Genomic DNA, 288,358 nt, shown 5'->3' with positions numbered 1-288,358 from the left:
TGGCAAGGATAATAGCGGACGATATTGCCACTCCTATTTGCCATATCTAGATAGTGTGAGCCCTCATGCCTGGAGGGAAGCAAATGTCTTTCCACTACCCAAGAATAGTAAATACCCCTTTACTGGCTCAAATAACCGACTAATCAGCCTGTTTTATTTTGGAGAAAATGGTGTTTGACCAAATACAAAGCTATTTTACTGTAAACAAATTGAAAACAGACTTTCAGCACGCTTATAGGGAAGGGCACTCAACATGCTCGGCAAGAAACTGATAATAATACAATTTTGGAGCCGTTATGTTAGATTTTAGTGCAGCTTTTGATACCATTGATCAGAACCTATTGCTGAAGAAACACAGTTGAAGTCGAAGGTTTACACACATTTAGGTTGGAGTCATTAAAATACATTGTTCAACCACTCCACAAATTTCTTGTGAACAAACTATAGTTTTGACATGTCGGTTAGAACATCTAGTTTGTGCAGGACACAAGTAATTTTTCCAACAACTGTTTACAGACAGATTATTTAACTTAAAGTTCACTGTATCACAATTCCAGTGGGTCAGAAGTTTACATACATTAAGTTGACTGTGCCTTTAAACAGCTTGGAAAATTCCAGAAAAGTATCTCATGGCTTTAGAAGCTTCTGATAGGCTAATTGACATAATTTGAGTCAATTGGAGGTGTACCTGTGGATGTAATTCAACGTCTACCTTCAAACTCAAAAGAAATCAGCCAAGATCTCAGAAAAAAAATGTAAACTCTACATGTCTGGTTCATGCTTGGGAGCAATTTCCAAGTGCCTGAAGGTACCACATTCATCTGTACAAACAATAGTACGCAAGTATAAACACCATTGGACCACGCGGCCATCATTACGCTCAGGAAGGAGACGCGTTCTGTCTCCTAGAGATGAATGTACTTTGGTGCAAAAAGTGCAAATCAATCCCAGAACAACAGCAAAGGACCTTGTGAAGATGCTCGAGGAAACAGGTACAAAGTATGTATATCCACAGTAAATAACATAACCTGAAAGGCCGCTCAAAAACCGCCATAGAAAAGCCAGACTACGGTTTGCAACTGCACATGGGGACAAAGATTGTACTTTTTGGAGAAATGTCCTCTGGTCTGATGAAACAAAAATAGAACTGTTTGGCCATAATGACCATCGTTATGTTTGGAGGAAAAATGGGGAGTCTTGCAAGCCGGTGAACACCATCCCAACTGTGAAGCATGGGGGTGGCAGCATCAAAACATGTATTTATAAAGCCCTTCTTACATCAGCTTATGTCACAGTGCTGTACAGAAACCCAGCCTAAAACCCCAAACAGCAAGAAATGCAGGTGTAGAAGCACGGTGGCTAGGAAAAACTCCCTAGAAAGGCCAAAAGCTAGGAAGAAACATAGAGAGGAACTAGGCTATGAGGTGTGGCCAGTCCTCTTCTGGCTGTGCCAGGTGGAGATTATAACAGAACATGGCCAACGCAACCAAATACTAATTGAGTGTATGTAAACTTTTGACCCACTGGGAATGTGATGAAATAAATAAAAGCTGAAAGAAATCATTCTCTCTACTATTATTCTGACATTTCACATTCTTAAAATATAACAACCTACTCCAGCCAATTGTGCACCACCCTATGGGACACCCAATCACAGCCGGATGTGATGCAGCCTGGATTTGAACCAGGTACTGCAGTGACGCCTCTTGCACCACTCAGGAGCCCGTTAAATGTCAGGTATTGTGAAAAGCTGAGTTAAAATTTATTTGGCTAAGGTGTATGTAAATGTCCGACTTCAACTGTCGGTGTTATCGATTTACATCCTCTGCCTTATCATGGATTCAGAGTTACCTATCAAATAGAACACAGAGGGTTTTCTTTAATAGAAGCCGCTCTAATGCATATTCAGTTGAGTGTGTTGTACCGCAGGGCAGCCGGCTTGGGACATTATTGTTTTCTGTTTTTACTAATGACCTTCCACTGACCTTGAATTAAGCCTGTGTGCCTATGTATGCTGACGACTCAACCGTATACACGTCAGCTATTATGGTCAAATAATTAACTGACACCCTTAACATAGAGCTCCAGTCAGTTTTAGAATGGGTAACTAGCAATAGGTTGGTGCTACGTATCTCAAAAAACAAAAGCATAATATTTGGGACAAATCACTTACTCAACCCTAAACCTCATCTAGATCTGTTACTGAATAATGTGGCGATTGAGCAAGTTGAGGAGATTAAACGGTAGGGTCTAACCCTATATAGCAAGCTGTCATGGCCAAAACACATGGGAAGAGGTCTGTCCATGATAAGGCGTTGCTCTGTTTTCTTGATCTAACTCAGCCAGGCAGGTCCTACAGTCCCTAGTTTTGTCGCACCTGGACTACTGCCCGGTTGTGTGGTCTTGTGCCGCAAAGAAAGACACAAGAAAATTGCAGTTGGTCCAGAACAGAGCTGCACGTTTTGCATTTAGATGTACACAGAGGTCAAATGTCAATGGTATGCAAGTCAATCTCTCCTGGCTCAAAGTGGAGGTGAGATTGACCGTATCACTATTGGTCTTTGTGCGAGGTGCTGATGTGTTAAAGGTACCGAACTGTCTGTTCAAGCAGTTGGCACACAATTCGGACCCTCATCGGTGCCACACAAAACATGCAGCCAGAGGTCTCTTCACAGTCCCCAGGTCCAGAAAAGAGTCTGGGAAACTCACAGTATTAAATAGAGCCATGACTACATGAAACTTTGCCACTCCAGGTAACTCAAGCTAGTGATAAAACCAGATCAAAAATGACACCTTGGGGACTGTGAAGAGACACAGACATTTTAATATTGTCACGTTCTGACCTTTATTTCCTTTGTTTTGTATTTATTTAGTATGGTCAGGGCGTGAGTTGGGTGGGCAGTCTATGTTTGTTTTTCTAGGTTTTGGGTATTTCTATGTTTCGGCCTAGTATGGTTCTCAATCAGAGGCAGGTGTCATTAGTTGTCTCTGATTGAGAATCATACTTAGGTAGCCTTGGTTTCACTGTGTGTTTGTGGGTGATTGTTCCTGTCTCTGTGTTTGCACCAGATAGGACTGTTTTAGGTTTTCGCACGTTTGTTGTTTTGTTCGTTTCTTCATGTACAGTTTCTTTATTAAAGCACAACACTGCGTTTTGGTCCGCCTCTACTTCACCCTAAGAGAACCGTTACAAATATATCTTATATTGCATTTAGCATTGTATTATGTATTTTATAGTGTTATGTATAGTATACATTATGTATTTTATAGTGTTATGTATAGTATACATTATGTATTTTATAGTGTTATGTATAGTATGTATTATGTATTTTATAGTGTTATGTATAGTATACATTATGTATTTTATAGTGTTATGTATAGTATGCATTATGTATTTTATAGTGTTATGTATAGTATGTATTATGTATTTTATAGTGTTATGTATAGTATGTATTATGTATTTTATAGTGTTATGTATAGTATGCATTATGTATTTTATAGTGTTATGTATAGTATGCATTATGTATTTTATAGTGTTATGTATAGTATGTATTATGTATTTTATAGTGTTATGTATAGTATGCATTATGTATTTTATAGTGTTATGTATAGTATACATTATGTATTTTATAGTGTTATGTATAGTATACATTATGTATTTTATAGTGTTATGTATAGTATGCATTATGTATTTTATAGTGTTATGTATAGTATGTATTATGTATTTTATAGTGTTATGTATAGTATGCATTATGTATTTTATAGTGTTATGTATAGTATACATTATGTATTTTATAGTGTTATGTATAGTATACATTATGTATTTTATAGTGTTATGTATAGTATACATTATGTATTTTATAGTGTTATGTATAGTATACATTATGTATTTTATAGTGTTATGTATAGTATGCATTATGTATTTTATAGTGTTATGTATAGTATACATTATGTATTTTATAGTGTTATGTATAGTATACATTATGTATTTTATAGTGTTATGTATAGTATACATTATGTATTTTATAGTGTTATGTATAGTATGTATTATGTATTTTATAGTGTTATGTATAGTATGCATTATGTATTTTATAGTGTTATGTATAGTATGCATTATGTATTTTATAGTGTTATGTATAGTATACATTATGTATTTTATAGTGTTATGTATAGTATGCATTATGTATTTTATAGTGTTATGTATAGTATGCATTATGTATTTTATAGTGTTATGTATAGTATACATTATGTATTTTATAGTGTTATGTATAGTATACATTATGTATTTTATAGTGTTATGTATAGTATGCATTATGTATTTTATAGTGTTATGTATAGTATACATTATGTATTTTATAGTGTTATGTATAGTATGCATTATGTATTTTATAGTGTTATGTATAGTATACATTATGTATTTTATAGTGTTATGTATAGTATACATTATGTATTTTATAGTGTTATGTATAGTATACATTATGTATTTTATAGTGTTATGTATAGTATACATTATGTATTTTATAGTGTTATGTATAGTATGCATTATGTATTTTATAGTGTTATGTATAGTATGTATTATGTATTTTATAGTGTTATGTATAGTATGTATTATGTATTTTATAGTGTTATGTATAGTATACATTATGTATTTTATAGTGTTATGTATAGTATGCATTATGTATTTTATAGTGTTATGTATAGTATGCATTATGTATTTTATAGTGTTATGTATAGTATGTATTATGTATTTTATAGTGTTATGTATAGTATGCATTATGTATTTTATAGTGTTATGTATAGTATACATTATGTATTTTATAGTGTTATGTATAGTATGCATTATGTATTTTATAGTGTTATGTATAGTATACATTATGTATTTTATAGTGTTATGTATAGTATACATTATGTATTTTATAGTGTTATGTATAGTATGCATTATGTATTTTATAGTGTTATGTATAGTATGCATTATGTATTTTATAGTGTTATGTATAGTATGTATTATGTATTTTATAGTGTTATGTATAGTATACATTATGTATTTTATAGTGTTATGTATAGTATGCATTATGTATTTTATAGTGTTATGTATAGTATACATTATGTATTTTATAGTGTTATGTATAGTATGCATTATGTATTTTATAGTGTTATGTATAGTATGCATTATGTATTTTATAGTGTTATGTATAGTATGCATTATGTATTTTATAGTGTTATGTATAGTATGTATTATGTATTTTATAGTGTTATGTATAGTATGCATTATGTATTTTATAGTGTTATGTATAGTATACATTATGTATTTTATAGTGTTATGTATAGTATGCATTATGTATTTTATAGTGTTATGTATAGTATGCATTATGTATTTTATAGTGTTATGTATAGTATACATTATGTATTTTATAGTGTTATGTATAGTATACATTATGTATTTTATAGTGTTATGTATAGTATACATTATGTATTTTATAGTGTTATGTATAGTATGTATTATGTATTTTATAGTGTTATGTATAGTATGTATTATGTATTTTATAGTGTTATGTATAGTATGTATTATGTATTTTATAGTGTTATGTATAGTATGTATTATGTATTTTATAGTGTTATGTATAGTATGCATTATGTATTTTATAGTGTTATGTATAGTATGTATTATGTATTTTATAGTGTTATGTATAGTATGTATTATGTATTTTATAGTGTTATGTATAGTATGCATTATGTATTTTATAGTGTTATGTATAGTATGTATTATGTATTTTATAGTGTTATGTATAGTATGTATTATGTATTTTATAGTGTTATGTATAGTATACATTATGTATTTTATAGTGTTATGTATAGTATGTATTATGTATTTTATAGTGTTATGTATAGTATACATTATGTATTTTATAGTGTTATGTATAGTATGTATTATGTATTTTATAGTGTTATGTATAGTATGTATTATGTATTTTATAGTGTTATGTATAGTATACATTATGTATTTTATAGTGTTATGTATAGTATACATTATGTATTTTATAGTGTTATGTATAGTATACATTATGTATTTTATAGTGTTATGTATAGTATACATTATGTATTTTATAGTGTTATGTATAGTATACATTATGTATTTTATAGTGTTATGTATAGTATACATTATGTATTTTATAGTGTTATGTATAGTATGCATTATGTATTTTATTTGTGTTCTATTTCCTGTTTGGACCTCCGGCAGGAAGAGCAATGCAGCTTCTCATTGGAGATCCTAATAAAATACACAAATTCTAAATTCAAATGGTCATACTTTCAAACTGTCTGTTGATAAGCAACTGCTTGCCAAGGTTAGGGCTACATATATACTGACAAAATACTGGACTGACCACTAACAATGGGAATACATGTCCACAAAGGAGGCGGAGAGGTGGCGGGATCAGAGGGGAACCTTCTAGCCAATGAGAGAGCAGATACGCATGTGAACAACAGGCACAACTCTGATCTGAAATTGTTTTTCTGGAAGATGCCGGGTTGCCACGGCGTCCTCTTACATCAGTACATTCACAACAACCTAAACAGTACAAAACGCATATTTGATCAAATAATCCTCACATAGCAAATTAGCCTCCCTTTGCCTCTTCCTCTCTGGATAAATCCTGCTTTAGAGGTGAAGGATGCTGTTTTGGCCATCACAATGGACAAACACGAGTAACTCATTTCAAGTACCAGGTTTAGAATGCAAACGGTGCCAACAACGGACAAACGTTGGCCGAGGTGATTTTCACTAAACAGCTCATCTGTTGTAACTATCGCTCCTGCACATTTTTGTTGTTGTTGAGTTGATACACACAAAGCTTAGACCCCTCTTTATTTGTATCTCTTGATGTGGTTTAAAACCACGCCATATTCGTTGTTTTAATCTCTAGGGGCCTGACTTATATAACACCAAATATGAAAAAAAGAAAGTGCTGACAGGAGACAAATGTACTTTTTTTTTTTTCATATTTGCTGTTAGCTAAGTCAGACCCCGAGAGTTTAATACCACTAATACGATGTTCATGAATGCAACACCCAACAACATCAACAAAATGGCTCATAATGCAAAATTGTATAAACATTTTTTTTGGAATGTGCTACTTCAACCAATCCCTGTATGTGAATCCTGAGCTACCTGGGAGATACCCACCACTCCCACTATCTGCAGCATCATCCCCCTGACCACTGATCCATGGTCCCTATTGATCCCCTGTGTGTCGCTGTGCGCCAGCAGCACTGAATATCACAGTTCTAACTTAATGATTTCTCTTTTGGTGCCTTCCTTCCTTTTTTCTCCTCTGCCAGAAAGCATCTTCGTCCCGGGGCACGCCGACCTCGCAGCTCCCCAGACAGAAGCTCCCCTCAACAGCCACCCCCCCCCCCCCCTCCCCGCTGTCCCCAGGGAAGACCGCCAGTAGCTCTCCATGTCAAAGTGAGTCGCTAGTCCTCTCCAGCTGAATCAAACCGGCAGCACCGTTTCCATTTTTAGGGGAGAACGAATGGAAGAGTTTGTTCAGTTCATAAGATTCTGCTGCGAGATTGTAGGGAAAAAGACAGGAGAGAAAAGGCGGGGGGAAACGAAATCTTACACAAGAAAGTGCATGCAAATACACTCCCCCAAACCAATGACCCCCCCCAGACAGACACACACATTCTCTAGTCTGCTGACCTGGGCCACAGATGGGGCTGCAAGTCATGAATGAAATACTTTGTTGAGCCATCATTATTTTGTGTCTCAGTAAAACACAGTATTGCCCTTTACACACAGTGTTTACTGCCCATGCATGTGTCACAAGCAGAGTTCTAAAATCCCACGTCAAACACCACAGAGGCATGCCAAAGTACAAAGGTTTTTTATTATAAATTCAGCTTTTACAACATTGACAATACACAGTATTCCTACGGCCCAATAAAATGGCTTGCATTTAGGGCTATAGACTAACTATGAGCGCCGGGGCAAATTAACACAACAGTTGATTCACTCAATGTTCTTTCGGTTTCTTCGGAGTGTTTGTTAGTCTCTACCCGAGCAGGGATTGTCTCTTCCTCCCGATCAGCGGTCGTTAATCGCCGGCTGGTTCGGTTGTCAATAGCAGTTCGGTGGCTGTCACCCTCTCCACACTGGCCCAGCTACGTGGTAGCTTTGGCAGCTGAGTCGGGCATGTCCCCAGTGACTATAGTCGCAGGGGATAAAAAACATACAATTCCTTTAGTAACACTATAGAGAGTGTTGGATGAATTGAGCTCTTGGTAGCATGGCTCAGTTGTCGGTGGCTGCTTGCTGGGCGGTCTCTCGCTGTGCGCCGGGCCCGCTGGGTTGTAGCATTGGGTGTGTAGCCTCTCACAGTTATATCGGGCGTGTCCCCGGTGTTAGCAGGCGAACAGCCGATCACTCTGAAGGTACATTCTGGTTCCTTCTAACACTAGTTCTGAGGGCGTGTTTAGAAAGGAGTTTGGAGAGGGAGGTGGTGATAGGGAATTGGCAACTGCTGTCTCAAATCAATGTAGTCCATTCCAATCTGGGGGATCACAGCACACCATGCAAGCAAACAAATAGTTCATGCAATTCAATTTCACACGTGAGGACGTCAGAAGTTAAGTAAAAGGCCATCGCTGTAAACAACACAGCACACGAGATTAAAAGTCACTCATGAATAGGCAGGATTAAATGCAAAGACCTCCTGATACTTAATATAAAATAAATGTGTCTCTAGTCAAGTAAGAGTCGGTGTCACTTGTGACACATGTTCTGTTGAAATGAGGCAGTAATAAGCAATACAAGCAATAAGTAGGGGATCAGTTTAGTCTCGAGTTATTTTTAAGAGACATGGCCCTGTTTCAGTTACTCTGCTCCCTTTCTGCCCCTACTAGGATAATTACATTCTCTTTGCTAGCTGTCTCATTTCCAGGAGAAAGTTTGTTTTACCAAACTTTCATCTCAAAGCCAGTTGGAACTCACTGGAGGTTCGTAGGCATTGTGTGCTGACAGAAACGGACAGGGATGAGCTTCCTCCACTGTTCTCTGTTCTCACCCCATCTCTGTCTAACAGGACATGAACAACCTTAACACTTAAAACTTCAACACAGTTGCAAGCTTCCCTGTGTAACTGCATAAGCCTGAAGCACACACACAATTATAATATATGTTCCTCTCTACCCTTGCATGCGATTTGAGTCACTTCCTCTTTCTCTCTCTCTACCATCAGACACAATAGAAAATGAATAGATGAATATTCTGCCTTTTCTGTTGACATGTATTCCTTATGTAGATATCCTGGGTAAACAACTTGAGGGATAGGAACAAGGAAAAATACACCCCATTTTATCAGTGCTAGCAGTGCAGGGGGAGGTAGTGAAAGAGAGTATGAGAGGGGTAAGAGGGCACACTGCTTTGTCCTTGTCGTGCAGCAAGGCTGGCATAGCTGCCAGGGCTTCCCAAAAAAAGAGTTCACAACAATACATAGCCCTTGTCTGACAGGACTACTCTAAAAAGATGTCTCTCCTTGTCTTTCATGATCTCTGAGTCGAGATCAGACTTTTCCAAAATGGCATATTCCCCGAGGCAGCTCCTTACTTGTCAGAGACATTAACTAGAAGCATGAGCTAAAGTTATTCATGCTTCGTTGAAGCCTGCCATTGGGTGCTTTTAGGTTCAGTGTAGGAGGTTGTGTGTGTGTGTGTGTGTGTGTGTGTGTGTGTGTGTGTGTGTGTGTGTGTGTGTGTGTGTGTGTGTGTGTGTGTGTGTGTGTGTGTGTGTGTGTGTGTGTGTGTGTGTGTGTATGTGCATGGGTGTGTATCTGCACGTGACTATGGAAAATTGCATTGTGGGATTTTCATGCTTCATTGCAGCAATACGTCCTGCCATTGTTTAACTCTGAAGCCTTTTAACAAACCCTGTTAGGCTTTAGATTGTTTGGGGATTTAGAGACCAACTGCACAAGCCTTTCCCTTCTGGGAAAAAGAGAATGAAAGTTTCTCCACTTTCAGGGACAGCTGGCTGCTGTGAACTGTCTAACTGTGTCAGGTGAGAGAACAGAGCAGGCCTGGATGACTACAGTATCTATGAGTTTTGTGGGAGGATTCCTGTGTAGTACCATGTGTGGGTCCCTGTACTCACTCTCTCTGTCTGTCTGTCTGTCTGTCTGTCTGTCTGTCTGTCTGTCTGTCTGTCTGTCTGTCTGTCTGTCTGTCTGTCTGTCTGTCCGTCCGTCCGTCCGTCCGTCCGTCCGTCCGTCCGTCCGTCCGTCCGTCCGTCCGTCCGTCCGTCCGTCCGTCCGTCCGTCCGTCCGTCCGTCCGTCTGTCTGTCTGTCTGTCTGTAAGAGGAGGTGATTAAATTACCAACAGGCTAAGATAGACAGATGGATAGCAATAAGCGATATTACTTACATATGAAAGAGAGCATGTTTACAGTATGTGCTGTAGCTTTGGTTTATTTCTCCAAAAAATCAGGTAGGTACATTTACCCTGCTGGGATAAGCTGGTCAGGGGAATCTGTAAGAGGACGGCAACACTTAGCTACAAGACACTATAGAACATAACTAAGTGGACTTTCATCCACATTTACTCTGAAAAATGATGATTGCAATCTAGCAAACTTTTGGAAGTCTCATCTAGTTCAACAAAACTATCGCATGTGCTTTGGATGAAGGTTTATGATTTTCACCTGAAGGATGAAGTTTTCCCTTATGATATACTCTTGCTAAATGTCTCTAGTTACTATTGGGGATATCCTGTTCATGCTATGTCCTGATTGGACAGTAGGGTGTCAATCAGCCTTAAAGGAGCAAATCAGATTTCAGAACAGCTATCATGTGAACAGGAAGTGACGTGTCTTCCACGATGACAAGTGCTGCTTGCTGTAATAGGGACATCAGATCTTATATTACAGGGGATACCTCATGGATAGCATGCTAGGAGTTCAAATGATCTGGAGAGAGTTGGTGAAAGGAGGACTTTGTCCGCTGAATTTTCCTAGGCAGCCATCGGAAAAGCGTCTTGCACAACTTTTTGCTTTTAACCTTGGACTTGGTCATGGTCTTAGTGATGGCATTTGTCAGCAAGGTGGGGTTGTGAGGCAGGGAGGGGAGAAATGTTGTAGCGTTGTTGTCAGCCTTCTGAGGATTCAGAACCGCCAAGAAACGTCTCTCTTGCTGCCTGAAGTCATACTCCACACTGCAGCGACAGAGAGATAGAGAGAGGGTGAAAACTGAGAAAAGCAAAAACAGGAGGAACGAGTCAAACCGATCTGACCATGCTTCTTGTGTCTCACCTGTAGACGATACAAGCGGTCTTCTGACAGGTGGAGCACTCCCTGAGGTCCTGCCCTGTCCTGTAGCATCGCCGACTGAAACAGCAGGAGAGCAGGAGATATTAAAGTTCCAGTGCAGTCAAAAACACGATTTCCCTGTGTTTTATATACATTTCCACACATGAGAATGGAGTAATACTATGACATTGTGAAATGTATGATAATGCCCTATTAGTGTAAGAGCTGTTTGAAAAGATTGTCCGAAATTACCATGCAGTAAATTAGTTAATAGACCAATAAGAAAGAGAGTTCCAAATCTCTATGCCAGTAAACGTTCATTTTCAGTTTTCACCTCCCCACTCCCAGACAGTCCTAGAATTATTTTTGCCTGAGAAACTAAACTTTGATAAGAATATATTTTTGTTTCTAATTGACCATTTTAATTGAAAACAGTCACATTAATGTACTTAATTGTCACCCAGAAATGATTTGATTTTGAGATGAAAACGGCTGCATTGGGCCTTTAATAAGAACAAAAGAGGCTTTAATTCCTTTTCTTTTCTTTCTAATATCATTCAGTTCTCTACTCACTCCTTCCCACCCCATCTATCTCCCTGTTCTCTTCCTCTACTCACTCCTTCCCACCCCATCTATCTCCCTGTTCTCTTTCTCTACTCACTCCTTCCCACCCCATCTATCTCCCTGTTCTCTTCCTCTACTCACTCCTTCCCACCCCATCTATCTCCCTTTCTCTTCCTCTACTCACTCCTTCCCGCCCCATATATCTCCCTTTATCTTCCTCTACTCACTCCTTCCCACCCCATCTATCTCCCTTTCTCTTCCTCTGCTCACTCCTTCCCACCCCATCTATCTCCCTTTCTCTTCCTCTACTCACTCCTTCCCACCCATCAATCTCCCCGTTCTCTTCCTCTACTCATTCCTTCCCACCCCATCTATCTCCCTTTCTCTTCCTCTACTCACTCCTTCCCACCCCATCTATCTCCCTTTCTCTTCCTCTCCTCACCCCTTCCCACCCCATCTATCTCCCTGTTCTCTTCCTCTACTCACTCCTTCCCACCCCATCTATCTCCCTTTATCTTCCTCTACTCACTTCTTCCCACCCCATCTATCTCCCTTTATCTTCCTCTACTCACTCCTTCCCACCCATCTATCTCCCTTTCTCTTCCTCTACTCACTCCTTCCCACCCCATCTATCTCCCTTTATCTTCCTCTACTCACTCCTTCCCACCCATCTATCTCCCTTTCTCTTCCTCTACTCACTCCTTCCCACCCCATCTATCTCCCTTTATCTTCCTCTACTCACTCCTTCCCACCCATCTATCTCCTTTTCTCTTCCTCTCCTCACCCCATCTATCTCCCTTTCTCTTCCTCTACTCACTCCTTCCCACCCCATCTATCTCCCTTTATCTTCCTCTACTCACTCCTTCCCACCCCATCTATCTCCCTTTATCTTCCTCTACTCACTCCTTCCCACCCCATCTATCTCCCTTTATCTTCCTCTACTCACTCCTTCCCACCCATCTATCTCCCTTTATCTTCCTCTACTCACTCCTTCCCACCCCATCTATCTCCCTTTCTCTTCCTCTACTCACTCCTTCCCACCCCATCTATCTCCTTTTCTCTTCCTCTCCTCACCCCATCTATCTCCCTTTCTCTTCCTCTACTCACTCCTTCCCACCCATCTATCCCCCTTTATCTTCCTCTACTCACTCCTTCCCACCCCATCTATCTCCCTTTATCTTCCTCTACTCACTCCTTCCCACCCCATCTATCTCCCTTTATCTTCCTCTACACACTCCTTCCCACCCCATCTATCTCCCTTTATCTTCCTCTACTCACTCCTTCCCACCCCATCTATGTCCCTGTTCTCTTTCTCTTCCTCTCCTCACCCCTTCCCACCCCATCTATCTCCCTTTCTCTTCCTCTACTCACTCCTTCCCACCCCATCTATCTCCCTTTATCTTCCTCTACTCACTCCTTCCCACCCCATCTATCTCCCTTTCTCTTCCTCTACTCACTCCTTCCCACCCCATCTATCTCCCTGTTCTCTTCCTCTACTCACTCCTTCCCACCCATCTATCTCCCTGTTCTCTTCCTCTACTCACTCCTTCCCACCCCATCTATCTCCCTGTTCTCTTTCTCTACTCACTCTTTCCCACCCCATCTATCTCCCTGTTCTCTTCCTCTAATCACTCCTTCCCACCCCATCTATCTCCCTTTCTTTTCCTCTACTCACTCCTTCCCACCCCATCTATCTCCCTTTCTCTTCCTCTACTCACTCGTTCCCACCCCATCTTTCTCCCTTTCTCTTCCTCTACTCACTCCTTCCCACCCCATCAATCTCCCTGTTCTCTTCCTCTACTCATTCCTTCCCACCCCATCTATCTCACTGTTCTCTTTCTCTAATCACTCCTTCCCACCCCATCTATCTCCCTGTTCTCTTCCTCTACTCACTCCTTCCCACCACATCTATCTCACTGTTCTCTTTCTCTACTCACTCCTTCCCACCCCATCTATCTCCCTTTCTTTTCCTCTACTCACTCGTTCCCACCCCATCTATCTCCCTTTATCTTCCTCTACTCACTCCTTCCCACCCCATCTATCTCCCTGTTCTCTTTCTCTTCCTCTCCTCACCCCTTCCCACCCCATCTATCTCCCTTTCTCTTTCTCTACTCACTCGTTCCCACCCCATCTATCTCCCTTTCTCTTTCTCTACTCACTCGTTCCCACCCCATCGTTCTCCCTTTCTCTTCCTCTACTCACTCCTTCCCACCCCATCAATCTCCCTGTTCTCTTCCTCTACTCACTCCTTCCCACCCCATCTATTTCCCTGTTCTCTTCCTCTACTCACTCCTTCCCACCCCATCTATCTCCCTGTTCTCTTCCTCTACTCACTCCTTCCCACCCCATCTATCTCCCTTTCTCTTCCTCTACACACTCCTTCCCACCCCATCTATCCCCCTGTTCTCTTTCTCTACTCACTCATTCCCACCCCATCTATATCCCTTTCTCTTCCTCTACTCACTCCTTCCTACCCCATCTATCTCCTTGTTCTCTTTCTCTTCCTCTACTCACTCCTTCCCACCCCATCTATCTCCCTTTCTCTTCCTCTTCCTCTACTCACTCATTCCCACCCCATCTATCTCCCTGTTCTCTTTCTCTTCCTCTACTCACTCCTTCCCACCCCATCTATCTCCCTTTCTCTTCCTCTACTCACTCCTTCCCACCCCATCTATCCCCCTGTTCTCTTTCTCTACTCACTCATTCCCACCCCATCTATCTCCCTTTCTCTTCCTCTACTCACTCATTCCTACCCCATCTATCTCCATGTTCTCTTTCTCTTCCTCTACTCACTCCTTCCCACCCCATCTATCTCCATGTTCTCTTTCTCTACTCACTCATTCCCACCCCATCTACTCTCTTCCCACCCCATCTATCTCCCTTTCTCTTCCTCTATCTCCCTTTCTCTTCCTCTACTCACTCGTTCCCACCCCATATTTCTCCCTGTTCTCTTTCTCTACACACTCGTTCCCACCCCATCTATCTCCCTTTCTCTTCCTCTACTCACTCCTTCCCACCCATCTATCTCCCTTTCTCTTCCTCTACGCACTCCTTCCCACCCATCTATCTCGCTGTTCTCTTCCTATACTCACTCCTTCCCACCCCATCTATCTCCCTGTTCTCTTTCTCTACTCACTCTTTCCCACCCCATCTATCTCCCTGTTCTCTTTCTCTACACACTCCTTCCCACCCCATCTATCTCCCTTTCTCTTCCTCTACTCACTCCTTCCCACCCATCTATCTCCCTTTCTCTTCCTCTACGCACTCCTTCCCACCCATCTATCTCCCTGTTCTCTTCCTATACTCACTCCTTCCCACCCCATCTATCTCCCTGTTCTCTTTCTCTACTCACTCTTTCCCACCCCATCTATCTCCCTGTTCTCTTCCTCTACTCACTCCTTCCCACCCATCTATCTCCCTTTCTCTTCCTCTACGCACTCCTTCCCACCCATCTATCTCCCTGTTCTCTTCCTATACTCACTCCTTCCCACCCCATCTATCTCCCTGTTCTCTTCCTCTAATCACTCCTTCCCACCCCATCTATCTCCCTTTATTTTCCTCTACTCACTCCTTCCCACCCCATCTATCTCCCTTTCTCTTCCTCTACTCACTCGTTCCCACCCCATCTATCTCCCTTTCTCTTCCTCTACTCACTCGTTCCCACCCCATCTTTCTCCCTTTCTCTTCCTCTACTCACTCCTTCCCACCCCATCAATCTCCCTGTTCTCTTCCTCTACTCACTCCTTCCCACCCCATCGATCTCCCTGTTCTCTTTCTCTACTCACTCCTTCCCACCCCATCTATCTCCCTGTTCTCTTCCTCTACTTACTCCTTCCCACCCCATCTATCTCCCTTTCTCTTCCTCTACTCACTCCTTCCCACCCCATCTTTCTCCCTGTTCTCTTCCTCTACTCACATCTTCCCACCCATCTATCTCCCTTTCTCTTCCTCTACTCACTCCGTCCCACCCCATCTATCTCCCTTTCTCTTCCTCTACTCACTCCTTCCCACCCATCAATCTCCCTTTCTCTTCCTCTATACACTCCTTCCCACCCCATCTATCTCCCTTTCTCTTCCTCTACTCACTCCTTCCCACCCCATCTATCTCCTTTTCTCTTCCTCTCCTCACCCCATCTATCTCCCTTTCTCTTCCTCTACTCACTCCTTCCCACCGATCTATCTCCCTTTCTCTTCCTCTACTCACTCCTTCCCACCCCATCTATCTCCCATTCTCTTCCTCTCCTCACTCCTTCCCACCCCATCTATCTCCCTGTTCTCTTTCTCTACTCACTCCTTCCCACCCCATTTATCTCCCTGTTCTCTTTCTCTACTCACTCCTTCCCACCCCATCTATCTCCCTTTCTCTTTCTCTTCCTCTACTCACTCATTCCCACCCCATCTATCTCCCTTTCTCTTCCTCTATTCACTCCTTCCCACCCCATCTATCTCCCTTTCTCTTTCTCTTCCTATACTCACTCCTTCCCACCCCATCTATCTCCCTTTCTCTTTCTCTTCCTCTACTCACTCATTCCCACCCCATCTATCTCCCTGTTCTCTTTCTCTACACACTCCTTCCCACCCCATCTATCTCCCTTTCTCTTCCTCTACTCACTCCTTCCCACCCATCTATCTCCCTGTTCTCTTCCTCTACTCACTCCTTCCCACCCCATCTATCTCCCTGTTCTCTTTCTCTACTCACTCTTTCCCACCCCATCTATCTCCCTTTCTCTTCCTCTACTCACTCCTTCCCACCCCATCTATCTCCATGTTCTCTTCCTCTACTCACTCGTTCCCACCCCATCTATCTCCCTTTCTCTTCCTTTACTCACTCCTTCCCACCCCATCTATCTCCCTTTCTCTTCCTCTACTCACTCCTTCCCACCCCATCTATCTCCCTGTTCTATTCCTCTACTCACTCCTTCCCACCCCATCTATCTCCCTGTTCTCTTTCTCTACTCACTCTTTCCCACCCCATCTATCTCCTTTTCTCTTCCTCTCCTCACCCCATCTATCTCCCTTTCTCTTCCTCTACTCACTCCTTCCCACCCATCTATCTCCCTTTCTCTTTCTCTTCCTCTACTCACTCCTTCCCACCCCATCTATCTCCCTTTCTCTTTCTCTTCCTCTACTCACTCATTCCCACCCCATCTATCTCCCTGTTCTCTTTCTCTACACACTCCTTCCCACCCCATCTATCTCCCTTTCTCTTCCTCTACTCACTCCTTCCCAGCCATCTATCTCCCTTTCTCTTCCTCTACTCACTCATTCCCACCCATCTATCTCCCTTTCTCTTCCTCTACTCACTCCTTCCCACCCATCTATCTCCCTTTCTCTTCCTCTACACACTCCTTCCCACCCCATCTATCTCCCTTTCTCTTCCTCTACTCACTCCTTCCCACCCCTTCTATCTCCTTTTCTCTTCCTCTCCTCTCCTCACCCCTTCCCACCCCATCTATCTCCCTTTCTCTTCCTCTACTCACTCCTTCCCACCCCATCTATCTCCCTTTCTCTTCCTCTACTCACTCCTTCCCACCCCATCTATCTCCCTGTTCTCTTTCTCTACTCACTCATTCCCACCCCATCTATCTCCCTTTCTTTTCCTCTATTCACTCATTCCCACCCATCTATCTCCCTTTCTCTTTCTCTTCCTCTACTCACTCATTCCCACCCCATCTATCTCCCTGTTCTCTTTCTCTACACACTCCTTCCCACCCCATCTATCTCCCTTTCTCTTCCTCTACTCACTCCTTCCCACCCATCTATCTCCCTGTTCTCTTCCTCTACTCACTCCTTCCCACCCCATCTATCTCCCTGTTCTCTTTCTCTACTCACTCTTTCCCACCCCATCTATCTCCCTTTCTCTTCCTCTACTCACTCCTTCCCACCCCATCTATCTCCATGTTCTCTTCCTCTACTCACTCGTTCCCACCCCATCTATCTCCCTTTCTCTTCCTTTACTCACTCCTTCCCACCCCATCTATCTCCCTTTCTCTTCCTCTACTCACTCCTTCCCACCCCATCTATCTCCCTGTTCTATTCCTCTACTCACTCCTTCCCACCCCATCTATCTCCCTGTTCTCTTTCTCTACTCACTCTTTCCCACCCCATCTATCTCCTTTTCTCTTCCTCTCCTCACCCCATCTATCTCCCTTTCTCTTCCTCTACTCACTCCTTCCCACCCATCTATCTCCCTTTCTCTTTCTCTTCCTCTACTCACTCCTCCCCACCCCATCTATCTCCCTTTCTCTTTCTCTTCCTCTACTCACTCATTCCCACCCCATCTATCTCCCTGTTCTCTTTCTCTACACACTCCTTCCCACCCCATCTATCTCCCTTTCTCTTCCTCTACTCACTCCTTCCCAGCCATCTATCTCCCTTTCTCTTCCTCTACTCACTCATTCCCACCCATCTATCTCCCTTTCTCTTCCTCTACTCACTCCTTCCCACCCATCTATCTCCCTTTCTCTTCCTCTACACACTCCTTCCCACCCCATCTATCTCCTTTCTCTTCCTCTACTCACTCCTTCCCACCCCTTCTATCTCCTTTTCTCTTCCTCTCCTCTCCTCACCCCTTCCCACCCCATCTATCTCCCTTTCTCTTCCTCTACTCACTCCTTCCCACCCCATCTATCTCCCTTTCTCTTCCTCTACTCACTCCTTCCCACCCCATCTATCTCCCTGTTCTCTTTCTCTACTCACTCATTCCCACCCCATCTATCTCCCTTTCTTTTCCTCTATTCACTCATTCCCACCCATCTATCTCCCTTTCTCTTTCTCTTCCTCTACTCACTCATTCCCACCCCATCTATCTCCCTGTTATCTTCCTCTACTCACTCCTTCCCACCCCATCTATCTCCCTTTCTCTTTCTCTTCCTCTACTCACTCATTCCCACCCCATCTATCTCCCTGTTCTCTTTCTCTACACACTCCTTCCCACCCCATCTATCTCCCTTTCTCTTCCTCTACTCACTCCTTCCCACCCATCTATCTCCCTTTCTCTTCCTCTACTCACTCATTCCCACCCATCTATCTCCCTTTCTCTTCCTCTACTCACTCCTTCCCACCCATCTATCTCCCTTTCTCTTCCTCTACACACTCCTTCCCACCCCATCTATCTCCCTTTCTCTTCCTCTACTCACTCCTTCCCACCCCTTCTATCTCCTTTTCTCTTCATCTCCTCTCCTCACCTCTTCCCACCCCATCTATCTCCCTTTCTCTTCCTCTACTCACTCCTTCCCACCCCATCTATCTCCCTGTTCTCTTCCTCTACTCACTCCTTCCCACCCCATCTATCTCCCTGTTCTCTTTCTCTACTCACTCCTTCCCACCCCATCTATCTCCATGTTCTCTTCCTCTACTCACTCGTTCCCACCCCATCTATCTCCCTTTCTCTTCCTTTACTCACTCCTTCCCACCCCATCTATCTCCCTTTCTCTTCCTCTACTCACTCCTTCCCACCCCATCTATCTCCCTGTTCTATTCCTCTACTCACTCCTTCCCACCCCATCTATCTCCCTGTTCTCTTTCTCTACTCACTCTTTCCCACCCCATCTATCTCCTTTTCTCTTCCTCTCCTCACCCCATCTATCTCCCTTTCTCTTCCTCTACTCACTCCTTCCCACCCATCTATCTCCCTTTCTCTTTCTCTTCCTCTACTCACTCCTTCCCACCCCATCTATCTCCCTTTCTCTTTCTCTTCCTCTACTCACTCATTCCCACCCCATCTATCTCCCTGTTCTCTTTCTCTACACACTCCTTCCCACCCCATCTATCTCCCTTTCTCTTCCTCTACTCACTCCTTCCCACACCATCTATCTCCCTGTTCTCTTTCTCTACTCACTCATTCCCACCCCATCTATCTCCCTTTCTTTTCCTCTATTCACTCATTCCCACCCATCTATCTCCCTTTCTCTTTCTCTTCCTCTACTCACTCATTCCCACCCCATCTATCTCCCTGTTATCTTCCTCTACTCACTCCTTCCCACCCCATCTATCTCCCTTTCTCTTTCTCTTCCTCTACTCACTCATTCCCACCCCATCTATCTCCCTGTTCTCTTTCTCTACACACTCCTTCCCACCCCATCTATCTCCCTTTCTCTTCCTCTACTCACTCCTTCCCACCCATTTATCTCCCTTTCTCTTCCTCTACTCACTCATTCCCACCCATCTATCTCCCTTTCTCTTCCTCTACTCACTCCTTCCCACCCATCTATCTCCCTTTCTCTTCCTCTACACACTCCTTCCCACCCCATCTATCTCCCTTTCTCTTCCTCTACTCACTCCTTCCCACCCCTTCTATCTCCTTTTCTCTTCATCTCCTCTCCTCACCTCTTCCCACCCCATCTATCTCCCTTTCTCTTCCTCTACTCACTCCTTCCCACCCCATCTATCTCCCTGTTCTCTTCCTCTACTCACTCCTTCCCACCCCATCTATCTCCCTGTTCTCTTTCTCTACTCACTCCTTCCCACCCCATCTATCTCCCTGTTCTCTTTCTCTACTCACTCCTTCCCACCCCATCTATCTCCCTTTCTCTTTCTCTTCCTCTACTCACTCCTTCCCACCCCATCTATCTCCCTGTTCTCTTTCTCTACTCACTCATTCCCACCCCATCTATCTCCCTTTCTTTTCCTCTATTCACTCATTCCCACCCATCTATCTCCCTTTCTCTTTCTCTTCCTCTACTCACTCATTCCCACCCCATCTATCTCCCTGTTATCTTCCTCTACTCACTCCTTCCCACCCCATCTATCCCCCTCTTCTCTTTCTCTACTCACTCATTCCCACCCCATCTATATCCCTTTCTCTTCCTCTACTCACTCCTTCCTACCCCATCTATCTCCCTGTTCTCTTTCTCTTCCTCTACTCACTCCTTCCCACCCCATCTATCTCCCTGTTCTCTTTCTCTACTCACTCATTCCCACCCCATCTATCTCCCTGTTCTCTTTCTCTACTCACTCATTCCCACCCCATCTATCTCCATTTCTCTTCCTCTACTCACTCCTTCCCACCCCATCTATCTCCCTTTCTCTTTCTCTTCCTCTACTCACTCCTTCCCACCCATCTATCTCCCTGTTCTCTTTCTCTACACACTCCTTCCCACCCCATCTATCTCCCTTTCTCTTCCTCTACTCACTCCTTCCCACCCATCTATCTCCCTTTCTCTTCCTCTACTCACTCCTTCCCACCCATCTATCTCCCTGTTCTCTTCCTCTACTCACTCCTTCCCACCCCATCTATCTCCTTTTCTCTTCATCTCCTCTCCTCACCTCTTCCCACCCCATCTATCTCCCTTTCTCTTCCTCTACTCACTCATTCCCACCCCATCTATCTCCCTGTTCTCTTCCTCTACTCACTCCTTCCCACCCCATCTATCTCCTTTTCTCTTCATCTCCTCTCCTCACCTCTTCCCACCCCATCTATCTCCCTTTCTCTTCCTCTACGCACTCATTCCCACCCCATCTATCTCCCTGTTCTCTTCCTCTACTCACTCCTTCCCACCCCATCTATCTCCCTTTATTTTCCTCTACTCACTCATTCCCACCCCATCTATCTCCCTTTCTCTTCCTCTACTCACTCGTTCCCACCCCATCTATCTCCCTTTCTCTTCCTCTACTCACTCGTTCCCACCCCATCTTTCTCCCTTTCTCTTCCTCTACTCACTCCTTCCCACCCCATCAATCTCCCTGTTCTCTTCCTCTACTCACTCCTTCCCACCCCATCGATCTCCCTGTTCTCTTTCTCTACTCACTCCTTCCCACCCCATCTATCTCCCTGTTCTCTTCCTCTACTTACTCCTTCCCACCCCATCTATCTCCCTTTCTCTTCCTCTACTCACTCCTTCCCACCCCATCTTTCTCCCTGTTCTCTTCCTCTACTCACATCTTCCCACCCATCTATCTCCCTTTCTCTTCCTCTACTCACTCCGTCCCACCCCATCTATCTCCCTTTCTCTTCCTCTACTCACTCCTTCCCAACCATCTATCTCCCTGTTCTCTTCCTCTACTCACTCCTTCCCACCCCATCTATCTCCCTGTTCTCTTCCTCTACTCACTCCTTCCCACCCCATCTATCTCCCTTTCTCTTCCTCTACTCACTCGTTCCCACCCCATCTTTCTCCCTTTCTCTTCCTCTACTCACTCCTTCCCACCCCATCAATCTCCCTTTCTTTTCCTATACTCACTCCTTCCCACCCCATCTATCTCCCTGTTCTCTTTCTCTACTCACTCCTTCCCACCCCATCTTTCTCCCTTTCTCTTCCTCTACTCACTCCTTCCAAACCCCATCAATCTCCCTGTTCTCTTCCTCTACTCACTCCTTCCCAACCCATCTATCTCCCTGTTCTCTTTCTCTACTCACTCCTTCCCACCCCATCTATCTCCCTGTTCTCTTCCTCTACTCACTCCTTCCCACCCCATCTATCTCCCTGTTCTCTTCCTCTACTCACTCCTTCCCACCCATCTATCTCCCTTTCTCTTCCTCTACTCACTCCTTCACTCCTTCCCACCCATCTATCTCCCTGTTCTCTTTCTCTACACACTCCTTCCCACCCCATCTATCTCCCTTTCTCTTCCTCTACTCACTCCTTCCCACCCATCTATCTCCCTTTCTCTTCCTCTACTCACTCCTTCCCAGCCATCTATCTCCCTTTCTCTTCCTCTACTCACTCATTCCCACCCATCTATCTCCCTTTCTCTTCCTCTACTCACTCCTTCCCACCCATCTATCTCCCTTTCTCTTCCTCTACACACTCCTTCCACCCCATCTATCTCCCTTTCTCTTCCTCTACTCACTCCTTCCCACCCCTTCTATCTCCTTTTCTCTTCCTCTCCTCTCCTCACCCCTTCCCACCCCATCTATCTCCCTTTCTCTTCCTCTACTCACTCCTTCCCACCCCATCTATCTCCCTTTCTCTTCCTCTACTCACTCCTTCCCACCCCTTCTATCTCCCTGTTCTCTTTCTCTACTCACTCATTCCCACCCCATCTATCTCCCTTTCTTTTCCTCTATTCACTCATTCCCACCCATCTATCTCCCTTTCTCTTTCTCTTCCTCTACTCACTCATTCCCACCCCATCTATCTCCCTGTTCTCTTTCTCTACACACTCCTTCCCACCCCATCTATCTCCCTTTCTCTTCCTCTACTCACTCCTTCCCACCCATCTATCTCCCTGTTCTCTTCCTCTACTCACTCCTTCCCACCCCATCTATCTCCTTGTTCTCTTTTTCTACTCACTCTTTCCCACCCCATCTATCTCCCTTTCTCTTCCTCTACTCACTCCTTCCCACCCCATCTATCTCCATGTTCTCTTCCTCTACTCACTCGTTCCCACCCCATCTATCTCCCTTTCTCTTCCTTTACTCACTCCTTCCCACCCCATCTATCTCCCTTTCTCTTCCTCTACTCACTCCTTCCCACCCCATCTATCTCCCTGTTCTATTCCTCTACTCACTCCTTCCCACCCCATCTATCTCCCTGTTCTCTTTCTCTACTCACTCTTTCCCACCCCATCTATCTCCTTTTCTCTTCCTCTCCTCACCCCATCTATCTCCCTTTCTCTTCCTCTACTCACTCCTTCCCACCCATCTATCTCCCTTTCTCTTTCTCTTCCTCTACTCACTCCTCCCCACCCCATCTATCTCCCTTTCTCTTTCTCTTCCTCTACTCACTCATTCCCACCCCATCTATCTCCCTGTTCTCTTTCTCTACACACTCCTTCCCACCCCATCTATCTCCCTTTCTCTTCCTCTACTCACTCCTTCCCAGCCATCTATCTCCCTTTCTCTTCCTCTACTCACTCATTCCCACCCATCTATCTCCCTTTCTCTTCCTCTACTCACTCCTTCCCACCCATCTATCTCCCTTTCTCTTCCTCTACACACTCCTTCCCACCCCATCTATCTCCCTTTCTCTTCCTCTACTCACTCCTTCCCACCCCTTCTATCTCCTTTTCTCTTCCTCTCCTCTCCTCACCCCTTCCCACCCCATCTATCTCCCTTTCTCTTCCTCTACTCACTCCTTCCCACCCCATCTATCTCCCTTTCTCTTCCTCTACTCACTCCTTCCCACCCCATCTATCTCCCTGTTCTCTTTCTCTACTCACTCATTCCCACCCCATCTATCTCCCTTTCTTTTCCTCTATTCACTCATTCCCACCCATCTATCTCCCTTTCTCTTTCTCTTCCTCTACTCACTCATTCCCACCCCATCTATCTCCCTTTTATCTTCCTCTACTCACTCCTTCCCACCCCATCTATCTCCCTTTCTCTTTCTCTTCCTCTACTCACTCATTCCCACCCCATCTATCTCCCTGTTCTCTTTCTCTACACACTCCTTCCCACCCCATCTATCTCCCTTTCTCTTCCTCTACTCACTCCTTCCCACCCATCTATCTCCCTTTCTCTTCCTCTACTCACTCATTCCCACCCATCTATCTCCCTTTCTCTTCCTCTACTCACTCCTTCCCACCCATCTATCTCCCTTTCTCTTCCTCTACACACTCCTTCCCACCCCATCTATCTCCCTTTCTCTTCCTCTACTCACTCCTTCCCACCCCTTCTATCTCCTTTTCTCTTCATCTCCTCTCCTCACCTCTTCCCACCCCATCTATCTCCCTTTCTCTTCCTCTACTCACTCCTTCCCACCCCATCTATCTCCCTGTGCTCTTCCTCTACTCACTCCTTCCCACCCCATCTATCTCCCTGTTCTATTTCTCTACTCACTCCTTCCCACCCCATCTATCTCCATGTTCTCTTCCTCTACTCACTCGTTCCCACCCCATCTATCTCCCTTTCTCTTCCTTTACTCACTCCTTCCCACCCCATCTATCTCCCTTTCTCTTCCTCTACTCACTCCTTCCCACCCCATCTATCTCCCTGTTCTATTCCTCTACTCACTCCTTCCCACCCCATCTATCTCCCTGTTCTCTTTCTCTACTCACTCTTTCCCACCCCATCTATCTCCTTTTCTCTTCCTCTCCTCACCCCATCTATCTCCCTTTCTCTTCCTCTACTCACTCCTTCCCACCCATCTATCTCCCTTTCTCTTTCTCTTCCTCTACTCACTCCTTCCCACCCCATCTATCTCCCTTTCTCTTTCTCTTCCTCTACTCACTCATTCCCACCCCATCTATCTCCCTGTTCTCTTTCTCTACACACTCCTTCCCACCCCATCTATCTCCCTTTCTCTTCCTCTACTCACTCCTTCCCACACCATCTATCTCCCTGTTCTCTTTCTCTACTCACTCATTCCCACCCCATCTATCTCCCTTTCTTTTCCTCTATTCACTCATTCCCACCCATCTATCTCCCTTTCTCTTTCTCTTCCTCTACTCACTCATTCCCACCCCATCTATCTCCCTGTTATCTTCCTCTACTCACTCCTTCCCACCCCATCTATCTCCCTTTCTCTTTCTCTTCCTCTACTCACTCATTCCCACCCCATCTATCTCCCTGTTCTCTTTCTCTACACACTCCTTCCCACCCCATCTATCTCCCTTTCTCTTCCTCTACTCACTCCTTCCCACCCATTTATCTCCCTTTCTCTTCCTCTACTCACTCATTCCCACCCATCTATCTCCCTTTCTCTTCCTCTACTCACTCCTTCCCACCCATCTATCTCCCTTTCTCTTCCTCTACACACTCCTTCCCACCCCATCTATCTCCCTTTCTCTTCCTCTACTCACTCCTTCCCACCCCTTCTATCTCCTTTTCTCTTCATCTCCTCTCCTCACCTCTTCCCACCCCATCTATCTCCCTTTCTCTTCCTCTACTCACTCCTTCCCACCCCATCTATCTCCCTGTTCTCTTCCTCTACTCACTCCTTCCCACCCCATCTATCTCCCTGTTCTCTTTCTCTACTCACTCCTTCCCACCCCATCTATCTCCCTGTTCTCTTTCTCTACTCACTCCTTCCCACCCCATCTATCTCCCTTTCTCTTTCTCTTCCTCTACTCACTCCTTCCCACCCCATCTATCTCCCTGTTCTCTTTCTCTACTCACTCATTCCCACCCCATCTATCTCCCTTTCTTTTCCTCTATTCACTCATTCCCACCCATCTATCTCCCTTTCTCTTTCTCTTCCTCTACTCACTCATTCCCACCCCATCTATCTCCCTGTTATCTTCCTCTACTCACTCCTTCCCACCCCATCTATCCCCCTCTTCTCTTTCTCTACTCACTCATTCCCACCCCATCTATATCCCTTTCTCTTCCTCTACTCACTCCTTCCTACCCCATCTATCTCCCTGTTCTCTTTCTCTTCCTCTACTCACTCCTTCCCACCCCATCTATCTCCCTGTTCTCTTTCTCTACTCACTCATTCCCACCCCATCTATCTCCCTGTTCTCTTTCTCTACTCACTCATTCCCACCCCATCTATCTCCATTTCTCTTCCTCTACTCACTCCTTCCCACCCCATCTATCTCCCTTTCTCTTTCTCTTCCTCTACTCACTCCTTCCCACCCATCTATCTCCCTGTTCTCTTTCTCTACACACTCCTTCCCACCCCATCTATCTCCCTTTCTCTTCCTCTACTCACTCCTTCCCACCCATCTATCTCCCTTTCTCTTCCTCTACTCACTCCTTCCCACCCATCTATCTCCCTGTTCTCTTCCTCTACTCACTCCTTCCCACCCCATCTATCTCCTTTTCTCTTCATCTCCTCTCCTCACCTCTTCCCACCCCATCTATCTCCCTTTCTCTTCCTCTACTCACTCATTCCCACCCCATCTATCTCCCTGTTCTCTTCCTCTACTCACTGCTTCCCACCCCATCTATCTCCTTTTCTCTTCATCTCCTCTCCTCACCTCTTCCCACCCCATCTATCTCCCTTTCTCTTCCTCTACTCACTCATTCCCACCCCATCTATCTCCCTGTTCTCTTCCTCTACTCACTCCTTCCCACCCCATCTATCTCCCTTTATTTTCCTCTACTCACTCATTCCCACCCCATCTATCTCCCTTTCTCTTCCTCTACTCACTCGTTCCCACCCCATCTATCTCCCTTTCTCTTCCTCTACTCACTCGTTCCCACCCCATCTTTCTCCCTTTCTCTTCCTCTACTCACTCCTTCCCACCCCATCAATCTCCCTGTTCTCTTCCTCTACTCACTCCTTCCCACCCCATCGATCTCCCTGTTCTCTTTCTCTACTCACTCCTTCCCACCCCATCTATCTCCCTTTCTCTTCCTCTACTCACTCCTTCCCACCCATCTATCTCCCTTTCTCTTCCTCTATACACTCCTTCCCACCCCATCTATCTCCATTTCTCTTCCTCTACTCACTCCTTCCCACCCCATCTATCTCCCTTTCTCTTTCTCTTCCTCTACTCACTCCTTCCCACCCATCTATCTCCCTGTTCTCTTTCTCTACACACTCCTTCCCACCCCATCTATCTCCCTTTCTCTTCCTCTACTCACTCCTTCCCACCCATCTATCTCCCTTTCTCTTCCTCTACTCACTCCTTCCCACCCATCTATCTCCCTGTTCTCTTCCTCTACTCACTCCTTCCCACCCCATCTATCTCCTTTTCTCTTCATCTCCTCTCCTCACCTCTTCCCACCCCATCTATATCCCTGTTCTCTTCCTCTACTCACTCCTTCCCACCCATCTATCTCCCTGTTCTCTTCCTCTACTCACTCAGTCCCACCCCATCTATCTCCCTTTCTCTTCCTCTACTCACTCCTTCCCACCCATCTATCTCCCTTTCTCTTCCTCTACTCACTCCTTCCCACCCCATCTATCTCCCTGTTCTCTTCCTCTACTCACTCCTTCCCACCCCATCTTTCTCCCTGTTCTCTTCCTCTACTCACATCTTCCCACCCATCTATCTCCCTTTCTCTTCCTCTACTCACTCCGTCCCACCCCATCTATCTCCCTTTCTCTTCCTCTACTCACTCCTTCCCACCCATCTATCTCCCTTTCTCTTCCTCTATACACTCCTTCCCACCCCATCTATCTCCATTTCTCTTCCTCTACTCACTCCTTCCCACCCCATCTATCTCCCTTTCTCTTCCTCTACTCACTCCGTCCCACCCCATCTATCTCCCTGTTCTCTTCCTCTACTCACTCCTTCCCACCCCATCTATCTCCCTTTCTCTTCCTCTACTCACTCCTTCCAAACCCCATCAATCTCCCTGTTCTCTTCCTCTACTCACTCCTTCCCAACCCATCTATCTCCCTGTTCTCTTTCTCTACTCACTCCTTCCCACCCCATCTATCTCCCTGTTCTCTTCCTCTACTCACTCCTTCCCACCCCATCTATCTCCCTGTTCTCTTCCTCTACTCACTCCTTCCCACCCATCTATCTCCCTTTCTCTTCCTCTACTCACTCCTTCCCACCCATCTATCTCCCTGTTCTCTTTCTCTACACACTCCTTCCCACCCCATCTATCTCCCTTTCTCTTCCTCTACTCACTCCTTCCCACCCATCTATCTCCCTTTCTCTTCCTCTACTCACTCCTTCCCAGCCATCTATCTCCCTTTCTCTTCCTCTACTCACTCATTCCCACCCATCTATCTCACTTTCTCTTCCTCTACTCACTCCTTCCCACCCATCTATCTCCCTTTCTCTTCCTCTACACACTCCTTCCACCCCATCTATCTCCCTTTCTCTTCCTCTACTCACTCCTTCCCACCCCTTCTATCTCCTTTTCTCTTCCTCTCCTCTCCTCACCCCTTCCCACCCCATCTATCTCCCTTTCTCTTCCTCTACTCACTCCTTCCCACCCCATCTATCTCCCTTTCTCTTCCTCTACTCACTCCTTCCCACCCCATCTATCTCCCTGTTCTCTTTCTCTACTCACTCATTCCCACCCCATCTATCTCCCTTTCTTTTCCTCTATTCACTCATTCCCACCCATCTATCTCCCTTTCTCTTTCTCTTCCTCTACTCACTCATTCCCACCCCATCTATCTCCCTGTTCTCTTTCTCTACACACTCCTTCCCACCCCATCTATCTCCCTTTCTCTTCCTCTACTCACTCCTTCCCACCCATCTATCTCCCTGTTCTCTTCCTCTACTCACTCCTTCCCACCCCATCTATCTCCTTGTTCTCTTTTTCTACTCACTCTTTCCCACCCCATCTATCTCCCTTTCTCTTCCTCTACTCACTCCTTCCAAACCCCATCAATCTCCCTGTTCTCTTCCTCTACTCACTCCTTCCCAACCCATCTATCTCCCTGTTCTCTTTCTCTACTCACTCCTTCCCACCCCATCTATCTCCCTGTTCTCTTCCTCTACTCACTCCTTCCCACCCCATCTATCTCCCTGTTCTCTTCCTCTACTCACTCCTTCCCACCCATCTATCTCCCTTTCTCTTCCTCTACTCACTCCTTCCCACCCATCTATCTCCCTGTTCTCTTTCTCTACACACTCCTTCCCACCCCATCTATCTCCCTTTCTCTTCCTCTACTCACTCCTTCCCACCCATCTATCTCCCTTTCTCTTCCTCTACTCACTCCTTCCCAGCCATCTATCTCCCTTTCTCTTCCTCTACTCACTCATTCCCACCCATCTATCTCACTTTCTCTTCCTCTACTCACTCCTTCCCACCCATCTATCTCCCTTTCTCTTCCTCTACACACTCCTTCCACCCCATCTATCTCCCTTTCTCTTCCTCTACTCACTCCTTCCCACCCCTTCTATCTCCTTTTCTCTTCCTCTCCTCTCCTCACCCCTTCCCACCCCATCTATCTCCCTTTCTCTTCCTCTACTCACTCCTTCCCACCCCATCTATCTCCCTTTCTCTTCCTCTACTCACTCCTTCCCACCCCATCTATCTCCCTGTTCTCTTTCTCTACTCACTCATTCCCACCCCATCTATCTCCCTTTCTTTTCCTCTATTCACTCATTCCCACCCATCTATCTCCCTTTCTCTTTCTCTTCCTCTACTCACTCATTCCCACCCCATCTATCTCCCTGTTCTCTTTCTCTACACACTCCTTCCCACCCCATCTATCTCCCTTTCTCTTCCTCTACTCACTCCTTCCCACCCATCTATCTCCCTGTTCTCTTCCTCTACTCACTCCTTCCCACCCCATCTATCTCCTTGTTCTCTTTTTCTACTCACTCTTTCCCACCCCATCTATCTCCCTTTCTCTTCCTCTACTCACTCCTTCCCACCCCATCTATCTCCATGTTCTCTTCCTCTACTCACTCGTTCCCACCCCATCTATCTCCCTTTCTCTTCCTTTACTCACTCCTTCCCACCCCATCTATCTCCCTTTCTCTTCCTCTACTCACTCCTTCCCACCCCATCTATCTCCCTGTTCTATTCCTCTACTCACTCCTTCCCACCCCATCTATCTCCCTGTTCTCTTTCTCTACTCACTCTTTCCCACCCCATCTATCTCCTTTTCTCTTCCTCTCCTCACCCCATCTATCTCCCTTTCTCTTCCTCTACTCACTCCTTCCCACCCATCTATCTCCCTTTCTCTTTCTCTTCCTCTACTCACTCCTCCCCACCCCATCTATCTCCCTTTCTCTTTCTCTTCCTCTACTCACTCATTCCCACCCCATCTATCTCCCTGTTCTCTTTCTCTACACACTCCTTCCCACCCCATCTATCTCCCTTTCTCTTCCTCTACTCACTCCTTCCCAGCCATCTATCTCCCTTTCTCTTCCTCTACTCACTCATTCCCACCCATCTATCTCCCTTTCTCTTCCTCTACTCACTCCTTCCCACCCATCTATCTCCCTTTCTCTTCCTCTACACACTCCTTCCCACCCCATCTATCTCCCTTTCTCTTCCTCTACTCACTCCTTCCCACCCCTTCTATCTCCTTTTCTCTTCCTCTCCTCTCCTCACCCCTTCCCACCCCATCTATCTCCCTTTCTCTTCCTCTACTCACTCCTTCCCACCCCATCTATCTCCCTTTCTCTTCCTCTACTCACTCCTTCCCACCCCATCTATCTCCCTGTTCTCTTTCTCTACTCACTCATTCCCACCCCATCTATCTCCCTTTCTTTTCCTCTATTCACTCATTCCCACCCATCTATCTCCCTTTTTCTTTCTCTTCCTCTACTCACTCATTCCCACCCCATCTATCTCCCTTTTATCTTCCTCTACTCACTCCTTCCCACCCCATCTATCTCCCTTTCTCTTTCTCTTCCTCTACTCACTCATTCCCACCCCATCTATCTCCCTGTTCTCTTTCTCTACACACTCCTTCCCACCCCATCTATCTCCCTTTCTCTTCCTCTACTCACTCCTTCCCACCCATCTATCTCCCTTTCTCTTCCTCTACTCACTCATTCCCACCCATCTATCTCCCTTTCTCTTCCTCTACTCACTCCTTCCCACCCATCTATCTCCCTTTCTCTTCCTCTACACACTCCTTCCCACCCCATCTATCTCCCTTTCTCTTCCTCTACTCACTCCTTCCCACCCCTTCTATCTCCTTTTCTCTTCATCTCCTCTCCTCACCCCTTCCCACCCCATCTATCTCCCTTTCTCTTCCTCTACTCACTCCTTCCCACCCCATCTATCTCCCTGTTCTCTTCCTCTACTCACTCCTTCCCACCCCATCTATCTCCCTGTTCTATTTCTCTACTCACTCCTTCCCACCCCATCTATCTCCATGTTCTCTTCCTCTACTCACTCGTTCCCACCCCATCTATCTCCCTTTCTCTTCCTTTACTCACTCCTTCCCACCCCATCTATCTCCCTTTCTCTTCCTCTACTCACTCCTTCCCACCCCATCTATCTCCCTGTTCTATTCCTCTACTCACTCCTTCCCACCCCATCTATCTCCCTGTTCTCTTTCTCTACTCACTCTTTCCCACCCCATCTATCTCCTTTTCTCTTCCTCTCCTCACCCCATCTATCTCCCTTTCTCTTCCTCTACTCACTCCTTCCCACCCATCTATCTCCCTTTCTCTTTCTCTTCCTCTACTCACTCCTTCCCACCCCATCTATCTCCCTTTCTCTTTCTCTTCCTCTACTCACTCATTCCCACCCCATCTATCTCCCTGTTCTCTTTCTCTACACACTCCTTCCCACCCCATCTATCTCCCTTTCTCTTCCTCTACTCACTCCTTCCCACACCATCTATCTCCCTGTTCTCTTTCTCTACTCACTCATTCCCACCCCATCTATCTCCCTTTCTTTTCCTCTATTCACTCATTCCCACCCATCTATCTCCCTTTCTCTTTCTCTTCCTCTACTCACTCATTCCCACCCCATCTATCTCCCTGTTATCTTCCTCTACTCACTCCTTCCCACCCCATCTATCTCCCTTTCTCTTTCTCTTCCTCTACTCACTCATTCCCACCCCATCTATCTCCCTGTTCTCTTTCTCTACACACTCCTTCCCACCCCATCTATCTCCCTTTCTCTTCCTCTACTCACTCCTTCCCACCCATTTATCTCCCTTTCTCTTCCTCTACTCACTCATTCCCACCCATCTATCTCCCTTTCTCTTCCTCTACTCACTCCTTCCCACCCATCTATCTCCCTTTCTCTTCCTCTACACACTCCTTCCCACCCCATCTATCTCCCTTTCTCTTCCTCTACTCACTCCTTCCCACCCCTTCTATCTCCTTTTCTCTTCATCTCCTCTCCTCACCTCTTCCCACCCCATCTATCTCCCTTTCTCTTCCTCTACTCACTCCTTCCCACCCCATCTATCTCCCTGTTCTCTTCCTCTACTCACTCCTTCCCACCCCATCTATCTCCCTGTTCTCTTTCTCTACTCACTCCTTCCCACCCCATCTATCTCCCTGTTCTCTTTCTCTACTCACTCCTTCCCACCCCATCTATCTCCCTTTCTCTTTCTCTTCCTCTACTCACTCCTTCCCACCCCATCTATCTCCCTGTTCTCTTTCTCTACTCACTCATTCCCACCCCATCTATCTCCCTTTCTTTTCCTCTATTCACTCATTCCCACCCATCTATCTCCCTTTCTCTTTCTCTTCCTCTACTCACTCATTCCCACCCCATCTATCTCCCTGTTATCTTCCTCTACTCACTCCTTCCCACCCCATCTATCCCCCTCTTCTCTTTCTCTACTCACTCATTCCCACCCCATCTATATCCCTTTCTCTTCCTCTACTCACTCCTTCCTACCCCATCTATCTCCCTGTTCTCTTTCTCTTCCTCTACTCACTCCTTCCCACCCCATCTATCTCCCTGTTCTCTTTCTCTACTCACTCATTCCCACCCCATCTATCTCCCTGTTCTCTTTCTCTACTCACTCATTCCCACCCCATCTATCTCCATTTCTCTTCCTCTACTCACTCCTTCCCACCCCATCTATCTCCCTTTCTCTTTCTCTTCCTCTACTCACTCCTTCCCACCCATCTATCTCCCTGTTCTCTTTCTCTACACACTCCTTCCCACCCCATCTATCTCCCTTTCTCTTCCTCTACTCACTCCTTCCCACCCATCTATCTCCCTTTCTCTTCCTCTACTCACTCCTTCCCACCCATCTATCTCCCTGTTCTCTTCCTCTACTCACTCCTTCCCACCCCATCTATCTCCTTTTCTCTTCATCTCCTCTCCTCACCTCTTCCCACCCCATCTATCTCCCTTTCTCTTCCTCTACTCACTCATTCCCACCCCATCTATCTCCCTGTTCTCTTCCTCTACTCACTCCTTCCCACCCCATCTATCTCCTTTTCTCTTCATCTCCTCTCCTCACCTCTTCCCACCCCATCTATCTCCCTTTCTCTTCCTCTACTCACTCATTCCCACCCCATCTATCTCCCTGTTCTCTTCCTCTACTCACTCCTTCCCACCCCATCTATCTCCCTTTATTTTCCTCTACTCACTCATTCCCACCCCATCTATCTCCCTTTCTCTTCCTCTACTCACTCGTTCCCACCCCATCTATCTCCCTTTCTCTTCCTCTACTCACTCGTTCCCACCCCATCTTTCTCCCTTTCTCTTCCTCTACTCACTCCTTCCCACCCCATCAATCTCCCTGTTCTCTTCCTCTACTCACTCCTTCCCACCCCATCGATCTCCCTGTTCTCTTTCTCTACTCACTCCTTCCCACCCCATCTATCTCCCTGTTCTCTTCCTCTACTTACTCCTTCCCACCCCATCTATCTCCCTTTCTCTTCCTCTACTCACTCCTTCCCACCCCATCTTTCTCCCTGTTCTCTTCCTCTACTCACATCTTCCCACCCATCTATCTCCCTTTCTCTTCCTCTACTCACTCCGTCCCACCCCATCTATCTCCCTTTCTCTTCCTCTAATCACTCCTTCCCACCCATCTATCTCCCTTTCTCTTCCTCTATACACTCCTTCCCACCCCATCTATCTCCATTTCTCTTCCTCTACTCACTCCTTCCCACCCCATCTATCTCCCTTTCTCTTTCTCTTCCTCTACTCACTCCTTCCCACCCATCTATCTCCCTGTTCTCTTTCTCTACACACTCCTTCCCACCCCATCTATCTCCCTTTCTCTTCCTCTACTCACTCCTTCCCACCCATCTATCTCCCTTTCTCTTCCTCTACTCACTCCTTCCCACCCATCTATCTCCCTGTTCTCTTCCTCTACTCACTCCTTCCCACCCCATCTATCTCCTTTTCTCTTCATCTCCTCTCCTCACCTCTTCCCACCCCATCTATATCCCTGTTCTCTTCCTCTACTCACTCCTTCCCACCCATCTATCTCCCTGTTCTCTTCCTCTACTCACTCAGTCCCACCCCATCTATCTCCCTTTCTCTTCCTCTACTCACTCCTTCCCACCCATCTATCTCCCTTTCTCTTCCTCTACTCACTCCTTCCCACCCCATCTATCTCCCTGTTCTCTTCCTCTACTCACTCCTTCCCACCCCATCTTTCTCCCTGTTCTCTTCCTCTACTCACATCTTCCCACCCATCTATCTCCCTTTCTCTTCCTCTACTCACTCCGTCCCACCCCATCTATCTCCCTTTCTCTTCCTCTACTCACTCCTTCCCACCCATCTATCTCCCTTTCTCTTCCTCTATACACTCCTTCCCACCCCATCTATCTCCATTTCTCTTCCTCTACTCACTCCTTCCCACCCCATCTATCTCCCTTTCTCTTCCTCTACTCACTCCTTCCCACCCCATCTATCTCCCTGTTCTCTTCCTCTACTCACTCCTTCCCACCCCATCTATCTCCCTTTCTCTTCCTCTACTCACTCCTTCCCACCCCATCTATCTCCCTGTTCTCTTCCTCTACTCACTCGTTCCCACCCCATCTATCTCCCTTTCTCTTCCTTTACTCACTCCTTCCCACACCATCTATCTCCCTTTATCTTCCTCTACTCACTCCTTCCCACCCCATCTATCTCCCTGTTCTCTTCCTCTACTCACTCCTTCCCACCCCATCTATCTCCCTGTTCTCTTTCTCTACTCACTCTTTCCCACCCCATCTATCTCCCTTTCTCTTCCTCTACTCACTCCTTCCCACCCCATCTATCTCCCTGTTCTCTTCCTCTACTCACTCCTTCCCACCCCATCTATCTCCCTGTTCTCTTCCTCTACTCACTCCTTCCCACCCCATCTATCTCCCTTTCTCTTCCTCTACTCACTCGTTCCCACCCCATCTTTCTCCCTTTCTCTTCCTCTACTCACTCCTTCCCACCCCATCAATCTCCCTTTCTTTTCCTATACTCACTCCTTCCCACCCCATCTATCTCCCTGTTCTCTTTCTCTACTCACTCCTTCCCACCCCATCTTTCTCCCTTTCTCTTCCTCTACTCACTCCTTCCAAACCCCATCAATCTCCCTGTTCTCTTCCTCTACTCACTCCTTCCCAACCCATCTATCTCCCTGTTCTCTTTCTCTACTCACTCCTTCCCACCCCATCTATCTCCCTGTTCTCTTCCTCTACTCACTCCTTCCCACCCCATCTATCTCCCTGTTCTCTTCCTCTACTCACTCCTTCCCACCCATCTATCTCCCTTTCTCTTCCTCTACTCACTCCTTCCCACCCATCTATCTCCCTGTTCTCTTTCTCTACACACTCCTTCCCACCCCATCTATCTCCCTTTCTCTTCCTCTACTCACTCCTTCCCACCCATCTATCTCCCTTTCTCTTCCTCTACTCACTCCTTCCCACCCATCTATCTCCCTTTCTCTTCCTCTACTCACTCCTTCCCACCCATCTATCTCCCTTCTCTTCCTCTACACTCTCCTTCCCACCCCATCTATCTCCCTTTCTCTTCCTCTACTCACTCCTTCCCACCCCATCTATCTCCTTTTCTCTTCCTCTCCTCACCCCATCTATCTCCCTTTCTCTTCCTCTACTCACTCCTTCCCACCCCTTCTATCTCCTTTTCTCTTCCTCTCCTCTCCTCACCCCTTCCCACCCCATCTATCTCCCTGTTCTCTTTCTCTACTCACTCCTTCCCACCCATCTATCTCCCTTTCTCTTCCTCTACTCACTCCTTCCCACCCATCTATCTCCCTGTTCTCTTTCTCTACTCACTCATTCCCACCCCATCTATCTCCCTGTTCTCTTTCTCTACTCACTCATTCCCACCCCATCTATCTCCATTTCTCTTCCTCTACTCACTCCTTCCCACCCCATCTATCTCCCTTTCTCTTTCTCTTCCTCTACTCACTCCTTCCCACCCATCAATCTCCCTGTTCTCTTTCTCTACACACTCCTTCCCACCCCATCTATCTCCCTTTCTCTTCCTCTACTCACTCCTTCCCACCCATCTATCTCCCTTTCTCTTCCTCTACTCACTCCTTCCCACCCATCTATCTCCCTGTTCTCTTCCTCTACTCACTCCTTCCCACCCCATCTATCTCCCTGTTCTCTTTCTCTACTCACTCTTTCCCACCCCATCTATCTCCCTTTCTCTTCCTCTACTCACTCCTTCCCACCCCATCTATCTCCCTTTCTCTTCCTTTACTCACTCCTTCCCACCCCATCTATCTCCCTTTATCTTCCTCTACTCACTCCTTCCCACCCCATCTATCTCCCTTTCTCTTCCTCTACTCACTCCTTCCCACCCCATCTATCTCCCTTTCTCTTCCTCTACTCACTCCTTCCCACCCCATCTATCTCCCTGTTCTCTTTCTCTACTCACTCATTCCCACCCCATCTATCTCCCTTTCTTTTCCTCTATTCACTCATTCCCACCCATCTATCTCCCTTTCTCTTTCTCTTCCTCTACTCACTCATTCCCACCCCATCTATCTCCCTGTTATCTTCCTCTACTCACTCCTTCCCACCCCATCTATCTCCCTTTCTCTTTCTCTTCCTCTACTCACTCATTCCCACCCCATCTATCTCCCTGTTCTCTTTCTCTACACACTCCTTCCCACCCCATCTATCTCCCTTTCTCTTCCTCTACTCACTCCTTCCCACCCATCTATCTCCCTTTCTCTTCCTCTACTCACTCATTCCCACCCATCTATCTCCCTTTCTCTTCCTCTACTCACTCCTTCCCACCCATCTATCTCACTTTCTCTTCCTCTACACACTCCTTCCCACCCCATCTATCTCCCTTTCTCTTCCTCTACTCACTCCTTCCCACCCCTTCTATCTCCTTTTCTCTTCATCTCCTCTCCTCACCTCTTCCCACCCCATCTTTCTCCCTTTCTCTTCCTCTACTCACTCCTTCCCACCCCATCAATCTCCCTTTCTTTTCCTATACTCACTCCTTCCCACCCCATCTATCTCCCTGTTCTCTTTCTCTACTCACTCCTTCCCACCCCATCTTTCTCCCTTTGTCTTCCTCTACTCACTCCTTCCAAACCCCATCAATCTCCCTGTTCTCTTCCTCTACTCACTCCTTCCCACCCCATCTATCTCCCTGTTCTCTTTCTCTACTCACTCCTTCCCACCCCATCTATCTCCCTGTTCTCTTCCTCTACTCACTCCTTCCCACCCCATCTATCTCCCTGTTCTCTTCCTCTACTCACTCCTTCCCACCCATCTATCTCCCTTTCTCTTCCTCTACTCACTCCTTCCCACCCATCGATCTCCCTGTTCTCTTTCTCTACACACTCCTTCCCACCCCATATATCTCCCTTTCTCTTCCTCTACTCACTCCTTCCCACCCATCTATCTCCCTTTCTCTTCCTCTACTCACTCCATCCCACCCATCTATCTCCCTGTTCTCTTCCTCTACTCACTCCTTCCCACCCATCTATCTCCCTTCTCTTCCTCTACACACTCCTTCCCACCCCATCTATCTCCCTTTCTCTTCCTCTACTCACTCCTTCCCACCCCATCTATCTCCTTTTCTCTTCCTCTCCTCACCCCATCTATCTCCCTTTCTCTTCCTCTACTCACTCCTTCCCACCCCTTCTATCTCCTTTTCTCTTCCTCTCCTCTCCTCACCCCTTCCCACCCCATCTATCTCCCTGTTCTCTTTCTCTACTCACTCCTTCCCACCCATCTATCTCCCTTTCTCTTCCTCTACTCACTCCTTCCCACCCATCTATCTCCCTGTTCTCTTTCTCTACACACTCCTTCCCACCCCATCTATCTCCCTTTCTCTTCCTCTACTCACTCCTTCCCACCCCATCTATCTCCCTTTCTCTTTCTCTACACACTCCTTCCCACCCCATCTATCTCCCTTTCTCTTCCTCTACTCACTCCTTCCCACCCCATCTATCTCCCTGTTCTCTTTCTCTACACACTCCTTCCCACCCCATCTATCTCCCTTTCTCTTCCTCTACTCACTCCTTCCCAGCCATCTATCTCCCTTTCTCTTCCTCTACTCACTCATTCCCACCCATCTATCTCCCTTTCTCTTCCTCTACTCACTCCTTCCCACCCATCTATCTCCCTTTCTCTTCCTCTACACACTCCTTCCCACCCCATCTATCTTCATTTCTCTTCCTCTACTCACTCCTTCCCACCCTTCTATCTCCCTTTCTCTTCCTCTACTCACTCCTTTCCACCCATCTATCTCCCTTTCTCTTCCTCTACACACTCCTTCCCACCCCATATATCTCCTTTTCTCTTCCTCTACTCACTCCTTCCCACCCCATCTATCTCCCTGTTCTCTTTCTCTACTCACTTCTTCCCACCCATCTATCTCCCTGTTCTCTTTCTCTACACACTTCTTCCCACCCCATCTATCTCCCTTTCTCTTACTCTATTCACTCCTTCCCACCTATCTATCTCCCTTTCTCTTCCTCTACTCACTCATTCCCACCCATCTATCTCCCTTTCTCTTCCTCTTCTCACTCCTTCCCACCCAATCTATGTCCTTTTCTCTTCCTCTCCTCACCCCTTCCCACCCAATCTATCTCCCTTTCTCTTCCTCTACTCACTCCTTCCCACCCCATCTATCTCCCTTTCTCTTCCTCTACTCACTCCTTCCCACCCCATCTATCTCCCTTTCTCTACCTCTACTCACTCCTTCCCACCCCATCTATCTCCCTTTCTCTTTCTCTTCCTCTACTCACTCCTTCCCACCCCATCTATCTCCCTTTCTCTTTCTCTACCTCTACTCACTCCTTCCCACCCCATCTATCTCCCTTTCTCTTTCTCTACCTCTACTCACTCCTTCCCACCCCATCTATCTCCCTTTCTCTTTCTCTTCCTCTACTCACTCCTTCCCACCCCATCTATCTCCCTTTCTCTTCCTCTACACACTCCTTCCCACCCCATCTATATCCCTGTTCTCTTTCTCTACTCACTCATTCCCACCCCATCTATCTCCCTTTCTCTTCCTCTACTCACTCCTTCCCACCCCATCTATCTCCCTTTCTCTTTCTCTTCCTCTACTCACTCCTTCCCACCCCATCTATCTCCCTGTTCTCTTCCTCCACTCACTCCTTCCCACCCCATCTATCTCCCTGTTCTCTTTCTCTACTCACTCCTTCCCACCCCATCTATCTCCCTTTCTCTTTTTCTTCCTCTACTCACTCCTTCCCACCCCATCTATCTCCCTGTTCTCTTTCTCTTCCTCTACTCACTCCTTCCCACCCCATCTATCTCCCTGTTCTCTTTCTCTTCCTCTACTCACTCCTTCCCACCCCATCTATCTCCCTTTCTCTTTTTCTTCCTCTACTCACTCCTTCCCACCCCATCTATCTCCCTGTTCTCTTTCTCTTCCTCTACTCACTCCTTCCCACCCCATCTATCTCCCTGTTCTCTTTCTCTACTCACTCCTTCCCACCCCATCTATCTCCCTTTCTCTTTTTCTTCCTCTACTCACTCCTTCCCACCCCATCTATCTCCCTGTTCTCTTTCTCTTCCTCTACTCACTCCTTCCCACCCCATCTATCTCCCTGTTCTCTTCCTCTACTCACTCCTTCCCACCCCATCTATCTCCCTGTTCTCTTTCTCTACTCACTCCTTCCCACCCCATCTATCTCCCTTTCTCTTTTTCTTCCTCTACTCACTCCTTCCCACCCCATCTATCTCCCTTTCTCTTTCTCTTCCTCTACTCACTCCTTCCCACCCCATCTATCTCCCTGTTCTCTTCCTCTACTCACTCCTTCCCACCCCATCTATCTCCCTGTTCTCTTTCTCTACTCACTCCTTCCCACCCCATCTATCTCCCTTTCTCTTTTTCTTCCTCTACTCACTCCTTCCCACCCCATCTATCTCCCTTTCTCTTTCTCTTCCTCTACTCACTCCTTCCCACCCCATCTATCTCCCTGTTCTCTTCCTCTACTCACTCCTTCCCACCCCATCTATCTCCCTGTTCTCTTTCTCTTCCTCTACTCACTCCTTCCCACCCCATCTATCTCCCTGTTCTCTTCCTCTACTCACTCCTTCCCACCCCATCTATCTCCCTGTTCTCTTTCTCTACTCACTCCTTCCCACCCCATCTATCTCCCTTTTTCTTTTTCTTCCTCTACTCACTCCTTCCCACCCCATCTATCTCCCTTTCTCTTTCTCTTCCTCTACTCACTCCTTCCCACCCCATCTATCTCCCTGTTCTCTTCCTCTACTCACTCCTTCCCACCCCATCTATCTCCCTGTTCTCTTTCTCTACTCACTCCTTCCCACCCCATCTATCTCCCTTTCTCTTTTTCTTCCTCTACTCACTCCTTCCCACCCCATCTATCTCCCTTTCTCTTTCTCTTCCTCTACTCACTCCTTCCCACCCCATCTATCTCCCTGTTCTCTTCCTCTACTCACTCCTTCCCACCCCATCTATCTCCCTTTCTCTTCCTCTACTCACTCCTTCCCACCCCATCTATCTCCCTTTCTCTTTCTCTTCCTCTACTCACTCCTTCCCACCCCATCTATCTCCCTGTTCTCTTTCTCTTCCTCTACTCACTCCTTCCCACCCATCTATCTCCCTTTCTCTTCCTCTACTCACTCATTCCCACCCATCTATCTCCCTTTCTCTTCCTCTACTCACTCCTTCCCACCCATCTATCTCCCTTTCTCTTCCTCTACTCACTCCTTCCCACCCCATCTATCTCCCTGTTCTCTTTCTCTTCCTCTACTCACTCCTTCCCACCCATCTATCTCCCTTTCTCTTCCTCTACTCACTCATTCCCACCCATCTATCTCCCTTTCTCTTCCTCTACTCACTCCTTCCCACCCATCTATCTCCCTTTCTCTTCCTCTACTCACTCCTTCCCACCCCATCTATCTCCCTTTCTCTTCCTCTACTCACTCCTTCCCACCCCATCTATCTCCCTGTTCTCTTTCTCTACTCACTCCTTCCCACCCCATCTATCTCCCTTTCTCTTTCTCTTCCTCTATTCACTCCTTCCCACCCCATCTATCTCCCTTTCTCTTTCTCTTCCTCTACTCACTCATTCCCACCCATCTATCTCCCTGTTCTCTTTCTCTACACACTCCTTCCCACCCCATCTATCTCCCTTTCTCTTCCTCTACTCACTCCTTCCCACCCATCTATCTCCCTTTCTCTTCGTCTATTCACTCCTTCCCACCCCATCTATTTCCCTTTCTCTTCGTCTATTCACTCCTTCCCACCCCATCTATCTCCCTTTATCTTCCTCTACTCACTTCTTCCCACCCCATCTATCTCCCTGTTCTCTTTCTCTACTCACTCATTCCCACCCCATCTATCTCTCTTTCTCTTCCTCGTCATTTCTCGTGATTGTGATCTTCGTCATTTCTCGTCTTCCTTCCTGTCTCTTACCCCTTGCTGAGAGCTTGGCTCATCTCCAGGTCTTGGATGATGTTGAGAAGGGTAGTGATCCTGTCCTGGTTTGCTGCCAGGTTGGCCTCTACAAACTGCAGCCTCCGTTGGAGAGGGGCTGGCCTGCTGCACTGTGGGGAAGGGGGCAGCAGCAGCGCTGCGTCAGCCGGGTGGGAGTGAGCCAGCCTGGAATCGTCTTGGGATGGCTGCGGGGTGGTGCTTGACGATAAAAATGGAAATACTGGATGGATCATCTGGTGTGTCTGATTGGGATGGGTGAGGGTGTAGGAGGCTAGGTGAGCCATGCGGGATGGAGGCAAAAGGCGGTAGCACTCGGGGTCTATGGGTGTGTGTGTGAGGAGATCAGTGATGGTGTATGGACAGGCCTGTCGTATGAGTCGGTGTGTGGGGCTTGTGTGTTCGTCTGGCGTTGATGTGGAACTGAAGTCTGTGTTTCTGTGGCTTGGTGTTTTGGTGATGGGCTTGACATGTGCAGAAGTGTTCGTATGGGTTGCAATGAGGACCTTAGGGTCTGCTCGTGTCTGTGGTGTGACGGAAGGTGGAGCGTCATTTGTGTTTGTCTGCCCGTCATGTCCGAATGTGGATGTGGTATTTGCATGTGTGTGGAATGCGCTGGAGGGAATGTGCTCTGTGTGGGAACGTATCTGAGGCTCAGACCCAAGTTTTAGGTTTGTGGCGAAGTGTCCCTGCTCTTCTCCTTCTTTGTTTGCATCCTTTTCAGCGGCGCATTCTGGGAGGTCAGTGACCTTTGATGCATTGGACATTCTAGTGTCCCTTTCCTCGTCTGTCTGTGACGCGATGACAGGGCTACAGTGTGTGTTTCTGGTGGAGACGGTCAGTAGCTTTGGATATACATTTGCGTGCATTATTGGTTCAACGACAAATCGCTTATGAGTGTTTGCGTGGTAGGCAGTGGTTTGTTCAGTGTGTGTCTTTGTGAATTTTATCTTATTATGTGATCTGTCTGATGGGTCAGGTGGTTTATTGTATTTCATCTGCGTCACGATCAATGGTCTCCAGTCAGTCAGGGATGTGGTTGAGGGATGACGCCGAGTAGATGTAGTTGTCTGTGACGCGTTCTCAACACTGGGGGGTGTTTTGGGGGATGTGCAAACTAAGTAAGGGGATGTAGGTGTGTGCGATGTGTTTGAATGGTTAGGGGTATGGGACAAAGGCTTTGGGCGTGTAGTGGTGCATATTGTGGTATAATAGTAGGTGGGTGTAGTTGTGTGTGATGTGGTATGTGATGTGTTATAAGGGTTAGCCTGAGTGGCGGTATATGGTGTGTTTGCTGACGTGGTAGTTGTGTGTGACGTGTTAGCATGGCTAGGGAGTATTCTATATGTCGCCGTAGTAGCTGTGTTTGGGAGTGTTGTTGTTGTCGGTGTGCATACAGGGGTAGGTGGTGCAGCTGTGAGTGCCTTTGGAGACTTAGGGGGTTTAGTGGGATAAGGGGGTGCGCTTCTATGTAATGTCGTAGCAGTGAAAGAAAGCATTGTTGTGTGTGGTGTGTTTTCAGGCTTAGGGGATGTAATAACCCAGGATGGGTTTACATGGTTCGGAGGAGAGGTTCTGTGTGGTGGGTTTACATGGTTTGGAGGAGAGGTTCTGTGTGGTGGGTTTACAGGGTAAGGGTGACTAGATGTGATTGAGGGTTTGGGTTGTGTGTTTGGATGTGTGAGTGTCTTCGGATGCTTACGGTGTGTGCGTGGCGTGTTTGGCCTTGTGGCCACGGCGATTTGGGGAGAAAGTGTGAGCGGTGTTGGTCGAGGAATCTTACTCAAGTGAGATGGGGTCTCAAGGAAGTTGGCATCTGTACGCCTGGGTTCAATAGTCGCCTTGGTGACTGTCGTCGTCGTTGTGTGTAAGATGCTTGTGAGGCTGGCTGCCTTGTCTGAGTGTTTTTGTGAAGGTGTGTCTGCGGTTTCTACTGGGTCTTGGATAGAGGTATGCAGGGGGTATGTGGGATGGGAGGCATAACCATTAGTCTGTTTCAGATCTCTGTTCTGCCATGCAGGCGCTGGGCTTTCAGGCAGATTGGGTTTCCTGTCTTTGTTGTTCTGAATAGTGGGATTACAGTGGGGGTGGGGGGGTAGAGAGTCTGTGTGTGTCCACTGGCTTTGTATCCGATCCCTGTCTGCAAGCCTCAGAGGAGAGAACGCAGAGTCTCTCTCTTTCTCAGTATGTGAAAGGGGAAGGTTGTTTCTGTCTGTGAGTGAAGGAGGTGCTTTCATGGCTGCTGTTCCTTCAGGGCATGCAGAGGAAGGGCTCTTATCTCCCAGACTGGCAGCTCCAGCTCCTGGGACCACAGTCTGTCTCCCTCCACAGTGGCTGCAGATCCGCTGGGGCATTTGGAGAGGTGGGGGAGCTCGTAGTCGTTTTGTATTCCCACAATATGAATATGCCACAGAATGCTCTTTAGGTTTTGATTGGTCCCCTTCTCTAGAGGACATGGTTGAGACAGGCTCCGCCTCATCACTGCCGTCAATACAAATCCCTCCTATAGCCTCAGAGTCAACTACACTGCCATTGGTGTAGCGCATGTCCCGCCTCCCTTTGAGCTTGCTATTCCCCATGCCCTCAGATAAGTGTGGGTTAGTCTTGATTGCCCGGGCATAGCAATAAGTCCCACTTTTCCGTTGGTTGAAGAACACATTCTTTGTGAGCTTACTGGAAATCCCTTCAAAAGTCACACCCTGTTTGATCTTGGAATCTAAACTCCTCTGTTTTGCAATAACCACTCCTTCTCTGACACTCTTAGTCTGTCTGATTCCTTCCTCTTCCTTTGACTCCTTTGGGATGTAGCCATTGGATTTGGGAGTAATCCTGCTGTCTGATTGGACAGGGAATGTGCCAATTAGTTGCGTGCCCTGCAGGATGGGAGGGGGTCTTACACCAGGCGAAGTCTGCACTCCGATGCTGCACTGGGGACCCCATGTCAGGGGCAGCACTTCCCCGGCCCTTTCCCCTCCTACTGTCCTCCAATCACGTACCCCCACCAGGGCGGGAACTCCTAGTACTGGCACGGCAGTGGTCAGGTCAGCCGCCCGTCTCCCCATCACCTGGTCAACTGTCTCAGAGGCCTGAAAACCCTGGAGAGCTGGTGTCCACCTTCACCATTACATCTATTGGGAAAGTCAATGTTAGTTTACTGTGAAGAGCACATTATGATCTCTAAGTTTCAAACGTTAAGTCTATAGTCACTTTGAATGTTTACTCTGTGAAAAGAATATGTACAGGGGAAGAACGATTGAATTCAAACAAAGTACACATAAAGGAAACTGCCAAAGCTGCCCACATGCAGCAGAAATAGAGGACAAGCAGAGGTCTAAAGCTTTGATAGCAGATTGGAGATAGTCATGAATAATGGATATTTTCAAGTCTACCACAGCTTAGAACAAAAAAAAATATTAATTGAGATTATACACCTACACTGACAATAGGAGACATTATTATGTGATATAATGTGTGAGAGGTTGTTTCAGTACTGTGAGCTGGACTGCAGTACCCGTATGAAACCAAGTTATCACACAGCAGGACATGGGGGTGCATGACAGTCAAGAAACAGTCAAGCTAATTGGAGTCCTTCCTATGACCCTTGTTTACTTTTAGCTCATTATATTCCGAGCATAACAGCACGGTCTGCCCAGGCTGTGTTTCCTTCAGAGCTCACACTTCAGACATCATCTAGTCACAGCATGACTCCAATGCTGACCTCCCTCTCTGTCTCCTCGGTTACCTGTGCCCGCACTGGGCAGCATCTTACACTGTCCTGTCCTCTCCTGCATTTAGCCCACCTTGGGCAGCGGATAATGTATGCATTTATGCTAACGACTTCATTAAAGCCTGACATGGGGAAATTAATCAGTGGCTGTGTGTGCATTTAACTGACACACTAAATGTCAGGGTACCCGTATGTGTATGTGTGTTTGTTTTACTGATGCATAGAACTACAATTCAGTGGCCAAAGCAAGGACAATAGTGTGTGTGTGTGTGTGTGTGTGGTGTGTGTGTGTGTGTGTGTGTGTGTGTGTGTGTGTGTGTGTGTGTGTGTGTGTGTGTGTGTGTGTGTGTGTGTGTGTGTGTGTGCATGCAAAAACATTTTTTCCCACAGTCCACCCCCACCCTTCATGCATTGCTGTCAGAATTTGAGGCAGATCATCTATTAATTTGAGCCTGCAGGCACCACTCTGTGGCTGTCACATTGTGGATGTCGCTTGGTTACAGTCCAACGGACTCCATCTGATGTCACTCCGGAACAGTCAGTGACGAATGCCTTAACTCCTCTTCAGACACAGCTGATAAAGCTGCCATGAATTCCCTAGCACAGGCAAGAGGGGTAAACTGTGTCATTTCATCGCCACTAGATTACTGATACCTAATTTATATCCAGGACAGAGCAGTACGAAACCTGTGCCATACCGTCACACTCAATCTTGACGGGGTCACTTAACATGTTCAGGTGACTTACCATTGTTAGCGTTTGTCAAGCCCTGGGTCTAGCTGTGGTTCCACTCACTTTGTCCTAGGTGTTCTTGGTGCAGTGGGGGTCCCCCTAGCCCCCTTACCACCTTGTCCCCCTCTGTGCTCCTCTGCTTCAAGTCTTTGAGGAGGGGGGCACTGAGAGACTCTCTTATAATAAGGTTGAATTCCTTCTCCCTTCAGTCCCTCGGTGGCACACATAAACTGACATGAATATGCACTATGCAGGCAAACAGTGGTGCAAAGCCATATTCTCTGGTGGTTAATATTCCAAAAGCTCTGAGTCACTGCTAATCTGGCTCCCTCAGACTAGGTATGTAGTCCAGCTCCGTCCTCAGTTTATTCCCTCTTTGCTTCTCTTGTTTTGGTCCCTCTCCTCCTTCCTGCGTCCCTGCTCACATCACAGCAACATGATGCACTGCCCTCCTCTCAGCAGCACTCTGTCCAACTCTCTTCCATTCTCTCTCTCTCTATCCTTCTTTCTCTCTCACTATTCCCTCTCTTATGCGCACACACACAGATCTAAGGCTGGGTGACGGGAATCAGAAATTCTGCTGGAGGGAGGGAGGGAGGGAGGGAGGGAGGGAGGGAGGGAGGGAGAGAGAGAGAGAGAGAGAGAGAGAGAGAGAGAGAGAGAGAGAGAGAGAGAGAGAGAGAGAGAGAGAGAGAGAGAGAGAGAGAGAGAGAGAGAGAGAGAGAGAGAGTGACTAAAATCACAAGGGAAGGGACTGGGTGAAAAGTACTATAAGACTTGAGAAACAAGACAAGGCAAACTGCTGCAGGGTATCCCACCAGCAGAGGATGCATGACAGTTTTCCCAGTGTCTCCCAACACATCATGTGGGTGATGAGGGTGTTTGACAGCAGTTTCTCTATACTAAACTTTTATGTTTAGTCAGAAGATTTTGTGATACAAGAAAGAAAAATATTTTGGGGGGCTAATTTAAACATAGGTTTTTCCTAATTTACTAGTGACAACATGTTATGCTTATGATTATATTCTGGAGGTAATACTGCCATAGACTGTGTGTGTGTGTGTGTGTGTGTGTGTGTGTGTGTGTGTGTGTGTGTGTGTGTGTGTGTGTGTGTGTGTGTGTGTGTGTGTGTGTGTGTGTGTGTGTGTGTGCGCGTGTGCGTGCGTGCGTGTGTGTGTGTGTGAGTGTGTCCATATAACCTTGCGTGTAACCCTAAGTAGCTATCAGGTAAAGCTACAATGAAATCCAATATTCATCTACGTAAAATTATGTTATGTTCTCCCTATGCAGGGAATCAGGATTATACTCTGTTTAGCTAAAAAGCTGTTTGAAATAACACAACATTTATTTTAACAGTGTATACAGTGTAACAGCATATTGTTTAACTCAGCTTGGTATTTTGTACTTTTTTATTACCCCTTATTCTGAGTTGTAGCTGCAGTCAGAGATTGTTTATGTTTTTATTGGGTATTGCTGCCATCTACTGTCTCAAAATATACCACTCCTCTGAACAACCCCACAAACTCATGCTTATGATAAGAAGTTATTTCCATATGTTTAAGTCTTAAATATCCATGAAACCCCAGACACTGGCCAATATAATATTGAATCACACACAAGTGTCACATTTTATATTTGTCAATCTTACATTTATTAGTGAAAGTAAATTGCAGTTGTTGATTCAAGGATTATCCTCATCACGTGTATGGTGTTCATTTCCCTTTGGGAAGAGAAGGAAGCCACTGAAGGTAGCATGGTTATTTGGGTCATCAGCAAGCCTCTCACTGGTTTTCATGCATACCCCATCACTCTCCTCCAGATGTGGTACAGCTGCAAACCTTCTACAACCAGCAGTATCAACTTCATCAACATACAATATTGACGTAACATTTTTATACAGCTGATCATCCACATAACAGTGCAACACTGTTACCGCAAAGGGTAAATCTGAAGCAGTAAGACCCCTCTCTGGTGTAGACTCTCTGGTGTAGACTCTCTGGTGTAGACTCTCTGGTGTAGACTCTCTGGTGTAGACCACTCTCTGGTGTAGACTCTCTGGTGTAGACTCTCTGGTGTAGACTCTCTGGTGTAAATCTGAAGCAGTAGACCCCTCTCTGGTGTAGACTCTCTGGTGTAGACTCTCTGGTGTAGACTCTCTGATGTAGACTCTCTGGTGTAGACTCTCTGGTGTAGACCCCTCTCTGGTTTAGACTCTCTGGTGTAGACTCTCTGGTGTAGACTCTCTGGTGTAAATCTGAAGCAGGTAGACCCCTCTCTGGTGTAGACTCTCTGGTGTAGACTCTCTGGTGTAGACTCTCTGGTGCAGACCCCTCTCTGGTGTAGACTCTCTGATGTAGACTCTCTGGTGTAGACCCCTCTCTGGTGTAGACTCTCCGATGTAGACCCTCTGGTGTAGACTCTCTGGTGTAGACTCTCTGGTGTAGACTCTCTGGTGTAGACTCTCTGGTGTAGACGCTCTGATGTAGACTGTTTGATGTAGACTCTCTGGTGTAGACTCTCTGGTGTAGACTCTCTGGTGTAGACCCATCTCTGGTATAGACTCTCTGGTGTAGACTCTCTGGTGTAGACTCTCTGGTGTAAATCTGAAGCAGTTACACCCGTCTCTGGTGTAGACTCTCTGGTGTAGACTCTCTGGTGTAGACTCTCTGGTGTAGACTCTCTGGTGTAGACTCTCTGATGTTGACCCTCTGGTGTAGACTCTCTGGTGTAGACTCTCTGGTGTAGACTCTCTGATGTAAACTCTCTGGTGTAGACTCTCTGGTGTAGACTCTCTGGTGTAGACTCTCTGGTGTAGACCCCTCTCTGTTGTAGACTCTCTGGTGTAGACCCCTCTCTGGTGTAGACTATCTGATGTAGACTCTCTGGTGTAGACTGTCTGATGTAGACTTTCTGATGTAGACTCTCTGGTGTAGACTCTCTGGTGTAGACTCTCTGATGTAGACTCTCTGGTGTTGACTCTCTGGTGTAGACTCTCTGGTGTAGACTCCCTGATGTAGACTCTCTGGAGTAGACTCTCTGGTGAAGACTCTCTGGTGTAGACTCTCTGATGTACACTCTCTGGTGTAGACTCTCTGGTGTAGACTCTCTGGTGTAGACTCTCTGATGTAGACCACTCTCTGGTGTAGACTCTCTGGTGTAGACTCTCTGGTGTAGACTCTCTGGTGTAAATCTGAAGCAGTAGACCCCTCTCTGGTGTAGACTCTCTGGTGTAGACTCTCTGGTGTAGACTCTCTGATGTAGACTCTCTGGTGTAGACTCTCTGGTGTAGACCCCTCTCTGGTTTAGACTCTCTAGTGTAGACTCTCTGGTGTAGACTCTCTGGTGTAAATCTGAAGCAGGTAGACCCCTCTCTGGTGTAGACTCTCTGGTGTAGACTCTCTGGTGTAGACTCTCTGGTGCAGACCCCTCTCTGGTGTAGACTCTCTGATGTAGACTCTCTGGTGTAGACTCTCTGGTGTAGACTCTCTGGTGTAGACTCTCTGGTGTAGACTCTCTGGTGTAGACCACTCTCTGGTGTAGACTCTCTGGTGTAGACTCTCTGGTGTAGACTCTCTGGTGTAAATCTGAAGCAGTAGACCCCTCTCTGGTGTAGACTCTCTGGTGTAGACTCTCTGGTGTAGACTCTCTGATGTAGACTCTCTGGTGTAGACTCTCTGGTGTAGACCCCTCTCTGGTTTAGACTCTCTGGTGTAGACTCTCTGGTGTAGACTCTCTGGTGTAAATCTGAAGCAGGTAGACCCCTCTCTGGTGTAGACTCTCTGGTGTAGACTCTCTGGTGTAGACTCTCTGGTGCAGACCCCTCTCTGGTGTAGACTCTCTGATGTAGACTCTCTGGTGTAGACCCCTCTCTGGTGTAGACTCTCCGATGTATACCCTCTGGTGTAGACTCTCTGGTGTAGACTCTCTGGTGTAGACTCTCTGGTGTAGACTCTCTGGTGTAGACGCTCTGATGTAGACTGTTTGATGTAGACTTTCTGGTGTAGACTCACTGGTGTAGACTCTCTGGTGTAGACCCATCTCTGGTATAGACTCTCTGGTGTAGACTCTCTGGTGTAGACTCTCTGGTGTAAATCTGAAGCAGTTACACCCGTCTCTGGTGTAGACTCTCTGGTGTAGACTCTCTGGTGTAGACTCTCTGGTGTAGACTCTCTGGTGTAGACTCTCTGATGTTGACCCTCTGGTGTAGACTCTCTGGTGTAGACTCTCTGGTGTAGACTCTCTGATGTAAACTCTCTGGTGTAGACTCTCTGGTGTAGACTCTCTGGTGTAGACTCTCTGGTGTAGACCCCTCTCTGTTGTAGACTCTCTGGTGTAGACCCCTCTCTGGTGTAGACTATCTGATGTAGACTCTCTGGTGTAGACTGTCTGATGTAGACTTTCTGATGTAGACTCTCTGGTGTAGACTCTCTGGTGTAGACTCTCTGATGTAGACTCTCTGGTGTTGACTCTCTGGTGTAGACTCTCTGGTGTAGACTCCCTGATGTAGACTCTCTGGAGTAGACTCTCTGGTGAAGACTCTCTGGTGTAGACTCTCTGATGTACACTCTCTGGTGTAGACTCTCTGGTGTAGACTCTCTGGTGTAGACTCTCTGATGTAGACTCTCTGGTGTAGACTCTCTGATGTAAACTCTCTAGTGTAGACTCTGTGGTGTAGACTCTCTGGTGTAGACTCTCTGGTGTAGACTCTCTGGTGTAGACTCTCTGATGTAGACTCTCTGGTGTAGACTCTGGTGTAGACTCTCTGATGTAGACTCTCTGATGTAGACTCTCTGGTGTAGACTCTCTGGTGTAGACTCTCTGGTGTAAATCTGAAGCAGTAGACCCCTCTCTGGTGTAGACTCTCTGGTGTAGACTCTCTGGTGTTGACTCTCTGATGTTGACCCTCTGGTGTAGACACTCTGGTGTAGACTCTCTGGTGTAGACTCTCTGATGTAAACTCTCTGGTGTAGACTCTCTGGTGTAGACTCTCTGGTGTAGACTCTCTGTTGTAGACCCCTCTTTGGTGTAGACTATCTGATGTAGACTCTCTGGTGTAGACTGTCTGATGTAGACTCTCTGATGTAGACTCTCTGGTGTAGACTCTCTGGTGTAGACACTCTGGTGTAGACTCTCTGGTGTAGACTCTCTGGTGTAGACCACTCTCTGGTGTAGACTCTCTGGTGTAGACTCTCTGGTGTAAATCTGAAGCAGTAGACCCTTCTCTGGTGTAGACTCTCTGGTGTAGACTCTCTGATGTAGACTCTCTGGTGTAGACTCTCTGGTGTAGACCCCTCTCTGGTTTAGACTCTCTGGTGTAGACTCTCTGGTGTAGACTCTCTGGTGTAAATCTGAAGCAGGTAGACCCCTCTCTGGTGTAGACTCTCTGGTGTAGACTCTCTGGTGTAGACTCTCTGGTGCAGACCCCTCTCTGGTGTAGACTCTCTGATGTAGACTCTCTGGTGTAGACCCCACTCTGGTGTAGACTCTCCGATGTAGACCCTCTGGTGTAGACTCTCTGGTGTAGACTCTCTGGTGTAGACTCTCTGGTGTAGACTCTCTGGTGTAGACTGTTTGATGTAGACTCTCTGGTGTAGACTCTCTGGTGTAGACTCTCTGGTGTAGACCCATCTCTGGTATAGACTCTCTGGTGTAGACTCTCTGGTGTAGACTCTCTGGTGTAAATCTGAAGCAGTTACACCCGTCTCTGGTGTAGACTCTCTGGTGTAGACTCTCTGGTGTAGACTCTCTGGTGTAGACTCTCTGGTGTAGACGCTCTGATGTAGACTGTTTGATGTAGACTCTCTGGTGTAGACTCTCTGGTGTAGACTCTCTGGTGTAGACCCATCTCTGGTATAGACTCTCTGGTGTAGACTCTCTGGTGTAGACTCTCTGGTGTAAATCTGAAGCAGTTACACCCGTCTCTGGTGTAGACTCTCTGGTGTAGACTCTCTGGTGTAGACTCTCTGGTGTAGACTATCTGATGTTGACCCTCTGGTGTAGACTCTCTGGTGTAGACTCTCTGATGTAAACTCTCTGGTGTAGACTCTCTGGTGTAGACTCTCTGGTGTAGACTCTCTGGTGTAGACCCCTCTCTGGTGTAGACTCTCTGGTGTAGACCCCTCTCTGGTGTAGACTATCTGATGTAGACTCTCTGGTGTAGACTGTCTGATGTAGACTCTCTGATGTAGACTCTCTGGTGTAGACTCTCTGGTGTAGACTCTCTGATGTAGACTCTCTGGTGTTGACTCTCTGGTGTAGACTCTCTGGTGTAGACTCCCTGATGTAGACTCTCTGGAGTAGACTCTCTGGTGAAGACTCTCTGGTGTAGACTCTCTGATGTACACTCTCTGGTGTAGACTCTCTGGTGTAGACTCTCTGGTGTAGAATCTCTGATGTAGACTCTCTGGTGTAGACTCTCTGATGTAGACTCTCTAGTGTAGACTCTGTGGTGTAGACTCTCTGGTGTAGACTCTCTGGTGTAGACTCTCTGGTGTAGACTCTCTGATGTAGACTCTCTGGTGTAGACTCTGGTGTAGACTCTCTGATGTAGACTCTCTGATGTAGACTCTCTGGTGTAGACCCTCTGGTGTAGACTCTCTGGTGTAAATCTGAAGCAGTAGACCCCTCTCTGGTGTAGACTCTCTGGTGTAGACTCTCTGGTGTTGACTCTCTGATGTTGACCCTCTGGTGTAGACACTCTGGTGTAGACTCTCTGGTGTAGACTCTCTGATGTAAACTCTCTGGTGTAGACTCTCTGGTGTAGACTCGCTGGTGTAGACTCTCTGTTGTAGACCCCTCTCTGGTGTAGACTATCTGATGTAGACTCTCTGGTGTAGACTGTCTGATGTAGACTCTCTGATGTAGACTCTCTGGTGTAGACTCTCTGGTGTAGACTCTCTGGTGTAGACTCTCTGGTCTTGACTCTCTGGTGTAGACTCTCTGGTGTAGACTCCCTGATGTAGACTCTCTGGACTAGACTCTCTGGTGTAGACTCTCTGATGTAGACTCTCTGATGTAGACTCTCTGGTGTAGACCCTCTGGTGTAGACTCTCTGGTGTAAATCTGAAGCAGTAGACCCCTCTCTGGTGTAGACTCTCTGGTGTAGACTCTCTGGTGTTGACTCTCTGGTGTAGACTCTCTGGTGTTGACTCTCTGATGTTGACCCTCTGGTGTAGACACTCTGGTGTAGACTCTCTGGTGTAGACCCTCTGATGTACACTCTCTGGTGTAGACTCTCTGGTGTAGACTCTCTGGTGTTGACTCTCTGGTGTAGACTCTCTGGTGTAGACTCCCTGATGTAGACTCTCTGGACTAGACTCTCTGGTGTAGACTCTCTGGTGTAGACTCTCTGATGTACACTCTCTGGTGTAGACTCTCTGGTGTAGACTCTCTGGTGTAGACTCTCTGATGTAGACTCTCTGGTGTAGACTCTCTGATGTAGACTCTCTAGTGTAGACTCTGTGGTGTAGACTCTCTGGTGTAGACTCTCTGGTGTAGACTCTCTGGTGTAGACTCTCTTATGTAGACTCTCTGGTGTAAATCTGAAGCAGTAGACCCCTCTCTGGTGTAGACTCTCTGGTGTAGACTCTCTGATGTAGACACTCTGGTGTAGACTCCCTGATGTAGACTCTCTGGTGTAAATCTGAAGCTGTAGACCCCTCTCTGGTGTAGACTCTCTGGTGTAGACTCTCTGGTGTAGACTCTCTGATGTAGACTCTCTGGTGTAGATTCTCTGGTGTAAATGTGAAGCAGTAGACACCTCTCTGGTGTAGACTCTCTGGTGTAGACTCTCTGGTGTATGCTCTCTGATGTAGACTCACTGGTGTAGACTCTCTGATGTAGACCCTCTGGTTTAGACTCTCTGGTGTAGACTCTCTGGTGTAGACTCTCTGATGTAGACTCTCTGGTGTAGACTCTCTGGTGTAGACTCTCTGATGTTTAATCTCTGGTGTAGACTCTCTGATGTAGACTCTCTGGTGTAGACTCTCTGGTGTAGACTCTCTGGTGTAGACTCTCTGATGTAGACTCTCTGGTGCAGACTCTCTGATGTAGACTCTATGGTGTAGACTTTCTGGTGTGGACTCTCTGAAGTAGACTCTCTGATGTAGACTCTCTGATGTAGACTCTCTGGTGTAGACTCTCTGATGTAGACTCTGATGTAGACTCTCTGTTGTAGACTCTCTGATGTAGACTCTCTGGTGTAGACTCTCTGGTGTAAATCTGAAGCAGTAGACCCCTCTCTGGTGTAGACTCTCTGGTGTAGACTCTCTGGTGTAGACTCTCTGGTGTAGACTCTCTGATGTAGACTCTCTGGTGTAGACTCTCTGATGTAGACTCTCTAGTGTAGACTCTCTGGTGTAGACTCTCTGATGTAGACTCTCTGGTGTAGACTCTCTGGTGTAGATTCTCTGGTGTAATTCTGAAGCAGTAGACACCTCTCTGGTGTAGACTCTCTGGTGTAGACTCTCTGGTGTAGACTCTCTGGTGTAGACGATCTGATGTATACTCTCTGGTGTAGACTCTCTATTGTAGACTATCTGATGTAGACTCTCTGGTGTAGACTCTCTGATGTAGACTCTCTGGTGTAGACTCTCTGGTGTAGACTCTCTGATGTAGACTCTCTGATGTAGACTCTCTGATGTAGACTCTCTGGTGTAGACTCTCTGATGTAGACTCTCTGATGTAGACTCTATGGTGTAGACTCTCTGATGTAGACTCTCTGGTGTAGACTCTCTGGTGTAAATCTGAAGCAGTAGACACCTCTCTGGTGTATACTCTCTGGTGTAGACTCTCTGGTGTAGACTCTCTGATGTAGACTCTCTGGTGTAGACTCTCTGGTGTAGACTCTCTGATGTAGACTCTCTGGTGTAGACTCTCTGGTGTAAATCTGAAGCAGTAGACCCCTCTCTGGTGTAGACTCTCTGGTGTAGACTCTCTGGTGTAGACTCTCTGATGTAGACTCTCTGGTGTAGACTCTCTGATGTAGACTCTCTGGTGTAGACTCTCTGGTGTAGACTCTCTGATGTATACTCTCTGGTGTAGACTCTCTGGTGTAGATTATCTGGTGTAATTCTGAAGCAGTAGACACCTCTCTGGTGTAGACTCTCTGGTGTAGACTCTCTGGTGTAGACTCTCTGGTGTAAACGATCTGATGTAGACTCTGGTGTAGACTCTCTGGTGTAGACTCTCTGATGTATACTCTCTGGTGTAGACTCTCTGATGTAGACTCTCTGATGTAGACTCTCTGGTGTAGACTCTCTGATGTAGACTCTCTGGTGTAGACTCTCTGGTGTAGACTCTCTGATGTAGACTCTCTGATGTAGACTCTCTGGTGTAGACTCTCTGATGTAGACTCTCTGATGTAGACTCTATGGTGTAGACTCTCTGATGTAGACTCTCTGGTGTAGACTCTCTGGTGTAAATCTGAAGCAGTAGACCCCTCTCTGGTGTATACTCTCTGGTGTAGACTCTCTGATGTAGACTCTCTGGTGTAGACTCTCTGATGTAGACTCTCTGGTGTAGACTCTCTGATGTAGACTCTCTGGTGTTGACTCTCTGGTGTAGACTCTCTGATGTAGACTCTCTGGTTTAGACTCTCTGGTGTAGACACTCTGGTGTAGACTCTCTGATGTAGACTCTCTGGTGTAGACTCTCTGGTGTAGACTCTCTGGTGTAGACTCTCTGATGTACACTCTCTGGTGTAGACTCTCTGGTGTAGACTCTCTGATGTAGACACTCTGGTGTAGACTCCCTGATGTAGACTCTCTGGTGTAGACTCTCTAGTGTAGACTCTGTGGTGTAGACTCTCTGATGTACACTCTCTGGTGTAGACTCTCTGGTGTAGACTCTCTGATGTAGATTCTCTGGTATAAATCTGAAGCAGTAGACCCCTATCTGGTGTAGACTCTCTGGTGTAGACTGTCTGGTGTAGACTCTCTGATGTAGACTCTCTGGTGTAGACTCTCTGATGTAGACTCTCTGGTGTAGACTGATATAGACTCTGTGGTGTAGACTCTCTGGTGTAGACTCTATGGTGTAGACTCTCTGGTGTAGACTCTCTGGTGTAAATCTGAAGCAGTAGACACCTCTCTGGTGTATACTCTCTGGTGTAGACTCTCTGGTGTAGACTCTCTGATGTAGACTCTCTGGTGTAGACTCTCTGGTGTAGACTCTCTGATGTAGACTCTCTGGTGTAGACTCTCTGGTGTAAATCTGAAGCAGTAGACCCCTCTCTGGTGTAGACTCTCTGGTGTAGACTCTCTGGTGTAGACTCTCTGATGTAGACTCTCTGGTGTAGACTCTCTGATGTAGACTCTCTGGTGTAGACTCTCTGGTGTAGACTCTCTGATGTATACTCTCTGGTGTAGACTCTCTGGTGTAGATTATCTGGTGTAATTCTGAAGCAGTAGACACCTCTCTGGTGTAGACTCTCTGGTGTAGACTCTCTGGTGTAGACTCTCTGGTGTAAACGATCTGATGTAGACTCTGGTGTAGACTCTCTGGTGTAGACTCTCTGATGTATACTCTCTGGTGTAGACTCTCTGATGTAGACTCTCTGATGTAGACTCTCTGGTGTAGACTCTCTGATGTAGACTCTCTGGTGTAGACTCTCTGGTGTAGACTCTCTGATGTAGACTCTCTGATGTAGACTCTCTGGTGTAGACTCTCTGATGTAGACTCTCTGATGTAGACTCTATGGTGTAGACTCTCTGATGTAGACTCTCTGGTGTAGACTCTCTGGTGTAAATCTGAAGCAGTAGACCCCTCTCTGGTGTATACTCTCTGGTGTAGACTCTCTGATGTAGACTCTCTGGTGTAGACTCTCTGATGTAGACTCTCTGGTGTAGACTCTCTGATGTAGACTCTCTGGTGTTGACTCTCTGGTGTAGACTCTCTGATGTAGACTCTCTGGTTTAGACTCTCTGGTGTAGACACTCTGGTGTAGACTCTCTGATGTAGACTCTCTGGTGTAGACTCTCTGGTGTAGACTCTCTGGTGTAGACTCTCTGATGTACACTCTCTGGTGTAGACTCTCTGGTGTAGACTCTCTGATGTAGACACTCTGGTGTAGACTCCCTGATGTAGACTCTCTGGTGTAGACTCTCTAGTGTAGACTCTGTGGTGTAGACTCTCTGATGTAGACTCTCTGATGTAGACTCTCTGGTGTAGACTCTCTGATGTAGACTCTGATGTAGACTCTCTGTTGTAGACTCTCTGATGTAGACTCTCTGGTGTAGACTCTCTGGTGTAAATCTGAAGCAGTAGACCCCTCTCTGGTGTAGACTCTCTGGTGTAGACTCTCTGGTGTAGACTCTCTGGTGTAGACTCTCTGATGTAGACTCTCTGGTGTAGACTCTCTGATGTAGACTCTCTAGTGTAGACTCTCTGGTGTAGACTCTCTGATGTAGACTCTCTGGTGTAGACTCTCTGGTGTAGATTCTCTGGTGTAATTCTGAAGCAGTAGACACCTCTCTGGTGTAGACTCTCTGGTGTAGACTCTCTGGTGTAGACTCTCTGGTGTAGACGATCTGATGTAGACTCTGGTGTAGACTCTCTGGTGTAGACTCTCTGATGTATACTCTCTGGTGTAGACTCTCTATTGTAGACTATCTGATGTAGACTCTCTGGTGTAGACTCTCTGATGTAGACTCTCTGGTGTAGACTCTCTGGTGTAGACTCTCTGATGTAGACTCTCTGATGTAGACTCTCTGATGTAGACTCTCTGGTGTAGACTCTCTGATGTAGACTCTCTGATGTAGACTCTATGGTGTAGACTCTCTGATGTAGACTCTCTGGTGTAGACTCTCTGGTGTAAATCTGAAGCAGTAGACACCTCTCTGGTGTATACTCTCTGGTGTAGACTCTCTGGTGTAGACTCTCTGATGTAGACTCTCTGGTGTAGACTCTCTGGTGTAGACTCTCTGATGTAGACTCTCTGGTGTAGACTCTCTGGTGTAAATCTGAAGCAGTAGACCCCTCTCTGGTGTAGACTCTCTGGTGTAGACTCTCTGGTGTAGACTCTCTGATGTAGACTCTCTGGTGTAGACTCTCTGATGTAGACTCTCTGGTGTAGACTCTCTGGTGTAGACTCTCTGATGTATACTCTCTGGTGTAGACTCTCTGGTGTAGATTATCTGGTGTAATTCTGAAGCAGTAGACACCTCTCTGGTGTAGACTCTCTGGTGTAGACTCTCTGGTGTAGACTCTCTGGTGTAAACGATCTGATGTAGACTCTGGTGTAGACTCTCTGGTGTAGACTCTCTGATGTATACTCTCTGGTGTAGACTCTCTGATGTAGACTCTCTGATGTAGACTCTCTGGTGTAGACTCTCTGATGTAGACTCTCTGGTGTAGACTCTCTGGTGTAGACTCTCTGATGTAGACTCTCTGATGTAGACTCTCTGGTGTAGACTCTCTGATGTAGACTCTCTGATGTAGACTCTATGGTGTAGACTCTCTGATGTAGACTCTCTGGTGTAGACTCTCTGGTGTAAATCTGAAGCAGTAGACCCCTCTCTGGTGTATACTCTCTGGTGTAGACTCTCTGATGTAGACTCTCTGGTGTAGACTCTCTGATGTAGACTCTCTGGTGTAGACTCTCTGATGTAGACTCTCTGGTGTTGACTCTCTGGTGTAGACTCTCTGATGTAGACTCTCTGGTTTAGACTCTCTGGTGTAGACACTCTGGTGTAGACTCTCTGATGTAGACTCTCTGGTGTAGACTCTCTGGTGTAGACTCTCTGGTGTAGACTCTCTGATGTACACTCTCTGGTGTAGACTCTCTGGTGTAGACTCTCTGATGTAGACACTCTGGTGTAGACTCCCTGATGTAGACTCTCTGGTGTAGACTCTCTAGTGTAGACTCTGTGGTGTAGACTCTCTGATGTACACTCTCTGGTGTAGACTCTCTGGTGTAGACTCTCTGATGTAGATTCTCTGGTATAAATCTGAAGCAGTAGACCCCTATCTGGTGTAGACTCTCTGGTGTAGACTGTCTGGTGTAGACTCTCTGATGTAGACTCTCTGGTGTAGACTCTCTGATGTAGACTCTCTGGTGTAGACTGATATAGACTCTGTGGTGTAGACTCTCTGGTGTAGACTCTCTGGTGTAGACTCTCTGGTGTAGACTCTCTGGTGTAAATCTGAAGCAGTAGACACCTCTCTGGTGTATACTCTCTGGTGTAGACTCTCTGGTGTAGACTCTCTGATGTAGACTCTCTGGTGTAGACTCTCTGGTGTAGACTCTCTGATGTAGACTCTCTGGTGTAGACTCTCTGGTGTAAATCTGAAGCAGTAGACCCCTCTCTGGTGTAGACTCTCTGGTGTAGACTCTCTGGTGTAGACTCTCTGATGTAGACTCTCTGGTGTAGACTCTCTGATGTAGACTCTCTGGTGTAGACTCTCTGGTGTAGACTCTCTGATGTATACTCTCTGGTGTAGACTCTCTGGTGTAGATTATCTGGTGTAATTCTGAAGCAGTAGACACCTCTCTGGTGTAGACTCTCTGGTGTAGACTCTCTGGTGTAGACTCTCTGGTGTAAACGATCTGATGTAGACTCTGGTGTAGACTCTCTGGTGTAGACTCTCTGATGTATACTCTCTGGTGTAGACTCTCTGATGTAGACTCTCTGATGTAGACTCTCTGGTGTAGACTCTCTGATGTAGACTCTCTGGTGTAGACTCTCTGGTGTAGACTCTCTGATGTAGACTCTCTGATGTAGACTCTCTGGTGTAGACTCTCTGATGTAGACTCTCTGATGTAGACTCTATGGTGTAGACTCTCTGATGTAGACTCTCTGGTGTAGACTCTCTGGTGTAAATCTGAAGCAGTAGACCCCTCTCTGGTGTATACTCTCTGGTGTAGACTCTCTGATGTAGACTCTCTGGTGTAGACTCTCTGATGTAGACTCTCTGGTGTAGACTCTCTGATGTAGACTCTCTGGTGTTGACTCTCTGGTGTAGACTCTCTGATGTAGACTCTCTGGTTTAGACTCTCTGGTGTAGACACTCTGGTGTAGACTCTCTGATGTAGACTCTCTGGTGTAGACTCTCTGGTGTAGACTCTCTGGTGTAGACTCTCTGATGTACACTCTCTGGTGTAGACTCTCTGGTGTAGACTCTCTGATGTAGACACTCTGGTGTAGACTCCCTGATGTAGACTCTCTGGTGTAGACTCTCTAGTGTAGACTCTGTGGTGTAGACTCTCTGATGTACACTCTCTGGTGTAGACTCTCTGGTGTAGACTCTCTGATGTAGATTCTCTGGTATAAATCTGAAGCAGTAGACCCCTATCTGGTGTAGACTCTCTGGTGTAGACTCTCTGATGTAGACTCTCTGGTGTAGACTCTCTGATGTAGACTCTCTGGTGTAGACTGATATAGACTCTGTGGTGTAGACTCTCTGGTGTAGACTCTCTGGTGTAGACTCTCTGGTGTAGACTCTCTGATGTAGACACTCTGGTGTAGACTGCCTGATGTAGACTCTCTGGTGTAGACTCTCTGATGTAGACTCTCTGGTGTAGACTCTCTGGTGTAGACTCTCTGGTGTAAATCTGAAGCAGTACACCCCTCTCTGGTGTAGACTCTCTGGTGTAGACTCTCTGGTGTAGACTATCTGATGTAGACTCTGTGTTGTAGACTCTCTGGTGTAGACTCTCTAGGGTAGACACTCTGGTTTAGACTCTCTGGTGTAGACCCCTCTCTGGTGGAGACTCTCTGGTGTAGACTCTCTGGTGTAGACTCTAAGGTGTAAATCTGAAGCATTAGACCCCTCTCTGGTGTAGACTCTCTGGTATAGACTCTCTGGTGTAGACTCTCTGATGTAGACACTCTGGTGTAGACTCCCTGGTGTAGACTCTCTGATGTAGATTCTCTGGTGTAGATTCTCCGGTGTAGACCCCTCTCTGGTGTAGACTCTCTGATGTAGACTCTCTGATGTAGACTTTCTGGTGTAGATTCTCTGGTGTAAATGTGAAGCAGTAGACACCTCTCTGGTGTAGACTCTCTGGTGTAGACTCTCTGGTGTATGCTCTCTGATGTAGACTCACTGGTGTAGACTCTCTGATGTAGACTCTCTGGTTTAGACTCTCTGGTGTAGACTCTCTGGTGTAGACTCTCTGATGTAGACTCTCTGGTGTAGACTCTCTGGTGTAGACTCTCTGATGTTTAATCTCTGGTGTAGACTCTCTGATGTAGACTCTCTGGTGTAGACTCTCTGGTGTAGACTCTCTGGTGTAGACTCTCTGATGTAGACTCTCTGGTGCAGACTCTCTGATGTAGACTCTCTGGTGTAGACTTTCTGGTGTGGACTCTCTGAAGTAGACTCTCTGATGTAGACTCTCTGATGTAGACTCTCTGGTGTAGACTCTCTGATGTAGACTCTCTGATGTAGACTCTCTGGTGTAGACTCTCTGATGTAGACTCTCTGGTGTAGACTCTCTGGTGTAAATCTGAAGCAGTAGACCCCTCTCTGGTGTAGACTCTCTGGTTTAGACTCTCTGGTGTAGACTCTCTGGTGTAGACTCTCTGATGTAGACTCTCTGGTGTAGACTCTCTGATGTAGACTCTCTAGTGTAGACTCTCTGGTGTAGACTCTCTGATGTAGACTCTCTGGTGTAGACTCTCTGGTGTAGATTCTCTGGTGTAATTCTGAAGCAGTAGACACCTCTCTGGTGTAGACTCTCTGGTGTAGACTCTCTGGTGTAGACTCTCTGGTGTAGACTCTCTGGTGTAGACTCTCTGGTGTAGACGATCTGATGTAGACTCTGGTGTAGACTCTCTGATGTATACTCTCTGGTGTAGACTCTCTGATGTAGACTCTCTGATGTAGACTCTCTGGTGTAGACTCTCTGATGTAGACTCTCTGGTGTAGACTCTCTGGTGTAGACTCTCTGATGTAGACTCTCTGATGTAGACTCTCTGATGTAGACTCTCTGGTGTAGACTCTCTGAGGTAGACTCTCTGATGTAGACTCTATGGTGTAGACTCTCTGATGTAGACTCTCTGGTGTAGACTCTCTGGTGTAAATCTGAAGCAGTAGACACCTCTCTGGTGTATACTCTCTGGTGTAGACTCTCTGGTGTAGACTCTCTGATGTAGACTCTCTGGTGTAGACTCTCTGGTGTAGACTCTCTGATGTAGACTATCTGGTGTAGACTCTCTGGTGTAAATCTGAAGCAGTAGAACCCTCTCTGGTGTAGACTCTCTGGTGTAGACTCTCTGGTGTAGACTCTCTGGTGTAGACTCTCTGATGTAGACTCTCTGGTGTAGACTCTCTGATGTAGACTCTCTGGTGTAGATTATCTGGTGTAATTCTGAAGCAGTAGACACCTCTCTGGTGTAGACTCTCTGGTGTAGACTCTCTGGTGTAGACTCTCTGGTGTAGACGATCTGATGTAGACTCTGGTGTAGACTCTCTGGTGTAGACTCTCTGATGTCTACTCTCTGGTGTAGACTCTCTGATGTAGACTCTCTGATGTAGACTCTCTGGTGTAGACTCTCTGATGTAGACTCTCTGGTGTAGACTCTCTTGTGTAGACTCTCTGATGTAGACTCTCTGACGTAGACTCTCTGGTGTAGACTCTCTGATGTAGACTCTCTGATGTAGACTCTATGGTGTAGACTCTCTGATGTAGACTCTCTGGTGTAGACTCTCTGGTGTAAATCTGAAGCAGTAGACACCTCTCTGGTGTATACTCTCTGGTGTAGACTCTCTGGTGTAGACTCTCTGATGTAGACTCTCTGGTGTAGACTCTCTGATGTAGACTCTCTGGTGTAGACTCTCTGGTGTAGACTCTCTGATGTAGACTCTCTGGTGTAGACTCTCTGGTGTAGATTCTCTGGTGTAAATCTGAAGCAGTAGACACCTCTCTGGTGTATACTCTCTGGTGTAGACTCTCTGGTGTAGACTCTCTGGTGTAGACTCTTTGGTGTAGACTCTCTGGTGTAGACTCTCTGGTGTAGACTCTCTGGTGTAAACTCTCTGATGTATACTCTCTGGTGTAGACTCTCTGATTTAGACTCTCTGGTGTAGACTCTGGTGTAGACTCTCTGGTGTAGACTCTCTGACGTAGACTCTCTGGTGTAGACTCTCTGGTGTAGACTCTCTGATGGAGACTCTCTGATGTAGACTCTCTGGTGTAGACTCTCTGATGTAGACTCTCTGGTGTAGACTCTCTGGTGTAAATCTGAAGCAGTAGACACCTCTCTGGTGTATACTCTCTGGTGTAGACTCTCTGGTGTAGACTCTCTGATGTAGACTCTCTGGTGTAGACTCTCTGATGTAGACTCTCTGGTGTAGACTCTCTGGTGTAGACTCTCTGATGTAGACTCTCTGGTGTAGACTCTCTGGTGTAGACTGATGTAGACTCTGTGGTGTAGACTCTCTGGTGTAGACTCTCTGGTGTAGACTCTCTGGTGTAGACTCTCTGATGTAGACACTCTGGTGTAGACTGCCTGATGTAGACTCTCTGGTGTAGACTCTCTGATGTAGACTCTCTGGTGTAGACTCTCTGGTGTAGACTCTCTGGTGTAAATCTGAAGCAGTACACCCCTCTCTGGTGTAGACTCTCTGGTGTAGACTCTCTGGTGTAGACTATCGGATGTAGACTCTGTGTTGTAGACTCTCTGGTGTAGACTCTCTGGGGTAGACACTCTGGTTTAGACTCTCTGGTGTAGACCCCTCTCTGGTGGAGACTCTCTGGTGTAGACTCTCTGGTGTAGACTCTAAGGTGTAAATCTGAAGCATTAGACCCCTCTCTGGTGTAGACTCTCTGGTATAGACTCTCTGGTGTAGACTCTCTGATGTAGACACTCTGGTGTAGACTCCCTGGTGTAGACTCTCTGATGTAGATTCTCTGGTGTAGATTCTCCGGTGTAGACCCCTCTCTGGTGTAGACTCATTGATGTAGACTCTCTGATGTAGACTTTCTGGTGTAGATTCTCTGGTGTAAATGTGAAGCAGTAGACACCTCTCTGGTGTAGACTATCTGGTGTAGACTCTCTGGTGTATGCTCTCTGATGTAGACTCACTGGTGTAGACTCTCTGATGTAGACTCTCTGGTTTAGACTCTCTGGTGTAGACTCTCTGGTGTAGACTCTCTGATGTAGACTCTCTGGTGTAGACTCTCTGGTGTAGACTCTCTGATGTTTAATCTCTGGTGTAGACTCTCTGATGTAGACTCTCTGGTGTAGACTCTCTGGTGTAGACTCTCTGGTGTAGACTCTCTGATGTAGACTCTCTGGTGCAGACTCTCTGATGTAGACTCTCTGGTGTAGACTTTCTGGTGTGGACTCTCTGAAGTAGACTCTCTGATGTAGAGTCTCTGATGTAGACTCTCTGGTGTAGACTCTCTGATGTAGACTCTCTGATGTAGACTCTCTGGTGTAGACTCTCTGATGTAGACTCTCTGGTGTAGACTCTCTGGTTTAAATCTGAAGCAGTAGACCCCTCTCTGGTGTAGACTCTCTGGTGTAGACTCTCTGGTGTAGACTCTCTGGTGTAGACTCTCTGATGTAGACTCTCTGGTGTAGACTCTCTGATGTAGACTCTCTAGTGTAGACTCTCTGGTGTAGACTCTCTGATGTAGACTCTCTGGTGTAGACTCTCTGGTGTAGATTCTCTGGTGTAATTCTGAAGCAGTAGACACCTCTCTGGTGTAGACTCTCTGGTGTAGACTCTCTGGTGTAGACTCTCTGGTGTAGACGATCTGATGTAGACTCTGGTGTAGACTCTCTGGTGTAGACTCTCTGATGTATACTCTCTGGTGTAGACTCTCTGATGTAGACTCTCTGATGTAGACTCTCTGGTGTAGACTCTCTGATGTAGACTCTCTGGTGTAGACTCTCTGGTGTAGACTCTCTGATGTAGACTCTCTGATGTAGACTCTCTGATGTAGACTCTCTGGTGTAGACTCTCTGATGTAGACTCTCTGATGTAGACTCTATGGTGTAGACTCTCTGATGTAGACTCTCTGGTGTAGACTCTCTGGTGTAAATCTGAAGCAGTAGACACCTCTCTGGTGTATACTCTCTGGTGTAGACTCTCTGGTGTAGACTCTCTGATGTAGACTCTCTGGTGTAGACTCTCTGGTGTAGACTCTCTGATGTAGACTATCTGGTGTAGACTCTCTGGTGTAAATCTGAAGCAGTAGAACCCTCTCTGGTGTAGACTCTCTGGTGTAGACTCTCTGGTGTAGACTCTCTGGTGTAGACTCTCTGATGTAGACTCTCTGGTGTAGACTCTCTGATGTAGACTCTCTGGTGTAGATTATCTGGTGTAATTCTGAAGCAGTAGACACCTCTCTGGTGTAGACTCTCTGGTGTAGACTCTCTGGTGTAGACTCTCTGGTGTAGACGATCTGATGTAGACTCTGGTGTAGACTCTCTGGTGTAGACTCTCTGATGTATACTCTCTGGTGTAGACTCTCTGATGTAGACTCTCTGATGTAGACTCTCTGGTGTAGACTCTCTGATGTAGACTCTCTGACGTAGACTCTCTGGTGTAGACTCTCTGATGTAGACTCTCTGATGTAGACTCTATGGTGTAGACTCTCTGATGTAGACTCTCTGGTGTAGACTCTCTGGTGTAAATCTGAAGCAGTAGACACCTCTCTGGTGTATACTCTCTGGTGTAGACTCTCTGGTGTAGACTCTCTGATGAAGACTCTCTGGTGTAGACTCTCTGATGTAGACTCTCTGGTGTAGACTCTCTGGTGTAGACTCTCTGATGTAGACTCTCTGGTGTAGACTCTCTGGTGTAGATTCTCTGGTGTAAATCTGAAGCAGTAGACACCTCTCTGGTGTATACTCTCTGGTGTAGACTCTCTGGTGTAGACTCTCTGGTGTAGACTCTTTGGTGTAGACTCTCTGGTGTAGACTCTCTGGTGTAGACTCTCTGGTGTAAACTCTCTGATGTATACTCTCTGGTGTAGACTCTCTGAGTTAGACTCTCTGGTGTAGACTCTCTGGTGTAGACTCTCTGGTGTAGACTCTCTGACGTAGACTCTCTGGTGTAGACTCTCTGGTGTAGACTCTCTGATGGAGACTCTCTGATGTAGACTCTCTGGTGTAGACTCTCTGATGTAGACTCTCTGGTGTAGACTCTCTGGTGTAAATCTGAAGCAGTAGACACCTCTCTGGTGTATACTCTCTGGTGTAGACTCTCTGGTGTAGACTCTCTGATGTAGACTCTCTGGTGTAGACTCTCTGATGTAGACTCTCTGGTGTAGACTCTCTGGTGTAGACTCTCTGATGTAGACTCTCTGGTGTAGACTCTCTGGTGTAGATTCTCTGGTGTAAATCTGAAGCAGTAGACACCTCTCTGGTGTATACTCTCTGGTATAGACTCTCTGGTGTAGACTCTCTGGTGTAGACTCTTTGGTGTAGACTCTCTGGTGTAGACTCTCTGGTGTAGACTCTCTGGTGTAAACTCTCTGATGTATACTCTCTGGTGTAGACTCTCTGATTTAGACTCTCTGGTGTAGACTCTCTGGTGTAGACTCTCTGGTGTAGACTCTCTGACGTAGACTCTCTGGTGTAGACTCTCTGGTGTAGACTCTCTGATGGAGACTCTCTGATGTAGACTCTCTGGTGTAGACTCTCTGATGTAGACTCTCTGGTGTAGACTCTCTGATGTAGACTCTCTGATGTAGACTCTCTGGTGTAGACTCGCTGATGTAGACTCTTTGGTGTAGACTCTCTGGTGTAAATCTGAAGCAGTATCCCCCTCTCTGGTATAGACTTTCTGGTGTAGACTCTCTGGTGTAGACTCTCTTATGTAGACTCTCTGGTGTAGACTCTCTGGTGTAAATCTGAAGCAGTAGACCCCTCTCTGGTGTAGACTCTCTGTTGTAGACTCTCTGGTGGAAATCTGAAGCAGTAGACCCCTCTCTGGTGTAGACTCTCTGGTGTAGACTGTCTGGTGTAGACTCTCTGGGTATAGACTCTCTGATGTAGACTCTCTGGTGTAGACTCTCTGATGTAGACTCTCTGGAGTAGACTCTCTGGTGTAGACTCTCTGATGTAGACTCTCTGGTGTAGACTCCCTGGTGTAGACTCTCTGATGTAGATTCTCTGGTGTAGACTCTCCGGTGTAGACCCCTCTCTGGTGTAGACTCTCTGATGTAGACTCTCTGATGTAGACTCTCTGGTGTAGACTCTCTGGTGTAGACCCCTCTCTGGTGTAGACTCTCTGATGTAGACTCTCTGGTGTAGACTCTCTGGTGTAGACTCTCTGGTGTAGACTCTCTGATGTAGACTCTCTGGTGTAGACTCTCTGGTGTAGACTCTCCGGAGTAGACTCTCTGGTGTAAATCTGAAGCAGTAGACCCCTCTCTGGTGTAGACTATCTGGTGTAGACTCTCTGGTGTAGACTCTCTGATGTTTAATCTCTGGTGTAGACTCTCTGATGTAGACTCTCTGGTGTAGACTCTCTGGTGTAGACTCTCTGGTGTAGACTCTCTGATGTAGACTCTCTGGTGCAGACTCTCTGATGTAGACTCTCTGGTGTAGACTCTCTGGTGTAGACTCTCTGGTGTAGACTCTCTGAAGTAGACTCTCTGATGTAGACTCTCTGGTGTAGACTCTCTGATGTAGACTCTCTGGTGTAGACTCTCTGATTTAGACTCTCTGATGTAGACTCGCTGGTGTAGACTCACTGATGTAGACTCTCTGGTGTAAATCTGAAGCAGTAGACCCCTCTCTGGTGTAGACTCTCTGGTGTAGACTCTCTGGTGTAGACTCTCTGGTGTAGACTCTCTGATGTAGACTCTCTGGTGTAGACTCTCTGATGTAGACTCTCTGGTGTAGACTCTCTGGTGTAGACTCTCTGATGTAGACTCTCTGGTGTAGACTCTCTGGTGTAGATTCTCTGGTGTAATTCTGAAGCAGTAGACACCTCTCTGGTGTAGACTCTCTGGTGTAGACTCTCTGGTGTAGACTCTCTGGTGTAGACGATCTGATGTAGACTCTGGTGTAGACTCTCTGGTGTAGACTCTCTGATGTATACTCTCTGGTGTAGACTCTCTGATGTAGACTCTCTGATGTAGACTCTCTGGTGTAGACTCTCTGATGTAGACTCTCTGGTGTAGACTCTCTGATGTAGACTCTCTGATGTAGACTCTCTGATGTAGACTCTCTGGTGTAGACTCTCTGATGTAGACTCTCTGATGTAGACTCTATGGTGTAGACTCTCTGATGTAGACTCTCTGGTGTAGACTCTCTGGTGTAAATCTGAAGCAGTAGACACCTCTCTGGTGTATACTCTCTGGTGTAGGCTCTCTGGTGTAGACTCTCTGATGTAGACTCTCTGGTGTAGACTCTCTGATGTAGACTCTCTGGTGTAGACTCTCTGGTGTAGACTCTCTGATGTAGACTCTCTGGTGTAGACTCTCTGGTGTAGATTCTCTGGTGTAAATCTGAAGCAGTAGACACCTCTCTGGTGTACACTCTCTGGTGTAGACTCTCTAGTGTATGCTCTCTGATGTAGACTCACTGGTGTAGACTCTCTGATGTAGACTCTCTGGTGTAGACTCTCTGGTGTAGACTCTTTGGTGTAGACTCTCTGGTGTAGACTCTCTGGTGTAGACTCTCTGGTGTAGACTCTCTGATGTATACTCTCTGGTGTAGACTCTCTGATTTAGACTCTCTGGTGTAGACTCTCTGGTGTAGACTCTCTGGTGTAGACTCTCTGACGTAGACTCTCTGGTGTAGACTCTCTGGTGTAGACTCTCTGATGGAGACTCTCTGATGTAGACTCTCTGGTGTAGACTCTCTGATGTAGACTCTCTGGTGTAGACTCTCTGATGTAGACTCTCTGATGTAGACTCTCTGGTGTAGACTCGCTGATGTAGACTCTTTGGTGTAGACTCTCTGGTGTAAATCTGAAGCAGTATCCCCCTCTCTGGTATAGACTCTCTGGTGTAGACTCTCTGGTGTAGACTCTCTTATGTAGACTCTCTGGTGTAGACTCTGGTGTAAATCTGAAGCAGTAGACCCCTCTCTGGTGTAGACTCTCTGTTGTAGACTCTCTGGTGGAAATCTGAAGCAGTAGACCCCTCTCTGGTGTAGACTCTCTGGTGTAGACTGTCTGGTGTAGACTCTCTGGGTATAGACTCTCTGATGTAGACTCTCTGGTGTAGACTCTCTGATGTAGACTCTCTGGAGTAGACTCTCTGGTGTAGACTCTCTGATGTAGACTCTCTGGTGTAGACTCCCTGGTGTAGACTCTCTGATGTAGATTCTCTGGTGTAGACTCTCCGGTGTAGACCCCTCTCTGGTGTAGACTCTCTGATGTAGACTCTCTGATGTAGACTCTCTGGTGTAGACTCTCTGGTGTAGACGATCTGATGTAGACTCTGGTGTAGACTCTCTGGTGTAGACTCTCTGATGTATACTCTCTGGTGTAGACTCTCTGATGTAGACTCTCTGATGTAGACTCTCTGGTGTAGACTCTCTGATGTAGACTCTCTGGTGTAGACTCTCTTGTGTAGACTCTCTGATGTAGACTCTCTGATGTAGACTCTCTGGTGTAGACTCTCTGGTGTAGACGATCTGATGTAGACTCTGGTGTAGACTCTCTGGTGTAGACTCTCTGATGTATACTCTCTGGTGTAGACTCTCTGATGTAGACTCTCTGGTGTAGACTCTCTGGTGTAGACTCTCTTATGTAGACTCTCTGGTGTAGACTCTCTGGTGTAAATCTGAAGCAGTAGACCCCTCTCTGGTGTAGACTCTCTGTTGTAGACTCTCTGGTGGAAATCTGAAGCAGTAGACCCCTCTCTGGTGTAGACTCTCTGGTGTAGACTGTCTGGTGTAGACTCTCTGGGTATAGACTCTCTGATGTAGACTCTCTGGTGTAGACTCTCTGATGTAGACTCTCTGGAGTAGACTCTCTGGTGTAGACTCTCTGATGTAGACTCTCTGGTGTAGACTCCCTGGTGTAGACTCTCTGATGTAGATTCTCTGGTGTAGACTCTCCGTTGTAGACCCCTCTCTGGTGTAGACTCTCTGATGTAGACTCTCTGATGTAGACTCTCTGGTGTAGACTCTCTGGTGTAGACCCCTCTCTGGTGTAGACTCTCTGATGTAGACTCTCTGGTGTAGACTCTCTGGTGTAGACTCTCTGGTGTAGACTCTCTGATGTAGACTCTCTGGTGTAGACTCTCTGGTGTAGACTCTCCGGAGTAGACTCTCTGGTGTAAATCTGAAGCAGTAGACCCCTCTCTGGTGTAGACTATCTGGTGTAGACTCTCTGGTGTAGACTCTCTGATGTTTAATCTCTGGTGTAGACTCTCTGATGTAGACTCTCTGGTGTAGACTCTCTGGTGTAGACTCTCTGGTGTAGACTCTCTGATGTAGACTCTCTGGTGCAGACTCTCTGATGTAGACTCTCTGGCGTAGACTCTCTGGTGTAGACTCTCTGGTGTAGACTCTCTGATGTATACTCTCTGGTGTAGACTCTCTGATTTAGACTCTCTGGTGTAGACTCTCTGGTGTAGACTCTCTGGTGTAGACTCTCTGACGTAGACTCTCTGGTGTAGACTCTCTGGTGTAGACTCTCTGATGGAGACTCTCTGATGTAGACTCTCTGGTGTAGACTCTCTGATGTAGACTCTCTGGTGTAGACTCTCTGATGTAGACTCTCTGATGTAGACTCTCTGGTGTAGACTCGCTGATGTAGACTCTTTGGTGTAGACTCTCTGGTGTAAATCTGAAGCAGTATCCCCCTCTCTGGTATAGACTCTCTGGTGTAGACTCTCTGGTGTAGACTCTCTTATGTAGACTCTCTGGTGTAGACTCTGGTGTAAATCTGAAGCAGTAGACCCCTCTCTGGTGTAGACTCTCTGTTGTAGACTCTCTGGTGGAAATCTGAAGCAGTAGACCCCTCTCTGGTGTAGACTCTCTGGTGTAGACTGTCTGGTGTAGACTCTCTGGGTATAGACTCTCTGATGTAGACTCTCTGGTGTAGACTCTCTGATGTAGACTCTCTGGAGTAGACTCTCTGGTGTAGACTCTCTGATGTAGACTCTCTGGTGTAGACTCCCTGGTGTAGACTCTCTGATGTAGATTCTCTGGTGTAGACTCTCCGGTGTAGACCCCTCTCTGGTGTAGACTCTCTGATGTAGACTCTCTGATGTAGACTCTCTGGTGTAGACTCTCTGGTGTAGACGATCTGATGTAGACTCTGGTGTAGACTCTCTGGTGTAGACTCTCTGATGTATACTCTCTGGTGTAGACTCTCTGATGTAGACTCTCTGATGTAGACTCTCTGGTGTAGACTCTCTGATGTAGACTCTCTGGTGTAGACTCTCTTGTGTAGACTCTCTGATGTAGACTCTCTGATGTAGACTCTCTGGTGTAGACTCTCTGGTGTAGACGATCTGATGTAGACTCTGGTGTAGACTCTCTGGTGTAGACTCTCTGATGTATACTCTCTGGTGTAGACTCTCTGATGTAGACTCTCTGGTGTAGACTCTCTGGTGTAGACTCTCTTATGTAGACTCTCTGGTGTAGACTCTCTGGTGTAAATCTGAAGCAGTAGACCCCTCTCTGGTGTAGACTCTCTGTTGTAGACTCTCTGGTGGAAATCTGAAGCAGTAGACCCCTCTCTGGTGTAGACTCTCTGGTGTAGACTGTCTGGTGTAGACTCTCTGGGTATAGACTCTCTGATGTAGACTCTCTGGTGTAGACTCTCTGATGTAGACTCTCTGGAGTAGACTCTCTGGTGTAGACTCTCTGATGTAGACTCTCTGGTGTAGACTCCCTGGTGTAGACTCTCTGATGTAGATTCTCTGGTGTAGACTCTCCGTTGTAGACCCCTCTCTGGTGTAGACTCTCTGATGTAGACTCTCTGATGTAGACTCTCTGGTGTAGACTCTCTGGTGTAGACCCCTCTCTGGTGTAGACTCTCTGATGTAGACTCTCTGGTGTAGACTCTCTGGTGTAGACTCTCTGGTGTAGACTCTCTGATGTAGACTCTCTGGTGTAGACTCTCTGGTGTAGACTCTCCGGAGTAGACTCTCTGGTGTAAATCTGAAGCAGTAGACCCCTCTCTGGTGTAGACTATCTGGTGTAGACTCTCTGGTGTAGACTCTCTGATGTTTAATCTCTGGTGTAGACTCTCTGATGTAGACTCTCTGGTGTAGACTCTCTGGTGTAGACTCTCTGGTGTAGACTCTCTGATGTAGACTCTCTGGTGCAGACTCTCTGATGTAGACTCTCTGGCGTAGACTCTCTGGTGTAGACTCTCTGGTGTAGACTCTCTGAAGTAGACTCTCTGATGTAGACTCTCTGGTGTAGACTCTCTGATGTAGACTCTCTGGTGTAGACTCTCTGATGTAGACTCTCTGATGTAGACTCTCTGGTGTAGACTCTCTGATGTAGACTCTCTGGTGTAAATCTGAAGCAGTAGACCCCTCTCTGGTGTAGACTCTCTGGTGTAGACTCTCTGGTGTAGACTCTCTGGTGTAGACTCTCTGATGTAGACTCTCTGGTGTAGACTCTCTGATGTAGACTCTCTGGTGTAGACTCTCTGGTGTAGACTCTCTGATGTAGACTCTCTGGTGTAGACTCTCTGGTGTAGATTCTCTGGTGTAATTCTGAAGCAGTAGACACCTCTCTGGTGTAGACTCTCTGGTGTAGACTCTCTGGTGTAGACTCTCTGGTGTAGACGATCTGATGTAGACTCTGGTGTAGACTCTCTGGTGTAGACTCTCTGATGTATACTCTCTGGTGTAGACTCTCTGATGTAGACTCTCTGGTGTAGACTCTCTGGTGTAGACTCTCTGATGTAGACTCTCTGGTGTAGACTCTCTGATGTAGACTCTCTGATGTAGACTCTCTGATGTAGACTCTCTGGTGTAGACTCTCTGATGTAGACTCTCTGATGTAGACTCTATGGTGTAGACTCTCTGATGTAGACTCTCTGGTGTAGACTCTCTGGTGTAAATCTGAAGCAGTAGACACCTCTCTGGTGTACACTCTCTGGTGTAGACTCTCTGGTGTAGACTCTCTGATGTAGACTCTCTGGTGTAGACTCTCTGATGTAGACTCTCTGGTGTAGACTCTCTGGTGTAGACTCTCTGATGTAGACTCTCTGGTGTAGACTCTCTGGTGTAGATTCTCTGGTGTAAATCTGAAGCAGTAGACACCTCTCTGGTGTACACTCTCTGGTGTAGACTCTCTAGTGTATGCTCTCTGATGTAGACTCACTGGTGTAGACTCTCTGATGTAGACTCTCTGGTGTAGACTCTCTGGTGTAGACTCTTTGGTGTAGACTCTCTGGTGTAGACTCTCTGGTGTAGACTCTCTGGTGTAGACTCTCTGATGTATACTCTCTGGTGTAGACTCTCTGATTTAGACTCTCTGGTGTAGACTCTCTGGTGTAGACTCTCTGGTGTAGACTCTCTGACGTAGACTCTCTGGTGTAGACTCTCTGGTGTAGACTCTCTGATGGAGACTCTCTGATGTAGACTCTCTGGTGTAGACTCTCTGATGTAGACTCTCTGGTGTAGACTCTCTGATGTAGACTCTCTGATGTAGACTCTCTGGTGTAGACTCGCTGATGTAGACTCTTTGGTGTAGACTCTCTGGTGTAAATCTGAAGCAGTATCCCCCTCTCTGGTATAGACTCTCTGGTGTAGACTCTCTGGTGTAGACTCTCTTATGTAGACTCTCTGGTGTAGACTCTGGTGTAAATCTGAAGCAGTAGACCCCTCTCTGGTGTAGACTCTCTGTTGTAGACTCTCTGGTGGAAATCTGAAGCAGTAGACCCCTCTCGGGTGTAGACTCTCTGGTGTAGACTGTCTGGTGTAGACTCTCTGGGTATAGACTCTCTGATGTAGACTCTCTGGTGTAGACTCTCTGATGTAGACTCTCTGGAGTAGACTCTCTGGTGTAGACTCTCTGATGTAGACTCTCTGGTGTAGACTCCCTGGTGTAGACTCTCTGATGTAGATTCTCTGGTGTAGACTCTCCGGTGTAGACCCCTCTCTGGTGTAGACTCTCTGATGTAGACTCTCTGATGTAGACTCTCTGGTGTAGACTCTCTGGTGTAGACGATCTGATGTAGACTCTGGTGTAGACTCTCTGGTGTAGACTCTCTGATGTATACTCTCTGGTGTAGACTCTCTGATGTAGACTCTCTGATGTAGACTCTCTGGTGTAGACTCTCTGATGTAGACTCTCTGGTGTAGACTCTCTTGTGTAGACTCTCTGATGTAGACTCTCTGACGTAGACTCTCTGGTGTAGACTCTCTGATGTAGACTCTCTGATGTAGACTCTATGGTGTAGACTCTCTGATGTAGACTCTCTGGTGTAGACTCTCTGGTGTAAATCTGAAGCAGTAGACACCTCTCTGGTGTATACTCTCTGGTGTAGACTCTCTGGTGTAGACTCTCTGATGTAGACTCTCTGGTGTAGACTCTCTGATGTAGACTCTCTGGTGTAGACTCTCTGGTGTAGACTCTCTGATGTAGACTCTCTGGTGTAGACTCTCTGGTGTAGATTCTCTGGTGTAAATCTGAAGCAGTAGACACCTCTCTGGTGTATACTCTCTGGTGTAGACTCTCTGGTGTAGACTCTCTGGTGTAGACTCTTTGGTGTAGACTCTCTGGTGTAGACTCTCTGGTGTAGACTCTCTGGTGTAAACTCTCTGATGTATACTCTCTGGTGTAGACTCTCTGATTTAGACTCTCTGGTGTAGACTCTCTGGTGTAGACTCTCTGGTGTAGACTCTCTGACGTAGACTCTCTGGTGTAGACTCTCTGGTGTAGACTCTCTGATGGAGACTCTCTGATGTAGACTCTCTGGTGTAGACTCTCTGATGTAGACTCTCTGGTGTAGACTCTCTGATGTAGACTCTCTGATGTAGACTCTCTGGTGTAGACTCGCTGATGTAGACTCTTTGGTGTAGACTCTCTGGTGTAAATCTGAAGCAGTATCCCCCTCTCTGGTATAGACTTTCTGGTGTAGACTCTCTGGTGTAGACTCTCTTATGTAGACTCTCTGGTGTAGACTCTCTGGTGTAAATCTGAAGCAGTAGACCCCTCTCTGGTGTAGACTCTCTGTTGTAGACTCTCTGGTGGAAATCTGAAGCAGTAGACCCCTCTCTGGTGTAGACTCTCTGGTGTAGACTGTCTGGTGTAGACTCTCTGGGTATAGACTCTCTGATGTAGACTCTCTGGTGTAGATTCTCTGATGTAGACTCTCTGGAGTAGACTCTCTGGTGTAGACTCTCTGATGTAGACTCTCTGGTGTAGACTCCCTGGTGTAGACTCTCTGATGTAGATTCTCTGGTGTAGACTCTCCGGTGTAGACCCCTCTCTGGTGTAGACTCTCTGATGTAGACTCTCTGATGTAGACTCTCTGGTGTAGACTCTCTGGTGTAGACCCCTCTCTGGTGTAGACTCTCTGATGTAGACTCTCTGGTGTAGACTCTCTGGTGTAGACTCTCTGGTGTAGACTCTCTGATGTAGACTCTCTGGTGTAGACTCTCTGATGTAGACTCTCCGGAGTAGACTCTCTGGTGTAAATCTGAAGCAGTAGACCCCTCTCTGGTGTAGACTATCTGGTGTAGACTCTCTGGTGTAGACTCTCTGATGTTTAATCTCTGGTGTAGACTCTCTGATGTAGACTCTCTGGTGTAGACTCTCTGGTGTAGACTCTCTGGTGTAGACTCTCTGATGTAGACTCTCTGGTGCAGACTCTCTGATGTAGACTCTCTGGTGTAGACTCTCTGGTGTAGACTCTCTGGTGTAGACTCTTTGAAGTAGACTCTCTGATGTAGACTCTCTGGTGTAGACTCTCTGATGTAGACTCTCTGGTGTAGACTCTCTGATGTAGACTCTCTGATGTAGACTCTCTGGTGTAGACTCTCTGATGTAGACTCTCTGGTGTAAATCTGAAGCAGTAGACCCCTCTCTGGTGTAGACTCTCTGGTGTAGACTCTCTGATGTAGACTCTCTGGTGTAGACTCTCTGATGTAGACTCTCTGGTGTAGACTCTCTGGTGTAGACTCTCTGATGTAGACTCTCTGGTGTAGACTCTCTGGTGTAGATTCTCTGGTGTAATTCTGAAGCAGTAGACACCTCTCTGGTGTAGACTCTCCGGTGTAGACTCTCTGATGTAGACTCTCTGGAGTAGACTCTCTGGTGTAGACTCTGTGATGTAGACTCTCTGGTGTAGACTCCCTGGTGTAGACTCTCTGATGTAGATTCTCTGGTGTAGACTCTCCGGTGTAGACCCCTCTCTGGTGTAGACTCTCTGATGTAGACTCTCTGATGTAGACTCTCTGGTGTAGATTCTCCGGTGTAGACCCCTCTCTGGTGTAGACTCTCTGATGTAGACTCTCTGGTGTAGATTCTCTGGTGTAAATGTGAAGCAGTAGACACCTCTCTGGTGTAGACTCTCTGGTGTAGACTCTCTGGTGTATGCTCTCTGATGTAGACTCACTGGTGTAGACTCTCTGATGTAGACTCTCTGGTTTAGACTCTCTGGTGTAGACTCTCTGGTGTAGACTCTCTGATGTAGACTCTCTGGTGTAGACTCTCTGGTGTAGACTCTCTGATGTTTAATCTCTGGTGTAGACTCTCTGATGTAGACTCTCTGGTGTAGACTCTCTGGTGTAGACTCTCTGGTGTAGACACTCTGATGTAGACTCTCTGGTGCAGACTCTCTGATGTAGACTCTCTGGTGTAGACTCTCTGGTGTAGACTTTCTGGTGTAGACTCTCTGAAGTAGACTCTCTGATGTAGACTCTCTGGTGTAGACTCTCTGATGTAGACTCTCTGGTGTAGACTCTCTGATGTAGACTCTCTGATGTAGACTCTCTGGTGTAGACTCTCTGATGTAGACTCTCTGGTGTATCCTCTCTGGTGTAAATCTGAAGCAGTAGACCCCTCTCTGGTGTAGACTCTATGGTGTAGACTCTCTGGTGTAGACTCTCTGGTGTAGACTCTCTGATGTAGACTCTCTGGTGTAGACTCTCTGATGTAGACTCTCTGGTGTAGACACTCTGGTGTAGACTCTCTGATGTAGACTCTCTGGTGTAGACTCTCTGGTGTAGATTCTCTGGTGTAATTCTGAAGCAGTAGACACCTCTCTGGTGTAGACTCTCTGGTGTAGACTCTCGGGTGTAGACTCTCTGGTGTAGACGATCTGATGTAGACTCTGGTGTAGACTCTCTGTTGTAGACTCTCTGATGTTTACTCTATGGTGTAGACTCTCTGATGTAGACTCTCTGATGTAGACTCTCTGGTGTAGACTCTCTGGTGTAGATTCTCTGGTGTAAATCTGAAGCAGTAGACACCTCTCTGGTGTAGACTCTCTGTTGTAGACCCTCTGGTGGAAATCTGAAGCAGTAGACCCCTCTCTGGTGTAGACTCTCTGGTGTAGACTGTCTGGTGTAGACTCTCTGGGTATAGACTCTCTGATGTAGACTCTCTGGTGTAGACTCTCTGATGTAGACTCTCTGGAGTAGACTCTCTGGTGTAGACTCTCTGATGTAGACTCTCTGGTGTAGACTCCCTGGTGTAGACTCTCTGATGTAGATTATCTGGTGTAGACTCTCCGGTGTAGACCCCTCTCTGGTGTAGACTCTGATGTAGACTCTCTGATGTAGACTCTCTGGTGTAAACTCTCTGGTGTAGACCCCTCTCTGGTGTAGACTCTCTGATGTAGACTCTCTGGTGTAGACTCTCTGGTGTAGACTCTCGGGTGTATACTCTCTGGTGTAGACGATCTGATGTAGACTCTGGTGTAGACTCTCTGTTGTAGAATCTCTGATGTTTACTCTATGGTGTAGACTCTCTGATGTAGACTCTCTGATGTAGACTCTCTGGTGTAGACTCTCTGATGTAGACTCTCTGGTGTAGACTCTCTGGTGTAGACTCTCTGATGTAGACTCTCTGATATAGACTCTCTGATGTAGACTCTCTGGTGTAGACTCTCTGATGTAGACTCTCTGATGTAGACTCTATGGTGTAGACTCTCTGATGTAGACTCTCTGGTGTAGACTCTCTGGTGTAAATCTGAAGCAGTAGACACCTCTCTGGTGTATACTCTCTAATGTAGACTCTCTGGTGTAGACTCTCTGATGTAGACTCTCTGGTGTAGACTCTCTGATGTAAACTCTCTGGTGTAGACTCTCTGGTGTAGACTCTCTGATGTAGACTCTCTGGTGTAGACTCTCTGGTGTAGATTCTCTGGTGTAAATCTGAAGCAGTAGACACCTCTCTGGTGTAGACTCTCTGGTGTAGACTCTCTGGTGTAGACTCTCTGGTGTAGACTCTCTGACGTAGACTCTCTGGTGTAGACTCTCTGGTGTAGACTCTCTGATGGAGACTCTCTGATGTAGACTCTCTGGTGTAGACTCTCTGATGTAGACTCTCTGGTGTAGACTCTCTGATGTAGACTCTCTGATGTAGACTCTCTGGTGTAGACTCGCTGATGTAGACTCTTTGGTGTAGACTCTCTGGTGTAAATCTGAAGCAGTATCCCCCTCTCTGGTATAGACTCTCTGGTGTAGACTCTATGGTGTAGACTCTCTTATGTAGACTCTCTGGTGTAGACTCTCTGGTGTAAATCTGAAGCAGTAGACCCCTCTCTGGTGTAGACTCTCTGTTGTAGACCCTCTAGTGGAAATCTGAAGCAGTAGACCCCTCTCTGGTGTAGACTCTCTGGTGTAGACTGTCTGGTGTAGACTCTCTGGGTATAGACTCTCTGATGTAGACTCTCTGGTGTAGACTCTCTGATGTAGACTCTCTGGAGTAGACTCTCTGGTGTAGACTCTCTGATGTAGACTCTCTGGTGTAGACTCCCTGGTGTAGACTCTCTGATGTAGATTATCTGGTGTAGACTCTCCGGTGTAGACCCCTCTCTGGTGTAGACTCTGATGTAGACTCTCTGATGTAGACTCTCTGGTGTAAACTCTCTGGTGTAGACCCCTCTCTGGTGTAGACTCTCTGATGTAGACTCTCTGGTGTAGACTCTCTGGTGTAGACTCTCTGGTGTAGACTCTCTGATGTAGACTCTCTGGTGTAGACTCGCTGGTGTAGACTCTCCGGAGTAGACTCTCTGGTGTAAATCTGAAGCAGTAGACCCCTCTCTGGTGTAGACTATCTGGTGGAGACGCTCTGGTGTAGACTCTCTGATGTAGACCCCTTTCTGGCGTAGACTCCCTGATGTAGACTCTCTGGTGTAGACTCTCTGGTGTAGACTCTCTGGTGTAGACTCTCTGGTGTAGACTCTCTGGTGTTAGATTCTCTGGTGTAAATGTGAAGCAGTAGACACCTCTCTGGTGTAGACTCTCTGATGTAGACTCTCTGGTGTAGACTCTCTGATGTAGACTCTCTGATGTAGACTCTCTGGTGTAGACTCGCTGATGTAGACTCTTTGGTGTAGACTCTCTGGTGTAAATCTGAAGCAGTATCCCCCTCTCTGGTATAGACTCTCTGGTGTAGACTCTCTGGTGTAGACTCTCTTATGTAGACTCTCTGGTGTAGACTCTCTGGTGTAAATCTGAAGCAGTAGACCCCTCTCTGGTGTAGACTCTCTGTTGTAGACTCTCTGGTGGAAATCTGAAGCAGTAGACCCCTCTCTGGTGTAGACTCTCTGGTGTAGACAGTCTGGTGTAGACTCTCTGGGTATAGACTATCTGATGTAGACTCTCTGGTGTAGACTCTCTGATGTAGACTCTCTGGAGTAGACTCTCTGGTGTAGACTCTCTGATGTAGACTCTCTGGTGTAGACTCCCTGGTGTAGACTCTCTGATGTAGATTCTCTGGTGTAGACTCTCCGGTGTAGACCCCTCTCTGGTGTAGACTCTCTGATGTAGACTCTCTGATGTAGACTCTCTGGTGTAGACTCTCTGGTGTAGACCCCTCTCTGGTGTAGACTCTCTGATGTAGACTCTCTGGTGTAGACTCTCTGGTGTAGACTCTCTGATGTAGACTCTCTGGAGTAGACTCTCTGGTGTAGACTCTCTGATGTAGACTCTCTGGTGTAGACTCCCTGGTGTAGACTCTCTGATGTAGATTCTCTGGTGTAGACTCTCCGGTGTAGACCCCTCTCTGGTGTAGACTCTCTGATGTAGACTCTCTGATGTAGACTCTCTGGTGTAGACTCTCTGGTGTATACCCCTCTCTGGTGTAGACTCTCTGATGTAGACTCTCTGGTGTAGACTCTCTGGTGTAGACTCTCTGGTGTAGACTCTCTGGTGTAGACTCTCTGATGTAGACTCTCTGGTGTAGACTCTCTGGTGTTAGATTCTCTGGTGTAAATGTGAAGCAGTAGACACCTCTCTGGTGTAGACTCTCTTGTGTAGACTCTCTGGTGTATGCTCTCTGATGTAGACTCACTGGTGTAGACTCTCTGATGTAGACTCTCTGGTTTAGACTCTCTGGTGTAGACTCTCTGGTGTAGACTCTCTGATGTAGACTCTCTGGTGTAGACTCTCTGGTGTAGACTCTCTGATGTTTACTCTCTGGTGTAGACTCTCTGGTGTAGACTCTCTGGTGTAGACTCTCTGGTGTTGACTTTCTGGTGTAGACTCTCTGAAGTAGACTCTCTGATGTAGAATCTCTGGTGTAGACTCTCTGATGTAGACTCTCTGGTGTAGACTCTCTGATGTAGACTCTCTGATGTAGACTCTCTGGTGTAGACTCTCTGATGTAGACTCTCTGGTGTAGACTCACTGGTGTAAATCTGAAGCAGTAGACCACTCTCTGGTGTAGACTCTCTGGTGTAGACTCTCTGGTGTAGACTCTCTGGTGTAGACTCTCTGATGTAGACTCTCTGGTGTAGACTCTCTTATGTAGACTCTCTGGTTTATACTCTCTGGTGTAGACTCTCTGATGTAGACTCTCTGGTGTAGACTCTCTGGTGTAGATTCTCTGGTGTAATTCTGAAGGAGTAGACAACTCTCTGGTGTAGACTCTCTGGTGTAGACTCTCTGATGTGTGCTCTCTGATGTAGACTCACTGGTGTAGACTCTCTGGTGTAGACTCTCTGGTGTAGACTCTCTGGTGTAGACTCTCTGTTGTAGACGATCTGATGTAGACTCTGGTGTAGACTCTCTGGTGTAGACTCTCTGATGTAGACTCTCTGATATAGACTCTCTGATGTAGACTCTCTGGTGTAGACTCTCTGATGTAGACTCTCTGGTGTAGCCTCTCTGGTGTAGACTCTCTGATGTAGACTCTCTGATGTTGACTCTCTGATGTAGACTCTCTGGTGTAGACTCTCTGATGTAGACTCTCTGATGTAGACTCTATGGTGTAGACTCTCTGATGTAGACTCTCTGGTGTAGACTCTTTGGTGTAAATCTGAAGCAGTAGACACCTCTCTGGTGTATACTCTCTGGTGTAGACTCTCTGGTGTAGACTCTCTGATGTAGACTCTCTGGTGTAGACTCTCTGATGTAGACTCTCTGGTGTAGACTCTCTGGTGTAGACTCTCTGATGTAGACTCTCTGGTGTAGACTCTCTGGTGTAGATTCTCTGGTGTAAATCTGAAGCAATGGACACCTCTCTGGTTTACACTCTCTGGTGTAGACTCTCTAGTGTATGCTCTCTGATGTAGACTCACTGGTGTAGACTCTCTGATGTAGACTCTCTGGTGTAGACTCTCTGGTGTAGACTCTTTGGTGTAGACTCTCTGGTGTAGACTCTCTGGTGTAGACTCTCTGGTGTAGACTCTCTGATGTATACTCTCTGGTGTAGACTCTCTGATTTAGACTCTCTGGTGTAGACTCTCTGGTGTAGACTCTCTGGTGTAGACTCTCTGACGTAGACTCTCTGGTGTAGACTCTCTGGTGTAGACTCTCTGATGGAGACTCTCTGATGTAGACTCTCTGGTGTAGACTCTCTGATGTAGACTCTCTGGTGTAGACTCTCTGGTGTAGACAATCTGATGTAGACTCTCTGATGTAGACTCTCTGGTGTAGACTCGCTGATGTAGACTCTTTGGTGTAGACTCTCTGGTGTAAATCTGAAGCAGAATACCCCTCTCTGGTATAGACTCTCTGGTGTAGACTCTCTGGTGTAGACTCTCTTATGTAGACTCTCTGGTGTAGACTCTCTGGTGTAAATCTGAAGCAGTAGACCCCTCTCTGGTGTAGACTCTCTGTTGTAGACTCTCTGGTGGAAATCTGAAGCAGTAGACCCCTCTCTGGTGTAGACTCTCTGGTGTAGACTGTCTGGTGTAGACTCTCTGGGTATAGACTCTCTGATGTAGACTCTCTGGTGTAGACTCTCTGATGTAGACTCTCTGGAGTAGACTCTCTGGTGTAGACTCTCTGATGTAGACTCTCTGGTGTATACCCCTCTCTGGTGTAGACTCTCTGATGTAGACCCCTCTCTGGTGTAGACTCTCTGATGTAGACCCCTCTCTGGTGTAGACTGTCTGGTGTAGACCCCTCTCTGGTGTAGAGTCTCTGATGTAGACTATCTGGTGTACACCCCTCTCTGGTGTAGACTCTCTGGTGTAGACTCTCTGGTGTAGACTCTCTGATGTAGACTCTCTGGTGTAGACCCCTCTCGGGTGTAGACTCTCTGGTGTAGACTCTCTGGTGTAGACTCTCTGGTGTAGACACCTCTCTGGTCTAGACTCTCTGGTGTATACTCTCTGGTGTAGACTCTCTGGTGTAGACTCTCTGGTGTAGACTCTCTGATGTAGACTCTCTAATGTAGACCTCTCTCTGGTGTAGACTCTCGTGTGTAGACTTCTCTCTGGTGTAGACTCTCTGGTGTAGACTCTCTGGTGTAGACCCCTCTCTGGTGTAGACTCTCTGATGTACACCCCTCTCTGGTGTAGACTCTCTGATGTAGACCCCTCTCTGGTGTAGACTCTCTGGTGTAGACCCCTCTCTGGTGTAGACTCTCTGTTGTAGACTCTCTGGTGTAGACTCTCTGATGTAGACTCTCTGGTGTAGACCCCTCTCTGGTGTAGACTCTCTGGTGTAAACTCTCTGGTGTAGACCCCTCTCTGGTGTAGACTCTCTGATGTAGACTCTCTGGTGTAGACCACTCTCTGGTGTAGACTCTGGTGTAAATCTGAAGCAGTAGACCCCTCTCTGGTGTAGACTCTCTGGTGTAGATTCTCTGATGTAGACTCTCTGGTGTAGACTCCTCTCTGGTGTAGACTCTCTGATGTAGACCGCTCTCTGGTGTAGACTATCTGGTGTAGACCCCTCTCTGGTGTAGACCCCTCTCTGGTGTAGATTCTCTGGTGTAAACTCTCTGATGTAGACTCTCTGGTGTAGACCCCTCTCTGGTTTAGACTCTCTGGTGTAGACCCCTCTCTGGTTTAGACTCTCTGATGTAGACTCTCTGGTGTAGGCCCCTCTCGGGTGTAGACTCTCTGGTGTAGACTCTCTGGTGTAGATGCTCTGATGTAGACTCTCTTGTGTAGACTCTCTGGTGAAGACTGTCTGATGTATACTCTCTGGTGTAGATTCTCTGGTGTAGACTCTCTGGTGTAGACTCTCTGGTGTAGATTATCTGATGTAGACTCTCTGGTGTAGACTCTCTGATGTAGACTCTCTGATGTAGACCCCTCTCTGGTGTAGACTCTCTGATGTAGACCCCTCTCTGGTGTAGACTCTCTGATGTAGACCCCTCTCCTGTGTAGACTCTCTGGTGTAGACTCTCTTATGTAGACTCTCTGATGTAGACTCTCTGGTGTAGACTCTCTGGTGTAGACTCTCTGGTGTAGATTCTCTGATGTAGACTCTCTGGTGTAGACCCCTCTCTGGTGTAGACTCTCTGATGTAGACCCCTCTCTGGTGTAGACTCTCTGATGTAGACCCCTCTCTGGTGTAGTCTCTCTGGTGTAGACCCCTCTCTGGTGTAGACTCTCTGGTGTAGACTCTCTGATGTAGACTCTTTGGTGTAGACCCCTCTCTGGTGTAGACTCTCTGATGTAGACTCTATGGTGTAGACTCTCTGATGTAGACTCTCTGGTGTAGACTCTCTGGTGTAGACTCTCTGGTGTAGACTCTCTGATGTAGACTCTCTGGTGTAGACTCTCTGGTGTAGACTCTCTGATGTAGACTCTCTGGTGTAGACTCTCTGATATATTCTCTCTGATGTAGACTCTCTGGTGTAGACCCATCTCTGGTGTAGACTCTATGATGTAGACCCTCTGGTGTAGACTATCTGTTGTAATTCTGAAGCAGTAGACCCCTCTCTGGTGTAGACTCTCTGGTGTAGACTCTCTGGTGTATACTCTCTGATGTAGAGTCTCTGGTGTAGACTTTCTGGGGTGAATCTGAAGCAGTAGACCCATCTCTGGTGTAGACTCTCTGGTGTAGACTCTCTGGTGTAGACTCTCTGATGTCAGAGAGCTGCACTGTTTCTTTTCAGGTAGTCCACTTCCTTCTCACTAACTGCCAACCTGGCCTCCATAGTGGACAGCTCCATGATTGTGCCGAAATGAATGACAATACTGTTTGAGTGAGGGGATTTCTAAAGGTCCAGCCGAAGTTAAATATGAATTAGCAGCCTCAAATGTTGACCCATTATTAGGCCTATCTGTATTCCTACTTCACCCTCACTTGCATTGACTCTGGTCTCCAGGGCAACAAATATTTTACTATTTTTAACAAATTCATGTGAGAATAAATGAAGCATTTTGACCATTTAAAGTTATCTTTGTATTTGACCTGCATTGCCATTCCTCAATTCTTCCACTTCTACCACTGTCTTTCAGTCTAGCCTCTGTATCTAAAACAACAATAAAGTAAAACATGCATTACTTATCCCTAAAATAGATCATATTGGCTACGATATAAATGTGATTTTGGCCATTCGTACATGTACAACATGCCTAGACTTGGTCTTTTCAACTCCTCCACCTGGCGTTTTGTGACAGCTATCTCCACTCTCTGATCCATCGCAATGTCTCTCAGTTCTTTCAGCTCAGTCCAGAGATCAAGTAGGTTGGTTGTCTGTTTGTCATTGGAGGCACCAGCTTCATTTCTCCCAGTCTGATCACTCTCTTCCTGCCTCTGTCCCTCTTCATTGACCCCCCAGCTGACTTCCTCATCATCTTCCTTCCCATTTGCCCCACACAGAGAAACAAGCAACACGAGAGATACTACTAAAACCCCCATCTTCTTTACACTGTACTACAATCTGCTGGTAGTGTCTGGGCCTTAACACCCTCTTGTTGACATTATGTAACATCAGCTCTCTGTAAAGGGATATAGTAAAAAAAAAAATAAAAAAAAAGTCAAACACAATGATTGATCATGGAGTACGTAATACTATCTTACAACAGTTCAACTTGAACAAAGTGTTGTGGGGGAGAATCAACCTGTGGAATATGTCAAGGTCTAGTGTTATTGTATTTTTGTCATATCGTGTCTATACCATGTGCAGTGTCTGGTTTAAGAGTAGCAACACCGTGGACTATTGAAAAATAAATCTTATGTGATTCAACAAAAACTATTTCCCATGGTTGTCACTGCTCTGTATCTGTTGATCTCATGCTTTCTCTCTGTGTACACCCTCTGTCAACCTGTTCCACAATTGTACACTAGATGGCAGTATTGCCCTATAAATCACCTGATTCTGTACAATATGAGTGAATGCAACATGATAGTTGTATATGAGTAAGAATATATAAATTGGATACATTTCCAATAATAAGTCTTGGAATTTATCTTTATGAAAATATTACAATCAATTACCAGTAATTTATGTGCCAATGTATTCCCATAAAAAGGTTGTATCTGTCCAATTGAGTAAAACAAAAACATAATGCGTCGTTATACACTGAGTGGACAATCATTAAGAACACCTGCTCTTTCCATGACAGACTTTCTGCACCGGTTTGAGTGTGTCAAGAACTGCCACGCTGCTGGGTTTTTCACGCTCAACAGTTTCCTGTGTGTAGCAAGAATAATCCACCACCCAAGGACATCCTGCCAACTTGACACAACTGTGGGATTCAACACTGGCCAGCATCCCTGTGAAATGCTTTCGACACCTTTTAGAGTTCATGCCCAGACTAATTGAGTCTGTTCTGAGGGCAAAAGGGGGTGCAACTGAATATTAGGAGGTGGTCTTAATGTTTTGGACACTCAGTGTATATACAGTAGTAACCCTATGGTCCATAATGGAACATATACTATACAGTGCCTTCGGAAAGTATTCAGACCACTTTTTCCTAAGTTTGTTGTGTTACAGCCTTATTCTAAAATGCATTTTTTTATACAAGTAAAAAACAGAAATACCTTCTTTACATAAGTATTCAGACACTTTGGTATGATAATCTAAATTGAGCTCAGGTGCATTCTATGTCCATTGATCATCTTTGAGACGTTTCTACAACTTGATTGGAGTCCACCTGTGGTAAATTCAATTGATTAGAAATTATTTGGGAAGGCACACTGTCTATAAAAGGTCCCACAGAGCAAAAATCAAGCCAAGAGGTTGAAGGAATAGAGCTCAGCTCTACTTATTTATTGAACACCTCTAGTCGTCTAGCTCTCAGCTCTAGAGTAGAGCTCAGAGACAGGACTGTGTCAAGGCACAGATCTTGGGGAGAGTACAAAAAAACATTTCTGCAGCATTGAAGGTCCCCAAGAACAGAGTGGCCTCCATCATTTTTAAATGTAAGAAGTTTGGAACCACCAAGACTCTTCCTAGAGCTGGCCACCCGGCCAAACTGAGCAATCTGGGGAGAAGGGTCTTGGTCATGGAGGTGACCAAGAACCCGATGGTCACTCTGACAGAGCTCTAGATTTCCTCTGTGGAGATGGAGAACCCTCCAGAAGGACAACCATCTCTGCAGCACTCCACCAATCAGGCCTTTATGGTAGAGTGGCCAGACGGAAGACACTCCTCAGCAGCGGTGGGAAAATTACCACAATGTCATACTTGAGTAAAAGTAAAGATACATTAATAGAAAATTACTCAAGTAAAAGTAAAAGTCACCCAGTAAAATACTACTTGAATAAAAGTAAATATACTGAAGTATCAAAAGTAATTGTAATTGCTAAAATATACTTAAGTATCGAAAGTAAAACGATAAATCATTTCAAATTCTTTATATTAAGCAAACCAGATTGCACCATTTTCTTGTTAAATTTTTTTTCCAGATAGCCAGTGGTACTCCAAAACTTAGACTTGATTTACAAATGAAGCATTTCTGTTTAGTGAGTCCGCTAGATCAGAGACAGTAGGGATGACCAGGGATGTTCTCTTGATAATTGTGTGAATTGGACCCTTTCATGTCCTGCTAAGCACTCAAAATGTAACAAGTACTTTGAGTGTCACGGAAAATGTATGGAGTAAAACGTACATTATTTTCTTTAGGAATATAATGAAGTAAAAGTAAAAGTTGTCAAAAACATGAATAGTACATACACCAAAAGTGTTTTTTACTTTAAGTACTTTACACCACTGCTCCTCAGTAGAAGGCACATTACATTCCGCTTGGAGTTTGCCAAAATGTACCTAAAGACAAGATTCTGTGGTCAGACAAAACTAAGACTGAACTCTTTGGCCTGAATGCCAAGCGTCATGTCTGGAGGAAACATGGCACCATCCCTACGGTGAAGCATGGTGGTGGCAGCATCATGCGGTGGGGATGTTTTTCAGTGTCGGGGACTGGGAGACTAGTCAGGATGGAGGTAAAGATAAACGGAGCAAAGTACAGAGAGATCCTTGATGAAAACCTGCTCCAGAGCGCTCAGGACCACAGACTGGGGCAAAGGTTCCCTTTCCAACAGGACAATGGCCCTAAGCACACAGCCAAGACAACGCAGCAGTGGCTTCGGGACGAGTCTCTGAATGTCCTTTAGTCGCCCAGCCAGAGCCCGGACTTGAACCCGATCGAACATCTCTGTAGAGACCAGAAAATAGTTGTGCAGCGCTGCTCCCCATCCAACCTGACAGAGCTTGAGAGCGTCATACCCAAGAAGACGAGGCTTGAGGCTGTAATTGCTGCCAAGGTGCTTCAACAAAGTACCGAGGGTCTAAATACTTATGTAAATGTCATATTTCAGTTATTTTTAATAAATGTGCAAATAAATGTCCTTGAGTGGCCAAGCTAGAACCCTGTGCAGCAACCCTGTGCAGCTGTGCAGCAACGCTCCCCATCCAACCTGACTGCAAGCCAGGCGTAATCGCCCAACATCAGTGCCTGACTTCACTAATGCTCTTGTGGCTAAATGGACAGCAGCGATGTTCCAATATTTAGTGGAAAGCCTTCCCAGAAGAGTGGAGGCTGTTTTAGCAGCAAAGGGCATATTAATGTCCATGATTTTGGAATTAAATGGTTGACGAGCAGGTGTCCCCAAACTTTTAGTCATGTAGTGTCGAGCCATATGTCATTGTTGATTTGTATGTGAGGTTGATGCTGCGGAATTGACAACTGCGAAGAGGGAGGGTATGGAGGGTTCAGTTTTAGAATGTGTGTCTGCATGTTTGTTTGTTTGTGTGTGTGTGTGTGTGTGTGTTTGTGTTGCAGATCCACAGCTAATTACCATAGCCTAGTCCCCATGGTAAGCCATGTGCGTGTTAATTGAAGTACATTGTTATGTTTTACTGAAGTACTTTCCGGTGTATGCTGCATTTACTTACTTTACCGCTTCCTGAAATCTCAGTGGGACTTATGGGGAGAGACTTCTCTCCAGAACATGGTTTTCACATTTATGTAGATGTATGGGTTTTAACCAGGCAGGGATTGAGTGAGAGGTCATCAATTAAACATGACCCCTTGGGGGTCCTGATGACTTCTGCATGGCTTCTCTCACTCCTGGGCTGTTGAAGTTAACTTGTCATGGCTGCAATCCCGTTAACGGGATAATTGTCATCAACAACCGCTGAGTTGCATAGCACTACTTTCAATGAATATTACTCAAAATATTTATATTTATGAAATCACAAGTGCCATATAGGAAAACACAGCTTAGCCTTTTGTAAATCCACCTGTCGTGTCAGATTTGGAAAATGCTTTACAGCGGAAGCAATCCAAGCGTTTGGGTAAGTTTATCGATCGCTCGACAAAACATTAAGTACACTTAGCATCAAGTAGCTTAGTCACGAAAATCCGAAAAGCAATCAAATTAATCGTTTACCTTTGATGATCTTCGGATGTTTTCACTCACGATACTCCCAGTTACACGATAAATGTTCCTTTTGTTCCATAAAGATTATTTTTATATCCAAAATACCTTGTTTGTTTGGCGCGTTATGTTCAGAAATCCACAGGAAAGAGCGGTCACGACAACGCAGACAAATTCCAAATAGTTTCCGTAATGTCCACAGAAACATGTCAAACATTTTTTATAATCAATCCTCAGGTTGTTTTTAAAATACTGTATATAATCGATAATATATCAACCGCAAATGTGTTTATCAGTAGGAGAGGGAAATGCAATGGCTGTCCAAACTCTGTTGCGCAAGCAAAACTCATGCGACCACTTGACGCAATGTTATCTTTCTGGCTCATTTTTCAAAATAAAAGCCTGAAACTATGTCTGAAGACTGTTGACACCTTGAGGAAGCGATAGGAAAGGGAATCTGGTTGATATCCCTTTAAATGGAGCAAAGGAAGGCTATGGAACATGGAGTTTTCAAAATAGAAGCCACTTCCTGGTTTGATTTTCCTCAGGGTTTCGCCTGCAATATCAGTTCTGTTATATTCACAGACAATATTTTGACAGTTTTGGAAACTTTAGAGTGTTTTCTATCCAATACTAATAGTAATATGCATATATTAGCAACTGAGACTGAGGAGCTGGCCGTTTACAATGGGCACCTTTTCATCCAAGCTACTCAATACTGCCCCTGCAGCCACAAGAAGTTAAGACTCTTTCCAAAAACCCTTCACCTCCTGGCCTCTTTGTATGAGTTCATGTAAGGCTTCCAGTGCAGTAAAGTCATAAACAAATGAATATTGTGATTCAATAAATCTTTATTGGCCATGAAGGGCAATTTGTCTGCAGCAGAAAAACATAAAAACAAACACAGGACCACGTGAACAACAAAAACGAGTACCAGGGAAATGGGAAGGTAAAAAAAGCAATGATTAAAAAAATAGGAGAAAATAGTACACTATGCCCATTATTAAACTATGTTTAATACAAGTAAAATACAAATGCAATCATTAACACTGCATCATTACTTTTTGCTTGTATGGAGACACACAAACACAAAAAAATGAAGTTAAGTGTATTCAGACAAGCTAACTCAAAGGAGAGTGCAATGTGACATGCAAACACTTACAACATCTTCCTATGTGCTGAGAGGCCCTGAGAGGACCCATGTGGTGGGAGAGGATCCTGCCATGCCATCTGTGTGTGTTGGAGTTTCTATTAATGATTCTGTTTAGTGTGAGCAGGACCGCTCTGTGCTTGGGCTTGTGCCAGACCTTTAGAATCTGCTTAACTCTTTCATTTGGGCCAGCTGCACTCATATTAATTTGTCCTATTGGCAGAAGCATTGCAGTGCAGCTAAATTGCCAGCTTCTCATCAAGAAGGCCTTGAAGCTACAGCCACTCTAACAACCTGCTTGTTTATTACAAAGCCCTTACAGCCGTGGCTTCCAGAAACATGTTTAATTCATGACAGGAAACTGGGGGGATGCTAATCAGAATCCAGGTGCTTCTCCACAGGTTACAGATTGACAGATAGAACCACAACATCCGCATGGTGAGTTGAGGACAAGTTCTCTATATAAACTCACTGTGGGGGTGTGTGTGTGCGTGCATGCGTGTGTGTGTGTGCATATGTGTGTATATGTGTATTTCATATGTGTAGTTTGTGTATGGGTGCTGTCTGATGATGCCTTGCATGCATGAGCAGAGGTGAACTGAACATCAGGCGTGGGAGAGGTGTTTTGTTGGTAGTGCCGAGGCGAACGGGGGGGACACAGAACACTCTCTACAGTACACATCTGAGTAGATGAGTGTTTGACTGGAGGCCCTGCTGCATCTTTTATCCACAGCCAGTAAAATATTCAGAGCTGTTAGTCTGGAGGGGGCCTGGGGCCATATGCACCTGTGAAGGCAGAAGAACAGGTTCCATAGAGAGTCATTATGAAGTCAGACACAGGGAAACTGTGGTAGCATCCGTGCACACACACACGCACACACACACATGTGGATGGTGTTCTAAGAGAGACTGTGTAGATACATAAAGATATCAGGCGAGCAACGGTTTAATGAACCAGTTTAAACCTTACATTTGCATAGCACTCCTTGTAGTCTCTTCAAAGTTAGGAATGACCCACCCTAGCTTTCTGGGTGTGTCAGAGGACTGCCCTGTAAGTAAAATGACGTCTGAGACGTCATTTTGAGAGATCTGAGAGACATGGTTGCTCTGGAAAAGAGTGTCTCTGCTAAACGACTAAAATGTAATGTCTCTTCGGTCAATGATTCCTTGGCCAAATTTGAACTGCTTTACATTCTCATGTAAACAAGCATTATATCACAATAATATTTGTTTCACACCTCTTAATGGGAAAGAGGAGTCAATTGAAGATTGCAGCAAAATCTGTATTATTGCTCCCATCTATCACATGCACTCAGTTTTTCAACAGCTTTCACACTGTCAGTAATGACATTCAAAGTAATCCAACATACAGAATAAACCAACAGACCACTTCAACTACAATAACATTCTGAGTAACAGTTACAGATGTATTTTTTCTTATTGCAGTAAAGACGTCCGTGACTGTGATATGTTGTTGTTTGTCTACCTTAGTTGAATGCACTGACTGTAAGTTACTCTGGATAAGAGCGTCTGCTGAATGACCAAAATGTAAATGTAAAACAAATACTTGCAAAGCATGCTGGGTATTATTCTAATGAGGTCCTCTGCCCCCCCAAAAAGTACACATTTGGTCGGTGGGGACCGGAACCAAATTTGAACCAATCATAGACGTCTAGTCTATGTTTCAAAAGTTTGAACATCACAGTACAGTACAGCACAGTTTAGTACAGCAGAGCACAGCAGTACAATACAGTACAGTACAACACGGTATGGTACGGTACAAGACAGTAGTGTTATTCAGTAGAGTACATTACATTATGGTACAGTACAGTAGAATGGAATTCATTCGAGTAGAGTACAATAGAGTACAGTAAAGTACAGTATAGTTGAATTCTGTGGAGTACAGTACAGTTTAGTTCAGTGGAGTACATTAGAGTAAAGTAGGGTACAATACAGCTTTTATTTACTTTACCGTAGTCTAGTGTGCTCTACTGGATTGTGCTGTACTCTACTTTACTATACTATACTTTTATTTACTACTGTGTACTCCAATGTACTTTACTCTGCTGTGCTCTACTGTACTGCGCTGCCCAAACGTGTGAAACACCAAATCTGAACCAATTATAGATGTTTGGGCTAAATCGAGGCCGGACTGGACTGGACCAAATCTCAGCGTCTATGCCTGGGCCAAATAAAGGCCGGTCTGGACCGGACGTCTGTGGATGCCTAGGATTGGTTAAGATTCAACGTCAGTGGACGTTGAAATCAAGGACTCTCCTGACTGCAAGAACAAGACGTCCTAAAGCCTGACGTCAAATGCTTAGTGGGTGGTTCATACTCCTCCAACCCAGCACATTTATGAAATCATGTAGTGGTTAACCAAGAAGTGTTTTTAATGGAGATGACTGGTGTTTAGAGTGTACTATAAACTGAACTAGCTCTGAGAATATTTTCCCAATGAAAGGTTTCCTAGTTCCACTGGTTTTGCTGCTCTGTCAGTTAGGAGAACCTGAGAGTTTTCTAAGTGAAGACGCATCCTCTGACAAAAAGACAGCACTCCAACCTGACATCTGGTCTGAGCTGAGAGATCTGAGAGACATGGTGGTGCTGCAGAGAGCAGAGCTGAGACGCACCATGGCTGAACTACGAGACACTAAGAACCAGATGGAGGGGCTGAAAACAGAGAACTCAGGTGGTAACAGAATACTATGTCCAGTTTGCCCGCTACCAGCTGACTGAGTAATTTATACTCGGATGAATTTCCATTGTTGACATGAAAATAATTGTATTTTGTTTTAGTAATGGAGTCCAGGCTGATGAGTTCTGAAGGACAACTTGAGGCATTGTCATTATGTTGGTATTGATCAATAATATTATCTTTTCCCCCGTTGCAAATGTGTGTGTAATTTCTGTAACTCCAGCCATAGTGAGCAGACTAACATCCGCTGAGAGTGAGGTTGAGAGACTACAGAAGGAGAATGCAGGTAAAAACAGATTATGGTACCTTGTAATAATATGTAATGTGACTGATTACTTTCTTCCCTTCCACCCGTGAGTGTGAAAAAGTGAATAATCTACATATATATCATTGCATTCACCTCCATTGACAGAGAGACCTAAAGGTTGCATTTTCAACCTCTTTCGGAAAAACTGGACAGCATGGGCCATTCCACACTGTCACCACCGTGTTCTTCCAGAACATATTCTCAAACACTGGCAACCACTACAGCCAAGCTACAGGTACTGTACTGTCTTTGCTTAGTGTAGATCATGTACTTAAATATATATGCATCTAAAGTTTAAAGAGCCTGCAAAACGAGTGAAGGCAGATCATTTTTGACATTACCCTCTGGGCACAAACTAGTTGAATCAGCGTCATTTCAGCGTAATTTGTCAATGTATTGTGACGTGGAATCTATGTTTAAAATACATTGGATTTGCAAAAAGTCATCAAAGTAATCTGCTGTTTTGAGGGTGACACAAATGATGTTATCATGGTAACCAATTTTCAACTTTACCTTTAAAACAACGTCAGCTCTTCAATGTTATATCCAAGGGGGAAAAAAGAATAATAGGCTGGGCAACACCTCCTACTGGAGAGTTGATCTACAGCTATTCATTTGGTCTCCCATCCAGGGTTCTTTATTGTGAGAATGATTATTGAAAGAACTCTTACTGATAACAAAACATATTCACCGTCGCTATTAAAGTCATTCCAAAGAGTAGGTTTTTAACAGAGCAAACTAAATGTAAGCATACCTTAAATCATCAATGATACTATGTAGGCCTATTAAAGCATTCGCAAAATCATCAACAGCTAACGTTTCAATTCAACCCATGGTTCAACAAAAAATAAACATATGATTTAGGCCCAGGGTTTCATGCTTTGGCTGATTTCAAATGTGATCTTCAAGTTAATCCTTCATGTGTTAGATTATCTCCTCCATCTCAACCTTAGGGGTAGTCGTCCCGTCCACGGGACAGTTGTAAATCACGCAGCGCCTTGTGTCATGATCGCAGATTTTAGAGAAACAACAAATGTCAGTACATATAAGTGTTTTATATCGGCGGAAAGCTTCAATTCTTGTTAATATAATCAAATTTACAGCAACTATTACTGCGAGAAAAAAAATCCATGCTATTGTTTGAGGAGAGCTCTGAAGGCTAAATGTATACTTACATTCTGAAATCTTGCTCTGATTTATCATCCAAAGGGTCCCAGAGATAACATGAGTGTCGTTTTGTTAGATAAAATCCTTTTTCATGTCCTTAAAAGGTCCATACAGCATGCACAATCGATTTTCAATTTCCACTCGTTCAATTTGCAAAGAAAGGAAAATTGTGAAAATCTAACCCTAAACGTTGTTCCAACCAGTCAAATCACGTTTGTATGTATTCCTCAGAGATCCTATAATGTAACCAGACTTCACTATATCATTAGGGGTGTAGTATATCCTATAGGACACCAAAGTTGGTCAGAGAGCGACGCCTTCATGGCACGCCGATGACTAGGGCAGTCATCACTTGATCGAATCTAACGTTGTCAAATAAGCACCAATCGGGGTCAAACAAAGCTAGCTAGATAGCCAATGAGCTGGGCTTTCTCCAGAAACCCTGTATCCGTCACAAAATGTAGCTGCCAACCTTTAGCGACAGCATACCTTTTTCTTTTGGACAAAAACTATGAGAATATTCAGAGTTATGAAGTTATGAAAACTGGTTGTTTTGCAAAGGTTGAACTTATAATATGGCTAATAATACTGGAAAAGCAAAATCTAAGTCCAACTATACAGATTTAAAGATATTCTGGCAGAATAATGTAATATGAATGCAAATGTCACCTTCATGTAGAGGTCTGTAATTTTTATCATAGGTACACTTAAACTGTGAGAGACGGAATCTAAAACACATATCCAGAAAATCACATGGTATGATTTTTAAGTAATTAATTTGCATTTTATTGCATGAAATAAGTATTTGATCACCTACCAACCAGTAAGAATTCCGACTCTCACAGACCTGTTAGTTTTTCTTTAAGAAGCCCTCCTGTTCTCCACTCATTACCTGTATTAACTGCACCTGTTTGAACTCGTTACCTGTATAAAAGACACCTGTCCACACACTCAATCAAACAGACTCCATCCTCTCCACAATGGCCAAGACTAGAGAGCTGTGTAAGGACATCAGGGGTAAAATTGTAGACTCGCACAAGGCTGGGATGGGCTACAGGACAATAGGCAAGCAGCTTGGTGAGAAGGCAACAACTGTTGGCGCAATTATTAGAAAATGGAAGAAGTTCAAGATGACGGTCAATCACCTTCGGACTGGGGCTCCATGCAAGATCTCACCTCATGGGGCCTCAATGATCATGAGGAAGGTGAGGGATCAGCCCAGAACTACATGGCTATTCTGGACCTGGTCAATGACCTGAAGAGAGCTGGGACAACAGTCTCAAAGAAAACCATTAGTAACACACTACGCCGTCATGGATTAAAATCTTGCAGCGCACGCAAGGTCCCCCTGCTCAAGCCAGCACATGTCCAGGCCCGTCTGAAGTTTGCCAATGACCATCTGGATGATCCAGAGGAGGAATGGGAGAAGGTCATGTGGTCTGATGAGACAAAAATTGAGCTTTTTGGTCTAAACTCCACTCGCCGTGTTTGGAGGAAGAAGAAGGATGAGTACAACCCCAAGAACACCATCCCAACCGTGAAGCATGGAGTAGGAAACATCATTCTTTGGGGATGCTTTTCTGCAAAGTGGACAGGACGACTGCACCGTATTGAGGGGAGGATGGATGGGGCCATGTATTGCGAGATCTTGGCAAACAACCTCCTTCCCTCAGTAAGAGCATTGAAGATGGGTCGTGGCTGGGTCTTCCAGCATGACAACGACCCAAAACACACAGCCAGGGCAACTAAGGAGTGTCTCCGTAAGAAGCATCTCAAGGTCCTGGAGTGGCCTAGCCAGTCTCCAGACCTGAACCCGATAAAACATCTTTGGAGGGAGCTGAAAGTCCTATTGCCCGGCGACAGCCCGAAACCTGAAGGATCTGGAGAAGGTCTGTATTGAGGAGTGGGCCAAAATCCCTACTGCAGTGTGTGCAAACCTGGTCAAGAACTACAGGAAACGTATGATCTCTGTAATTGCAAACAAAGGTTTCTGTACCAAATATTAAGTTCTGCTTTTCTGATGTATCAAATACTTATGTCATGCAATAAAATGCAAATTAATTACTTAAAAATCATACAATGTGATTTTCTGGATATTTGTTTTAGAATCCGTCTCTGACAGTTGAAGTGTACCTATGATAAAAAAATTACAGACCTCTGCTTTGTAAGTAGGAAACCCTGCAAAATCAGCAGTGTATCAAATACTTGTTCTCCCCACTGTATATATATAGATGGTTGGATGGTTGAAAGCATAGTTATCTAGAAGAAAAAGAAACGCACACCTATTAAGACGAGGTGCTGGCTAGCGGAGTGGAAACTTGAAAATAAAAGAGAGCCGCACACTCTTGGAGCTCAGATGCAAAAATGTAATACCAACGTTTCGACAGCCAAGCTGTCTTCATCAGGGTATAATCACAAACACTGCGGGATGACTCGTTTATATAGTGTCAAAAGACACAGGTGTCTGTAATCATGGCCAGGAGTGGCCTAATATCATTGGTTAATAATCAAATATTAAAATGTCATACAAAGAACTGCAGACAAACAAATGGATAGCATACAATCATAGATTAATTTGACTATACAAGTTTACACACAATTACAATGGCAAAGTCACAATAATCACAAGAATGGCTTCAGATCAAAGTCTACGTTGAGACCGAAAGGCGCAAGAATGAAAGCAGAGTTATAACACCTTGGGAATTCAACAAACTTCTAGCTGTCTTTTTGAGTGGGTGAAAATAGGTTGGAATCTCATTGATCAACGTCTCAACCAAATATTACCCAAATTTCCACGTTGAAATGACATGGTGTGCCCAGTGGGCGGGATGCTGTGGAGATGGTGATGTGATACTGTTTAGAGTAGGATGTGACACTGAGTGATTGGAGATGAGTGATGAAGAGGGGCGAGGGGAACCCAATCATAATCATTTGTCTTAAGGGCACCCGTGCTACTCGAAAATTAACAATCAATATAACATTTTCCAATCATCACGCAACACATTATGGTTTGAAATGAACTTGTAGAACATTAATAGAGCCTTTGACGATTGTGCCCAATGGTGTCACATGTTCCTGTTCAAGTTTAATATGTTGTTTTGTGCAATCAGTAGAAGAGAGTTTATATGGTCTAGCCATGTAAAGCAGCACAAGTATTGACTGAGGTCTGTAGTGATCCCTCCATGACTTTCTTCTCCTCCAGGTGTCTTCACAGCACCGGTGAGAGGGGCCTACTACTTCGGCTTCACTATTGGTGCATATCTCCATTCCACTGTTATGGGCCTAACACTGTTCAAGAATGAACAACAAATCATTCATACAGGGGAGTGGGGTAACCATGGGCAGTTTAGGTATGCATCCAATACCGTCATACTACAGCTGTAGGTGGGAGATTTTTTTATGCAACTCCCTGCAAACTACAGGATCTTTGATGATTTACCTCATTGTAACACTTGGTTCTCTGCTCTATCCTGTGTGAGAAAGTTAACATGTATTATAATGATGAGGTCAGTAAAGTGCTTTTGACCACATTATTAAATATTTATTTATTTTTTCTTCCACACACACACACACATACACACACACACACACACACACACACACACACACACACACACACACACACACACACACACACACACACACACACACACACACACACACACACACTTTTCAACAACACATGCTGCAATATTCACTTTGACCAGTTGGGGGTAGTAGATTCCCACAGTTGGTTGTGTGTTCTTCGATCAAAGGGGGATGGATACAGTCAACACAGACCTATTATGTGAATGTTTTGATGAATTCAAATTATCCAACCATTTCAGGTTATAGGTATTTGGGGTATTTTTAGCCAAGTGAAGTTAAATAGAATCATATAGAATGTTTTTCAACGTTACAGTTAGAAAATATTTACAAGTACAACAAACAATCGACTGTAATATTGGCCTGCCCAGTCTGGTTTAATGCATGTTTTAGAATTTTAAACAACTATTTAATTTTAGAAATAAGCTATTACGTATAGGCCTTCACCATGTTAACACATACAGTACCAGTCAAAAGTTTGGACACACCTACTCATTCAAGGGTTTTTCTTTATTTGTACTATGTTCTACATTGTAGAGTAATCGAAGACATTAAAACTATGAAATAACACATATGGAATTATGTAGTAACCAAAAAAGTGTTAAACAAATCTAAATATATTTTATGTTTGAGATTCTTCTAAGTAGCCACCCTTTGCCTTGATGACAGCTTTGGCATTCTCTCAACCAGCTTCATGAGGAATGCTTTTCCAACAGTCTGAGGAAGTTCCTACATATGCTGAGCACTTGTTGGCTGCTTTTCCTTCACTCTGCAGTCAAACTCATCGCAAAACATCTCAATTGAGTTGAGGTCAGGTGATTGTCGAGGTCAGATCATCTCATGCAGGAGATCGTCCGTTCACCTACTCTGCGTCTCACAAAGACACGGCGGTTGGAAACAAACATTTCAAATTTAGGCTCATCAGACCAAAGGACAGATTTCCACCAGTCTAATGTCCATTGCTCGTGTTTCTTGGCCCAAGCAAGTCTTCTCTTCTTATTGGTGTCCTTTAGTGGTGGTTTCTTTGCAGCAATTCAACCATGAAGGCCTGATTCACGCAGTCTCCTCTGAACAGTTGATGTTGAGATGTGTCTGTTACTTGAACTCTGTGAAGCATTTATTTGGGCTGCAATCTGAGGTGCAGTTAACTCTAATGAACTTATCCTCTGCAGCAGAGGTAACTCTGGGTCTTCTTTTCCTATGGCGGTCCTCATGAGAGCCAGTTTCATCATAGAGTTTGATGGTTTTTGCGACTGCAATTGAATAAACGTTAAAAGTTTTGAAATGTTTTGCATTGACTGACATTCATGTCTTAAAGTAATGATGGTCTGTCTGTCGTTTCTCTTTGCTTATTTGAGCTGTTCTTGCCATAATATGGACTTGGTCTTTTACCAAATAGGGCTATCTTATGTATACCACCCCTACCTTGTCACAACACAACAGATTGGCTCAAACGCATTAAGAAGGAAAGAAATTCCACAAATGAACTTTTAACAAGGCAGACCTGTTAATTGAAATACATTCCAGGTGACTACCTCATAAAGCTGGTTGAGAGAATACCAAGAGTGTGCAAAGCTGTCATCAAGGCAAAGGGTGGCTACTTTGAAGAATCTCAAATATAAAATTCATTTATATTAGTTAAACACCTTTTTGGTTACTACTTGATTCCACATGTGTTATGTCATAGTTTTGATGTCTTCACTATTATTCTACAATGTAGAAAATAGTTTAAAAATATAAAGAAAAACCCTTGATAAGTAGGTGTGTTCAAACTTTTGACTGGTACTGTATTTGCTATGCATTGATGTCCGTAAGGACATTTAGTTTTCCTTTTTTTTTTCTCATAGCAAGTTTTAAGTTTGTAGACCATGTGCAATATTAGTTGGCATAGCCTCTCACAACAAACATAACATCGTTCAATTTCACTTTTGCACTATCAAACCAGATTCAAAAAACAGATAAAAGAACACCTAACGGCAGGATGGGGACTGTGATACGTTTTGTATTGTTTTTTTTGCATTGTATTATGTATTGTATCATTTATGTAAGACGTGGTTGGGATACGACTGTGATATTCGGTTGTCTCGCCTGGCTATCTTGAGTTGAATGCACTAGCCGTGGGTCTGTCTAGATGGGAGTGTCTGGCTGAATGGCTAAGTTCTAATGGAAATGTAGTGCTATGTATGTATATTGATGTATGTTATGTATTTTATTTGTTGTGTTGTTTCCTGTTTGTACCCCAGGAAGAGTAACCGCTGCCTCGCAGCAGCTAATTAGGGATCCAAATAAATACTGAATACTAAACCACCATTTCTAAATGTATGTATATACCTATAGCTGAATCTCCTTTTTTTCTATGTCATAACTAGAAGTCCACATACATATGAAAGTCAATACGTTTTTGCCTCCAAACCAGATCTATCTTTAGAGAAGACTTACTTATTTTATTTTTTATCTTAACATGAAGATATCTAACTTGAAAGTTGAAACAGTTCATTTTAAAGAGTTTCAGCCTGCAGTTGCATAAAACAGACACCAGATGTGCGCAAGTGAGCAGCTCATAAACCCCGCCCCTAATCCCTCCCCTCCAGCCTAGCCCGCCCATATCCTGTCAGGACCCCGCCCTCCTTGCTCGCCCCCCTCTCCCTGGCCTCACCCGGCCATCTGCCAGTGAGGCAGACATTTCCTGATTCCCAGCTGCCTCCATTTTCTTCCTGCCTTTCTCTTGAAAACAGGATGACAAGAGGCCTTTCAGTGAGTCAGCCCCCACCCCTCCTTTTCCTTTGTGCAGTTACCCCTAGCAACCAGTTCCATAGTGACCTGTAAACAAGACACCCTCCACCTCGTAAAGACACCCCCCCCCCCCCCCCCATGCAGTGCCCGCATACTCTGTTATTGTGAGGTGATTTAAAGTTTAAAGGGACTGGACTGCACAGATTTGTTGAAGAACAGGCTAAACTTTGAATATGAAGAATAAGCATTCATATCTGCTGACTCATAAGCATAGTCACTCACACAGTGGATACGAATAACAACGTATATGCTGTAGTTGTATCTTTCCAGTTATTGTGTCCACTTTATATTACACGGTACAAAAAGGCTTATTGGTTTAGATCATTTTCATCGTTGCTGTTGTAACTTTGTTGAACTCTTTTCAGAAATCAGTGTGTTTCACTTTTCAGTAGTTAACTGATTCCTCCATTCACACTTACAAAAAGATTGCAACACAGTTTGGTCTTCACAATGATGATTCAATGTTACTGTTCCGTGAAATATTAACTGTTGGTAGTACAACTTGGACAGAGCAGAGTGGAACACGTGACCTCTGTTCAGAGAACGTTCTGACCATATGAGAGGAGAGCAGTGGTAGTATTCACAGAGAGACGACTCTTTAGAGTTCTCTCTGTGTGTTTAGGCAGAAAGTATGTGGAGAAATGGTTACACATAGCAGCATTGCAACACAATCACACAATGAATGCAACTCAGTCCAGGATAACAGTCCAGGGTAACTCCTCCTAACTCCCTCCCTCTCTTTCCTTGGCTTGCTGGCCTGCCTCACTGATTCAGGCCTTTTAAGGAAATCACCAACGACAGAGGGATAAAGGAGGAGCGAGGAAGGAGGGATCACAGTGGCTGAGTTATACATGGAACGTGTGGGTGTTCAGCATATGACTTATTGTGTGACTGTTTTATCTCATAGCATAGCTGTGTGTGTGTGTGTGTGTGTGTGTGTGTGTGTGTGTGTGTGTGTGTGTGTGTGTGTGTGTGTGTGTGTGTGTGTGTGTGTGTGTGTGTGTTTGACCGCAGAGTGAAGGAGTAGCAGTTTTTTCATAGACCTTGTGTCTATAATTCTGTTTAGAATCTGAGACGGTCACACAGAGGCCCATTCGGTGTGTATCCAGGAGCAGAGAGCAGAGGATCAGCTGAGTGAAATCAGGAGGGCCGTCATGGGTCTCTGTCTGTGATTTATGACGTACGTGGTCATTACCACAATAAGACTGAATGGAACCTGTCTGTCTGCTTCTGGTCTGTGTCAGTTCCAGAAGAATGCAGTAGGGGGTAATGTTTAACCATGAAAGAGAGAGTCTAACACTGAGTGAGAACATCACAGCCATTTAAACACCCCCACACCGAAACCACTTACTACAGTTTGTTTTTACACTATCTACATACATTCCAATGTCTACTACTTGCCTACAGGAATTAATGTGTTCATCCTCTCATGTGGTCACGCATTGAAGACAGGACCTCTTCCACTTATCCTCATTCACTGGGACTTACACATACTCACACACACGCTCTTCTGCCCTCTCTCTCTCTCTCTCTATCTCTCTCTCTCTCTCTCTCTCTCTCTCTCTCTCTCTCTCTCTCTCTCTCTCTCTCTCTGTCTCTCTCTCTGTCTCTCACACACACACACAGACTGTAGCCAGGCGGGGCCGGAGTAGGGGTTGGGAGGATTCAAATAGGCTGGCACTGCTCTTTGATTCAGTATGGGGAGAGCAGAGCTGGATCAGAAAAGTCTCTCTCCCATCTGTCTCTCATCTCCCTGTGTGCTCTCTCTCCAATTCCTCCCACAGTTAGCCCTATCAAACTGTCTGTATCATAAATCCACAGGCTAACGATGCTCCTCACTTTCTCTGGGCTGAGGATGTCATACCATCGCTCATTTAAACACACACACACACACACACACACACACACACACACACACACACACACACACACACACACACACACACACACACACACACACACACACACACACACACACACACACACACACAGTAGATAAATATATAAAGAGATAGTCTCATCCAAGGTCAGGTGGGAGCTGCAACCAGTAACATGGTTGCGTGAGGGAGCACAGGCCTGAGGGTTTGACCTCGATTCTCATAAAGGATGCTGTCATACACAACAAACATGTGATAAATACTGGCCCACAAGAACTTACACACAATAATAGTCACAGTATAGCCTGCAGTGTAATGCCACAATAATAAACTGTAGCACACACAGCCACTTGTTTTTAGACTTTACTATCATCACAATTGGTTATGCTGAATTGCAGAACACTGCTCTTTACATGGTCCTGTAGTCGGAGCAACAGCTGTTTCTCCATTCATGGCATTCTGCTGCTCTCAAAGTTTGGAGTCCTCTCTGTGTCTGCCTGTAGACCCCTGAGCAGGCAGGCAGAGGGGTGGGGGAAGAGGGACTCTCTTAAAGAGTCCCAGCTGCTGGTGTGACCCCTGGTCACAAAATGTATAAGCCCCGGGCCAGCTGCCAGAGCTTATGTATAAAGAACACAGGTGAAGACTTGTTGCACTGAGATTAGGTAAAGGGATTTAACACTTTATACCATATAGTCATAGTGCTATCTGAAGGCAAATTGAAGGGGCAATTTGGACAGAAAAATGCTAGTGAATACAGGGAAGCTCATTGGGCCAGGATCATGGTGCTATGGGGATGAATGACTGGGGTAACAGGTGGTATCTCCATTAAAGCTGAAGGGTTTCATTTGATTATGGATGTACTGAACGATGTCACAGTGCAATTGTACCGTTTGTTTAGCAGGCCTGAGTTAAAATACAAGTAGGAAGTGTATGGGAAAATAAGTATCTCTATGTGTGTGTTCTCTCATATTGTTTCCTTGTCCAGTTAGCCACTTGTTTGTAACAGCACTGAGTCACAATGCTGTGTCTATTCATGGAGTCCTCCCTGCCTGCTCTCTCTCCCACTGCTCACCAGACATAACCTAACAATAGGGTTTCCTCTCTTTCCTCTCTCACTCCCCAACCACGGGCACCGTGGTTGTTCAGTCCTTTCACACTTCCCATGTCTCTCCCTCTCCCACACTCCTCCATGTTCTGAACCTGATGGAGTGATTACTTCACATGCAAACCAGCCTGTGTATGGCACGTGGTAAACAAATGTTGAGGTGGCTTCACACACCTATATAACTCAGTCATTACTTCACTTCACACACCTATATAACTCAGTCATTACTTCACTTCACACACCTATATAACTCAGTCATTACTTCACTTCACACACCTATATAACTCAGTCATTACTTCACTTCACACACCTATATAACTCAGTCATTACTTCACTTCATACACCTATATAACTCAGTCATTACTTCACACACCTATATAACTCAGTCATTACTTCACTTCACACATCTATATAACTCAGTCATTACTTCACTTCATACACCTATATAACTCAGTCATTACTTCACACACCTATATAACTCAGTCATTACTTCACTACACACACCTATATAACTCAGTCATTACTTCACTTCACACACCTATATAACTCAGTCATTACTTCACACACCTGTATAACTCAGTCATTACTTCACTTCACACACCTATATAACTCAGTCATTACTTCACTTCACACACCTATATAACTCAGTCATTACTTCACACACCTGTATAACTCAGTCATTACTTCACTTCACACACCTATATAACTCAGTCATTACTTCACTTCACACACATGCTACTCTTATTTTACTCAACTTGATCTTTAAAATATGGTAAGTCTAATTTGAGATGAGAAGGGTGACAGGCAGCTTAGCATTTAAGATCACTGGGCATGTAATCAATAGGTCACTGGTTTGAATCCCGAGCAGACAAGGTGAAATGACTGTTGATGTGCCTTTGAGCAAGATACTTTTTTATTTTTATTTATTTTACTTAACCTTTATTTAACTGGGCAAGTCAGTTAAGAACAAATTCATATTTACAATGACGGCCTACCAAAAGGCAAAGACCTCCTGCGGAGACGGGGGCTGGGATTAAAATAAATAAATGAATAAATAACATATAAATACAGGACAAAACACACATCACGACAAGAGAGACAACACAGCATAAAGAGAGACCTAAGACAACAACATAGCAAGGCAGCAGCACATGACCTCACAGCATGGTAGCAACACAACATGACAACAACATGGTAGCAACACAACATGGTAGCAGCACAAAACATGGTACAAGCATTATTGGGCACAGACAACAGCACAAAGGGTAAGAAGGTAGAGACAATTGACCACGCAAAGCAGCCACAACTGTCACTTAACCCTAAATTCTCCTGTAAGTTGCTCTGGATAAATGTGTCTGCTAAATGTAGGGGACATACTCTTTGTATACTTCAGGCCTAACTTTCTGTCCACTGTGTTCTGTTTGTGACTCACATGCTCAGTGATCATGTGAAACTTACGTGGCAAAGCCAGGGACATCCACTCTGTTGACTTCATAGACAAATGTCAGGGACAAGTTCACTCTTGTATCCTGAGATAACAAAGACTCAATTGTAGTCCGGAGTCTATTTTAGCCATCCAGCAGCCTGAGTCATATACCACAGTCTGACTCTTGTAATGAACAATATACACTCACTCACTCACTCACACACTCACTCACTCACTCACTCACTCACTCACTCACTCACTCACATACACACACACACACACACACACACACACACACACACACACACACACACACACACACACACACACACACACACACACACACACACACACACACACACACACACACCCCTTTCTGTTTGTCTCAGCCTACTCATATGTCATAACATCATTTACATTACAAATGAGCCGCGTTCCCAACTTGCAAATCAAAAGGAACATATTTGTTTATTCCTCAAACAGCCCTTTGTGTTTTGCATTTGTGCAATTAGGGTGTGTGTTTGTTATATGTTGTCAGCAAAAATCCTGTGTTTATGATTACAGTAGTAACCTGGTTTATAATGGGCCTTTCCTCAGGCCTGCATGGTCTCTGTGGAAGCCAGTTGGGGGAGCTCCAAGCCCACAGAACACTTCCTCTACCCAGACTGCATGCCCACCGCTGGAATGCAGCTTGCTGGAAAGAGCCTTGAAGTAAGCTGATTCCTTATCAGCAATACTACTCATTCCACACAGTTTCCACACAAATACCAGCACACTGGCCACAATCCACACGATAAGAAACATCTTTAGACACAGAAATACACACAATGTGTCATCCTTGGAAGGTATTTATGTGGAGCTAAATGACATGGAGTTTGTAAGGAGAGAGAGATAGAGATAAATGAAAAAGGGAGCGAGAGGGAGATGGTAAATCCTCTTATCAGGGTAGGACACAGTGGTGAGCCGAGGACAGGGCTGTCAGGGTTGAGGATGTTTTGGACTGGGGGTCCCCCCACGATTACAGCCCTCCTACTGGGGCTCTGCTGGGTTAGTGGACACACACATACACACACACACCAGTGAGGGCTAAATCTCCTCTCATCCACACGCACAGTTCTGTATGTGAGTGGGTCTATGGATTGGGGGGGGGGGGGGGTTGTTTTGGGCATATGGGGAGAGAACATTAGGGACATGGTCTCTGAGTTCTAGCTATAAGCTCTGGAGTTAAATGAAGGTTATTCCTGTGAAATCTCTTTAGAGAGAGTGACGAAAAAGAGAGTGCAAACTCTATCCCAACTGAGAAAAATTAGATTGAGTTTCGGAAAGGGAAAGGGAGGTGGAAACGGAAGTGGAAACGGAAGTGGAAACGGAAGTGGAAACGGAAGTGGGGGAAAGAAGACGATTAAAGAAACGCTGAGACAAAGGGAGGTGGAAACGGAAGTGGAAACGGAAGTGGAAACGGAAGTGGGGGAAAGAGGAAGATGAAAGAAACGCTGAGACAAAGGGAGGTGGTTTAGAGAGACAATTCAGACACCTTAGTGAACTGGAGGACATGGAACCAAGGAGAGAGGGTTGGGGAAGTGGGTAGTGGGTAGTGGTGGCACAGGTGAGCAGGAGGGAGTTAAGAGGAAGAAAGAGAGGGGGGTGAAAGGCAGGGTGACTGAGGTGTTGCCAGGTCAACCTCAGTTCTTTTGAGTAGACAATACCGGTGTAATCCTGTCATCCTGAAGGACCGGTAGGACTAGACACCTAACGTGACACTAACTGTCTGGCCTAACGTGACACTAACTGTCTGGCCTCTTGAAGCCATCTTCACATCATACCGTCATACCGTATGCCATCATGACCGTATGTGTGCGTATCTGCGTGGTAGAGAGACAGAGAGAGGGAGAGCAGTCTAACGTTGGTCTCGTTATGGTAAAGTCTCCTCGTGTATTTCTCTGTGGATTGTGTCTCTTCTTCTGTATTCCTAACATATCTGTAGCAGTGTAGCCTCAGAGATTCTGCTCCATTTTGGTTTGGCTCCAGTTGCATGATGCTGCACGTCTGTTTCTAATCATACTACATTCAACTCAGCTCAGCGTCTCCCCCGCTGCTGCCTCTCCCTGGGGCATACAATGAGCTTTTGTCTGAGTGTGTGTGAGAGTATGAGTGTGTGTGAGAGTATAAGTGTGTATGAGAGTATGAGTGTGTATGAGAGTATGAGTGTGTAGGAGAGTATGAGTGTGTATGAGAGTATGAGTGTGTAGGAGAGTATGAGTGTGTACGAGAGTATGAGGGTGTCACTGTGTTTAATTACAATGTTGAGACAATTCATATAATAAGAGTAACACACTTATTAACCCAACCTCCCTCTCCCTCTGCCGGTCTGTTTCTCCCTAACTTTGTTTTGAGTCCTTTTTTTCCAGTCCAACCCCCGTCCCCCCCCCCTCGCCCCCACACACACTTACAAAATTCCATGTCATTTGATACCCTCGCCCTCGGTGACCTCTTTACATGCAGTACAGAGAGAAGGCGCTAGAGGAGCATATTTTTAGTAAGTAGTGGGCTTTTCTCACAGAGTACTCTTCAGTCTCTGGGTAGAGAAAAACAAGGGGAGGCGGGGAGGGGTTTGTTGAAGTGTTGAAGTGGAGCCGACGTCTGGATTCCAACACATTACATAGGAAAAGGATGATCATGGGAGAAAGGAGAAGGAAAACAGAGTTGATCCATAACAAAAATAGGAAAGGGTTTGCTGAATAGAGTAACCTAATTGGATGATAATCAGCGTTTTCATAACCCTCCTTCCTCCTACTCCTCATCATCATCACCATCACATTCAGATATGGTAGAAAATAACACCTGTTCTCTATGCTGAGTAGGCAGTTCTCTGAAGTACCATAAACAGATAGACAGTGTCTCTGTGTCGGCTCCTAACACAGCCGTGTTATGTGTATGTGGGTTGGGTGTGACACTACACAATGTGAGATCCTGTTGTTATGGTTACAATTGTTTGTGATGTCATAGTCCTATCACAGCATCCCAGTATCATGCATTCATATCCTGTAGTACTCTGTCCTCGACAGCAGGGAACACTGTTGTGAATATGTGTGTCTGTTTGAGATAGCTTGTGTGGCAGGCATGTGTTTGACACATATCAGTTAGATGCAGCTCTCGGCCTGGACCTGCAGGGGTCAGTGTTGCTGGAGACGAGAAGGTGGGGGACTGACGTCTGAATGGGATTACCAGGCTGTTACTCTCCCGTGCCTCGGGCGAAGAGCTGTGTGTGTGTGTGTGTGTGTGTGTGTGTGTGTGTGTGTGTGTGTGTGTGTGTGTGTGTGTGTGTGTGTGTGTGTGTGTGTGTGTGTGTGTGCGCGCGCGCGTGTGTGCATGTGTGTGAGAGAGAGAATGCTTGCCTGCAGGTGCGTGAGCAGTCTACAGTATCAACTTCTGGGTTTTTGTGGAGCTGGTGATGGTATTGATCCAGTCATACAATGCCCCATGGTACACAAAAGCACATGTCCAACAGCAGAGTACCTGTAGTTACTTATTGCAAATCAATAGTCAATACAGGGGAAATGTAAATGTAAAAAAAAAAGGAACATTATAACTGACTCCTCTGGTATTTTCTATGCTAAAGTTGTTTCCTTGAAATGTTCAACACAATTCTTAGTTTTACAAACACTGTGGTGGAAAGAAATCTGCTCCAGTTCCACAGTTCAGCCATAGTGTGGCATATGTGGGCCATGTGACAGATACCATCTGGTGTGTACAGTACCAAAGAGCAGGGGCTGGAATGGCAGTGGATAGGGAGGGGATTGACTGACTGAATGAGTTAAAGGGATGTGTAGACTAGAGTACACACCTGACCCTTTCATCTGAGGGATTATAAGAGGTACACTGGGTGCTATCTAGAACCTAGAACCTAAAACTTTTTTTTTCTGCTGTCCCCATAGGAAAACCCATTGAAGAACCATGTTTGGTTCCGGGTAGAAACATTTTGGTTTCTACATGGAACCCAAAATAGTTCAACCTGGAAGCAAAACTAGTTATCTATGGGGATAGCCGAAGAACCCTTTCGGGAACCCTATTTCTAAACGCGTGTCAAATCAAATCAAATCAAATGTTATTGTTCACATACACATGGTTAGCAGATGTTAATGCAAGTGTGGCGAAATGCTTGTGCTTCTAGTTCCGACAATGCAGTAATATCTAACAAGCTGTCTAATAAATTCACAACAACTACCTTATTCACACAAATGTAAGGGATGAATTAGAATATGTACATGTAAATATCTGGATGAGCGATGGCCGAGCGGCATAGGCAAAGATGCAGTAGATGGTATGGAGCAGTATAGACATATGAGATGAGTGATGTAGGATATGTAAACATTATTAAAGTGGCGTTATTTAAGGTGACTAGTGATACCTTTATTAAGTCAATTTATTAAAGTGGCCAGAGATTTGAGTCTGTATGTTGACAGCAGCCTCTCTATGTTAGTGATGCCTGTTTAACAGTCTGATGGCCTTGCGATAGAAGCTGTTTTTCAGTCTCTCGGTCCCAGCTTTGATGCACCTGACAACATATCCCGAGTGAGCCATGTTTCCGTGAAACAGAGAATGTTACAATCTCTGATGTCTCTCTGGAAGGCAACTCGTGCCCTAATTTCGTCCACCTTGTTGTCTAGAGATTCGACATTGGCGAGTAATATGCTCGGAAACGGAGGATGGTGTGCTCGCCTTCTGAGTCTGACCAATAGGCCTCTCTGTCCGCCTCTCCAGCGGCGACCGCGTTGTTTTGGGTTGGCCTCTGGGATAAGATCCCATGTCCAGGGTGGAGGTCCGAACAGCTGCTTGCCTGGGTAATTCTTGATGCCAATCTTCAGTAGCCTGCATTTGATTTCAAAAATTCATTGACTTTTGAGTGTGAAATCCTGATAAGGGAGTTGCAGTCTGAGAAGAGATGGACCAGATGAGTGTATATTGTGTGTCTGTGAGAGAGATAGCAGCTTCATTCATCATGTGATGTGAATCCATTCCCTCTGGACAGGGGAGGAGCTATCATTTCTGTGGCCCATCTCATACTGTGGAAAAAGGCAAATGTTTACATTTAAGGAACAGAGAAAGGCGTAATCTCAGGATTATGTGTAATCCAGTGCTTCACATTCGATCATCACCCCCCTGTGTGTGTGTGTGTGTGTGTATGTGTGTATGTGTGTGTATGTGTGTGTGTGTGTGTGTGTGTGTGTGTGTGTGTGTGTGTGTGTGTGCGTGCATACGTGCGTGCGTCCGCTTGTGTGTCCGTGCCTGTGAGTGCATAAACAGGAAGTATCCATTTCCTTGTTTGTATGTCATGTTGTCTGTGTCGTTGTGTTGTGTTTTGTGTGTAATTAGTCTTATCTCGCCACTGTCTCCTGGTCCAGAGGTCTGTGTGTATGTGTGTGGCGAGCAGGGCATCAGATAAAGGTTACAGACTATTTAGACTGAGTGTATGGTAATAGTCCCTGTGGGAGGAACAGAGTCTCTGAGGGAATATCTCAGCCATTGTAGTAGCGTTATGGCCTCTTTCATTTTACTGTTTGGGTTCAGTGGATCCTGGGGTTGTTAGTGAACTAAGTGTACAGAAACTTCATAGGTGTAACTGTGTTGGTAGACTTTCCTATGTAACCTTGTGTTTCTCTTTTCTGTCCTCATTAATTAATGTAATCTACGGATTTCACGTCCTTCCTCCGAGGTTGTCTCTCACATTGTAACGGTCGTTGTTGGTGGAAGAAGAGGAGGACCAAGGTGCAGCGTGGTATGTGTCCATATTTATTAAATGAACACGGAAATAACAAAACTAACAAAGAGACCGACCGAAAACAGTACTGGCTGGTGCAGACACACAACAGAAAACAGAAAATAATCACCCAAGAAACACAATAGAAAACAGGCTACCTAAATATGGTTCTTCTCAATCAGGGACAACAATAGACAGCTGCCTCTGATTGAGAACCATACCAGGCCAAACACAGAAAAGAAAAAAAATCATAGAAAAACTAACATAGACAACCCACCCAACACACGCCCTGACCATACTAAAACAAAGACATAATAAAAGAACTAATGTCAGAACGTGACACACATACCCACTTACAGTCACCCACCAGTCACCCACCATTGTACCAGCACTATCAGGGAGTGGTCTGGTCTGTACTCTGTCTGTACTCTTCAGTCTCAAGTACAGAGAGTGTGGTTTTCATGCCATGATACTGTGACTTCAGTAACAAGAGATGAGAGGTACCATACCACCTGTACCATGAAAGAATGAGGCATCTGTTGTCATCATACAGAACTTTGTGGCATCATAGTGTAGGGGAAGGTGATACTATCTGTCTATTCGATTACATAGACTCTGTCACAGTGTAATGAAGTCTTGTGGCATCTGTCTCAGTAGGAACATTGATCGGTGCTGTTGCCCTCCTGAGATACAGAGGGAAGAGATAGACAGAGAAAAAAAGAGAGTGAGAGAGAGAAAGTTGTGAAAGAGAATGTAGGGCACATTGTGATCGATAGATAATGAACCCTAACCCTAGCTTTTTGTCCACAGCCTGGCTCAACCCTCACCCTAGCCATAACCCTTACCCTAAGTCTGCCTAGCTGACTGCACATGAATGGGTGACATGGGAAACCCAAGCGCTGTCCTCCAGCACCAGCCAAGTGTGCATGATAGGACCGGACCCTGATCCACTGCCAGGGTCATGTGTGTTGGATTCCATAGCACTGCCATCTGTCCCTCTTAGTGGAATGGGAGTGTTCCCTGACTCACGCTCTTCCTCTCCTCCTCCTAATCTTTATTCTTCTCCTCCTCCTTCTCCTCCTCTTCTGCTGCCTCCTCCTCCTCCTCATCTTCCTCCTCTTCCTATTCCTCCTCCTCCTTTTGGTGGCATTGTGTCATGTGACATTTAATCACTGTGTTTGTGTGCAGCAGTGGGTGGCTGTGTACCCTTCTCTAGCATCTGGACCACAGGCCCAGCTAAATGATTGCCCTGTGGTAAGCCAGCTTACTCCCTGTTTATCTCATTAATAGACCAGGCCAAATAATCGCTAATGCTGTTGGGCCGGACACTACTAACATCCATGAATAACGTCATCCCTCGTCCCCCAAACACACGTGCACACACACACACACACACACACACACACACACACACACACACACACACACACACACGCACACACGCACACACATGCACACACAAACACACACACACACACACACACACACACACACACACACACACACACACACACACACACACACACATCCCAACCTTTGATCCCCCCATTCTCAGGTTAAGCAGATGTCTCTGTTGGCAGATACCCCGTGCTCCTGTCTTCTGGGAACGTGTGTGTGATGTATGTGGGTGTGTGTTAGCTGTGCGTTATTCTCTAGAGAAAGGAAAAAGTTAATTTATCCCACACTATTTCAGGGCTATTTAACCTTTACAAAGAGACTGTCACACTTACCCCCAGCCTCCAGCCTCCAGCCCCCTCGCCCCTCAGTCCTGAACCTTTTAGCAGGGGACAATGGAGAAGCGTGTGGCGCATGCTGAAAAATCCAGCACTCTGGTGTGTTGTAATGTAGGTACTAGCAGCGTGTGTCCTCAGACACATACACAGCAGTCATTTGAGTTCAGACCCATATCCAACATAGGCCCCATCTGCAGGGTCATAGTTACTCTAATGCTTCCATTTTGCATCAATAACACAGGGATAGCCACTTTATACACAGAGCAGCTGAACAACAGCACTCTCAAATTACTAAACACAATACTAGTGCTGTACACATGACACACGTACCACACACCCTGAGACAAAACCACACATTAAAAGAACAGAAAGGCCTGTCTGTCTGTTCCTATGGACCCGTTTGACCCGACATAGGCCAAACGGGTCAAACGTTTGGGGTGGCAGGTAGCCTAGTGGTTAGAGCGTTGGACTAGTAATCGGAAGATTGTAAGATTGAAACCCCTGAGCTGACATGGTAAAAATCTGTCGTTCTGCTCCTGAACAACGCAGTTAACCGAGTGTTCCTAGGCTGTCATTGAAAATAAGAATTTGTTCTTAGCTGACTTGCTTAGATATATAAAGGTAAAAATATTTTTTTTACTTTGATATCAAAGGTGTTCATTACAAGCATACAGTGTGCAGGCCTTTCGGTTATTTTCATTTCTGCATAATTAGCCCAGCACCTACCTTTTTTGAAGGATGTGCGTATGACCACATCCTTAAAAAACACACACACGTTCCCATAAACAAACTCGTAAAGAAGGACCATCAGATACTGTCCTCAAGGCCATGGGCTTCCTAGATTGTACAATACCAGTCAAAAGTTTCGACACACTTAATCATTCAAGGGTTTTTCTTTATTTTCACTATTTTCTACATTGTGGAATAATAGTGAAGACAATAAAACTATGAAATAACACACATGGAATCATGTAATAACCAAAAAAGTGTTAAACAAATCAAAATAGATTTTAGATTCTTCAAAGTTGCCACTCTTTGACTTGATAACAGCTTTAGACACTCTTGGCATTCTCCCAATGAGCTTCATGAGGTATGATTTTCCAACAGTCTTGAAGGAGTTCCCACATATGCTGAGCACTTGGCTGCTTTTCCTTCACTCTGCGGTCTAACTCATCCCAAATCATCTCAATTGGGTTTAGGTCGGGTGATTGTGGAGGCCAGGGCATCTGATGCAGCACTCCATCACTATCCTACTTGGTCAAATAGCCCTTACACAGCCTGGAGGTGTGTTTTGGGTCATTATCCGGTTGAAAAGCAAATGATATGCACACTAGGCGCAAACCATATTGGATGGCATATCACTGCAGAATGCTGTGGTAGCCTTGCTCATTAAGTGTGCCGTTTATTCTAAATAAATCACAGACAGTGTCACCAGCAGAGCACCCCCACACCATCACACCTCCTCCTCCATGCTTCACGGTTGGAACCACACATGCGGAGAGCATCCGTTCACCTACTCTGCTTCTCACAAATACATGGCTGTTGTCACCAAAAATCTCAAATTTGGGCTCATCACCATGCCTAATGTCCATTACTCGTGTTTCTCGGCCCAAGCAAGTCTCTTCTTATTGGTGTCCTTTAGTAGTGGTTTCTTTGCAGCAATTCGACCATGAAGGCCTGATTCACAAAGTCTCCTCTGAACAGTTGATGTTGAGATGTGTCTGTTACTTGAACTCTGTGAAGCATTTATTTGGGCTACAATCTGAGGTGCAGTTAACTCTAATGAACTTATCCTCTGCAGCAGAGGTAACTCTGAGTCTTCCTTTCCGGCGGTCCTCATGAGAGCCAATTTCATCATAGCGCTTGATGGTTTTTGTGACTGCCATTGAAGACACTTTCAAAGTTCTTGAAATGTTCTAAATTGACTGACATTCATGTCTTAAAGTAATGATAGACTGTCATTTCTCTATGATTATTTTAGTTGTTCTTGCCATAATATGGACTTGGTCTTTTACCAAATAGGGTTGTCTTCTGTATGCCACCCATACTTTCTCACAACACAACTGATTGGCTCAAACGCATTGAGAAGGAAAGAAATTCCACAAATTAACTTTTAACAAGGCAGACCTGTTAATTGAAATGCATTCCAGGTGACTACCTAATGAAGCTGGTTGAGAGAATGCCAAGAGTGTGCAAAACTGTCATCAAGGCAACGGGTGGCTACTTTGAAGAATCTCAAATATAAAATATATTTTGATTTGTTTCACACTTATTTGGTTACTACATGATTCCATAAATGTTATTTCATAGTAATTCTACAATGTAGAAAATAGTCAAAAATAAAGAAAAACCCTTGAATGAGTAGCTGTGTCCAAACATTTGACTGGTACTGTACATATCTACACTGTGCTATAAAGTATTTTTATTCAATGGCCAGTTGTTTAAAACTGCATGTGAGATGGTGGGTCAAGGGTGATTCCAGTTTCTTGCGTGTCATGTTTTTTGTGTGATGGTCAATTTGGGATTCCATTTGAATCAACTTGTCAGGGTACTCTGGGATTAGGTTGTGACTCATATTGCTATCACACACTCTCTCTCTCTCTCTTAGTCTCTCTCTTTATCTATACTCTTTATTTCTGTCTCTCGCTTGCATCACCCTCTCCTTTTGTCCCTCCTGACATTTTTCTTGTCTCTCTCTCTCTCTCTCTCTCTCTCTCTCTCTCTCTCTCTCTCTCTCTCTCTCTCTCTCTCTCTCTCTCCAGCTGATCATGTGAATTCTATGTTCTAGTTTCCAGGACAGGAATCTTTGCCTTACTTTATTCAGGGTCATTTTGTAACAAATTTAACTCGTTTTCTTATATATATATATATATATATATATATATATATATATATATTTTTTTTAAAGGCGTGAACTCCCTTGAGTTGTTGGAAGTGCTAATGGAGTTGTGAGGCTGCCAGCTCTAATTCTAGAAGCTCAGCCGTAGTCACCTTCACCTTGACCTAACAGAGCCAGCCAGCAGAGGCCTACCTTGGATGTCATGTGAAAGCTATGGAGATAGAACAGTAGGCAGGGCGTACAACAGCCACAGCCTTTTACAATGACAAACGGGTCAGTGAGTCTCTCTCAACACTCCTGCACATAGGTATACAATGTCCATAAGCAGACGGCTAGTTCCATTCTTCTTCTCTTTCTCTCCCAGTAGGTTCCATTTCTCCTCAATGTGTGTAAGGCCAGAGGAGTCCATTAGAGGGTTTCATTCGAGTCTAACAGAACGCTGAATGCACACACTGGGGCCCAAGCTAAATATAGCATGAGTATTGAGTCAGTCATTGTCTCCTGAAGCACCACTAGTGGGCAGCCTATGTTGCCAAAGGCTCCCCGTCTGTGTTCTATTGGACCTGAGGTAGTGGGAGAAGAGGTTGTATTGAAGGCATAGTTCAGCTACATTACAAGACTACATATTGGTTTCTTTACCATATAAGTAGTCCATGGTCAAGGTATGCACAAAAATGATAATATTGGTATCACCTCCCCTTTCTGTTTCCTTTATCATAGCTTCCTCATTGGTCTCTTCTCGTGTCTCACTTTGTTCCACATCGCCAAGCTGTGATTCTATTTCTCCATCAACCTTTTCTCACATGATTTGTTCATTTTGTGTGCATGAGTGTGAGCTGACATAAGTCTGTGGATGACAAGGCCTCTTAAAGAGTGTAGTACAGGGTATTATAAATCAAACCAAGCTGGGTTGGCCTTTGACTCGGCTGTTATATGGTCTTCCGGGCCTTCCCAGTCCTCCCAGGAAAAGCATCCTAAACCAGTTTAATTAAAGATATGTCAGACCCTGCAGGACTGACATCTGGCCTGATGGTAATCACCATTAAAGCACAACGCAGCTCTGCAGCAGGAAGGGGCACATACACCCCGCCACTCCCTCCCAACAGGACACATTAAAGCCATTAAAACCAGTCCAGATTCCCACACTGTTCACATACAGGAACGGAGCAGGACTGAACACTGTTCACACTTCACTGGCAATCCATTGCTCTTAATACAGCCCATATAAATACACTAAATTCTCCAGCATCAATTGAAATGAATATGAATATGTATATACATCCTTTTGCAAGACACATATGTGAATTGTTTCAGGAATCAAGTATCCCTGGGTCCTCAAGAACTTCAACAGCTTTTCTTTTTTTTTAATCTAAATGAGTTTTTTGGCAGAAATGTCTTCTGGAACATGTTAACTTTCATGCACCTTAGTAACACACTTGTATACCACCTGTAAATATGAATAAGATGGTTTAATTACGAGCCTATTTGTATTAGCCACAGAAAAAGTCAGCAGCCTTCCCGCTGGTCATGATTGGCTGAGAGAATGAGTGGGCTGGACGTGCCGAGAGATGAGTTTGGGTTGGTCTGCCATGTAGCCCGCTTCTGTCTATTTGAGCTGGTCAGTAGGTAATCCTGTCTAATGTGACTTTTTTTTAAATGCGTAATTGGATGGCATAAGTGTTGCTCTCCACTTTCTGGTGGACCGAGTTTTGAAATTAGAGTATGATAGCTAAAAAGATGGAGAAAACACGTCTTCAAACTAAGGGCCACCATGGCATCCGTGACAGAGACGGAGAAGTTCAAGTTCAAGTGTACTGTTAGCTCGCTAGCTAACGTTACATGTATGATCTGTGTAGTAATATTATTTGTATCTCAGAGCCTAGCCTAACTCTAGCTTTGCTAGTTATAGCCTAATGTTAGCTAGCTATACATTGAACCTGGTTGGTTTGTTACCTGCAGAGTCATGCAGGGTAGTGACGTCATGAGTTGTGATTATGGTTCATTGTTTAGTTAGCTGGCTACATGTCTTAACAAAAGACTCCACTATGCAAGTATCCATTTCAATAGAGTGAGCAAAACGGTCAGAGTGAGCTGTTCTCTCATTCCTATCTGGAAGTAACTAGCAAGCTAGCCAGCATTAGCCAGTTAGCTTGGATTATGTCTTAACATAAGACTCCACTATGCAAGCCACCATTTCAATAAAATGATAATGATGACACTGTGACTACTGTTGATAGACGTAGCTGGTAAAATAACTGACAAATTTACGAACACAAAAAAAGTGTCAATTGTTTCCAGCAGCACAGTTGCAGACACCAGCACTGTGGATAGCATTAAAAAAACAGCCTAACCAGCTCTGCTAGAGGGGGTAAAATGGTCAGAGTGATCTGTTCTCTCATTTGTGTCTGGAAGTAGTTATCAGGCTAGCCAATATTAGCCAGTTAGCTTGGTTGCTTGACTGCTGCTGTTAATACAGAACACTCAAATCAATCCTTCTAGAGATGGGTGGAGCTAAAGCTTAGGAGGGCGTGAACAATGCTGAATGGGTGAAGACAAGAAGAGCTCTCCAGTTGGTGTGCCAAAACATTCCAATGTCATTTTATCAAAAGTGAGGTTACAAGTTTATCAACATTCAAAGCAGAATTACTTTCCCATTGTTCCTCAACTGTAGTGTATCATATACCGTTTTCTAGCTCTGAGTCTCTACTTTTATCCAATGTAATGAAATAAAAAACATTTCAAATGTTGACCGAACCAAGCCGGTCGGTCACATATGCGCACACTCAATCAATCAATCAATCAATCAATCAATCAATCAATCAACCAATCAATCAATCAATCAATCAACCAACCAACCAATCAACCAATCAATCAATCAACCAACCAACCAACCAATCAATCAATCAATCAATCAACCAACCAATCAATCAACCAATCAATCAAATGTATTTATAAAGCTCTTTTACATCAGCCGATGTCACAAAGTGCTACACAGAACACACCTGTATTCCATTAAGGGTAGATCTCATCAATACCTAAAAGAGTGTGTCTGTGTGTTGGTCTGTGTGCACAGGTATGTGTATGTGCAGTGTACATCCACATGAGCATATATTGTACATTCATGTAGCCTATGTGTGTGTGTCTCTTTGAGTGCATGCTCTTTGTGTGCATGAAGAACTATTTCAGTCTTTCCATGACGTCATCACAGCATGTGTGTGCTCAGTGCTGGCACTGAAGGGGTTAAGCCCCACCCTCTCAGAATCTCCAAATGACCTACATAATCCAACACGGTTGCCATGATGCTACGACCATAGATATCTATAGAGGATTCATCTTTATAGCTGTGCTATTATAGGGTCTGTGACAGCATGGGCAGCGCCATTGAGGCTATAACCCATGGGAATCCCCACTTTAAATGCCAGAAGCATGGTGGAAGCACTCAATGGCTCTGCCCAATGCTAAAACGTAATGTTGGCACTAGAGGTCTCTATAATTCTCTATGGCTACGTGTGGAGATCCCTCTCTCCATCTCTCACTCTCTGAGAAAACACTGTTGCTATTTATTTCTTGTATAGGTTTATAGTTATACAGAATTTGTTTGTAAATGTATAGAGGAGATACATGGAATATAAAGGACATTTGTTTTTATTTGTTGAATGAGTCTGTGGAGCAACAGTTCTCAGTGTGATCCAGTGTGGTGTAGCTGTGAGTGAGGTATACTGTAGCTGTTGTCAGGGACTTAATATGTGTTCTTATGTGAATGTCTGCAGTGTGTGACCTAATGAATGTGCATAGCTGTCTGTAGTCAGTGAATGACATGGTGTGTGTGTCTATCCGCCGAGCAGCTGTATATACAGGATGTGAAGTATAGCTATCTTTTGTGCATGACCCAGTGTGTGTGTGTGTGTGTTTCTCTGTAAGGAGGAGCTTCTCTCAAATCCTATGTCCCTGAGCTTAGACCAGATCAACAAACAGTTAAGTCTTTGTATCCGAGACACGTGTTCAGTTTAGACAGACATATGTGCCATGCAGGCAGACCCAGACCTCCAGTTCTCTACCACACGTTTACTCGGTGCCCATCCACCCAACCTGACCCTGACATGCTCACTACTCTCAGCCTGACAGACTGCACCTGCTTCTAGGAGTCACTGGGCATCGTTAAGATACTGAAATATAAGGGTCACTTCAGGAAAAACAGACTTAATTGCTCCCATTATGTGCAGTGGCATGCATCCATGCATCATATGTTTCACTTTGATCCTACATGTTTAGCATTATGTTTCCTGTGTCAGTTTACAGTAACAAAACCACCAATATTCTAACTTCTTTTGCTCTAATGTACCTGTTATGTTATTTGCAGAGTGTGTTGAAATCAATAGTGTACGCTGTTCACCAGAATATAGCCTGCCTGGAACTGAAACAGGGTCAGTGGCCACAGACTCTCTTTAAGACAGCCTGAGCATGCTGCCTGCCTGTCCCTGATCCAAGACCCAGTGAAGATGTTACGTTAAGTGCAGAGCAGTACCTATATTTAGACGTTATTCAGTTAGGGCTGAATAAAGCTCTCTAATGGACCCATCTGTTCCCACGGGGATGGAGGGATGAGCAACAGAGTCCAGAGAAAGAACGGGGAGAGAGACGGAGCTATAGTGGATCCTTGTTCACAGAGAGAGGGATAGAGAGAATAGTGTTTTTCCTGAAAGACTGATTTGAATTGTTGAATAGGTATTTGTACTTATCTCGCAGTATTTGTAGTGTGTGACTGTGACTGTCTATGTGCAGGTGTGTGCGTGTTTCTCTGTAATGTAAACACACTGCTGGGGCTGACCCTGTACCTGGTAGCTGGGAGGTCAGTGAGGCGTGTCATTGTGCCAGTGTGATTTGAGATCTGTCTCTGCTTATCTGTGATAAACATGATTTACTGTGATAGGTGGAGTGCTCGGTTCCACTCCACTCCCTACCTGACCTTGTGTTCCCGTGGCAACGCTGTGGAGGTGGGGGACATGGGTGAAGCCCATGTTGGAAAATGGGTCAATTGGAACCCAGCAGATAAACAGAGGGCTGATTGAAAATCACTGAGACAGACAGACAGACAGACAGACAGACAGACAGAATGGAGGCAGAGATTGGAGAGTTGGTGGTCTATCATATTCACCAACAAAAAATTCACAGTACAAAATACGACCTGTCCTATTGAGTCTATCATATTATTTTGGAGGTAGACACAGCTATTGATATAGTCTGCATAAAGGCTTTTCTCAGTCCAGTAGGGTGCCCAGTTGTCGGTAGATGAGGAAATATGCCTCTGAATTGTGAAATGGTTTGTAGCTCGCTCTGAATACATTGTTTACCAGACCCAGTCCATACCAGAGGGTATTGTCTAGCTATTGGCTCAGTAGATAACAAGTTAATTGGTTCTCATGAATAGAATACAGGTCAGATTTGGATCAGACAGACACGCTCCGTCCCTCCGCCTCCGCCACTATCGCTAACCCACACATCAGTACTTTAATGAGCTACGGGGCTGTGTGGACCTATCAGGGCGAAGGGCTGCGTTCCCCCTGTCCTCTGATTGGAGAAGAGTGTGCTGGGTCTCCAGGTAGAACAAGTTACCCCTGAGGGAGTCATAGTCTACATTTTATCCCTCTGTCTGAACGATAGCATCCATTAAAGGAAGTCAGTAGAACTAAATGACGACTCTGGGCTGAGAGAGGCTGAGCAGGGGGATGTGGTGATGTGGTGATGTGTTTTCCCTCTTTACACAATACATGTATTGTTACTTTTTGGTTCTGTGATGCGAGCTATTCAATTATATGAATTTGTCTATTGTGCTTGTAGCCCCCCGGCAAGAAAAATGAAAAGAACGATACAAATGTACAATTGACCTATGTATTGCATGTATTGTGTAAACATGTTATATGTTTAGCTATTAGATAGGAGCGCAGTAACCTTGGAGACAGCACAGCCTCTTTTCATAGAGAGCCCTGAGAATAGTTCTGATGCGCTGAGGATGACCTCACCTCACACCCATGCAGCCATCAGTCTTTCTGTCTCCTACTCGCCAGTGGCTGGGACTGTAATCATGTACATATGCCAGTGATGAGTGATTTCTCGGTGGCAATGTAAAACACAAACTGCGTGGAATCACAGGGCCACGCTCATTAACACTGAGACCGACCGGGGTGCCAGCTCATCCTTGCATGCTGTCACTCCCCTGTCAGCATGACACCTCAATCACGCCTGTGTGTATAATGTGTTGTGTTTTCAGTAGCACGTCATAATAACTCCACGTAAATAAAGCACTTATAATGGATTAGTAAACAGTTGATAATTTATTAATCATTACTCCATTCATAAGATGTTTAACGTAGGTCCTTAGTGTGGTGTATTTATACTTAATCAATGTTTTGAGTGACCAGTGAAATTTCTCACAAAATGGTGGACAAGCAATTGGTATACTTTCCATACTTTCCAAGCATGGTAGACATTCACACCTGACGCTCCTTCATAAAGTCTATGAAATAGCCTAGAACATATCAATGGTAATAAAAAAACAAGCTCACAACTTGTTCAAGGAAATATATTGAACATTGTATTCGCAAAAACGGTTGTTCAACAACTGTTGCAAGGTCTTGAGGAAGAGCTGTATAATGTGAATATGTTGCTAATGTTGTCAACCTCCCGAACACAGACTAATTATAACACAGGGAGATGTGGCCTTCACACAACAACTGGGCGATTTGTATTCCTTCATTACTAATGGAGGTAGAAGTGTTATGGGGTTAAAACATTTAAAATATACTGTTTCTAAGTTACATTTCACACTATTACAACAGTGTGACTGTTTTGGAATAAAACATTCAGTATATTTAGTGCTTGACTATTGCTATGTCCTAGGGGCCATTTTTAGACCTTAAGGAGCATCAGGTACTGCTGGAATGTCTGCCAATGGTATGTCCATCTTTCTGTGAGAATTACGCTGGTCATTCAATGCAAGTATTTATAAATAGCCCACACTAGATGAGGCCACGCAAAAAGACTCCACTAATGATTAGTAAATGGTTTAAAAGGACCTCTGAAAGTTGTTTATAAAAGTGTGAATAACTATGTTGCTAACATTTACAAATGCGGGAGTAATGATGAATAAATGCGGAATAAGCTATTTACTAATCCATTATAAATAATTTATTACATGGAGTTGTGTGCTACCGTATGTATTTTTTGTCCGCTCGTGTAATTAACAAGTACTTACACATTATTTATTTTTTTCAGTGCTGTGTCCCCTCTCCCTCTATCCCTCATCCCTCCCTAACCCCCTCTCTCTCCCTCTAAGAATCCAGTGCTGTCAATCCTATATGCATGTGCTTAACTGGGGCAAATCTCATGCTTCTCTGATGCCCGGGTTGATATTGCTGATCTGACAGACACTGGCATGGTCACAGTGTTGACTGGGCCAGAAACTCCCCCCAGCCCTGCAGGCAGTGAGTCGTCATGCGTGTCCGCGTGTATACTGTATATATACTGTACTGTGTCTGCACGCAGGTGGGTGTGAGCGCCAAGGGCAGCAATCGTGTCTCCCCCTGCATCCCTCTGTCTGCCCTGGCTGAGGCCCTACCAGTCAGCCCACCCAGATGAGTGGAGATGGATCTGGGGCTGAAGCTGAAAGGACAGGGTGCGATTCCAGTGAGGGTGGAGAAGAACGCGTCTGGAGCCTAGGACGAACTACAGCTCATTTCTCCTGGGCCTGAGTGATTAACTGGTGAATTACCGACCTCCTCATCCTCTTCCTGAACCCCGCCCCAACCACCTACATCTGTTCAGTTCAGAGGAAACACAGCACAACCAATCCAAAATAAGCTCACAAATAGCACACACAGCCCATTGACCTTAAACACAGCTCACAGACTCTACTGCTGAAAAATGGCTAAAGAAACAAACAATGAAATTCATACAATATAAACAACACTACGTAATATAAATTATATTATTTTTTCCACACAGTGTGATTTAATCCCATGCTTAATGACGCATGTTCTCAACTGTTAATGGGAGATGACTGTAACCTGTTACAATCTGTTAATTGTTCCCATGACGCCCTAGAAATAAAACAGCCTGTTTTGATTTACTAGTTGGAAGGATTTTATTAATATTGGGGCTTAACCCACGTAAAACGTCTCTGGTTGATTGAAATGCAGAGGAAAGACATGGTGGAAATATTTGGGTTTTCAGTGTGGCTCCCATTAAAATGAACATATGTAAAATACCAACACTATTGGCACAGAGGATTTGTAGATACTCCCTTCCCCCATTTACCCTGCAAATGGTTTATTGGGCAATCAGGAAGCATGACATCTCCTCGCTGTGTCTGTTGCTATAGTTACCTGGCTCTGACGAGCCTCTCCTTCTCCCCAGCCCACTCTGCTTCAGGGTATGTGTACATGTCCATGAGGATATGAACACAAACACAATGTGTGGATCATGGCTCTCATTGTGAGTTGTATGTGTCTGTGTGTCTGTGTCTCTGTGTGTTGATGTAAGTCTGAGGCTATGCTTGTTTGTGCAGTCCTCTGATTATAAGACAGAATCATAGGACAAAGGCAGAGGGGGGGGGGGGGGGGGGGGGGGGGAGACAGAGGGAGAGTCGACCTAGAGAAAATGAGCAGGGCCGTGAAGAAAGGGGAAGAAACCGAGTGAGGAAGTAATCTTCTTACTGTGTGAGACCGTTGCACTGTTTCGATGTATTCCTTCTGGAGAATGAGAAAGGAAGGAGGGACAGCAGGATTAAAAAGAGGGAGAGCGGGAGAGACGGAGAGAGAGAAACCCCTATTCAGTGTCACACATGGAATTTGCTTCTCTTTCTTCCTTTCGATAAAGAGGGAGGAGGCAGGGGATCAGGATGATAGTGAAGTGTTTTTCAGATGGAGGGAGACATGGTTTTCACAAGTGAAGCTTACACAACAGGTCCCCCCTCCTTTCCTCCCTCTCTCCTCCCTCTGTCCTCAGTAGCTGCATTGTTTATAGCACGTGTCAAACTCATTCCAACGTAGGGCCGAGTGTCTGCGGGTCATCGCTCCTCCCTTGTAATGGCTTGATGAATTAAGGTTACTAATTAATAAAGAACTCCCCTCACCTGGTTGTCTAGGTCTTAGTTGAAAGGAAAAACCCAAAACCCGCAGACAATAAGCCCTCCATGGAATGTGTTTGACAGCCCTGGTGTAGAACAAAGGCAGCAAATAGTCTAGGTCATTGATAGTAAATCCCAATGTAGGTTTAGGGATGATGGGTTGCCATGGCAACGGCAGAGAGCGAGTGGGGGGACAGGGATTGTTGGATGAACAAAATCTTTCACCCTCTTTCTGCAGAACGACCATGCTCCATAAATATTAGAGGGAGATGAGCTGAATCCTCAGAGCTGAGAGAAGGAGAGAGGGGGACAAAATGGAGAGCGTATGGTAGAGGAGAGAGATAGTAAAGGATACACATGGAGGAAGAACACAGTGAGTAGGAGGAGAAGGTAAAGATAGAAAGAGTTTAAATTGAGGTGTAGAGAGTGGGAGGTTGGTTGGTTTACTTTGAGATCCGTTAAGTAGGCCTGGAGATCTGGTGGTAGGCTACAGCGGACTGAGTCTTTTCTTAGATCTCTCAATGCCTCAAAATTGTTTTAGCCTCTATCTGCCGGCTAGGCATTCTGGTGTGAATCAGAGCTGATGTAACACTAACACAATTGGGTTCCTTTTGCGTCCCTTTGATATTTTAAGTAGAAATGATGCACCAATATTGAATTTGAAAAGCCTGTTCTATTAAATGACATATCCTAAAAAAAAAACAGCAAATGGAGAATTCTATCAATCTAATTTGAATATGAATAAAGACTTTGCTAAAGTGTCAATGTCCCTCTGTGCACCCTCTGAGACTTCTAGGAAGATTTCATCTCACTTAGCACCATCATTGTAAACCTCTAAATATGTTGTTAATTTGACAAAGTCATTACTGAAGATTATTATTTGTTTAATGTGATTAGTGATTCGTTTACATTTTCTGTCATTTTAAGGTTTGCATTTATTTTTTATTTTTTTAAGGTGAATCCTGTTAGGTGAACTGAACTCTTGTTTTAATATGGTTAAGCTTTTTACACAATCAATATTGAACATCTAATAGTCAAATCATAGTGTGAAAGCAGGTTCTCTTTTTGGCAAACTGAGCGGGTCGAACATAACACGTCAACCCTTTACCCATAGATAGACAGGCTAGAAATGTTTGATGTGAAGCTTGCTCTCAATCACCACAAAAAGCTTCCATTTCCCCTGTCACAAGGGGATTTCTGGCTGATTTAAGATGAAATTGTCAACCCTGTTACGGTCAATCCTGTTATGGTCAAACCTGTTACTTTATTTGGTCATTTACTATAGTAATTTTTTATTCAACCTTTTGAGATGGAAAACCGGTATTCTACATATGACAGAATGGTAAAAATTTGATGAAACCAAATGTTTGTTTTTTTACGAAGTTACACTTCTCACAAGGCACAGAATTGGTGGAACGACTGAATTATTACACTTTCTATATACACTCACACGAACACAGCATCACTGTTGTGTTATTGTGTACTACACTTGTGAAACAATTGGATGGAAACACCTTAAATTAGTTAAAATACTTTGAAGTCATGATGTCACATTTCACAAAGATCTTAGGTGGAAGGTAGAATGTCGGACACACACATGCACACACATACACACACATCTTTCTTTACAGAGGATTTTGTTCATCTGGGTTTAAATTCTGGCTTGGATTATGTAGGATGATCAATCCTCTGTCTTTTCCTCAGTTGGTGGGAGGGCTCAGTCGACAGCCTTCTGTTTCCATGACAACGGCAGCTGCAGTGGGTTTTTTTTTTCTCACATCCTTGCAGGGAGGGCTGTGCTTCTGTGCTCACTGTGTGATGGGCTAGGAGGGGGAGGGTGAAGGGAGGAGGGAGACTGCGGATGGTCACGCTTTCCCTCTCACCAGATGGAGTCTTTTATTCCAGCAGAATAACTCTCTACCCTGGACCTCATTCTTCATGACTGACTCCGCCACTGTATCCCAGAACAAAGAGCTACAGCCACACGGTGTGTCAGTTAACACTGCTGCTATTCCAGGACCAGGAGCTGACACTAACCATGTCCCAGCAGCCATAATGTGACAGACCACGTATGTCAACCTGTGTTGGTGTATTACCATGCGTTTTGTCCCATGCTTTTCACGGACCAGTCTCTTTCTAACACTATAGTCACTTACACTGGATTCAGAACGACACAGGATGTAACATATACCATTGTGCGTTGAATAATCTATTGGTGAAAGTGTGGGCATATATACGCATGGTCTATTAATAACGTAGAAACAAAACAACCCCATAGTTTGTTGGGGACAGATGGAGACTGTATTGTGGATATGGTCAGATTGTTCTCTGGAGCGTGGTTATTCTGGAGTAATGACCAGACCAAGTGTTATCGGTCAGCTGGCCTTTCCTCACCATAATGGGCAGACAAAATAGAATAGTTGACCTTTTCGAAGGAGGGTGACCAATGGCACATGACTGTGGTCAAAACAGGACATCTGCCCAGTGAGCATTTTAGGGGAGACATTACTGAGCTGTTGCCAAGGACACCAGTCAATGACCAATGAAGTCACACGACTTTGTTGACAAAAGAAATTGAAGTCTGCCTGGTAACAGACAGATTACTGGGCACGCTCTTGGATGAAGAGGAGGGAGCCCCATAATAGAAAGGATTACCAGGGTAAAACGAATGACTTTAGAGTGGCATGTCTTCACAATGTTTGTCGGTGACTGATGTTACCACCATATGGAAACTCTTTACTCTCTAAATAAATTAATGTAATTGGTTCAAAATACCAGCTTGTTGGGGGAAGTACCTCGAATACATTATTGGGCATTGTGAAGAAGCCTAAAGTTTACACTGCTATTGATGACTGAGAAAACACTATTGCTAATACAAATCACGGTAGAAGCATGCGCATGAGGAAGTGAGGAATCAGACTACCCATACTAACTTACTTTTGTTGTGGAGATGGGTGAAGAGGGTGTTGGAGTGTACACTATAGACAACCCCCATCTAAGCCCCTCAATAGAAATATTTCCTTAATTATCCATACATTTTTATCAGAGCATCAGTGTCTCCGATTGGCCGAATAATGGCCCTGACAGCATGTAAATGGAAGGCTTAGCAATGCAGCAGCTGCTAGCTGTGAGAGCTGTCTGTCTGCTCTGATCCTTTAATGCAGTCCCAGTCTCAGTGACTCCTGTACCCTCTGTAAGGTGCTTAGGAGGAGCAGGGAATGAGATCGGCCCTGAGAGAGGGTGACACCCCAGCAGCAGCACCAGTAGTCCAGACCATAACTTCCCTCCATCTCCTCACTGACCACTCTGAAGCTCACACGCTGAAGGAGTGGGGACCTGCCGCGAACAGGAACACCTGAGGGACAGTTCAGTTATTTGCTTCCTTTACTGAGCATATGTAGAGTGCTGTAATTGCTACAGTGTGTTTTCCCAACCTTGTCATTATCATACCAAAGCCTTGCCTTGATTAGCGTTTCTCTTTCCCTACTTCCTCTTCCTCTTGATGTTTTTACTTACGCTAACTACTGTACCTACTATACTCTCTCTCTCTCTCTCTCTCTCTCTCTTGATTACTCGACCATATCATTGCCATGCCATTTCCTTCGCAATACTCCTTTGTAATCCACAGGAGTAGCTCCTAACTTCAGCCCACTGTGTTTGTGTGGGTGGTTCTCTCAACAACAACCCCTCCAGCCCTCTGATGAAGGGGATGTTTCTTCGTTGAGATACATGGAGACCAGGATTAAAGGGTTTCTGGGGCAGGCATCCCATCCTGCTGTTTGATGTTGTGCCCCTGTAGTGTTTATGGTGGTGGGGCTATGGAGGAGGAAGAAAAAAGAGAGAGGAACAGATTTGACTGCATAGAGTATTCTATTACTAGTCCATTTAGCAGTGGGGGGAAAGTACCCAATTGTTATACTTGACAAAAAATACAGAGACCTTGATAGGAAATGATTCAAGAAAAAGTGAAGGTCATCTAGTAAAATACTACTTAAGTAAAAGTCTAAAGTATTTGGTTTTAAATCTACTTAAGTATCAAAAGTAACTGTAATTGCTCAAATATACGTACAGTTGAAGTCGGAAGTTTACATACACTTAGGTTGGAGTCATTAAAACTCGTTTTTCAACCACTCCACAAATTTCTCGTTCACAAACAATAGTTTTGGCAAACCTGGTTAGGACATCTACTTTGTGCATGACACAAGTCATTTTTTCCAACAATTGTTTAAAGACAGATTGTTGAATTTATAATTCACTGTATCACAATTCCAGTGGGTCAGAAGTTTATTTACACTAAGTTGACTGGGCCTTTAAACCACTTGGAAAATTCTAGAAAATTATGTCATGGCTTTAGAAGGCTAATTGACATAATTTGAGTCGATTGGAGGTACCTGTGGATGTATTTCAAGGCCTACCTTCAAACTCTGTGCATCTTTGCTTGGCATCATGGGAAAATCAAAAGAAATCAACCAAAGAATTGTAGACCTCCTTCATCCTTGGGAGCAATTTCCAAATGCCTGAAGGTACCACGTCCATCTGTACAAACAATATTATTCAAGTACAAACACCATGGAACCACGCAGCCGTCATACCGCTCAGGAAGGAGACGCGTTCTGTCTTCTAGAGATGAACGCACTTTGGTGCGAAAACTGCAAATCAATGCTAGAACAACAGCAAAGGGCCTTGTGAAGATGCTGGAGGAAACAGGTACAAAAGTATCTATAGCCACAGTAAAACAAGTCCTATATTGTCATTACCTGAAAGGCCGCTCAGCAAGGAAGAAGCCACTGCTCCAAAACCGCCATGAAAAAGCCAGACTACGGTTTGCAACTGCACATGGGGACAAAGATCGTACATTTTAGAGAATGTCCTCTGGTCTGATGAAACAAAAATAGAACTGTTTGGCCATAATTACCATTGTTATGTATGGAGGAAAAAGGGGGATGCTTGCAAGCCGAAGAACACCATCCCAACCCGCAAAGCATGGGGGTAGCAGCATAATGTTGTGGGGGTGCTTTGCGGCAGTAGAAACTGGTGTACTTCACAAAATAGATGCCATCATGAGGCAGGAAAAATTATTTAACTAGGCAAGTCAGTTAAGAACAAATTCTTATTTTCAATGACTGCCTAGGAACAGTGCCTGTTCAGGGGCAGAACGACAGATTAGTACCTTGTCAGCTCGGGGGTTTGAACTTGCAATCTTCCAGTTACTAGTCCACCGCTATAACCACTAGGCTACCCTGCCGCCCCAAATGATGTGGATACATTGAGGATACATTGAGGCAACATCTCAAGACATCAGTTAAATCTTGCTCGCATATGGGTCTTCCAAATGGACAATAACCCCAATCATACTTCCAAAGTTGTGGCAAAATGGCTTTAGGACAACAAAGTCAAGTTATTGGAGGGGCCATCACAAAGCCTTGACCTCAATCCCATAGAAAATGTGTGGGCAGAACTGAAAAAGCGTGTGCAAGCAAGGAGGCCTACAAACCTGCCTCAGTTACACCATCTCTGTCAGGAGGAATGGGCCAAAATTCACCCAACTTATTGTGGGAAGCTTGTGGAAGGCTACTTGAAACGTTTGACCCAAGTTAAACAATTTAAAGGCAATGCCATGAAATACAAATTGAGTGTATGTAAATTTCTGACCCACTGGGAATGTGATGAAAGAAATTAAAGCTGAAATAAATCCTTCTCTCTACTATTATTCTGACATTTCACATTCTTAAAATAAAGTGGTGATCCTAACTGACATAAGACATGGCATTTTTACTAGGATTAAATGTCAGGAATTGTGAAAAACTGAGTCTAAATGTAGTTGGCTAAGGTGTATGTAAACTTCCAACTTCAACTGTAAGTATCAAAAGTGGAAGAAAAAATCAAATTCCTTATATTAAGCAAACTAGGTGGCACATTTTATTGTTGTTTAAAAAAAATGTATTTACAGATAGCCAGGTGCACACTCTAACGCTCAGACATAATTACAATTTAAAAAATTGTGTTTAGTGAGTTCACCACATCTGAGGCAATAAGGACGTTCTCTTGTAAATGCGTGAATTGGACCATTTTCCTGTCCTGCTAAGAATTCCAAAATGTAACAAGTACTTTTTGGTGTCAGGGAAAATGTATGGAGTAAAAAGTACATCATTTTCTTTAGGAATGTGATGGAGTTAAAATAAACATTTGTCAAAAATATAAATAGTAAAGTAAAATACAGATACCCTCTGCAAACTACTTAAGTAGAACTTTAAAGTATTTTTATTCGGTTAATTTACACCACTGCCATTTTGAATCTGAGTTCATCAGACCCTGAGTCAGAAAATATATCGGAATTATCCCTCTTCTGCTGTCCACATTGTGGGAGAAAATAGATTTTTGGTTATCTTACGCTATCAAAAATAAGTCATTTTTATTTTAGTGATTTTTTTCTCCCTTTTGTCTCATTTGAGCCCCATATTTTGTATATATTTTTCTTTACACCTTTTACTCTCCATACAGTATAACCTCTGATTTAACCTTTAAATTAATATGTTAAATACTATTTCACAAGTCTTTTGTCCAATAAGGCTGATGTCAATACTCAGTCTATCATGTGTTCTACCACTCTCTGTTCCCAGCCTCATGAGCAGCTGAGGAAATAGTGATCTGCATCATCAAATCCCAGTCTTTCGCTCATCGCCTTGGCAACCACTGCAGCACCGAAATAATTCTAACGTGTCAGGTGGAAGCCATTTTGTGTCCGCAGCAGGAGAGTCGGGACCACTTGTGTGCTTGGCTCTGCACATCCAATTTAAGAAAATGGAGGTATATTTTCTTCAAAGAATAGAATATTGAATATAATACATTTTGGGGGATTATTGCTCATTTTATGTAGTAAAATGTTAATAAATGTGTTTGTTGAAATATGACTTGTGGTATTCATCCTTATTGATGTATTAAATATGCTCTTCTTACTTCATCAGTTACATAAAGTGGAATAGTATGGAAAATATATAAATAAGGAATTGATGTCTTGAATGAAAACAATGCTCTGTAATTAATGTTACCACTCTACAAAAGACATGGGTGTATTGCATTGTTTTCTAAATAATATTTCACAATAATATACAGTAGCAGTCAAAGGTTTGGACATTACTCATTTCAATGTTTTTCGTTATTTTAACTATTTTCTACATTGTAGACTAATAGTGAAGACATCAAAACTATGATTATGGAATCATGTTGTAACCAAAAAAGTGCTAAACAAATCTAAATATATTTCATATTTGAGATTCTTCAAAGTAGCCACCCTTTGCCTTGATGACAGCTTTCCACACTCTTGGCATTCTCTCCACCAGCTTCATTAGGTAGTCACCTGAAATGCATTTCAATTAACAGGTGTGCCTTGTTAAAAGTTAATTTGTGGAATTTCTTTCCTTCTTAATGCATTTGAGCGAATCAGTTGTGTTGTGACAAGGTAGGGGTGGTAAACAGAAGATAGCCTTATTTGGTAAAATACCAAGTCAATATGATGGCAAGAACAGCTCAAATAAACAAAGAGAAATGACAGTCTATCATTACTTTAAGACATGAGGGTCAGTCAATCCGGAAATGTCAAGAACTTTGAAAGTTTCTTCAAATGCAGTCGTAAAAACCATCAAGCACTATGATAAACCTGGCTCTCATTAGGACTGCCACAGGAAACGAAGACCCAGAGTTACCTTTGTTGCAGAGGATACGTTCATTAGAGTTAACTGCACCTCAGATTGTAACCCAAATAAATGATCACAGAGTTCAAGTAACAGACACATCTCAACATTAACTGTTCAGAGGAGACTGCGTGAATCAGGCCTTCAAGGTGGAATTGCTGCAATGAAACCACTACTAAAGGACACTAATAAGAAAATACTTGCTTGGGCTAAGAATCATGAGCAATGGACATTAGACTGGTAGAAATCTGTCCTTTGGTCTGATGAGTCCAAATTTGCGATGTTTGGTTGCAACTGCCGTTTCTTTGTGAGACACAGAGTAGGTAAACAGATTATATCTGCATGTGTGGTTCCCACAAGCATGGAGGAGAAGGTGTGATGGTGTGGAGGTGCTCTGCTGGTGATACTGTCAGTGATTTATTTAGAATTCAAGGCACACTTAACCAGCATGCCTACCACAGCATTCTGCAGCGATACTCCATCCCATCTGTTTTGTGCTTTGTGCTTAGTGTACATATAATTTGTTTTTCAACAGGACAATGACCCAACACACCTGCAGGCTGTGTACGGGCTATTTTACCAAGGTGAGTGATGGAGTGCTGCAACAGATGACCTGGCTTCCACAATCACCCGACCTCAACACAATTGAGATGGTTTGGGATAAGTTGGGACCGCAGAGTGAAGGAAAAGCAGCCAACAAATCAAATCAAATCAAATCAAATCAAATTTTATTTGTCACATACACATGGTTAGCAGATGTTAATGCGAGTGTAGCGAAATGCTTGTGCTTCTAGTTCCGACAATGCAGTAATAACAAGTAATCTAACTAACAATTCCAAAACTACTGTCTTGTACACAGTGTAAGGGGATAAAGAATATGTACATAAGGATATATGAATGAGTGATGGTACAGAGCAGCATAGGCAAGATACAGTAGATGGTATCGGGTACAGTATGTACAAATGAGATGAGTATGTAAACAAAGTGGCATAGTATAGTATAAAGTGGCTAGTGATACATGTATTACATAAGGATACCGTCGATGATATAGAGTACAGTATATACGTATGCGTATGAGATGAATAATGTAGGGTAAGTAACATTTATATAAGGTAGCATTGTTTAAAGTGGCTAGTGATATATTTACATCATTTCCCATCAATTCCCATTATTAAAGTGGCTGGAGTTGAGTCAGTGTCAGTGTGTTGGCAGCAGCCACTCAGTGTTAGTGGTGGCTGTTTAACAGTCTGATGGCCTTGAGATAGAAGCTGTTTTTCAGTCTCTCGGTCCCAGCTTTGATGCACCTGTACTGACCTCGCCTTCTGGATGATAGCGGGGTGAACAGGCAGTGGCTCGGGTGGTTGATGTCCTTGATGATCTTTATGGCCTTCCTGTGACATCGGGTGGTGTAGGTGTCCTGGAGGGCAGGTAGTTTGCCCCCGGTGATGCGTTGTGCAGACCTCACTACCCTCTGGAGAGCCTTACGGTTGAGGGCGGTGCAGTTGCCATACCAGGCGGTGATACAGCCCGCCAGGATGCTCTCGATTGTGCATCTGTAGAAGTTTGTGAGTGCTTTTGGTGACAAGCCGAATTTCTTCAGCCTCCTGAGGTTGAGGTTATATATATATAAATGTAAGGCCGTATTTGTATCTAAGTTAAACGCAGCATATATCGGCTCAATCGGAAATTATCTTTACATTTATAATGTTCAATCTGTAACGTTTCTGCGATGCAGATTGAATAGAGCCCTTAGTGTTGACACCATCCCATGCTGTATCATTGGGGGTGTGGGTTCTGTTACGCCACTCCCAGTGACTCAGAGAGTGTGGGTCTGCCACTGCAGCACTTCCTGTAGCTATATATAGACCGGCCAGTGTTATTGTGGGACCTACAGTGAGATGCCTGCATCCTCTGTGTCCACTGATGTAAAATGCATTACACAATGGAAGTCTATAGGATGCGTTGTAAAGGAGATTTTCATTTTTATAACATTTGTTCTTCAGAGGTCATTAATTGCACATCTTTATGACGGAATCAAACTACTTGGTTAAATTAGGTTGCTGACCAAAACAAAGCCGCTGTATTTGATCTTAAATCAAGCAACATATGATTGATTGTATGTAGGTTGTCATACTTTAACATACTTTAACATCTACGTTGTTAAAAGATGACATAAGTCATTAGGATGTCATTCGTTATAATGGCGTTATAAAGTGTCCACAGTTCAGGGTAACTCCTCCCCCTGCAGGTCACGGCTCTGTCCTCTGAAGAGAAAAGAACTGTAAACGGCTTTGAGTTTATGATCTACTTCCCAAATCTCTACAGAGCCCTATTCTGTTTTACGTCTTTCTGACGTCTTTCTGCCTTCACATTCCCCAGTTGATTAAATGTGGGCTGAAAAATAGGTCAGGTCTGATTCAGAGCGCTATGGATTTAAAGAGCCCACAGAACTGCTCATCTTGGTAGAAAAGAGATTTCTGAGCATGGAGGGGAAAATGGACTGGGATCCATCACTCAGCTAGCAGTTCATCCACACACGTGTCATTCTATGTTATCAATACATGAGCTGAAGAGATTCACTTAAATTGATGGTCTTTCTAGGTGCTGAGTTGCCAAGGGACCTTATTAAGTATGTATGAGGTTTGGAATGCCCAGGAGAAAAGAGACAATAGACGTGTAAAAGTTTAGAATGCTATAAAGTGGGGGAAAACTATGGGGTGTGTGAAGTTTAGCATGTTATAAACATGGAAAACTAGGTGTGTGTGAGGTGTAGCATGTTATAAACATGGATAACTAGGTGTGTGTGAGGTGTAGCATGTTATAAACATGGAAAACTAGGTGTGTGTGAGGTGTAGCATGTTATAAACATGGATAACTAGGTGTGTGTGAGGTGTAGCATGTTATAAACATGGAAAACTAGGTGTGTGTGAGGTGTAGCATGTTATAAACATGGATAACTAGGTGTGTGTGAGGTGTAGCATGTTATACACGGGGAAAACTAGGAGTGTGTGAGGTTTAGCATGTTATAAACATGGAAAACTAGGTGTGTGTGAGGTGTAGCATGTTATAAACGGGGAAAAGTAGGAGTGTGTGAGGTTTAGCATGTTATAAACATGGAAAACTAGGTGTGTGTGAGGTGTAGCATGTTAGAAACAGGGAAACTAGGAGTGTGTGAGGTTTAGCATGTTATAAACATGCAAAACTAGGCGTGTGCGAGGTTTAGCATGTTAGAAACATGGAAAACTAGGAGTGTGTGAGGTTTAGCATGTTATAAACGGGGAAAACTAGGCGTGTGCGAGGTTTAGCATGTTATCAACGGGGAAAACTCGGCGTGTGTGAGGTTTAGCATGTTATAAACACGGAAAACTAGGCGTGTGTGAAGGGTAGGTAAAGGGTTAGGATCCCATCCACTCCATCGTCTGTGGCTAAACTGTGCTGAACAAAGAGTGGAATGCTTCTAGCAGAGCCATGGCACCAGTTCAGTCAACTCCAACAGACAGGCTCCAATATAGCCTCTGCCATTAGCTATGATAATCCCCTGCCTCCTGCCAGCTAACAGAACACCATTCATCAGTAAAACACAACAAATTCTAAGGAGAAGACATGATTTTAGAATACATTTTTATTTGGAAATGTCAGTGTTCAAAGAGTAAGCAAAAACAAACAAATTAACAGCAATATAAATATTAGCATATAAAATAAGAGTGTAACAGGGAGAAGCGCTAAGCAATTTAATACGAAAGATAATACAATAGAATACAGAGGACTATTCCAGCAGAAGATGCATATATATTTATATCCATATGAGCAAGGGTGGCATTCCATTAGCATAAACAATTAATAAAGATCACAAACACAGGAAGAGGTACAGGGAAATGGAATCACACCTTAAAGACATTTAGGTGTTGAGTGTTACACTTTAAAGTTTGGAGTGACCAAAGAAAGAATACGATAGAGAGAAAACACAAAAATATGCACGACAAATTTCACAAGCCTCTAGCTACGGCTGTCTGTTGAAAGTTTTAGTTTTATTTACAGCTCGGTTAAATCAGTCAGCTCAACTCTTAGTCACTACACCACTACATTTCATCTGAAACACATATTTTTTTGGTTGAAAAATATTCAAAGCATTCCAGTACTAGCCAGCTGTGTGGTTGTGGTCAGAGAGTGAGGTGTCTCTCTAAGATTCATACAGACTAGCTAAGTGTCTTATTTACATGGGGGCAGGGTGTCTGTGCATCTGGGGTTATGGCAGGTTAAAGGATGGACTGAAAACATTATCTGTGCCCCAGACTAGGAGTGGAGAGAGAGATGGTCTCTGTCCATGATTCTGATATGTCCCTGAACTCCGCAACAAGGCTTATCCATAGGATTCTGTAAATGGTCCATACAGAACATCCTACGGTGCCTGGAGTTGTAGTGTACTGAACATGTGGTCTGGTCAAGGTTCTCCTAGAGAACTACGGAATAAAGACTGTGAACTAAAAAGGTGATGAGAGCACATTTACCGGCGAGATACTGTACATGTGGCAAGAGGACAGAGACTGTCCACCCTTTCCCCTCCCTCTGCCCTTACCACACACCCAACCCTGGGGGCGGGGTCTCAGGACTGTCTATGAGCCTTGGAGAAGTCCACAGTGCAGAGCCAATCACACTGGGCCAGCCCGGCATAATGTTGATACAAAGAAACGCAGATACAATATCTAAATAATGTTGGTTCTAAGTTAATAAAACACTGATCCATCTTTACCATGTTACATTATATGAACAAAGTTATGCTTTAATGCCACTCTACGGGATTCTACCAATAAGGATGGAAAAAGGTGACAATCGTGGCTCAGATGATGTAAATAACCACAGAATCCTGCTTGGGCAAGATTTTAAAAAGCAGCTGGATACACTTTGATGGTCACCACTGTAAGTAACATTAAATCAGCATCCGTTCTTTTGCTTGCAAGTCATATAACTACATTGAACCTTACAGGCGTTTTAAGTTGTTAATGCTACAGTATGCATTCTCATGAAATTGGTACTTTCCTGATGAAGTTGAGCTAGCCTCTTTTTTTAAATGTACGTGAGTGTCGGCTCATCTTCAGTGGTTCTTCATCTTCAGGATGAATCATGCATGTCTTGTCTATTTCATCCCTTAAAAAGAGCTAAACACGAGTTCTCTAAAGGAACCTCAACAAGGTGTACGTGTAATCCGTGTCACCATAAGAAGCAGAACTACTTGGCATTTTAGAGAAACATCGAACGGTTTAATAAAACAAACCATCAGATCGTTTTTTTTTGTTTTTCTTTAGAATACTATAATACAGAGCTAGGTCACTACATGAATTCCAAGTCCTTGAAATCCATCTGGATCCAATATAAATCTAATGTCATCTTCCTCCCCCTCCCACCCCACATAGAACACACCAATAACCTCTGCCTGAAGTAAGCTGTGATGACCATAGAAGCAAGAAGTACAGCGGTTGCCCATTACAAACATTTGCAGTGACATATGCTCACAAACATCCAAAATTCTGGGACTATCAGATTGAATAGCATAAGAAAAACAAAGATCAAGGCTTCCAATGAGGGAGGACACTCGGCAGTATGGGGGGGGGGGCAGGGTCTCGGTTTCTGTGGCGATGAGGCTTGGTGCTAGCTTGGCTTACTTCTTGTCCTTCTTGGTGGACTTCTTCTTGCTGGCGGGGGTCTGGGCAGCGTTGGGGACATCGACCTGGGGCATGGCCTGTGGCGGGCCCTGCAGGGCCGGCTGGGGCATCATCTGCTGGGGGTTGGCCGTCAGGGTGGCCGTGCTGCCGGGGATGTAGACGTTCTGGCGGTAGTCGGGCACATGCTGCATGGGGAACTGGGCGTTGTAGCGGGGTCCAAGGGTCGCCGTCGCCTCGCTCACCTCTGAGAGAGAGAAGGGAGGGAGGGAGAAACGGTTATAGCTGGGTGTGTTGTGATGCTGTGAAGAGAGAGGAACTCTCCTAACTGAGGGTCATTTCTGCACTGCATTGCAGCTCCAGTTCAGCACTGTTCCGAGCCAGCCCCTTTCCTCCCCCACACTCACAGCATATAGAACCTCCGCTCTCTCACACAGAACAAATGTAAACAACTAAATGCGGGACATTCAGATATCATCAAATATCATTTGGAATTGAGGATTAAACTGACTAATTGCACACTAATAGAGAGAGAGGCAGTGTGCAGGTTTCTGGGTGACTGCAGCTACGGAGCGTTTGAAACAAAGAGCTCTGTGTGCCATAGTCCTCATGCGTTGGTTCATTCACACACAGGGACTGCTGAGACACACTGTGGTCTATACATGTGTACTTGGCAGACCATCTCTCTCGCTCTGTGTCCTAATGGGGGGCACACAAAGGAAGGATGTGCTGTTTCCTTATCAACTGCCACTCTGATCTAATCAAGTTGCATGCGCTAAGAATCTAGTGCCTGAGATGCTGCTCTCTAACAGGGCTCTCTCTGTAGCTCTACCCAGTGGCAGAGAGCTCTCCATCTCCCCATTTGTATGCAGTATCAGTCCTCAACAGAGAACAGAGATATTTCAGTGTCACCAGTCCCCTCTCTGTTAGAATGCATGAACAGATGCTCTCTCTTTCCCTTTCCCTCTTTCCCTCCCTTCCATACAACTATCCATGGAGATAACCTTGTGAGGTAGTGGAAGACAGAGACAAAGAAATGGGATTTCTGGGATATATAGGCCGCAGACTCACCGTTGGCAGCAGCCATCAGAGCCTGGAGCTGTTCAGCCTCAGTGGGGGGGTTGGGCCAGGGTCCTGTTCCAACTATAGCACCACCTGCCCCCTCAGGATGGGGGCCAGCTCTGGAGGAGAGGAGGGGGATGAGTCAGTATAAGAGATACACTCAAATCTCTCTCTTTCACCGTGACTCTCACTCTCTCATGAACACATACACTCTCACATAATCTAAACCTCTCTCTCACACACACACACACTCTCCTCCCATCATGATTGTCATCATGGTGACACCAAGCCTCCAGAAGCCATTTTGAGTGAGCACCTGCATCACAGAGCACAGAGGAGATGGAGGCTGGGAGAAGACATTGGATCAGGAAGCGCTACGCTATGTTACTAGTTAGCACAGAGCCGCAATATGCAAGCAGACAATCACACACAGAGTAGAGACTAAACGAGCTGTTCGGATGCTATGTGCCTTGTACCCATGCTATGTGTTAGAAAAGAGGGGGATGAGGAGAGAGGAGAGGAGAGAGAATGTCTGTATGTTTCATCAATAAGAGACTGGATTGTTGATCAGATGTTATCAATGTTCTTCTCAATCCCTTAACTTGCCACTGGTCAAATCTGCAATGTAGGATTGTGGAGAAAATGTTTCATTGAGTTTGTAGGGTTTATTACATCCATATGGGAGTCAGTAACACATACACACACATGTGCGCGCAAGCTTACACACATACACTCACACACACAGATAGACAGAAACAGGCCGACAGAACCACAGGAACATGGAAATCTACACTACGAATAAAAGGACAAACTACACAGTTCAGCGAAGCCTCCAAACCCAAGTATACAACACAGACCACGCAGCGATGCTGAGCTTTGCACATCTACAAACACCTCCACAAAGCCTCGACCCATTTCAAATACACAGCTAGACGGCAAGAGCATGTACAGATTATCACACGTTCAACAGCCAGAAGCCAAGCTTGTCTGTACACAGCTGCGCCAAGCCTACAGCCTGTCAGACACCAGCATGTATGAGAGCAGGATGCCGCCTTGCACAGTCAGCAAAGCCACTCTACTCTACCTCGCCTTGCCGTATGGTGTCCATCTCTGCTGGGTGCTGGTGCTGTACCTGTACGTGCTGAAACACAGACGATCACCTCTCACTCTTTCAGTCGAATGCCAGTCAGATGGACTCCTTCATTAGCCAACCAGGTTCATGTTCAGTTTCTATCTAATGAACTACACTGCATGACCAAAAGTATGTGGACACCTGCTCGTCAAACACCTCATTCCAAAATCATGGGCCCTCCTTTTCTGGTATAACAGCTTCCACTCTTATGGGAAGGCTTTCCACTAGATGTTGGAACATTGCTGCTGGGACTTGCTTCCATTTAGCCACAAGAGTATTAGTGAGGTTGGGCACTGATGTTGGGCGATTGTATGCTGTAGCGTTAAGATTTCCCTTCACTGGAACTAAGGGGCCTAGACCGAATCATGAAAAACAGCCCCAAACCATTATTCCTCCACCACCAAACTTTACAGTTGGCACTTTGCATTGGGGCAGGTAGCGTTCTCCTGGCATCCGCCAAAACCTAGATTTGTCCATCGGACTACCAAATGGTGAAACGTAATTCATCACTCCAGAGAAGGCTTATCCACTGCTCCAGAGTCCAATGGCGGTGAGCTTTACACCACTCCAGCCAACATTTTCCATTGCGCATTGTGATCTTAGGCTTGTGTGTGGCTGCTCGGCCATGGAAATCTATTTCATGAAGCTCCCGACGAACAGTAATTGTGCTGACGTTGCTTCCAAAGACTTTGAGTTTGGAACTCAGTAGTAAGTGTTTCAACCGAGGACAGACAATTTTTACACACTACGGCAGTCCCGTTCTGTGAGCTTGTGTTGTCTACCACTTTGCGGCTGAGTCGTTGCTACTCCTAGACGTTTCCACTTCACAATAACAGCACTTACAGTTGACCGGGGCAGCTCTAGCAGGGCATAAATTTGCCGAACTGACTTCTTGGAAAGGTGGCATCCTATGACGGTGCCAGGTTGAAAGTCACTGAGATCTTCAGTAAGGCCATTCTGCTACAAATGTTTTACTACAGAGATTGCATGGCTGTGTGCTCGATTTTCTACACCTGTCAGCAACGGGTGTGGTTGAAATAGCCAAATCCACTAGTTCGAAGGAGTGTCCACATAGTTTTGTATATACAGTGTGCATAGTGAATCGACTTCTATTTTGTGCCAGCACGAAATAGAATTGTACAATGACAAATTACAAGTAATTGTCTTTATGTTAAGGAATCTACTATGACACTTTCTATGAATGATACGGTATATAATCAGTGGCTAATAACTTCACAACACTCAGATGCTCAACAGTTTCTCCACCAGTAGAGCCACAATCTGTTAAGCCAAGATCTGTGTGATAATCCAAGCATCTTTTGCTAAATCAATGAGGCACCACATGTCACATCATCAACTACTATTGCATTGTACCTGAAACGTCACTCACACTACAGCCATCGGATTGCGATTCATTGATTTCTTCTGTAAGTACACTTACAGCTAGCTACACAATCATCACAGTATCGACAAATCACTTCTACTAGTAGAACTCTACTAACACAACTACTGTATAACAGACGTTAGATTACCCATTATTTTGCCAGTCAGTAGTGCCAGTGTTATTGGATCTTTGCGTAGAGTAGTGGGGAACCAATCTGTACTGTCTGTTCAAACACACAACTGCCTTAGTCTTTAGGACTTTAAATGGAATGCATATCATAGACACACATGACTAATTCACATTAAGTAAAATGCAGGTGTGAAGGTGTGTGTGTGTGTGTGTGTGTGTGTGTGTGTGTGTGTGTGTGTGTGTGTGTGTGTGTGTGTGTGTGTGTGTGTGTGTGTGTGTGTGCGTGCGTGCGTGCGTGCGTGCGTGCGTGCGTGCGTGCGTGTGTGTGTGTGTGTGTGCGTGTGCGTGTGCGCGTGTGTGTTGTGCATATATTTAAATGAGCTGAACACTTACCCACTGGGTCCGGGTCTCTGTCCCTGCTGGGTAAAGCGCCAGTCATTGTTGGGTGGTTTTTGCTGGAGGGAGAGAGGAGAGGAAATATACTGTTAGAATATGTAGTGGCAGACACACAGGCTGCTCCTCCACTGATGTCTATGGAGGCATGTCATCTCCAGTCACCAGCACTGGAAACCATTTTGTCATTCAGTGGGTCATGAAGAAAGAAAATGTCACAGGGCCATGGGGAGAGTAAGAGAGTGAGAGAGAGAGAGAGAGAGAGAGAGAGAGAGAAAGCAGTGTGAGAGAATGTGCGTGAATTATTGAACAAGCTATTGTGTCAGTGCTGTGCTTGAGCGAGTCCGCTGGGAGGAAGGATCATCAAACATACTCCTGTTACAGGCAACTTCAAAACAAGTTCAATAATGATAAAGCTTTAACTAGAGTTCTCCCAACATATTGTAAACAAAAAAAAAGCGGTCCACCCAAGCTTTATCTACTTTAGATTAGGATACAATATATCTCATTCAACACCCTAGATCATTAGCCAAATCCAGGCTCCATCTATGGGTTTAGTAGGGCTCTGCTACTGGCCAGTGCTGCCTGTCAGAAAGAGTCTGTCAGTGGGGCAGTAATCTGCAGCCCTGCCCTGCCTCACTGATCCTCTAAACCCTGGGCTGGATTACAAGGACAGAGCACTGCCAGGCCTGAAGCCTAGAGAAGCTCTTTGGCCAGGACTGTAATACTCTCATACACTGGACTACTCTCTGTGAAGGGTGATGTGCCAAGCAGCAGTTATTACTGTCGTTTTATATGAAGCTTTAAGGAGTCATACAGTTCAATACACAGAAATGCTCAGCGATATGACAAATATAGGTCTGGTTAAGGCAGGTCAACCATTCTGGCATCCTTTCAGGATACAATAAAAGGCTATCCTCTCTATGAAGGTCTATTTCCATCTAAGTATGACTGAGCCTTGACTATGAGTATTGCCAGCTAAAGGAATGAGTCACAGATAGACAGAGAGAGAGGCAGACACTGTTTGGTGAGTTCATGAGAGGTGGCTACTGGCTATAGGTTCAGGGCAACAACCCCAATCTATTAGCTTCACCTCATTCAATAAGCAGTCAAAGGTCAACAGCTGACCCCAATATCCTCATTATATGACCTGTACTGCCATATACCCCCACATCCTACTCATCATGTTCCTCCCCATCACTGTGCAAAGGAATACATGTTGAGTGAGAACACTCTCACTGTAATAGCCTGTCTACTACAAAGAGGTTCCCCCTGCAGTCCTATAAAATGTTCAGCCTCCTCCCAGGCAGACAAGAGGATTCACTGCCAAACAAAACAGTCTGTAGTTTGCTGAGAGTTCAACACAATTAAATCACTCTGTACTTGCCTGAGAGGTAACCACGAGTGCTTTACAATTAAACACACACATGCGTTCACTAACACAAATACATAGTCAAGTTTAAGTCGGGTCTTGTCTCTTTTGCCAACTTAAATTAATACGGTATTCGTTTTGAGAGAACTCACCTTTTTGGCTTTGCTAGTGTGTTTGTTGGTGAGGGTTACACTCAGAGTGTTCTGGTTCATCATGGGAGTCTTAACGAACACAAAGTCCCTGTCACTGCTGGAGAGGGTGGGGTAACAGGGTCTGTAGGTGTGTGTGTGCGGCTCCTGAGGCCCCACCACCACTTTCATGTAGCGCAGAGGCCCGTCTTTATTGAGCTGCAGGTGGAGGTCTTTATGAGAGTGGGAGTGAAGGGCCTGCCTGGTGCCCAGGCCCAACCAAGTCAGGTATCCTCTGTATCTCATCCAGCGCATCACCATGGCAACGATTGCCACCAAACACACAACCGAGACGCAGGTCAGACAGCCAATCAGGGCCAGGGTGAGGCCAGACCCCCCACTCTGTTGCCTGGAGGGAGCACTCCTGATCTGAGAGGACGCGTCTGTACCCTTCTCAGACACAGTAATATTGACTGGCACACTGGTGGAGAGAGCGGGCATACCATTGTCCTGGACCAGCACTATGATAGTGAATGTAATATCTTCCTCCTCAAATCTAAGGGCTGTTCGCACCTCCCCGCTGTGGGCCCCAACATGAAAGAGCCCTGCATCCCTCCCTGAGAGACTGTAGAAGAGCCAGGCGTTGTGCCCACTGTCTTGGTCCACACACACCACCCTGTTGACCAGGTGGCCTTTGCTAGCCGAGCGGGGCACAGACAGCTGCAGCACACCGTCTGGGGACGGAGCGGGGTAAATCAGGGCAGGAGAGTGGTCATTTTCATCAATCACAAACACATGCACAGTCACGTTAGAGCTCTGTACAGGTGTCCCCGCGTCCCTAACCTGCACCTGCACCCAGAACACATTCATCTGCTCGTGGTCGAGGGCTCGCACTGCATACAGGTTCCCGTTCTCAGAGTTTATGTAGACAAAAGAGGACACAGGCGAGCTCTGCACCTCACTCTCCAGGATGGTGAAGGAGAGGTGAGCGTTCTGGCCCAGGTCCTGGTCGAACGCAGACACAGTCAGAATGAGTGCACCAGGGCCATTGTTCTCCGCTATATCAACAGAGTAGGAGGACTGGGAGAAGAGGGGGGCGTTGTCATTTACATCTGAAAGAGTGATCACAAAGAACTGTTGTGCAGAGCGAGGGGGAGAGCCGAAGTCTGTGGCTGTCACGATGATGGTGTATTCAGACACAGCCTCTCGGTCCAAAGGACCGTCTGTCACCAGGGTATAGTGCTCCTCAAAGGGGGATATCAACCTAAATGGCAGCCCATGGGGGATGTGGACGTTAACCTCCCCGTTTCTACCAGCGTCCATGTCCCTGATGCTTATCAGAGCTATAACAGTGCCTGATTCCACATCCTCCTGGACCATTTTAGATAGTGAGTTTATGATGATCTTCGGGCTGTTGTCGTTCACGTCTATTATTTTGATTTGAATGTGGCAGGAGCACTCCATGGCAGGGGTCCCTCTATCCCTGGCTTGCACAGTGATATCATAAATGTGCGACATTTCATAATCAACCTCCCCTTTCACTCGGATTTCTCCACTTTTGGTATCCAATGTGAAAAGTTTCAGCACTGTTTCTGAGGTGTACTTACTAAAGAGGTAAGATATCTTTCCATTATGACCATAATCAGCATCCGATGCATTGAGTTGAGTCACTAAAGTGCCCTGTGGAGAATTTTCAAACAAACTAACAGTTTTAAATGGTTGGTCAAATACCGGGGCATTATCATTGACATCTAGTATATCAATAACAAGAGAGGTAGTCCCTGATTTCTGTGGCTGTCTGCCGTCTGCAGTCGTAAGCAGCAGGTGAAACACCGCCTGCTTTTCCCTGTCTAGCGGTTTGTCCAATAATAACTCGGGGAATTTGCTGCCATCACTTTTTGATTCAAGTTTCAATATGAAACAGTCGTTAGGACTGAGAGTGAATGTGCGTAATGAGTTGATGTCTACGTATAGATCTTGCGCGCTGTCCAAACCAAACCTAGTGCCCGGCGCGGCCGCCTCAGACACTTCAAGATAAATATTTCCTGATGGAAACTGAGGGGAATTGTCATTTACATCCACTATCTCTACAACAACACGGTGTAATTCCAGAGGGTTCTGAAGAACAAGTTGAACAGTAAGAAAGCATGTCAAAGTTAATCCACAAAGAATTTCTCTGTCCATAGTTTGTCTGACAACTAAAACTCCACTCGCATTCACGTCAAAATACTTGGCATTAGACTCCGACATAACTCGTGGATTTCTGTTTACAAGCATTGGTATGTTGAGGCCCAAGGCCTTCGCTATGTCCCCGACAAAAGCCCCCGGTTTTAATTCTTCTAGTACGGAATAAGAAAGCTCAGCGGAAAATGACGCTCTGTATAAAGCTGAGAGAAACAGACAGAACAGAGGCCTTCCCGCGGCCTTTCTCCTTGTGTCCAAAACTCCCATTGTTCAACTCCTCATGTCAGGAAAATATCCTACTATATTCTGAACCACACAGGTTAAAAAAATAAGTCTGCTAGAGCTTCAATAACTTGAAAAAATCATATTGCAAAATAAATAAGTGAGGAGAAGCTAACACCGACTTGCCTTGACGCGCAAAGTTCCTATAGCTACTGAAAGGAAACTTTTTTTCAGAGGTGCCTGGGTCTCCAAACAAAGACAGGCAACTCCACAATAGTAGTACAATACAAGGGGTCCTATTCATTGTGTCACATCTGCTATAAACGCGCGTGCAGGCGAACGCACACACGAACACACTCACATGCTCACACCCTAACAATAAAAGACTGGTTCTGATTTGAAGAGTAACACATGTTACTTCCGTAAAGGAATACAGGAAGAAGAGGGCCAAATAAAAAAGAAAAGATGAGGGAGATCATGATAATACAATACAACAGTCTTCCTTTTTCTCCTGGACTTCTGGGGGAAAAAACATGCAAAAGCTTAGCTACATCTGGCAAATCGATATTTGTCCCAGCAGGAGAATAATTATTGGAGCCTTCACGAATAGAAACTGAAACAATGCATGTATCTTAACACAATTGCCACGAAAGTAACTGGGATGTCATGTGGCCGGTCATCTGAGTAATAATACATATTTAAAGCAATTGTAGGCCAATACCATCACAAACGCACACTTTTAGAATAAAATGCTTGATACTTTGAATTACATGCGTTATGTACCACATTCATCCGCTTATAAATAAACAATACAGCAGTGTCCTCGTTCTTATTATGCACGTGAGGGTTTAGTGCTGACTGAATGTCAGTCACCATAGTCAGTCTTTGCTTACCTGTTGGCTCTCGAACGTCCACGCGCTGTCAGGTAATGATGCATCAAGCACATTTATCATGTCCTGAAAGTCAGTGGTGCTGCTGGGTTTAACGAGGGTGAAATCACTGAACTCGGACACTGGAGAGAGACACGACCTGAAGGACTGGCTCTGAGACAACATGTCCCCTCCCAGGACCTCCACATACTTAATAGGGCCGTCAGTGTTGAGCTGGAGCTGCAGGTTTCTGTTGGGATTCTTGTATCCGTCAGAGTCAGCCCGTCTGATACAGCAACTCGAGCTGCTCCTACTGTTTCTAACGCATTTCACCACTAAGATGAGGAAAGTCAACAAAGACAACACGGACACAGAGGCCAGAGAGATGATCAAATAAAAGGTGATTTTACTGTTTCTCTTGCTGGGCTCGGCTGTTTTCTGGCGGAAGTCCGAGATGGGCTCGTGGAGCCCGTCCTCTAACAGCATGTTGACTGTGACTGTGGCGGACTGGACCGGCTCCCCATTGTCCTGTATCTCTATAAGCAGCCTCTGAGAGGAGTCATCCTGCTCTGAAACAGCGCGTTTAGTCCTCACCTCCCCTGTGTAAAGATTTACACTGAACAGAGACGAGTCTGTGGCCTCCACCAGCCTATAGGAAATCCAGGCGTTATGACCCGAGTCTGCGTCCACTGCCGATATCTTAGTGGTCAGGTGGCCTGCTTTAGCGGACCGGGGCATCTTCTGATGGGAGACCGAGCCCATGACAGCGGATGGGTAAATAACAGCGGGAGCATTGTCGTTCTGGTCCAGGATAAAAACATAAACCGTGACGTTGCTGCTCAGAGACGGAGAGCCGTGGTCCTTTGCCTGCACCTGTATCTGAAACACCTTCAGTTTCTCATAGTCAAACGAGTGCATGCTGTAGATGCTGCCGTTATCTGAGTTTATGTAAATATAGGAGGAGACAGACACGTCTTGTACTTTAGAGTCTAATATAGAATAGGAGATCTTGGCGTTATCTCCAATATCCATATCCAATGCGGACACGGAGCATATAATATAACCAGGTGTGTTATTCTCATTTACGTACACAGTGTACGCAGTGTCTGGAAACCTAGGTGGATTGTCATTTACATCCAGAATACGGACTGGGATGGTTTTCTTGCTGGTGAGAGGAGGGGAGCCCGCATCAGTAGCCGTTATCTCTATGCTATACTCTGGGAACGTCTCACGGTCCAGAACACCATTGGTGACTAGTGCGTAATGACTGGAGATGGAAGGTTCCAATGTAAAAGGATAGCTTGGTTGGATTTGTAGTGTCACCTTTCCATTGTCTCCAGAGTCAGGGTCCCGTGCACTAATCAAAGCCACTACAGTCCCTTTGGGTGCGTTCTCGCGCACTGGGCTTGGTTTAGATGTGAGGCTAATTTGGGGAGAGTTATCATTGACATCTATGACATCAATCTGAACGTTGCACTGTCCTTCCATCTCAGGCATGCCTTTGTCTTTAGCAATAATTTCGATTCGGTACGAGGGAGTGCTCTCGTAATCCAGCGTACCCTTCAAATACATTTCCCCCGTTTTTGGATCAATTTCAAACAAAGCCTTTACAGACTGTGCAGTATGGTCACCAAAAGAGTATTCGATCTCTCCATTTGGGCCATCGTCCAAATCGTTTGCCTCGACCTTTAGGAACGACGTGCCCTGTGGAGTGTTTTCGTTTAGAGATACTTTGCATAACGGATGTTTGAATATGGGGTTGTTATCGTTGTTATCTAAGACAATAATTATAATCTGTGAGGTCCCAGATCTAACTGGAGAACCACCATCAAGGGCGGTTAACAACAGCTGATGTCGAGCCTTATTCTCTCGGTCCAAAGCTTTCTCCAGACATAATTCCGGAACTTTTCTTCCGTCATCTTGATCCTTTATTTCCAAGCTGAAATGTTCGTTTTTGCTGAGAGTGTAGGATTTTAAAGAATTATCGCCAACGTCAGGATCCTGCGCGCTCTCCAAAGAAAATCGCATACCTGGGGCAGTGGATTCTGCTATTTTCAATGTGCGCTCAGATGATTGAAAATGAGGAGCATTATCATTTATATCCTGGATGTTAACTTCCACTCTGTGAAGCTGCAGAGGGTTCTCAATGATGACTTCTAATGGCAAGAGGCAACTGGCGCTTTGTCCGCACAGACTTTCTCTGTCAATTCTATCGCTGACAACTAGCTCGCCCTTACCTAAATCCACACTGAAATACTGTTTACCAGCCACAGACGCTATCCTCATTTCACGAAAAGAAATCTCTGATACTTCCAAACCCAGATCTTTTGCTATATTTCCAACCACGGATCCCAAGCTCAGTTCCTCTGGAACTGTATAACGAATCTCGGCTCCTGTTGTATTCCAAGACAAACAGAAACACAACAGCCATTGCATTAGTCCTCTCCAATCACTGAGGCACGTTCTCTCCTTCAAGCTCAATTTCTTCATATTGCTATATCCCGAAAAAATAACATGTGGAAAACATGCTTAAAATAAAATATTCCAACGAATTTGTTATTGATCACCTCTCCTTTTTAACCAAGTATCTAATTCCATTGTGAATGAATGGCTGAGCAGAGCTCCGTCTCTCACAAGCTCTGTGCATTGTATGGGCTACTGTGCTGTGGCTGGAGGAGGGAGTAGATCTCTTTGTACAGTTAAGCATGCTATTGGTGCACAGCGCAGCACTATATAAACCAACTGAAAACAGAGTAGCTCTTAAAGTCATAGCCAGCTTTCTGCTGTGGGAGTATGCGTTGTAAACCTGCTAACACATCAGATCATATTTCATGAAGAAATGGAAATATAATCATGAGGTAATACAAAATACCTGCTTTCCCCATTGCACGAATAGTTATGAAATGATGACAGTGGTGATAAAAGCAATAGCCCTTTATCTGAGGTCAAAGCAAACAGTGTTAAATTGACTTAAAGTGTACATATGTCCAGTAGATGTGTGGGACATGATGCAGCAACAAAAAAGAACGCTGACGGTTTCGGGGCCAGTGGAGAGCGCGTGTCACTGTCCATGGTGCTGAAATGTACAACCCTCCTCTGCGCTCGTGGAAGAGAACAAAGATACCAGTTCCTGGGAGCATATCCATGCTCATTAATTAATACTCATTTCTGTCACAGATATACTTGTTTTGTTTATTTGAGTATAAAACTTGCATTCACAAATAGCATAAAAATACGTAATTTCCACGAACCTATGAAATGTTGAGGTTCTTTAAAACTCTGTGGGATTTATGTGTTTGTGACGTTCTAGTAAAGAAATGGGCTAAAGCAAAAATGATAGCTTCGACTGCGCAAATAGCATGCAGGCCTGGTGTAATACACAACCATGCGGGGAAAGAAGGGAACTGACCGTGTGATGTGAAAAAAGCATCGTTTATGTAATTTTCACTTAAAATTGTTCTTCACATTTATGATGAGCAAAAATTACATTAAAGCCATGCCGTTCCAACTCATAATTCTTTCCAGTGATATTATGTCACTCAAATGAATGCTTTTACTATGGCTGACCTCTTGGCTCTCGAACGTCCATGCACTGTCAGGTAAAGATGTATCAAGCACGTTTATAATGTCCTTAAAGTCAGTGGGAGTCTCATCTTGCCATAGAGGGGTGATAATAGTTTGTACCCAAACCGTTTGGAGGCTACAGACGATTTTGACAGAAGGCCGATTTTCGGGATGTCTCATGGTCTGACTAACAGTGCTCTAGCTCTGTCACCTTTCACCGCATATGCGGAAGTGCGGCATCAGCGGATGTGTTGGATTGAGAAGCATCCAATGCAAAACATCTATACACTATTCGAGCTTTAAACGCTGTCATAAAGACTGAATGCAAAACAACCCAATTATATAGAATCGAAATGAATAGAAGTGGTAAAACCCAGTTCCAGGAGATACAGTCTTAAATGAAGAACGATATAAACCGGTGGTAATAAAAACATACGCTCACCTGTTGGCTCTCGAACGTCCACGCGTTGTCCGGTAAAGATGCATCAAGTACGTTTATCATATCCTGAAAGTCAGTGGTGCTGCTGGGCTTAACGAGGGTGAAATCACTGAACTCGGACACTGGAGAGAGACACGACCTGAAGGACTGGCTCTGAGACAACATGTCCCCTCCCAGGACCTCCACATACTTAATAGGGCCGTCAGTGTTGAGCTGGAGCTGCAGGTTTCTGTTGGGATTCTTGTATCCGTCAGAGTCAGCCCGTCTGATACAGCAACTCGAGCTGCTCCTGCTGTTTCTAACGCATTTCACCACTAAGATGAGAAAAGTCAACAAAGACATCACGGACACTGAGGCCAGAGAGATTATCAAATAAAAGGTGATTTTACTGTTTCTCTTGCTGGGCTCGGCTGTTTTCTGGCGGAAGTCTGAGATGGGCTCGTTCAGCCCGTCCTCTAACAATATGTTGACTGTGACTGTGGCGGACTGGACCGGCTCCCCATTGTCCTGTATCTCTATAAGCAGTCTCTGAGAGGAGTCATCCTGCTCTGAAACAGCGCGTTTAGTCCTCACCTCCCCTGTGTAAAGATTCACACTGAACAAAGACGAGTCTGTGGCTTCCACTAGCCTATAGGAAATCCAAGCGTTATGGCCCGAGTCTGCGTCCACTGCCGATATCTTAGTGGTGAGGTGGCCTGCTTTAGCGGACCGGGGCATCTTCTGATGGGAGACAGAGCCCATGACAGCGGATGGGTAAATAACAGCGGGAGCATTGTCGTTCTGATCCAGGATAAAAACATGAACCGTGACGTTGCTGCTCAAAGACGGAGAGCCGTGGTCCTTTGCCTGGACCTGTATCTGAAACACCTTCAGAATCTCATAGTCAAACGAGTGCATGCTGAAGATGCTGCCGTTATCTGAGTTTATGTAAATATAGGACGAGATTGACACGTCTTGTACTTTAGAGTCTAATATAGAATAGGAGATCTTGGCGTTTTCTCCGATATCTGGATCGGAAGCGGACACTGAACACATTATTGATCCAGCAGCATTGTTCTCTCTGACGTAAACAGTGTAAGAAGGTTGGGAGAAAACTGGAGGGTTGTCATTAACATCTAAAATATTAACTGTTATTATTTTATTCGAGGTCAAATGTGGGGACCCGGAATCGGTTGCTTCAAGCTCAATACGGTATTCAGGATATTTCTCCCGATCTAAAGAGGCACCAGTCACTAGTGCGTAATGATCTGCAAATGAGGGATTTAATTTGAAAGGGTAATCTGAAGACATACGAAGGGAGACCTTGCCATTGTCACCAGAGTCTAAATCATTTGCACTAATTAGAGCTATCATGGTACCTACTGGGGCATCCTCTCTAATGGGTTTGGGTGAGGAGGTGATGGTTATCTCAGGTGAGTTATCATTAACATCTACAATAGTTACCTGGACACCACCGTGTCCCTCCATAGATGGCGTGCCTTTGTCTCTAGCGCATACATCAAATTTATATGAATGACTTTTTTCGTAATCTAATGCGTCGGATAAAGTAATAGCTCCTGTGTCTTCATTGATTACAAATAGCTTTTGAATGGACTCTGCTGTATGCGATTCGAATGAATACTCTATTTTACTGTTTGGGCCTTCATCCAAGTCGTTGGCTCTAACTGTCAATACTAATGTCCCGGGTACTGCATTTTCACTCAGTTGGATTTCATACAAGTCTTGGTCAAAGCTAGGCGCATTGTCGTTTATATCTATCACCATCACAGTAACATGCGTGGTTCCAGATCTTGCCGGAGTACCTCCATCAACAGCAGTAAGAATTAGGTTGTGCACCGGCTGCTGTTCCCGGTCTACAGTCTTTTCCAGAACAAGCTCGGCAACCTTTGTGCCGTCTTTATTGTTTTTAACGTTCAAAGCAAAGAAGTCATTTTTATTCAGAGAATATGAGCGCAAATAATTTATCCCAACGTCATGGTCCTGCGCTGTTTCCAAACGAAACCGAACACCAAGTAGAGTTGATTCGGGCACTTTTATAGTGTTCTCGCCTGACATGAAAAGTGGAGAGTTGTCATTTATATCCAGTATTTCCACCTCAACCCGATAAAACTGAAGTGGATCCTCAATGATAACCTGTAGTGGTAACAAACAACTCGCGCTTTGTCCGCACAGACTCTCTCTGTCTATCCGTTCATTTACAATGAGCTCACCCTTTCCTAAATCCACAGCGAAATATTTCTTACCAGTCCCGGGGGCTATCCTCAGTTTGCGATCAGAGATTTTAGCGATGTCAAAGCCTAAGTCCTTAGCTATATTTCCAACAACAGAGCCCACGTCCAGTTCCTCGGGAATGGTGTATCGAGTCTGCGCCTCTATTGTATTCCACAAGACAAAAAACATCCACAGCACCAGCCATGGCAACATCTTTATCTTGACTATCGTCCACATCTCCACAAATAGCGTGCAATAGATAAAGCACTTGATCCGTCACACATCGTAAGAGAATGCAATGCAATTACCAAATACCCAGTAATTGCTTAAATGAACGGCTAAATCCAATACATGTACATCGATGTTAGCCCAGCTATGTCTTTCCCAGCTCTGTTCATTCTAGGGGATATGGTGTTCAGTCTGGGGAGGGACTAGATCTCTTTGTACAGTTCGGCACATGATTGGTTTACAGAGCTCCAATAGATTACTATTAGGAGCAGCTCTGAGTTAAAGTAACAGTGGAGCCAAAGATATAGGCTGAGGCAATGTTCCCTCTAAACTGCGAGCAGGGGCCGTAGTCCAGAGACTGCTGCGCAGCTCCCCCGGGACAGCCACGCAGAGCGCAGAGGTAATATCATCCCATGGAGAGAAGCACAAGATGGAACTTTCTATTGTTTTCCCTGTTAGTTAACACAATCAACGTTTCCCTTTACTGTGACAATTGTGATCGAGTCAAAGCAATATTAGCCACTTTCAATGCAACATCCTGAAAGAAAACGAACTATGACAGAGATTGTTGAAGGCAGAACACAGGACTATCAACAACGCAGGTCCTACAGGCCCTAGTTTTGTCGCACCTGGACTACTGTTCAGTCGTGCGGTCAGGTGCCACAAAAGGGGACTTAGGAAAATTGAAATTGGCTGTACACAGAGAGCTAATATTAATAATATGCATGTCAATCTCTCTTGGCTCAAAGTGGAGGAGAGATTGACTTCATCACAAGCTGTATTTATGAGAGGTGTTGACATGTCGAGCTGTCTGTTTGAACTACTGGACACAGCTCGGACACCCATGCATACACCACAAGACATGCCACAAGACATGCCACCAGAGGTCTCTTCACAGTCCCCAAGTCCAGAACATACTGGGAGGTGCACAGTACTACATAGAGCCATGACTACATGGAACTCTGTTCCACATCAAGTAACTGATGCAAACAGTAAAATTTGATTTAAAAAACAGACAAAAAATACACCTTATGGAACAGCGGAGACTGTGAAGCAACACAAACATAGGCACAGACACACACACACACACTCACACACAATAACATACACACTATACACACATGTACACATGGATTTTGTACTGTAGATATGTGGTAGTGGTGGAGCAGGGGCTTGAGGGCACACAGTGTGTTGTGAAATCTGTGAATGTATTGTAATGTTTTTACAATTATATAAACTGCCTTAATTTTGCTGGACCCCAGGAAAAGTAGCTGCTGCCTTGGTAGGAACTAATGGGTATCCATAGTAAATACAAATACAGGACTCAGCCCGTACTCTACACAGGCCGGTGCAGCATAACCAATCAGAGCTGCAGTAGGTCTATAATGCAGACAGATCATTGCCATATATGGATCTGAGCCATTTATTTTTAACTGGACTGTGTTTACAGCATGAGTGGTCGTGACTAGATGCACTTGTCTTGAGATCAAAGCAAGAGCTGCATGTGCACATTTTGTTCATATCCTTTGATAGTGAGTTATTAACCCAGTTATAGATAATTTGTAGTCAGTAATAGGAGAGTGATTGCTTCCTACAAGGTTACAAAACCTGTGCATTTCGAGACATCTTTGAAAAGCAAGTCAGGTCAAGAGGTTTTTTTGTCTTAAAGGGGAAGTGCTGTGTTCGAGACAGGCTTGAATAGCCAATAGGCAGAAGGTAGCATACTTTTTCAGATTCTCTGTAATAATGGGGGAATAACAATTAATTTTTATTTTGTTAAGTGGTTTATTCCATCAAACAACACAACAGCATTTTCAGTCACCTCCTTGTCTGAAGGACAAGTGGATAAACAGATTAATGTCAAGCCCTGCATGTTTTTTTTCTTCATAAGTCTACTGTAGGCCTACATTGAACACAGATTGGCTGCTACTGTAGGCTGAATGACAAAACAGCTATTTCTATGTTAAAATGTTATGGGATGCGTGTTCTCCATTGTTTTTGATTGTAAGCCACACTGGTAGGCCTACATTATGATCAAATAGCCACAGTAGCCTACTTGGCCACTGTTAAAACGGTAACTTAATGTGGGTACAGCCTCAGTGTTCACAGTAAACGCATGCAGGAAGTTGCATAGACTCTTTACAACGTTATAGTTTGCGCTCAGCTGACTTGAAATTTGCTCGGTGCCCAAAAATATTAGAGGGAACATTGGCTGAGAATGAATGTAATAGGCCGGCATAGAGATAAAGATGAACTGGCTTGATTACTTTGTATTTTAGTGCGCCATACAAATCATAGGCCAATTATTTGAACTGAATGCCACCGTGCTTTTTACGTTATAAAACATGTAATTATCAAATGGGATATGTGATAAAACTGGCTATGTGATCAAACTGTGATGAATCCAGCCAGGTCACCTGTGATACAAGTCAGATTTAGACGTCCATCCATGTCTGAGGACATCGGGAGATGACGTGGAAACCAGCCACTAGAGGCAACGATGAGTGCTGTTACCTTCAAGTAGGTTTCTGTTGTGGACGGGAATGGTGGATAGGAGTAAGCGTCGGCATGTGCCTCGCGCAGGCCAGGTGCAAACGGTTGCATGTTCAAATCCAGCAATATAAAGTTTTTTTAAGATAATTGTTTTAAGCCTATCCCAAACCTTAACCATTCAGAGTTAACGCCTGAACTTAAAAATTCGGGTGTTAATTCCTAAACGTAACCTTAAAAACACTTTGAAATTTGACGTTTGGATCAACTTTGAAATGTAATGTTTGAGAAACATGGATGAACATCTAATTCTGACGTGAGACTGTGAGAGCTTGTTTACAACAGACTGGAAGAATGTAACACTGTAGATGTAGGACAGTTTAGGGTTTCATGAATTGACTGTTACAAGATGCACACGTGGAACCTTTCATTTTTATGAATATATCCCGCTGCATTAGTATTTGGCTAAGCTACATTGTTTAGGCAATGTATGAGTTATCTTAGTGTATTTGAACTATGGATGAATAATACATTGAAAAGAACACATGAGAAATTATAGCGAAATTTAGTCTAAACATAAATTGCATGTAGGCCTACAGCAAATTGCTGAAAAACACTGTTCTAAAATAGCAAAACAATGCTATAGAAAATGTCTTCCAGTTCATATACAACATAAATAAGGTATGCCTTTGAGTCAGAATTAATGTGCAGGAAGAATACATAGGTTTGTTTTCACTTTCAGCACCACCATAGTGGGCGTCACTAGTTACCACAGCCACAAAAGTTATAAACCGCGCCTATTTCTCTACTTAATATGTGCTTTAAAATCTAACCACACTGCTAACCTTAAGCATAACTTTAAACTTAAATTAAGACCTAACAGCTTATTTTTGTTTTCATGAATCTTTACAATAGCGTCTAGTCATTTTGACTTTGTAGATGTGGTAACTAGTGAAAACCCAGGGTAGAGGACAGTGGCAAACTGAACCAATGAGGTTAGACAGCGAAGCAAAAAAAACGATTCAAAAAATGAAAAGTTCAAATTAATGCTAGAAACCTCACCTGAAAAGTGTCAATGAAAGAAGAAAATACTAAACGAAAAACCTGATGCTATTAATGTTATTTGCATTGCAGAGTACAAGAAAAGTATTTACGAATCCAAGCAACAATCTAGACAGTAAAAATATGGCAATAAATATCGGTCGTTCCTTTTCACTTTCAGCAGCACTGCAATGGACAGCGCGGAAATGAAATATACCGTAAACAGCCATATTATGCATTGTAAGAAGAATATATCTGTGGAAACAATAGCACGTTTATCTTCAATTACCAATTCAAACAATGTGCTCACCTGTTGGCTCTCGAACGTCCACGCACTGTCAGGTAAAGATGCATCAAGCACGTTTATCATGTCCTGAAAGTCAGTGGTGCTGCTGGGCTTAACGAGGGTGAAATCACTGAACTCGGACACTGGAGAGAGACACGATCTGAAGGACTGGCTCTGAGACAACATGTCCCCTCCCAGGACCTCCACATACTTAATAGGGCCGTCAGTGTTGAGCTGGAGCTGCAGGTTTCTGTTGGGATTCTTGTATCCGTCAGAGTCAGCCCGTCTGATACAGCAACTCGAGCTGCTCCTACTGTTCCTAACGCATTTCACCACTAAGATGAGAAAAGTCAACAAAGACAAAACGGACACAGAGGCCAGAGAGATGATCAAATAAAAGGTGATTTTACTGTTTCTCTTGCTGGGCTCGGCTGTTTTCTGGCGGAAGTCCGAGATGGGCTCGTTCAGCCCGTCCTCTAACAATATGTTGACTGTGACTGTGGCGGACTGGACCGGCTCCCCATTGTCCTGTATCTCTACAAGCAGCCTCTGAGATGAGTCATCCTGCTCTGAAACAGCGCGTTTAGTCCTCACCTCCCCTGTGTAAAGATTCACACTGAACAGAGACGAGTCTGTGGCCTCCACCAGCCTATAGGAAATCCAGGCGTTATGGCCCGAGTCTGCGTCCACTGCCGATATCTTAGTGGTCAGGTGGCCTGCTTTAGCGGACCGGGGCATCTTCTGATGGGAGACAGAGCCCATGACAGCGGAAGGGTAAATAACAGCGGGTGCATTGTCGTTCTGATCCAGGATAAAAACATGAACCGTGACGTTGCTGCTCAAAGACGGAGAGCCGTGGTCCTTTGCCTGGACCTGTATCTGAAACACCTTCAGTTTCTCATAGTCAAACGAGTGCATGCTGAAGATGCTGCCGTTATCTGAGTTTATGTAAATATAGGAGGAGACAGACACGTCTTGTACTTTAGAGTCTAATATAGAATATGAGATCTTCGCATTCTCACCTATATCTGGATCTGAAGCGGAAACTGAATACATTATTGATCCAGCAGCATTGTTCTCTCTGACGTAAACAGTGTAAGAAGGTTGGGAGAAAACTGGAGGGTTGTCATTAACATCTAAAATATCCACTGTTATGATTTTAATGGAGGTCAAAGCTGGGGACCCTGAGTCCGATGCTTCAAGCTCAATACGGTATTCAGGGTATTTCTCCCGGTCTAAAGTTGAATGTGTTACTAGTGCATAATGATCTGCAAATGAGGGATTTAATTTGAAAGGGTAATCTGAAGACATACGAAGGGAAACTTGACCATTTTCTCCCGAGTCCAAATCCTTTGCACTAATTAGTGCTACCATGGTACCTACTGGGGCATCCTCTCTAATGGGTTTGGGTGAGGAGGTGATGGTTATCTCAGGTGAGTTGTCATTAACATCTATAACCGTCACCTGAACATCGCTGTGCCCCTCCATAGATGGCGTGCCTTTGTCTCTCGCACATACATCGAATTTGTAAGAGGAACCCATTTCGTAATCTAACTCGTGTGACAATGTTATTTCTCCTGTCTCTTGGTCGATAGCAAAACGTTTTTGCACGTCATCTGGTGTTTGTGACCCGAATGAATAAACTATCGCACTGTTAGAGCCCTCATCTAAATCGTCAGCTTTAACAGTCAACACTAACGTTCCAGGATTGGTATTTTCACTAAGATGGATCTCATACAAGTCTTGCTCAAAACTTGGTGCGTTGTCATTGTTATCCAAAACGATAACTGTAAATTTCGCTATTCCCAATCTAGCAGGAGAACCTCCATCAAATGCCGTAAGAATGAGATGGTGGACAGACTGCTTCTCTCTGTCAACGGCATTTTCCAGAACAAGTTCAGGAATCTTTGTTCCGTCTCTGCTATTCTTAACATTCAGCTTGAAGAAGTCGTTTTTATTCAAGGTATAAGAGCGCAGCATATTCGCTCCAACATCAGGGTCCTGTGCCGTTTCCAACGGAATTCTTGCCCCTGGTAGAGTTGATTCCGCCACATTAACTGTGTTTTCTTCTGACTTGAAACGTGGAGAATTGTCATTTATATCCAGTATTTCCACCTCAACTCGATAAAACTGAAGTGGATCCTCAATGATAACCTGCAGAGGTAACAAACAACTCGCGCTTTGTCCGCACAGACTCTCTCTGTCTATCCGTTCATTTACAATGAGCTCACCCTTTCCCAAATCCACAGCGAAATATTGCTTACCAGCCCCGGGGGCTATCCTCAGTTTGCGATCAGAGATTTTAGAGATGTCAAATCCCAAGTCCTTAGCTATATTTCCAACAACAGAGCCCACGTCCAGTTCCTCAGGAATGGTGTATCGAGTCTGCGCCTCTATTGTATTCCACAAGAGAAAGAACATCCATAGTGCCAGCCATGGAAAAATATTTATCTTGACTAGCGTCCACATCTCCACAAATAGCGTGCAATATATAAAGCACTTGATCCGTCACACATCGCAAGAGAATGCAATGAAATTACCAAATACCCAGCAATTTCTTAAATGAACGGCTAAATCAAATACTTGTACATCGATGTGAGCCCAGCTATGTCTCTCCCAGCTCTGTTCATGGCAAGGGATATGATGCTGTGGCTGGGGGAGGGCATAGATCTCTTTGTACAGTTCAGCACATGATTGGTTTACAGAGCTCCAATAGATTACTATTAGGAGCAGCTCTTGAGTTAAAGTAACAGAGCAGCCAAAGATATAGGCAGAGAGTTAGTGTCATAGGCAGACATAGAGATGAACTGGCTTGATTACTTTGTATTTTAGTGGGACATACAAATTATAGGATAATAATTTGAACTGAATCTTTTTTTATGTCCTAAAACATGCATTTATCAATGGGATGGATATATGAATAAACTGGAGTTGTGGTCAAACTGTGATTAAACTGGAGTTGTGGTCAAACTGTGATTAAACTGGAGTTGTGGTCAAACTGTGATTAACCTGGAAGAGTAACATTGTAGATGTAGGACAGTTTACGGTTTCACGAATTGACTGTTACAAGATGCACATGTGGAACCTTTCATTTTGATCCATAAATCTCACTGAATTAGTATTTGGCTATGATATTTTTTAGGCAATGTATGAGTTATATTAGTGTATTTTGGAGAAGCAATACTTTCAGAAGAACACATAAGACATTTTTGGCTACAGATCATTTGCATGTAGGCCTATATCATATTGCTGAAAAACACTGTTTTAAAATAGCACAAAATCCTATAACAACATAAATAGGGTATGCCGTTGAGTCAGAATCAATGTGCAGGAAGAACGCATACATTTGCTTTCACTTTCAGCACCACGGTAGTGGTCGTCACTAGTTACCATACCCACAAAGTCATAAACCTTGCCCATTTCTATAATTTACCTTCTTAAAACGTGATTTTAAACCTAACCCTAACCTTTACCACACTGCAAACTTTATGCGTAACCATAACCTTAAATTAAGACCAAAAAGCTTATGTTTGCTTTCATGAATTTTTACAATAGAGCCATTTTGATGTTGTGGCTGTGGTAACTTTTGGATACTGAAGGTAGTGGACAGCACCAAACGGAATCACTGAAGCTTGTTCTCAGAATAGACGTAACATAGTAAACATACATTTGTGACGCTCTAATTGGTATGATAAAGTAAATGACCAAAAGTATATGGACACCTGCTCGTCGAACAACTCATTTTATGGGCATTAATAAGGAGTTGGTACCCCCTTTGCTGATATAACAGCCTCCACTCTTCTGGGAAGGCTTTCCACTACATGTTGGAACTTTGCTGCGGGGACTTGCTTCCATTCAGCCACAAGAGCATTAGTGAGGTCGGGCACTGATGTTGGGTGATAAAGCCTGGCTCACAGTCAGTGTTCCAATTCATCCCAAAGGTGTTCGATGGGGTTGTCAGGGCTCTGTGCAGGTCAGTCAAGTTCTTCCACACCGATCTCTACAAACCATTTCCGTAGGGACCTCACTTTGTGCACGGGGTTATTGTCATGCTGAAATAGGAAAAGGCCTTCCCCAAACTGTTGCCACAAAGTTGGAAGCACAGAATCGTCTAGAATGTCATTGCATGCTGTAGCGTTAAGATTTCCCTTTACTGGAACTAAGGGGCCTTGCCCGAACCATGAAAAACATCCCCAGACCCTTTGTCCTCTTCCACCCAACTTTACAGTTGGCACAATGTATTGGGGCAGGTAGCGTTCTCCTGGCATCAGCCAAACCCTGATTCTGTCGGACAGCAAGATGTTGAAGTGTCATTCATCACTCCAGAGAACCAGCAGAAGCTTGACATTGTTCATGGTGATCTTATGCTTGTGTGCAGCTGATCGGCCATGCAAACCAATTTCATGAAGCTCCCGGGGAACAGTTATTGTCCTGATGTTGCTGGCAGAGGCAGTTTGGAACTCGGTAGTGAGTGTTGCAACCGAGAACAGATTATTTTTACACGCTATGCGCTTCAGCACTCGGCGGTCCAGTTCTGTGAGCTTGTGTGGCCTACCACTTCGTGGCTGGGCCGTTGTTGCTCCGAGACGTGTTCCACTTCACAATAACAGTACTTACAGTTGCCCGGGGCAGCTATAGCAAGGCAGACATTTTACAGACGGAGTTGTTGGAAAGGTGGCATCCTATGACTGTGCTATGTTGAACGTTTACTGAGCTCTTCACTAAGGATTTTATACTTCCAATGTTTGTCTACGGAGATTGCATGGCGGTGTGCTCGATTTTATACACCTGTCATCAATGGGTGTGGCTGAAATAGCCAAATCCACTAATTTGAAGGTGTGTCCACATACTTCTGTCTATATAGTGTATGTTACATTTGGTATAGTTACATAAGACAGATGTTACTTAAGGCAAAAGCAAAAGTAAGGTGGTTGGTTGAGTGGATGGTTGGGTATATAATGCGAACGTCTAGCAACCCAAAGGTTTGCGAGATCAACTCTCATCATGGACAACTTCAGCATTTTAACTAATTACTTTTTACAACTTTTAAACTACTTACTACTTTTTAGCTACTTTGCAACTCCTTAACATATTAGCTAAGCCGTCCCCTTCCCCTAACCCTTTAACCTAACTTCTAAACTAAACCTCATAAGTTTTTCAAAATTGTAACATTCCATACGAAATGAGTGATGTACATTCACAAATTAGTACGTACCATAGGAAAGGAAACATATCATACAAAATGGAGTGTCTCGTATTTACATACAGAATAATACGAAATGCTGTGAGACCAGGTTGACCACTGACGTTAGACAGCACAGCACAAAACGATTCAAGACGTGGAAAGTTCAATTAATGCTTGAAACCTGACGTGAAAAGTGTAAATGAAAGCAAAATAACTGAAAAAAATAAGTTCCTAATGCTATTAATTTTATTTTCATTGCAGATTACAGGAAAAGTATTTACGAATCCAAGCGGTATTATGCATTGCAGGACATATAAACATATGCGAACAATACCAAGTTTAATAAGATCCATTTCAATGACCAATTCAAACAATATGCTCACCTGTTGGCTCTCGAACGTCCACGCACTGTCAGGTAAAGATGCATCAAGCACGTTTATCATGTCCTGAAAGTCAGTGGTGCTGCTGGGCTTAACGAGGGTGAAATCACTGAACTCGGACACTGGAGAGAGACACGATCTGAAGGACTGGCTCTGAGACAACATGTCCCCTCCCAGGACCTCCACATACTTAATAGGGCCGTCAGTGTTGAGCTGGAGCTGCAGGTTTCTGTTGGGATTCTTGTATCCGTCAGAGTCAGCCCGTCTGATACAGCAACTCGAGCTGCTCCTACTGTTTCTAACGCATTTCACAACTAAGATGAGAAAAGTCAACAAAGACAAAACGGACACAGAGGCCAGAGAGATGATCAAATAAAAGGTGATTTTACTGTTTCTCTTGCTGGGCTCGGCTGTTTTCTGGCGGAAGTCCGAGATGGGCTCGTGGAGCCCGTCCTCTAACAATATGTTGACTGTGACTGTGGCGGACTGGACCGGCTCCCCATTGTCCTGTATCTCTACAAGCAGCCTCTGAGAGGAGTCATCCTGCTCTGAAACAGCGCGTTTAGTCCTCACCTCCCCTGTGTAAAGATTCACACTGAACAGAGACGAGTCTGTGGCCTCCACCAGCCTATAGGAAATCCAAGCGTTATGGCCCGAGTCTGCGTCCACTGCCGATATCTTAGTGGTCAGGTGGCCTGCTTTAGCGGACCGGGGCATCTTCTGATGGGAGACAGAGCCCATGACCACCGAAGGGTAAATAACAGCGGGTACATTGTCGTTCTGGTCCATGATAAAAACATGAACCGTGACGTTGCTGCTCAAAGACGGAGAGCCGTGGTCCTTTGCCTGGACCTGTAATTGAAACACCTTCAGTTTCTCATAGTCAAACGAGTGCATGCTGTAGATGCTGCCGTTATCTGAGTTTATGTAAATATAGGAGGAGACAGACACGTCGTGTACTTTAGAGGCTAATATAGAATAGGTGATCTTGGCGTTTTCTCCGATATCTGGATCTGAAGCGGAAACTGAACACATTATTGATCCAGCAGCATTGTTCTCTCTGACGTAAACAGTGTAAGAGGGCTGTGAGAAAACTGGAGGGTTGTCATTAACGTCCAAAACTCTTACAATTACCTCTTTTTTTGAAGTGAGGGGAGGAGAACCCGAATCAGAGGCGACAATTTTCAGTTTATATTCAGAAAATAGCTCCCGGTCGAGTTCAGAGTCTGTTAGTATAGCATAATTATCTGCATACGACGGTTTCAATTTAAATGGATGTTCGCCTATTAAACTCAAACTAACCTTCCCATTTTCCACTGAATCAAGATCCTTTGCGCCTATCAAAGCAACAACTGTTCCTAAAGAAGCATCTTCTTTCACTGGGTTAGGTGACGAGGTAAGGACAATTTCAGGTGCATTATCGTTCACGTCTAAAATCTCTACCCGAATAGAGCAGTGGCCCTCCATAGCGGGAATTCCTTTGTCTGTAGCGCGTATATTAAATTCATACGTGTGACTCTCTTCATAATCCAGATTGCCCGTCAAAGTGATCTGTCCAGACTCCGAGTCAATAGAAAACATTTCATGTATGAAGTCTGGCGTTTGCTCAGCGAACGTGTATTGCAATGCTCCATTTGCACCCTCATCAGTATCACCGGCTTTGACGATTATGACCACTGTACTTTTGGGTGAATTCTCTAGTAAAGAACATTCATAAAGCGATTTCTCAAAGATTGGAGCATTGTCATTGTTATCTAAAACTTGAACAGTGACCTCCGTAGTACCTGATCGGACCGGATTGCCACCATCTATTGCTGTCAGCACAAGATGATGAACGGCCTGTTTCTCTCTGTCTAGTGCTTTTTGTAAAAGTAACTCTGGTATTTTCGTTCCATCTCTATTGGTCTTAACATTTAATGAAAAAAAGTCATTTTTATTTAATTTGTATGAACTGAGGGAATTGGATCCCACGTCAGGGTCCTTTGCACTGGTAAGTAGAAATCGAGCTCCGGTTGTTGTGGATTCTGCAATATTAAGAACACGTTCAGTAGACAAAAAGATTGGCCCATTATCATTAATATCCTGGACTTCCACCTCAACGCGGTAAAGCTGGAGCGGCTCCTCAATAACAACCTGCAGTGGTAATAGACAACTGGCGCTTTGTCCGCACAAACTCTCTCTGTCGATCCTCTCGTTGACAACCAACTCGCCTCTCCTTAAATCCACACTGAAATATTGCTTACCAGCCTCGGAGGCGATCCTTAGTTTACGCACAAAAATCTCAGACGCTTTCAAACCAAGATCCTCTGCTATATTCCCAACAACAGCCCCTTCTTTCAATTCCTCTGGAATAGTGTAGCGGATCTGAGCCTGTATTGTATTCCATAGCAGAAAGAACAGCCAGAACGCCCGTTTACGCAGAATCTTCATCCCTAAAATCCCAATTTCCAAAGAAGATATAATTTCTGACGCAAATGAAGTTCTTGGATTGCAATACATCGCAATCATAAGCAATTAGATCATGAATATTTCGTTATCTTTGAAGTACAACATGTTGCAAAAAAAAAATGTTCGTTTCACTGAATCGATGAGCGTAGCTCCGTCTCTCCCATCTCTGTGCTGTATATGGGTTACTGTGCTATGGCTGGGGAAGGGCGTAGATCTCTTTGTACAATGCTGCATGCTATTGGCGCTCAGCGCTCCAATAGATTAAGACTAGGATCAGTGCTGCTTTTAAGCAGCACTACAGACCCAGGCTACGGGCGAGGAAAACAACTACGTAGACCTACTAGCGTCACCATCACAAAATAAATACGTTTTTCCTAAGACTGATTTTTTTTTAAATATGAAAATCCAAATACACCGGACATTGAAATCGAAGTAGAATGAAACAATATAATTTATGTTAGACCTATAGCTACTGTTTCATGAACAAAACATTTCAACGTAATAATGTGTCCTCTGTCTTTTGTGACTTGTCCCGTTGATGCATTAACGTAGTTGTTTTCCTATCAAAGTCGTAAAAAGTGAAGCAATTCATATTTAACAAAACATTGTAAGAACAAGTAAGGGAACAGAACAACAAAAGCACGGTACAAAACAACCAAGATATTCTTGAGGTTTTAAAAAAGTACAATGCTGCTATAGTGACGAACTGAATCACTCGGAGCTCTCGCCCTATTCTAGCAGCGAGTCAGAACTGTAGCATACATTTCAGAACCTTGGACAGCGCAAAGCCAGATAGTTAAGGCATAGTGTATCGTATAGCCTCTGAAATGCAAGACGTTTATCAAAAGAACCACAAAAAATACGTGAACCTATTATCAACATACATAGTTATGAAAACACATACATTTAAAGTATGCAATATTTATTCTAATGTAGTCAGTCACTGGAATAGGAATAATAGATGAGAACGCAGGACATTTGCATAACACTCATTTAAGCAGGAATTGTGCTCACCTGTTGGCTCTCGAACGTCCACGCACTGTCAGGTAATGATGCATCAAGCACGTTTATCATGTCCTGAAAGTCAGTGGTGCTGCTGGGCTTAACGAGGGTGAAATCACTGAACTCGGACACTGGAGAGAGACACGATCTGAAGGACTGGCTCTGAGACAACATGTCCCCTCCCAGGACCTCCACATACTTAATAGGGCCGTCAGTGTTGAGCTGGAGCTGCAGGTTTCTGTTGGGATTCTTGTATCCGTCAGAGTCAGACCGTCTGATACAGCAACTCGAGCTGCTCCTGTTTCTAACGCACTTCGCCACTAAGATGAGGAGAGTCAACAAAGACAACACGGACACTGAGGCCAGAGAGATTATTAAGTAAAAGGTGATTTTACTGTTTCTCTTGCTGGGCTCGGGTGTTTTCTGGCGGAAGTCCGAGATGGGCTCGTGGAGCCCGTCCTCTAACAGTATGTTGACTGTGACTGTGGCGGACTGGACCGGCTCCCCATTGTCTTGTATCTCTATAAGCAGCCTCTGAGAGGAGTCATCCTGCTCTGAAACAGCGCGTTTAGTCCTCACCTCCCCCGTGTAAAGATTCACAGTGAACAGAGACGAGTCTGTGGCCTCCACCAGCCTATAGGAAATCCAGGCGTTATGGCCCGAGTCTGCGTCCACTGCCGATATCTTGGTAGCGAGGTGGCCTGCTTTAGCGGACCGGGGCATCTTCTGATGGGAGACAGAGCCCATGACAGCGGATGGGTAAATAACAGCGGGGGCATTGTCGTTCAGGTCCAGGATAAAAACATGAACCGTGACGTTGCTGCTCAGAGACGGAGAGCCGTTGTCCTTTGCCTGGACCTGTATCTGAAACACCTTCAGTTTCTCATAGTCAAACGAGTGCATGCTGTAGATGCTGCCGTTATCTGAGTTTATGTAAATATAGGAGGAGACAGACACGTCTTGTACTTTAGAGTCTAATATAGAATAGGAGATCTTGGCGTTTTCTCCGATATCTGGATCTGAAGCGGACACTGAACACATTATTGATCCAGCAGCATTGTTCTCTCTGACGTAAACAGTGTAAGAAGGTTGGGAGAAAACTGGAGGGTTGTCATTGACATCCAAAATACGAACATTTATTGTTTTTCTGGAGTTGAGAGACGGTGTTCCGGAGTCAGAAGCTTTAATTTCGACAGTGTAGTCTAGATTTTTTTCTCTATCCAAACTGGTGTCCGTAACCAAAGCGTAGTTGTTAGATACAGATGGTTTTAATTTAAATGGTAAGCCTGGCGCTATATTCAAGTTGACATTACCATTATCTCCAGAGTCTGCGTCCTTGGCACTTATCAAAGCTATAACTGTTCCAACAGGCGCGTCTTCACTAACAGGACTAGGCTGAGACTTTAAAATGATCTCTGGGGAATTGTCATTCAAATCCATAATTTCAACATTAATAGTACAGAGGCCTTGCATTGGTGGAATGCCTTTGTCTGTGGCAAGAACATCAATTTTAAACGAATTTCTCGCTTCATAATCTATCTCTCCCTTAACCTTTATTTCGCCAGTTTGGGGATTAACAGTTAAAAGGTTCTGTAGGGACTCTGAGGTGTGTGGTCCAAATGAGTACACGATCTCACGATTGACTCCATCATCACGGTCGACTGCTTTTACAGTGACAACGACCGTTCCTGGACGTGTATTTTCAACCACTTGGATATCATATCCACTTTCCTCAAAGATGGGTGCATTGTCGTTTATGTCTTGTACCCGAATAATAATTTCTGCAGTGCCTGATCTAGCAGGATTCCCACCATCCACGGCTGTTAGAAGCAGGCTGTGTACGGACTGTTTTTCTCTGTCCAATACCTTTTCTAAAATCAATTCGGATACTTTTGACCCATCTTTATTTGTTTTAATATCTAGCACAAAATGTTCATTTTTACTAAGTGTATACGTGCGTAAAGAATTGGAGCCAACATCGGGGTCTTGTGCTGATTCTAACCGAAATCTTGCGCCTGGTAGTGTGTGCTCCGCAATATTTAAAACATTTCTATTGCTTTGAAAAACTGGTAAATTGTCATTTATGTCCTGAATTTCGATCTCAACACGATACAGCTGTAGTGGGTTTTCTATAATAGCCTCTAAAGGCAACAGACAATTGGCATTTCCTCCACAAAGACTTTCTCTGTCTATCCTCTCATTAACAATAAGCTCGCCTTTTCCCAAATCCACACTGAAATAATGCTTACCACCCTCGGAAGCTATTCTAAGTTTACGATCGGAAATCTCAGATAAATTCAAACCCAGATCTTTAGCTATATTCCCAACAACGGATCCCACGTTGAGCTCCTCGGGGATGGTGTAGCGCGTCTGCGCTTCTATTGTATACCCCATGAGGAAGAAAAGCAGAAGCCATAGGAAAACCTTTATCTTCATTAGAATCCTCATTTCCATGAATGACGATCCCTTGGACTTCGTAAAGGTCTTGGTTTGTAATACATTGCAATATAATCCCAGTTAGTAAAATATATTATTCATACAGAACTGAACACCGTTTTAAATATTAGTCCTATCTCTCAATATGAGCGCGGCTCTGTCTCTCCCAGCTCTATGCATTGTAGAATGGTAGACTCCAGTAGCCATTCCTAAAAAAACAAAAGCAGTGTTCTTGACGAGGCTGGGCTTATAGTGCTGAGGCTGGGGGAGGGACTAGATCTCTTTGTACAGTTCAGCACATGATTGGTTCACAGAAATCCAATGGGTTATCATGGCGAGTATCTCAGCACAGGCAGTTAAAGAAACAGTGCTGTTATGAGCAGTAGTGATGTAGTGATGTGTCCATTCACTCCTCAAAATTGGTGTCTGTTACTGCATTGGCATTTATGGTTTACCTTCATGTACAATAAACAAACAAATAAATAGCCTACATAAACGCTTGCCAAAGTGTAGAAGAAAGCCATTTCATGAATTAATATAATGAAAATTGAATAGCCTGTATAGTGCATTCCAGAAAGTATACAGACCCCTTGACTTTTTCCACATTTTGTTACTTTACAGCCATATTCTAAAATGGATTTCATTGCTTTTCCCCCTCATCAATCGACACATAATACCCCATGATGAAAAAAGCAAAAACAAGTTCAGACATTTTTGAAAATGTATAAAAATAAATATATAAACATATTACATTGAAATAAGTATTCAGACCCTTTACTCTGTAATTTGTTGAAGCACTTGTGGCAGTGATTACAGCCTCGAGTCTTCTTGGGTATGATGCTACAACCTTGGCACACCTTTATTTGCGGAATTTCTCCCATTATTCTCTGCAGATCCTCTCAAGCTCTGTCAGGTTGGATGGGGAGCATTGCCGCACAGCTATTTTCAGGTCTATCCAGAGATGTTCAATCTGGTTCAAGTCCGGACTTTGGCTGGGTCACTAAAGGTCATTCAGAGACTTGTCCAGAAGCCACTCCTGTGTTATCTTGGCTGTGTGCTTAGGTTCGTGGTCCTGTTGGAAGGTGAACCTTCGCCCCAGTCTGAGGTCCTGAGTGCTCTGGAGCATCAAGGATGTCTCTGTAGTTTGCTCTCTTCATCTTTCTCTCAATCCTGACTAGTCTCCTCGTCCCTGTCGATGAAAAAAATCCCCAAGGCATGATGCTGCCTCCACCATGATTTACCGTAGGAGTTTTCCTCCTGATGTGACGCTTGGCATTCAGGCCAAATCTTGGTTTAATCAGGCCAGAGAATCTTGTTTCTCATGGTCTGAAAGTCCTTTAGGTGCCTTTTGGCAAACTCCAAGTGGGCTTTCATGTACCTTTTACCTTGAATTGGCTTCCATCTGGCCACTCTACCATAAAGCCCTGATTGGTGGAATGCTACAGAGATGGTTGTCCTTCTGAAAACATTCTCCCATCTCCACAGAGGAACTCTGGAGCTCAGTCCTCCCTGACTAAGGCCCTTCTCCCCCGATTGCTCAGTTTAGCCTGGAAGCCAGCTCTAGGAAAAGTCTTGGTGGTTTCAAACTTCTTCCATTCAAGAATGATGGAGGCCACTATGTTCTTGGGGACCTTCAATGCTACAGAAACGTTTTGGTAACCTTCCCCAGATCTGTACCTCGACACAATCCTGTCTTGGAGCTCTACGGACAATTCCTTCGACCTCATGGCTTGGTTTATGCTTCGACATGCACTGTCAACTGTGTGACGTTATATAGACAGGTGTGTGCCTCCCAAATCATGTCCAATCAATTGAATTTACCACAGGATGATCAAGGATGATCAATGGCAACAGGACGCACCTGAGCTCAATTTCGAGTCTCATAGCAAAGGGTCTGAATACTTATGTAAATAAGGAATTTCTGTTTTTCTTTTATATAAATGTGCAAACATTTTTGAAAACCTGTTTTATCTTTGTCATTATGGGGTATTGTGTGTAGAATGATGAGGATTGAATTTAAAAAAAATCATTTTAGAAGAAGGCTGTAACGTAACAAAATGTGTTAAGATTCCAGGGGTCTGAATACTTTCCGAATGCACTGTATGAACTACAAATAACACAGACAGAACAACAGGAACAAGTGTTCCATGACTCGCTAACTAATCCAGAGCTATTTCAGCACCTTGTTTGTGGACAGCGCTTGCAGCCTGGAGCGCTTAGACCAAGTTAAACAATATTCTTTAACCTAGAGTTGTTTTTTGCGTCCCAGCATAAATCTAATTAGCAATATACAAAAAATCCCCATAAATATCTGTCAGTTTAACCCTATACAGACTAAGCCCTGTCTAAGCCGGGGGAGTTTAAACTATATGGAATTGTTTTAAGAAGGTCATTTAGCTGTTTGATTTTCAATTGTAAGGCCCCTTGAATTATAAAACAAAAAAATATACATACACACACACACACACACACACACACACACACACACACACACACACACACATACATACATGATTAACATTTTAATATGGCCTTACTGCTATTAGCCCATTATAAACACATTGAATTACAGATTCACTACATGGAACAAAAAATCAAAAGGTAGTTTGTTCTGAAGTGTCTGTCCTATATCTGAGAGAAATAAGAAAGATCGGGAAACATGTATCTAACCACTTATTTTCGGCTCTGAACAATCTAAATATATATTTCTATTCAACTGGTACTTCAGCGGAGTCTTGTGAGGCCTGAGGGCGAGCAAAAAAACTGACATGAACGTGTTAGTGAGAGTCTCACCTTTCCACAGATGGGTCAAATGTTTGGACTACAGACATACAGTTGAAGTCGGAAGTTTACATACACCTTAGCCAAATACATTTGAACTCAGTTTTTCACAATTCCTGACATTTAATCCTAGTAAAAATTCCCTGTTTTAGGTCAGTTGGAATCACCACTTTATTTTAAGAATGTGAAACGTTAGAATAATAGTAGAGAGAATGATTTATTTCAGATTGTATTTCTTTCATCACATTCCCAGTGGGTCAGAGGTTTACATACACTCAATTAGTATTTGGTAGCATTGTCTTTAAATTGTTTAACTTGGGTCAAACGTTTCGGGTAGCCTTCCACAAGCTTCCCACAATAAGTTGGGTGAATTTTGGCCCGTTCATCCTGACAGAGCTGGTGTAACTGAGTCAGGTTTGTAGGCCTACTTGCTATCACATGCCTTTTCAGTTCTACCCACACATTTTCAATAGGATAGAGGACAGGGCTTAGCCACAACTTTGGAAGCATGCTTGGGGTCATTGTCCATTTGGAATACCCATTTGGGACCAAGCTTTAACTTCCTGACTGATGTCTTGAGATGTTGCTTCAATATATCCACGTAATTTCCCCTCCTCATGATGCCATCTATTTTGTGAAGTGCACCAGTCCCTCCTGCAGCAAACCACCCCCACAACACAATGCTGCCATCCACGTGCTTCACAGTTGGGATGGTGTTCTTTGGCTTGCAAGCCTCCCCCTTTTTCCTCCAAACATAACGATGGTCGTTATGGCCAAACAGTTCTATTTTTGTTTCATCAGACCAGAGGACATTTCTCCAAAAAGTACGATCGTTGTCCCCATGTGCAGTTGCAAACCGTAGTCTTGTTTTTTTATGGCAGGTTTGAAGCAGTGGCTTCTTCCTTGCTGAGCTGCCTTTCAGGTTATGACGATATAGGACTTGTTTTACTGTGGCTATAGATACTTTTGTACCTGTTTCCTCCAGCATCTTCACAAGGCCCTTTGCTGTTGTTCTGGGATTCATTAGCATTTTTCGCACCAAAGTACGTTCATCTCTAGGAGACAGAACGCATCTCCTTCCTGAGCAGAATGATGGCTGCGTGGTCCCATGGTGTTTATACTTGCATACTATTGTTTGTACAGATGAACGTGGTACCTTCAGGTGTTGGAAATTGCTCCCAAGGATGAACCAGACTTTTGGACGTCTAAAAATGTTTTCTGAGGTCTTGGCTGATTTCTTTTGATTTTTCCATGATGTCAAGCAAAGAGGCACTGAGTTTGAAGGTAGGCATTGAAATACATCCACAGGTACACCTCCAATTGACTCAAATTATATCAATTAGCCCATCAGAAGCTTCTAAAGCCATGACATCATTTTCTGGAATTTTCCAAGCTGTTTAAAGGCACAGTTAACTTAGTGTATGTAAACTTCTGACCCACTGGAATTGTGATACAGTGAATTATAAGGGAAATAATGTCTGTAAACAATTGTTAGAAAAAGTACTTGTGTCATGCACAAAGTAGATGTCCTAACCGACTTGTCAAAACTATAGTTTGTTAGCAAGAAATGTGTGGAGTGGTTGAAAACGAGTTTTAATGACTCCAACCTAAGTTTATGTAAACTTCCGACTTCAATTGTAATTAGGCACATCCGCTGCACCGACTTCAGACGAGTCCCAATACGCTTATGGGTCTCACCTTTCCATAGAGGGGTCACAATCGTATGTAGGACAACCCGTTCGGACGCTACAGATGATTTTATGTGAAGCCCGATTTTCAGGATGTCTAATGGTCTGACTAACATCGCTCTCACCGCAAATGCGAAAGTGCAACATCAGCGGATGCGTTATATTGAAAAAATACCGATAAAGTATCTATAGCTGAAAACTCTCATATTAACAGAAAAAGAAAATCACCCAAATGTTATAGCATCGAATGAATAGAAGTGGTAAAACCCAGTTCCAGGAGATACAGTCATAAATGAACAACAATTAAATCCGGTGGTAATAAAACATAGTCTCACCTGTTGGCTCTCGAACGTCCACGCGCTGTCCGGTAAAGATGCATCAAGTACGTTTATCATGTCCTTAAAGTCTGTGGTGCTGCTGGGCTTAACGAGGGTGAAATCACTGAACTCGGACACTGGAGAGAGACACGACCTGAAGGACTGGCTCTGAGACAACATGTCCCCTCCCAGGACCTCCACATACTTAATAGGGCCGTCAGTGTTGAGCTGGAGCTGCAAGTTTCTGTTGGGATTCTTGTATCCGTCAGAGTCAGCCCGTCTGATACAGCAACTCGAGCTGCTCCTACTGTTCCTAACGCAATTCACCACTAAGATGAGAAAAGTCAACAAAGACAAAACGGACACTGAGGCCAGAGAGATGATCAAATAAAAGGTGATTTTACTGTTTCTCTTGCTGGGCTCGGCTGTTTTCTGGCGGAAGTCTGAGATGGGCTCGTGGAGCCCGTCCTCTAACAGTATGTTGACTGTGACTGTGGCGGACTGGACCGGTTCCCCATTGTCTTGTATATCTATAAGCAGCCTCTGAGAGGAGTCATCCTGCTCTGAAACAGCGCGTTTAGTCCTCACCTCCCCCGTGTAAAGATTCACACTGAACAGAGACGAGTCTGTGGCCTCCACCAGCCTATAGGAAATCCAGGCGTTATGGCCCGAGTCTGCGTCCACTGCCGATATCTTGGTAGCGAGGTGGCCTGCTTTAGCGGACCGGGGCATCTTCTGATGGGAGACAGAGCCCGTGACAGCGGATGGGTAAATAACAGCGGGGGCATTGTCGTTCTGGTCCAGGATAAAAACATGAACCGTGACGTTGCTGCTCAAAGACGGAGAGCCGTGGTCCTTTGCCTGGACCTGTATCTGAAACACCTTCAGTTTCTCATAGTCAAACGAGTGCATGCTGTAGATGCTGCCGTTATCTGAGTTTATGTAAATATAGGAGGAGACAGACACGTCTTGTACTTTAGAGTCTAATATAGAATAGGAGATCTTCGCATTCTCACCCATGTCTGTATCAGAAGCGGACACTGAGCTCAGTAAATATCCCGGGATGCCATTTTCTTTAACATACACAGTATAGAACGGCTGGGAAAACACTGGCGAGTTGTCATTGACATCTAAAACACGAACCGTGATTGTTTTTCTAGAGGTAAGAGACGGTTCCCCGTGGTCAGAAGCTAGAATTTCGACAGAATACTCCGTTTTTTTCTCCCGATCGAAACTGGAATCAGTAACCAAAGCGTAGTTATTAGAAATGGATGGTTTTAATGAAAAAGGTAAGCCTAACGCTATATTCAGACTTACCTCACCATTATCTCCAGAGTCTATGTCCTTGGCACTTATCAAAGCAACAACCGTTCCAATAGGCGTGTCTTCCCTCACCGGGCTAGGCTGCGATTTTAAAATGAGAGCTGGGGAATTGTCGTTTAAATCAATAATTTCTACATTAATACTACATACGCCCTGCATTGGTGGGGTGCCCTTGTCTGTTGCGAGAACATCAAATTTAAACGAATTTCCCTTTTCATAATCTATATTTCCCTGAACTATTATTTCACCGGTTTGCGGATCTACAGTTATAAGGTCCTGTAGTGACTCTGATGTGTGTGGTCCAAATGAGTAAACGATCTCACTGTTGGACCCATCATCAAGATCGACTGCTTTAACAGTGACGACGACCGTTCCTGGTAATGTGTTTTCAACCACTTGAATGTCATATGTACTTTCTTCAAACACAGGTGCATTGTCGTTATTGTCTAGAACTCGAATAGTAATTTCTGCCGTGCCTGATCTAGCAGGATTTCCACCATCTACGGCCGTCAAAAGCAGGCTCTGTACGGACTGTTTTTCTCTGTCCAATACTTTTTCTAAAACCAATTCTGGGACTTTTGACCCATCCTTCTTTGTTTTTATGTCTAACACAAAATGTTCATTTTTACTAAGTGTATATGAGCGTAAGGAATTGGAGCCAACGTCGGGGTCTTGTGCTGATTCCAAACGAAATCTTACACCTGGAATTCTAGACTCCGCAATATTTAAAACATTTAGATTGTTTTGGAATACTGGGGAATTGTCATTTATATCCTGTATTTCGATTTCAACACGATACAGCTGTAGTGGGTTTTCAATTAAAGCCTCCAAAGGTAACAGACAATTGGGATTTCGTCCACACAGATTCTCCCTGTCTATTCTCTCACTAACAATGAGGTCACCTCTTCCCAAATCCACACTGAAATACTGCTTATCGCCTTCGGAGGCTATCCTCAGTTTACGATCGGAAATCTCAGACACTTTCAAACCCAGATCCATTGCTATATTCCCAATAACGGATCCCACACTCAGCTCCTCCGGGATGGTGTAGCGCGTCTGCGCTTCTATTGTATTCCACAGAAGGGAGGAAAGCAGAAGCCCCCGCCATAGAAATACCATCTTCATTTGAATCCGCATTTCCATGAATGATGATCCCTTGGACTTCGTAAAGGTCTTGGTTTGTAATACATTTCAAGATAATCCTACCAAGTAAAACCTATTATTCCTATAGAATTAAACACGGTTTTATATGTCGGTCCTATCTCTCAAAAGGAGCGCAGCTCTGTCTCTCTCAGCTCTGTGCATTGTAAGGATTATGGTAGTCTCGGGTAGCCATACCTAAAAAAAAAGCCTGGTTCTCGACGAGGCTGGGTTTATGGTGCTGAGGCTGGGGGAGGGACTAGATCTCTTTGTACAGTTCAGCACATGATTGGTTCACAGAACTCCAATGAATTATCATGGCGAGTATCTCAGCACTGGCAGTTAAAGAAACAGTGCTGTTATGAGCAGTAGTGATGTAGTGATGTGTCCATTCACTCTTCAAAATTGGTGTCTGTTACTGCATTGGCATTTATGGTTTACCTTCATGAACAATAAACAAACAAATTAATATATAAAGGCCAAAGTGTAGAAGAATGTCATTTCATGACTCCATATCATAAAAAATGAATAGCCTACACACCAAAAGTTTATAGAATTGAAATGAGTAGAAGTGGTAAAACCAAGTGCCAGGAGATACAGTCATAAATGAACAACGATATAATCTGGTGATTAAAAAAACACATTATAAAGTAACTGCGCTCACCTGTTGGCTCTCGAATGTCCACGCGCTGTCCGGTAAAGACGCATCAAGCACGTTTATCATCTCCTTAAAGTCTGTGGTGCTGCTGGGCTTAACGAGGGTGAAATCACTGAACTCGGACACTGGAGAGAGACACGACCTGAAGGACTGGCTCTGAGACAACATGTCCCCTCCCAGGACCTCCACATACTTAATAGGGCCGTCAGTGTTGAGCTGGAGCTGTAGGTTTCTGTTGGGATTCTTGTATCCGTCAGAGTCAGCCCGTCTGATACAGCAACTCGAGCTGCTCCTACTGTTTCTAACGCATTTCACAAATAAGATGAGAAAGGTCAACAAAGACAAAACGGACACAGAGGCCAGAGAGATGATCAAATAAAAGGTGATTTTACTGTTTCTCTTGCTGGGCTCGGCTGTTTTCTGGCGGAAGTCCGAGATGGGCTCGTGGAGCCCGTCCTCTAACACTATGTTGACTGTGATTGTGGCGGACTGGACCGGCTCCCCATTGTCCTGTATCTCTATAAGCAGCCTCTGAGAGGAGTCATCCTGCTCTGAAACAGCGCGTTTAGTCCTCACCTCCCCCGTGTAAAGATTCACACTGAACAGAGACGAGTCTGTGGCCTCCACCAGCCTATAGGAAATCCAGGCGTTATGACCCGAGTCTGCGTCCACTGCCGATATCTTAGTGGCGAGGTGGCCTGCTTTAGCGGACCGGGGCATCTTCTGATGGGAGACAGAGCCCATGACAGCGGATGGGTAAATAACAGCGGGTGCATTGTCGTTCTGGTCCAGGATAAAAACATGAACCGTGACGTTGCTGCTCAGAGACGGAGAGCCGTGGTCCTTTGCCTGTACCTGTATCTGAAACACCTTCAGTTTCTCATAGTCAAACGAGTGCATGCTGTAGATGCTGCCGTTATCTGAGTTTATGTAAATATAGGAGGAGACAGACACGTCTTGTACTTTAGAGGCTAATATAGAATAGGAGATCTTTGCATTCTCACCCATGTCTGTATCAGAGGCGGACACTGAGCTCATTATAGATCCCGGGGTTCCGTTTTCTTTGACATAAACAGTATACGATGTCTGGGAAAACACTGGAGGATTGTCATTGACATCTAGGATTTTCACGGTAACGGTTTTCTTTGTAGATAAAGGTGGGGACCCTGAATCAACCGCGTTAATGACAACATCATACTTCGAGAACGTCTCTCGGTCTAATGGACCGTTGGTCACCAGTGCATAATGGTTGGAAACAGAGGGCTTCAGAGTGAACGGGGAACCCCGGGACATGTTTAACTTTACTTTGCCATTCTCACCAACGTCTAAGTCTTTCGCGCTAATCAATGCAATAACCATCCCAGGGGCTGAATTCTCCGGTATTGGACTGGTCAGTGAGGTTATAATAATTTGAGGGGCATTATCATTAACATCAGCAATATTGATCTTTACACTACAGTGCCCCTCCATCTGTGGACTGCCTTTATCTTTTGCCACAATATCAAACGTATGCAAATTCGTCTGTTCATAATCAAGCTGTCCTTTGATAGTTATTTCGCCAGTATTTGAGTCAACATTAAGTAATGTCCTTATACTATCTGGGGTCTGGTCTGCAAAGAAATACTCGATCTCTCCATTTAGTCCTTCGTCAGAATCTGATGCTTTTACATTTACTATCTGATTGCCAACGGGTCTATTCTCAGCTACAGCTATTTCATAAAAAGGTCTCTCAAACTGGGGCTCATTATCATTAACATCAAGAACTATGACAGTGATTTCAGAAGTACCAGATCGTGCAGGAGTCCCTCCGTCTACAGCGGTGAGCACGAGCTTGTGAACGGCCTGCTTCTCTCTGTCCAGTGAAGTCTTCAGCACAAGTTCGGGAATTTTTTGGCCTCCCTGGGTCTTCATGTTCAACAGGAAATGGTCATTATCACTGATACTATAGGACCGTAATGAATTTGCGTCTACGTCAGGATCATGTGCACTTTCCAATGGGAATTTTGCACCTGGATTAATCACCTCAGCTATTTTCAAAATGCGTTCATTTGTAAGAAAACCTGGAGAATTATCATTTATATCCTGTATTTCGATTTCCATGCGGTGCAGCTGTAAAGGATTTTCAACTATAACCTCCAGCGGTAACAAACAAGGGACATTCTCTCCACATAAATATTCTCTGTCTATCCTTTCATTGACAACCAGCTCACCCTTTCCCAAATCCACACTGAAATACTGCTTACCAGCATCAGAAGCTATCCTCAGTTTACGGTCATATATCTCAAATATTCCCAAACCCAGGTCCTTGGCTATATTTCCAACAACAGAACCTTTCTTTAACTCCTCAGGAATGGTGTATGGAATCTGCGCCTCTATTGTATTCCACAGGAGAACAAATTGATAAATCCATAACACTTGCCACCTCAAATGGCCTCGAATCCTCATTGTCCTTTGTTCCATCGAACCTCCTTTTCACAGTAAATCCTCACCATCACACAATATAAAAACTGAAGTTATTCGCCATAGTGTCTTGGATACACATTTCCCAAAAAATGCAAGCAGACCTTCTTTTGTTTCAATTCAGTTCAAGTGTAGCTCCCAGATCTGAGCATTGTAGGCTACGGGATGTAATGCTGAGTCTGAGGGGAGGGAGTAGATCCCTTTGTCTGGCTCAGCTCAGTATTGGTGCAGAGAACCCTCTTGATATAACCAATCACACACGTAGAGTATCTTAAAGGTGCAGTCTATTCCTTCACTATGAGTACAATGCTTAAAATACAGAAACAGATACTCAGTATTTATTTGCAGGTGTAACATTTTACTTTGATTGAAAAGTAGTAAATATTCTACTGTACAAAATAAACGTGGTAATTCACTAAATAAATAAATAAATAGCGCCCCCCAAAAATGCAAATATTAGCCTATAGCCTATTATTATTATTATTATTACCCAATAATCATAAAAGCACTGTATAATCATAAAATCATAAAAGCCCTCCGTTTACTGTACTCTTTCTGCCGTCGTGTGGCAATGATAGGGAAGCACAGCCAAGTGGTGTTCTCATAGTCTGTCATGAGGAGCAGGGAGCCAGTCTCTTTCATCCCCTCACACACACACACGTCTAATCACAGTAGCATGCTCAGCACGAGCAGAAGGGGGGAGTAACGGGCTGGGAGTGAAAGGATCGCGAGAGGCGGAAGCAAAAGGGAATAGAGGTTTGACGCACACGTACACACGCACGCACACACGCACGCACACACGGTTTAGTAGCGTGTATTTACATAGTAGCCTACATATTTTATTATTTTACTAATTTGCTGTGTAACTGAACGAGGAAGCCTTTAGACTAGGTCTATATGTCTGACCACTACAATAGCAATTCGTCCACACTGATTTTTATCGACAGCAGGCTACAACCGTGGGGCATAGATTAACTAAATATCCTTAGCAACCGAGGATGCTCTAATAGGTCGTCGTCAATAAAACGTCACACAATAAGGTGCAGAGCGTTTGATTTGCCTCCATGGAGATCCCCAGCTCCGCTAAAACCATTGACAACTGCCTTCCGTTTTCAAGTGATTGTTAAATAAATGTTAACTGTTTGGTTGTAATATCATCACCTCTTGAAGTGCCTAGTCAGAACTACACATTTCAGATTATTCCATGCAAAAAGAATTGGGCACATTTAGCTCTATCATCAGATTTATACAGCAGTAAATGCATGCTTTTCATGATCAGTAAACATCAATTGATCATGTAATTTCAGATAAGTGAGCGTAGCCTCAGGATATCTCTCAATATTGGCCACCATTAAGTGGATATTTTAGTGATATAGAACAAAAGTGACCTGTACCTGACAAGTACGAGTGGTTTAGGTTCATTTCCAATCCTTTGTGGAATCTACCTGTCAAGTAGCAGAACGGCGCATTTACCAATGTACTGTTAGCTGATCATGTGTACTTTGCAAGCTACAAATATAAACTGTGTACATTGGCGTAAAGATGTAGACCTAATGCAGATTGTTCTCAAACCAATGTAGGGCCTGCCCCGCGAAGTTACCTAACATGATCTTCTGTTCAATGTTGTTTCTAAGTGTTTAATCGTGATTACTGCTTACAGACATGGCAGGTTATATTGAATGATGGACAAGTTGGCGAACTTTCAGTGGATAAACTAGATGTCTATATTTTGTTGCCATCTATAGTGGTGATGACAGTAGTCCGACTGACAACTTTACCAGGAAGAGGCCTTGCCGATTTCAAGCTCTTTCCATGTGTCTGGAAATACATAATCAATAGATTTTTACTGATCATGAAAAGCATGCAGTTACCTGCTTTATAACTTGGATGAAAGAGAATAATTTGAAATGTGTAGGTCTGACTAGGCACTTCAAGACGTGATGGTATTACAACCAAACAGTTGATTTAACAATCACTTGCAAACGGCACGTAGTTGTCAATAGTTTTAGAGGAGCTGGAGGTCTCTGTGCCCCCACCAGTCAAATCGAACGCTCTGCACCATGTCGTGACGTTTTATTGATAACGACCTATTACAGCGTGAGATGAAAATAAAGGTTGAATCATGAATCATGCTTATAATCATATCACAGTGTTATATAATATTGGCCAGGTCGACAAGGTATAAATATAGTCGTTTTGCATCACGATGATCAGTGGCACATATGCAGCAAGAGATTATCCAATCCCTGGAAAGCAGAGGAGACCACGCGCGCTGCACAGAGAGGACCATTTCAGCACCACGCGGGTGGACAGCGCCACACAGGCGGAGAGCTCACTCTGGTGCATGCGGCAGACAATAGGCAGCACGAGAGTGGCATAAACAATGCGTGCTTGTTTCCCTTCACTAGAAAGGGAAACAGGAGCTAGATGAACAGACATTTCCTCAGATAAACACCACGGGAGCATTTCAAGAGGTAGAACAGCAGAATGCACTGAAACCGCTTTGTTCGAGAAACTGTGTATAAAAGTCTGCATTTCATTCTGCTGTTTGTCATGTGACCAGGCACTCCTTTATCATTCATGAGTTGGGCCTCAATAGATGAATAAGTCAACAAGATGTAAAGCCCTTTTCCAAGGTTCATGAAAATAATGATTGCAGCAATTATAAATGTGTGCGATTCACCCAAAGGAAGAGATGTGACCAATACAAGTACCAACATATTCATTATAGATGTATTTAGATATTTTTCATACACAGCTCATGGGAATGTTATTTTACCCTTTGTTATCACTGAGACATTTCAATGGCAAGCATTGGAATCATAAATAATACAATGTCAAAAATCTGTATAACTGGCTGTGACATATGATGAACAAATGAACAATGCCGATCTGTCCCTTTACCTCTGATCCTTGTGTGTTGAACATGATCCTCTTAAAGGTTACATTGGACTAAGTGCATACACAAGTGTGTGTATGTATGTGTGTGTGTGTGTGTGTGTGTGTGTGTGTGTGTGTGTGTGTGTGTGTGTGTGTGTGTGTGTGTGTGTGTGTGTGTGTGTGTGTGTGCTTGTGTGTGAGAGAGAGCGAGAGAGCGAGAGAGAGAGAGAGCGATAGAGATTTTATGTGGTTTGATATAGCTTGACAGATAGATAGATTATAGATTGGTAGGATAAATTGGCAGGTAGAAAAGGAGATGAAGTTGATCTTACCTTGTTTTGAGAGACACAGAGGGAGCAGATGCAGTGCCGACATGGAAAAGAGAGAAAAGAAAGACATATTCATTAGATTAGGACAAGGACTGTACTCACAGCACACAGAGACATACTTATCAAAACAGAAAAAGAGTTTCGATACAGACCAATCTGACACATGTTCACCACAGTCACTTAGCATGACCACAGTCACTTAGCATGACCACAGTCAATTAGCATGAGCACTGTGTTGTATATCATTCGGTGCATGTGCAGTGTGGGTTCAATGTGTGCAACAACCATAGCATTACACTGGTGTTTTCTTAATGTTCTCCTTATGCTTCATGAGTAGGGCCCTGAGGTTTTCCTGGTCAGGTCCCTTCATCAGGGAAAACTCTGGGACCTATAATCATAAGGTCGGTGCCAGACCTCACTGGGGCCAAGCTTCCTGACATCCAGGACCTCTATACCAGGCGGTGTCAGAGGAAGGCCCAAATAATTGTCAAAGACTCCAGTCACCCAAGTCATAGACTGTTCTCTCTGCTACTGCAAGGCAAGCGGTACCGGAGGGCCGAGTCTACGACCAAAAGGTTCCTTAACAACTTCTTACAGCTACTCGCTGTTTATTATCTATGCATCGTCACTTTACAAATTTCCTTGCCTAACCTGTACATTGACTCGGTACCAGTACACCCTGTACATAGCCTCGTTTTTCACTTTATGTTATTTAGACATTTTTTTCTTAACTGTGTTTCTTGAACTGCATTGTTGGTTAAGGGCTTGTCAGTAAGCATTTCACGGTAAGGTCTACTACACCTGTTGTATTCGGCACATGTGACAAATACAATTTGATTTGACCACCAGGGTGGTGGTCAAATCAAATTGTATTTGTCACATGTGCCGAATAAGCAGGTTTACCATCACCGACAAAACATGTTTGTTATTACCAAACACAAAATATAAGCACTATGTCACTAAATCCTTTGCACATTTTTCTTATTGTTTTACTGTGCTTGGTCTCTACAACATGGTTAGATCTGCAAGAGTGTTGACATCCCTGTATTTCACTTGTAAACAAGGAAGAGTATGATTTTTCACATTGTTCTTATCTTTATTATCACAATCTTCACAAACACCAGCAATGATATCATCTTCACTGACAGTAGGAAACCAACGTTACACACATCATCTCCCCAGACAAAGAGATAGAGAGATTCAGACAAAATAATACAGACAGGTTTCCCTTCCTGCTGGCCCTGCCCTGCCCAGCCCCACTGCGGCTCAGTGAAGACTTAAACATAGTCCAAGGCAGGGGTCCCTTTCCTCTGTCTCTGCACTGTAATACAGTGCCTTCCACTCAAACCTCCATACATTAAGCTGTCGCTGCGTGCAACTTCTGAGGGAATGGTGCAGTCTTTAGTGTGACTCAGCCAGTCATGAAAATGAATGTGTGGAATGTTTCTGTGTCGGTGGGGAAGGGTGGGGTGGGAAACTGCAAGCTGTCTGAAAATCATGCACAGAGAAACACATTTGATTTGAATGAATGCTGGAAAGGGAAAGGTATAGGCTACTGTGCAAATGAAGTATTGATGTGCTGTGTGCATTGTATGTTCATAGCTTAAGACGAGCAGAGCACACATTCTGTTATTACAGATAGGGAAAACCCAATGCCAGGAGTGTAAAGCCAAAGACTATCACAGTGCAGGTGCATTTATACGGAGACTTGATTACACACAGGTGGATTGTATTTATCATCATTAGTCATTTAGGTCAACATTGGATCATTCAGAGATCCTCACTGAACTTCTGGAGAGAGTTTGCTGCACTGAAAGTAAAGGGGCTGAATAATTTTGCACGCCCAATTTTTCAGTTTTTGATTTGTTAAAAAAGTTTGAAATATCCAATAAATGTCGTTCCACTTCATGATTGTGTCCCACTTGTTGTTGATTCTTCACAAAAAAATACAGTTTTATATCTTTATGTTTGAAGCCTGAAATGTGGCAAAAGGTCGCAAAGTTCAAGGGGGCCGAATACTTTCGCAAGGCACTGTATATATACACTGGAATGGTAGATTTGCAGTGGAAGAATGTGCAAAGTAGAGAGAGAAATAATGGGGGTGCAAAGGAGCAAAATAAATAAATATAGTAGGGGGAGAGGTAGTTGTTTGGGCTAAATTATAGATGGGCTATGTACAGGTGCAGTAATCTGTGAGCTGCTCTGACAGCTTGTGCTTAAAGCTAGTGAGGGGGATAAGTGTTTCCAGTTTCAGAGATTTTTGCAGTTCGTTCCAGTCATTGGCAGCAGAGAACTGGAAGGCGAGGCGGCCAAAGTAAGAATTGGTTTTGGGGGTGACCAGAGACATATACCTGCTGGAGCGCGTGTTGCAGGTGGGTGCTGCTATGGTGACCAGCGAGGTGAGATAAGGGGGGCTTTACCTAGCAGGGTCTTGTAGATGACCTGGAGCCAGTGGGTTTGAAGCGAGGGCCAGCCAACGAGAGCGTACAGGTCGCAGTGGTGGGTAGTATATGGGGCTTTGGTGACAAAACGGATGGCACTGTGATAGACTGCATCAGCTGACTGGATTTGGGAGAGGAGAAATGGGCAAGGCTTGGGTAAGTTGCTGTGGGGGTTGCAGTGCTGTTGACCGGGGTAGGGGTAGCCAGGTGGAAAGCATAGCCAGCTGTAGAAAAATGCTTATTGAAATTCTCAATGATAGTGTATTTATCGGTAGTGACAGTGTTTCCTATCCTCAGTGCAATGGGCAGCTGGGAGGAGGTGTTCTTATTCTCCAATAACTTTACAGTGTCCCATAACTTCTTTGAGTTTGTGCTGCAGGAAGCACATTTCTGCTTGAAAAAGCTAGCCTTGGCTTTTCTAACTGCCTGTGTGTATTGGTTTCTAGCTTCCCTGAAAAGTTGCATATCACGGGGGCTGTTTGATGCTAATGCAGAACGCCATAGGATGTTTTTGTGTTGGTTAAGGGCAGTCAGGTCTGGAGAGAACGAGGGGCTATACCTGTTCCTGGTTCTACATTTCTTGAATGAGGCATGCTTATTTAAGATGGTGAAGAAGGCATTTAAAAAAAATAACCAGGCATCCTCTACTGAGGGGATGAGGTCAATGTCCTTCCAGGATACCCCGGCCAGGTCGATTAGAAAGGCCTGCTCGCTGAAGTGTTTCAGTGAGCGTTTGACAGTGATGAGTGGAGATCGTTTGACCGCTGACCCTTTATGGATGCAGGCAATGAGGCAGTGATCGCTGAGATCTTGGTTGAAAACAGCAGAAGTGTATTTAGAGGGCAAGTTGGTTAGGATGATATCTATGAGGGTGCCCGTGTTTACGGCTTTGGGGTGGTACCTGGTAGGTTCATTGATAATTTGTGTGAGATTGAGGGCATCAAGCTTAGATTGTAGGATGGCTGGGGTGTTAAGCATGTTCCAGTTTAGGTCGCCTAGCAGCACAAGCTCTGAAGATAGATGGGGGGCAATCAGTTCGCATATGGTGTCCAGAGCACAGCTGGGGGCAGAGGGTAGTCTATAGCATGTGGCAACAGTGAGAGACTTGTTTTTAGAAAGGTGGAATTTAAAAGTAGAAGTTCAAATTGTTTGGGTACAGACTTGGATAGTAGGACAGAACTCTGCAGGCTATCTCTGCAGTAGATTGCAACACCGCCCCCTTTGGCCGTTCTATCTTGTCTGAAAATTCGGAATGGAGATTTCAGAATTTTTGGTGGTCTTCCTAAGCCAGGATTCAGACACGGCTAGAACATCCGGGTTGGCAGAGTGTGCTAAAGCAGTGAATAAAACAAGCTTCTAAGGAGGCTTCTAATGTTAACATGCATGAAACCAAGGCTATTACGGTTACAGAAGTCATCAAAAGAGAGCGCCTCTGGAATAGGAGTGGAGCTAGGCACTGCAGGGCCTGGATTCACCTCTATATCACCAGAGGAACAGAGGAGTAGGATAAGGGTACGGCTAAAAGCTATGAGAATTGGTCGTTTAGAACGTCCGGAACAGAGAGTAAAAGGAGGTTTCTGGGGGCGATAAAATAGCTTCAAGGTATAATGTACAGACAAAGGTATGGTAGGATGTGAATACAGTGGAGGTAAACCTAGGTATTGAGTGATGATGAGAGAGATATTGTCTCTAGAAACATCATTGAAACCTGGTGATGTCATCGCATGTGTGGGTGGTGGAACTGAAAGGTTGGATAAGGTATTATGAGCAAGGCTAGAGGCTCTACAGTGAAATAAGCCAATAAACACTAACCAGAACAGCAATGGACAAGGCATATTGACATTAAGGAGAGGCATGCTTAGTCGAGTGATCATAAGGGTCCAGGTAGGTGTGAGGTTGGTTGGGGTAACGGCGATTCAGACAGCTAGCCAGGCCATCGGTAGCAAGCTAGCATAGGATGGAGGATGTTTTTAGCCACTTCGTGCGTTTCTGTTAGTAGATTAGTGGGGTTCCGTGTGGTAGAGGGGAACAATCCAATTGGCAAAATATATATAATAATAGTGACCCAAGAAAAATAGTCAGAGAGACCTATTCAGATAGCAACCGATAAGACAGCTAACGATTAGCGGGCCGCAGATGGCCGTTTAGGTAACGACGCGACGGAGGAGCCAGTTGGATAACTCCCTCGTGCAGATAAAGTCGGTAGTCCAGTCGTGAAGGCCCGGTGGGGCTCAGCATCGGCAGTAAAACAGGTCCGGATAGGTGATAATAGCCCAGGACTGGTTGATGGAACTCTTCAGCTGGCTAACTCCAGGATAATTGAAGTTTGCTCCGGGACCGACGTAACACAATAGTCACACGGATAGCAGCTAGCTAACTGCGAGATTCAGATGTAAATGTTCAGAGCTTTTGGTTGAAATCCGGGGATATGAAGAGAAAAATAGCTCCGGTATATTCTGGTCTGAGTCGCGTTGTACAAAACTGGCGCTAGCTTTTCGAGCTAAAGGATAGCTGATGACCATCAACCGTGGTTAGCTAAGTACTAACGTTAGCCAGTAAACTGGCTAGCTTCTGGCTAGCTTTTGGCTAGCTTCTGGTTAGCTCCTGGTTAGCTCCTGGTTAGCTTCTGGCTAGCTTCTGGCTAGCTTTTGGCTAGCTTCTGGTTAGCTCCTGGTTAGCTTCTGGTTAGCTTCTGGTTAGCTTCAGGCTAGCTTCTATTGTGGATTTCAGATTTGAGGTAAATAATACTTTTTTAATCTTTTTTTAATCTTTTTTTAAATTGGTGAGGCGGGTTGCAGGATAGTGTTTTGAAGTTGAGTTTTTGGAAAAGAAAATATATAAAAGATGTAAATATATATATACACGGGACACGACAAGACGAGGACAAAGGACTGCTATGCCATCTTGGATCAGTATGTGATACATAGTGAGAAGCTTTTTGTTACAGGGAGAGAGATGAAGAAAGAGGAAAGAGAGAAACAGATTGAGAGAGAGAGAGAGAGAGAGAGAGAGAGAGAGAGAGAGAGAGAGAGAAAGAGAGAGAGAGAGAGAGAGAGAGCCAGGCAGAGAGTGTTTGTGTGAGAGAGAAAGAGAGAGGGAGAGAGAGGCAAAGAGAGGGAGAAAGAGAGAGACAGAGACAGACAGAAAGCCAGACAGATAGCCAGAGCAAGACAGAGGGAGCGAGAGAGAGAGAGCGAGACAGACAGAGAGACAGAGACAGACAGAGAGAGCGAGAGAGAGAGAGACAGACAGACAGAGAGATGTTTAGAAATGACTCTGTGACCCTTTGTGGGTTTATGTGATAATATGCAAGACAGAAGCTAGTGCCAATGTGAAATATGCGTCCCACAGCCTTCATACTGCTGCATGATGCACAACAATGCCTTGCCCCCTCCCTATGCCTCCACGCTGTGCTCAATACAACCTGCTAAACAGACACATAAAGGACACACTGACAACATCCATGTCTGACATGGACAAGTGAGTGCTTGAGATTATGTGGGGAAGAGACAAAGAGAGAGACAAAAGGTTGGTTACATGGGTATAAACTACACTGTGACTGTATAGTACAGGTGTAAGCCTACGTTTGTGTAAATACATAATGTGAGCACTCACTACTGTGAGTCGCTCTGGATAAGTGTCTGCTGAATGACTAAAATGTCATGCAATGGGGCTAAGACAGAGTGGTTGATGGGTAGTTACAGAGGCATCAGAATGGAACACAACTAAGCTGTCCCATCGCTCTCAAACGTAACAGGAAATAGAGAGGAGGTCGCTCAAACTGGGTCAGTGTTGTGTTGCAAGCAGTTGTCATGCCAGTGCAGTGAGACTCAGGGCAAAAGGATTCAGTGCTTCTGGATCAAATAAGTCCAGCCAACTTCTTGCCTTCATGACATGTTGTGTAACTACAGGGCTACACTGGCTTTTTACAAATACACGGGAGAATTCAAATCATCACTCTTGTCTGTTATGCAGACAGGCACAGATGCATGCACACCTAGAAACATGCTGAGAGGACGTAAGACAAGGCAGCTTTTAGAACAGTACTTGCTCTAGCCAGAAAGACCACGAGACTATGAACAGTGTTGTTTACAAGTCACCAACCACACAACATGTCTTATGTCCAGAATCTGCAGCACTGTCTGTATGGAGAGAGTGTTGCCATGACAATGTGCATGAGCTTGAGGTGAATCTTCCTGGTACGCTGGAGAGAAGAGGGCATAACACTAGAGATTGCCTGAATTTAACTATACTCACAAACCCACACACACGCAGATGAACACAACCATTAAAACAAGTCTTTGGTCTTTTCTGTTTTCCTATGGCTCGTTAAAATACCCCGGTAACCACGCTTTAGGCCTAGTGGTTAAAATGAAGGCAAAGACATGACGTTGTTGCTGGCTGTTACTAGGCAGGTTTGAAATCACTGTCACTGTTAACAGCATGCCATGTTACATACAATCCTCCACTCACTAACAAGATCCAGTCTAAACCCTTACAACCTGTGAGCCATAGACAAAAAAGGGACATTACTACTGTGAATGACAAGTACTGAGCAAGACCATTGGTTACAGACAGACAGACTCAGAGACAGAGTTACATAGTATGACCCAACAGACACACTCATTCTGAATACAGAGCAGTGACAGTTTTCCATACAGGAATGAGTGTAACACTGCCATGGAATTAAGCCCAGTGTCTGATGGGAGAGACATATAAGCCCATTGCTGCACCACAGCAACACAGGATATTAGAGCAGTGTGTGAGGGGGAAAGTGGGTCAGTTTGCCCAAGCACCATAGGGTTGTACAGAGAGGGAGAGGAAAGGGAGGGAAAGTGGGGGGGGGGGGTGAGATAAAAATACAGATGGAGAGAGCAAAGATCCATGGGATAGATAGGAATGAGGGCTCCTCAGAACAATTATTTGATAGTATTAGCAGTGAGTCAGTCAGTCAAGTCAGGCCAGTCAGGTCAGTCAACCAGTCAGTCAGACAGCCAGTTAGGTCAGTCAACCAGTCAGTCAGTCAGCCAGTCAGGTCAGTCAACCAGTCAGTCAGTCAGCCAGTCAGGTCAGTCGACCAGTCAGTCAGACAAGCCAGTCAGGTCAGTCAACCAGTCAGCCAGTCAATCAGTCAGGTCAGTCAACCAGTCAGTCAGTCAGTCCACCAGTCAAGTCAGTCAACCAGTCAAGTCAGTCAAACAGTCAAGTCAGTCAACCAGTCAGGTCAGTCAACCAGTCAGTCAGTCAGCCAGTCAGGTCAGTCAACCAGTCAGTCAGACAAGCCAGTCAGGTCAGTCAACCAGTCAAGTCAGTCAACCAGTCAATCACCCAGTCAGATCAGTCGATCAGTCTGTTAGTCAGACGAGACCTAATGAAACTGATACAGTGATTTCATAACCTGCTCCTTTATCTGCACACCTGCTGGGTAAATAAGAATGGAAAAGAGTAATCACCGGATGAACATAGCCACAGTGTTGCAGTGCATTTCATGAATCACGTAAAACAGGTTAACACAGAAGCATGGCATCAAAGGCTACTTGCTGAGCAATCTGGCCTCCATAATGCTCTTTAGAATTACTGATAGGCTGGCTGAGACACACAGAGAGATGGATAGACACGACTAGACAGCAATTAAATGTAGCGCTGTCAACAACATGTAGTGGGAAACTCTTACCCATAATAAAGGTCAAATGGGCCACACAAAGATTCAATATGTGCACCCCTTCATATGGATAGACTCAGACCGCAGACTGTTACACAGATTAGAATGGCGTCTAAGTCTGCTTGCCGGCACCAATTCAGTTTTTGGACCATGCTACTGACATGACTCAATGATAAAGGTTGACTTGAACCCACAGAGGCAAAAGAATAGGACGATTGCAGTGTAGAAACAACCCTCAGTCAGTCAGATGTACACAAGCTTCATACTTATCTAAGTAGAGGACAGAATGGGAGTCTCACCTCTTCAGACACATCACCATAATCCTGCTCCCTCTTTTCTCTCTGCATTGTCCCCATGCGACTCACATCCACCAGTGTGTTCTGGCTACAAGGCCTAGCAAACTTCACATCACTCATCCTAGAGTCAGTGGTTCCACACACCTCATAGTTGTACACACGCTGTAGGGTTCCCATGGTTCCGTCTGGGTAAACGGGAGGGTGATGTGGGATAACGGGGAGGTTTGCTGCATATTTATAGAATAATCGATTCTGTCTCCATCTGTGGATTTTAACTGTGATAAGGGCAATAATGGAGAATATGAACAGAACCGATACCACAGCCAAGGCCAACACTAGATAAAAAGTCAGGTTGTCATTATATTCCCTGTCCACTGTGAAGTCAGTGAATTCTGAGAGCACTTCAGGGAAGCTGTCTGCCACCACCACGTTCACATTGACTACAGCTGATCGAGATGGCTGCCCGTTGTCCTCCACTACAACAGCGAGCTTTTGTTTCACAGCATCTTTATCATTGACTTGGCGTATAGTTCTTATTTCTCCATTCTGTAGGCCCACTTCAAACAGCGCCCTGTCTGTCACTTTCTGCAGTTTATATGAGAGCCATGCATTCTGTCCAGAGTCCACATCAACAGCCACCAATTTAGTGACAAGATAGCCCACATCTGCTGAACGGGGCACCATTTCAGCCCCCAGAGAGCCACCAGTTTGTACTGGATACAGAACCTGAGGCGCGTTGTCGTTCTCGTCTTTTATGAATACGTTTATAGTTACATTGCCACTCAATGGGGGTGAGCCTCCATCTTGTGCTTTGACATGTATTTTGAAAGATTTAATTTGCTCATAGTCAAAGGGTTTCACTGCGTAAAGACCCCCACTGTCTGAATTTACAGTCACATAAGAGGAGAGTGGAGCTCCGTTTAAACTACCATCCTCAAGGAAATATGATACCCGAGCATTTGGTCCCCAGTCTGCATCTGTAGCGCTTACAGAATAGAACGACAGAGAAGAGGCATTGTTTTCGAACACATAGGCGTCATAGCTTTCTTGTTGGAACTGGGGCGCATGGTCGTTCACATCTGAAAGCTTTAAACTGAGCGTCTTTTTACTTGAGCGAGGCGGGTAGCCTCCATCTACTGCTGTGATTGTCACATTATATTCTGATGTCTGTTCTCTATCCAATACCGAGTCCGTCACCAGATTGTAGTAATTTGCTAAAGCTGATTCAATTTTGAAAGGAAGGTTGCGATCAATGGAACATGAAACCTTAGCATTGTCGCCTGAATCAAGATCCTGGATGTTAATCATGGCTATAATAGTGCCAGGGACTGAGTCCTCGGGCAGGGCACTAGAAAAGGACATGACGGTTATTTTCGGAGTGTTATCGTTCATATCAATAACATCAATAACGATTCCACATGAGTTTGTTAAGCCACCGTTATCTTTAGCTTTTACCTTTATCCTAAATTGTTTGTTTCTTTCATAATCTATATCACCCACTACCTTCACCTCACCTGATATCGGGTCAATTGTGAATAGCTCTCGGATAGTAGTGGTAGCATGCTCAAAATAAAATTCTATATTGGCGCTAGATCCCTCGTCTGCGTCTGTCGCGCTCACTGTTGTAACCAATGTGCCCTTCCCAGCATTTTCTACAACGGATGCTTTATATGTAGCTTGGCTAAATATCGGGGCATTGTCGTTGGCATCGAGAACCACAATGTGGATTTGAACTGTTCCAGACCTCCGAGGGTCTCCGCCATCGACAGCAGTTAAAGTCAAGTAGTGATGCTTTGTCTTTTCTCTGTCCAGAGGTTTTTGAAGAACTATCTCTATGTTTTCACTTACATCTAGACGACCTTGAATCTTAAGATTAAAATGATCCGTGGGGTTTAATACGTATTTCTGGAGTGTATTTGCCCCTACGTCCTGGTCTATTGCGCTTTCTATAGAGAAAAGCGCACCAGGTAGGACTGACTCGCTAATTTCCAATTCAATTTCCTTTTTTGGAAAAACGGGGCTATTGTCGTTGATATCTAATATTTCCACTGTAACCCGAAACATCTCCATTGGGTTCTCTAGAATCACATCGAAACTGAAGCTACATGCTGAGATCTCCAAACATAGCTGTTCCCGGTCCATTCTCTCTTTCACTAACAATTGTCCTTTCTCTCGGTTCAGAATCAAGTATTCACTGTCGCTCGCGGTGAAAACCCGAGCTCTCCCGGCTACAAGCCGTTGAGGCTCCAGTCCCAGATCTTTCGCTATATTCCCAACAAAGGAGCCCACCGTCATCTCCTCCGGGATGGAGTAGCGGACCTGTCCGGACACAGCGTAAGCTGAGAAGGCGCAAACCATGAATATGCACAATAGCCACTCCAAGAGCCTGTTGTTCCTTCTCATTGCCATTTCACGACAAAAAGCCAAAGCCAAAACACAATATTGAGGCAGAAAATAAATCCTAGAACGTATTTTTCAAGAATCCAGTCAATGTGACGTCCGTTTACAGAACAAATTGTTTCTGTAGACCTAATGTACTATCCAGAATAGGGCCCTTATTCTATCAACTGGGTCTCCAGTTTAATGTGCTCTCTGGGCGTTGCTAAGCGCATTATTATAGTAGGAACCATAGTGTGATTGTGCTAAATATTACATGCGATCAACAGCGGCACTCAGGGTTCAAACAAAGTACTACATTACTAAAGAAAATGTGTCAAACTTCAAAACACCGAACAAATTATTGACATAAAACAGTTACACATTTCGTATTGCAAAATTCTCCTCCATATTATCATAGCATACATACTGCATAATAATGTGATACATGAATATAGCTGAAGCAGAGACATTACACTAAGATGCATTGGAAAACACACAGTCACATGCGTAACGACAACGCCTGCGCAGAAATTAACGCAGAGAGGGAGAGAGAGCGAGCGCGATGCATCAACATCCCAGATAGCCTATAAAAAAATAGGTAAGATTGATTTCAATATGCCTTCTCACCTCTCCATTACCATCCTCCTGCTCCCTCTTTTCTCTCTGCATTGTCCCCATGCGACTCACATCCACCAGTGTGTTCTGGCTACAAGGCCTAGCAAACTTCACATCACTCATCCTAGAGTCAGTGGTTCCACACACCTCATAGTTGTACACACGCTGTAGGGTTTCCATGGTTCCATCTGGGTAAACGGGAGGGTAATATGGGATAACGGGGAGGTTTGCTGCAGATTTATAGAATAACTTATTCTGTTTCCACCGGTAGAGTTTGACCGAAATTATAGAAATAATAGAAAAAATAAAAAGTAGTGAAACCACAGCAAGTGCCAAAATTAAATAAAATGTCAGGTTATTGTTGTATTTTTTGTCTTGCGTAAAGTCAGTGAGTTCTGAAAGGACTTCCGGGAAACTGTCCGCCACCGCCACGTTCACATTGACTGTAGCTGATCGAGAGGGCTGTCCGTTGTCCTCCACTACAACAGTGAGCTTTTGTTTCACAGCATCTTTATCAATGACCTGGCGTATGGTTCTTATTTCTCCATTCTGTAGGCCCACTTCAAACAGCGCCCTGTCTGTCGCTTTCTGCAGTTTATATGAGAGCCAAGCATTCTGTCCGGAGTCCACATCAACAGCCACCACTTTAGTGACAAGATAGCCCACATCTGCTGAACGAGGCACCATTTCAGCCACCAGAGAGCCACCAGTTTGTACTGGGTAGAGAACCTGAGGCGCGTTGTCGTTCTGGTCTTGTATGAAAACAGTTAAAGTCACATTGGTGCTCAGAGGCGGTGAGCCGCCATCTTGCACTTTAATGCAGATCTTAAATTCTTTGATTTGTTCATAATCAAAAGCACGCACTGCGTGGATCACGCCACTTTCTGAATTCACAGATATAAATGGGGATGCTGAAAGTCCATCTTTATGGGAATCATCTATAAAATAAGAAATACGTGCGTTGTTGCCGGTGTCCTTATCACTGGCTGTTAGTGAAAATATGGATACACCGGGAGAGTTGTTCTCCCTCACATAAGCAGAGTATGAGTGCCTCTCAAATACTGGAGCATTATCATTCACATCCGATATTCTCAATGTCAGAGTCTTGTTGGTAGAACGCGGAGGAAACCCCTCATCCACCGCTGTTATTGTAATATTGTACTCGGAAACCATTTCACGGTCCAACATCTGATCTGTGACCAAACTGTAGATGTTGGAAGAGGATGACTTAATACGAAAAGGTAAATCCGAGTTTACGGAACATTTGATGTGTCCATTTCTACCAGAGTCTAAATCTTTAATGTTCAGCATTGCTATAACTGTCTCTGGTGATGCGTCTTCCGGTATTGGGTTAGAAAAAGTTATTAATGTAATTACAGGGTCATTGTCATTGATGTCCAAAATATCGAGCTGTACTTTACACGAATCTGTAAGAGAACCCCGATCCATTGCTTGCACACTTATTTTATGTTGTTTGTTAGTCTCAAAATCTAATTTACCGTTAACTTTGATTTCCCCGGTAAGAGGATCAACAGTAAAAAGATCGGACGCGCTAACAGTGGAATGGGAAAAAGAATACACAACCTCTCCATTTGTCCCTTTATCTGAATCGGTAGCACTGACTCTCAAAATCACAGTCCCTTTAGGCGTATCTTCGGATAAAGAGGATTTATAAAGTACAGAGCTAAATACGGGTGCATTATCATTTATATCCAATACTTGTATATATATTTTGACCGTGCCCGACTTCTGAGGATTACCTCCATCCACAGCAGTTAACACTAAAATATGTTGCTCATTTGTTTCCCTGTCCAGCATCGTTTGAAGTACCATTTCTAAATATTTACTGCCATCAGAGTGCGAATGTTGCTTCAGAGTGAAATGATCACTCGGGAGAAGGGAATATGTTTGAATGGAATTCATTTCGACGTCAGGATCCATAGCATTCTCTAGCGGAAAACGGGTACCAGACAGAGACCCCTCACTAATCTGTAATCGAATTTCTTTACTTGGAAATACTGGAGAATTGTCGTTTATATCTAATATCTCCACGTCAATACGGTGAAGTTCAACGGGATTTTCAAGAATTATCTGGAAATGTAACGAACATGGAGCCACTTGGGCGCACAGCTCCTCTCTATCAATCCTGTCTTTCACAAGCAGAGTCCCTTTGTCCGCATTGAGACCGATATACTCACGGCTATCTTCTGAAAAAATACGCGCTCGACCTGATTTCAGTCTTTTAACTTCCAGCCCTAGGTCCTGAACGATATTCCCCACGAATGAACCCTTCGCCATCTCCTCTGGAATAGAATAGCGGACCTGGCCGTCCACATACCGGTGAAACCAGACTGAGAGGAGAAGATACAGTTGCCATTTCCAAATGGCGGATCCCCCTGTGCCACGAAAACAAAGAAAATACATTTCTTTACGTTGCACAACTTCAATTGTTAAAATCCGACAAGGTGTAGGCCTATATGTAGGCAAATGAGCAAATCAAGATAGGGCTGTTATTCCAATGACATCCGTCAGAGACAATGTTCTCACACTCCCAAAGCAATAGTGTTTGCGTACATGTCACTGCGACTCTAATATCATCCACAAAATAGGCAGGGTCAACATTACTCTCTTGCAGGTCTACTATTGTATCGGTCAACAGCGGCACTGAGAGCATAGGGGAGTTATTACATGTGTAGAGAAACCTGTTTCTGACAAAAGCTTCTTATCAGAAATCACAACTCCGAAATATCCACACCATACTGTAGGCTACAGAATGACGGCAGATTATGAATTATTTTAATTGTATGGTCTGCATGTTCAAAAACACGCTAATGTAAAACAAGATTAAGAGAGATGCACATTAGGCTACTACATATGTTGTCACCCTCGGTCAGAACTACCCTTGATCCAAAACAAGTTAAAAGTTAATATAAATCAAACGTTAAAAATACAAAAAAATAGATAAATTACTCAAATATACATTATCGTTCTGTGTTGGTTAACATTACTTTTATGCCCGATAACAGCACAAGTCTGTCTGACATTGTTGCTGTCCATGAGCGGAGGTGCTGAAATGAACACAGGACTGAGAGCACTCTTTGAATAAGATTAGTAAATTAATGATTAGCAAATGACGTGATTTAGCCCGTAAACGTCATAGGATCATATGATAACGTCATAGGATGTCAAAGACAGAATCTAAGTTTAAACAAAACAAATGAAATTGTAAAATCATCAACCAGCATTACACATTGGGCAGACATTATCTCACCTGTTCAGGGGAATCTGGTCAATATAGGAAGTTTATCTATTTGTGCACGCTGTAAAGTCTCCATAGAGCTCGGGTTCATTATTTACACGTTCTGACTAAAAGGTCTGGCAAATTTCCAGCCACTCTTTTTTGAGTCAGTCGAGATACACACCTCATAGTTGTACACGTGTTGCAGAGTCCCTGTCCCTCCGGCGTCTGCGTAACCGGGTGGATATCAGGGAATAAGTGGGAGACTAGACTGGTACCTGATGCGTGACTGTCTCTATCTGTAGATCCTCACTGATATTATATCCACTACACACGAGATGAAAAGGAAGGACACAACAGCCAAGGCCAAAACTAGATAAAAAGTCAGTTTATCGTTGTAATCCTTGTCTTGCGTATAAAGTCAGTGAATTATGAAAGCACTTCAGGAAGCTGTCCGAACCCACCACGATCACGTTGACTATAGCTGATCGAGATGACGCGGCTCGAACCCTCAACCTTCTGGCCCAAAGCCCAGCGCACCATTGACTGTGCCACAAAAGCATGCTGGAGTATCCGCGTTAAGCCTATAAACCACGGTCGCTACACAGCTCCTTCCATTCAAAGAGCGCGTCCTCGAGCTAGACCTCACAAGACGCCGTCTTACGTCTTACAGGAACGCGCTCACTCGCCAAGCACATGCACGGTCGTGGATGCGAGGTCCGATCACTTCTGACACCAATGTAATGAGATAAGCAGGGAGCACGGCTCGAAACCTCAATATTCTAGCGCCAAGCCAAGCTCGCCATCGACTGTGCCACAAAAGCCTTCTCGAGTGACAGAGTCGATATCCGTGCCTATAAACTCACATTAATGTATAAGAGCAACAAACATAAATTTATTTTAAAAAAGAGTAAAAAAAAAGAAAAAAGATAGCAATAATGTCCTGCTATCTAAAGCGACTCACTAATCAGTGAGAAGAAATATATGATTTGTGACATGTACCGTTCAGTTCTAGACTTTGGTAAAGTCAGTTTGTTTTGGCTACGGGTATTCCTGGCTGTCGCCGTTATTCGATCAGTGAGTAGCTAGTCTTTGAATTTAAATTTTAGGAGTCTGACTCTGAAGATAGTACTGATTTGAGGCCGTGTTTAATGAAGCCAGGGTAGGGACAGGGTCTGAAGTGCCTCTGTACAACTGGACTATCTACCCAGGACGGTGCAGCATGCTCTCTTCGGAATAGATCCAGGTCATCAGACTGGGCCTGGGTTAGTGAGCTGTGCCAAACAGGAGCGGCATACTCCAGGGTGGGGTGGAAATGCTCACCATGTCTTCCTGTGGCACATGGAACCTTTTAAGAAAACTAAGGAGAAATCTGTGGCTCTTGGCAACCTTGGCTCATAGCAACCTGCTCACCCCATTGTTAGCCCTTTTTACCATTACCCTTAAAATCTTCACACTATCACCTACTAATCAAAGATGACCTGCGAGTCTTCCAAGTAATAGGAGACCCTGGCGTTCTGACCCCAGTCTTCATCTTTAGCGAGACCCAACTAATTGACACACCTGGGGAGTTGTTTTCTATTATAAACTGGGTGGTTCGAATCCTGAATGCTGATTGGGTGACAGTTGTGGTACATCAGACCGCAAACGACGGGTTGACAAAACATTTATTTTACAGCTCTAATTATGTTGGTAACCAGTTTGTAATAGCAATAAGTTATCTCAGGGGTTTGGGATATATGGCCAATGTACCACCGCTAAGGGCTGTATCCAGGCACTCTGCGATGCATTGTGCCTAAGAACAGCCCTTAGCTGTGGTATATTGGCCATATACCACATCCCCTCGGGCCTTATTGCTTAATTATATAACGGGTGGGTCTAATCTTGATTGTTTAAAACCCCATTCCAGCCCGTGTCTATTCCATAACTTACCTCTGGCTAAATCTATGACTTTAAAATGCCTATTTACTCTGTTCCATCTGACTGCGCAATCCACTTTCTCATAAACCCAGCCAGGCAATTTATAAACTTGATATCTACTATAAAAAGCATGGCGACATTATCTCACATTTCTTTTAGACTAGCATTTGGTTTTCAACAGCAGAGATTTGTATAAACATTGCTGTCTGTCTCTTCGACATTTGTAGCATTGTTTCAATAATGAAATTCGATCTCCAGCTTTCACATAGTAATGAACGTGTCGGGAGTCAGGATGAGACAGACAGGCAGCTTTTCTCAGCCAGTCAAAATCCTGAATCAGCATAATTTGTATGGATTATATACAAATAAATATCAATTTAAAAAAAGGGACAACGAAACAAAGTGCAACTAGTTTGCAGTATTTCCAGCTTCTATTTGAAGTGATTGTGTTAGCTGTGTTGTTGGCTAGCACATTTTCAATGCCAGGTGAAATCACGCTTCATTAGTTCATTGTTATGGATGTACTAAATAAATATCATTAGAAAACAGCTTAAACAAATGCAAATGCAGCTACTTTGTTGTTATTATGGCTGCATTGTTTGACCTGACTGTATGTTAGCCGTAGTTGGCTAGCTAGCAAGCAAGGGATAAGAACGTTGCCAGCCAGTATGGCAATTTAACATTTAGAACGATCGACTGGGTCGAGTCCATAGATACAGAACAAAAAGACTGGACCACGTCTCTAGCAACTGAACCGATAGAATGAACAGCCGGCCATGGTAGCAACACTACATTTGTGTCGGGGCTATATCTTATCTTCCAAACACCAGCTTCTCGGACATTATCACTTAAAGAGGCCACACACACAATTAGCATTTTTTTTTTATTTAACTAGGCAAGTCATTTAAGAACAAATTCTTATTTACAACTTTAGCCTACCCCGGACAAACCCTAACCCGGACAACGCTGGGCCAATTGTGCGCCGCCCTATGGGACTCCCAATAACGTCCGGTTGTGATACAGCCAGGAATCAAACCAGGGTCTGTAGTGACACCTCTAGCACTGAGATGCAGTGCCTTAGACCGCTGCACCACTCGGGAGCCCAATCATCCATACCATTATGGCGTTCAATATTGCCTGCTCTTAAACATTGAGAAAAAAGCTAAATATATCATGCACAACTCCCCCCGGAGTCCTTTTAAATAATCTGTGTCGCTTTTCATTTGAGTTTGATTCTAGAAATCTGCCCCAACTGTTGTTTTTGGCTCGTATGAATTACTCAGATGGGAGATTCACAGCATTTGAGGCTTATAACTCGTCTTCCTGTTCAACAGCAGCACCCAGAGTCCAGAGCACAGACTGACATCGTGTTGGTACTGCTACACACAGAGCTAAACAAAGACTGGTGCATTATATAACCACATCAGCAGTTGGAATATTATTGTGATGACAGCTCTAAAAAGGTTATGGACACGGGGTGAGGGTGAAGAAATACTACAGTAATACATTATATTAGAGGGAGACTTACTATTACTATCAGAATTAATATCACAAGCAAAACAATTCTAGATCAGTCGAGATCAGTATCAACAATTGGCCAATTGTCACTAGTGTCATTTTGAATACTTGAAAATGAATCAGGTCATGTATCTTTTTCTGTTGTCAGCAAACACTTGTCACAATACTGTCTTCCAAAAAAAATAAAAAATATTTGGAGCACTTACAATGACGCCGTAAAAGCCAAAGACACAAACAGCTCCTTGAATGTAGCACGTTTGGTATTTCAGCACCATGGAGAGCACCAGTTGCAAATTGAAAGGCAGACTATCAAACCAACTAAACTAGATCTTCTTTTAGGCCATGAAATACAAAAACTATTTCATAATGAAAATGGTGCATGCTGCAACTGTGTCACCAAATACAAATGATAAAAAGATGATCACCAGCAAAACCAGCAAATCGATATGGCAACATGTGTTTAACCCTGACTGCATCATGCACATTACAAAAATATTTACCCCAAGTCTCAAAAAATCAGAACAGCTGTAGGTAATGTTTTATCCACCATTTCATCCCCTTTATTTCCATGTAACTGGGGGTGAAACTGAGAGGCCAACAGGACTCCTCCCACAGACCAAGGTCAGAGGTCATCACAGGATGAGTCAGACAGTGTGTCAAAGCAGTGAAGCATGAAGCCCTATATCCAAAACACAAGCTCCACATGTGCCCCCCAAAAAATCTACACACATCCTGCTGCAGAGTTGCACACCCAACACCCCACAGCTATGCCCCTGTCCATTCCTTTAAGTCCCAAGGACATTGATACCTACGGAGGCTTGTCTATACATCACAATCACAATCATGGCAGACATGATGCACCTCTTTCAATATCACAACTGAAATTCCATTACCAGTTTTGTATATAACATATAGATGATATACATTGTTATATATCATAGACCAATGGGTTATATAGTTATACACACAGAAAGAGATAGGCCTTCCGTTCAGATGAAGAAGAATGAAATGAATAAGAGATATCTTTGAGCAGATACGGAGGGCTGAGGAGCTACATACATAATTCTCCTGACCTACTTCAGAATCTACTTTAGAATTGTGTGCCAGTGCTGAGCAGAGTAGTCTCGCTGCAGTGTGTGTGTGTATGTTTGTCTGTAGTGCTGAGCTGTGTGAAGTTCAGCGGGCAGTACACTTTGTGTTACTGGTAGGCTGTGTGCGAGTGATTTTGCTTTCTGGGCCACTACTGGGCTGTCTCCTCAATACAATGTTTTGTGTGTTTATGGCGAGGAATGTCATGTACTGCTGAGATGTGTGCAAATGGTAAGGTGTGTTAGTGTTATTACTGGGTCGTATATTACTGTGTCAGCAGTGTGCTTGAGATGGTCAATGGACAATGGTCAATGTTGAAGAAAGAGAGGGAACCGCTGACAGACAGTTAATTATGAAAAGAGTTACCCAGTAAGGCATGTATTCAATCAACCTGAAAATGATTGAATACCCAGCCAGATCAACCGTGATACAAGTCAGTACTGACGTTTGAGAAACATGGATGAACGTCTAATTCTGACGTGAGACTGTGAGAGCTGGCAGCATCGAGAATACTAGACTTAGCATCTACGTGCATTGTTGAATGACGTAAGCCAGTGTAAAGTGTCTGAAGTAGTGTATCTGTCAGCCACATCGTGTAGGCCTCCATGTCAACCCTTGTGACTGTACGAGCCAACCAATACTGTGGGAGACCTTCATTTGTGTCTGTGTCTACAAGTAGAGAAGAAGAAAAAAACATATCTTACCTTCAGAGCCCAAGTAATGGTCCAATGGGAGAGCGTGAAAAAACAAGAAACAAATGAAAGAAAAGTGTGAAAAACATAACAGGTTTAAATGCTGTGTCCCATTTGCGTTTAATTTCACACGCTTACAAGAAGAATGACCCATAGCAGAATGGTGTTAAGCATTTTATGGACATCTCCACTTTCCGAACACTTAAAGCAGCTACATCATTACTGATGGTAATAAAGCTGCTATGAAGTAACAAAATGCATGTATTCATAATCTCGTTCATTCTCTCCATGGGCCTAAAAGCTGTAGACTTGTGCCACTAGTGTCACTTTCTCTGTGCTCACTTAACACAGAGGCTGGTTTTGAGTGACAAATAGCCTTTCTTGGCTGGAACATTCTTCATTACGTACTTGAATGGTGCCATTATGACCCTGAGGTGACCTTCAAATTGCCATTTTCGCATCTAGGCGAAACGTTCAATTCTGGGTGACTCTGCTGGAGACCAGAGTAGATAAGCTTGCCCTCGGTTGTCAAAGACAATAGAAATGTACACAAATATCACCAGCAAGATTTTCCTGAAAAATAACTGGCAATAACACAGTTAGATATTAAAGATGTATTCCACAGTTAGCTTACTTGATAAAGTTTCTTATGTTTTCACGGCAGAACAAATACTCAGGCAGATGTTTAACAATTACTCCTGCCTGATATGCATTCAACAACGGTTAAAACAATCTAAATTTGAAAGAATTCTGTCTATCTCCAGAATGAGTCTTGAACCTCTTCTAATACAAGGTAAGTGTGAAAACAGGTGAGATGGAATTCCAGGATGACTAACCCAGGTGTCGCTTCAGTGGTCAAATGAAGCAAACAGCCAAGGTCAAGGGGAATTAAATATGTTTCTATACTATTTTCAGTGAACTTTGACCTCCCCTCCACCACCACCAGCCAACTGGCTGGGATGAAGGAGTTCTAGTACGGATCATCACACACAGTAAGCAAGGAGACCAAACAAATATAAACGTCTTCTCTCCCTCATCCCACCACTGCTCGACATCAGAACGACACTTTTAATTTGAAAAATGTTACATTACCATAGTTGAATATTTTGATCCACTCTCAATAGCTTCATTGGTTTCATCTGGGCTCTTCCTTAGTGTTAAATCAGCAGGCAGTGTGCTGTCATTGTAAGATCTGACAAACTTGAAGTCACTGGTGCGTGAGCCCGTTGTCAGGTATGCGTCATAATTGTAAGAACTACGCAGAGTTCCAGCTCCATCCACCTCTGCATAGTTGGGAGGGAAATACGCGCTGGGAATGGCGACTGCTCCATCAAACAACATTCTAGGCTTTCTACTGTGGCAGAACCTCACGGCCAGAATGAGAATAATGAAAGTCAGGAAAAAGGTGGAGACCGAGACCAGTGCGATGATCAAATAGGAAGTTAGTTTGGAACGATCTTCATAAGTCATGTCTTTCAGTTCTGGAACTTCAGCCAAGTTATCTGATATGAGCAAATATACATCACAGGTTGTAGAGAGAGAGGGCTGTCCGTTATCTTTCACTGATATAACAAGGTTCTGCTTCATATTGTCAGATTCAGAAATGTCCCGCTGGGCCCTGATCTCTCCACTGTGGAGACCAACAGTGAAAAGTCCCAGATCAGTCGATTTCACGATGTGATATGAAAGCCACGCGTTCTGTCCAGAGTCAGCATCCACTGCGATAACCTTGGAAACCAGTGACCCCGCCAGAGCAGCTTTGGGGACCATCTCAGTCATCAAGGAGTTCCCTGCTGGAGCAGGGTATAATATCTGGGGAGAGTTATCATTCTCATCTGTTATGAAGATACTCACTGTCACGTTACTGCTGAGTGGAGGAGAACCATTGTCTCTGGCTACAACGTGGACTTTGAAGTTCCTGAACTGTTCATAATCAAATGCTCTCACTGCGTGGATCACCCCCGTGTCTCCGTTAATGGATAGAAATGAGGACACCGGAACACCATTCATCTCACTGGGCAATAGAGAATAGACCACTGTGCCGTTCTGTCTCCAGTCTGGGTCTCTGGCAGTAACAGAACACATAGATGAGCCAGGCGTGTTATTTTCAGTCACATAGGTGCTATAGGATTGTTCTACAAACACTGGTGGGTTGTCATTCACGTCTGACACAGATAAATGAATCGTTTTTGAGGAGGATAAAGGTGGAGACCCCTCGTCAGTGGCAGTGATAGTTATGTTATAATCTGATATTATCTCTCGGTCTAGTTCACTAGTTGTTACCAGAGAATAGTAGTTTTTGATTGAGGGGTTTAGTTTGAAAGGAACATTTTGTTGAATGGAGACGTGGACCTGTTTATTTCCCTCCGAGTCTTTATCCTGTACATTGATGATGCCCACCTCTGTGCCAGTTAACACGTTCTCAGGGATGGGATTTTTTAAAGATTTTAGGAATATCACAGGTACATTGTCATTTACATCTGTAATTTCGACAATTACTTTTGTGTTGGAAACCAACCCCGATCCGTCTTGCGCCTGGATACGCATTTCATAATATGTTTCTGCTTCAAAATCTATTGGTCCAATGACTTTAATTTTTCCAGTCTTCTTTTCAACGGAAAATAGCCTCGCTGCTTTATCAGATATTCGACTGAAATCGTAGCTCACTTCCCCATTGTGTCCCTCGTCAGGATCCGTGGCAATAACTGTAGCTACTACGGTATCCAAAGGAGAATTTTCTGGTAGACTGACCTTATAGGCGTCCTGACTAAACACTGGAATATTATCATTAGCATCCAACACAGTAACGTGTATAACTACAGTACCAGATCTCTGCGGAGTCCCACCATCAACCGCAGTAAGTAACAATGTCACCTCTTGCTGTTGTTCTCGATCTAATTCCTTCTCCAAAACTAACTCGCCATATTTCCCACCGTCTCTGTTTGTATGAACAGCCAAAACAAAATGGTCATTCCTCTCCAGCGTATAGCTTTGAACTGCATTTAATCCAATGTCTGCGTCATGGGCTTCGTTTAAGGGAAAGCGTTGCCCTTTCACAGCCGATTCTACTATCTCTAATTGTATGCGTTCACTTGGAAATCGAGGTGAATTATCATTTATATCCTGGATTTGAACAATAACACGGTGCAACTCTAAAGGATTTTCAAGCACCAGCTCGTATTTCAAAGCGCATGAACCCCTTGGGCCGCACAGCTCTTCTCTGTCTATTGTTTCAGCGACAATCAAATCCGCCGAGTTAGCGTTGATATCACAGTAGCGTCGACTGCTGCCGTCCAAGTCTAACCTAGCGTCACGAGCCGACATTCTCTTAGCATCCAGCCCCAGATCCTTGGCTATATTTCCGATCAAAGATCCACGTTTCAGCTCCTCCGGAATAGAGTAGTTTATATCTCCATGGCTAGGGTGCAGTTTGGACAGAGAAAGCAGTGTCACACAGAGTATTGAGAGCGAGAAACCGTTGTGTCCCATCTTCGACATATGCCTGGAAGACAGAGATAATTCACAGAATAGGCCAGTTGTTCGTGATGGATAATTATTCAAACGGTTGGCTAAACGAAGAGAAAATAAGCATTGCATACATCCAGATTCTCCTACGATGTTATGTGACGCAGTTGGGTGTTTTCTTGCTTTTGAATATTACAGTTGTGGGAGGAGAGATACATATATTAGTTCAAGGTTGGTATATAGCGACACACTGAGTATTTCATTCAACACTGCATTTACTGACAACAACTACAAAAAACGTCCCAAAAAAGGTGTGGAGTTGGGGCGCAGGGAGCTTAGAAACCCATTTCTCAATGTTTGACAATTGAAGAAACAATCGATAGCCTACACTTCATAAGCTTTATATTATAGTGAACGATCAAAGTGAGAGGTAGCCTGCTATCATTAGATCCGCTATAGGACTATAGAAGATTTCTAGAGAAGTTGGTAAATATCACGAAAAATTCCAAAAACAGCAGCAGGGTGCTGAAGCAAACAAACGTGATACTAAATCAAATCTATATTCACTGTATGGTCTTAAGTGAATCCTTATTTTATAAACGTCTGTATGCTCTGGTTTTAAAACTGAATAAGATTCGTTTTTTTTTTTAAGAAAAACTACATTACACCTTGAATGATATGCAAAATAAATACACATCTAATGAAATAATGATTTCAAACGGTAAAAATCCATGATGATGTGCCTTAGAAAAACACAAGACCAGAAAAAAAGTTTAACTACAGATAGCTTTAGTCATTCCATTGCAGAAGCCTGCAGAATGGTGATCGCTATCCACAATAGTGGTGCTGAAACCCAAAGACCTCGAAAGGGCGAACAGCTGCCATACGATCTCTTAAATGTTGTGTAGACACCACAGAAAAGAATGAAAGAAAGCCACTGTTGGCAAATATTTAGAGCCTTTGGCTACCCATTCAAGTTTCACTATGTTCAGAAATGATTTAGGAGTGCGACACTGATTTGTCATGGACATAGTTCTTATTAGAGCGAGGAGCAAAACTAACGATGGCACAAAGTAAACAAACTAAAACAATTGACATGTATCGAATTAAATAGGCTACGCCGAGCACACCGAACTCACATTTAAATATGACAACTCGATAAATGATATCAGCACACTGTTATCTTACCTCATCACAATTTTCTGCATTGTTCAGAGTAATTATACTTTCGCCAAAAGGCTCAACTGGTTTCTTCAGTGTAACATCAGCAGGCAGTGTGCTGTCATTGTAAGATCTGACAAACTTGAAATCACTAGTGCGTGAGCCCGTTGTCAGGTATGCGTCATAATTGTAAGAACTGCGCAGAGTTCCAGCTGCATCCACCTCTGCATAGTTGGGAGGGAGATACGCGCTGGGAATGGCGACTGCTCCATCAAACAACATTCTGGGCTTTCTACTGCGGCAGAACCTCACGGCCAGGATGAGAATAATGAAAGTCAGGAAAAAGGTGGAAACAGAGACCAGACCAATGATCAAATAGGAAGTTAATTTGGAACTATCCTCATAAGTCATGTCTTTCAGTTCTGGAACTTCAGCCAAGTTATCTGATATGAGTAAATATACATCACAGGTTGTAGAGAGAGAGGGCTGTCCATTATCGTTCACTGATATAACAAGGTTCTGCTTCATTCTGTCAGATTCAGAAATGTCCCGATGTGCCCGGATCTCTCCACTGTGGAGACCAATAGTGAAAAGTCCCGGATCAGTCGATTTCACGATGTGATATGAAAGCCACGCGTTTTGTCCAGAGTCAGCATCCACAGCTATCACCTTGGAAACCAGGGACCCCGCCAGAGCAGCTTTGGGGACCATCTCAGTCATCAAGGAGTTCCCTGCTGGAGCAGGGTATAATATCTGGGGAGAGTTATCATTCTCATCTGTTATGAAGACACTCACAGTCACGTTACTGCTGAGTGGAGGAGAACCATTGTCTCTGGCTACAACGTGGACTTTGAAGCTCCTAAACTGCTCATAATCAAATGCTCTCACTGCGTGCATCACTCCCGTGTCTCCGTTGATGGATAAAAATGAGGACACCGGAACACCATTAATCTCACTGGGCAATAGAGAATAGACCACTGTACCGTTCTGTCTCCAGTCTGGGTCTCTGGCAGTAAGAGAACACATAGAGGAGCCCGGATTGTTATTTTCAGTCACATAGGCGCTGTAAGATTGTTCTTCAAACGCAGGAGGATTGTCATTCACGTCTGACACAGATACATGAATCGTCGTTGAGGAGGATAAAGGTGGAGACCCCTCGTCAGTGGCGGTGATAGTTATGTTATAATCTGATATTATCTCACGGTCTAGTTCACTAGTTGTTACCAAAGAATAGTAGTTTTTGATTGAGGGGTTTAGTTTGAAAGGAACATTTTGTTGAATGGAGCAGCGGACCTGTCTATTTCCCTCTGAATCTTTATCCTGTACATTAATAATCCCCACCTCTGTTCCAGCTAACACGTTCTCAGGGATGGGATTGCTAAGTGATTTGATCAATATTAATGGTGCATTGTCATTTATATCGGTTATATCAATGATTACTTTTGTGTTAGAAGCTAAACCTGACCCATCTTTGGCTTGGACGCGCATTTCATAATCTTTCCTCTCCTCAAAGTCCACAGGTCCAACGACTCTGATTACACCAGTCCCTTTGTCTATAGAAAAAATTGATGATGCTTTATCAGATATACTTCTGAAGTCATACGTCACTTCCCCATTTGCACCCTTATCTGCATCAGTGGCGCTGACAGTTACCACTACAGAATGTAAAGGGGGATTTTCTGTCAGACTGACTCTATAAACGTCCTGGCTAAATACTGGGATATTATCGTTAGCATCCAACACAGTGACGTGTATAACTACAGTACCAGATCTCTGCGGAGTCCCACCATCAACAGCAGTAAGTAACAACGTCACCTCCTCTTGCTTTTCTCGATCCAGCTCTTTTTCTAACACTAACTCACTGTATTTCCCACCATCTCTATTTGTATGAACGGCCAAAACAAAATAGTCATTCCTCTCGAGTATATAGCTTTGCACTGCGTTTAATCCTATGTCTGCATCATGCGCTTCGTCTAAGGGAAAACGTCGACCTTTATCAGCCGATTCTGTAATTTCTAGATTCATGCGCTCATTAGGAAATCTAGGAGAGTTGTCGTTTACGTCTTGAATTTGCACAGTGATACGATGAAGCTCGAGAGGGTTTTCAACCACAAGTTCATATTTTAGTGCACACGTAAGCTTCGAACCACACAGCTCCTCTCTATCTATTCTATCCGTCACAATAAGGTTGCCCGCAGCGAGTTCAATGTCACAATATCGTTTACTGTTATCATCCATATCCAACCGAGCTTTGCGATCAGATAATCTCTTCGCATCCAGTCCGAGATCCTTGGCTATATTTCCAATGACAAATCCACGCTTAGCTTCCTCGGGTGAAGAATAGCTCATGTCTCCATGCGTGGTGTGAGGGAGAACAAGAAAGAAAACCGAGCAGAGTTTGACGGCAGAGAGCAAAAATATTTTGACCACCATCATCAACGTTGGAACGTTTGATACTCCTATCCTTAAGATGGTGATTTACCAAATTCGTTATGCCACAAAATATGTATCCAAGGTTACAATCCAAATTCTGTCCAAGCAACGATATATGTTGATACCAGTCAATGCGACGTTATTCCCCACTGCAGAAACAAGTCTCCTCCCTGTATATGGTAATCTGCTGGGTGGGGACACAATCATGCATTCAGCCAGAGAAGGTGAACAGCGACACATTGAGTATTTTCACAAAAACTGCAGTAACACTACAAAGTTACTGAATATACAGTACATTGAGCAAGATTCATTCAATATATTATTGTAAAATGTGCTATAGTTAAATATTGCCATACATGCATGCCAACAGTGCAGTTTATAGATAGAACAAGTCACCAGTGTTGAATCAGTCGATTTATTTTTTCCCGTTGTCTTATTTAACCCCCAGACAATATCTATCTATAATTCAGAAGCAACTGAGGAAAACAAATTAAAATGTCACGGTAGTTTAGGATGTAAGAATAGGTTATATTATTTAGGCCTATATTTTAAAACTTCTCAAATCACATTATTGAAAAACAGTTATTTATTATCAAGGCTTTGGTAATTTATATTTAAAAAATCACCCACAACAATGAACATCCCGGAGACTCCATTGCCAGATTCTCAATGTCTGGTCGCTGTCCAGTGCTGAAACAGGGCCGACGCAATAGCCCATTTACTTTATCTCTCATACCAAACGAATGGGTGGGAGAATAAAATGTGCTGCTGCAAATTGCTATCCAACAAACGGCGAACCTGTTGTCTTATGGCAGCAGCCTTAGACCAAGCCAGTCTTTTTACAGAGACAGAACACTTCAAAGAGTTAAAAGGTAAACCTGTGTCCTGCGTTTAAATGACAAACGAAGAAGCACTTCAAAGGTGTAATTGTAAGCATGTGTCCTATTACAACGTAATCAAAGAAGTCCGCAGGTATGGCACCCTGCCCGGGAATCAGATACGTGAGTAAAATTGTTTGAAATTGATTAAACCCTGACCAAAATCCGTATGTTTTGGAAAGCACATTATAACAGTGGAAACTCCTAAATTCAGTCCATTTAAAAACGTTGCCGTGTCTGATGAGCCAGCACAGCGACCAAATTGAAATATCTGACAAACTTGTGGTCACGATCATTCCCATATTATTACTTACACTCTTGCTCTTTTGCACCCCAGTATCTCTACTTGCACATCATCATCTGCACAACTATCACTCCAGTGTTAATGCTAAATTGTAATTATTTCGCCTCCATGGCCTATTTATTGCCATACCTCACTACTCTTCTACATTTGCACACACCGTACATTGATTTGTCTATTGTGTTGTTGACTGTACGTTTACTCCATGTGTAACTCTGTGTTGTTGTTTTTGTCGCACTGCTTTGCTTTATTTTGGCCAGGTCCCAGTTGTAAATGAGAACTTGTTCTCAACTGGCCTACCTGGTTAAATAAAGGTGAAATATATATATATATATATATATATATATATATATATATATATATATATATATATATATATATATATATATATATATATATATATATATATAGTTGTTTCATAAAATAAATGGTAAATCAATACCCAAATAAAGTTTATAATCTCACCTCAGTATTCCCCACGTTGTTTAGATTGACTATACTTTCTCCCAAACACTCGATTTGACTCCTCTTAAGTGTAAGATCAGCAGGCAGGGTGCTGTCATTGTAAGATCTCACAAACTTGAAGTCGCTGGTGCGTGAGCCCGTTGTCAGGTATGCGTCATAATTGTAAGAACTGCGCAGAGTTCCAGCTCCATCCACCTCTGCATAGTTGGGAGGGAAATACGCGCTGGGAATGGCGACTGCTCCATCAAACAACATTCTAGGCTTTCTACTGCGGCAGAACTTCACGGCCAGGATGAGAATAATGAAAGTCAGGAAAAAGGTGGAGACAGAGACCAGACCAATGATCAAATAGGAAGTTAGTTTGGAACTATCCTCATAAGTCATGTCTTTCAGTTCTGGAACTTCAGCCAAGTTATCTGATATGAGTAAATATACATCACAGGTTGTAGAGAGAGAGGGCTGTCCGTTATCTTTCACTGATATAACAAGGTTCTGCTTCATACTGTCAGATTCAGAAATGTCCCGCTGTGCCCTGATCTCTCCACTGTGGAGAGCAATAGTGAAAAGTCCCGGATCAGTCGATTTCACGATGTGATATGAAAGCCACGCGTTTTGTCCAGAGTCAGCATCCACAGCTATCACCTTGGAAACCAGGGACCCCGCCAGAGCAGCTTTGGGGACCATCTCAGTCATCAAGGAGTTCCCTGCTGGAGCAGGGTATAATATCTGGGGAGAGTTATCATTCTCATCTGTTATGAAGACACTCACTGTCACGTTACTGCTGAGTGGAGGAGAACCATTGTCTCTGGCTACAACGTAGACTTTGAAGCTCCTAAACTGCTCATAATCAAATGATTTTACAGCATGGATCACCCCCGTGTCTCCGTTAATGGATAGAAATGAGGACACCGGAACACCGTTCACATCACTAGGCAATAGAGAATAGACCACTGTGCCGTTCTGTCTCCAGTCGGGGTCTCTGGCAGTAAGAGAACACATAGAGGAGCCCGGCTTGTTATTTTCAGTCACATAGGAACTGTAGGATTGTTCTTCAAACGCAGGAGGATTGTCATTCACGTCTGACACAGATACATGAATCTTCGTTGAGGAGGATAAAGGTGGAGACCCCTCGTCAGTGGCAGTGATAGTTATGTTATAATCTGATATTTTCTCTCGGTCTAATTCACTTGTTGTTACCAAAGAATAATAGTTTTTGATTGAGGGGTTTAGTTTGAAAGGAACATTTTGTTGAATGGAGCAGCGGACCTGTCTATTTCCCTCTGAATCTTTATCCTGTACATTAATAATCCCCACCTCTGTTCCAGGTAACACGTTCTCGGGGATGAGATTGCTCAGTGATTTAATGAATATCGCTGGTGCATTATCATTTATATCGGTTATATCTATGATTACTTTTGTGTTAGAAGCTAAACCTGACCCATCTTTGGCTTGGACGCGCATTTCATAATCTGTCCTCTCCTCAAAGTCCACAGGTCCGACGACTCTGATTACACCAGTCCCTTTGTCTATTGAAAACACCGTCGATGCTTTTGCAGATATACTACTGAAGTCATACGTCACTTCCCCATTTGCACCCTTATCTGCGTCGGTGGCGCTGACAGTTACCACTACATAATCTACAGGGGAATTTTCTGTCAAACTGACTCTATAAACGTCCTGGCTAAACACTGGTTTATTATCGTTAGCATCCAACACAGTGACGTGTATAACTACAGTACCAGATCTCTGCGGAGTCCCACCATCAACAGCAGTAAGTAACAACGTCACCTCCTCTTGCTTTTCTCGATCTAGCTCTTTTTCTAACACTAACTCACTGTATTTCCCACCATCACTATTTGAATGAACGGCCAAAACAAAATGTTCATTCCTGTCGAGCGTATAGCTTTGCACGGTGTTTAATCCTATGTCCGAATCATGAGCTTCGTCTAAGGGAAAACGCTCCCCTTTGTCAGCCGATTCCCTTATTTCTAGATTCATGCGTTCATTGGGGAAACGAGGTGAATTGTCATTTACGTCTTGAATTTGCACAGTAATACGATGCAGCTCCAGAGGGTTTTCAAGCACAAGCTCATATTTTAGTGCACACGTAAGCTTCGAACCACACAGCTCCTCTCTATCTATTCTTTCCGTCACAATAAGGTTGCCAGCCGCGAGGTTGATGTCACAATAACGTTGACTGATGCCATCCATATCCAACCGAGCTTTGCGATCAGAGAATCTCTTCGCATCCAGCCCGAGATCTTTGGCTATATTTCCAATGACAAATCCACGCTTCGCTTCCTCGGGAGCAGAGTAGCCCATGTCTCCATACGTGTTACGAGGGAGAACAAGAAAGAAAACAGAGGAGAGAACGAAGGCAGAGACCGATAATCTTGTATCCATCATCATCAGCGTGGGAGCGATCCTTTCCTTAAGATGTTGATTTACAGAATTCGTTATTCCATTAAAAAAAATGTAGTCCAAGTTCCAATATTCTCTCCAAGCAAGGATATGTTGAAACTAGTCAATGCTTTGTTTTTTCCACACTGCCGAAACAAGTCTCCTCCCTGTATATGTTAATCTACTGGGTGGGGACACAAGTGTGCATTCACCCAGAGAAGGTGAACAGCGACACATTGAGTATTTTCACAAAAACTGCAGTAACACCACAAAGTTACTGAATATAAATTGAACAAGATATTTCCAATATCTTACTGTAAAAATATGCTACTTAAATGTTGCCAAACTGGCCATGCCTGCAAGTCAGCCAGAACAAATCACCAGATGTCCATCAGACAACACCATTTTGGTTTGAGCCTTAACTCTCCATGGTTGGCGCAAAAGATACGTGCGCTATAGCGTCGGTAATGTTTCAGAACTGAACAACGACCATACTTTAAGGATTTGGCAATAGAGTATCCGAGATGAGGGTAACCTTTTCTGTCATTGAATAATATGCAATGTATATATTATATTTTGGGTGCATTTTAAAATATAAATTACCAAAGGCTTGATAATTGACAACTGCTTTTCGTTAATGCGATTTTAGAAATGTTAAAATATAGGCCTAACTAACATAACATCATGTTATCCTAAACAACATTGACATTTCATTTCATTTTCCTCACTTGCTTCTGAATGATATATTGTGTCTAAGTGGTTAATAATTTAGTGCTGCAAATTGCTATCCAATAAACGTCAGAAATATGTTCACGTAATATAGCAGCAAGCTATTTGACCTAGCATAGGCTTATGTAATTACAGACGGAGCACTTCAAATAGTTGACACACTATTCTGCGTTTAAAATACATAAAAAACGGAGCACTTCAATCTTGTAAACGTGTATCCTGCATTAGAAAGACAGCAAATATGTCTGTAAATATGACACCATGCTCTGGCATAAGACACTTGAGTAAAATGATCGTTTAATCCCTCGCAAAAAAACCCAGAAGGGATGTAGCCTGTTGATTCTCACACATTACCAGTGGCGCCTCCTGAATTCAGTGCATTTAAAAACGTCGCAATGTCTGATAAGCCAACAACACAGTGATCACATTCAAACATTTGACAGACTTCTGTTAATCTCAATACATGTGTTAAAATAAAAGTTCAATCAATACTAAAAATAGGATTCTAATCTCACCTCAGTATTCCCCACGACGTCAGGAGTGAATACACTTTCTCCCAAAACCTCAATTTGACTCTTCCTCAGTGTCTCATCAGCAGGCAGCGTGCTGTCATTGTAAGATCTGACAAACTTGAAGTCACTGGTGCGTGAGCCCGTTGTCAGGTATGCGTCATAATTGTAAGAACTGCGCAGAGTTCCAGCTCCATCCACCTCTGCATAGTTGGGAGGGAAATACGCGCTGGGAATGGCGACTGCTCCATCAAACAACATTCTAGGCTTTCTACTGCGGCAGAACCTCACGGCCAGGATGAGAATAATGAAAGTCAGAAAAAAGGTGGAGACAGAGACCAGTGCGATGATCAAATAGGAAGTTAGTTTGGAACTATCCTCATAAGTCATGTCTTTCAGTTCTGGAACTTCAGCCAAGTTATCTGATATGAGTAAATAAACATCACAGGTTGTAGAGAGAGAGGGCTGCCCGTTATCTTTCACTGATATAACAAGGTTCTGCTTCATACTGTCAGATTCAGCAATGTCCCGCTGTGCCCTGATCTCTCCGCTGTGGAGACCAATAGTGAAAAGTCCAGGATCAGTTGATTTGATCATCTGATATGAAAGCCATGCGTTTTGTCCAGAGTCAGTATCCACAGCTATCACCTTGGAAACCAGGGACCCCGCCAGAGCAGCTTTGGGGACCATCTCAGTCATCAAGGAGTTCCCTGCTGGTGCAGGGTATAATATCTGGGGAGAGTTATCATTCTCATCTGTTATGAAGATACTCACTGTCACGTTACTGCTGAGGGGAGGAGAACCATTGTCTCTGGCTACAACGTGGACTTTGAAGTTCCTGAACTGCTCATAATCAAATGCTCTCACAGCATGGATCACCCCCGTGTCTCCATTAATTGATACAAATGAGGACACCGGAACACCATTGACACCACTAGGCAATAGAGAATAGACCACAGTGCCGTTCTGTCTCCAGTCTGGGTCTCTGGCAGTAACAGAACACATAGAGGAGCCCGGCGTGTTATTTTCAGTCATGTAGGCGCTGTAGGATTGTTCTTCAAACACAGGTGGGTTGTCATTCACATCTGACACAGACACATTAATAGTCTTTGAAGAGGATAAAGGTGGAGACCCCTCGTCAGTGGCAGTGATAGTTATGTTATATTCTGATATTATCTCACGGTCTAGTTCTGCTGTTGTGACCAGAGAATAATAGTTTTTAATAGAAGGGTTTAGTTTGAAAGGAACATTTTGTTGAATGGAGCAGCGGACTTGTTTATTTCCCTCCCAGTCTTTATCCTGTACATGAATGATGCCCACCTCTGTACCAGGTAACACGTCCTCTGGGATGGGATTGCTTAGAGATTTGATCAATATTATTGGTGCATTATCATTCACATCTGTGATTTCTATAATAACTTTACAATTTGAGGCTGACCCTAAACCATCTTTTGCCTGCACGCTCATTTCATAATATGTTTCCTCTTCGAAATCAATAGGGCCGATTACTTTTATTTCTCCGGTTGTCTTGTTAATCAAAAACAGCTTCCCTGCTTTGTTACTTATACGACCGAGTTCATAGGTCACATCGCCATTAGGTCCCTCGTCTGCATCAAAAGCAGTCACTGTACTTACTACGGTACCTAATGGAGAATTCTCAGGTAGGCTGACCTTATAGACGTTCTGAGTAAACACTGGAATATTGTCGTTAGCATCCAACACAGTGACGTGTATAACTACAGTACCAGATCTCTGTGGAGTCCCACCATCAACCGCAGTAAGTAACAATGTCACCTCCTGCTGTTGTTCTCGATCTAATTCCTTCTCTACAACTAACTCACCGTATTTCCCACCATCTGGGTTTGTATGAACACCTAAAACAAAATAGTCGTTTTTTTCGAGTGAATATTTTTGAACTGCATTATGTCCTATATCCGCGTCATGAGCTTCGCTAAGAAGAAAACGTGTTCCTCTCACCGCAGACTCACGGATTTCTAAATTAATTTGTGTGTTAGAAAATGTTGGGGAGTTATCATTTATATCTTGGACTTGCACATTAATACGATGTAATTCCAGAGGTTTTTCCAGCACAAGCTCGTATTTTAAAGAACAAGAAACCTTCGGTCCACACAGCTCCTCCCTGTCTATTGTTTCAGCCACAATTAAATCTCCTGTATTCACATTAATGTCACAGTAACCTTGACGACTACCATCCATATCCAAACGAGCCTTGCGAGATGAAAATCTTCTCGCATCCATACCGAGGTCCTTGGCTATATTCCCGATCACAGATCCGCGTTTCATCTCCTCTGGAATAGAATAGCTCATATCTCCATGGCTCTGTCGCACCATGAAGACGAGGAAAACCAGACGGAACGTCGAAACAGACAATGATAATCCGATGTACTCCATCTTCTCAAATTACACAAGTAGTCCAACTAAAAATCGTGGTAAAGATATTGTTCAGCCCTCAAAATGAAACATTTGCTCCGTTAAGGTGTGGAATAGCCGACGATACACAATAAGCCTCTGTCTAATCGAGACGATGGTTTGTCACACTGACCAAAGTAGGCCTCTATCTCCTCCTTTTCTATGCGTGGACTGGGGGAGAGATGTGCCTATCGGCCAATATATAGTGAACAGCGACACTTAGAGTATGTCAATGAAAACTACAATCAATTGCATTCAAATTAACCTCTTAAATCCATAAGCCACCAAGACATTCAGGGTAGCCTTTTGCCATATAAAGTGTGAATGTGAATGCGCAGAAGTAGCATGCAATCCGGTAAATGTTATTTTTCAGTTTCAAACAGAGCATCCAAAATAAATATAGGTTAATTTAAGTATTGGCGGAAACCTGTTTCAAAGTCGTATAGGTGGAGAAGAGCTCTTGCAGCGTTGCCTGTTTCACTGAGAAACAGGCATCTCAGTTGCGCTGTCTATCGATGTGGTGCTGAAACAGTGCTAGCGTAGCTTCATCAGAATTGGAAGGCGATGGGATTTGTATTTTCAGCGTTTGAGTATATTAATTTAAGCCCTGCAGGCTACAGTAGAATGAACAGTGAAGTGGAATATATAAAAATAATTGACCAACTTAAATTTAGCAGAAGCAGAAAAACTCGGGTACAGCTATAGAGATGTAGGATCTTAATTTGATCACCAATGCAGGGATGTAAAACGTGTAGTGTATTTGAGGCTTAAAAGGGCGTTTGAAGTTTGTAATTTCCACTTTAACATTTCAGACGTGATTTTCACCTACAAAAATGTCCATTAGTTATAACCCACATAATAATTAATATTTCCCATTGCTGCATCAAACATATTAAGATCCTATATCTGTAGGATAATATGCCACTTTCATAATATTCAGTATTATAAATTGATAATATTTCAGTGGAAGTGGTATCAAAATGCGTGAGCAAATTATAAATACATTAAAAACAATACAATAACTGTAGCTGCATACCCTTCAGATGACTTCATGTTGCGCCTTACTCTCTCACACTAGAAGAGCATACTAATGCTGTTTAGCTAACTTTAATATACAACCTGCAATTAAAACATAGCGTCGGGCCTTTCACGTTAGGAAGTTTGCTATTGCCAAGAAGCAAATAAGTATTATTTCGTTTCAAAGCCACGTAGGACAAACCATCCTCATAAAATGCAAAATAAAGGCATGGGTTACCTCAGAGTCTCCTGCAGGGTTGAGCGTGATGATACTCCCTTCTAATACATTATCTGGGATCCTCTTCAGTGTAACATCAGCAGGCAGGGTGCTGTCATTGTAAGATCTGACAAACTTGAAGTCACTGGTGCGTGAGCCCGTTGTCAGGTATGCGTCATAATTGTAAGAACTGCGCAGAGTTCCAGCTCCGTCCACCTCTGCATAGTTGGGAGGGAAATACGCGCTGGGAATGGCGACTGCTCCATCAAACAACATTCTGGGCTTTCTGCTGCGGTAGAACTTCACGGCCAGGATGAGAATAATGAATGTCAGGAAAAAGGTGGAGACAGAGACTAAACCAATGATCAAATAGGAAGTTAGTTTGGAACTATTCTCATAAGTAATGTCTTTCAGTTCTGGAACTTCAGCCAAGTTATCTGATATGAGTAAATATACATCACATGTTGTAGAGAGAGAGGGCTGTCCGTTATCTTTCACTGATATAACAAGGTTCTGCTTCATACTGTCAGATTCAGAAATGTCCCGATGTGCCCGGATCTCTCCACCGTGGAGACCAATAGTGAAAAGTCCAGGATCAGTCGATTTCACGATGTGATATGAAAGCCACGCGTTCTGTCCAGAGTCAGCATCCACAGCTATCACCTTGGAAACCAGAGACCCCGCAAGAGCAGCTTTGGGGACCATCTCAGTCATCAAGGCGTTCCCTGCTGGAGCAGGGTATAATATCTGGGGAGAGTTATCATTCTCATCTGTTATGAAGACACTCACTGTCACGTTACTGCTGAGTGGAGGAGAACCATTGTCTCTGGCTACAACGTGGACTTTGAAGCTCCTAAACTGCTCATAATCAAATGCTCTCACAGCATGGATCGCCCCCGTGTCTCCGTTAATTGATAAAAATGAAGACACCTCAAAACCATTAATCTCACTGGGCAATAGAGAATAGACCACCGTGCCGTTCTGTCTCCAGTCTGGGTCTCTGGCAGTAACAGAACACATAGAGGAGCCAGGCGTGTTATTTTCAGTCACATAGGCGTTGTAGGATTGTTCTTCAAACATAGGTGGGTTGTCATTCACGTCTGACACAGATAAATGAATTGTCTTTGAGGAGGATAAAGGCGGAGTCCCCTGGTCAGTGGCAGTGATAGTTATGTTATAATCTGATATCATCTCACGATCTAGTTCAACTGTTGTGACCAGAGAATAATAGTTTTTAATAGAAGGGTTCAGTTTGAACGGAACATTTTGTTGAATGGAGACGTGGACCTGTCTATTTCCCTCTGAGTCTTTATCTTGTACATTAATGATCCCCACCTCTGTGCCAGGTAACACGTTCTCAGGGATGGGATTGGCCAAATATTTAAGAGATATTACCGGGGCATTGTCATTTACATCTGTAATCTCGATGACAATGTTGGCAAAGGACGTCAACCCCAAGCTATCCTGGGCCTGTATGCTAATTTCATAAACGGACTCCTTTTCGAAGTCCATCTGTCCAGATAAACTAATGTCACCCGTTTTAGGGTCAAGAGAAAATAATTCATTCAATTCAACTGAAATGGGACCAAATATATACACCACTTCACCATTTTGTCCCTCGTCAACGTCTGTGGCGCTCACGGTCACTACAACAGTACCCAGGGGTGCATTTTCAGGTATTCTGACCTTATAGACGTTCTGGCTAAATGCTGGGACATTATCATTAGCATCCAGCACAGTGACGTGTATAACTACAGTACCAGATCTCTGCGGAGTCCCACCATCAACAGCAGTAAGTAATAAAGTCACCTCCTGCTGTTGTTCTCGATCTAACTCTTTTTCTAACGTTAACTCCCCATACTTTCCCCCACCAGGTATTGTATTAACGGCCAGACTAAAATGGTCGTTCCTTTGTAGTGTGTAGCTTTGAACAGCGTTCAGTCCTATATCTGCATCATGAGCCTGATGGACCGCAAATCGAGCGCCTTTATCGGCTGACTCTCCAATCTCCAACGTAATGCGATCGTTCGCGAATTGTGGTGAATTGTCATTAATATCTTGTATCTGAAGAACGACGCGGTGTAGTTCTAAAGGATTCTCGAGCACCATTTCATATTTCAATACACACGAAACCCTTCTGCCACAGAGCTGCTCCCTGTCCATTCTCTCAGCAACAATCAGGTCGCCAGTGCTCAGGTTAATGTCACAATACAGTGTTTTGCTACCATCCATTTCGAGGCGAGCTTTACGAACGTACAGTCCTTTTGGATCCAGGCCGAGATCCTTGGCTATATTCCCGATCATAGATCCGCGTTTCATCTCCTCCGGAAAAGAATAGGTCACGTCTCCATAGCTGGTGCGCAGCAGGAAAAGAAACAAAGCCAGGCCGAGCAATGAGGCAGAGAACGAGAATCCCTTGCATTCCATTTTCAGACACCAACGTTTATTCCAATAGTATGGTGATCAAACAATATATTTTCAGTTGGAAAAAATGAAAAAAGCGACTGGGTCAATACGTGTTATGTTCTACCAAGTGATGGGTTCTTTCGCTAGCCTACACTGTATTCAAATGAGTCTCCCCCTTTCCTTACAGCCTACAGCAGGATATTGGTTTGGGAGATATGGCTTTAGCTGGTGAATAGCGACACATGGAGTACTTTTCCATAATTGCAATCCCAAGTAGGTCTATAAAAAACAGAGAATAACACTATACTGAGTGTTTCCAAATGATAATATTTGTTATTTTAGTAAAACAAAAGATGCAAGCACACACTGGAAGTCTCTAGGAAATAAGCCCATATGCCCCTACTTACATCAGCCGCCGACAATTGATTCTCAAATAACGAAAGTTAAATTCACCATAACAACTCATCCAATGTCAAAACACTTGATTCACTTCTCACATAAAATGCACACACAAATAAGAACTACTTTATCTGAAATAACAAATAGTCCACTATCACATAATTCACAACTCAACTTCCTATCACACATATAAATGCTAATGCAGTGAGCACCGTCCACATCAAGGTGATGAAACGTGTTCTCTCGAAACTTAAGTAGGCCTAGCAAACTGAAGTAGGAGAGTAGATCACAGAAAGAAGGCTACAGTCTAGCCATGCTACGCAATAAGTAGGCCACACAATATTGATGAATGTTAGGTAGACATTATTTAAGTGAAAGGATTTCACAGCATGCTTAAAAACCATGCCACGGAAGTGGTAAAGACATATGGAGAAAAAAGGAATGTACTTATTTAGTACTGTAACAAATTAAGTGTTGAATATACTTTTAAAAATTAGGTCAACAAGATGACGCTTAATTTAATAATACTAGTAGATGTAACTTCCTATGTTTTTGAGTAGATGTTTTAAATAAATTGTTTGGATTTACACAAATAAAGTAAGTCCAGGGAATTAATAATAGCCATAAAAATGTGTTGTATTTCCTGATAGTATGATTAAATATGAGTTGATCTCACACAAATATTTAGTAAAAGACAACAGACAGAATTAGTGTTTAAAAAAAATGTCATGTTTAACATTGTTTAATGTATTTGATAATTTGCCATTTTAAACCACTTTGACAGGCATTGTTGATCTCAATGCTCAATTGACAAGCAGTAGCTGGAGGTAGAGATGCAAGTATTGTTTGATGATTCATTTTCTTCTGTCATGAAAAATGTTGAATTACCGGCAAGTTGTTGCAAGAACTTAAATGATTCAATTAAGAGAAATATTATTCGTATTAAAATCTACTCACATGTATTAAAATTAGATCACTAAATGTTCTATCTCTTTGGTAATCCTAATTAAATATACATTATTTTAAAATGTACAAATCACTGAAATTACTTGAACTCTATTTTTTATTAAGTATATGTTTTTTTTTGTAGATTTCAATTCACCCCAGAATATTTTTTTATAGTGTACCGATCTCAAAATCGAAAACAGAGAAGATCTACTGTAAATATAACTCCACAACATCTGAGTCTTCCACTTCACCATGTCACCAGCTGTTTTTATTTTTATTTAACTAGGCAAGTCAGTTATGAACAAATTCTTATTTACAATGGCGGCCTACCCCAGCCAAACCCGGACGACTCTGGGCCAATTGTGCAGTGACTCCCAATCACGGCCGGTTGTGATACAGCCTGTAATCGAACCAGGGTCTGTAGTGACGCCTCTACCACTGAGATGCAGTGCCTTAGACCGCTGTGCCACTCGGGAGCCCTGTAGGCCTAATGCCAAGCTTAAAATCTCAATATGCAAGTAAAAGGGAATGTAGTCATTTAGTACCGATCTCAAAACCCAAAGTAGAGAAGATCTAGTGTAAAGGCAACTCTCCGACATCTGAGTCGTCGACTTAACAATGTCATCAGCTGTAGGCCTAATGCCAAAACCTCAGTGTAAGCAATGTCGTGTCAACCAGAACTAGCAATAGAAGTTCAAATGAAAACGTATAGCTACGGTCACTCGTGTCATAAGACTTCATGACCTTATCCCAAATCTGTCACAGGACACTGCATCAACATTATTCTGGTACGTTATAAAACATATTGTAAAAAATTACTTTTAGGCATGCATGCTTCATGTCTCACCTCAGACTCTCCCACATCGTTAAGAGTGATTATACTTTCTCCCAAACACTCAACTTGACTCCTCTTAAGTGTAAGATCAGCAGGCAGGGTGCTGTCATTGTAAGATCTCACAAACTTGAAGTCACTGGTGCGTGAGCCCGTTGTCAGGTATGCGTCATAATTGTAAGAACTGCGCAGAGTTCCAGCTCCATCCACCTCTGCATAGTTGGGAGGGAAATACGCGCTGGGAATGGCGACTGCTCCATCAAAAGTAATTTGAGGCTTTCTCCTGCGGCAGAACCTCACGGCCAGGATGAGAATAATGAAAGTCAGGAAAAAGGTGGAGACCGAGACCAGACCAATGATCAAATAGGAAGTTAGTTTGGAACTATCCTCATAAGCCATGTCTTTCAGTTCTGGAACTTCAGCCAAGTTATCTGATATGAGTAAATATACATCACAGGTTGTAGAGAGAGAGGGCTGTCCGTTATCTTTCACTGATATAACAAGGTTCTGCTTCATACTGTCAGATTCAGCAATGTCCCGCAGTGCCCGTATGTCTCCACTGTGGAGACCAATCATGAACAGTCCAAGATCAGTTGATTTCACGATCTGATATGACAGCCAAGAGTTCTGTCCTGAGTCAGCATCCACAGCTATCACCTTGGAAACCAGGGACCCCGCCAGAGCAGCTTTGGGGACCATCTCAGTCATCAAGGAGTTCCCTGCTGGAGCAGGGTATAAAATCTGGGGAGAGTTATCATTCTCATCTGTTATGAAGACATTCACTGTCACGTTACTGCTGAGTGGAGGAGAACCATTGTCTCTGGCTACAACGTGGACTTTGAAGCTCCTAAACTGCTCATAATCAAATGTTCTCACAGCATGGATCACCCCCGTGTCTCCGTTGATGGATAAAAATGAAGACACCGGAACACCGTTGACATCACTGGGCAATAGAGAATAGACCACCGTGCCGTTCTGTCTCCAGTCTGGGTCTCTGGCAGTAACAGAACACATAGAGGAGCCAGGCTTGTTATTTTCAGTCACATAGGCGCTGTAAGATTGTTCTTCAAACGCAGGAGGATTGTCATTCACGTCTGACACAGATACATGAATCGTCGTTGAGGAGGATAAAGGCGGAGTCCCCTCGTCGGTGGCAGTGATAGTTATGTTATAATCTGATATTATCTCACGGTCTAGTTCACCTGTTGTTACCAAAGAATAGTAGTTTTTGATTGAGGGGTTTAATTTGAATGGAACATTTTGTTGAATGGAGCATCGGACCTGTCTATTTCCCTCTGAATCTTTATCTTGTACATTAATGATGCCCACCTCTGTTCCAGGTAACACGTCCTCAGGGATGGGATTTTTAAGAGTTTTGATAAATATTATTGGTGCATTATCATTCACATCTTTAATATCAACAACTATGTTGACAAATGACGTCAACCCTGAATTGTCTTTCGCTTGAATACTTAATTCATAAATTGACTCCTTTTCGTAATCCATAAATCCAGCTATGTTAATTTCACCCGTTTTGGGATTAAGGGAAAATAATTGATTCACTTCATCTGAGATGGAGCCAAATCCGTACGTCACCTCTCCATTTGCCCCCTGGTCTGCATCTGTTGCCGTCACAGTAACCACTAATGACCCTATTGGAGAATTTTCAGGTACACTGACCTTATAGACATTCTGGCTAAACACTGGTTTATTATCGTTAGCATCCAACACAGTAACGTGTATAACTACAGTACCAGATCTCTGTGGAGTCCCACCGTCAACGGCAATAAGTAATAATGATACCTCCTGTTGTCGTTCTCGATCTAGTTCCGTCTCTAACACTAACTCGCCATACTTCCCCCCACCGGGAATGGTATGAACCGCCAAACTAAAATGGTCGTTCCTTTGTATTGTGTAGCTTTGAACGGAATTCTGTCCTATATCTGCATCATGAGCCTGATTAACCGCAAACCGAGCCCCTTTCATAGCTGACTCTGTGATATCCAACTTTATCACATCTTCTTGGAATTGTGGAGCATTATCATTAATATCTTGTACCTGCAGAATTATGTTATGTAATTCTAAGGGATTCTCCAGAACCATCTCATATTTTAGGTTGCATGAAATCCTCCTACCGCAAAGCTGTTCCCTGTCTATTATTTCAGCAACGATCAAATCACCAGTATTCAGATCGATTTCACAATGACGTTTGCTGCTACCATCAGCATCTAAGCGAGCTTTTCGATGCATGATTCGTTTTGCATCCAGCCCCAGATCCTTGGCTATATTTCCGATCACAGATCCGCGTTTCAGCTCCTCCGGAACAGAATAGGTCACGTCTCCATAGCTGGTACGCAGTAGGAAAATGAACCAAGTCAGGCAGAACATCAAGGCAGAGAATCCTTTGCATTCCATTTTCAGCTTATAAAACGTATTCCCGATGCAATGGTGTGGTAAATTATAGCGCTATCCAACCAAACAAACGTTCAAAACGACTGAAAGCGAAATCCACTAGTCAATAAAATGTTAAGCAAGCGACTTTCCTTACACTGAATATATGAGGTCTCCTCCCTGTAAATGACACAAATGGGTGGAGAGAAAGACTTACAAGTTATTGCTGGTGAATAGCGACACTCCGTGTAGTTTCACAAAAACTGCAGGAAAGTATGTTGAAGTCCACAACCAACTGTATGAAGGAAAGGCTGCCACTCACCCGAAAACAAAAACATGATTGGGTAAATTATGTAAAAAAAATTATGTAATCATGTCAAAAAATACCTTTCTAAATTCACGTTTGTGAAAACAGAATTTTCAACGAACCTCTTGCCGTCCCAGCTGAGTCCAACTGAGTCAACAACATTTCATCGAATGAAATACTGTTTAGCCTGATAAACAACGTAAAGTAACCGTAACCTTCAAAATATAAAGTCCACAATGTATTTCCAAATGTCATTGCTGGAAAAATATATATACACTCAAAATTAACTAATTTTATCAAATATATCTCACGCCCTCCACTTGTTGCAATTTTAGTTTGTCGTGTGGAGACAGACTGAATGCCGAAAGGGGTGCTGTCCATGGTTCTGCAATTGTCCTACGTGTGTTGTAGGCTACATGGTCACATTGAAATCGGTTGATGGTTGATAATAACATATTCTCAGAATACTAGTGACAAAATGGCACTGAATGAAATGAGTGAGAAGCCGTTTTGAAGAACAAAGAGTAAACACGTGTGTAATAAGATGAGCCTAAAGCTGAGAATAACGATAAAGCCTTGTAAGTAGTATGAAAAGGCTACATGAACAAACACTTAAACTATGAAAAGAGCACAATACGATCAACAGGAAACCGATAGTTAAACAGCTTCATGAGATATATGCACATAGTTAGTTATACAGCTTCTTATATGCACAATTGGATCAAAAGCATTTCCGTTTTTCACAAGCTATGAAATCTCACCTCACACTCCTCCACGGTGTTGAACGTGATAATGTTTTCTCCAAAAGGTTCATTTAGGTTCTTCCTCAGTGTCTGGTCAGCAGGCAGCGTGCTATCATTGTAAGATCTGACAAACTTGAAGTCACTGGTGCGTGAGCCCGTTGTCAGGTATGCATCATAATTGTAAGAACTACGGAGAGTTCCAGCTCCATCCACCTCTGCATAGTTGGGAGGGAAATACGCGCTGGGAATGGCGACTGCTCCATCAAACAACATTCTAGGCTTTCTACTGCGGCAGAACCTCACGGCCAGGATGAGAATAATGAACGTCAGAAAAAAGGTGGAGACAGAGACCAGACCAATGATCAAATAGGAAGTTAGTTTGGAACTATCCTCATAAGTCATGTCTTTCAGTTCTGGAACCTCAGCCAAGTTATCTGATATGAGTAAATATACATCACAGGTTGTAGAGAGAGAGGGCTGTCCGTTATCTTTCACTGATATAACAAGGTTCTGCTTCATACTGTCAGATTCAGAAATGTCCCGCTGTGCGGTGATCTCTCCACTGTGGAGACCAATCGTGAAAAGTCCCGGATCAGTCGATTTGATGATCTGATAGGAAAGCCAAGCATTCTGTCCAGAGTCAGCATCCACAGCTATCACCTTGGAAACCAGGGACCCCGCAAGAGCAGCTTTGGGGACCATCTCAGTCATCAAGGAGTTCCCTGCTGGAGCAGGGTATAATATCTGGGGAGAGTTATCATTCTCATCTGTTATGAAGACACTCACTGTCACATTACTGCTGAGGGGAGGAGAACCATTGTCTCTGGCTACAACGTGGACTTTGAAGCTCCTAAACTGCTCATAATCAAATGCTCTCACAGCATGAATCACCCCCGTGTCTCCGTTGATGGATAAACATGAGGACACCGGAACACCGTTGATCTCACTGTGCAATAGAGAATAGACCACTGTGCCGTTCTGTCTCCAGTCTGGGTCTCTGGCAGTAACAGAACACATAGATGAGCCAGGCGTGTTATTTTCAGTCACATAGGTGCTATAGGATTGTTCTTCAAACACAGGTGGGTTGTCATTCACGTCTGATACAGATAAATTAATGATCTTTGATGAGGATAAAGGTGGAGACCCCTCGTCAGTGGCAGTGATAGTTATGTTATAATCTGATATTATCTCTCGGTCTAGTTCACTAGTTGTTACCAGAGAATAGTAGTTTTTGATAGAAGGGTTCAGTTTGAAAGGAACATCTTGTTGAATGGAGACGCGGACCTGTCTATTTCCCTCCGAGTCTTTATCCTGTACATTGATGATGCCCACCTCTGTACCAAGGAAAACATTCTCAGGGATGGGATTGCTAAGTGATTTGATATAAATTACTGGTGCATTGTCATTCATATCTGTAATTTCTATGACCACGTTGGCAAACGATGTCAAACCTGAGCCGTCTTTGGCTTGAATACTCAATTCATATATCGACTCTTTTTCGAAATCCACCTGTCCTGCTATTCTGATGTCTCCAGTTTTGGGGTCAAGAGAAAACAAGTAATTCAATTCATTAGAGATGGGGCCGAATTCATACATCACGTCCCCATTTTGTCCCTCGTCAGCATCTGTGGCGGTTACAGTAACTATTACAGTGCCAAAGGGAGAATTTTCGGGCAAACTGACCTTAAAAAGGTTCTGGCTAAACACTGGAATGTTGTCATTAGCATCCAACACGGTGACATGTATAACTACAGTACCAGATCTCGGTGGAGTCCCACCGTCAACAGCAGTAAGTAACAATGTCACATCCTGCTCTTTTTCTCGATCCAGTTCTTTCTCTAATACTAACTCGCCATATTTTACCCCACCAGGATTGGTATGAACAGCCAAACCAAAATGGCTGTTCCTTTGTAGTGTGTAGCTTTGAACAGCGTTCAGTCCTATATCTGCATCATGAGCCTGATTAACCACAAATCGGGCGCCTTTAACGGCTGATTCTCTGATCTCAAACGTAATGCGATCGTTCGCGAATTGTGGTGAATTGTCATTAATATCTTGTATCTGAAGAACGACGCGGTGTAGTTCTAAAGGATTCTCGAGCACCATTTCATATTTTAATACACACGAAACCCTTCTGCCACAGAGCTGCTCCCTGTCCATTCTCTCAGCAACAATCAGGTCGCCAGTGCTCATGTTAATGTCACAATACAGTGTGTTGCTACCATCCATTTCGAGGCGAGCTTTACGAACATACAGTCCTTTTGGATCCAGGACAAGATCCTTGGCTATATTCCCGATCACAGATCCGCGTTTCAACTCTTCCGGAAAAGAATAGGTCACGTCTCCATAGCTGGTGCGCAGCAGGAAAAGAAACAAAGCCAGGAAGAAATTCGAGGCAGAGAACGAGAATCCCTTATATTCCATTTTCAAAAAACAAAGGTTATTCCAATATTATGCTGGGGTCAAGTACAAACTATTTGAAAGAGTGAAACGATAAAAGCAACAGGCCTGTCTTACGTTCGTCCAAGGGATGTGATCTTTCGCTAACCTGCACTGTTATACAATTAGTCTCTCCCTTTGCTTATGCAGCGGGAATGGGTTGGGAAATATATCTAATTGCTTTAGCTGGTGAATAGCGACACGTGGAGTACTTTTCCATAACTGCAATCTCAAGTAGGCCAATAAAAAACAGAGAATAACACTTTACTGAGTGTTTCTAAATTCGTGATTTTTTGTTTTGTTTTAGTAGGCATAAACAACGAGGTAAATACATACGGAAAATATATCGGAAATAAGCATACTCTCACATCAGTTGATTAGTTGATTAGTTGATTCTCAAAAAAAACAAACTAAAACCCAAATAACTTATCCAATGTCAAAACACTTGATTCACTTCTCAGACAAAATGCGCACACACAAAATGCACACACACAATGCAACACCTTATCACTATCCCTCATTTTACTCACAGCCCAACTACAAATCCCACAAATCAGTGCTTCAATGCAGTGGCGCTGTCCACACATCACGGTGCTGAAACGTGTTTCCTTGAAACAGGTATGTATAAGGCCTAGGAATAACTGAAGTAGGCTAAAAGATCAAACAAATGTAGACTGCAGTCTAACTGTGCAAGACAATTAGTACACAATATTGATGTCTGACAGGTAGACATTGTTGAAGTGAACGAATTTCCAAGCATACTAAAATGGTATGCTAAGCAAATGGTGAAGACAAATGCTAGTAAAAAACGAACCTACTTAATAATTATAACGAGTCATTCAATAGTCTTTCGAACTCAAACCCAAAACAAAGAATAGATATTGTTACTCCAAAATATGAGTCTTTCACTATATCAGCTGTATGATTAATGCCAATACTAAAACAATTAGTATATGCGATGTTGTGTCAAGAAGAACAAACGATACAGGTTCAAATCAAAACAAAAAAGTTGAAGGCGGAAGTTTACATACACCTTAGCCAAATACATTTGAACTCAGTTTTTCACAATTCCGTCTTAGGTCAGTTAGGATCACCACTATATTTTAAGAATGTGAAATGTCAGAATAATTGTAGAGAGAATTATTTATTTCAGCATTTATTTATTTCATCACATTCCCAATGGGACAGAAGTTTACATACACTAAATTAGCCAAATATAGATCTTTTGGTAGCATTGCCTTTAAATTGTTTAACTTGGGTCAAACGTTTTGGGTAGCCTTCCACAAGCTTCCCACAATAAGTTGGGTGAATTTTGGCCCATTCCTCCTGACAGAGCTGGTGTAACTGAGTCAGGTTTGTAGGTCTTCTTGCTCGCACACGCTTTTTCAGTTCTGCCCACACATTTTCTATAGGATTGAGGTCAGGGCTTTGTGATGGCCACTCCAATACCTTGACTTTGTTGTCCTTAAGCCATTTTGCCACAACTTTGGAAGTATGTTGGGGTCATTGTCCATTTGGAATACCCATTTGCGACCAAGCTTTAACTTCCTGACTGATGTCTTGAGATGTTGCTTCAATATATCCACATAATTTTCCTCCCTCATGATGCCATCTATTTTGTGAAGTGCACCAGTCGCTCCTGCAGCAAAGCACCCACTCAACATGATGCTGCCACCCCCGTGCTTCACGGTTGGGATGGTGTTCTTCGTCTTGCAAACTTCCCCCTTTTTCCTCCCAACATAACGATGGTCATTATGGTCAAATAGTTCTATTTTTGTTTCATCAGACCAGAGGACATTTCTCCAAAAACCATAATCTTTGTCCCCATGTGCATTTGCAAACCGTAGTCTGGCTTTTTTATGATGGTTTTGGAGCAGTGGCTTCTTCCTTGCTGAGTGGCCTTTCAGGTTATGTCAATATAGGACTCATTTTACTGTGAATATAGATATTTTTGTACCTGCTTCCTCCAGCATCTTCATACGGTCCTTTGCTGTTGTTCTGGGATTGATTTGCACATCTTTAGGTGACAGAACGCATCTCCTTCCTGAGCGGTATGATGGCTGCGTGGTCCCATGGTGTTTTTACTTGCGTACTATTGTTTGTAAAGATGAACATTGTACCGTCAGGCTTTTGGAAGTTGCTCCCAAGGGTGAACCAGACTTGTGGAGGCTGATTTCTTTTTATTCTCATATGATGTCAAGCAAAGAGGCACTGAGTTTGAAGGTAGGCCTTGAAATACAGCCACAGGGACACCCCCAATTGACTCAAATTAAGTCAATTAGCCTATCAGAAGCAATGACAATGACATCATTTTCTGGAATTTCCCAATCTCTTTAAAGACACAGTCAACTTAGTGTATGTGAACTTCTGACCCACTGGAATTGTGATATAGTGAATTATACGTGAAATAATCGTCTGTAAACACCTGTTAGAAATATTACTTGTGTTATGCGCAAAGTAGCCAAAACTATAGTTTGTAAACAAGAAATATGTGGAGTGGTTGAAAAAGGAGTTTTAATGACTCCAACCTAAGTGTATGTAAACCTCCGACTTCAACTGTAAGACTGTATGATGTTATCAAAAGGTGGACATCGAAAACTCTTTATGTAGACTTTTTAAGGCATTTCTGTATGCAGGCTTCATTTCTCACATCAGACTGCCACGCGTCTTTAAGAGTGAGTGTACTTTCTCCCAACCACTAAATTTGACACATCTTCACTGTAAGATCAGCAGGACACGTACTGTCATTGTAAGATCGCACAAACTTGAAGCCACTGGTGCGTGAGCCCGTTGTCAGGTATGCGTCATAATTGTAAGAACTGCGCAGAGTTCCAGCTCCATCCACCTCTGCATAGTTGGGAGGGAAATACGCGCTGGGAATGGCGACTGCTCCATCAAACAACATTCTAGGCTTTCTACTGCGGCAGAACCTCACGGCCAGGATGAGAATAATGAACGTCAGGAAAAAGGGGAAACAGAGACCAGTGCAATGATCAGAGATGAAGAGACTCCAACACCATCATTAAGTTTACTGATGACACAACAGTGGTAGGCGTGATCACTGACAACAATGAGACAGCCTATAGGGAGGAGGTCAGAGACCTGGCAGTGTAGTGACAGGACAACAACCTCTCCCTCAACGTGAGCAAGACAAAGGAGCTGATCATGGACTACAGGAAAAGGAGGGCCACCCCCATTTACATCGACAGGGCCGTAGTGGAGTGGGTCGAGAGTTTCAAGTTCCTTGATGTCCACACCACCAACAAACTATCATTGTCCAAACATCCCAATGAAGAGGGCACGACAACACATTTTCTCCCTCAGGGGGCTGAAAGGATTTGGCATGGGTCCCCAGATCCTCAAAAAGTTCCACAGCTGCACCATCGAGAGCATCCTGACCAGTTGCATCACTGTCTGGTACGGCAACTTCTCGACATCCGACCGTAAGGCGCTACAGAGGGTAGTGCGTAAGGCCCAGTACATCACTGGGGCCAAGATTCCTGCCATCCAGGACCTATAAACTAGGCGGTGTCAGAAGAAGACCCCAAAAAATTGTAAAAGATTCCTGTCACCCAAGTCATAAACTGTTCTCTCTGCTACCGCACTGCAAGCAGTACGGGATCGCCAAGTCTAAGTCCAAAAGGCTCCTTAACAGCTTCTACCCCTAAGCCATAAGTCTGGTGAACATTTAATCAAATGACCACCCAGACTATTTAAAATAATGTATGCACTTCATCTGAGATGGAGACAAATCTCTATGTCACCTCTTCACTTGCCCCATCATCTCCATCTGTTGCCGTCACAGTAACCACTCACGAACCTATTGGAGAATTTTCAGGTACACTGACTTTATAGACATTCTGGCTAAACACTAGTTTATTATCGTTAGCATCCAACACAGAAATGTGTATAACTACAGTACCAGATCTCTGTGGAGTCCCACCATCAACTGCAGTAAGTAACAATGTCAGATTGTGCTCTTCTTCTCTATCCAGCTCTTTCCCTAAAACGATTAAATGCTCTTTCTTTTGTATCATGTAGCTTTGAACTGCATTCAGTCCCATATCTGCATCATGAGCCTGGTTAACCGCAAACCAGGCCCCTTTCATCCTTAAGAGACTATTGACGCACCCGTACGTCAACCTAAGTAACATAGTAAAAAAATCCCATCAAAACGTGTACATTTAAGATAGAGATATCTGCATGGGCTGCGTCTCAATCCACCAGATCTGCCCATATGCTGGCCGAGCTACAGCAGTGTTTGTCAGACCATGAGACATCCCAGAAATCAATATTCTTACAAAAACATTTGTAGCGTCCGAATGGTTATGACCACTCTAAGGAAAGATGAGACTCACGTACACGAAGGTCTTCTCTGATTTGCTATATGACACCCACAAGGGTCACTGGACTCGTCTGAAGATAAGACACACAAATTAATGGAAGTATGGAGATAGTTTTGTGCCAACAAAAAAAGGGGTTAAATATTTTTGTTTTTATGCATTACCAGAGTGTGCAAACCTGTCATCAAGGCAAAGGGTGGCAACTTTGAAGAATCTCAAATAAATCTCAAATATAAAATACATTTAGATTTTTATAACAGTTTTTGCTTACTACATGATTCCATATGTGTTATTTCATAGCTTTGATGTCTTCACTATTATTCTATAGTAAAAATAGTACAAATATAGAAAAACCCTTGAATGAGTAGGTGTGTCCTAACCTTTGACTAGTACTGTATAACTCCGGACTTCGACATTGCTTGTCCTAATATTTCTTAATCACATTATTTTACTTTTTAGATTTGTGTGTATTGTTGTGTATTGTTTGATACTATTGCACTGTTGGAGTTAGGAACACAAGCATTTCGCTACAACCGCAATATTATCTGCTAAATATGTGTATGAGACCAGTAACATTTGATTTGATTTGAAGAAGTATGAATTCTCTGACTTTTGTGGAGGCCACATTGTGGTATATTCTGTATGGTCACTGCAGACTGTGGATTGACTATAAATCGGCTTTAAGCCAGCAGGGTTTGGCACATAGAACTGAACCAACAGACTACAACGAATTTCTCAATAATTCTCTACCTTAGTTGAAGTCGCTGAATGAAGCTGTTCTTGATAAAGGGCTTGCTAAGTGATCAAAATGTAAATGTCCAAATGTACGGTTGCAAGGCATGCTGGGTATTATTCTAATGAGCTCTGCCCCCCAAAAAGACAAACTATTTGACCAAACTAAATTTGGTCAGATGATTTCTACATGAATTAATCTGATTCACATCAAGTTCCACCGAGTTAAGTAAATTCCACAAGAGACAATTATATTCTGCCATAAAACATTCATTGATTGTGTTGAAATATGAAGGGGAGAAAAAAAATAATTTCTGTAGCTGTTTTCAGTAGGAAAATGAAAAAGCTAAGGCATAACATCGAGGCAGAGAATTCTTTGTTTTCCATTTTCAGATAATAAAACGTATTCCCGATGTAAAGGTGTGGTAAATTACAGCGCTATTCAACCAAATAAACGTTCGTAACCAGTGAAAGCAAAATCTACTAGCCTATAAAATGTTAAGCAAGTGACTTCTCTACACTGAACATATGAGGTCTCCTTCCTGTAAATTACACAAATGGGGGGAGAGAAAGACTGTGTAGTTTGTAGAAAATCGTGTTTAAAGGACACCCCCAAAAATAAGTTACCACCACTATTTCTACAGAATTTCCTGTCCTAGAGAGGAAATACACGATTAGGTTCCACCTCTTAAGAATGACGAAGGCTCCCTATACATATTCATTAATTGGTTGTGGGAAATTCCACGTGGAGTTGAGAAACATCAACAAATAGGGCAATGACAGCTGTCAGTGTAGTTAGCTAGCATGCTAACCTTATTTAGCTAGCTAGCAATACTATATATACAAACGTATGTGGACACCCCTTCAAATGAATGGATTTGGCTATTTCAGCCACACCTTTGCTGACAGGTGTATAAAATCGAGCACACAGCCATGCAATCTTGACAGACAAACATTGTCAGTAGATTGGCCTCACTGAAGAGCATAGTGACTTTCAACGTAGCACCGTCATAAGATGCCACCTTTCCAACAACTCAGTTCCTAAAATGTCTGCCCTGCTAGAGTTGCTCTTGTCAACTATGAGTGCTGTTATTGTGAAGTGGAAAATTCTAGGAGCAGCAACAGCTCAGTCGCGAAGTGGTAGGCCACACAAGCTCACAAAACGGGACAACTGAATGCTGAAGTGCTAAAAACCGAGTTCCAAACTGCCTCTGAAAGCAACTTCAGCACAATAACTGTTCGTCGGGAGCTTCATGAAATGGGTTTCCATGACCGAGCAGCTGTACACAAACCTAAGATCACCATGCATAATCAAATCAAATCAATTTATATAGCCCTTCTTACATCAGCTGATATCTCAAAGTGCTGTACAGAAACCCAGCCTAAAACCCCAAACAGAAAGCAATGCAGGTGTAGAAGCACGGTGGCTAGGGGAAACTCCCTAGAAAGGCCAAACCTAGGAAGAAACCTAGAGAGGAACCAGGCTATGAGGGGTGGCCAGTCCTCTTCTGGCTGTGCCGGGTGGAGATTATAACAGAACATGGCCAAGATGTTCAAATGTTCATAAATGACCAGCATGGTCAAATTATAATAATCACAGTAGTTGTCGAGGGTGCAGCAAGTCAGCACCTCAGGAGTAAATGTCAGTTGGAAACGCCTTCTCTGGAGTGATGAATCACACTTCCCTATCTGGCAGTCCGACGGACAAATCTGGGTTTGGCGGATGCCAGGAGCGCTACCTGCCCCAATACATAGTGTCAACTGTAAAGTTTGGTGGAGTAGGAATGATGTTCTGGCGCTGTTTTTCATGGATCAGGCTAGGCCCCTTAGTTCTACTGATAGGAAATCTTAAGACTACAGCATGCAATGACATTCTAGACGATTCTGTGCTTCCAACTTTGTGGCAACAGTTTGGGGAAGGGCCTTTCCTGTTTCAGCATGACAATGTCTCCGTGAACAAAGCGAGGTCCATGCAGAAATGGTTTGTCGAGATCGGTGTGGAAGAACTTGACTGGCCTACACAGAGCCCTGACTACAACCCCGACCCCATGAATTGGAACGGCGACTGCGAGCCAGGCCGAATCTCCCAACATCAGTGCCCGACCTCACTAATGCTCTTGTGGCTGAATGGAAGCAAGTCCCTGCAGCAATGTTCCAACATCTAGTGGAAAGCCTTCCCAGAGGAGTGGAGGCTGTTATGGCAGCAAAGGGGGGACCAACTCCATATTAATGCTTTTGGAATGAGATGATCGACAAGCATGTGTCCACATACTTTTGGTCATGTAGTATCTTGCTAACTTTATCTAGCTAGCTAATATTATCCGTTGTCTTTTTTTTTACTACTCAATATTCCAAATATTATCCAGCTGGCTCTATTAACGGTTCTGGAGCTGGATTTGTCATATGGATTGATTTAGGGAAAACTAAACCACAGGCCCATATCTGAGTTCACCATCTATTGTTATCTCCAAGGTTTTGGCATCTTCCATAAAATCTGCCATAGTTAGAAAGAATAATAGGCAGCAGGTAGCCTAGCGATTATGAGTGTTGGGCAGGTAACCAATGGTTACTGATAGTTCGATGGTTCGAATCCCTGAGCCGACTAGGTGAAAAATCTGTTGATGTGCCCTTGAGCAAGTCACTTAACCCTAATTGCTCCTGTAAGTTGCTACGATAGTTACACAGGTTCATAGAGTAGGCTATGCACATGGTTAGTTGTACAGCTTCATGAGATATATGCATATAGGTAGTTGTACAGCTTCATATATGCACATGGTAAGTTGTACAGCTTCATATATGCACATGGTTAGTTATACAGCTTCATATTTTTCACATGGTTAGTTGTACAGATTCATATATGCACATGGTTAGTTGTACAGCTTCATATATGCACATGGTTAGTTGTACAGATTCATATATGCACATGGTTAGTTATACAGCTTCATATATGCACATAGTTAGTTGTACAGATTCATATATGCACATGGTTAGTTGTACAGCTTCATATATGCACATGGTTAGTTGTACAGATTCATATTTGTACATTTTTAGTTATACAGCTTCAAATAGGCACAACCGAATTAAAAGCATTTCAGTTATTCACAGCCTATGAAATCTCACCTCACACTCCCCCACGGTGTTGAACGTGATAATGTTTTCTCCAAAAGGTTCATTTAGATTATTCTTCAGTGTCTGGTCAGCAGGCAGGGTGCTGTCATTGTAAGATCTCACAAACTTGAAGTCACTGGTGCGTGAGCCCGTTGTCAGGTATGCGTCATAATTGTAAGAACTGCGCAGAGTTCCAGCTCCATCCACCTCTGCATAGTTGGGAGGGAGATACGCGCTGGGAATGGCGACTGCTCCATCAAACAACATTCTAGGCTTTCTACTGCGGCAGAACCTCACGGCCAGGATGAGAATAATGAAAGTCAGGAAAAAGGTGGAGACAGAGACCAGACCAATGATCAAATAGGAAGTTAGTTTGGAACTATCCTCATAAGTCATGTCTTTCAGTTCTGGAACCTCAGCCAAGTTATCTGATATGAGTAAATATACATAACAGGTTGTAGAGAGAGTGGGCTGTCCGTTATCGTTCACTGATATAACAAGGTTCTGCTTCATACTGTCAGATTCAGAAATGTCCCGTTGTGCCCGGATCTCTCCACTGTGGAGAGCAATAGTGAAAAGTCCCGGATCAGTCGATTTCATGATGTGATATGAAAGCCATGCGTTCTGTCCAGAGTCAGCATCCACAGCTATCACCTTGGAAACCAGGGACCCCGCCAGAGCAGCTTTGGGGACCATCTCAGTCATCAAGGAGTTACCTGCTGGAGCAGGGTATAATATCTGGGGAGAGTTATCATTCTCATCTGTTATGAAGATATTCACTGTCACGTTACTGCTGAGTGGAGGAGAACCATTGTCTCTGGCTACAACGTGGACCTTGAAGCTCCTAAACTGCTCATAATCAAATGTTCTCACAGCATGGATCACCCCCGTGTCTCCGTTAATGGATAAAAATGAGGACACCAGAACACCATTGACACCACTAGGCAATAGAGAATAGACCACAGTGCCATTCTGTCTCCAGTCTTGGTCTCTGGCAGTAACCGAACATATTGAGGAGCCAGGCTTGTTATTTTCAGTCACATAGGCGCTGTAGGATTGTTCTTCAAACACAGGTGGATTGTCATTCACGTCTGACACAGATACATGAATAGTCATTGAGGAGGATAAAGGTGGAGACCCCTCGTCAGTGGCGGTGATAGTTATGTTATAATCTGATATTATCTCACGGTCTAGTTCACCTGTTGTTATCAGAGAATAGTAGTTTTTGATTGAGGGGTTTAATTTGAAAGGAACATTTTGTTGAATGGAGCAGCGGACCTGTCTATTTCCCTCTGAATCTTCATCTTGTACATTTATGATCCCCACCTCTGTTCCAGGTAACACATTCTCAGGGATGGGATTGTTAAAGGATTTGATCAATATCACCGGTGCGTTGTCATTTAGGTCAGTGATTTCTATCATTACTTTTGTATTGCCAGCTAAACCAGACCCATCTTTAGCCTGGACACGCACTTCGTATTCTGTATTTTCTTCATAATCTATGGGACCCTGCACTTTAATCTCGCCAGTATTTTTGTCGATGGAAAACAGTTTAGCTGCTTTATCCGAAATACGATTGAACTCATATGATACTTCTCCATTTGCCCCTTCGTCTTCATCACTAGCACTAACTGCAACTACAACAGTCCCTGTTGGAGAATTTTCAGGCAAACCGACTTTATACACTGTCTGGCTAAACACTGGTTTATTATCGTTAGCATCCAACACAGTGACGTGTATAACTACAGTACCAGATCTCTGCGGAGTCCCACCATCAACAGCAGTAAGTAACAACGTCACCTCTTGTTGTTGTTCTCGATCCAGCTCTTTTTCTAACACTAACTCGCCATATTTTCCTCCGTCTGAGCTCGTTTGAACGTCCAAAATAAAATAGGCATTACTCTCCAGTGAATAGCTTTGAATACCATTTAATCCTATGTCAGAGTCATGAGGTTCATCCAAGGGGTATCGTGCGCCTTTGTCAGCAGATTCCCGAATTTCTAGATCAATACGTGCATTGGGAAACCGTGGTGAATTGTCATTTATATCTTGTATTTGTACAGTTATGCGATGTAATTCAAGAGGTTTTTCCAGCACAAGCTCGTATTTTAAAGAACAAGTAACCTTCGGTCCACACAGCTCCTCCCTGTCTATTGTTTCAGCCACAATTAAATCTCCGGTATTCACATTGATGTCACAGTAACGTTGACGACTGCCATCCATATCCAAACGAGCTTTACGACCTGAAAGTCTCTTAGCATCCAGCCCCAGATCCTTAGCTAGATTTCCGATCACAGATCCGTGTTTCATCTCCTCTGGAATAGAATAGCTCAAGTCTCCATTGCTGATGCGCATCAGGCAATGACAAAAAGCCAGGCGGAACAATAAGGTAAAAACCGAAGATCCTGTGTACCCCATTCTGGATGATCAAAACCAATTGTCAACATTAGAGTTCAAAACTAGTCGAACTGATACGGTATTGTAAGTGTACAATATTAGGCTCTCAAAGGGAATAGCAAAACGAATGTTATCCAACTGCTCTTCGTTGAAAGTGATGCAATATAGCCTATTACTCTTTTGAATAATCCAATGGTGGGTGGAGACGAGTCTGTAATTCTATTTATGGTAAACAGCGACATCCTGAGTTCTTACAAAGTACAGCAGTCACAATACAAACAGTTCTACGTCATTTATCATCTTGGTCAGTATCCCGCCCTCTGAGTTGTATGTCGAACGTTTCATGCAGCTTAGCAAGAGAAGAGAGGAAAACCAATGGCTGTGAGAAATCAACTCGTTATGTAATCATAAATGAGAAGATATGAAAAGTAAATTCAATATTTCCATACTTTTGCCACTGTCTGACTAATTATATATTAGCGAATAACAAAAATAAATAAATAAATAGATAAGCCAAATCAACGGTCCACATAAAATTAAACTATGACTAATCCGTATTATTAATCAAACCCAGCAATTATGTGTCCACTATACTCTAAGGCAGTGGTTACCAACCGGTCATCGCGATCCACTTGTCGATCTCCAATGCATTTCTAGTCGATGCCAAACATTTCTGTAAAAAACCCAACGATAACGCCTTGTATTCCTCTTTTTTTTTAGTCTCGGGCTGTTGGTGGTAGGTGCAGCCAATTAATCTGCCCTGGTTTTCAAACTGTTGCCATTTCATGTGTCTGAAGGTACAAACTATGTCATTCCGGTGGGCCTGGAGAGGAAATCAAGTGCATTAGGCCTCCGATGGCCAATAAGATTGCTAAAATGACCGAGTCTGCAGTAACATAGCAGGCATAAAAGAAAGCTACGGCAAAATTGATACTGTGAGATTTCTAAACGTTTAAAACCATGACTAAATCAAATCAAATCAAATTTTATTTGTCACATACACATGGTTGGCAGATGTTAATGCGAGTGTAGAGAAATGCTTGTGCTTCTAGTTCCGACAACCAACGAGTAATCTAACTAACAATTCCAAAACGACTACCTTATACACACAAGTGTAAAGGGATAAAGAATATGTACATAAAGATATGTGAATGAGTGATGGTACAGAACGGCATAGGCAAGATGCAGTAGATGGTATCGAGTACAGTATATACATATGAGATGAGTATGTAAACAAAGTGGTATAGTTTAAAGTGGCTAGTGATACATGTATTACATAAAGATGCAGTAGATGATATAGAGTACAGTATATACGTAGACATATGAGATGAATAATGTTGGGTATGTAAACATTATATTAAGTAGCATCGTTTAAAGTGGCTAGTGATATATTTTACATCAATTCCCATTATTAAAGTGGCTGGAGTTGAGTCAGTGTGTTGGCAGCAGCCACTCAATGACTAGAGAGAGACTGTCGACGAATACTGCAAAAAACTGCTGTTTTTATGAGTGAGTTCATGTTTAAGTTTAAGTGTTGAGAGACGGACCCTTAGTCTGCTGCTCTCCCTCCGCTGAGACTGACCATCAGATGCAAGCACCATCAGCCCAGTAAAATAAAAAGTACATTATTTAAATGTATGTTCACTCAGCTGTGTCTCACAAGTAATACAACAATGGATATATTACCGGTGTGATCATATAGCCTACTTCAAATGTTGAAATATAATTTTAAAAAATGTCCCGAACAACAATGCATTGGCAGGTAAATTCAAGCAAAGCCAGTATGCTGTGTTAATGTATTGGGTCTATATCTAACTGCACAAACCTCATTAGTACAGAACTGTTTTTAATTGGTTACTGTTACGTAGGCTTACATTTTTTTAGTCGTGTTAATAAAAAATCAGAGCGGTAGATCTCAGCATTTTGACTCACAACGTGATCTTGACTCAGAAAAGGCAGGTGACCACTGCTCTAACGTAAAATGATGGTTACGTCGCTGTCCACTAACCACGTGCTGAAATGTGGAAACGTAGCCAATATACTTAAAGAAAATGTAGTAGGCAATGAGGATACTACAGGAAGGAAAATGCAAACAAACTCCATGATTGGGGTAGTATGCCTAACTTTATAAACACCAACAACAAAATTGAAGAATATCCCTTGTGAAAAGGCATTAAAAAGTGAACCACTAACACACTAGGAAAGATATTCTGATATAATCCGAATCGTTCGCACACAAACAAAAGGGGTATCACCTCTTCGTTCTATCTTACCTCAATAGGCTCCCCTGCAGTGTTGAGTGTGATGAAACTTCCTTCTAATAACTTCGTTGGGCTTCTCTTAAGTGTCTGGTCAGCAGGCAGCGTGCTGTCATTGTAAGATCTGACAAACTTGAAGTCACTGGTGCGTGAGCCCGTTGTCAGGTATGCGTCATAATTGTAAGAACTGCGCAGAGTTCCAGCTCCATCCACCTCTGCATAGTTGGGAGGGAGATATGCACTGGGAATGGCGACTGCTCCATCAAACAACATTCTAGGCTTTCCACTACGGCAGAACCTCACGGCCAGGATGAGAATAATGAATGTCAGAAAAAAGGTGGAGACAGAGACCAGTGCAATGATCAAATAGGAAGTAAGTTTGGAACTATCCTCATAAGCCATGTCTTTCAGTTCTGGAACTTCAGCCAAGTTATCTGATATGAGTAAATATACATCACAAGTTGTAGACAGAGAGGGCTGTCCGTTATCTTTCACTGATATAACAAGGTTTTGCTTCATAGTGTCAGATTCAGAAATGTCCCGCTGTGCCCTGATCTCTCCACTGTGGAGAGCAATAGTGAAAAGTCCCGGATCAGTCGATTTCACGATGTGATATGAAAGCCATGCGTTCTGTCCAGAGTCGGCATCCACAGCTATCACCTTGGAAACCAGGGACCCCGCCAGAGCAGCTTTGGGTACCATCTCAGTCATCAAGGAGTTCCCAGCTGGAGCAGGGTATAATATCTGAGGGGAGTTATCATTCTCATCTGTTATGAAGATACTCACTGTCACGTTACTGCTGAGTGGAGGAGATCCATTGTCTCTGGCTACAACGTGGACCTTGAAGCTCCTAAACTGCTCATAATCAAATGATTTTACAGTATGGATCACCCCCGTGTCTCCGTTGATGGATAGAAATGAGGACAACGGAACACCGTTGACATCACCGGGCAATAGAGAATAGACCACTGTGCCGTTCTGTCTCCAATCTGGGTCTATGGCAGTAACAGAACACAAAGAGGAGCCAGGCTTGTTATTTTCAGTCACATAGGCGTTGTAGTATTGTTCTTCAAACACAGGTGGATTGTCATTCACGTCTGACACAGATAAATAAATAGTCTTTGAGGAGGATAAAGGCGGAGTCCCCTCGTCGGTGGCAGTGATAGTTATGTTATAATCTGATATTATCTCACGGTCGAGTTCACTCGTTGTTACCAGAGAATAATAGTTTTTGATTGAGGGATTTAATTTGAATGGAACATTTTGTTGAATGGAGCATCGGACCTGTCTATTCCCCTCAGAGTCTTTATCCTGTACATTAATGATGCCCACCTCTGTTCCAGGTAACACATTCTCGGGAATTGGATTGGTCAGAGTTTTTATTAATATCACTGGTGCGTTGTCGTTTACGTCAGTAATATCTATCAGTACTTTTGTGTATGACACCAAACCTGCACCATCTTTGGCGAGGACGCGCAACTCATAAATGGGCTGCTCCTCATAATCTATCGGTCCAGACAGATTTATAACCCCAGTTTTACTATCGAGGTGAAACAAATTCTTCAACTCATCAGAAATTCGACCTAGATCATATGTTACCTCGCCATTTGCTCCCTCGTCTACATCAGTTGCGCGGACTGTAGCTACTATGGTACCCAACGGAGAATCTTCTGGTAGACTGACCTTATAAACGTCCTGGCTAAATACTGGAATATTGTCGTTAGCATCCAACACAGTGACGTGTATAACTACAGTACCAGATCTCTGTGGAGTCCCACCATCAACCGCAGTAAGTAACAACGTCACCTCCTGCTTTTGTTCTCGGTCCAGCTCTTTCTCTAACACTAACTCACTGTATTTACCACCATCTCGATTAGTATGAACATTCAAGACAAAATGGTCATTCCTTTGCAAAGAGTAGCGTTGAACTGCATTCTGACCTATATCTGCATCGTGGGCCTCATTAATGGGGAAACGTTCACCTTTATGAGCTGATTCCGTTATTTCCAATTTGATAACACCATCTGCAAACTGTGGTGAATTATCGTTCACATCCTGAATCTGAAGAGATATGCGATGCAATTCTAAAGGACTTTCAAGAACCATTTCATATTTGAGCCCACATGAAATCCTCGGACCGCAAAGCTGCTCCCTATCAATTCTTTCAGCGACAACAAGATCTCCCGAATTCAGGTTAATGTCACAGAAGTGTTTAGTTCCATCCTCTTCTAATCGAGCTTTTCGAGCCGACAGTCTCTTAATATCCAACCCAAGATCCTTGGCTATATTTCCGACTACAGATCCACGTTTCATCTCCTCTGGAATAGAATAGGTCATGTCGCCATTGCTGATGCGTATCAGGGATAGAACAAAAGCCAGATGGAGGACAAAAGCTGAAACTGTAAATCCAATGTAGCCCATTTTCGATGTACAAACGAAAATATTCCAATTACAAGGTGAACAAAAATATTTATGCAATGTAGGCTACTACAAATATTGGCTAAGATAAATTACCCAAATGAAGAAATTGCTCCTTTGGCCGACTGCTGCTCAGTGATAATGGCGCGATAGAATGTACCCGCCCTTTGAGTAATATATTAGCGGGTTGAGAAGTGTAGGCTGCCTAACTTTTCTTAGCTGGTGAACAGCGACATCCTGAGTCATTAAAAAAAACAGCACACAATAGTTTTCTATCTTGTTATTGTATATTCCTACAAATGTAGCCAATGACCAGTTAAATACTCAATAGTTATAAAGAAATATGTTTAAAGTAATACTTGTGTGATGTATGAACTCCTGTTCATGAATCAGAACAGTCAATAAGGTAAAAAAAACATTGAGTTAACACAAGTCGCAACTTTCTCCTTTAAGCCAATTTAATGCACGGATTCCACTAGCTATCAACGTGTCCTCACTCAACAAACCAACATGTGTTATTGTTCCCGTCTTCATTTGAGTTTGGCAGGATTTAAACTGATGTTAAAGTGAAGACAAAAAGTTTAGTCGCTGTCCACGTGCCTGGTGCTGAAACGTAGGGGATGTTTCAGAACGCGACAACGCAATAGGCTTACATCTCAATCTACTCCAATATATTTATTGTGAAATTAGAAATTAGAAAAATGAATAATAACGTATCTATATGTCCATGTCAAGTTCTTTTTTTTAAACGGATTCCATTTAAAAACTCAACATTGTCCTCCATTCAGTGACTCTAAAACAGGGTAAGAAAACACGCTTAGCCTACTGCATATCAGAATTACTTTGGGCGAATACAACAACCGCCTGTTAAACATATGAATCAGGATGCCATAGACAAACTGTTTAGTAATACAGAGTAATAATAGAGTAATACATCGAGTGTTCTTACCTCAAGGTACCAAAATGACCTTGTAAACATCCTGGCTAAATACTTGGGATATTATCGTTAGCATCCAACACATTAACGTGTATAACTAGAGTACCAGATCTCTGTGGAGCCCCACCGTCAACCGCAGTAAGTAATAATGTCACCTCATGTTGTTGTTCTCGATCTAATTCTTTCTCTAATAACTAATCACCGTATTTTCCTCTGTCTCGATTAGCATGAACATTCAACAAAAATAATAATTCCTTTGTAAATAAATGCTTTGAACTGCATTCTGACCTATATCTGAATCGTGGGCTTCATTAATGGGAAAGTGAGCACCTTTGACCGAGGACTCCATCATTTCGAGTTTAATAACATCATCTGCAAACTGGGGTTAATTGTCCATCACATCTTGAATCTGAAAAGATCTGCGATGCAATTCTAAAGGATCTCCAGAACAGTTTCAAATGAATAAAATCCTCCCACTGCAAAGCTGCTACCTGTCTATTAATTCAGTGACAATAAGCTCTCCCGAATTCAATGTTGCATCCTACTCCAAAGGATATTTTAGAGCCGAAAGTTTCTTAACATCCAACCTCAGATCCTTGGCTATATTTCCGATTACAGATCCGCGTTTCACCTGCTCTGGTATAGAATAGCTCACGTCTCCTTTGCGGATGTGTATGAAGAAAAGGCAGAAAGACAGACGAAAAGCAAATGCAAAAAATGTAAAGCCTTTGTAGACCATCTTTAATGTCTAATAGCAATTAAGGCCAATTGTCCACAATCAGTAGCCAAACGTAAGAAAGATTACAATGTCTAACCGCTTTTCAGTGAGAAATGGTAATGCGACGCGCTGTATGGAGCCTACACCCCGTAGTAGGTGGAGGTATATAGTTAACTGTACTTAGCTGGTGGAAAGCGACATCATAAGTCTATCAGAAAAACAGCATGCTCGTAGGCTAATATTGTTTTCCGTGTGTCCTTCTTAGAATGTATCATATTCTCCAAACGCAGAAGACTTTACTAAAACATGAAAGATATAGGCTTCAAATCAGTGGTAACCTCATCGTGACATGATCATGAGAAGACATGGATGAGGTACGCTAGGAGAAACGTACACAATATGCCTAAATAGTTACACAATAAGAAATTAGTAGACTAGTTGCAACATGTATTTTTCCTGGATAATAAAAAAGTCAACCATCATGAAAACTGTCGATTTCACTATCGATGTTTCGTTAGTCATCAAAATAATGCTAATTCTTTCGCATTCTATCTTTGAGATTTCGACCGTTAGACTTCAGTAAACTAAAACAGTCACCTCGGTGTCCACTGGTCTGGTGCTGAAACGTAGGCAACCTCAAAAAAAACGGTAAGCAATGGGGATTTTAAATACACATCGTAACAATTTATATTCAAGTTTCAAAATACATTAAAGACACTTCCCAGGTCAATTAAAAGTAATGTATTATAAAATGCCTGATTCCTTTTCAAAAGTAGTCTAAACCATGTTTTCCTATCTCCATCAAGCTTTGTTGTCAACTCCATTAGAACATCTGTGAAGAAAACATCACAGGCATACTCAACTAAAAGCAACCGAAATGGCATTGCTTGTTATATTTATAGGAAACCACAGCACAAACAAACAAGGAGCAAACTGCTTCCATCAAATCAAACTCTTAGTGAATTACTCCTCACAGAGAAGAGAAGAAACAGCGAGTACCTTTAAAACTCAACCAATCAAACAAAACAATGAGTGGATAAATTCCACATTTTAGCCTACTAAGATGTCATCATTTAAACCGAGTGTAGACCTACTGTTTCTATAGGATGGCATAAGCCATTAAGGCCCAGAATGTATTTTCATCATGCATAACCCATTCTCCCACAACGAAACCGCTCACATACAAACGGTGGTATCTCAGATGAGTGAAGGCTTACCTCATTCGACTCTCCTGCAGTGTTGAGCGTGGTGATACTCCCTTTTAATAATGTATCTGGACATCTTGTTAGTGTCTGATCAGCAGGCAGAGTGCTGTCATTGTAAGATCGGACAAACTTGAAGTCACTGGTGCGTGAGCCCGTTGTCAGGTATGCATCATAGTTATAAGAACTACGGAGAGTTCCAGCTCCATCCACCTCTGCATAGTTGGGAGGGAAATACGCGCTGGGAATGGCGACTGCTCCATCAAACAACATTCTGGGCTTTCTACGGCGGCAGAACCTCACGGCCAGGATGAGAATAATGAAAGTCAGGAAAAAGGTGGAAACAGAGACCAGCGCGATGATCAAATAGGAAGTTAATTTGGAACTATCTTCATAAGCCATGTCTTTCAGTTCTGGAACTTCAGCCAAGTTATCTGATATGAGTAAATACACATCACAGGTTGTAGAGAGAGAGGGCTGCCCGTTATCTTTCACTGATATAACAAGGTTCTGCTCCATACGGTCAGATTCAGCAATGTCCCGCTGTGCCCTGATCTCTCCGCTGTGGAGACCAATAGTGAAAAGTCCCGGATCAGTCGATTTCACGAAGAGATATGAAAGCCACGCGTTTTGTCCAGAGTCGGCATCCACAGCTATTACCTTGGAAACCAGGGACCCCGCCAGAGTAGCTTTGGGGACCATCTCAGTCATCAAGGAGTTCCCTGCTGGAGCAGGGTATAATATCTGGGGAGAATTATCATTCTCATCTGTTATGAAGACACTCACAGTCACGTTACTGCTGAGTGGAGGAGAACCATTGTCCCTGGCTACAACGTGGACCTTGAAGCTCCTAAACTGTTCATAATCAAATGTTCTCACAGCATGGATCACCCCCGTGTCTCCGTTAATGGATAAAAATGAAGACACCAGAACACCATTGACACCACTAGGCAATAGAGAATAGACCACAGTGCCGTTCTGTCTCCAGTCTGGGTCTCTGGCAGTAACCGAACATATTGAGGAGCCAGGCTTGTTATTTTCAGTCACATAGGCGCTGTAGGATTGTTCTTCAAACACAGGTGGATTGTCATTCACGTCTGACACAGATACATGAATAGTCATTGAGGAGGATAAAGGTGGAGACCCCTCGTCAGTGGCGGTGATAGTTATGTTATAATCTGATATTATCTCACGGTCTAGTTCACCTGTTGTTATCAGAGAATAATAGTTTTTGATTGAGGGGTTCAGTTTGAAAGGAACATTTTGTTGAATGGAGCAGCGGACCTGTCTATTTCCCTCTGAATCTTCATCTTGTACATTTATGATCCCCACCTCTGTTCCAGGTAACACATTCTCAGGGATGGGATTGTTAAAGGATTTGATCAATATCACCGGTGCGTTGTCATTTAGGTCAGTGATTTCTATCATTACTTTTGCATTGCCAGCTAAGCCAGACCCATCTTTAGCCTGGACACGCACTTCGTATTCTGTATTTTCTTCATAATCTATGGGACCCTGCACTTTAATCTCGCCAGTATTTTTGTCGATGGAAAACAGTTTAGCTGCTTTATCTGAAATACGATTGAACTCATATGATACTTCTCCATTTGCCCCTTCGTCTTCATCATTAGCACTAACTGCAACTACAACAGTCCCTGTTGGAGAATTTTCAGGCAAACGGACTTTATACACTGTCTGGCTAAACACTGGTTTATTATCGTTAGCATCCAACACAGTGACGTGTATAACTACAGTACCAGATCTCTGCGGAGTCCCACCATCAACAGCAGTAAGTAACAACGTCACCTCTTGTTGTTGTTCTCGATCCAGCTCTTTTTCTAACACTAACTCGCCATATTTTCCTCCGTCTGAGCTCGTTTGAACGTCCAAAATAAAATAGGCATTCCTCTCCAATGAATAGCTTTGAATACCATTTAATCCTACGTCAGAGTCATGAGGCTCATCCAAGGGGTATCGTGCGCCTTTGTAAGCAGATTCCCGAATTTCTAGATCAATACGTGCATTGGGAAACCGTGGTGAATTGTCATTTATATCTTGTATTTGTACAGTTATGCGATGTAATTCAAGAGGTTTTTCCAGCACAAGCTCGTATTTTAAAGAACAAGAAACCTTCGGTCCACACAGCTCCTCCCTGTCTATTGTTTCAGCCACAATTAAATTTCCGGTATTCACATTGATGTCACAGTAACGTTGACGACTGCCATCCATATCCAAACGAGCTTTACGACCTGAAAGTCTCTTAGCATCCAGCCCCAGATCCTTTGCTAGATTTCCGATCACAGATCCGTGTTTCATCTCCTCTGGAATAGAATAGCTCAAGTCTCCATTGCTGATGCGCATCAGGCAATGACAAAAAGCCAGGCGAAACAAAAAGGTAAAAACCGAAGATCCTGTGTACCCCATTCTGGATTATTAAAACCAATTGTCAACATAAGAGTTCAAAACTAGTCGAACTGATACGGTATTGTAAGTGTACAATATTAGGCTCTCAAAGGGAATAGCAAAACGAATGTTATCCAACTGCTCTTCGTTGAAAGTGATGCAATATAGCCTATTACTCTTTTGAATAATCCAATGGTGGGTGGAGAAGAGTCTTTAATTATATTTATGGTAAACAGCGACATCCTGAGTTCTTACAGAGTACAGCAGTCACAATACAAACAGTTCTACGTCATTTATCATCTTGGTCAGTATCCCGCCCTCTGAGTTGTATGTCGAACGTTTCATGCAGCTTAGCAAGAGAAGAGAGGAAAACCAATGGCTGTGAGAAATCAACTCGTTATGTAATCATAAATGAGAAGATATGAAAAGTAAATTAAATATTTCCATACTTTTGCCACTGTCTGACTAATTATGTATTAGCGAATAACAAAAATAAATAAATAGATAAGTCAAATCAACGGTCCACATAAAATTAAACTATGACTAATCCGTATTATTAATCAAACCCAGCAATTATGTGTCCACTGTACTCTAAGGCAGTGGTTACCAACCGGTCATCGCGATCCACTTGTCGATCTCCAATGCATTTCTAGTCGATGCCAAACATTTCTGTAAAAAACCCAACGATAACGCCTTGTATTCCTCTTTTTTTTTAGTCTCGGGCTGTTGGTGGTAGGTGCAGCCAATTAATCTGCCCTGGTTTTCAAACTGTTGCCATTTCATGTGTCTGAAGGTACAAACTATGTCATTCCGGTGGGCCTGGAGAGGAAATCAAGTGCATTAGGCCTCCGATGGCCAATAAGATTGCTAAAATGACCGAGTCTGCAGTAACATAGCAGGCATAAAAGAAAGCTACGGCAAAATTAATACGGTGAGATTTCTAAACGTTTAAAACCATGACTAGAGAGAGATTGTCAACGAATACTGCAAAAAAACTGCTGTTTTTATGAGTGAGTTCATGTTTAAGTTTAAGTGTTGAGAGACGGACCCTTAGTCTGCTGCTCTCCCTCCACTGAGACTGACCATCAGATGCAAACACCATCAGCCCAGTAAAATAAAAAGTCAATTATTTAAATGTATGTTCACTCAGCTGTGCCTCACAAGTAATACAACAATGGATATTACCGGTGTGATCATATAGCCTACTTCAAATGTTGAAATATAATTTAAAAAAATGTCCCGAACAACAATGCATTGGCAGGTAAATTCAAGCAAAGCCAGTATGCTGTGTTAATGTATTGGGTCTATATCTAACTGCACAAACCTCATTAGTACAGAACTGTTTTTAATTGGTTACTGTTACGTAGGCTTACATTTTTTTAGTCGTGTTAATAAAAAATCAGAGCGGTAGATCTCAGCATTTTGACTCACAACGTGATCTTGACTCAGAAAAGGCAGGTGACCACTGCTCTAACGTAAAATGATGGTTACGTCGCTGTCCACTAACCACGTGCTGAAATGTGGAAACGTAGCCAATATACTTTAAGAAATGTAGTAGGCAATGAGGATACTACAGGAAGGAAAATGTAAACAAACTCCATGATTGGGGTAGCATCCCGAACTTTATAAACACCAACAAAGAAATTGAAAGAATATCCCTTGTGAAAAGGCATTAAAAAGTGAATATTGAAGTCTTTACATAACCCTTCATAATCAAGAGGATAAAGAAGAATTTAAGGAAAATACCACTAACACACTAGGAAAGATATTCTGATATAATCCGAATCGTTCGCACACAAACAAAAGGGATATCACCTCTTAGTTCTATCTTACCTCAATAGGCTCCCCTGCAGTGTTGAGTGTGATGAAACTTCCTTCTAATAACTTCGTTGGGCTTCTCTTAAGTGTCTGGTCAGCAGGCAGCGTGCTGTCATTGTAAGATCTGACAAACTTGAAGTCACTGGTGCGTGAGCCCGTTGTCAGGTATGCGTCATAATTGTAAGAACTGCGCAGAGTTCCAGCTCCATCCACCTCTGCATAGTTGGGAGGGAGATATGCACTGGGAATGGCGACTGCTCCATCAAACAACATTCTAGACTTTCCACTACGGCAGAACCTCACGGCCAGGATGAGAATAATGAACGTCAGAAAAAAGGTGGAGACAGAGACCAGTGCAATGATCAAATAGGAAGTAAGTTTGGAACTATCCTCATAAGCCATGTCTTTCAGTTCTGGAACTTCAGCCAAGTTATCTGATATGAGTAAATATACATCACATGTTGAAGACAGAGAGGGCTGTCCGTTATCTTTCACTGATATAACAAGGTTTTGCTTCATAGTGTCAGATTCAGAAATGTCCCGCTGTGCCCTGATCTCTCCACTGTGGAGAGCAATAGTGAAAAGTCCCGGATCAGTCGATTTCACGATATGATATGAAAGCCATGCGTTCTGTCCAGAGTCAGCATCCACAGCTATCACCTTGGAAACCAGGGACCCCGCCAGAGCAGCTTTGGGGACCATCTCAGTCATCAAGGAGTTCCCTGCTGGAGCAGGGTATAATATCTGGGGAGAGTTATCATTCTCATCTGTTATGAAGACACTCACAGTCACGTTACTGCTGAGTGGAGGAGAACCATTGTCTCTGGCTACAACGTGGACCTTGAAGCTCCTAAACTGCTCATAATCAAATGTTCTCACAGCATGAATCACCCCCGTGTCTCCGTTAATGGATAAAAACGAGGACACCGGAACACCGTTGACTTCACCGGGCAATAGAGAATAGACCACTGTGCCGTTCTGTCTCCAGTCTGGGTCTCTGGCAGTAACAGAACACATAGAGGAGCCAGGCTTGTTATTTTCAGTCACATAGGCGCTGTAGGGTTGTTCTTCAAACACAGGCGGATTGTCATTCACGTCTGACACAGATACATGAATAGTCTTTGAGGAGGATAAAGGCGGAGTCCCCTCGTCAGTGGCAGTGATAGTTATGTTATAATCTGATATTATCTCACGGTCGAGTTCACTCGTTGTTACCAGAGAATAATAGTTTTTGATTGAGGGATTTAATTTGAATGGAACATTTTGTTGAATGGAGCATCGGACCTGTCTATTCCCCCCAGAGTCTTTATCCTGTACATTAATGATGCCGACCTCTGTTCCAGGTAACACATTCTCGGGAATTGGATTGGTCAGGGTTTTTATTAATATCACTGGTGCGTTATCGTTTACGTCAGTAATATCTATCAGTACTTTTGTGTATGACACCAAACCTGCACCATCTTTGGCGAGGACGCGCAACTCATAAATGGGCTGCTCCTCATAATCTATCGGTCCAGACAGATTTATAACCCCAGTTTTACTATCGAGTTGAAACAAATTCTTCAACTCATCAGAAATTCGACCTAGATCATATGTTACCTCGCCATTTGCTCCCTCGTCTACATCAGTTGCGCAGACTGTAGCTACTACGGTACCCAACGGAGAATTTTCTGGTAGACTGACCTTATACACGTCCTGGCTAAATATTGGAATATTGTCGTTAGCATCCAACACAGTGACGTGTATAACTACAGTACCAGATCTCTGTGGAGTCCCACCATCAACAGCAGTGAGTAACAGCGTCACCTCCTGCATTTGTTCTCGGTCCAGCTCTTTCTCTAACACTAACTCACCGTATTTTCCTCCATCTCGATTAGTATGAACATTCAAGACAAAATGGTCATTCCTTTGTAAAGAGTAGCTTTGAACTGCATTCTGACCTATATCTGCATCGTGGGCCTCATTAATGGGGAAACGTTCACCTCTATCAGCTGATTCCGTTATTTCCAATTTGATAACACCATCTGCAAACTGTGGTGAATTATCGTTCACATCCTGAATCTGAAGAGATATGCGATGCAATTCTAAAGGACTTTCAAGAACCATTTCATATTTGAGCCCACATGAAATCCTCGGACCGCAAAGCTGCTCCCTATCAATTCTTTCAGCGACAACAAGATCTCCCGAATTCAGGTTAATGTCACAGAAGTGTTTAGTTCCATCCTCTTCTAAACGAGCTTTTCGAGCCGACAGTCTCTTAGCATCCAACCCAAGATCCCTGGCTATATTTCCGACCACAGATCCGCGTTTCATCTCCTCTGGAATAGAATAGGTCATGTCGCCATTGCTGATGCGTATCAGGGATAGAACAAAAGCCAGATGGAGGACAAAAGCTGAAACTGTAAATCCAATGTAGCCCATTTTCGATGTACAAACAAAAATATTCCAATTACAAGGTGAACAAAAATATTTATGCAATGTAGGCCACTACAAATATTGGCTAAGATAAATTACCCAAATGAAGAAATTGCTCCTTTGGCCGACTGCTGCTCAGTGATAATGGCGCGATAGAGTGTACCCCGCCCTTTGAGTAATATATTAGCGGGTTGAGAAGTGTAGGCTGCCTAACTTTTCTTAGCTGGTGAACAGCGACATCCTGAGTCATTAAAAAAACAGCACACAATAGTTTTCTATCTTGTTATTGTATATTCCTACAAATATGATGTAGCCAATGACCAATTAAATAATAAATAGTTATAAAGAAATATGTTTAAAGTAATACTTGTGTGATGTATGAACTCCTGTTCATGAATCAGAACAGTCAATAAGGTAAAAAACATTGAGTTAACAAAAGTCGCAACTTTCTCCTTTTAAGCCAATTTAATGCACGGATTCCACTAACTATCAACGTGTCCTCACTCAACAAACCAACATGTGTTATTGTTCCCGTCTTCATTTGAGTTTGGCAGGATTTAAACTGATGTTAAAGTGAAGACAAAAAGTTTAGTCGCTGTCCACGTGCCTGGTGCTGAAACGTAGGGGATGTTTCAGAACGCGACAACGCAATAGGCTTACATCTCAATCTACTCCAATATATTTATTGTGAAATTAGAAATTAGAAAAATGAATAATAACGTATCTATATGTCCATGTCAAGTTCTTATTTTTAAACGGATTCCATTTAAAAACTCAACATGTCCTCCATTCAGTGACTCTAAAACAGGGTAAGAAAATACGCTTAGCCTACTGCATGTCATAATTACTATGGGCGAATACAACAACCAGACTTCCATAAAGACGAATAACAATTGCAGTGCCTGTTAAACATATGAATCAGGATGCCATAGACAAACTGTTTAAGCTTCTACCTAAATGATACTACTATCGAAAAAGAAATGCTGAACCTACATGGTGATGTAAAAAGACACATTTGTATTTAACCAGGATGTCCCACTCAGTAAAAAGTGCAACCACTTTCCAATGAGTAATATATAGAGTGTTCTTACCTCAAGGTACCAAAATGACCTTGTAAACATCCTGGCTAAATACTGGGATATTATCGTTAGCATCCAACACATTAACGTGTATAACTAGAGTACCAGATCTCTGTGGAGCCCCACCGTCAACCGCAGTAAGTAATAATGTCACCTCATGTTGTTGTTCTCGATCTAATTCTTTCTCTAATAACAAATCACCGTATTTTCCTCTGTCTCGATTAGTATGAACATTCAACAAAAATAATCATTCATTTGTAAATAAATGCTTTGAACTGCATTCTGACCTATATCTGAATCGTGGGCTTCATTAATGGGAAAGTGAGCACCTTTGACCGAGGACTTCATAATTTCCAGTTTAATAACATCATCTGCAAACTGGGGTTAATTGTCCATCACATCTTGAATCTGAAAAGATCTGCGATGCAATTCTAAAGGATCTCCAGAACAGTTTCATATGAATAAAATCCTCCCGAATACAAAGTTGCATCCTACTCCAAAGGATATTTTAGAGCCGAAAGTTTCTTAACATCCAACCTCAGATCCTTGGATATATTTCCGATTACAGATCCGCGTTTCACCTGCTCTGGTATAGAATAGCTCACGTCTCCTTTGCGGATGTGTGTGAAGAAAAGGCAGAAAGACAGACGAAAAGCAAATGCAAAAAATGTAAAGCCTTGGTAGACCATATTTAATGTCTAATAGCAATTAAGGCCAATTGTCTACAATCAATAGCCAAATGGAAGAAAGATTACAATGTCTAACCGCTTTTCAGTGAGAAATGGTAATGCGACGCGCTGTACGGAGCCTACATACACCCCGTAGTAGGTGGAGGTATATAGTTAACTGTACTTAGCTGGTGGAAAGCGACATCATGAGTCTATCAGAAAAACAGCATGCTCGTAGGCTAATATTGTTTTCCATGTGTACTTCTTAGAATGTATCATATTCTCCAAACGCAGACGACTTTACTAAAACATGAAAGATATAGGCTTCAAATCAGTGGTAACCTCATCGTGACATGGTCATGAGAAGACATGATGAGGTACGCTATTAGGAGAAACGTACACAATATGCCTAAATAGTCACACAATAAGCCATTAGTAGACTAGTTGCAACATGTATTTTTCCTGGATAATAAAAAATGTCAACCATCATGAAAACTGTCGATTTCACTATCGATGTTTCGTTAGTCATCAAAATAATGCTAATTATTTCGCATTCCATCTTTGAGTTGTCGACCGTTAGACTTCAGTAAACTAAAACAGTCACCTCGGTGTCCACTGGTCTGGTGCTGAAATGTAGGCGACCTCAAGAAAAACGGTAAGCAATGGGGATTTTAAATACACATCGTAACAATTTATATTCAAGTTTCAAAAGACATTAAAAACACTTCCCAGGTCAATTAAAAGTAATGCATTATAAAATGCCTGATTCCTTTTCAAAAGTAGTCTAAACCATGTTTTCCTATCTCCATCAAGCTTTGTTGTCAACTCCATTAGAACATCTGTGAAGAAAACATCACAGGCATACTCAACTAAAAGCAACCGAAATGGCATTGCTTGTTATATTTATAGGAAACCACAGCACAAACAAACAAGGAGCAAACTGCTTCCATCAAATCAAACCCTTAGTTAATTACTCCTCACAGAGAAGAGAAGAAACAGCGAGCACCTTTAAAACTCAACCAATCAAACAAAACAATGAGTGGATAAATTCCACATTTTAGCCTACTAAGATGTCATCATTTAAACCGAGTGTAGACCTACTGTTTCTATAGGATGGCATAAGCCATTAAGGCCCAGAATGTATTTTCATCATGCATAACCCATTCTCCCACAACGAAACCGCTCACATACAAACGGTGGTATCTCAGATGAGTGAAGGCTTACCTCATTCGCCTCTCCTGCAGTCTTGAGCGTGGTGATACTCCCTTCTAATAATGTATCTGGACATCTTGTTAGTGTCTGATCAGCAGGCAGAGTGCTGTCATTGTAAGATCTGACAAACTTGAAGTCACTGGTGCGTGAGCCCGTTGTCAGGTATGCATCATAGTTATAAGAACTACGGAGAGTTCCAGCTCCATCCACCTCTGCATAGTTGGGAGGGAAATACGCGCTGGGAATGGCGACTGCTCCATCAAACAACATTCTGGGCTTTCTACTGCGGCAGAACCTCACGGCCAGGATGAGAATAATGAAAGTCAGGAAAAAGGTGGAAACAGAGACCAGCGCGATGATCAAATAGGAAGTTAATTTGGAACTATCTTCATAAGCCATGTCTTTCAGTTCTGGAACTTCAGCCAAGTTATCTGATATGAGTAAAAACACATCACAGGTTGTAGAGAGAGAGGGCTGCCCGTTATCTTTCACTAATATAACAAGGTTCTGCTCCATACTGTCAGATTCAGCAATGTCCCGCTGTGCCCTGATCTCTCCGCTGTGGAGACCAATAGTGAAAAGTCCCGGATCAGTCGATTTCACGAAGAGATATGAAAGCCACGCGTTTTGTCCAGAGTCGGCATCCACAGCTATTACCTTGGAAACCAGTGACCCCGCCAGAGTAGTTTTGGGGACCATCTCAGTCATCAAGGAGTTCCCTGCTGGAGCAGGGTATAATATCTGGGGAGAATTATCATTCTCATCTGTTATGAAGACACTCACAGTCACGTTACTGCTGAGTGGAGGAGAACCATTGTCTCTGGCTACAACGTGGACCTTGAAGCTCCTAAACTGCTCATAATCAAATGATCTCACAGCATGGATCACCCCCGTTTCTCCGTTGATGGATAAAAATGAAGACACCGGAACACCATTGACACCACTAGGCAATAGAGAATAGACCACAGTGCCGTTCTGTCTCCAGTCTGGGTCTCTGGCAGTAACCGAACATATTGAGGAGCCAGGCTTGTTATTTTCAGTCACATAGGCGCTGTAGGATTGTTCTTCAAACACAGGTGGATTGTCATTCACGTCTGACACAGATACATGAATAGTCATTGAGGAGGATAAAGGTGGAGACCCCTCGTCAGTGGCGGTGATAGTTATGTTATAATCTGATATTATCTCACGGTCTAGTTCACCTGTTGTTATCAGTGAATAATAGTTTTTGATTGAGGGGTTCAGTTTGAAAGGAACATTTTGTTGAATGGAGCAGCGGACCTGTCTATTTCCCTCTGAATCTTCATCTTGTACATTTATGATCCCCACCTCTGTTCCAGGTAACACATTCTCGGGGATGGGATTGTTAAAGGATTTGATCAATATCACCGGTGCGTTGTCATTTAGGTCAGTGATTTCTATCATTACTTTTGCATTGCCAGCTAAGCCAGACCCATCTTTAGCCTGGACACGCACTTCGTATTCTGTATTTTCTTCATAATCTATGGGACGCTGCACTTTAATCTCGCCAGTATTTTTGTCGATGGAAAACAGTTTAGCTGCTTTATCCGAAATACGATTGAACTCATATGATACTTCTCCATTTGCCCCTTCGTCTTCATCACTAGCACTAACTGCAACTACAACAGTCCCTGTTGGAGAATTTTCAGGCAAACGGACTTTATACACTGTCAGTCTAAACACTGGTTTATTATCGTTAGCATCCAACACAGTGACGTGTATAACTACATTACCAGATCTCTGGGGAGTCCCACCATCAACAGCAGTAAGTAACAACGTCACCTCTTGTTGTTGTTCTCGATCCAGCTCTTTTTCTAACACTAACTCGCCATATTTTCCTCCGTCTGAGCTCGTTTGAACGTCCAAAATAAAATAGGCATTCCTCTCCAGTGAATAGCTTTGAATACCATTTAATCCTATGTCAGAGTCATGAGGTTCATCCAAGGGGTATCGTGCGCCTTTGTCAGCAGATTCCTGAATTTCTAGATCAATACCTGCATTGGGAAACCGTGGTGAATTGTCATTTATATCTTGTATTTGTACAGTTATGCGATGTAATTCAAGAGGTTTTTCCAGCACAAGCTCGTATTTTAAAGAACAAGAAACCTTCGGTCCACACAGCTCCTCCCTGTCTATTGTTTCAGCCACAATTAAATCTCCGGTATTCACATTGATGTCACAGTAACGTTGACGACTGCCATCCATATCCAAACGAGCTTTACGACCTGAAAGTCTCTTAGCATCCAGCCCCAGATCCTTAGCTAGATTTCCGATCACAGATCCGCGTTTCATCTCCTCTGGAATAGAATAGCTCAAGTCTCCATTGCTGATGCGCATCAGGCAATGACAAAAAGCCAGGCGGAACAATAAGGTAAAAACCGAAGATCCTGTGTACCCCATTCTGGATGATCAAAACCAATTGTCAACATATGAGTTCAAAACTAGTCGAAATGATTCTGCAACGTAAGAGTACAATATTAGCCTCTCAAAAGGAATAGCAAAACGATTGTTATCCGACTGCTCTTCGGTGAAAGTGATGCAATATAGCCTATTACTCTTTTGAATAATCCAATGGTGGGTGGAGAAAAGCATGCAATTCTATGTATGGTAAACAGCGACATCCTGAGTTCTTACAGAAAACAGCAGTCACAATACACACAGGTCCACGTCATTTATCATCTTGGTCAATATTTCCCCCATCCTTGTGTTGTGCAAAGTATCACGAACGTTTCATGTAGCTTAGCAAGAGAAGAGAGCAAAACCAATAGTTGTGCGCAATTAGCTCCTTTTGTAATCATATATTACAAGGTAGGAAAAATAAATTCAATATTTCCATACTGTTGCCACAGTCTGATTATTCATGGTTGACGAGTAACAACAACACATAGATAGGCTATATCAACGGTCCACATCAAATCCAACGATGCATAATCCATATTAATGATCAAACCCAGCAATTATATGTCCACTATACTCTAAGGTAAAGTGATGGTTACGTCGCTGTCCACTAACCTGGTGCTGAAACGTGGCAAAGTAGTCAATGTACTTAAAGAAAAATGTAGTAGGCACTGAGGATACTACAGGAAGGGAAATGAAAACACACTCCATGATTGGGAAAGTATCCCTAATTGTATACACACCAACAACGAAATAGAAAGAATATCCCTTGTGAAAAGGCATTAAAAAGTGAATATTGATGTCGTTACATAATCCTTCATAATCAAGAGGATAAAGAAGAAGTTAAGGAAAAGTCCACTAACACACTAGGAAAGCAATTCTGATATCATAACATCCGATGCGTTCGCACACAATCAGAAGTGGTATCTACTTTTAGTTCGGTCTTACCTCAATAGGCTCCCCTGCAGTGTTGAGTGCGATGATACTTCCTTCTAATAACTTTGTTGGGCTTCTCTTCAGTGTAAGATCAGCAGGCAGCGTGCTGTCATTGTAAGATCTGACAAACTTGAAGTCACTGGTGCGTGAGCCCGTTGTCAGGTATGCGTCATAGTTATAAGAACTACGGAGAGTTCCAGCTCCATCCACCTCTGCATAGTTGGGAGGGAAATACGCGCTGGGAATGGCGACTGCTCCATCAAACAACATTCTAGGCTTTCTACTGCGGCAGAACCTCACCGCCAGGATGAGAATAATGAAAGTCAAAAAAAAGGTGGAGACAGAGACCAGTGCGATGATCAAATAGGAAGTACGTTTGGAACTATCCTCATAAGCCATGTCTTTCAGTTCTGGAACTTCAGCCAAGTTATCTGATATGAGCAAATATACATCACAGGTTGTAGAGAGAGAGGGCTGCCCGTTATCTTTCACTGATATAACAAGGTTCTGCTTCATAGTGTCAGATTCAGAAATGTCCCGCTGTGCCCTGATCTCTCCACTGTGGAGAGCAATAGTGAAAAGTCCCGGATCAGTCGATTTCACGATGTTATATGAAAGCCATGCGTTCTGTCCAGAGTCGGCATCCACAGCTATCACCTTGGAAACCAGGGACCCCGCCAGAGCAGCTTTGGGGACCATCTCAGTCATCAAGGTGTTCCCTGCTGGAGTAGGGTATAATATCTGGGGAGAGTTATCATTCTCATCTGTTATGAAGACATTAACTGTCACGTTACTGCTGAGTGGAGGAGAACCATTGTCTCTGGCTACAACGTGGACCTTGAAGCTCCTAAACTGCTCATAATCAAATGATTTTACAGCATGGATCACCCCCGTGTCTCCGTTAATGGAAAAATATGAGGACACCGGAACACCGTTCACATCACTAGGCAATAGAGAATAGACCACAGTGCCGTTCTGTCTCCAGTCTGGGTCTCTGGCAGTAACAGAACACAAAGAGGAGCCAGGCTTGTTATTTTCAGTCACATAGGCGTTGTAGTATTGTTCTTCAAACACAGGTGGATTGTCATTCACGTCTGACACAGATAAATGAATAGTCTTTGAGGAGGATAAAGGAGGAGTCCCCTCGTCGGTGGCAGTGATAGTTATGTTATAATCTGATATTATCTCACGGTCTAATTCACTAGTTGTTACCAGAGAATAATAGTTTTTGATTGAGGGGTTTAGTTTGAAAGGAACATTTTGTTGAATGGAGCATCGGACCTGTCTATTTACCCCAGAGTCCTTATCCAATGCATTAATGATGCCCACCTCTCTGCCAGGTAACAGGTTCTCTGGGATGGGATTGGTCAAGGATTTAAGAGATATCACTGGGGCGTTGTCATTAACATCTGTAATATCTATGAATATTTTGGCAAAGGAAGTCAATCCCGAGCCATCTTTGGCTTTGATCCGCAATTCACGAATGGATTCTTCTTCAAAATCCATCTGTCCTGCTATCCTGATGTCTCCCGTTTTAGGGTCAAGAGAAAATATTTTATTTAATTCTTCTGAGATTGGTCCAAATCCGTACGTCACTTCTCCATTTGCCCCCTCGTCTGCATCGATGGCTGTTACAGTAACAACTAACGAACCTAATGGAGCATTTTCTGGTACACTGACCTTATAGACATTTTCGCTAAACACTGGTGTATTATCGTTAGCATCCAACACAGTGACGTGTATGACCACAGTACCAGATTTCTGTGGAGTCCCACCGTCAACAGCAGTAAGTATTAATGTCACCTCCTGCTTTTGTTCTCGATCTAACTCTGTGTCTAACACGAGCTCACCATACTTTTCAGAACCTGGGTTGGTATGAACAGCCAGGCTAAAATGGTCGTTCCTTTGTAGAGTGTAGCTTTGAACAGCGTTCAGTCCTATATCTGCATCATGAGCCGGATTCACCGAAAATCGAGCGCCTTTGACTGCTGACTCTCGGATATCAAACGTAACGCTGTCTTCCCCAAATTGTGGGCTATTGTCATTAATATCTTCTACCTGTAAGATTATGTTATGTAATTCTAAAGGATTTTCCAGAACCATCTCGTATTTTAAGGTGCATGAAATCCTCCTACCGCAAAGCTGCTCCCTGTCTATTATTTCAGCGATGACCATATCCCCAGTATTCAGATTGATTTCACAATAACGCTTGCTGCTACCTTGAACATCTAAACGAGCTTTCCGATATACAAGTCGTTTTGCATCCAGTCCCAGATCCTTGGCTATATTTCCGACAACAGATCCGCGTTTCATCTCCTCCAGAACAGAATAGGTAACGTCTCCATAGCTGGTGTGCAGCAGGATAAGAAACAAAGGCAGGCCGAACATCGATGCAGAGAACGAGAATCCCTTGTATTCCATTTTCAGGTAACACAACTCATTCCAATTAGGCCGATTAGTGTGATAAAAATCAGTGCCATCCAACCGAAGGAACGTTTACAACCACCAGATCAAAATGCACCACGTTAAAATGTTAAGCAGGAGACTTTTACACTGCAATAATGATGTCCCCTCCCTCACTGGAAATGTCAAGAATGGGTGGAGAGATTCATTATAAAGCTACTGCTGGTGAATAGCGACACTCCGTGTAGTTTCATAAAACTGCAGAAAATAGTTGTGAAAGTCTCTCGCCAATTGCATGGAGAAGATCTGCAACGCATAGGAAAACATGCCGGGTTTAATTGTTTTTAAAAATACATAATGGGACCCCTCATATCAACAGAGGTAGACTATTTCAAAATGCAGGATTGTAAAAAACACGAATCGCCTTTTGTGTTACAGCCCATGTGAGTCAACATCTCAATCGAATGATCAATGGGCAAAGTAGTCTGTCCATGTAGTCTTCAAAAGACCATGCCAATAAAGTAATTCAAAATATAATCACTGGAAAAGGTTCGTTTTAAAATCAGACCTTTCTTTCAAACATAATCCACGTCTCTACCCATTACAGTTTTCGAAGGGGGAAAAAAGGCATTTAAAATCCGGGGCTTCTTTCAAACATAATCCACGTCTTTACCTATTGCAGTTTTTGAAGTGGTGCTGAAACGGACCTACGTGTTTTACTAAATCACAGTAAAATGGGATCAAGACGGGAAAATAAATACATCCTCAGAGATTATCAGTGATGAAAAGTGGGACTGAATCAAATGACTGAAAGAGTACAGGAGACAAGACTGTTGTAATAATATTAGCCTAACACACAATAAAGTAAGCTACCTATAGTTTCAAATGATGGACTATGCAAAACGGCTAAATAAACAAATAAAGCATTTTCGTTTGTCACAATGTCAAAGCTGTGAAATCTCACCTCGCACTCCCCCAACGTGTTGAAAGTGATGATATTTTCTCCAAGAGGGTCATTTAGATTCTTCTTAAGTGTCTGGTCAGCAGGCAGCGTGCTGTCATTGTAAGATCTGACAAACTTGAAGTCACTGGTGCGTGAGCCGGTTGTCAGGTATGCGTCATAGTTATAAGAACTACGGAGAGTTCCAGCTCCATCCACCTCTGCATAGTTGGGAGGGAAATATGCACTGGGAATGGTGACTGCTCCATCAAACAACATTCTAGGCTTTCCACTGCGGCAGAACCTCACGGCCAGGATGAGAATAATGAACGTCAGAAAAAAGGTGGAGACAGAGACCAGAGCGATGATCAAATAGGAAGTAAGTTTGGAACTATCCTCATAAGCCATGTCTTTCAGTTCTGGAACCTCAGCCAAGTTATCTGATATGAGTAAATATACATCACATGTTGTAGAGAGAGAGGGCTGTCCGTTATCTTTCACTGATATAACAAGGTTTTGCTTCATAGTGTCAGATTCAGAAATGTCCCGCTGTGCCCTGATCTCTCCACTGTGGAGAGCAATAGTGAAAAGTCCCGGATCAGTCGATTTCACGATGTGATATGAAAGCCATGCATTCTGTCCAGAGTCAGCATCCACAGCTATCACCTTGGAAACCAGGGACCCCGCCAGAGCAGCTTTGGGGACCATCTCAGTCATCAAGGAGTTCCCTGCTAGAGCAGGGTATAATATCTGGGGGGAGTTATCATTCTCATCTGTTATGAAGACACTCACTGACACGTTACTGCTGAGTGGAGGAGATCCATTGTCTCTGGCTACAACGTGGACTTTGAAGCTCCTAAACTGCTCATAATCAAATGCTCTAACAGCATGGATCACCCCCGTGTCTCCGTTGATGGATAAAAATGAGGACACCGGAACACCGTTCACATCACTGTGCAATAGAGAATAGACCACCGTGCCGTTCTGTCTCCAGTCTGGGTCTCTGGCAGTAACAGAACACATAGAGGAGCCCGGCTTGTTATTTTCAGTCACATAGGCCCTGTAGGATTGTTCTTCAAACGCAGGAGGATTGTCATTAACGTCTGATACAGATAAATGAATAGTCTTTGAGGAGGATAAAGGCGGAGTCCCCTCGTCAGTGGCAGTGATAGTTATGTTATAATCTGATATTATCTCACGGTCTAGTTCACCTGTTGTTACCAGTGAATAATAGTTTTTGATTGAGGGATTTAATTTGAATGGAACATTTTGTTGAATGGAGCATCGGACCTGTCTATTCCCCTCAGAGTCTTTATCCTGTACATTAATGATGCCCACCTCTGTTCCAGGTAACACATTCTCGGGAATTGGATTGGCTAGAGTTTTTATTAATATCACTGGTGCGTTGTCGTTTACGTCAGTAATATCTATCAGTACTTTTGTGTATGACACCAAACCTGCACCATCTTTGGCGAGGACGCGCAACTCATAAATGGGCTGCTCCTCATAATCTATCGGTCCAGACAGTATTATAACCCCAGTTTTACTATCGAGGTGAAACAAATTCTTCAACTCCTCAGAAACTCGACCTAGATCATATGTTACCTCGCCATTTGCCCCCTCGTCTACATCAGTTGCGCGGACTGTATCTACTACGGTGCCCAGCGGAGAATTTTCTGGTAGACTGACCTTATACACGTCCTGGCTAAATATTGGAATATTGTCGTTAGCATCCAACACAGTGACGTGTATAACTACAGTACCAGATCTCTGTGGAGTCCCACCGTCAACAGCAGTAAGTAACAACGTCACCTCCTGCTTTTGTTCTCGGTCCAGCTCTTTCTCTAACACTAACTCACCGTATTTTCCCCCATCTCGATTAGTATGAACATTCAAGACAAAATGGTCATTCCTTTGTAAAGAGTAGCTTTGAACTGCATTCTGACCTATATCTGCATCGTGGGCCTCATTAATGGGGAAACGTTCACCTCTATCAGCTGATTCCCTTATTTCCAATTTGATAACATCATCTGCAAACTGTGGTGAATTATCGTTCACATCCTGAATCTGAAGAGATATGCGATGCAATTCTAAAGGACTTTCAAGAACCATTTCATATTTGAGCCCACATGAAATCCTCGGACCGCAAAGCTGCTCCCTATCAATTCTTTCAACGACAACAAGATCTCCCGAATTCAGGTTAATGTCACAGAAGTGTTTAGTTCCATCTTCTTCTAAACGAGCTTTTCGAGCCGACAGTCTTTTAGCATCCAACCCAAGATCCTTGGCTATATTTCCGACCACAGATCCGCGTTTCATCTCCTCTGGAATAGAATAGGTCATGTCGCCATTGCTGATGCGTATCAGGGATAGAACAAAAGCCAGATGGAGGACAAAAGCTGAAACTGTAAATCCAATGTAGCCCATGTTCGATGTACAAAACGAAAATATTCCAATTACAAGGTGAACAAAAATGATCATGCAATGTAGGCCACTACAAATATTGGCTAAGATAAATTACCCAACTGAAGAAATTAGGTCCTTTGGCCGACTGCTCCTCAGTGATAATGGCGCGGTAGGTTGTATCCGCCCTCTGACTAATAAATTAGCGGGTTGAGAAGTGTAGGCTGCCTAACTTTTCTTAGCTGGTGAACAGCGACATCCTGAGTCATTAAAAAAACACCACACAATGTACTTCAATAGTTTTCTATCTTATAATTATATATTCCTACAAATATGATGTAGCCTATAACTTCAGTTAAATACTAAATAGTTATACAGAAATATTGTAAAGTAATGCTTGTGTGATGTATGAACTCCTTTTCATGAATCGGAACAGTCCCATAAGGTAAAAACATTGAGTTTACACAAGTCGCAACTTTCTCCTTTAAGCCAATTTAATGCACGGATTCTACTAGCTATCAACGTGTCCTCACTCAACAAACCAACATGTGGTGTTCCCGTCTTCATTTGAGTTTGGCAGGATTTGAACTGATGTTAAAGTGAAGGAAATAAGTTTAGTCGCTGTCCACGTGCCTGGTGCTGAATTCAAGCGTAGCTGAATTATCAATGAGGATGTTTCAGAACGCGACAACGCAATAGGCTTAAATCTCAATCTACTCCAATATATTTCTTGTGAAATGAGAAATCAGAAAAATGTATAATAACGTATGTCCATGTCAAGTTCTTATTTTTAAACGGATTTAATTTAATAACTCAACATTGTCCTCCATTCAGTTACTCTAAAACAGGGTAAGAAAACACGCTTAGCCTACTGCATGTCAGAATTACTATGGTCGAATACAACAATCAGACTTCCTTAAAGACGAATAACAGTTGCAGTGCCTGTTAAACATATGAATCAGAATGACATAGACAAGCAATGAGCAAGCTTCTACCTAAATGACACTACTATCGAAAAAATACTTTTTGAACCTACATGGTGATGTAAAAAGAGAAATTGAAAGATTTTGAGAATTGGTGTAGAGATCACAGCGATACACCAGCCTACTGAGAAATCCGGAAAAGCCTTCACAGTACTAAATTTAAATAGGACACCGATGAAGTCTATAGGTAATTATGTTTGAATGTGTATTTCAAACTGTGAAAAACGAAGTGTAGTTTAAACCAAAAAATAACACCCAATCGCTAAACATCCAACCTCAGATCCTTGGCTATATTTCCGATTACAGATCCGCGTTTCACCTGCTCTGGTATAGAATAGCTCACGTCTCCTTTGCTGATGTGTATGAAGAAAAGGCAGAAAGACAGACGAAAAGCTCTTTCAAAAAACGTACAGCCTTTGTAGCCCATCTTTAATGTCTAATAGCAATTAAGGCCAATTGTCCACAATCAATTGCCAAACGGAAGAAAGATTACAATGTCTAACCGCTTTTCAGAGAGAAATGGTAATGCGACGCGCTGTACGGAGCCTACACCCGGTAGTAGGTGGACGTATATAGTTAACTGTACTTAGCTGGTGGAAAGCGACATCATGAGTCTATCAGAAAAACAGCATGCTCGTAGGCTAATATTGTTTTCCATGTGTACTTCTTAGAATGTATAATATTCTCCAAACGCAGAAGACAATACTAAAACATGAAAGATATAGGCTTCAAATCAGTGGTAACCTCATCGTGACATGGTCATGAGAAGACATGGATGAGGTACGCTATTAGGAGAAACGTACACAATATGCCTAAATAGTCACACAATAAGCCATTAGTAGACTAGTTGCAACATGTATTTTTCCTGGATATAAAAAAATATTTCAACCATCATGAAAATTTCGATCATGTCGATTTCACTATCGATGTTTCGTTAATCATCAAAATAACGCTAATTCTTTCGCATTCTATCTTTGAGTTTTCGACCGTTAGACTTCAGGAGACTAAAACAGTCACCTCGGTGTCCACTGGTCTGGTGCTGAAATGGAGGTGACTGCAAAACAACGGTATGCAATGGGGACTTTAATGCACAACGCTGAACACACATCCTAACAACATGTAATCAAGTTTCAAAATACATTCAAAACTCTTTCCAGGTCAATACAATCCATTTATTATAAAATGCCGGATTCCTTTTCAAAAGTAGTCTAAACCATGTTTTCCTATCTCCATCAAGCTTTATTGTCAACTCCAATAGAACATCTGTGAAAAAAACATCACAGGCATACTCAACTAAAAGCAACCGAAACTGCGTTGCTTGTTATATATATAGGAAACCACAGCACAAACAAACAAGGAGCAAACTGCTTCCATCAAATCAAACTCTTAGTGAATTACTCCTCACAGAGAAGAGAAGAAACAGCGATCACCTTTAAAACACAACCAATCAAACAAAACAATGAGTGGATAAATTCCACATTGTACCCTACTAAGATCTTATCATCTAAAACGAGTATAAGACCTACTGTTTCTATAGGATGGCAGAAGCCATTAAGGCCCAGAATGTATTTTCATCATGCATAACCCATTCTCACATAATGAAACCGCTCACGTACAAACGGTGGTATCTCAGATGAGTGAAGGCTTACCTCATTCGCCTCTCCTGCAGTGTTGAGCGTGGTGATACTCCCTTCTAATAATGTATCTGGACATCTTGTTAGTGTCTGATCAGCAGGCAGCGTGCTGTCATTGTAAGATCGGACAAACTTGAAGTCACTGGTGCGTGAGCCCGTTGTCAGGTATGCATCATAATTGTAAGAACTACGGAGAGTTCCAGCTCCATCCACCTCTGCATAGTTGGGAGGGAAATACGCGCTGGGAATGGCGACTGCTCCATCAAACAACATTCTAGGCTTTCGCCTACCACAGAACCTCACGGCCAGGATGAGAATAATGAAAGTCAGGAAAAAGGTGGAAACAGAGACTAGACCAATGATCAAATAGGATGTGAGTTTGGAACTATCCTCATAAGTCATGTCTTTCAGTTCTGGAACCTCAGCCAAGTTATCTGATATGAGTAAATACACATCACAGGTTGTAGAGAGAGAGGGCTGTCCGTTGTCCTTTATTGATATAACAAGGTTCTGCTTCATACTGTCAGATTCAGAAATGTCCCGTTGTGCCCTGATCTCTCCGCTGTGGATACCAACAGTGAAAAGTCCCGGATCAGTCGATTTCACGATGTGATATGAAAGCCACGCGTTCTGTCCAGAGTCAGCATCCACAGCTATCACCTTGGAAACCAGTGACCCCGCCAGAGCAGCTTTGGGGACCATCTCAGTCATCAAGGAGTTCCCTGCTGGAGCAGGGTATAATATCTGGGGAGAGTTATCATTCTCATCTGTTATGTAGACACTCACAGTCACGTTACTGCTGAGTGGAGGAGAACCATTGTCTCTGGCTACAACGTGGACTTTGAAGCTCCTAAACTGCTCATAATCAAATGCTCTCACAGCATGGATCACCCCTGTGTCTCCGTTAATGGATACAAATGAGGACACCGGAACACCGTTCACATCACTGTGCAATAGAGAATAGACCACAGTGCCGTTCTGTCTCCAGTCTGGGTCTCTGGCAGTAACAGAACACATAGAGGAGCCCGGATTGTTATTTTCAGTCACGTAGGCGTTGTAGGATTGTTTGTCAAACACAGGTTGGTTGTCATTCACATCAGAAACAATTAACGTAATAGTTTGAAATGACGACAGTGGAGGATGTCCTTCGTCGGTTGCAATAAGAGTGATGTTGTATTCTGACTGTGTCTCACGATCCAATTCCACAGCAGTTATTAGGGAAATGTGTTTTTTGATTGACGGGGACAATTTGAAGTATGTGTTCTGCTCAATAGAACATATTACTTTGCCATTGGACTCAGAATCTCTGTCCTGTACATAAATGAAGGCGACCTCTGTACCGGTTGGTGAGTTTTCTGGCAATGGTGATTTGAATGACTTAATAAGTATGACTGGGGCGTTGTCATTAATATCAGCGACGTCGACAATAACTTTACATGAAGCAGCCTGACCTGCTCCATCTTTAGCTTTAACTCGCAGTTCAAAGGACGACGTATCTTCAAAATCTATCATTGATTTTATTTTAATCTCTCCACTTCTTGGATCAATAGAGAAAGTATTTTTTGTTTTGATAGAAATATGACTAAATTCATATGTAACCTGTCCATTCGCCCCTTCATCTGCATCGCTGGCACTGACAGTGACCACGGCAGTACCCAATGGAGCGTTTTCAGGCACACTCATCTTATAAATAGACTGCGTAAATACAGGGACATTATCATTAGCATCTAGTACCCGGACCTGTATAACCACTGTGCCAGATTTCTGTGGCTTTCCGCCATCATAAGCTGTCAGAATAAGTGATAGTTCGTCCTGTTTTTCGCGGTCCAGTTCATGCTCTAGTACAATCTCTGCATATTTACCCGTATCAGCACTTGTGTGAACAGACAAGGTGAAATGTTCATTTGCCGATAGAGTATAACCCTGAACTGAATTGACTCCCGTATCTGTGTCGAGGGCCTCATCAATGGAAAATCGCTCTCCTTTATTGGCCGATTCTCGGATCTCTAATTTGATTACTTCATTGGGAAATGTTGGGAAATTGTCGTTAACATCTTGGATTTCAAGTGTGACACGATGCAACTCTAGAGGGTTTTCCAAAAAGAAGTCAAAATGCAAAGCACACGACGGCCTTTGTCCGCACAGCTCCTCTCTGTCCATCCGCTCGTTCACAATCAAATCTCCATTCTTCTGGTTAATGTCGCAGTATCGTGTACTACCTTCGAATTCGATCCTTGGTCTTCTGGTGGACAGTGTTTTTACATCGATTCCCAAATCCTGAGAAAATCTCCCAACCACAGAACCTCGTTTAATTTCTTCTGCAATGGAATAGCGAATATCCCCGACACACTGATGGACGGTCAATAATAGGAAGACAAAGGTGGTCCATCGCCCTCGCCTCAATATGGAACCTCTTTTATATTCCATAATACAATTCAGATTAATCAAATGATCCCAAACCTCTTAGTATAGGCTATATATACAAAAACTTCTGCAAATATGACCTCTACCTTGGTAAGGGTATCCAACGTGAAAGGCTTTAAGCAAGAAAGCAGTCACCACACACACAAAATATAACGACGGATTGGGGGCAGGAGTGAGGGAGGGTTTCAATCTGTATTTTTGCTTTTGTAAGCCAACAGCGACCCGCTGTGTTACATATCAACATTGACTAAATAAAGGAACGCTTCGTTTACCAGAGTAGGACACCGTATGCCTAGCCATGCTGTAGGCTAATGTGTAATATGCATAATCAAATTAACAATATGTGAAGCTGAATTGATCTAATAATCATATTATTAAGCCTATAAGAAGTCCCGTGGTGATGTCATGATGAATACAGACATGCTGCAAAACAGAAAACAACAGGGACAAAGTCATAATGGGGGAAATAGGCCTACAATTATGAAGAATTTCAAACGAAATGCTGAAATTGTACGCTGTAGACCGAGGGTATTGAAAGGCTGTTCAGAGTAAAAAGGGTCGATCAACCGCTTGCACAATTAAAAACAATGAAGCAAGATATGTATGTAAGTAACATTTATAGGAAAGCAATCATGCTTTTGGGCTCAAATTAAATGACAACAACCAGTACTAGCACAAATATTTACAATCCTACCTCGTTCAAGTCCTTGGTGTCCACTAACGAATCTTGATCTTTGCTTTCTTTCCTCAGAGTCTGATCAGCAGGCAGGGTGCTGTCATTGTAAGATGTTACAAACTTGAAGTCACTGGTGCGTGAGCCCGTTGTCAGGTATGCGTCATAATTGTAAGAACTGCGCAGAGTTCCAGCTCCATCCACCTCTGCATAGTTGGGAGGGAAATACGCGCTGGGAATGGCGACTGCTCCATCAAACAACATTCTAGGCTTTCTACTGCGGCAGAACTTCACGGCCAGGATGAGAATAATGAAAGTCAGGAAAAAGGTGGAGACAGAGACCAGACCAACGATCAAATAGGAAGTTAGTTTGGAACTATCCTCATAAGCCATGTCTTTCAGTTCTGGAACTTCAGCCAAGTTATCTGATATGAGTAAATATACATCACAGGTTGTAGAGAGAGAGGGCTGTCCGTTATCTTTCACTGATATAACAAGGTTCTGCTTCATACTGTCAGATTCAGCAATGTCCCGCTGTGCCCTGATCTCTCCGCTGTGGACACCAACAGTGAAAAGTCCCGGATCAGTCGATTTCACGATGAGATATGACAGCCAAGCGTTCTGTCCAGAGTCAGCATCCACAGCTATCACCTTGGAAACCAGGGACCCCGCCAGGGCAGCTTTGGGGACCATCTCAGTCATCAAGGAGTTCCCTGCTGGAGCAGGGTATAATATCTGGGGAGAGTTATCATTCTCATCTGTTATGAAGATACTCACTGTCACGTTACTGTTGAGTGGAGGAGAACCATTGTCTCTGGCTACAACGTGGACTTTGAAGCTCCTAAACTGTTCATAATCAAATGCTCTCACAGCATGAATCACCCCCGTGTCTCCGTTAATGGATAAAAATGAGGACACCGGAACACCGTTGATCTCACTGTGCAATAGAGAATAGACCACTGTGCCGTTCTGTCTCCAGTCTGGGTCTCTGGCAGTAACAGAACACATAGAGGAGCCAGGCTTGTTATTTTCAGTCACATAGGCGTTGTAGGATTGTTCTTCAAACACAGGTGGATTGTCATTTATATCAGAAATGTGGAAACTCAAAATAACACTTGACGACAATGACGGCGTTCCTCCATCGGTTGCTATTATGGTGACATCATATTCAGAGATTTGCTCTCGATCCAGAGGGGCGCTGCTTATTAAGGTAAAGTAGTTTTTAATTGAGGATTGGAGTTTAAAAGGTAGGTTTTCCGCAATGTTGCACTTCACTCTGCTGTTCTCTCCATGGTCCTGATCCTTTACATTAATAACAGCTATTTCAATGCCCGCTGGGATGTTCTCTGGAATCGGATTGGTGACTGATTTCACAGTTATTGTGGGTGCATTGTCATTTATGTCAGATATTTCAACGAGGACTTTGCAGTGTCCGGCCTGCCCCCCACCATCCTCCGCCTGTATCTCCACTTCATAAGAGGAGGCCTTTTCGTGGTCAAGCTCGCCAATTGCAGTAATCTCCCCACTGTTTTGGTCAATATTGAATAAACGCTTTGTGTTTTCAGACGCATGATTAATGTAATATGTAATGTGACCATTCGCACCCTCATCTTTATCAGTTGCGCTTACCTTGAGCAGGGAGGTACCTTGTGGTGAATTTTCAAAAACGGTTACCGTATACACAGCTTGCGAAAATATTGGACCGTTATCATTTACATCAATTACGAGAATATTTATTGCAACAGTACCAGACCGAAGTGGATTCCCCCCGTCAATTGCCGTTAGCATTAGATAATGTTCGCCTTCCTTCTCTCGGTCGAGACTATTTTGCAATACAATTTCAATATACCTTTCTTTGCTGATTTTTGCATCTAAAACAAAATAACCATTTTGACCAAGCACATAGCTTTGAACAGAGTTAATGCCTAAATCTAAATCTCGAGCAGAAGCTATTTTATATCTACTGCCTGTTGTTGCAGATTCGCTTATTTCCAGTTTGATTAAATCCTTGGGGAAAAGAGGTGCGTTGTCATTTATGTCCTGTATTTCCAGCCCAATATTGTGCAGCTCCAAAGGATTTTCCAGGATGAACTCAAAATGCAAGATACAGGGTGAGGTAGTTTCACAAAGCGTCTCCCTGTCGATTCTCTCGAGAACAATGAGATCTCCGGAGTCCACGTCTACTCCACAGTACCGTTTCTCTCCCTGGTAATCAACTCGGGCCTTCCGAACCCTCAGTCGCTTAACATCCAAACGAAGGTCACTGCTTAAGCTCCCGATTATATGATTTGTCTTTGTCTCCTCGGGAACAGAATATCGAATGTCCGCAAAAGAGGCCCGCACGATAGCAAGCAAAAGCATAGCACATTGCAAACGCCATTTAGATCCGCATGATGTAGTAGATACCGACATATTCACTTATGGCAATCGCATAAACATGAACAATTATATAAATAAGACCAGTATTTACACAAAACCCCAAAGGCCAAGGGTCTATCTTACAGTACTCCGTGTTATGCTCCGCAAGGAAATGGCTGTGTGGATAAATTCTGCTCATATAGCTCAAAACGAAATGGGAGTGTTCTAAAAACACACAGCATAGAGTTGGCGAGGAGCGACGCCATGAGGCTACAGGAAAAAACGCAAGAGCGATTAGTGTACAGTCTCTGACTACATGGCCAATACAACTGAATCTAGACGCCGTGCAGCATTTAAATGTGAAATAATAAGTTAGAAAGGCCTACTCCATTATGTTTGAGTGCATTTTACAATCTGAAGTTTTAATAGAAGACACCGGACCACTAATTCGTAGATGAGTTTGCCCTAGCCGTAGCTTCTAACTGCAAACAGCCCGTCAGATAAGACTCCGCTCGCAGTGCAGCAGAGGGAGAACAATTTCAGCACCGTGGACAGCGGCAGCAGAGCAAACGCCGGATAAAGGGAAAGGAAGGTTGGACCGAATAAACACAATGGGCAGTGACATTTTCAACAACAGAACCACATAGAAAACATTTACATCAACCACAACAGCATCAGTACAACATGAAAGCATGGTTTCTTAGATGAACACAATCCCTTACTGCTGCATGTGTTCTAATCCCCAGCACTATGTTCAGATCTAATTTGGTCAAGGTATGCAGGTTGTACAACCCATCTCATAAAGAAGTTAGCCAGAAGCTATCTGCAGTCGCATCACTGCCGCACACAGTTAACTGCAAAAATAAAGGAAACACCAACATAGAGTGTCTTAGGGCGTTGGAACACCAGGAGCCAGAACAGCTTCAATGCACCTTAGAATAGATTATACAAGTGTCTGGAACTCTATTGAAGGAATGCGACGCCATTCTTCCACAATAAATGACGTATTTCGTTTTTTTTTTTTTTTGCTGGTAGTGGAAACTGCTGTCTCAGGCACAGCTCCAGCATCTCCCATAAGTGTTCAATTGGGTTGAGATCTGGTGACTGACACACACACACACACACACACACACACACACACACACACACACACACACACACACACACACACAGGCGTGTGCTTCTCTGCAAATATCTGGGAAACATATTGAACGGAATGTGAGTCTAATTCCATATATTTAGTTAATGCTTGCTTTTTTAGACATGCCAGCTAAGATAGTTAGACATAAGAGTTTCAAGTTTGGGGAAGCAAATTTTCACTATATAATAAAGCATTCCATGCATCATCTTATGTAAGAAAACGTTTGATCTCTGTCATTGCCAACAAAGGGTATATAACAAAGTATTGAGATAAACTTTTGTTATTGACCAAATACTTATTTTCCACCATAATTTGCAAATATACTCATTAAATATCCTACAATGTGATTTTCTGGATTTTTTTTCTCATTTTGTCTGTCATAGTTGAAGTGTACCTATGATGAAAATTACAGGCCTCTCTCATCTTTTTAAGTGGGAGAACTTGCACAATTGGTGGCTGACTAAATACTTTTATTGCCCCACTGTAAACACACGGAATCATCAGCACTGACAGTTAACACTCCCAATTGCATGATAAATGAGGTTGCATGTCATCTCATTTCAGGTTGTTAGTGAGCACAGACACTCTCTGACACATTTCCACTGTATTACAGCAGCTAATTGACTGCAAATCCGACATGATGATGGAGTGTTTCAAAAAACTCCCCTGACACCTTACCAGTCACTGACTTCAGTGCTGATGTCTTTGATGAGCATCATTCCATTCCATTGACGGCTCCCCCCCCCCCCCCCCCCCCATATGGACAGACAGATAAAAGGCTAATGCAGCTAATTTGACTGAATGTCACCCAGAATTCCATCCTCCTCATCTGCCTTGGCATACCAGCAGCAGGCACTGGATGCTTTAACTTCTCCATCAGTCATATACTTCCAGATACCTGAATTGGTCTGTTTTAAAGGAGGCTCTCTTCCCTTAAAAACAGGCCACTTTAGGGATTTTGTGTGTGTGTGTTCAAGGACAAACAGCTGGCATGTGTGGTGGTGCATTAGAAATGGCCTTACGGTGACACTGGCCTCTTGGATCTGCTGAGTTTGCCCTTGGGATTGAGTCAGCGGGGTTGTGAGAGGTCAATATCAGTCTCCGTCCTGCGTCTCCAATTACCACACAGCCAGCCTGGGGCTCAACCAGAGTAACATGGATGTTTATACGCATGATAATACAATGTTCCAGGGATACATTATATTAATTATCGTAGAACAAAGAAGCCGACACACACACAAACACACATTCACACGCAGTTGAAAAAAATCATTGTTATCAAGTCTGTCAGTTTTATTTTTATATAATTTGAAAACTACATTTCTGAGTGTAGCGATGTCTGCTCTAAACACTAACAGGAATGGTATGGCTAAATCCCAAAACACTAACAGTAATGGTATGGCTAAATCCCAAAACACTAACAGTAATGGTATGGCCAAATCCCAAAACACTGACAGTAATGGTATGGCTAAATCTCAAAACACTAACAGTAATGGTATGGCTAAATCCCAAAACACTAACAGTAATGGTATGGCTAAATCCCAAAACACTAACAGTAATGGTATGGCTAAATCTCAAAACACGAACAGTATATGTATTTATTGCAATTCCCCACTGTGGGACTCATGCTTGGTGCTGTCCCTTGTGAGTGATTTCTCCAGTTTTGCCTCTGTGAGTGAAGCAGCCTCTGTGAGTGAAGCAGTCTGTATGAGTGAAGCAGCCTGTGAATGATTTTACTCCCAGACAGCATGGCTGGGTACTCATCCAGACAAGCCCAGGGGGACGAGGCAGAAATAGCGGCACTGCTCCAGCTCATTCAGGCCCTGGTAAACACTTTACCCCGACCAACAGTCAGACTGTCTCCTTCAATCCAGACCCTTTATATGACCCCTATAATGAAATGTCCTCTTCTTACCTTTCTGACCTTATGTTATCACAGTCTATTCTCCTCTTCCTCTTGACTAAGTAAGTGTTTTTATTGACGAGGTTGCCATTGCCGTTGTGATGAAAATGGTATTATATCTTTGAACAAATAAGAGCTGACACTGATGCCCTGATGACACGGGACATATCTCCGTGTCTGTCTGTATGCTGTGTCTCTGTCAATCACATTCTAACACTTAATGTCATCGTCGATACCCAGAATCAAAGGGGACAACGTCATTCCTGCATATCCATGGAAACCATCCCCTATATCACGCAAAGGATGGGTACGAGATGTGAATTCTCTCTCTCCCTCTATTTGGGCCCTTGAAGTCTTGCCAGCTCCACTCAGACTGCAGTACAGGTCTACAGAGCAAGAGCAGAACGAAACACTCATTTCAAGAGCCAGAAGAGCACTGGAACTGTCAGCACAAGGCCTTCTGAATAAACTCTATCACTCCTCTGGATTCATCAGGAATATTTCTGCCAACACAGTACTCACACAAGGGCACTTTATGTCATGATGGTGAGGGGCAATGTTGCCCAAGGTTTACTGGGGATTTCTGTGTGCTGTGATGGTATTTTTTAATCAGGAGAGAGTAAGATGAGACATGCAGTAGTTTATCCATTTGCTTAAATGACTGAAATGAGCCAGACAAGGATTTGAATGAAGTTCTTTTCGTTCTGACAAGGAGAGCCCTGTCAGCCAGTACAGATGTATAGTTTATCAGAGAGCTGTCTCCTGCCAGTAAAAAATAAATAACTCAATGTGATGTGTTATCTAACCCAGCTGAGAGTCCTTTTTGGGTCTGGGCCTCTCGCTCGCTCTTATCTGCAGGCCTGGTCAGGATTGCCCCTAGCACTATACACCTGATTCCACTAATGAAAGGTTTGATGGTGAGTTGATTAGTGGAATTAGGTGTGTAATGCTAGGGGGAGAACTAAAATGTACCCGACCGTTCAAAAGTTCGGGGTCACTTAGAAATGTCCTTGTTTTTGAAAGAAAAGCAAATTTATTTGGTCCATTAAAATAACATGAAATTGATCAGAAATACAGTGTAGACATTGCTAATCTTGTAAAGGACTATTGTAGTTGGAAATGGCAGATTTTTAATGGAATATCTACATAGGCGTACAGAGGCCCATTATCAGAAACCATCACTCCTGCGTTCAAACGGCACGTTGTGTTATCTAATCCAAGTTGATCATTTTAAAAGGCTAATTGATCATTAGAAAACCCCTTTGCAATTATGTTGCACAGCTGAAAACGGTTGTGCTGATTAAAGAACCAATAAAACTGTCCTTCTTTAGACTATTTGAGTATCTGGAGCATCACCATTTGTGGGTTTGATTAGAGGCTCAAAATGGCCAGAAACAAAGTACGTTCTTCTGAAACTGGTCAGTCTATTCTTGTTCTGAGAAATGAAGGCTATTCCACGCGAGAAATTGTCAAGAAATTGAAGATCTCGTACAACGCTGTGTACTACTCCCTTCACAGAACAGCACAAACTGTCCCTGTCACATGAGTTGACGCTGGAGAGACGAAGCAGGTACGGGGAGTAACATTTAATAAATAATGGACATAAAACAAGACAGGAACAACGTCAGCAAACAGAAAACACAGACAAAAACAATCATTGCAGCAGTGGGGAACAGAGCAGGGAACTGACAAATATAGGGGAGGAAATAAACAGGTGATAAATGAGTCCAGGTGAGTACAATAATGCTGAAGCGAGTGACGAGTGAGGGCAGGTGAGCGTGATGGATGGCAGGTGAGCGTGATGAAAGGCAATCTGGCGCCCTCAAGCGCCAGGGGGAGGGAAGAGCGGGAGCAGATGTGACAGTCTCTAACCAGAATAGAAAGAGAAGTGGAAGAGAGGACAAGCACATTAGAGTGTCTAGTTTGAGAAACAGACGCCTCACACATCCTCGACTGGCAGCTTCATTAAATAGTACCCACAAAACACCAGTCTCAACATTAACAGTGAAGAGACGATTCCGGGATGTTGGCCTTCTAGGCAGAGCTGCAAAGAAAAACAAGGACATTTCTAAGTGACCCCAAACTTTTGAACAGTAGTTTAGGTCCACAGGACCATGGGACCATTATTCTGATTAAACTTTTTAAAGACATTTGCTCTTGTTAGTTGAGAGGGCTGATTGTGTATAATGTGCTGTTGCTGAGGGCTGTCAGGTATTAGACTCAGGGGTCTTTGTGTGTCTCTCTCTGCAGTATTTTCTTTCTCCAGTCTATTCTTTCTGCAGTCCATTCTTTCTGCAGCCCATTCTTTCTGCAGTCTTTTCTTTCTGCAGTTCATTCTTTCTGCAGTCCATTCTTTCTGCAGTCCATTCTTTCTCCAGTCCATTCTTTCTCCAGTCTTTTCTTTCTCCAGTCCATTCTTTCTCCAGTCTTTTCTTTCTCCGGTCCATTCTTTCTCCAGTCTTTTCTTTCTCAAGTCCTTTCTTTCTGCAGTCCATACTTTCTGCAGTCCATTCTTTCTGCAGTCCATTCTTTCTGCAGTCCATTCTTTCTCCAGTCCATTCTTTCTCCAGTCCATTCTTTCTCCAGTCCATTCTTTCTCCAGTCTATTCTTTCTCCAGTCCATTCTTTCTCCAGTCCATTCTTTCTCCAGTCCATTCTTTCTCCAGTCTATTCTTTCTGCAGTCCAGTCTTTCTGCAGCCCATTCTTTCTGCAGTCTTTTCTTTCTCCAGTCCATTCTTTCTCCAGTCTTTTCTTTCTCCAGTCCATTCTTTCTCCAGTCTTTTCTTTCTCCAGTCCTTTCTTTCTGCAGTCCATTCTTTCTGCAGTCCATTCTTTCTGCAGTCCATTCTTTCTGCAGGCCATTCTTTCTGCAGTCCATTCTTTCTCCAGTCCATTCTTTCTCCAGTCCATTCTTTCTCCAGTCCATTCTTTCTCCAGTCTTTTCTTTCTCCAGTCTTTTCTTTCTCCAGCCCATTCTTTCTCCAGCACATTCTTTTTCTCCAGTCCATTCCTTTTCTCCAGTCCATTCTTTCTCCAGTCCATTCTTTCTCCAGCCCATTCTTTCCCCTATCTTTTCTTTCTCCAGCCCATTCTTTCCCCTGTCTTTTCTTTCTCCAGTCCATTCTTTCTCCAGTCTTTTCTTTCTGCAGTCTATTCTTTCTGCAGTCTTTTGTAGCTGTTAGGTTGCTACAGTACTTTGGATCTTCTTTTGTCAATTGAAACAATTTTGGCCTTCACTTTACCTGGATATTTTTGTTAAAACATCTTGTTTTGAGTTGATCCCACTCACCAAGAAAAGTCATTTACTTGTTTCAGTTGATTTAGCTCAACCAGAAAAATGCATGAAGAGAATTTGAATTGTTTTATACAATGGGTGGGTCTAATCCTGAAGGCTGATTGGTTAAAACCGCATTTCAGCCAGTGTATATTTCACTAGTTACCACCTGCTAAATCTTTGATATTAAAATACATATTTATTCTGTTTCATCTGACTGCACAATATACAGTCGCATCAGCCCAGCCAGGCAATTTATAAACTTGATCCACTATTAAAAAGCATCTAGACATTATCTCACATTTCTTTTAGACTAACATTTCATTTTCAACAGTGGAGATTTGTATAAACCTTACTGTCCGTCTCTCCGACATTTGCGACATTGTTTCAATATTCAAATTCGATCTCCAGCTGTCCTATAGTACTGATGTGGTTGTGTTAGCTGTGTTGTTGTCTAGATCCTCTGAACAACTGTGTCCTGATGAGAGAGCACATTTTTCTATGCCAGGTGAAATCACGCATCATGAGCTCATTCTTATGCATGTATCCAAATAAATGATACTGGAAAACAGCTTAAACAAATGCAAATGCAGCTACTGTTGTTATTATGGCTGCATTGTTTGACATGGTTGTAAGTAGTTGGCTAGCTAGCAAGCACGGGATAAGAACGTTGCCAGCCAGTATGTCAATGGAGCATTTAGAAAAAACGACTGGGTCGTGTCCATAGATACAGAACAAAAAGACTGAACGACTGGGTGGCGTCTCTGGACAACCGAACCAATAGAACGAACGACCAGCCGGCTTGGGTAGCAACCCTAGATTTGTGTCGGGACTATATCTTGGATGAAATAGTATGAATAAATGAATCAAAATAACGTTTTTAATGAAAATATGTCAACCATTATTTGAATATGTTGGTAACCCGTTGTATAAAAGTGATGATGCCCTCGAAGCCAGTGTTTGGTGGATAAAAACACCCATGCCAATGTATCCTCCGAACAAGTACGATATTCTTCCTTTTATTTACAAATTTTTTACAAGCCATAATATAATCCAATCTAATATGGCTGCTGGGTCCCTAATTCTTAGTTGAAATTAAGGCCAAGGACAACTTTTCCCGATATTTAAGAAATAACATTTTATTTGTGATTTATAAACAAAACACGTTACCATATCCATCAAACAATAAAAAAGAATAATCACGAAATCACCGTTACACTGATGAGCAGGTGTACAAAAAAGCTATTAACAGATCTGCACTGTCGCAATTGACTGATTAGTGCCATTCAGGCACCAGATGTCTGAGGAAACATTCACTACACACAAGCAGAGAGTACATAACCTTTTTCCGATTTTTTTTTGGACCATTTTCTTTCTTAAGAGTTTGTTTTCCTTCAATTTTAATGTTTTTTTTTAAATTTTTTAAAGGGGGTTCGGGATAGATATCGAAGGTGAATAAATGATTCAGTACAGTGGTTGTTTGATGATCATTTCATAGCTTGACACAACGTAAAGGATTCATTTTGTATTCTTCAAAAATCCTAAGGGCATAAACAAAAAATAGCATTTTATAGCATAACACTACAGCATTACGTATATTTAGAAGGTATTTTAATTTAATTTCAACAGGATACAAAAGTGATTCCTGTATGATTTGTCTATGAATATATAGTATGTGTATATGTATTGTATGTGTGTTCATGTGTGTGTATTTGCGAGTGAGTATGTATATTTCAGCAGAGGCAATATTAATGTCTCTGAGTTTGAGATAAATGGTTGAAGAAAAAATGTATCTATCTATATAGATCTATATATAGAATCTGTTTCCTCTGCTTATAACATGCAAATAGCCCCTTCGTGATCTGACAGCAATGATTCACACCTGAAGGGGGAGCATGTGTATAATATGGGGGGATTCAGTCCAATAGCAGCGCTAGCATCACCCCTCTGTCCCTCTGATTGGTCAGATAGCAGCCAGGAAGAGGAAACAGAGAATATGAGTAAAGAGTTTAACACAGCAACTAAGCTCTCTGGGGTATGTCTGGGGACTGGACTGCACATCACAACAATTCCACTTCTCTCTCCTTCCCTCTACCATCTTCCATCCCTCTTTTTCTCTCTATCTAGATAGAAGGAAGCCAGTCCATAAAGTACCCTGTATCCCCCACTACCCTGTGTGTAACTAGTGTAATGGATGGCAACTTGTCCCCAAAATGAACTAGAATTCTGTAGGAGTGATAGGAACCTTGTTGTTTCAGTACCAAGGCTTGGTTAAAGCTAACAAAAACGGTGTGTGTGTGTTTTATTTGTGTGTGTGTGTGTGTGTGTCTTATACAGGATAACACTGTTGCTGTGTTTAAGGAGGAACACGTCATCGGAAGTTAAGAGGGCTCCTGGATATGATGAACAGAGGAAGGAGGAGTAACGCTAGAGGGGTTAACAGAGGAGGCGTGCGAGCGAATCCGACAAGCACCAATGCCGGCAAGGTAAGGGGGCGGGGCTTTAAGAACTATTGAACATTGACTAATAAACATTCAATGACTGAAGCTGGGGGATCAGACTTGAACAGAAATGAAGCAACAAGCAACGTTCCTGCCATTTAAACTCAGCAAAAAAAGAAACATCCCCTTTTCAGGACCCTGTCTTTCAAAGATAATTCGTAAAAATCCAAACAACTTCACAGATCTTCATTGTAAAGGGTTTAAACACTGCTTCACATGCTTGTTCAATGTGGAACGACCTGTGGAACGGTCGTTAAGACACTAACAGCTTACAGACGGTAGGCAATTAAGGTCACAGTTCTGAAAACTTAGGACACTAAAGAGACCTTTCTACTGACTCTGAAAAACACCAAAAGAAAGATGCCCAGGATCCCTGCTCATCTGCGTGAACGTGCCTTAGGCATGCTGCAAGGAGGCATGAGGACTGCAGATGTGGCCAGGGTAATAAAGTGCAATGTCCGTACTGTGAGACGCCTAAGACAGCGCTACTGGGAGACAGGAGGGACAGCTGATCATCCTCGCAGTGGCAGACCACGTGTAACAACACCTGCACAGGATTGGTACATCCGGACATCACACCTGCGTTACAGGTTTAGGATGGCAACAACAACTGTCTGAGTTACACCAGGAATGCACAATCTCTCCATCAGTGCTCAGACTGTCCGCAATAGGCTGAGAGAGGTTGGACTGAGGGCTTGTAGGCCTGTTGTAAGGCAGGTCCTCACCAGACATCACCGGCAACAAAGTCGCCTATGGGCACAAACCCACCATCGCTGAACCAGACAGGACTGGCAAAAAGTGCTCTTCGCTGACGAGTCAAAGTTTTGTCTCACCAGGGGTAATGGTCGAAGGAATGAGCGTTACACCGAGGCTTGTACTCTGGAACGGGATCGATTTGGAGGTGGAGGGTTCGTCATGGTCTGGGACGGTGTGTCACAGCATCATCAGACTGAGCTTGTAGTCATTGCAGGCAATCTCAATGCTGTGCGTTACAGGGAAGACCTCCTCCTTCCTCATGTGGTACCCTTCCTGCAGGTTCATCCTGACATGAACCTCCAGCATGACAATGCCACCAGCCATACTGCTCGTTCTGTGCGTGATTTCCTGCAAGACAGGAATGTCAGTGTTCTGCCATGGCTAGCAAATAGCCCGGATCTCAATCCCATTGAGCACGTCTGTGACCTGTTGGATCGGAGGGTGAGGGCTAGGGACATTCCCCCCAGAAATGTCTGGGAACTTGCAGGTGCCTTGCTGGAAGAGTGGGGCAACATCTCACAGCAAGAACTGGCAAAACTGGTGCAGTTCATTAGGAGGAGATGCACTGGAGTACTTAATGCAGCTGGTGGCCACACCAGATACTGACTGTTACTTTTGATTTTGACCCCCCCTTTTTTCAGGGACACATTATTCAATTTCTGTTAATCACATGTCTGTGGAACTTGCTCAGCTTATTTCTCAGTTTTTGAATCTGGTCATGTTCATACAAATATTTACACATGTTATGTTTACTGAAAATAAACGCAGTTGACAGTGAGAGGACGTTTCTTTTTTTGCTGAGTTTATTACACATCCATAGCAAAGAGGCCACTGCTATGCCTCAGCCTTTTGGCTGGGTTAGAGATCTATAGTATCCAGAGAGGTGTGTGCATGGCAGCCCTGACTGTCTAGTGTGAGCGTATGTGTGGTAGTTATTGTGGTTGTGTGTTGCACACTGTGGGTTCAAGGCCCCACTGACCTATTGTCTGTTCTAGGTGAGGAGATGGGGCCAGGTATTTCGCCCCTGCCCTGTGCTGCCAACAGTGCCAACCGTGCCAGGCATGAAACACCACGGCTTCAGCACGCACTGAAAATAACCTGGGCAGTCTAATCCAGCCTTCAATCTCGGGCCAACACTAATCTCAACCCATTCTAATCTCACACAGCTCACCCACCGTACACTACATACACAGATGTCAGGTGTCTCGTTTGGGTCACTTTCTCATTTTTATATTTTGTATAAAATAACTATTGTGTATTCCTTTTTTTTTCACAAGGCCTCCATGTTATTGGAGAAGAGAGCCTTTGTTTCACTCTTTGTCGGATTGAGCTCCTCCTCTCCCCCTCCAATCAGGAGATCAGAGGAGACAGGGGGCAGAGTAAAGACAGAGATGCCAACATGGGGCAAGAATGGCCAGGGAAGAGCATCCCATTTCAGGCCAGTTTGGGGAGGTGGCTGGCAGGACTGTAACACTAGTCATAGTAATGGCATTAAAATGGTGTGTGAGGTTTCTCTCACATACGGCATTTTATACATGAAAGAGTGGGGCAGGGAAAGTTGAGTACATAATCGTCATTGTGGAAAGGTTCTTCTAATCAAATGTATTTTTGTTTGATTAGAAACAGTATTTTCTTTCAGCAAATGTCTTGCTAATGACAGCCTATTAAATCCCATATGAAGCCTGTTTAATAGCCCAGAGGTATGGAAGCCTCGGAGTGCCAACCTGGCAGAGGCTACAATTGGCTGTTTCATAGAGATAGGCCTCTGCTACTGGGACTTGGCTGGACAGACTTAACTATGCAAACACACCACAGGGAGGCTCTCCTGCTTCTAAAATATACACTTGGATTTTTGTCTTGCATCTGTTATTTGAACTTTAGTTGGTAGCTCTGTTTTCATATCTCCCCTTTCTCCTCTACTCGTCCACATCCTCCTTCCCCTTGTCTTTCTTGTCTTTCTTGTCCTTCTTCTTCTTTTTCTTCTTCTTGGCATCCTCCTTCTTGCCGAAGGTGATGAAGTCGCTCTTGTCATCCTCTCCTCCCTGGCCCTGGCGGATAGAGATGATGGCGGGGGAGCCGGGGATGATGAAGGCTTCGGGGGGGATCTCTCCAGGCCTCAGAACCTGAGGGGGGCCGTAGCCTGGGCCAGGCCCGTAACGGAAGTGCCAGCTGTTACTGTCGATGCCAGCTCCAACCGGAGGGGACAGCTCGCCCCCCTCACCATCTACAAGAGAGGAAGAGAAGAGACAGAGATAGAAGAAGGGAGAGAGAAACACAAAGGGATGAGCTATGTCATCTTTATCATCTTCGTCAACATTATTTTCATCCTCACAGTGAGATTCTGAAAACACCAGCAAATTCTACCACACACAAATTGAGCCTTATTCAGTTTCCTATTTCTGGCAGAGGTAAAGTATTACTACATCTGTAATACAGCACAGATAAGCAAAACGTCTAAGTTAGAGCCAGAGGCACACTGATAAACTGACGAGGGGGAAACGGATTGCAGGGAGTAGAACTTTATCAGCCAGTGGTGTTGCTGAGAACACACGGGTAGACTAGCAAGACCTTTAACGGCAGAGAGGGATGTTTAACTCTGTGATGTGATGGGAATTAGCATGTAAGGACGACAGGAAGTGTGAAAACCCAGCACTAATCTAATCCTACTCTCACAAGGACTCGACACAGTAGTGGAGAGAGGGAGAAATCTCATACAATATTCAAGCATGAATGTGACGGAGAGAGAGTGGGAGAGAGAGCGAGAGAGAGAGAGAGAGAGAGAGAGAGAGAGAGAAGCAGAGAGAGAGAGAGAGAGAGAAGCAGGGCGAGAGGATGAGACAATGAAAGACCAAAGAGCCTGGAGAGGGTGAACTGCAGTACTAAGAGAACGTGAGACACAATTCTCCTATCATATAGGATACAGTATAATGGAAGATATGAAAGAGATGTGAATACAATCAGCAGGCGAGAGACAGAGAGGCATGCGAAGGGATCGAGCGCTTGGGGTGAAGAACGACACAGAAAAATAAAACAAAAGGGGAAAAGGACAAACAGAGAGTGATGTGATGTTGTCTGTACTCAGCAGACACAGTGCTCTCAGCCCACACCAACTTCTCTGGGCTCTGACCTACTTTTTTTCCTGTGTTTTTATTTAGATCAAACTCAGGCCCTGAAAATAGATTCTGTTTGTTTTTCATTTGTAGGTTAATTATGAAATGGCTGGAGTTCCTAATTCAAGTGTGTGTGTGTGTGTGTGTGTGTCCGCGCGTGTGATGACTGTAGCATGCAAACAACACGAGTGTTCAGATATAAAGGACATCAAATGGCACCAACACACAGACCCACTCTGACTCACGCTTCAGTCCTTTACGTTCTTCAGCGTTTTGGCTTCACTAGGGCTTGATGGAGCCAATCTGACTGAAAAGAACGCAGCCATAACATTTACTTCATAGTAGAAACTGAATGAAACATCTGTGTCTGGTCAGTGTGGGGAAGCTGATCAGTTCAGGACACAGTTATTACAGTACAACACTATTACTGCACCTGGAGTACATTGCTTCCCTCAAGCCCACTGTGATTATGTTAGTGGAGGGTAGCCTGTACTGGTCCTAGACTTGATCAACATCATTTTGAGTGTGTTGATTCTTTTCTCAATGTTGGCCAGTTGAGTTCGCCCCAAAGTGTGGGCACATAGAATGATCTAATGTGTTCATCTAATTTGCACCTACTGAAAGAGAACAACAAACAGATCTACACCTATTTCCCCTCTCTCTCTCTCTCTCTGTGTATCTCTCTCTCTCTCTCTCTCTCCTCTCTCTCTCTCTCTCTCTCTCTCTCTCTCTCTCTCTCTCTCTCTCTTCTCTCTCTCTCTCCAAGAGAGTTGTTTCAATTTGCAGGATGTTACACTATCGAAGATGTGGCAGAGTCTTTTGTAAGTCTGATTCTCTGCGGGGTCTATGCGGGAGCAGGCTTGACATGCTCTGCACGTACAGTGACTTTGTATCTCCAGTAATATGGAGGCTTATTTGGAGCTCTACCCTGATCAGAGACAATTTCCCCCCTGTGCAAAGATCATATTAAAAAGGCACACGCTGCGGTTGCTGGTAAGCAGGTTACTATAGCTCTCTGTAAGGAGGTTGCCATGGTACCCAGCTGTCTGGGGTGGTTCTAGCCTCGTTTCAGTGTCCTACATTCTAAGTCCATTATCCCTGGTCCAATCTGGGTTACTCTCAACCCATTCTTCTTCTTTCCGGTCTACAAACATGCAACCCAGTTTATGGATCATGTGTTATATTAAGGTTTGTGAATATGAGTGTGTGTGCATGTTGTGTGTGTTTTCTTCTTCGATGCTATTCTATTCTGTGTGTTTGTGGTGTCGCACCATTCTTCATGAATACATCTTTCTCCATCTTTAAAGCTCACTGTACTGTTATATCCTTCTTCCTTTTCTACCTCCATTTTCATTGCTTTCCATCTCTGACTACCCTCTCTTTCCTCTGTTAACACTATCCTTCTCTACTCGTCCCTCCATTTCTCTCCCCCTCCCTCTCTGTTTCTCTCTCATCGTCCAAATCCTCCATTCAGGGTATGAATGGTTGCTGTGGAAACTGCCTTCGCCCACTCCCTGCTGATGGAGGGTGCTGCTGCTGCAGCAATCTCTCAGTTAGACAGCGTTACCCAGCAACAAGTCACATGGCGTTCCCTAGCAACAACGCTACCGCAGGGCCCGGCCAATCCTAAACCTCTCTCTTTCTCCGAACCCCCATACCTCTCTTTCCTTTACCGTGCCTCTTATCGTTCTCGCTCTTTCATCCTCTCCCAAAGGACTCGGAATTCCACTAGCACCCTAAACATCACGGGCGTCTTGCCATGCCTTATTCAACACCCTCTCTATCTACCTCTGTGTCTGGTCTTCATCCAACAGTACCCCTCCCACTTTCTCTGCAGGTAACTCAAATGAGTCACAGTGAGGAAGTATACTCTCCATTCGAGGTGCAACATGTATACTGTTGCAATATACTGAACCCATGTATTCTTTCTTTTACACTTCCAAAACTGCCTGATACAAAATTTTTAAACAAA

At 43.7% G+C, this 288,358-nt stretch overlaps 9 protein-coding genes across 49 annotated transcripts in view; all 9 read right to left on the bottom strand.

Annotated features, from left to right (window-relative positions):
• Positions 1 to 136,286: 136,286 nt before the first annotated feature.
• LOC139418475 (protocadherin gamma-C5-like) lies at positions 136,287 to 273,790 on the bottom strand. Of its 40 annotated transcripts, none has more exons than XM_071167963.1 (6): positions 271,364 to 273,790; positions 142,440 to 142,501; positions 142,066 to 142,140; positions 140,486 to 140,542; positions 139,411 to 139,520; positions 136,287 to 138,586 (listed from the first exon to the last, which is right to left on the bottom strand). In XM_071167963.1, exons 1-6 carry the CDS (start codon positions 273,752 to 273,754, stop codon positions 138,339 to 138,341), a joined length of 2,943 nt encoding a protein of 980 aa, XP_071024064.1. In that variant the 5' UTR covers positions 273,755 to 273,790; the 3' UTR covers positions 136,287 to 138,338. The 40 variants fall into 40 exon arrangements, with proteins under 40 accessions (XP_071024064.1, XP_071024059.1, XP_071024062.1 ...); XM_071167958.1 differs by lacking the exon at positions 271,364 to 273,790 and adding an exon at positions 259,895 to 262,338; XM_071167961.1 differs by lacking the exon at positions 271,364 to 273,790 and adding an exon at positions 237,016 to 239,530.
• Positions 193,778 to 197,674, bottom strand: LOC139419774 (protocadherin gamma-A11-like). Its single transcript, XM_071169766.1, has 4 exons — positions 197,596 to 197,674; positions 197,446 to 197,503; positions 193,906 to 196,222; positions 193,778 to 193,798 (listed from the first exon to the last, which is right to left on the bottom strand). The coding sequence occupies exons 1-4, from the start codon at positions 197,672 to 197,674 to the stop codon at positions 193,778 to 193,780; spliced, it is 2,475 nt and encodes an 824-aa protein (XP_071025867.1).
• On the bottom strand, positions 218,320 to 225,415 carry LOC139419773 (protocadherin beta-15-like). Its single transcript, XM_071169765.1, has 2 exons — positions 222,956 to 225,415; positions 218,320 to 219,867 (listed from the first exon to the last, which is right to left on the bottom strand). The coding sequence occupies exons 1-2, from the start codon at positions 225,353 to 225,355 to the stop codon at positions 218,320 to 218,322; spliced, it is 3,948 nt and encodes a 1,315-aa protein (XP_071025866.1). The 5' UTR covers positions 225,356 to 225,415.
• On the bottom strand, positions 241,372 to 244,079 carry LOC139419772 (protocadherin gamma-A12-like). Its single transcript, XM_071169764.1, has 2 exons — positions 241,712 to 244,079; positions 241,372 to 241,403 (listed from the first exon to the last, which is right to left on the bottom strand). Exons 1-2 carry the CDS (start codon positions 244,077 to 244,079, stop codon positions 241,372 to 241,374), a joined length of 2,400 nt encoding a protein of 799 aa, XP_071025865.1.
• On the bottom strand, positions 246,555 to 249,356 carry LOC139419770 (protocadherin gamma-A12-like). The gene is made up of 2 exons (XM_071169763.1): positions 246,949 to 249,356; positions 246,555 to 246,563 (listed from the first exon to the last, which is right to left on the bottom strand). The coding sequence occupies exons 1-2, from the start codon at positions 249,292 to 249,294 to the stop codon at positions 246,555 to 246,557; spliced, it is 2,355 nt and encodes a 784-aa protein (XP_071025864.1). The 5' UTR covers positions 249,295 to 249,356.
• On the bottom strand, positions 251,161 to 259,002 carry LOC139419769 (uncharacterized). Its single transcript, XM_071169762.1, is given in 3 exon segments — positions 251,161 to 253,520; positions 253,523 to 253,658; positions 256,541 to 259,002. Coding segments are annotated over 3 exon segments (4,905 nt in total). The 5' UTR covers positions 258,950 to 259,002.
• Positions 263,051 to 265,652, bottom strand: LOC139419768 (protocadherin beta-16-like). Its single transcript, XM_071169761.1, has 2 exons — positions 263,250 to 265,652; positions 263,051 to 263,092 (listed from the first exon to the last, which is right to left on the bottom strand). Exons 1-2 carry the CDS (start codon positions 265,650 to 265,652, stop codon positions 263,051 to 263,053), a joined length of 2,445 nt encoding a protein of 814 aa, XP_071025862.1.
• On the bottom strand, positions 268,006 to 270,672 carry LOC139419767 (protocadherin beta-16-like). The gene is made up of 2 exons (XM_071169760.1): positions 268,261 to 270,672; positions 268,006 to 268,041 (listed from the first exon to the last, which is right to left on the bottom strand). The coding sequence occupies exons 1-2, from the start codon at positions 270,670 to 270,672 to the stop codon at positions 268,006 to 268,008; spliced, it is 2,448 nt and encodes an 815-aa protein (XP_071025861.1).
• Positions 273,791 to 281,141: 7,351 nt separating the features above from the next.
• The window catches only part of LOC139418481 (protocadherin alpha-C2-like), a 36,083-nt gene continuing 28,866 nt past the window's right edge, over positions 281,142 to 288,358 (bottom strand). For both annotated transcript variants that reach the window (XM_071167991.1, XM_071167990.1), the window contains exon 4: positions 281,142 to 285,500. In XM_071167991.1, coding sequence (XP_071024092.1) covers positions 285,193 to 285,500 — 308 coding nt within the window. In that variant the 3' untranslated portion in view covers positions 281,142 to 285,192. The remainder of the gene's footprint in view (positions 285,501 to 288,358) is intronic.

Source organism: Oncorhynchus clarkii, chromosome 10 (assembly GCF_045791955.1).
Source record: "Oncorhynchus clarkii lewisi isolate Uvic-CL-2024 chromosome 10, UVic_Ocla_1.0, whole genome shotgun sequence".
Classification (NCBI taxonomy): Eukaryota; Metazoa; Chordata; class Actinopteri; order Salmoniformes; family Salmonidae; genus Oncorhynchus; species Oncorhynchus clarkii.
Note: the sequence above shows the minus strand (reverse complement) of the source record. Positions and strands in the feature narration are given on the sequence as shown.

Coding starts and splice junctions, on each gene's coding strand:
- LOC139419774 (XM_071169766.1), bottom strand. CDS start 197,674: ATGGTGCGCTGGGCTTTGGGCCAGAAGGTTGAGGGTTCGAGCCGCGTC. Junction 197,504..197,595: donor CTATAGTCAACGTGATCGTG/GTGGGTTCGGAC, acceptor CTTTTTATCTAG/TTTTGGCCTTGGCTGTTGTG. Junction 193,799..193,905: donor AGGAGGATGGTAATGGAGAG/GTGAGAAGGCAT, acceptor ATTTCTGCGCAG/GCGTTGTCGTTACGCATGTG.
- LOC139418475 (XM_071167947.1), bottom strand. CDS start 205,947: ATGCAATGCTTATTTTCTCTTCGTTTAGCCAACCGTTTGAATAATTAT. Junction 142,502..203,442: donor GATCAAAATATTCAACTATG/GTAATGTAACAT, acceptor CTCTCCCTCCAG/CAAAAACCACCCAACAATGA. Junction 138,587..139,410: donor TCTGATGGCTGCTGCCAACG/GTGAGTCTGCGG, acceptor TCTCTCTCTCAG/AGGTGAGCGAGGCGACGGCG.
- LOC139419773 (XM_071169765.1), bottom strand. CDS start 225,355: ATGGAATGCAAAGGATTCTCTGCCTTGATGTTCTGCCTGACTTGGTTC. Junction 219,868..222,955: donor ACGATGTGGGAGAGTCTGAG/GTGAGACATGAA, acceptor TTATCTGGACAG/ATGGACTTCGAAAAGGAGTC.
- LOC139419772 (XM_071169764.1), bottom strand. CDS start 244,079: ATGGGCTACATTGGATTTACAGTTTCAGCTTTTGTCCTCCATCTGGCT. Junction 241,404..241,711: donor AACGAAGTTATTAGAAGGAA/GTTTCATCACAC, acceptor GCACGTGGTTAG/TGGACAGCGACGTAACCATC.
- LOC139419770 (XM_071169763.1), bottom strand. CDS start 249,294: ATGCGCATCAGCAATGGAGACTTGAGCTATTCTATTCCAGAGGAGATG.
- LOC139419768 (XM_071169761.1), bottom strand. CDS start 265,652: ATGGGCTACATTGGATTTACAGTTTCAGCTTTTGTCCTCCATCTGGCT. Junction 263,093..263,249: donor ACACGTTGGGGGAGTGCGAG/GTGAGATTTCAC, acceptor GTACTCTTTCAG/TCATTTGATTCAGTCCCACT.
- LOC139419767 (XM_071169760.1), bottom strand. CDS start 270,672: ATGGAATATAAAAGAGGTTCCATATTGAGGCGAGGGCGATGGACCACC. Junction 268,042..268,260: donor CTGCAGGAGAGGCGAATGAG/GTAAGCCTTCAC, acceptor TGTGTTTTAAAG/GTGATCGCTGTTTCTTCTCT.